Source organism: Pongo pygmaeus, chromosome 9 (assembly GCF_028885625.2).
Source record: "Pongo pygmaeus isolate AG05252 chromosome 9, NHGRI_mPonPyg2-v2.0_pri, whole genome shotgun sequence".
NCBI classification, from domain to species: domain Eukaryota; kingdom Metazoa; phylum Chordata; class Mammalia; order Primates; family Hominidae; genus Pongo; species Pongo pygmaeus.
This window is the reverse complement of record NC_072382.2, coordinates 120,687,501-120,893,400: the sequence shown is the minus strand read 5'-3', so window position 1 is coordinate 120,893,400 and position 205,900 is coordinate 120,687,501. Positions and strand designations below refer to the sequence as shown.

General features: G+C 49.6%; 13 protein-coding genes, 1 long non-coding RNA gene and 1 pseudogene across 49 annotated transcripts; 6 read left to right on the top strand and 9 right to left on the bottom strand.

Moving 5' to 3' along the window:
• Nucleotides 1–467: 467 nt before the first annotated feature.
• On the bottom strand, nucleotides 468–14,663 carry HINFP (histone H4 transcription factor). Of its 11 annotated transcripts, none has more exons than XM_054438476.2 (11): nucleotides 14,352–14,431; nucleotides 12,376–12,492; nucleotides 8,943–9,133; nucleotides 4,567–4,796; nucleotides 3,875–3,986; nucleotides 3,539–3,691; nucleotides 2,948–3,025; nucleotides 2,740–2,860; nucleotides 2,519–2,657; nucleotides 2,302–2,426; nucleotides 468–1,439 (listed from the first exon to the last, which is right to left on the bottom strand). In XM_054438476.2, exons 3-11 carry the CDS (start codon nucleotides 9,121–9,123, stop codon nucleotides 1,025–1,027), a joined length of 1,554 nt encoding a protein of 517 aa, XP_054294451.1. In that variant the 5' UTR covers nucleotides 9,124–9,133; nucleotides 12,376–12,492; nucleotides 14,352–14,431; the 3' UTR covers nucleotides 468–1,024. The 11 variants fall into 11 exon arrangements, with proteins under 11 accessions (XP_054294451.1, XP_063528268.1, XP_063528267.1 ...); XM_063672198.1 differs by having other exon boundaries at nucleotides 468–1,579; nucleotides 14,362–14,422; XM_063672197.1 differs by having other exon boundaries at nucleotides 14,362–14,422.
• A 4,224-nt stretch (nucleotides 14,664–18,887) lies between these two features.
• On the bottom strand, nucleotides 18,888–33,720 carry C2CD2L (C2CD2 like). 5 transcript variants are annotated; one of them, XM_054438462.2, is made up of 17 exons: nucleotides 33,615–33,720; nucleotides 30,690–30,755; nucleotides 28,906–28,961; nucleotides 27,935–28,657; nucleotides 25,838–25,933; nucleotides 25,357–25,476; nucleotides 25,079–25,189; nucleotides 24,868–24,984; nucleotides 24,662–24,773; nucleotides 24,407–24,515; nucleotides 23,626–23,690; nucleotides 23,409–23,536; nucleotides 23,144–23,318; nucleotides 22,304–22,405; nucleotides 22,028–22,161; nucleotides 21,651–21,936; nucleotides 18,888–19,972 (listed from the first exon to the last, which is right to left on the bottom strand). In XM_054438462.2, exons 4-17 carry the CDS (start codon nucleotides 28,286–28,288, stop codon nucleotides 19,761–19,763), a joined length of 2,121 nt encoding a protein of 706 aa, XP_054294437.1. In that variant the 5' UTR covers nucleotides 28,289–28,657; nucleotides 28,906–28,961; nucleotides 30,690–30,755; nucleotides 33,615–33,720; the 3' UTR covers nucleotides 18,888–19,760. The 5 variants fall into 5 exon arrangements, with proteins under 5 accessions (XP_054294437.1, XP_063528262.1, XP_054294436.1 ...); XM_063672192.1 differs by having other exon boundaries at nucleotides 22,028–22,164; nucleotides 27,935–28,961; XM_054438461.2 differs by having other exon boundaries at nucleotides 27,935–28,961.
• Nucleotides 33,721–33,841: 121 nt separating this feature from the next.
• Nucleotides 33,842–39,979, top strand: DPAGT1 (dolichyl-phosphate N-acetylglucosaminephosphotransferase 1). 3 transcript variants are annotated; one of them, XM_054438467.2, is made up of 9 exons: nucleotides 34,026–34,484; nucleotides 34,840–34,960; nucleotides 35,135–35,348; nucleotides 35,570–35,716; nucleotides 38,005–38,089; nucleotides 38,448–38,636; nucleotides 38,940–39,027; nucleotides 39,194–39,349; nucleotides 39,428–39,979. In XM_054438467.2, the coding sequence occupies exons 1-9, from the start codon at nucleotides 34,324–34,326 to the stop codon at nucleotides 39,491–39,493; spliced, it is 1,227 nt and encodes a 408-aa protein (XP_054294442.2). In that variant the 5' UTR covers nucleotides 34,026–34,323; the 3' UTR covers nucleotides 39,494–39,979. The 3 variants fall into 3 exon arrangements, with proteins under 3 accessions (XP_054294439.2, XP_054294442.2, XP_054294445.1); XM_054438464.2 differs by having other exon boundaries at nucleotides 33,842–34,484; nucleotides 39,194–39,979; XM_054438470.2 differs by lacking the exon at nucleotides 34,840–34,960 and having other exon boundaries at nucleotides 34,357–34,484; nucleotides 39,194–39,979.
• A 384-nt stretch (nucleotides 39,980–40,363) lies between these two features.
• Nucleotides 40,364–42,587, top strand: LOC129007487 (histone H2AX). Its single transcript, XM_054438474.2, has one exon. The coding sequence runs from the start codon at nucleotides 41,091–41,093 to the stop codon at nucleotides 41,520–41,522; it is 432 nt and encodes a 143-aa protein (XP_054294449.1). The 5' UTR covers nucleotides 40,364–41,090; the 3' UTR covers nucleotides 41,523–42,587.
• Nucleotides 42,588–42,919: 332 nt separating this feature from the next.
• Nucleotides 42,920–51,415, bottom strand: HMBS (hydroxymethylbilane synthase). 2 transcript variants are annotated; one of them, XM_054438473.2, is made up of 14 exons: nucleotides 51,209–51,415; nucleotides 48,179–48,232; nucleotides 47,780–47,852; nucleotides 47,356–47,405; nucleotides 47,215–47,270; nucleotides 46,711–46,788; nucleotides 46,404–46,481; nucleotides 46,206–46,281; nucleotides 44,950–45,063; nucleotides 44,304–44,342; nucleotides 43,944–44,063; nucleotides 43,656–43,709; nucleotides 43,446–43,532; nucleotides 42,920–43,355 (listed from the first exon to the last, which is right to left on the bottom strand). In XM_054438473.2, the coding sequence occupies exons 1-14, from the start codon at nucleotides 51,239–51,241 to the stop codon at nucleotides 43,182–43,184; spliced, it is 1,086 nt and encodes a 361-aa protein (XP_054294448.1). In that variant the 5' UTR covers nucleotides 51,242–51,415; the 3' UTR covers nucleotides 42,920–43,181. The 2 variants fall into 2 exon arrangements, with proteins under 2 accessions (XP_054294448.1, XP_063528264.1); XM_063672194.1 differs by having other exon boundaries at nucleotides 47,780–47,954; nucleotides 51,209–51,404.
• Nucleotides 51,416–54,300: 2,885 nt separating this feature from the next.
• Nucleotides 54,301–68,819, bottom strand: VPS11 (VPS11 core subunit of CORVET and HOPS complexes). Of its 3 annotated transcripts, none has more exons than XM_054441696.2 (16): nucleotides 68,281–68,819; nucleotides 66,951–67,099; nucleotides 66,719–66,854; nucleotides 65,887–66,050; nucleotides 64,448–64,695; nucleotides 62,883–63,084; nucleotides 62,331–62,482; nucleotides 59,192–59,378; nucleotides 58,628–58,774; nucleotides 58,207–58,395; nucleotides 57,939–58,100; nucleotides 57,570–57,709; nucleotides 57,277–57,479; nucleotides 56,974–57,145; nucleotides 54,952–55,174; nucleotides 54,301–54,807 (listed from the first exon to the last, which is right to left on the bottom strand). In XM_054441696.2, exons 1-16 carry the CDS (start codon nucleotides 68,465–68,467, stop codon nucleotides 54,643–54,645), a joined length of 2,826 nt encoding a protein of 941 aa, XP_054297671.2. In that variant the 5' UTR covers nucleotides 68,468–68,819; the 3' UTR covers nucleotides 54,301–54,642. The 3 variants fall into 3 exon arrangements, with proteins under 3 accessions (XP_054297671.2, XP_054297672.2, XP_063528261.1); XM_054441697.2 differs by having other exon boundaries at nucleotides 66,951–67,122; nucleotides 68,089–68,473; XM_063672191.1 differs by lacking the exon at nucleotides 58,207–58,395 and having other exon boundaries at nucleotides 68,281–68,501.
• Nucleotides 68,820–75,939: 7,120 nt separating this feature from the next.
• LOC134740319 (uncharacterized) lies at nucleotides 75,940–79,230 on the bottom strand. 2 transcript variants are annotated; one of them, XR_010127712.1, is made up of 2 exons: nucleotides 78,936–79,230; nucleotides 75,940–78,556 (listed from the first exon to the last, which is right to left on the bottom strand). It is a non-coding gene; the product is annotated as an uncharacterized LOC134740319 (long non-coding RNA). The 2 variants fall into 2 exon arrangements; XR_010127711.1 differs by having other exon boundaries at nucleotides 75,940–77,735.
• A 97-nt stretch (nucleotides 79,231–79,327) lies between these two features.
• Nucleotides 79,328–92,402, top strand: HYOU1 (hypoxia up-regulated 1). Of its 11 annotated transcripts, none has more exons than XM_054441694.2 (26): nucleotides 79,328–79,415; nucleotides 80,401–80,498; nucleotides 80,725–80,818; nucleotides 80,998–81,076; nucleotides 81,227–81,381; nucleotides 81,506–81,582; nucleotides 81,893–82,074; nucleotides 82,332–82,447; nucleotides 83,739–83,931; nucleotides 84,139–84,273; nucleotides 84,409–84,491; nucleotides 84,630–84,762; nucleotides 84,956–85,143; nucleotides 85,408–85,546; nucleotides 86,742–86,802; nucleotides 86,944–87,023; nucleotides 87,376–87,561; nucleotides 87,693–87,865; nucleotides 88,015–88,102; nucleotides 88,208–88,330; nucleotides 88,498–88,631; nucleotides 88,760–88,844; nucleotides 89,782–90,022; nucleotides 90,117–90,167; nucleotides 90,779–90,829; nucleotides 90,955–92,402. In XM_054441694.2, exons 2-26 carry the CDS (start codon nucleotides 80,408–80,410, stop codon nucleotides 91,014–91,016), a joined length of 3,000 nt encoding a protein of 999 aa, XP_054297669.2. In that variant the 5' UTR covers nucleotides 79,328–79,415; nucleotides 80,401–80,407; the 3' UTR covers nucleotides 91,017–92,402. The 11 variants fall into 11 exon arrangements, with proteins under 11 accessions (XP_054297669.2, XP_054297666.2, XP_054297670.2 ...); XM_054441691.2 differs by having other exon boundaries at nucleotides 79,334–79,415; nucleotides 90,776–90,829; XM_054441695.2 differs by having other exon boundaries at nucleotides 79,363–79,548.
• Nucleotides 92,403–103,212: 10,810 nt separating this feature from the next.
• On the top strand, nucleotides 103,213–110,366 carry SLC37A4 (solute carrier family 37 member 4). 4 transcript variants are annotated; one of them, XM_054441677.2, is made up of 11 exons: nucleotides 103,213–103,555; nucleotides 103,653–103,878; nucleotides 105,153–105,495; nucleotides 106,304–106,536; nucleotides 106,859–107,102; nucleotides 107,638–107,796; nucleotides 108,045–108,130; nucleotides 108,654–108,767; nucleotides 108,977–109,042; nucleotides 109,402–109,540; nucleotides 109,655–110,366. In XM_054441677.2, the coding sequence occupies exons 3-11, from the start codon at nucleotides 105,348–105,350 to the stop codon at nucleotides 109,819–109,821; spliced, it is 1,356 nt and encodes a 451-aa protein (XP_054297652.1). In that variant the 5' UTR covers nucleotides 103,213–103,555; nucleotides 103,653–103,878; nucleotides 105,153–105,347; the 3' UTR covers nucleotides 109,822–110,366. The 4 variants fall into 4 exon arrangements, with proteins under 4 accessions (XP_054297652.1, XP_054297655.1, XP_054297654.1 ...); XM_054441680.2 differs by lacking the exon at nucleotides 103,213–103,555 and having other exon boundaries at nucleotides 103,877–104,497; XM_054441679.2 differs by lacking the exon at nucleotides 103,213–103,555 and having other exon boundaries at nucleotides 103,877–104,675.
• Nucleotides 110,367–111,049: 683 nt separating this feature from the next.
• TRAPPC4 (trafficking protein particle complex subunit 4) lies at nucleotides 111,050–116,298 on the bottom strand. Of its 2 annotated transcripts, XM_054441685.2 has the most exons (5): nucleotides 115,758–116,298; nucleotides 115,411–115,585; nucleotides 114,457–114,560; nucleotides 112,806–112,932; nucleotides 111,050–111,403 (listed from the first exon to the last, which is right to left on the bottom strand). In XM_054441685.2, the coding sequence occupies exons 1-5, from the start codon at nucleotides 115,930–115,932 to the stop codon at nucleotides 111,325–111,327; spliced, it is 660 nt and encodes a 219-aa protein (XP_054297660.1). In that variant the 5' UTR covers nucleotides 115,933–116,298; the 3' UTR covers nucleotides 111,050–111,324. The 2 variants fall into 2 exon arrangements, with proteins under 2 accessions (XP_054297660.1, XP_054297661.1); XM_054441686.2 differs by lacking the exons at nucleotides 114,457–114,560; nucleotides 115,758–116,298 and having other exon boundaries at nucleotides 115,411–115,546.
• Nucleotides 116,299–116,328: 30 nt separating this feature from the next.
• Nucleotides 116,329–119,047, top strand: RPS25 (ribosomal protein S25). Its single transcript, XM_054441687.2, has 5 exons — nucleotides 116,329–116,467; nucleotides 116,696–116,791; nucleotides 117,200–117,383; nucleotides 118,820–118,918; nucleotides 119,001–119,047. Exons 1-4 carry the CDS (start codon nucleotides 116,465–116,467, stop codon nucleotides 118,912–118,914), a joined length of 378 nt encoding a protein of 125 aa, XP_054297662.1. The 5' UTR covers nucleotides 116,329–116,464; the 3' UTR covers nucleotides 118,915–118,918; nucleotides 119,001–119,047.
• Nucleotides 119,014–135,440, bottom strand: CENATAC (centrosomal AT-AC splicing factor). Its single transcript, XM_054441684.2, has 11 exons — nucleotides 135,238–135,440; nucleotides 134,962–135,125; nucleotides 134,446–134,544; nucleotides 123,762–123,828; nucleotides 123,311–123,373; nucleotides 122,590–122,654; nucleotides 122,340–122,445; nucleotides 121,334–121,364; nucleotides 119,679–119,765; nucleotides 119,321–119,453; nucleotides 119,014–119,222 (listed from the first exon to the last, which is right to left on the bottom strand). Exons 1-11 carry the CDS (start codon nucleotides 135,355–135,357, stop codon nucleotides 119,162–119,164), a joined length of 996 nt encoding a protein of 331 aa, XP_054297659.1. The 5' UTR covers nucleotides 135,358–135,440; the 3' UTR covers nucleotides 119,014–119,161.
• LOC129007583 (large ribosomal subunit protein uL23-like) lies at nucleotides 130,112–130,854 on the top strand (annotated as a pseudogene).
• A 13,211-nt stretch (nucleotides 135,441–148,651) lies between the features above and the next one.
• FOXR1 (forkhead box R1) lies at nucleotides 148,652–158,296 on the bottom strand. Of its 2 annotated transcripts, XM_054439823.2 has the most exons (6): nucleotides 157,981–158,296; nucleotides 151,131–151,205; nucleotides 150,780–151,027; nucleotides 150,315–150,541; nucleotides 149,203–149,441; nucleotides 148,652–148,729 (listed from the first exon to the last, which is right to left on the bottom strand). In XM_054439823.2, exons 1-6 carry the CDS (start codon nucleotides 158,039–158,041, stop codon nucleotides 148,701–148,703), a joined length of 879 nt encoding a protein of 292 aa, XP_054295798.1. In that variant the 5' UTR covers nucleotides 158,042–158,296; the 3' UTR covers nucleotides 148,652–148,700. The 2 variants fall into 2 exon arrangements, with proteins under 2 accessions (XP_054295798.1, XP_054295797.1); XM_054439822.2 differs by having other exon boundaries at nucleotides 148,652–149,441; nucleotides 157,981–158,274.
• Nucleotides 158,297–173,345: 15,049 nt separating this feature from the next.
• On the bottom strand, nucleotides 173,346–175,656 carry UPK2 (uroplakin 2). Its single transcript, XM_054438842.2, has 5 exons — nucleotides 175,528–175,656; nucleotides 174,940–175,071; nucleotides 174,608–174,746; nucleotides 174,289–174,359; nucleotides 173,346–173,824 (listed from the first exon to the last, which is right to left on the bottom strand). The coding sequence occupies exons 1-5, from the start codon at nucleotides 175,601–175,603 to the stop codon at nucleotides 173,688–173,690; spliced, it is 555 nt and encodes a 184-aa protein (XP_054294817.1). The 5' UTR covers nucleotides 175,604–175,656; the 3' UTR covers nucleotides 173,346–173,687.
• Nucleotides 175,657–205,900: the final 30,244 nt, after the last annotated feature.

The window sequence follows — 205,900 nt, the reverse complement described above, 5'->3', positions numbered from 1 at the left end:
AAATGCACATTCAGACACACAATTTTCTAGTTTGGTTCCTGGACCACTTGACTGCCTCCCTTCCCTGGGCGGCTTCCCAATCCACTCTCCACCCATCAGCTTCCTTCCCACTCCCAGGTAAAGAACCCCAACCCTAGAGGCACTGGGTTCTAATCAGTATTCAGAGTGAGGCCACGGTCAGCTGCCCTATCCTCCCAGTGAGTCCATTCTTGTTCATTCTATAGCACCACTACTGCCCACTCTCAGCCAAAGACCTGGGACCTCCACGGAAATGGCATATGCTCTGAGAAGAAATAGCGAAGTTCCACCAAGGGGAGGAGGAGAGGACAACAGGACAGTTAAGCAAACAAAAAACAAACCACCTGAGTCAGTAGAAGGGTAACAAGCCTAACTATTCAGCTCCTCTTCTGGGTGGCTGTATCTCCTCATTACCTAGTAAACTGCCACCAAATGTAAGAATAAATAAATAAGAGTCCAAGCATTTCTTTTATTACCAAAAACAATTTGTTAATAAACACGCTCAATGCCTCTAATCCTGTCCCTGAGGATAATCATGAAAGTCCTTGGGGTTGTAGAGGAAACCTTAAGAGGAAAATGGCTACTTGGTTCTCAGTGCCTTGGCTGGTGACAAAGAAAGGACCCTTGTAGGGACCAGTCACACGCCATCCTTGGGCCTAAGGAGCCCAAAAGATGGGAATGGATGTGAGCTAAGGACTTAATCACCGTCAAGCATGTCTTGAGGGTTATGGTTAAGCCTGATAACAGCCTCTTTAACAAGAACACACACATCCAGTATCCCCTCAAAGAATCCAAAGTCCTCAGGCTCCCCACAAAATGCAGTCTGGCAGAAAAAGGAAGTCTTTAGAGTCTGTAGAATGATGCAAACCCGGGCCAGAGTGGACCACACTGCTCTCGGCACCACTCCTAAAGGCATCCATTGGCAACGGCTGCCCACTAGGGGCACTGCCACTTGCCTGGCTCAAACTCCAGGACCTGGGGAAGAAATGGTCTGGCTCTGCGGCCTTCAAACCATCTGGATCTCTGGCTCCTCAGCTATTCCTTGAAGCTTTTCCATGATGCCCCCTGAAGGTGGCTCAGGCGCTGGGGGAGGCTCCCCTGGGGCTTCAGACAGCACATAGTAGACAATCTCTTGCTGGCCTTGGGCATTGGTCTGATTCACCACGTGGATGACAGAACTGGGGTTGTCCTGAGAGGCTGAGAGGGCTGTCCCTTCGCCACCCTTGCCCTCCTCTTCCTCTTCCTTACGTCCTGGCTCCCCTGGCACTGTTTCTAGAATAATGCCCTGCAGGCTGCTCTCGTTCAGCGATGTTCCCAGGCCCGATCCCTCTTGTGGTTGCCGCAGCAGTTGCTGTGTCAGCTCTACACTCTCGTAGCGAACCAGCTGCAGCCGCATATAGCCATCTTCATGTTCCTTGTACCTGGTGAGGCAGGAGCATAAAGGGCAGCAAACCCAGGCAGGGGGATACAGAAATGGCCGAGGCTGGCAAAGTAAGGAACAAACATGAGGGATGGAAGAAGTCCTGGATTCCAGGTGACAGGAGTTGAAGACAAAAAAGGTCTTTATTGGAATATGTAGAAGAAAAGGCAAGAGGGAAAGATCATTACTCAAAATGGAAAGTTTTACGTAGAAACCCAACCAGAAAAAGAGAGACTGACTGACTGTGTTGGAGGGTGAAAGTGTCAAAGGATTTATGAGAAGGCCTTGGAGCTAAGGATCAGAACCCTTAGACTCTAGCTCTAGTTCCGGCTGCAGGACTTTTTGGTACCATTTATTGGGTTTGGCACCATGCCTTACAAGATTCAAAAAACAGAAAAATAAGCTTTGCTCCACCATTATTCTTAGGATTCTTTGAATCTAAATGGAAATGGTAGACATAAAACCACCATCAAATTAAGGTTTTATTTATTTATTTATTTATTTGAGATGGAGTCTCGCTCTGTCACCCAGGCTGGAGTGCAGTGGCGTGATCTCAGCTCACTACAACCACTGCCTTCCGGGTTCAAGTGATTCTCCCACCTCAGCCTCCCAAGTAGCTGGGACTACAGGCATGTGCCACCATGCTCAGCTACTTTTTGTATTTTTAGTAGAGACGGGGTTTCACCATGTTGGCCAGGCTGGTCTCAAACTCCTGACCTCATGATCCGCCCACCCTGGCCTCCCAAAGTGCTGGGATTACAGGCGTGAGCCACCGCGCCCGACCCAAATTAAGGTTTTTAAAACTTGTTGAAAAGGTATAAAAACAAGTGTGTTAATCTGGGAAGGAGGGTTGAGAGACATACCGAAAACGGGGATGCCCTGAGGGCCACTTGAACTGGTGCTTCTTGCGAAGGTGCACGGTGAGGTTGTTGCCCCGTGTGAAGCATTTGTCACACACATGACATTTGTACCTTGGCTCAGAGTCTCCCTGATGGGGAAGGAAGGGAGAAATGAGACCAGCTCTTCACCCCAGGGTCCCCCATACTTCCACTAGTCCTTCCCAACACCAGCCCCACTCACTTCGTGTACTTTGCGGTAATGTGACTTGATAGAGCAGAGGGATCGGGCACTGAAGGTGCAGTTCTCAAAATCACACCTGTAGGCTGGCTCCTCGCTGTGGGTATCCAGGTGCTTCTGGAGGTCAATAAGATTCTTGCAGCTGCCATGAGAAATCAGGAGGGATTGGAGGACATGGGGAACACTGGAACATGAGCTGTTTTCTGGTCCCTGGTCCCCCTTACCTGTAGTCACAACAGTCACATTTAAAGGGCCGGTCCTCACTGTGACGAAAGCGCATGTGGTTGCGGAGGGAGGAAGGCAGCGGGCAGGTCATGTCACACAGAGGGCACTTATAGTGATTCACTGAGAGAAGCAGAGAGGAGGCTGTGATGTGAGAACTTGTGGAACCTTGGAGGGCAGCAGGGAGGCTGGGGGCCGCAGGCCACTCACCATGGTTGCGCATGTGGTCCCGCAACAGCCGCTCTGTGGCAAATCTCTTGGAACAGTGAGAACACTGGAAGTGCTGCTCTGGGGTGGGGCAGGCAGAAGAAAGGAGGGCTGTAGGAGATAGTGGAGAGGCACAGAAAGGAGAGGGGAACCATCCCAGGCAGAAGGGAACCACCCAAGGAGAAAAGGAGAGCTTAGGGAGCTATGAATGGACACAGTATCATGGAAAGAGCATGGGACTTAGAGAACCTGAGTTAGAATTCCAGCTTCACCACTTACTAGCTGTGTGATCTCAGGTAAGTGATTTAACCTCTCTGAGCCTCAGTTTCCTCATCTGCAAAAAGGGGGATAAGAAGCCTACCTCATGGGGCTGTTGTGAGGATTCCCTAAGTAACTGATATGACATACAGTAAGTACTGAATAACAATGTCTACGAATCTGAATCAGCAAAGAGACTATGGGAGGTGCCTGAGCCCAAAAAGAAGAGGGAGCCAAAAGGCAGGTCTCTTCAGCGGCCACCCCCACTAGAAACATGCCCCTAACCCATTCCAAGCAGGACAGCCTGCATCCACCCCACTTCCTCTGACTACTTACGATCCAATGAGGTCTGGCGACGGATGTGATCTAAGAACTTGGTATTGTTGGCAAACATGCCCCCACAGGTGGGGCAGGCTACCACTTTCTCCTGGGTATGGCTGCGGAGGTGCTCCCGAAGTTTACTGCGGTCCTTGAAGGTGCAGGTACAGCCTGGGAAGGAAGCCCTGTCAGTCTCCAGCCACAAAACCCCAGTTTTGCCTAGGATCTGGTACCCCTGAGTCTCTCCAGCCGGCAGTCAACCTTGCCCCTGTAGGACCCCTATCCCTTTCTGTCCCAGCTCTTCAGCAACCCCAAGGTTTCCTCCAGAGGCCAGAAGTTAAGAAGTAGCCCTACCTTTCCAACCACACAGCACCACCGGGTTGTCCTTGCCGACTGCTTCATATTCACAGCACAGACTGTGTGCTTCCACATGCCGATAAAACCACTCAGGATTGTCGAAGGAATTCTGTGCCAGGGGCAACTTGGGGTGAGGACTGAGGGTGGGTAGAGGGACTCACCCCTATGTGCCCAAAGAATTCTTGGCTCTCTCCCAAATTAACTTGATGGGGATGGGAAATTTTGAGGAAAGGCACGACACAGAAATGGAGGAGTGGCCGAGTGCGGTGGCTAAACTCTGTAATCCCAGCACTTTGAGAGGCTGAGGCAGGAGAATCACTTGAGGCCAAGAGTTCGAGACCAGCCTGAGTAACATACCCAGACCTTGTCTCTACAAAAAATTTAGAAGTTAGCAGGGCATGGTGGTACATGCCTGTAGTCCTAGTTACTTGGGAGGTTGAGGTGGGAGGATTGCTTGAGCCCAGGAGTTCAAGGTTACAGTGAGCTATGATTGCACCACTGCACTCTAGCCTGGGCTTCAGATCAAGAGCCTGTGTGTAAAAAATAAACAAATTTTAAAAGAGCAAAAGAAATGGAAGAGAGATACTAGCAGGAATCTTGGAAATATAAGGCATCCCTGAAAGGGACAAGGCATCAGAGTTAAGACCCCCAGCTTCCTTCCACCCCAATTACTGGCACTGCCTGCTGACCTCACAGTGCTCCCACAGACACAGGAAGTGGTCAGGGATATCAGGGATGACGTTCCGGCTCTGGAAGTCCAGGATGCAGGGGCCAAGGTCAGCCTGGCTTTGCAAGGCCTGCAGCCCCCACTGTTTCAGCTTGGTGTGGTAGCAGTGGAAGTAGACATGGCGGATGAGGTCAGCAGAACTGTCCAGAGAACAAAAGCCACATTCCTGCCACAAGCAGGAGAATTCTTCCTCTGTAGAAAGGGGTTTAAAAGGAAGAGTCTGACACTTTCCAAGGCTCAGGTCACCTTCCACCTGCAGCACTAAACAGAGAGTGAGGAGGCTGGACTCTAACCAAATTACCAGGAGTTCATTTAGCAAATACCAGTATTTAATGACCACAAATTGTGTGCCAGTTAGAGGGACTATAACAAGTAAAAAGTGTCCCACTCCTTGCCCTCACATAGCTTTCAGTCAGGGAGAAAGCATATTCATCAAATAATCAGATCTATAAATATAAAATTGCAACCAGTGATGAGTGTTACAAAGCGGGGATATACATGGTGCTATAAAAGTATTAAACAGAGGTAATTTGACATGGTGTTCTGAGAAGCGTCCCCATGTTGAACTCTGAAGGACGATGGATGAGTATCTGTAAATAGGTGAAGAAGTGTGGTCTAGGCAGAGGTGAGAGTGTATGCAAGGCCTATGCCAGAAACAGACAGCAGAAATGGCCGGCATGCAAGTCCTCTGACTTGAGTTTCTGCAGTTCCTGATGAAGATGCTGCCTCTCGATCTGACACCTCCCACTTCTCCTTGTAAAACCACCAGTCCTCCTTCCCGTCATGTTTTGCTCAAGATCTGCCTTCTCCAATAAGGCCCCATCAACTCTTCCAATCCATTTCCTATCTCTCTAGCATCCCTAAGCACTGTATTTTCAGTGCTTTATATAAGTTAACTTGTTTTGAAACACAGATACTTTAGAAAATATAATCATTCCCCAATTTTGCCTTTGTATAAATATGACTTGAATTTTGAAACTATCAGTTATGGTTCATAGTCACCAGACTTAAAACAGAATTTGGGGTGGGAGAAGGAGAGCTGCCTCCATATTTCCTGTAGAATAGAGTTTTTCAGACTGTGTTGTGACCCACTAGTGGGTGATGAAATCAATTCAGTGAACTATAAATTACATTTTGGGCCGGGCATGGTGGCTCACGCTTGTAATCCCAGCACTTTGGGAGGCTGAGGTGGGTGGATCACCTGAGGTCGGGAGTTCGAGATCAGCCTGACCAACATGGAGAAACACTGTCTCTACTAAAAATACAAAATTATGTGGGTGTGGTGGTGCATGCCTGTAATCCCAGTTACTCGGGAGGCTGAGGGAGGAGAATCACTTGAACGCGGGAGGCAGAGATTGCAGTGAGCGGAGACTGCAGTGAGCCGAGATCACACCATTGCACTCCAGCCTGGGCAAAAAGAGGGAAACTCGGTCTCAAAAAAAAAAAAAAAAAAAAAAAAAGCCACATTTTCTTTTTAAATAAAAGAGAATAGGATAGAACATTGCAGAAAGCATTCAGTTAAAAAAAAAAAAAGTATTATTTCAAGTTTTTTTTTCTTTAACTTTGGTGTATACAAGGTTGTGATACAAAATGTATTCCTTTGACCCTTGTTCTCAGAACCTCCTGAGGGCTGAGTCACAGGCAAAATAAAAATATAATTAAAAAAGAAAAGGCCAGGCGCAGTGACTCACGCCTGTAATCCCAGCACTTTGGGAGGCCGAGGCAGACAGATCACGAGGTCAAGAGATCGAGACCATCCTGGCTAACACAGTCAAACCCCGTCTCTACTAAAAAATACAAAAAAAAATTAGCTGGGCGTGGTGGTGGCTGCCTGTAGACCCAGCTATTTGGGAGGCTGAGGCAGAAGAGTGGCATGAACCCAGGAGGCAGACCTTGCAGTGAGCGGAGATCGAGCCACTGCACTCCCACAAAAAAAAAAAAAAAAAAAAAAAAATGTATTCCTGCCAGATGCGGTGGCTTATGCTTATAGTCCCAGCTGCTCAGCATGCTGAGGCAGGAGGATCACTTGAGGCCAAGAGTTTAAGATCAACCTGGGTAACATAGCAAGACTCTGTCTCTAAAAAAAAAAAGTTGCTTTGGTCGGGGGCGGTGGCTCACGCCTGTAATCCCAACACTTTGGGAGGCCAAGGCGGGCAGATCACAAGGTCAGGAGTTTGAGACCAGCCTGGCCAATATGGTGAAACCCCGTCTCTACTAAAAATACAAAAATGACCCGGGCATGGTGGCAGGTGCCTGTAATCTCAGCTACTCGGGAGGCTGAAGCAGGAGAATCATTTGAACTCGGGAGGCAGAGGTTGCAATTAGCCGAGATCACGCCATTGCACTCTAGCCTGGGCAACAGAGTAAGACTCCATCTCCAAAAAAAAAAAGGTTTTTTTTTCTTTTTCTTTTAAATCCTGCCACACTTATTAGTACTGTGACTTTGGGCAAGTTATTTTATTCCTCTGTGCCTCCGTTTCCTTATTTGTAGAATGGGTATAATAATAGTGCCTATCCCATCCTGGCTAACACAGTGAAACCCCGTCTCTACTAAAAATACAAAAAAAAATTAGCTGGGCATAGTGGCACGTGCCTGTAATCCCAGCTACTCGGGAGGCTGAGGCAGGAGAATTGCTTGAACCTGGGAGGTGGAGGCTGCAGTGAGCTGAGATCGCACCCCACACTCCAGCCTGGCGACAGAGCAAGACTCCATCTAAAAATAATAATAATAAATAATAATAATAATAATAATAATAATAATAATAATAATAGTGCCTATCTCATAGGCTCTTTGGGAAATAGTGCTTTAATGTAGGTTTAAAAAAGTACTGGCCGGGCATGGTGGCTCACGTCTATAATCCCAGCACTTTGGGAGGCTGAGGCGGGCAGATCACCTGAGGTCAGGAGTTCAAGACCAGCCTGGCCAACAGGGCATCCTGGCTAACATGGTGAAAGCCTGTCTCTACTAAAAATACAAAAAAAATTAGATGGGCGTAGTGGCATGCACCTGTAATCCCAGCTACTCGGGAGACTGAGGCAGAAGAATCGCTTCAACCCAGGAGGCAGAGGTTGCAGTGAGCCGAGATTGCACCACTGCACTACAGCCTGGGCAACAAGAACGAGACTCCATCTCAAAAAAAAAAACATAAAGTACCCAGCAATACTTAACACACAGTAGGTACTATAGAATACAGTTCACTATTGTTATTGTTTTCAGATTGGATTTTATTAAAAACCCAGTTATTTGCTATTGATAAAAGGCATACCTAAAACATAAGTCAGACAAAGGTTAAAAAGTGTGAGATGGGGCCATGTGCAGTGGCTCACGCCTGTAATCCCAGCACTTGGGGAGGCCGCGGTGGGCGGATCATGAGATCAAGAGATCGAGACCATCCTGGCCAACATGGTGAAACCCCATCTCTACTAAAAGTACAAAAATTAGTTGGGCGTGGTGACGCGCACCTGTAGTCCCAGCTACTCGAGAGGCTGAGGCAGGAGAATCGCTTGAATCTGGGAGGCAAAGGCTGCAGTGAGCCGAGATCGAACTATTGCACTCCAACCTGGCAACAGAGCAAGACTCCGTCTCAAAAAAAAAAAAAAAATTGGGAGGTGGGAGTGGGGTTGGACTTGGTGGCACAAGCCAATAGTCCCAGCTACTCAGGAGGCTGAGGTAGGAGGATTGCTCGAGGCCAGGAGTTTGAGATCAGTGGGCAATATAAGCAAGATCCTGTCTCTAAAAAAAATTTTAAAAAAAATTGGCGTGTGGTAGCGGTACATGCCTGCAGTCCTAACTACTCGGGAGGTTGAGGCAGGAGGATCCCTTGAGTGTTGAAGGCTGCAGTGAGCTGTGATCATGACACTGGACTCCAGCCTGGGTGACAAGGTGAAGCCCTGTCTCTAAAAAGTAAGATGTATTTCTGACTGGTTGCGGTAAAAGAAAAAAAAATTGGGAATACTAGAAGAGTAAAAAAAAAAAAACAAAAAAACACAACAACAAAACACAGGTTGCCAACAACTTGTACAGAATGATAAAAAAAAAAAAAGCACATTCATCTGTATTTAAATATATGTAAACACAGGCAGAGAGATGTCAAAAATAATGTTCACTAAAGTACTGTCAGCAATTACTTCTTGATGGCAGGATGGCAGATTTATTCCTTATATCCTTGTTGACTGAGTTTTCTATAAATGAGTTTACAATGTTTTTATATACAACAAAAACACAATTAGGAAAATAAACCACCATTCTCTTAGGCCGCCTTCTCCCTCTAAGGAAAAGAAAGTCAGATTTTCCACCTTTCCTTGAGCTCCTCCCCTTCCTGTGTCCTGCTCTCTTACCAAGTGGCTCATCCTCCTCTTCGTCTTCCTCCTCCTCCCCAGAGCCATGCAGGTGCTGCTGCAGGTGCTGAGTGACATGCTCAAAGAACTTTTCCATGGCGGAGCACACAAAGGAACAGGACCCCCACTCACACTGTAGCCACAGATTCTCCTTCCGGGGAACTTTCCCAGGAGGCGGCATGGCCTTCACCCTAAAGGAAGAGGAAGAAATCCACAGCTGCAAGAATTCCACCCAGGTGCTGCTGGGGGCAAAAAGCTGGGCAGGCAGCCTGCCTAGAATCAGCACGTGTTGTTCCAGTGACCCATGAGAAACCCTGCTCTTTTACAGTAAGGATGGAGTAATTCCTTAAATCCCTGGAAGATGTCTGGTGTTTGTGGAAAGGGAAAACAAAAACTAACACTACTGAGTGTGTGCCAGGCACTGAGCTAAACGCTTTAACAGACATTTTCTCATGAAGCTTCAGAGCAACCCACCAAGAAGGAATTATTCCTATGTGAGGCAGAACAATGCTCAGGTTCAAACAGATGGCTTTTGAGAAGGATCAGGGTTCAAATCCTGGCTCCACTGTCTACCACCTACTAGCTGTATGACCTTTGTCAAGAACTTAACTCTTAATTTCTGAATACTCTCATCTGCAAAATGATGATAATAAATCTTTTTAATTTCACACTTACTATATGTCAAGCACCACAGTAAGCATTTTATTTGCATTATGTCATTTAATTACCAACACCACCCTTTGCCATAGGTGCTTTTTTTTTTTTTTTTTTTGACATTGAGTTTCGCTCATCTCCCAGGCTGGAGTGCAATGGCTCGATTTCTGCTCACTGCAACCTCCGCCTCCCGGGTTCAAGCGATTCTCCTGCCTCAGCCTCTTGAGTAGCTGGGATTACAGGCGCCTACCACCACGCCTGGCTAATTTTTATATTTTTAGTAGAGACAGGGTTTCTTCCCCATGTTGGTCAGGCTGGTCTCAAACTCCTGACCTCAGGTGATCCACCCACCTTGGCTTCCCAAAGTGCTGGGATTATAGGCATGAGCCACCAAGCCCAGCCGGTAGGTGCTATTTTTAACCTCATTTATAGATAAACACCTGAAGTTCCGGAGGTCAACTGACTTGCTCACGGCCACACACTAGTGGTAATGGTAGGGTCAAGTTGGGCTGACTCTAGTCCATATATGGTTCTACTCCATATAGCCTGCAGATGAGCCCAGAAGCTCCTTATTTCTTATTGAATCATAAGTCCCCTGCCAGACTTTCAAAGTGCCATACAATCTGCCTTTACCTAACCTATCCAATGGTTTACTCCACCACTCTGCTAATACCTTCTGTTAAAATGTAGATTCCATTTGAACATAAAAAGCCGTATCTGTGTAGTTTATACTGCACCTTGGGTGTCTATACACTGCTAGGCATGCTTAGGCATGTAATAAATATTTTTTTTCTTGAGACAGAGTCTCACCCTGTCACCCAGGCTGGAGTACAGTGGCACAATCACAGCTCACTGAAGCTTCGACCTCCCCAGGCTCAGGAGATCCTACTACCTCAGCCTCCCAAGTAACTGGGACCACAAGCATGCGCGACCACATCTGTCTAATTTTTGTTTTGTTTTGTTTTTGTAGTGACAGGGTTTTGTCATGTTGCCCAGGCTGGTCTCGAATTCCTGGACTCAAGCAATCCATCTGCCTCAGACTCCTAAAGTGTTGGAGTTACAGGCATGAGCCACTGCACCCAGTCTGTAATAAATATTTATTGAAGAAAGATAAACACGAAACTGAAAGTTCTCAGCCGGGCGCAGTGGTGCACACCTGTAATCCCAGCACTCCGGGAGGCCAAGACAGGTGGATCATCTGAGGTCAGGAGTTCGAGACCAGCCTGGCCAACATGGTGAAACCCTGTCTCTACTAAAAATACAAACATTAGCCAGGCGTGGTGGCACAAGCCTGTAATCCCAGCTACTCGGGAGGCTGAGGCAGGAGAATCACTTTAACTCGGAAGGCAGAAGCTGCAATGAGCCGAGATCGTGCCACTGTACTCCAGCCTGGGCAACAGAGTAAGACTCTGTCTCAAAAACACACACACACACACACACACACACACACACAAACAAAAAACTAAAGGTTCTCAATTTTATTTTATTTTATTTTTATTTTTTGAGACAGAGTCTCGCTGTTGCCCAGGCTGGAATGCAGTGGCGCAATCTCAGCTCACTGCAACCTCCACCTGCCAGGTTCAAGAGATTCTGCTGCCTCAGCCTCCTGAGTAGCTGGGATTACAGGTGTGTCACCACGCCTGGCTAATTTTTGTATTTTTACTAGAGACAGAGTTTCACCATGATGGCCAGGCTGGTCTCGAACTCTTGACCTCAGGTGATCCACCCGCCTCAGCCTCCCAGAGTGCTGGGATTATAGATGTGAGCCACCGTGCCCAGGTGGTTCTCAATTTTAGATCTGCACACGAATGTAGTTATCCAGCACCTGCCTGAGAAGTTCGGATTCAGGAAGGCAGGGGTTAAGCCTAGAAATCTGCCCTTTTAACTCAGCACCCCAGTTGTGATGCAAGCAGTTCCAGAAGCATACTTTGAGTAACAATTAGAGAAAAAACAAAACACAGAACAGAGGGTAACGTTGCAAGCAAAACTTCTGCTAGAGAGAGGACGCTAGCAGGCCTTGGCTCTGTCTCCTGAGTGTCACCTTCTCCTCAGGAATTCTCACTGATTCTTGCTGACCCCACCATGTTGCTTTCTCTGGCCTACCTGAGACAGGTGGGAACTCTGAAAAAAGGCCTTTACTGAATACTAAAAGGAAAAAAACAGAAAATACGAAAAAACAGAAGATCCTTCATGCCTCCAATACAGGCTTTTCTGAACCCACTATACCTACTGTACCTACATAGCCTTTTCTCCTCCTCAGCGAAGAATCCAGTCATCCTTAACACTCTGGGGTGCAAAAGGGGTTGCTGAGCTGCTCACAGACTAATAGTGAATCCCTCTTACAAATATTGACTGCTGGGCCGAGCACAGTGGCTCACGATCTTAGCACTTTGGGAGGCTGAGGTGAGCAAATGACTTGAGCTCAGGAGTTTGTGACCAGCCTGGGCAACATGGCAAAATTCTGTCTCTACTAAAAATACAAAAATCAGCCGGGCGCAGTGGCTTATGCCTGTAATCCCAGCACTTTGGGAGGCCAAGGCGGGTGGATCACAAGGTCAGGAGATTGAGACCATCCTGGCCAAATACAAAAAATTAGCTGGGTGTGGTGGCACATGCCTGTAGTCCCAGCTACTATGGAGGCTGAGGCAGGGGAATCACTTGAACCCGGGAGACAGAGGTTGCAGTGAGCCGAGATCGCGCCATTGCACTCCAGCCTAGCGACAGAGCAAGATTCCATCTCAAAAAAAAAAAAAAAATCAGCCGATGTGGTAGCATGCACCTGTAGTCCCGCTACTTGGGAGGTTCAGGTGGGAGGATGGCTTGAGCCCAGGAGGCAGAGGTTGCAAAGAGCCAAGATCACACCATTGTACTCCATCCTGGGTGGCAGACCCAGACCCTGTCAAAAAAAAAAAAAAAAAGAGGAAGAAAAATATTGAATATTGACTGCTTTTATAATGTTGGGGTAAGAAAAGTAGAAAAAAGCTTCAAAAGTCATAAAATTCCACACCTCCTCTGACTCTCTATTACAGTATGAAATGCAAGCCTCTTCTCAAAGTGGTCTCAATTTTACTTCTCCAGGTCTAGGTAGGGAAATGAACATCTATTGAAAAGCTAGTGTGTCAGCCCTGTGGTGAGTCCTCTCTACACTCCATCTGATGTAACAGCACCCTCATTCCAATCCAAAGATCATGCTCTTTCTCCCACATGATGCTGTTCTCTGGCTTCCTCACCCATACTTCATTCCCTCTTCTTCTGATTCAATCATCTTTGTCTCTGAATACTCTACATTCTCCTAAAACTCTCTGCCTATGCAAGTTCTTTTTTTGGAGATGGAGTCTTGCTCTGTCGCCCAGGCTGGAGTGCAGTGGTTCAAGCGATTCTCGTGACTTGGCCTCCGAAGTATTATACCTGGGACTATAAGCACGCACCATCACGCCCGGCTAATTTTTGTAGTATTAGTAGAGATGGGGTCTTGCCATGTTGGTCAGGCTGGTCTCAAACTCCTGACCTCAAGTGATCCACCCGCCTCGGCCTCACAAAATGCTGGGATTACAGGTGTGAGCCACCGCGACAGGCCTGCCTATGCAACTTCTATTCGCCCTTCAAACCCAAAAGTCCTCTTTGATGACCCGCTTCCCAATTCATCCAGGTACAGCTGGCATATCCCATCTCTTGCCCACAGCATCCACACACATCTTTGCTATCAATGCAATGAAACTTGTTTCCCCTAGACTAGGAGTTTCTCAGGACAGTGGCCATCATTTACTCACTTCTCATTCTCAGATTCAGCACAAAGCTTTGCACACCCCAGGTACTCAATAAATATCAAGAGATAATCACATTCCGGGAAGCCTTCCTAAACTACCCCATCCCTGAATCTACTCTTGCTCCTTAGTTCTATGGCTGGCACAGCTGACACCAAAAAACCTCAACCCTATTTTTATGTTGCCATGGTCGTTTTATGTGTTCTAGTCTCGTTTACCCAATTGGACTGTAAGAAGCTTCTGAGCAGAAACCATATCACACCTGCCTGTGCCCCTACACTGTGCTGAGCACAAATACTCTAAACATACACCTGCTGTTAGACTGGTGGGTAAGTCCAAGGAGGCAAGCTAGCTGGCGATACAGAATGATCTGAAACCTAGGCAAAACTCCCTGACTCTGACTGTCCTCCTGCCTTCTTTAATTTCTCTTTCTGTGTCGCTTGTTTCTACTCTGAGGAGATAGCGGCATGATCTTCACTCTACTAACACTTGAGAGCATATATTGTAACGCAAGACAATGAATGAACTGTGGTATTCAAGAAAAAGAGGGTCCTAAACGCCTAAGAACTCATAATTTGGTCAAAAAGATAAGACTGATACGTGAAGACAACGACCAAAACAAAGTACCCGATGAAGGAGACCAGGACAGAGAGACACCTCCGCGGTCAGGCGAAAAGGAAGGCTCCCCTAAGCAGTGGGGCCCGCACCACCCCTTGAAGGACAGGTAGAATTTGGACACAAGGAAGGAGACCGTCCCGTTGGGCAAAACCTCTCCACTCGCAGTCCCGCAGGCTTCCCGGAATCCTTCACGCTAAGGCGTGGCGGCGACCGAGTCTCAGCCGCAGCGAAGCCCCTAGGCTAGAAAGCAGGGAGGTTCGAGTCGGGGTGAGGGGACCAGACCAGGGCAGACCAGCGTGGCCAAGCGGCAAGAATACTCGCCGAGGTGCCTCGGGAAGAGCTTGGCCTCCTGCAGCCCCTGCAGAGCACATACCTCAGCTTACCGTCTGTCGGCTCCAGGTCTCTTCAGCTCTTCTCCCACCTCAGACCATCTCCGGAGAGGCGCTTGAGGGACGGTCAAAGAAAGCCAATCGTCGTTCTCGGATCCCACTGACAGCCAATGGTAGCTGTGTCTGGCGGAACCCGTGCGCACCAAAACACGGAAGGGGCGGGAACGGTGGGTGGGGCTAGGCGTCCCGGGCGGACAGAGGGGCGACAGGATACGTGCAAAAGGTAGCACATGACCGCGCCTCGATGCTCGGGGCGCCGCAAAGGCGGGGAGCCTATGGGCCTGAGTTCCCCTAACTGCGCAGACTCGGCCGCCGGGACCCAACGGGCATGCGCAGGGCTCGCGCCTGGTGCCCAGTGGGGTCTCCATCACGTGGTTCTTCGCTTTAGTTGGCTGGTTGCGTGGGCCTCGCGGAGAAAAAGGCGTGGGAGGCTGCCCAGCGCTGTCGGCCCCGCTCGGCTCAGATGGAAGGTTCTACCCTTTCCTTCAGCCTCTTAGTGTTATTATGTTTTAAATGTTTGTATTATACGTTTCTCTTTCCCCCCAAAACTCGGCTTCCCTTCATCCATCCACTCGTTCAGGTCAGAAAGCTGGCAGTCATCACTGATTCCTCTCACTTGTCACATTCAATCCATTGCCAAGTTCTGTGTATTCTACCTCCTTTTAAAACAGGATATTTCAAATTCATCCCCTTTTGTTTATCTTCACCTCCTCCCCCACCTCCCCTGTCCAGTGATGACCTCCAGGCAGGATTTATACATTGGTCTAATGGGTCCCGCTGCGTGCACACTTGCTTCCTTCCAAAGCATTCTCCACTTTGCAAAAAGCAGACCTGATCAAGTTACCACCTGCTTCGGGCAATTCAAAGGCATTCTATTGCTTTCAGGGCAAAGCGCCAAAACCATACTGAGGTTTTCTAGAGCCTTCAGCATCTGGGCTCTCCCTGTCTACTTTTTTTTAGTCCTTCTCGACCATATTTCTTGCTCTCCAGTCGCAAATTTCTTTCACCTTTTCCACCGCACCAAGCCACCTTTTACCTCTCAAGCCTTGAACTTGTTTTCTTTACCTGGAATAATCCCTTTCTCCTCCTCCCACATTTATTTGACTGATTCCTACTAATTTTTATAGTCTCAGTGTAGATGCTTCTTTTTCCAAAAAGTCTTCCTGCTAGTCCTTTCTTGTATTTAACAATACAGCTCAGTCACATTGTATTTGTCTGTTTACTCTCAGTCTGCATTCTTCACTAGACTAGCTCTTCACCTTTATAACTCCATCAGTGGGCCGGGTGTCGTGGCTCACGCCTGTGATCCCAGCACTTTGGGAGGCCGAGGCGAGTGGATCACATGAGGTCAGGAGCTCAAGACCAGTCTGGCCAACATGGGGAAACCCCGTCTGTACTAAAAATACAAAAACTAGCTGGGCATCGTGGCAGGCGCCTATAATCTCAGCTAGTCGGGAGGCTGAGGCAGGAGAATCGCTTGAACCCAGGAGGCAGAGGTTGCAGTGAGCTGAGATGGCACCACTGCACACCAGCCTGGGCGACAGAGCAAGACTGTCTCAAAACAAAACAAAAAACAAAACAAAACAAAAAACCCATCACTCACTTAGCCCAGTGGCTGAAACTCAGTAACGGTTCAAGACATACTTGTTAAATAATATACCATAATAAAGTTAGTTAAGATTGATATTTTATTGCATTGTAGTTTTCTGTATCTTCTAATCTAAAAATAAACCTATATAATTTGTACAATCAGAAAACACATTAAATGTTCAATATATATAAAATAAAATTTAAAATGCCATTAAGATAGTAAAGTCATACTTGTGCATAAATTTTGGTTTTAACAACAGTGAGTTATAACTTGGTCCCTATTTTAAAATAGGGTTTTGCCGGGCGCAGTGGCTCATGCCTGTAATCCCAGCACTTTGGGAGGCCGAGGTGGGCGGATCATGAGGTCAGGAGTTCGAAACCACCTGGCCAATATGGCAAAACCCCATCTTTACTAAAAATACAAAAATTAGCCAGGTGTGGTGGTGGGCGCCTGTAGTGCTAGCTACTCAGGAAGCTGAGGCAGGAAAATCGCTTGAACCCGGGAGGCAGAGGTTGCAGTGAGCCAAGATCACGCCACTGCACTCCAGCCTGGGCAACAGAGGGAGACTCCGTCTCAAAAAAAAAAAAAAGTGTTTTAAAAAATGTAATTCAAAAGTAACAAAATATATCTTACCAACTTTATTCATTCAAAAATGCATATAGTAGTACTTCATGAAATGCCAACCTCATTTTAATTCAGATTTACACCACTGAAAATAGCTTTTAGCTTTATTTAGCAATTTTATGAAGAAAAAGTTCATTCACAGAGCTGTGTAAACTCAAACATAGGTTACAGAGCAAAAATTTCAGGATTGCTCTGGGATCCATATATATGTTTCCAAAATTTAAAGCAGTGTCATTCTGTCTAGCATAGTTTACTTCTATCTCAATCTGCTTCTCTTGAAAACAAGCCACAATTTTGGCTGGGTAATTCAGACATTTCCTGAGATTTGTTCTTTAAAAGCTGCCACAAAAACTGAAAGCATAATTCATACTCATTAAAAGCTGTGGATCTCTTCTGAAAGTGTGAAATGGATTAAGTTGATGAAAATATGTTTCGTATTTTTTTCATTCATTTAAAAATTCCCTATTTTTGAAACGTGATCAGGCTCTTCTTCACTAAAAGATGTGATTCCATGGAACTCTGGGCAGCTCAGCACTGGAAGCTCAATACAGATTCCAGTTACCATCTACTCAATCCCCAGGTCCTGTAGAAATCTGAATACCTGTTCTCCCATCAACAAAAGTTTCTTGTGCAATCACAAGTTCACTGTGTTTGGTTGTCGTGTCATACTAGTAGAAAAACTGTTCCTCTGTGAACCACTAAGAGTTACATTTCTTAGACTGGGGAAACAGCTTGAAAAATCTCTTTGAATTTTCATCACCTAGAATTGAATATTTCACTACATAAAAATCAACCAAATCGATGTGTCCATCAATGGAGGACTGGATAAAGAAAACGTAGTGAATGTAGTGAGTGATAAAGAAAATGCAGTTTATAAACTCCAACTTGACTTTAATAAATTAAATTCCAAGCTGTCACACAGCAATGGACATCATCATCATCTCCCAACACACACACACACACACACAGTGGAATACTATTCAGCCATAAAAAAGAATGAAATCATGTGTTTTCCAGCAATATGGGTGGAACTGGAGGCCATTATCCTCGGTGAAATAACTCAAAAACAGAAAGTCAAATACGGCATATTCTCATTTATAAGTGGGAGCTAAATAATGGGTATACATGGACATATAGCATGGAATAAAAGACATCAGAGACTATGAAAGGTGAGAAGGTGGGAGGAGGGTGAGGGCTGAAAAACTACCTATTGGGTATGATGTTCACTATTTGAGTGATGCGTACACTAAAAAAAGCCCAGACTTCACCTCTATGCATGCAATATATGCATGTAAGGAACCTGCACTTGTCCCCCCAAATATATACAACTAAATTATCTAATTGAAAAAAAAATATCTATACCCTCCATTCTTCCCAGATATCTCATATTTGGTGAGTAGTGTGGACAGGAGCATGGGGAATAGTAACAATTTCCACATGCTATCTACCCAAAGGCATGTGCCCTAAACACCCTGAGATGTAGGTAGTCATAGAATGTCAAGGCTGGAAGTGACCTGAATGATTATCCAGGTCACCCTTATTTTAGATATGAGGAAGTTGAGGTCCCCAAAGGAGAAGTTGCCTGCTCAAGATCACTTGGTTTGTCTGTGGCAGACTCAGTTTTCTTGCTTCCTGGTCTTGCATTCTGCCCAATATCCTGTAGCAGCTTACCTGGTTCAAGTCCTGTGTAAGATCTCAAGCACGGGAACCAGGGACACAGAGTTAGCTAGGATCTATCAATCCCTGAAATTTGCCCACATTTCAGAATGAGAGAGCTTTTATTATGTTGAAACACTTCTAAGACTTTCCCCTCCCAGTTTCTTCTGAGGCAACAGTTAACACTTACTCAGCACTTCATTTACTTCTTATCCACAACCAAATGATAGCCATGATGATTGAAGTTCCCATTTTACAGATGAGAAAACTGAGGCACTTAGAGGTTACATAACTTGCCCATGGTCACACAAGTAATTAGAAGAGCTGGGACTCAAACCCAGGCAGGCAGTCTAGTTACAGGGTCCAAGCTTTGATCTCCATTACATCCTAGAAGAAGCAGCCTGTTCCAGAAAGGGGAATGAAGACTAACCTGTACTAGTCGATTGACTTTTTTGCTACAATTTTACACTCCAGAGCCTCCTGTCTCTTCCATCCTTTCTCTGCACATCCCTTCTTCCCTGCAGGAACTTCTTAGCAGATCCACAATGTGTGTCATCTACCCAACCTCATTATCCGGGCCCCTGTCTCATCCTCCCACACCATCCATGTCACAGCCTGGCTGCCCTACTGCCTTTCAAAGGATAACCAGTTTTCCAGTTTATAAACTCCAATTTGACTTTAATAAATTAAATTCCAAGCCATCACACAGCAATGGACATCATCATCGTCTCCCAACACACAGAGGTGCAGCCTTGCGTGGCTCCATCATCACAGTCTTTAAATAAAGCCCCTAAAGCCATCTCTCTGGGGAAGGCTTCCCACCAGGCTCCCGGCTCCCTCCTTCCCACAGAGCCACTGCTCACAGAGAAGGCATCAAGTACAAAAAATGGTAATAAAGGGGGAGGGAGGGATGAGGAGCAGGAGGGGAGGCAGAGAGGTGGGGAGTACCTGCCCCCCATCCCAGGCCGGCCCTGCTCTCTCTGAGCTGCCAACGTTCTCGGAGGCAGACACTGGTGCTGGTCTGAGTGGGGACCTGAGGGAGGTGTGGGAGCCCCATTCCAAAGGGAATTACCCACCCTCCTGGGACAGAAAAGAAGGGTCACCTGGGAGAGATGCCCTCTATCATCTGTTCACAGAGGGTCCTAAGCCACACATATAAATAGAAAAAAGAATAAATAAGGGAGGAAGGGTCAGCTGAAGAGCTGAGCACCCTGGGACTCCGCTCAGGGACCAGGCTCAGCAGGAAGCAAACGCTTCTGGGGAATGCCCACACATGCCGGACAGGGCCCTCCTCTCCCTCCCAGCCACCAGTCCCTCGTCCATGTCCTCGGCAACGGGTGCCCACCTCTCATGTGCTTCCCGTTCCTAGTATCCTTCCAACCGGCCCCATGGCCCAGGGTGGACAGTGCTTCCCGGAACCCAGAGGGCTTTCCTGGCCCAGGCACTGGAGATCCAGGAAGGGGTATGGAAGGGGAGGTGGGGAATGGGCTGAGAGAACTGGTGCCCTTTCAGAGCTGGGTCCTCAGAGCTGGGGGCTGGGGTTACCATTGGCCTTGGGTTTGGATTTGAAGGAAAAGCGCTTGATAAGGCGGCGAGAAAAGCTGCCGGCCTTCTTTCGGACACTGGGCGTGGCCGTTGCGTTGGAGAGGTCATCGTGTGATTGGCTCAGGCCCGCTTCCTTCTGCCTAGGCCTCCGGCGGAAGATGAGCTTAGTGCCGCTGCGCAGGAAACTCACTGCAGGGGAAGAGGGGAAGCTGAGGCAGAGAGGGGCACGGGGTGGGGTGAGACGGGGGCAGAGACACGATCGAGAATGGAGGGATAGAGAATGTGGACAGGATCAGTCCCGTGGCCCAGAAGCCAGGCTTCCTCAGGAAAGAAAGCAGAAACATACTTCTCCATAAGGCTTCGTGAAAAAAAGAAAAAAGAAAACGAAAGCAGAAACAAACATGTGCTTTATCCTTCCTGAGGCAAAAATCGTGGTACTTGTGGGGATCTGTGTACACTCCTAATTCTGCCCGCAAAAGATATATCAGGGGGCTGGCTGCTTTGTGAGGACAAACTGGGATAGGGCCTCTTTCCTATGGGAAGACAAAAGCTACCAGAAGGTACTCCCAAAAGCCTATAAATCATGAAGGGAAAGGTGGGTTGACACTGACTTGTTAACCGAATTCCAGGCTGTGAGCAGGAAGTGGTGCATCTAGAAACTTCAAAGAGTTAAATTCAGAACCAGTATAATGAGCAAGGTGCTCACCCAGCAGGCTTTGGAGGTAGAAACCTCATTATCTCAAGAAGTGATGCAGGCTTAAAAAATAGATAGATAGATCCATGGTTGATAGTCTCACTGGTAGAGGAATGAAGATGTTTTAGGGTGAGCCTCTCATCTTTTAAAGTTAGAAGAACTACCACCACTGGTCACTGCCTGTCTTGCTGCCAGATGGATAATCCAAGGGTAGGATTTCTTATACTCATGGGGGAGAGGGTGCAGAATGAAAGGGAAGAATTTTTTTTTTTTTTTTTTTTTTGGAGACCAAGTCTCACTCTGTCACCCAGGCTGGAGTGCAGTGTCATAATCTGGGCTCACTGCAACCTCCACCCCCCGGGTTCAAGCGATTCTCCTGCCTCAGCCTCCTGAGTAGCTGGGATTACAGGCGCCTGCCACCACGCCTGGCTAATGTTTGTATTTTTAGTAGAGATGGGGTTTACCCATGTTGGCCAGGCTGGTCTTGAACTCCTGACCTCGTGATCTACCCGCTTTGGCCTCCCAAAGTGCTAGGATTACAGGCATTAGCCACCATGCCTGGCCATGGAAAAAAAATTTTTTTTTTGAGACAGGGTCTCACTCTGTCACCCAAGCTGGAGTGCAGTGGCACAATCACGGCTCACTGCCTCAACCTCCTTGAACCTCAACCTCCCAGGCTCAAGGAATCCTCCCACCTCAGCCCCCTGAGTAGCTGAGATTACAGGTGCATGCCACTATGCCCGGCCAATTTATTGTATTTTTAGTAGAGACAGGGTCTCGCCATGTTGCCCAGGCTAGTCTTGAACTCCTGGACTCAGGTAATCCGCCTGCCTTGGCCTCCCAAAGTGCCGGCGTGAGCCACCACACCCTGCCTGGGAATAAATTTTTATAATTTTTTTTTAAAGGGCAGGAAAACTGGCACTTAGACTCAGGAAGAAAGAACAATAGAGGTAAAGGGAAATAATTTGGCATCCCTTCCTATCACAGCATGTCAAATCTAGGCCAGGAACCAAGGCACCAAGATCCCCCTCTAGGCTAGCTTGGCTGAACTAGGCTGGGAACTCTGGCTATCTCTTAGGGGAGGAAGGAGAAGGCACGCTGGTTTGAGGTCCCCCAGGTCATGATATGTGTATAAAAGAAGAGATGAGGGGCACCCTGCCAACGTCCCCCTACCTTTGTGATCCTTGAGGCTGCGGGTCTCCAGGGCACCAGTGGACCCCGTTTCCGACTCAATGTCATCCACAGATGGCCTCTCAGAAATATCCGAACGGGTTGTCTCGTCTGCTTCCTGGACACTTGTGGGACTAGAGAGGGCATCTAGGGGTCCTGGAGACATGGCTGGTGGGTCTGAGGGAGGTGAAGAGGGACCTCCGCTGGTCCCTGCATCATCCTGCACTGAGGCTTCCAGGGATGCCGCATAGCCCAGGGATAGCGCCAACTCGTCCTGAGCAATGGGCACCTGGCAGGAGGGACGGGTTTTAATGGGCAGGAGTGACCGACCCATTAGGGCTTTCTCCCCATCCCAGCTCCTCTCCCCAGAGCCCTGTTACCTTGGAAACACCAGAGATGATGAGAGTGCTGCGCTTGGTGGGTGTCTTCTTGGCCACCCGCCCACTGGGCTCTGTCAGCTGGCGAATCGCTGTCTCTGCTACAGGGTCCAAGCCGTTGGAAAGGTGGCTGTCCCCTGCTAGGGGTGCAGAGAATGAATAACCTGACTTCTCCCTGGCTCTTTCGTGGATTGGAACTCCTCCTATCCCACCCAGAGTACTTTTTGATGCTGGGGCACCAGGGCCAACCCACACTCATGCACCCCATTCCCCACTCACGGCTGCTGCTATGGGAGGTATTGCTGGGGCCACTGCTGTCACTCAGCACAGTTGTCGTCTTCTCAGTCACCTCCACCTTGGACGGGGAGCGGGAGGGGGAGTCTGGTGGGTGGGGGAGGGTCAGTGAGCTGGGAGGTGCTTCAGAGTGGCCCCCACCCCTACTGTCTTTGTTGAGATGCAGACTTTGGATGACTCAGAGGGCAAGAATGATTAAGGGGTGATTAATCACAAGGGTGATTAAGAAGATGCCGCGGGGACTAAAAGACACCCCAGGAGCTAATGGGAGTGTACGATAGTGCCACGGGGCCTGCTGAGGGTGTGGGGAGATGCTATGAAAATATGGAGGGGGGACAGAGGGGGTACTGGGGCCCCCTGAAGTTGGGCCAATTCAGTGGGGCCCCTATAATGGCAGAAGTGCCATAGGGGCCCACTGAGTGGGGTAGAAATGCCACAGAGGCCTCTGGGTTTGTTGGAGGACCCCAGGGGGTGCTGGAGGGCTGAGGGTAGCAGGATGGACAATTATAGTCAGCTGGGGCTAAGGACGCCTGTGAAAAGCCAGGGGGGAAGCTGGAAGGTGGGAGTGCAACAGTCCTGTGTGAGGAGGGGCAGGAGGATCCAGAAGGGTGGCAGAGTGAGAGGAATTGCTGGGGAAATGGCAGGAGGTAAGGGAAAGTTTGAAAGAGACAAAGATTGGGAGGAAGATGTGGTAGGACTGGAATGGAATGTCTGAAAACAGGGGGAGTTGGAATTAAGGCTTTCTCTCCTCTTTCACTGTCCTGCCTTGGGTCTGCAGTTCCGGACCCCTGGCTAGAGCTGGGCTCCCAGGCTCCTTCTCTTTACCTAATTTGCCGTCTATACGGGGCCGGGACTGGACGGTGGTGACTGTGGTGACAATGGTGCCATCGGGCATGATGGTCCGGTCAAGCTCAATCTTCTTGGTAGGTGTGATGCTGGGGCGTGGAGTGGAGGAGGTGGGAGTACCCAGGTTCCGGGGAGAGCCTTCCTCGTACTGAAGCTGCCCAGGGGTAGGAGAGAGAAGAGACAGAGCCTCAGAGACTGCCCATCCCCTGTGTCCTCCCACATACCCCGGGGGTCAGCTTCTTACCTCCACTGCCATGGTGGCTGCTGGTCCCAGGGCTTTCCCTGGCCCTGGGGTGAGTGGGCACACCTGCCTTCGAGACAGTGGTCTGGAGGGAGAGCCCACAGGCAGTGTGGCCTGGCCTAGGAGTTCAGCTGGGGAAAGGGATGGCACTGTGAGCTGGGCCCATGGCCAGACCCCACTCTGCACCCACCCAGGGGTGCCCCTCCCACCCCTCACTCACTGTCTCCACAGCTGCTGCTCCTCAGCACTCTGAGGGTCAGCTCCCGGCTCTGGGGGCCCAGATCCCTGTGGGACAAGAGGAGATGGGGCAGGAAGGGGAAGATTAGCAAGCTGAACCCACACTTGAGTGGATCACAGGCCAGAGGCAGAGAGCTGTGTACATAAATAAAATGGCACAAATGCTCCAATCAGATTCTCCTGGCCTCCAAATTCTCTCTCGTCCCAAGAGAAAGGGACAGGGCCTGAGTGGAAACCATGCTTCTCAGCTATGCATTCAAATCCTCCCTGGTCCTGCTCCTCCTGTCTTGCCAGTTTCTCAGTTGCAAACCACCCTCTTTCACTTGCTCCAGCTCTTCCCTCTGCCGAGAATGCTTTCACACTCTGATGAAATCCTACTCTTGCTCTAAAGTGTGGTTTAAAAGTCATCTCCTCCATGAAGCCTACTCTGATCCTTATTCCCTCATGGGAATTAATCTCCCCCCCAATCTAGGCACTCTGATGGCATATTATACAAACCTCAACTGGAGCGGTTGTACCATCTTCTTTATGTACACCTGTCTCTGCCTCAAGCTTGTCATTGACCCAGGGGTGGGGGCTGTATCTTGGTCAAGTCTGTATCCCGGTCAAGTCTGTATCCCTAAGACCCATGCCAGGGCCTGACATACAATAGGGGCTCACGCCAAAGGCTACTAAAAACAGAGCTGATTCCTGCAAGGACTGTGCTGGAAGGGTTTGATCCTCTCTGCTCTGGAGCATGGCGTCAGGGCAGGGTTACTCCTTACAGTGCCAGGTCTTCTGTCCACTCCACCTCGGATCCAGCCCTCGCGGGCTTGGTCCACTTCTGTTGCATGGGGTTGTCAAGTTCAGCTACACAGCACAGTTCCTCAGTGCCTGTGAGGAACCAGAAGTTAGAAGATGCTCAGGTCAAAGATGGGAAGTCACTGCAGAATAAAGAGGCTGTACCCTTGGCAGAGGGGCAGAGAGCATCTGCAACCAACAATAGCCTTGGCAGTCCCGCAGCCACTTCTAGCTCTTACCTTCCAGCTCATTTCCCAAGTGAGATGCCCGAAGCTGCCGTAGGAATAACCGGTTAGGTCTGGGGATGGCTGGTTGAGCCTGGGGCATCATGGGTGGCTTCTCACTGGGTACCTAAGAGCAGAAGAAGGTCCAAAGAGCAAGAATCCTGACATAGCACCCTGGGAACAAGGTGCATGCAAATCTTTTGCTTTGGGTGCCAACTCACCAGGCCTCCTGGGGCAGAGCAAGCCCTGAGGTTGACCATCATGGCTGGCTGGGTGCTGACTATGGCATCCTTGATCAGTTCCTCAATTGTGGAGAGCTCTACTTGTTCTTCACCTCTCTGCAGAGAGAAGAAGGGAACAACAAGGAGGTGGATCCCCCACCTCTGCCTCCCTCCCCATTCTGCCTCTTCTCTGCCAGCCCTGCCTCCTTACCTCCCTGGCCTGAAGCTTGGGAAGCACCGTTAGGCTGAGATCTGGGCGATCAGTGAAGGCCCAGGATATGAGCAGCCCCTCACCAGGGATTTCCTCCAGGTTGACTTCCAACTACAGACAGGAACAAAGTGACTGGGCTGACTTGCCCCATTTCCCCAAGGACTCCTAAATCGAGGACGCTCCCTTCCTGAATTCCATCCCAGAGAGGAAACAAATGGAAGAAGCCGAGCCAATGGAACCGCCCCCTGCCCAACTCAGTTTCCCACATCCCCTTCTACCTGTGTTGGTGGCAGTGTCAGAGTGACGTGGTAGGTCTCCATGGAGACGGCAGCGGGGGACTGCTGGGTCACAGAGACTGGGAACCGCACCTCATCAGCAGAGAGCTGGCAACGCAGCACCTGAGACCGGCGAGGTGGGTCAAATGTGGGGGAAGGGTGCTCACCCTGCTTTGAACTGCCCTATAATAGTTCAGCAGACCCCTCCCCACTTCCGTTTTCCTAAGGACTTCATGTTTTCAGGATCATAAATCCCTAAAAGAATCAGATAAATGCCAAAGACTCCTCTCCCCAGAAAAATGCATATAAACACACATCCAACATTTTGCACATAACTTCAATGGGATTCTCAGACTTCCTGAAGCCAATCCTTAGATCCATAAGGCATTCACAGACTCCAGGTTAAGAACCTCTGGACTAAAGGGAGCCCTTGGGGTCAGTCCTTCTTGGACCCTAAAGAGGGCAGTGCCCATCAGACCCTTACCATGGTATGCTCAGATTGGTCTACGCAGGTCACATGACTGATGCTGGCTCTGGGTGGGACTTGGGGCACCTCCTCAAAGGCGATTTGGATGGAGCTCTGAGGGAGTAATGTGGGCATTGGATCAGGTCTCTGGAGCTGCCCCCCCACAGGGCTGGCCTGCTCAGTTGCTGGCTGGACTCTGCCACTGCGGAGGCCTCAGCTGCAGGCTGGCTTCTGGCCCCTCCTTGGCTCAGGGCTTTAAGACAGAAGGTAGTCTCCTCAAGGCCTGCCTCTCCAGCGGCCTGTAGCTGCCAGAAGCCACTGAGCAATGGGGAGTTAGTCCACCTCAGAGACCAGATCACCTTAAGCTGAAGACCCTGGCTTCCTCCTGGAATACCAGGAGCTTCCCTCTTCTTCTCCCTGCAATCCCTTTCATCCCCTACCCTACCCCCTAAAAAACAAACAAAAAACAAACAAATAAAAAGCCCTACATCGAAAAAAGTTAAGGTGCTGGTTGCCACCTATATGTAATAGCTGGGCAGAGGGAAAGGGCTAAGCCACGGGTAAAGGTGGTAGGGCCACCTTGTTCAAGATAAGAGCTGGAGAAATGAAGCTAAGCCTTCTTCCAAATAAATAAGATGTGGAGGCTTCAAGAGTATGATGCTTCATATTCTTGGAGATGAAGACTAGCACGGCCTTAGGGATCTGTACCAGGGGGACTGGGAAGAGATACAAGCTCAGAGGACCCAAGAGTCCAGGGTCCTGGCTAATTCCTCAAGGCAGATAGCAGGATGGTATTAGAGAGCAGAAAGCTGCTTAGATCTCAAAAGAGCTGCTCCCTAATTCGTCCGCAGTAATGGAAGCAACCTACCGCAGCCCCACCTGGAGAGCAGTGCGGACACGGAATTGAGGAAGGGGTACAGAATTGGCTGGCAACTCTTCCTCGGGTCTTGAGATGGGGGAAACAAATCCATAGGGTTCATTTGCCTGGCAAACCAGGGGAAGCCAACTCCTTTGCTCTGGTAGCTGTCTCATTCAAAGGCTAGGCCAAGGAAGATGGGGAGATGGATGCTTGAAACCTCCATCTCCCCACCCTCAGCAAGGGAGGCCAATGTCCAGCTGAGTCAGCTATCCTGGGGAGTTGCTTCTGACCCAGGGACAAGGTACAGGGAGAGTTGGATGAAGAGGTGGGTTCAAGGTGTAAACTGACAGATGCCATCTGGCTTTCAGCCAGCCAGCTGGACAGAGTAAATAGAGCAATTTCTTGTGGCCATTTCTGTTTCCGGCATCTGGGGAACTAGTAAGGTAAAGCCTCCAAACTCATAGTGGCTGGAAATAGAGAACCCTCTGATGGACTGTGAGAGCAAGGAGAGATTGCTGGGTCAGGATGGGAGGGAGCTCCAGAAAAGAGAGACTTCTACCTCCCACCTTATCTCCGTCTCATGACCACACTTCCTGCCCCACTTCGTGGGAGGCCAGATGCCCATGGTGCAATGGGAGGAAGTAGGCTGGACTGGTTTGTGACTGACCCTCAAGGGGCAGCTCCAAGTTCATCTACTGGTAAGGGCACTGTCAATCTGCTCTCCACCTGAACACTCCCCAACCCCCAATGAACCACAGGCCAGCATGGAGGAGAAGGATGTGTTTGACTGTAGCAGTGAAATTACTGTCGGGTAGGGGGGTGATTCAGGCTCCTTGGGGATCTGCCTGACCACACCAGGGATTTGGGGCATGAAATGTTAAATGGGTGTGGTGGCATGAGAAGCAGGCAAATTCCTTCTGCAGGTGCACCTGTCTCCCATGCCCCAACACAACCAGCACCCAGGCAAGGCGGAAGTGCCCTCAGGCACAGGGATTAGCGTTGCTATGAGAACAGCAACTTGTGCATGGGTTTGGAGCCAGAGTACCTTGCCCACAGAAATGGAGGTCTGGGGACCCAGCTGGATTTCTACAACCTCCAGCCTTGGCGGCACCCTTTTCTCTGATCCGGGAGGGGAAGAGAAGCCATAGGGTTCCCCAGTTTATGCCCACCCTTATCTGGCCTCCTAGCACGAGCAGTCAGTCCCTCCCCTGGAAGGAAAGGCTGAAGGGACCACCCAAGCGCTTGGTCCAACTCACCCCGTCCCTGCAGGCCTGCTCGTTCAGCGCTCGCACCCAAGCCCGCTGCCAGTTCTCCCGGAAAGACTTGAAGGCGAAGAGTGACGCCAGGAGGCCCCGGACTCCTGGCTCCTCGGCGGCGCCAGCCCGAATAGCCCGCAGCCGCAGCAGCGAGCGCCATACGCCCAGCTCCCGCAGGGAACCCGCGGGTTCCCCGGCTAAGGCGGGTCCCGGGCCCCGGTCCCCGCGGGCCCGCGCCAGCCACAAGCCCCGGGCATATTGCAGCAGCCAGGCGAACACCGTGAGCAGCGAGGCGGCGAAGAGGATCAGCAAGGCCGCCCAGCCCACGTCCCGCTGCCCCCAGCCCGGATCCATGCTCCGCGCGGGCTCCGGTCCCGGTCCCGGCTGGGGCTCAGCCGCTGCCCCGGGGGAGCATGGCCCGGGCGGGCCGCGGGGCGGAGGCGGGCTCCCCCGGGGCTGGGAGCACGGGGTCGGGGGCTCTCCGCGGCTGAGTGTCCAGGACTAGTGGGTGCCACAGGGCGAGGAGAGGAGGTCCTCGGGGGTCGTGATGCCGGGGTCTCTGTCTCCGTGGTCCGGGTCCCTCCTATCTTGGTCAGCAGTCGGACCCCAGTTAGTCGCCGGCCAGTGCGCGACTCCTCCCACCGCACGGGCCCCGCCGGACCCGGGAGGGGACCGGTCTGCAGAGACGCTGGGGCTCGCGGGCCGGCACCGGCTCCGGGAGGGCTGCGTGCGCAGAGCTGACACTGACAACACCGCCGGCGCCCCGCCCCCACCCGCCCTTAAAGGAGCCGCACCCGCGCCGGGCGGGGCCCGGACAGCCTGGCGCTCCCTCGCTGGAGGAGGGCGGGAGGGCGAGCAGCGAGCGGAGGAGGTTCCGGGGTTGAAAATAGGCGGGATCTTTGATCACCTCGCCCCATCTTGCAATCGCGGTGCTCCCACACTCAGCTCAAGGCAAGAGTAACTTCACTTACCTAAGATGCTGCCTTTGCTTTCCCCTATGCTTGTTAGATTTCCACAGGTCGGACGCCTGTGAGGTTAAGAAGGAGGTGACCCCTGTGGAAATCACCGCCCCCTTCTCCCAACACCCCCAGACTCAGCGACTTCTAGCTTCCCATTTCCTGGGGGAAGCTAGGTCCAGGGTAAGGAGATGCAGAGCGTCCCTCCCAGATAGAAGGGTCTGGCAGAGGTCCAGCTGATGTCAACAGAGAAAAAGCAGAACCTGAAGATGGGAGAGGTTGAGAGTAGAACACCGAATTTGAATTCCCCCCACCATCATCACCCTCCTTCCTCTTGGAGCTTGGACCCAGAAACAGCCCCATTAACCTCCTTGCTCGTGTAGGTTTGTTCTGGAGATTCTCAAGCCCAGGCTGTGTGTCTGTTTTTAAAAATAATGTATTTCCATAGTAACAGCTCCTGCCTATGGAGCACGTGTAGAGGGGGTGGTAATGACAGGGGAGCTGGCAATGTAGCACTGGACTATCAATAGATTCAGCCACAAGACCTTGCCACTCCAAGTATGTGATATCCCAACAAGCTCCCAAGAAATGGTGCCGTCGGTACACTGCCCAACCTCTGGCCTCAGGAGCCATCTTTTCCTAGACTCAAGGAGTTGATTCAACCTCTACAGGACTGGGGCTCATCAATGCTTGCTGAGGACAGGGGAAGGAAATACCTGCAAAAGGATTCAAAGGAATCCTGGGGGAATTCACATTCTCCCAAGAGCCCCTTCTTCATACATGTGGGAAGGTCTCTGGCACACAGTCCCTTTCTTAAAGAGGTAGGATGGAAAGGTGTTAAGTATCTTTCTCCCAAACCCAAGTAGTTGTCTGAGGAATGAGCACATGAGAATAAGAGAATAAACAATGCCTTCTAAAGTGTGGGGTTGCAGGGCTAGACAGAAACTGACAGGTCAGCAACAAGTTTGTCTGAGCCAGAGGAGGTGGTGGGGTAGCCTGGGCCTCCCTGGATTTCCCTGTAAGGAATGATGGGGAGAGGTGGGGGTGAATGAGGTAACCTCCTGTGGCCCTGCCCATGCATTGTCACTGGACTGCCAAATCAGTGGAGATTCCTAGAGTCTGGGTTTCTAATCTCAAAGGGAGGAGAAGGCATGAAATTGAGGGAGGAGAGAACTCAGGGCCAGAACCCAGGGATGCAGGAGGCAGCTGTCAGTGGGAAGAGCAGCTAGGGTTTAGGGGAGCAGGTTATGCAGGAAGTTGTCCAGGTAGAAGGTTTCCCTATGAAGACCCTCTTCCCCCAAGAATCCTTCAGGAACCCTCAGACCCCCCAGTGATCTCCATTCTCTGACTTCTTTGATTTATTCCCTCAACTTCTCCACTGAGTGCTTGGTCCTATGCTGCCAGATACTGCTTCACAATTCAGTCTTACATGAGTCTCCCTAGTTAGTCCTCCCTTTTTTTTTCTCTCTTTTCTTGAGACAGAGAGTCACTGTTGCCCAGGCTGGAGTGCAGTAGCGAGATCTTGGCTCACTGCAACCTCCACCTCCCAGGTTTGAGTGATTCTCCTGCCTCAGCCTACCAAGTAGCTGGGACCATAGGCATGCGCCATCATGCCTGGCTAATTTTTGTTATTTTTAGTAGAGACAGGGTTTCACCATATTGGCCAGGCTGATCTTGAACTCCTGACCTCAGGTGATCCTCCCGCCTCGGCCTCCAAAGTGCTGGGATTACAGGTGAGAGCCACTGTGCCCAGCCTAGTCCTCCTCCTTTCATCCATTACTTAGACCTCTAGCACTTACCTCATTCTGCCTTAGAGTCTAGCTGATTGTTTATATGTCTGCTTTTTCCATGCATCAGGAAGCTGCCTAGGGGTGGGAACCATGTCTTAGTCATCTCTCTTCCCTCAAATTCAACCAAGATGCTCTAAATATGCTGAAGTAGACTCCCTGGGGGCAAGCAACTGCAATTATATTAGTTTGTATCCTCCACAGTACTGAAGAGCTTCCTATGCACATAGTAGGGATTAACAAACTTTGTAATTTTAAGAAGTCTAACAGAAAATACTCAAGTATGCTTTGAGAATTTCTATGCCATTTCTGTCTTTTGAAATATCATTCATGCCATACCAGTGGAATGGGAAATCCTGGTGCTTGCTTTTAATTTAATAACTTTTTTCTAGACTAAGAGGGGAGAGGTGGGAGGAAAAGGAAAAAGAGTGATTCAGCTGCCTGGACAGAGCCACAGATAGAGTCCTGCAAGTATCACAGCCTCAGACTATCCAGAGGGGTCTCATTGTCTTTGTGGCACTATGAAACATTTTTGGGACAGGCTTTGTCTAGCAATCAGATTTAGTGGATTGGCCTTGCTCATTGGGAGCCACTCAGGGCTACTTAGAAGAGATGTGCATCTCAAACACTGTCTGCTCAGTCCAGGGCCACTGACAAGTCAGCTGGTCTGTGAATCCTAGGGCCTGCTTCAGCATTCAGGAAAATGCATTGAACTTTTACCAGGAAAGGCACACAATTTCAAGTGAAGCCAAAAGTCATGTGTTTGTTTCTCCTTTTGATTAGTCTGATCATCAGCTGGGCCTTTACCATCATGGGAACAAAAATACTCAGATTATCTGACAAGTATCTTCGTAACCATTTTCTGATAGTAACATGTATATGTGGATGATGAATCCTTAGTATCTCTTGTCTTTGATTACGTCCTCCCACCCTCCCCAGGAGGGTGGTGGTAGGGAGGGCTAATGATCTCTGGAGAAGAAAGAGACAAAGCTTCCCAATACCAGGCTGGGAAGGAAGATTTATTAGGATTGGCCTCCTAATAAAAAAGGAAATAGATACAGACTGGCTCTCAGACCTCCAGGGAGTCTCAGTATACTCGTCATCAACAAGATAACTGAATGCTGCCTCCTCTGGGATCCCACAAGCTCCTCCTTTCCACCTGCTTCTGGCGTCTCACTGTCGCTGCCTGTGAAAGGTCCTTCTACTCTTATAATCTACTGAAATGATACTTCTCTTCCTCAAGACCACTTACTCTGGTCACAACTAATTGCTCCCTCCATATGCACCTATTGCCCTCAGTCCTCCTTTCAGCCTCAGCCTCATTATGTGTGATGATGCCTTCCTTGTACACAGATGTCTGTGTTCCTAGCCCCATGGGGACACCCTGTGGAAGAGAAAACACTTGCCTCCTGGGAGTTTCTAGTTTAAAAGGGGCACACGTGCATACACACAACACACACACAGAAAAATAATAGCAGTGGGATAAGTACTGAAAATCTGGTGGAATACTAGCAAGTAAATTATGAAAATTTATGTGTTTTATACATATCTGGGTTTTTGTTGTTGTTAATTAGAGCCATTTTCAAGTAGAAAAGCCATTTCACATCTGATTTAGTTTGTTTGTTTGTTTGTTTTGAGACAGAGTTTCCCCTCTGTTGCCCAGGCTGGGGTGCAGTGGCATGATCACGGCTCACTGCAACCTCCACATCCCAGGTTCAAGCGATCCTCCTGCCTCAGCCTCCTGAGTAGCTGAGATTACAGGCATGTGCCACCACACCCGGCTAATTTTTGTATTTTCAGTAGAGACGGGGTTTCACCATGTTGGCCAGGCTGGTCTTGAACTCCTGACCTCAAGTGAGCCACCCACCTTCGCCTCCCAAAGTGCTGAGATTACAGACGTGAGCCACTGCGCCCGGCCTCACATCTGATTTTGAGGGAAAAAAGAAACTATCTTCGGCTTAAAAAGAGTCAACATGACCCTGACTCCTGAAACATGCCATAGAGGGAAGAGTGGACAAAGTGCTAGGCTATTGGAGTCCTTTCCCTAACTCACTGGTGGTGACTTCCTCTCTGACAAATGGAAATCATTTGCCGCCTAAGAGCCTGTCGGGGAATGAAAGGTAATAAAGATGCTGGTGAACTGGCTGGGCGTGGTGGCTCACGCCTGTACTCCCAGCATTTTGGGAGGCCGAGGCGGGCAGATCACCTGAGGTCGGGAGTCCCAAACCAGCCTGACCAACATGGAGAAATCCCGTCTCTACTAAAAATACAAAATTAGCCGGGCGTAGTGGCGCATGCCTGTAATCCCAGCTACTGCCTGTAATCCCAGCTACTCGGGAGGCTGAGGCAGGAGAATCGCTTGAACCTGGGAGGTGGAGGTTGCGGTAAACCGAGATCGCGCCATTGCACTCCAGCCTGGGCAACAAGAGCGAAACTCCGTCTCAAAAAAAAAAAAGCTGGTGAATTGTTGTTTGCTGGGGAACAGGCCAAGCAAAATGCACAGCGACCTGCAGGAGGCCAAGCAAAATGCACAGTGACCTACAGGAAGAAACCTGACTGGGAGTTCCTCAGACTCACAGGAAGTCAGCTGTGGGTCTGATTCCTCTCCCTCAGCTCTTTCCAGAGCCTCAGCCTGGAAATCTCCATCTCCTCCTTGTGGGAGCTAGGTACAATGCAGTGATCCAGGGCCAAGCTGAAGTCTCGAGTTAAATCCAAGACCTGAGGGTACTCCCAATCCCTCAGTGAAGTGCTGCGCTGGGTTGCCGGGCAACTAACTGCTACAGCTGGGGCAGAAGGTGGGTGGGATGCTGAGAAAAAAATACCAGAATCGAGGACAAGAAAAACAGAGTGGGAGGGGCTTTTCAAGGATCTACGCTTTAGAATTTACACCATCCTTCCAAATCGTAGCTGCGTTTCCGGGAACTGAGTTGTGTTTACCTTGGCTTCCGACTATGTTGGCAACAGGTTTCCTGCAAGGAACAGGCGCGTCTCCACATCCTCGTCCCTTCTCCCCACCCCCTGCCTTTCAATAGCCATCTTCCTGCAGCCGGAGGCATCCCAGATTAAGGGCCCTTTAAGTTTGACCTATGGAGGCGGACGGAGCTAAAACTGACGTGGAACCGGAATGTGAGCAGTGTCAGACACGTGGTACAAGGAGGCATTCATCTTGGAACCGGGCAATTGGCATTTCCGCTCTGGGTAGTACATCTTTAACATAATGTTAGGGAAGTATCCGTTCTTGGCTGCCGTTCTTTAATTGCGTTTCCAGTACTCTCTAGGTGATTCTACTCTCGAACATAGGATGAAATTTGGAATCACACTTCTCTTCCACTTCCACCCCCACCCTCTAATGCCCATATTAAAAATGGCGGCCGCTGCCTTCCGCGGTGATAGTTGTTCAGCGAACAAGATCCGGGCGGAAACAGTAGGTAGGCGGGTGCAGCGGGGCAGAACCTAGGTTGCCTTAGAGAGGTTCTCCGGTGTCCCGAGGGCGGCTCAAGTCAGAGTTGTTGGGTTTTGCTCAGATTGGTGTGGGAAGAGCCTGCCTGTGGGGAGCGGCCACTCCGTACTGCTGAGGCCTCAGGACTGCTGCTCAGCTTGCCCGTTACCTGAAGAGGCGGCGGAGCCGGGCCCCTGACCGGTCACCATGTGGGCCTTCTCGGAATTGCCCATGCCGCTGCTGATCAATTTCATCGTCTCGCTGCTGGGATTTGTGGCCACAGTCACCCTTATCCCGGCCTTCCGGGGCCACTTCATTGCTGCGCGCCTCTGTGGTCAGGACCTCAACAAAACCAGTCGACAGCAGATGTGAGCAGCGGCACACGGGTCCGGGCAGGGGGCAAGGGCTAAGGAAGGAGTGGCTAGGGCAGGGGCGGGGACCGGGGTGCTTGACCACACGTGAAGACCCAGAACTAACCCAGGCAGCCTGGAACTCGGAGAGGTGATGAGCAGAACTTACTCGCATTGGGGAAAGGATGGGTAGGGACCCTTGGGTATATCTGGGACTCTGGCAGTGGTGCTTTCCTCCCTCCGCCCCCCTCACCACTTACCAAAATAAAAAACCGGGAATAAGAAGACCACTTTGGGTTATTGTAACACCTGCACTAGTGAGTGACCACGCCCCTTTCCTCTTCCCCCTCGCCCCCTTGCTGCTGGGCCGCAGCCCAGAATCCCAGGGAGTGATCAGCGGTGCTGTTTTCCTTATCATCCTCTTCTGCTTCATCCCTTTCCCCTTCCTGAACTGCTTTGTGAAGGAGCAGTGTAAGGCATTCCCCCACCATGAAGTAAGTGGGTTCGTGGGGGTGATTGCCTGTGGCTGGGACCTGGGAGTTACCTGAGAGAATTGGGGTTATTTGGGCTTGTGGGGAGGGGCTAAGAAATGATCAGAAAAGACAGGAATTCTTAAAATGTGGAATGGGAGGAGGCTTGAGTCATGGACCTGCCCGAGCCTCCCCCAGTTTGTGGCCCTGATAGGTGCCCTCCTTGCCATCTGCTGCATGATCTTCCTGGGCTTTGCGGATGATGTACTGAATCTGCGCTGGCGCCATAAGCTGCTGCTACCCACAGCTGCCTCACTACCTCTCCTCATGGTCTATTTCACCAACTTTGGCAACACGACCATTGTGGTGCCCAAGCCCTTCCGCCCGATACTTGGCCTGCATCTGGACTTGGGTAGGTAGTCCTACCACTGCTGCCCCTGTGGCACCTACTTCAGGGAACCCTTCCTGGTGCTCCACATTCTCCTCCAAGTGTTCCTTTTCTGTCTCTGTGTCTTCCCAGATCCTTTCTGGTAGCCCTTCATCCTATCCTCTGTCCTCACCACTTTTCTAAAAATTCTTAAATCCTCCTGCCCTAGGTGGCACTACTTCTTTTCCTACCTTCTCTCCCCGCAGGAATCCTGTACTATGTCTACATGGGGCTGCTGGCAGTGTTCTGTACCAATGCCATCAATATCCTAGCAGGAATTAACGGCCTAGAGGCTGGCCAGTCACTAGTCATTTCTGCTTCCATCATTGTCTTCAACCTGGTAGAGTTGGAAGGTAGGTGGGATTGGGGATGGGGAGAGAGAAGTCTGAGTGTTAAAGATGTGGCCTGATATATGACTTTGGGAAATTCAGGGAAAAAAAGCCGTATGCATAGTAATTACAGAAGATAAGGAAAGCTACTTACTTTGCAAATAACCATGCAGATTTATTAAAAGTGAGAAAGAAAAATAGCAGCCCTGTCATTTATAGCTGGATTGGCACTAATAGCTAGGCCATGATCTTCTCCCATTGAATATAAACAGTTTCACAGAACCCCAGCGTCACACAGGGTCATTCTGTGACCGTGATGGGGCAAGACCAAAACTAGACCCTCCCTCTATAATCATGTCTGAGCACAGGCAGAACCACGAGAGCACTGAGCAACCCACAGCATGGCCACGATCCCCTCTCTCCGCTACCATGAGCGACTGCTGCTGCTCTCCAATAACAGACCAAAACTAGACCCTCCCTCTATAATCATGTCTGAGCACAGGCAGAACCACGAGAGCACTGAGCAACCCACAGCATGGCCACGATCCCCTCTCTCCGCTACCATGAGCGACTGCTGCTGCTCTCCAATAACAGACCAAAACTAGACCCTCCCTCTATAATCATGTCTGAGCACAGGCAGAACCACGAGAGCACTGAGCAACCCACAGCATGGCCACGATCCCCTCTCTCCGCTACCATGAGCGACTGCTGCTGCTCTCCAATAACAGACCAAAACTAGACCCTCCCTCTATAATCATGTCTGAGCACAGGCAGAACCACGAGAGCACTGAGCAACCCACAGCATGGCCACGATCCCCTCTCTCCGCTACCATGAGCGACTGCTGCTGCTCTCCAATAACAGACCAAAACTAGACCCTCCCTCTATAATCATGTCTGAGCACAGGCAGAACCACAAGAGCACTGAGCAACCCACAGCATGGCCAAGATCCCCTCTCTCCGCTACCACGAGCGACTGCTGCTGCTCTCCAATAACAACTCAGTTCCTACCACTTCTTTTTTTTTTTTTTTTTTTTTTTGAGACAGGGTCTCCCTCTGTCATGCAGGCTGGAGAGCAGTGGCGCGATCTTACCTCACTGCATCCTCTGACTCAAACGATCCTCCTGCCCCAGCCTCCCAAGTAGCTGGGGCTACAGGCATGCGCACCACACTCGGCAAATTTTTGTATTTTTTGTAGAGACAGGGTTTCACCATGTTGCCTAGGCTGGCCTTGAACTCCTGGGCTCAAGTGATCTGCCAGGCCTCCCAAAGTGCTGGGATTACACTCTTGAGCCACTGTGCCCAGCCAGTTCCTACCGTTTCTTAAATAAACATTAAAATGCTTGATCATAGAATTACTCTTTCTTTTTTTTTTTTTTTTTGAGACGGAGTTTCGCTCTTGCCCAGGCTGGAGTACAATGGTGCGATCTCGGCTCACCGCAACCTCCGCCTCCCAGGTTCAAGCGATTCTCCTGCCTCAGCCTCCCTAGTAGCTGGGATTACAGGCATGTGCCACCACACCCAGCTAATTTTGTATTTTCAGTAGAGACAGGGTTTCTCCATGTTGGTCAGGCTGGTCTCGAACTCCTGACCTCAGGTGATCTGCCCGCTTCAGCCTCCCAAAGTGCTGGGATTACAGGCGTGAGTCACCGCACGCGGCCATGAATTACTCCTGCTTTCTAACAGCACCCAGTCCAGAGCAAAACTACTTTCTTTCACCCTCTCCCAAAATACCCAAAACAAACGCTACTACAAGCCCCTCCTAACACCCTCTTACTGAGACATTCCGTGGTTCCCAATGGTGTGTGGTTTCTGAAGTCTCCCTTTTTACAACAAGTAATTAAACCTAGCTTTGAACTATAGATGTGTTTCTGGTGGTCTTTGGCTGATGAACGTCAACAAGTGTTTATTAAAGCTAAGTACTTTTTAAACACTATCTTATTTAAATCTTGTAATGGTTTTATGTGGCAGATGTTATAATCAGCCCTGTTTTACAGATGAGAAAACAGGCTTAGAGAAGTTAAATGTGTCATGATCAAGATCGAGGTCACAAAGCTAAGAAGTAAAGTTGGTATCCAAACTTACATCAGAATGGGCTAAACCAAATTTAAGATAGAAACTAGTTTGGAAGGCTGCATGAAAGAGGTGGAATATTGGGAATTGCCTTGGGTGACATAAAAGGGGTATTGAGTTCTTAAAAGTGACTTGGGTGAGGTGGATGATACAGCTGTAAACAGAACTTAGACAAAAATAGGACCAATGTATGCAGAGGAAGTGGGTATTAACTTTCCCTTCTTTCTTCCTTGCTTCCAAAGGTGATTGTCGGGATGATCATGTCTTTTCCCTCTACTTCATGATACCCTTTTTTTTCACCACTTTGGGATTGCTCTACCACAACTGGTAAGTAGGCCTGTGGATAAGTGGACAACTACCTGAACACATGGCAAAGATGGCCCTTATCATAACCCACCTTGTGGTGGTGAAGCTAAACCTGTGCGTACCTCTATGGAGTTTTCTGCGTCTTCAGTTGGTCGTATTCTGAAATTTCTGTCTACCCAGCAGTAGTTAGAGATGAGTGCGTGGAGGCCCCAGGAACAGATGAGTTCAGGGCCTTGGATCCTGCAGAGTTGCTGCACAACTGGAGTCTCCTCTGAGTCAGAACTAGGGTCAGGGCTAGTCCAGTGCCCATAGGGTGTGATGTGAGAGAACGGATTGGTAATGCCTCTTGCCACTGGCTCGGATCCTCTCCCCCACACAGGTACCCATCACGGGTGTTTGTGGGAGATACCTTCTGTTACTTTGCTGGCATGACCTTTGCCGTGGTGGGCATCTTGGGACACTTCAGCAAGACCATGCTACTATTCTTCATGCCCCAGGTGTTCAACTTCCTCTACTCACTGCCTCAGCTCCTGCATATCATCCCCTGCCCTCGCCACCGCATACCCAGGTAGCTGCTTTGGGGCTTGAAATGGACATCATAGCCTTTTCACTTGGGATATCTAATGCCAGCCTATACATTTGCTGCGCAAAGGGAGTGGGCCCAAAGAAGGGCTATTTCCATGTGAGTAGCCCTTTATAACTTACAAAGCACATTTATTTGCATAATCTGATACAGTGGTTCTGATAACAGTAAGCAGCAGAGCCAGAAATAGATCTCAGGTTGACTCCACATTCAATGCTCTTCCTATTAGCCACAGGGAGGAGGGTTCAAATAGTGGCCCAGTCACATGAAGCTATCTTCCCCCCGCAGACTCAATATCAAGACAGGCAAACTGGAGATGAGCTATTCCAAGTTCAAGACCAAGAGCCTCTCTTTCTTGGGCACCTTTATTTTAAAGGTAACAGGGTAACAAGGAGGTAAGGCCCTAGGCTGCCATCCTGACCTTGAGGAATGGGGAACCTAGGCGTACATCAGATCCAAGGGGAACTTGAAAGCATTAAATAGATCCACATTCCTAAAGCATAGGTATTAGCTGAGGTTCTCTTCACCTCTGGTCCCTCCAGGTGGCAGAGAGCCTCCGGCTGGTGACAGTACACCAGAGTGAGACTGAAGATGGTGAATTCACTGAATGTAACAACATGACCCTCATCAACTTGCTACTTAAAATCTTTGGGCCCATACATGAGAGAAACCTCACATTGCTCCTGCTGCTGCTGCAGGTGAGGATGGGGATCGAGTTTATACCTCCTTGTCTCCCTTTCTGCGTGATTCTTACTCCAGTCCATTTCTCCTTGCAGATCCTGGGCAGTGCCATCACCTTCTCCATTCGGTATCAGCTCGTTCGACTCTTCTATGATGTCTGAGTCCCTTGATCATTGTCCTTTACCTCACAGTCTCTAGGATTCCTGACTCAGGCTGACCTCTCTCTGGTCCCAGACTGCCTCCTTGCCCAGGCCTCTCTCACTCTTCATACTCTTCCAGATTTTGTTCTCAGCATTTTCTTTTCCCTGTGATCATTGGCATCCTAGGCGTTTCTTGCCCTCTGCTGACTACTAATTGGATTTTACCTATGGCTTTCTGCAACTTGCTACTCTCTCCCTTTCCATCCCATCTTTGCAGCCTCATAGGGTGGGATACAGCAGCTTTTTTTGCAGTTATCCACACTCACATTTCAGAGTCCTGACTCTCAAGGAACTACGGGTTTTTGGGATAGAGCTTGGGCCAGGGCTAGGGACACAGCCTTCATGGTGACATGTCATTTGATTGTAAATTAAGTGTTCTGATTAGTAAGAACTAAGCAGGGGGCCACATGCTCTCAATGGAGACAATAAAGTGTTGTCTTTTTCTTATTGTTTCTGTAGGTATATTTCCTATATGGGCATTTTTGGGTAGATTGGGAGGGTTGGTGGGGGTACTTCCTCCAACAGGATGCCTACCTCTCTGCCCCATCAGACCCCGTCTAACAAGAAGTGAATAGAACTGAGACCAAACAGAACATATTGAATAAATATTTAAATCCTGATACTTCAGGTGGCATGGAGGGCCACAAAATTGAAGTTATCCTGTTTCCTGGCATGGGATCAAACTTTCAAAGAGTCACCGGGTACAGTGGCTCATGCCTGTAATCCCAGCACTTTAGGAGGCTGAGGCAGGAGGATTGCCTGAGCCCAGGAATTCAAGACAGCCTGGGCAACAAAACGAGACTCCGTCTCTACAAAAATAAAATAATTAGCCAAGTGTGGAGGAGCACTTGTAGTATCAGCTACGAGGGAGGTTTAGCAGGGAGGATCCCTTGAGCCCAGGAGTTCCAGGCTGCAGTGAGCTGAGATCACATCACTGCACTCCAGCCTGGGTGACAGAGCGAGTGAGACCCGGTCTATTAAAAAAAGAAAGAAAAAAAAGAAAACTTTTAAGGAGTCTAATTTCTTCCCTTTTCCATTCTCCCTTTGTCAGGTAGGAGAAGGGAGTAGGGAGTGACTGGACCTGGAAAGGAGGGCTGCAGTAGCTATAATATTGACCCCTTTCCTTTAAAAATCCTACGCCAGCACAGATTTCCCAGACGCTCTCTAGGTGGCCTCAGACTCCGCCCCTTTAGTCTTCCGGTTCTGGTTTCCGACTGTAGCGTTTAAATCTCGCGCGCTTTACAAGGATTGGCTACATCAGCGAGTAGTTGGCAGTCTGCGTGCTACCCCTCCTCCTCGCCTTTTCTCCCCGGGCAAAAGGTTTTCAAATTCGGCCAATCAGCGGGCGGGCTCCCTCAGCCGAGCCGCGACACCCAAGGGTTAACCGCAACCAACCGGAAGCGGGTATTGGAGAAAAGAGCCAATCAGGAGGGCGCGGAGGTGTGTCCTGGGGGCTTATAAAGGCGGCCTCGCGGCGCGCGCGCGACAGCAGTTACACTGCGGCGGGCGTTTGTTCGAGTGTTTGATCGCTTGTACTTCACCAGCCTACCTCGCTAGCATGTCGGGCCGCGGCAAGACTGGCGGCAAGGCCCGCGCCAAGGCCAAGTCGCGCTCGTCGCGCGCGGGCCTCCAGTTCCCAGTGGGCCGTGTGCACCGGCTGCTGCGGAAGGGCCACTACGCCGAGCGCGTTGGCGCCGGCGCGCCAGTGTACCTGGCGGCAGTGCTGGAGTACCTCACCGCTGAGATCCTGGAGCTGGCGGGCAATGCGGCCCGCGACAACAAGAAGACGCGAATCATCCCCCGCCACCTGCAGCTGGCCATCCGCAACGACGAGGAGCTCAACAAGCTGCTGGGCGGCGTGACGATCGCCCAGGGAGGCGTCCTGCCCAACATCCAGGCCGTGCTGCTGCCCAAGAAGACCAGCGCCACCGTGGGGCCGAAGGCGCCCTCGGGCGGCAAGAAGGCCACCCAGGCCTCCCAGGAGTACTAAGAGGGCCCGCGCCGCGGCCGGCCGCCAGGCCTCCCCATGCCACCACAAAGGCCCTTTTAAGGGCCACCACCGCCCTCATGGAAAGAGCTGAGCCACTTCAGACTGCGGGGCAAGCGGGCCGCGGCTCCCGGCTCCCTTCCCCTCCCCTCGCCCGCGTTCGCCGCCCGGCCTCGAGTCCCCGCCCGCCCCCGCTCCTGTCCCGCACCGCCTGCCGCGTCGGCCTCGGGCCCTGCCTCGTCCGCCGTCCGCCCTCCGGTAGGGCTCGGGCCTTCCGGATGCGGCTTGGGCACTCTTCGGGGACCGCCGTGGCGCGGAAGACCCGAGCCTGCCGCGGGGAGGCCGGCGGCGCCGCACCTGCCCGCCTCGGCGTTCGTGACTCAGCCGCCCCATCCCGAGTCGCTAAGGGGCTGCGGGGAGGCAGCAGCACCTTCTGGAAGACTTGGCCTTCCGCTCTGACGCAGGGCCGAGGTGGGCAGTCCAGGCCGAGAGGCCGGCGGCCCTGAAGGTGAGTGAGGCCCTCGGCAGCTGCAGCCGGGGTGTCTGGTACTCCCCCGGCGTGGTGCTTAGCCCAGGACTTTCAGACGTGGCCGCTGGCCTGGAGGCTTTGGTGGGAGAGACACGATCGCTGATTTCGGTCTGGCGGCCCCTCTGCGGCCGGGACCCAGGCCTTTCACATCAGCTCTCCCTCCATCTTCATTCATACGTCTGCGCTGGGGCCGGGACGAAGCACTTGGTAACAGGCACATCTTCCTCTCGAGTGACTGCCTCCTAGGAGGACATTTAGCGGGGGGCAGAGGCCTGCAGTTTGGCTTCACGGCTGGCTATGTGGACAGCAACAGCCAGGCCTGTCAGGCCCCCCCACGCCGCCCCATTTCCCTTCCAGCAAACTCAACTCGGCAATCCAAGCACCTAGATACCAGCACAAGTCGGTTAATCCCTGTCTGGACTGAGCCTCCGTTGGCTTCCGAACTGGAATTTTGCAGCTAACCCTTCCACGACTAGAACCTTAGGCATTGGGGAGTTTTAGATGGACTAATTTTATTAAAGGATTGTTGTTTTTTTAAATGGAGCATTTGTTTTCATTTTGTAAGAGTTGTAGGATTAGTGACTTTCTATACTTTCCTGATAGTAGGGGTGGGAGGGGCCATGCAATATAAATAGGCTCTACTGTTAACTGAAGAAGGGGCAAACCATAGGAATTTAAGATTATGGCTCTGTTTCTTGGTGTTCCTGGGAGACAATTTATTCTGTGTGAAATGAAAACTATTGAGGCAGAAGCAGAAAGGATGTACCAGGAGAACTTTGGGCAAAAGTCCCAGCCTCTGAGGTAAGGATGAAAGGGCTTTGTGTTTGTTCATATCTTCCCGCCAACCACACACACACACACACACACAAAACACCTTCAGAACTGGTTTATTCGTAGAGTTGGTTACATTCAAAGGCTGTTGCTTGGACTTCTCTAAAGAGATGAAGCCCCCACATACTGAGGAGGCAAGGCAGTCAAGGCCCCAAGGTGAGGCAAATCCCTGGAAGGCTTGAACCCTGCAGTTCAGTCTCCTGGGGTAATCACTCCCCAGATAGCAGTGAGAATGGGGCACTGAGGCCCGGGATGTAGGCACTGGACAGCAGCAACCCAGGCATCTGTGCCCCACAAACCAGTTAATGGGCATCGTTAAGCTGCCGTGCAACATCCAGGATGTTTTTGGCTCCTTTGCTCAGCAGCAAGTTGGCCAGGCTGATGCCCAAGTTCTGGGCAGCCAACTGGGGCCCTCGTGGAATGTTACGAGCAGTGATGCCTACCAACTGTGGGTCATCCTCAGGGCCATCTTCATGCTGTACGAGGGAAGGAGGTAGGATTTGGTGAGAACAAAAGAGATTATATGCACTCTTGTTTATTACCCCCTCGCCCTCCAGCTTTGGTACCTGGGCAGGGACATGGATGGTAGCCTGCATGGTCTCTTGTATGCTATCTGAGCCGTCTAGACTCCAGACTCCTCCAGTCAGGTACAGCTGGGGAAGAAAACAGTTGCCTCAGCACAGTCTGAGAGGGGACTACTTAGAAACCTGGGATGCACAGGAAGAAATGCCACAGTCCTCCATTCCCCGGCTTCCCACCCATTTCCCCCCACTTACTTGCCCATCCTTCATAGCTGTATGCACGGCTACTGGCACACTGCAGCCTCCTTCCTGTAACGAGAAGTTCTTGTGAGCTGCAAGGGCTCTTACCACCACCCTGTGACCACAGACCTGAGGACATCACTGAAAAGGCAACTGTGGGCCCAGACCTGGTCCTCTCCATACACAACATTCAACAAGAATGAGTGAGCACTATATACAGAGCATTCATGTGAGAAATCTTCCCTACCACCTTTCCCAGCTCTCCAAGTCCCCAGCCCTCCACAGGTGGAGCACAGGCCCTACCAGGTGCCTCAGGAAGGCCCTTTCAGCGATGCAGCGAAGCAGAGTCTCGGGATCGTGCAGCACACCCACCAGATCCAAGATGTCCTGGTCCTTGGCTCGGACTTCCACGCCCAAGGCCCCCTGATGGAAAAACAGCCTAGGACATCAGGCCTGATCTTTCCCCAACCAATGGCGCAAAGCATAGGACCACCTCTGTCTACTTGCTCCCCGGGGCCTTTTGGACCGGTAGCATCCCAAGGCCTGCCCCTCCCTGAGAATGCTATTCTGGGGAAGCAAATGCAGAAGGTTGTGAGACCAGCTTCTTGGTTGAGAACAAAGGGAAGGGATATGTCACCATGTGGCTTCCCTGGTCAAGTATACCTGGCCCACAGCATACATGCATTCCTCAGGGTGCAGGATCTGTGGAGGCGGAACAGGTAGTCAAAAGGGTGGACACGGGGATGTCTAAAAACAGCTGGCAGTGAGATGGGGGTTCCCTATCATCTAGAAAGCCTGGGTAGGCCTAAGTGTGAGTCTGGCCTCTTTTTTTTTTTTTTTTTTGTAAATTTTCTCCAGGAAAGCCTAGAGTCTGGCCTCTGATTCACAATCTTCCCAGCCTACGGTGTTAGAGGTGGGGTGGTCAACAAGTGAAGACAGATGGTCCTTGACTTAACAATGGGGTTACATCCTGATAAACCCATTGTTAAGTTGAAAACATAAGCTGAAAATGCATTTAATACACTTAGCCTACCTTACATTTGCTCAGAACACTTAAGATTAGCCTATTATACTTGGACAAAATCATCTAACACCAAGCCTGTTTTACAATAAAGTATTGAATAGCTCATGTAATGAATACTATACTGAAAGTCAAAAACAGAATGGCTGTATGGGTACTAAGTACAGTTTCTACTGAACGTATATCGCTTTCACACAATCATAAAGTCTAAAAATCCTAAATTGGGGATGACTGTAAGGCAGAAAGGAGATGCAGATGAGCTGGGGAGAGGCTAGGGGCAGGCCCTACCTGCCCCACCCGGTTGTGCCAGCCCATGCGCTGCAGGCCAGCTGTTGCCAGGATGATGGCACTGAACTCCTGCTGCTCGTCCAGCTTCCGAAGCCGGGTGTTGAGGTTTCCCCGCTGTGGAGAGTTGCTAAGGACCACAGTGTCGGGCAATCTGGGGCCTCATGCAGTTCCCTCTGCCTGAGTCTGTCTTTCCCTCTCTAGCTGGCTGACTTTCAGTCATCTTCCAGCTCTCAGCTTAATGGTAACAGCTAACTGTTACATCATACTTACTACATGCCAGACACTGCTCTAAAAGTACTTTCCATATGTCAGCTCATTTCATCTTCACAACAACCCCATGAGGAAGGTAGTATTATCATCTCCACTTTACAGATAAGGAAAATGACATAGGGAGGCTAAATAACTTGCCAAGGTTACAAGACCTCTGAGACACCTTCCCTGACACCCCAGACTTCTGTGTTTAGATGTTCCAACTGGAAGTTTCCAGAAAATTCCCAACTTCACTTATTGGAGCACTTAGCACATACTATTTTTAAATTTAGTTTTATGAAATGTACTACATATTCATTGTAAAAGTCAAAACAATATAGTAGCATATAAAAATGGAAGTACTGACCGGGTGCGGGGCTCAAGCCTATAATCCCAGCCCTTTGGGAGGCTGAGGCTGGTGGATCACCTGAGGTCAGGAGTTTGAGACCAGCCTGACCAACATGGTGAAACCCAGTCTGTACGAAAAATACAAAAATTAGCCAGGTGTGGTGGCACCTGTAATCCCAACTACTTGGGAGGCTGAGGCAGGAAGATTGCTTGAACTCAGGAGGCAGAGGTTGCAGTGAGCCCAGATTGCACCACTGCACTCCAACCTGGGCAACAGAGCAAGACTCTGTCTCAAAAAAAAAAAAAAAAAAAAAGGAAGTACTCCCTATCCCTCCAGAAGTAGTGACTGTTCAGTTCAGTATAACTGCATTATCCCTAAGTAAGAAGTAAACTCTACATATGCAGGGGAATGTTTATCTTGCTCACCATTATCCCCAATGCCTTGCACTCCAAACACTTGTCTGGGGCTAAGAAAACATTAGACTATAAATGAGTGGACGGATGAGTGCATGGAAAGACAGGCCACTGACCCCACGGGCTGCTTGTTGGAAGCCCCTTCCACTCTCCGGACTCCCAGAGCCCTCTAGACCTTGTCTTTTTCCTTGGCTGCTGTCTCCGTCACTCTTCTAAAAGGATCCGTCACTCTTCTAAAAGGATACAATACTCCTGAACTCCAGATGCGGGAACTTTCTCTGCAGCTGGGCTGCTCTCCGCAGGGAGCTGGTTCCCACCACACTGCCCAGAGAGAAGTTACAATGAGATTTTAACACTAGGCGGTCACTGTTCCTTTCCTCCTCCTCCCATCCCTGCATCTTCTGGGCACATCCCACCAAGCTGCCTATCCAGGCCCTACTTACCTCTTCTCTGGCAGGGTTTCTAGGGTCTTCCCAGCAAATTTTGGGTGAAAGACAACAGCATCATGAGGGTTTTCCCGCCTGGGGGAGGAGGGAAGGGTATAGAATGAGGGAAGAGATTTAAGTTCAGATCACCTCTATTCTCTCTCGATTGCCAACTCACTGGTATTTCTTGAGTTTTCTGCCACCAGTCAACACTCCTCAGGGCAGAGGACATAACCCTGAAGCAGAGGGTCAGGTCCCAAAGGGAAAGGCAAAGGTTCACATGATGCCTACCCCTGCCCAAGCCCCTTACTTGCAAGACTCTTACTTGCAAATGGCTCCGATGGTGAAGCCAGGAGGAAGCACAGTGGGCAGGTCCTTCAAGGAATGAACAACCAGGTCCACTCTATAGAGATGGGAGAGGGGGGCAAAGAGAAAGGGTATGAGCAGCCAGTTTTCACCCCTTCTCCACCCACTCCTGCCTCTACTTCAGTGGTGGAGCCTAGGGCAGTTCAGGAAGCACGCCTTCCCAAGATCTCAGGAGCATGAAAACTGCTCTCCTCTCACTCTCCCTCCTACCCTCCCTCCCCCGGCCATTCTTGCAGTCCAGGCAGCCAGATGGCTCAGAACCAGACACTCTCCTTTTCTAAAGCCTGAAAAAACTCACTTATGAGCCGCCTTCAGCCTCTCTGAGGGTTTAAGCCCAGCAGCCTATCTGACACCCGGGGTCCCAGCAAGAGACCTAGCATACTAGGGTCCCAGCAAGAGACCTAGCATACTAGGGTCCCAGCAAGAGACTGGGAGGGCACCACACTCTCCTATCTTTACTTACTCATTCTTCTCCAGGGCATGTTCAAGCTCCTTGGTAAACAGGCTCTTCTCTCCAATCTGCCGGGCAGAAAGAGCCTGAGTGAATCCCTTCAGGGAAGGAAAGAAGAGTGGGGACAAGAACTGGGGAGGAAGATGTTGTTACCTTAGAGAGTGCGGTATCAAGAATCTTGTCCCCTGTGGTGGACATAGCAACTGAGGAGAGAGTCGATCAATCAGGTGCTCATTATTGATCAGCATTTACTGAGCCTAGCACTGTGCTACGATTCATGATGGGGACAGAGGCACATAATCCCTGATTCCTGCCCTCTGAGTATATACAATCGAGCAGGAAGACCAGAAACACTCATAAACAGACCCAAAGCTCAAGATGTTAAATGCCAGGCTAATCCAGGTAGTCAGAGCTGGAGGTATTCAGAGGAAAGCACCTTCGGAACTGGGAGCAGCCCAGAGGGAATCTCGGGGCAGCAGGACGGGCTTCAGCTATAGGCAAAGCCAGAAATGTTGTGTTCTCCCCTCTTGGGGTACTGGGCTTCCCATTAGCTTCCACTCCTTTCCAGAAAACTCACTGATTTCAAACTGCAGGCCAGGGTACAAGGCTTTCAATGTTGCCACCACACTGTCCGTCTGTATGCGAGCAAGCTGCGAGTAGAGATTTGGATTAGTCCTGCCCTTCCCAGCCACTGCTCAGACTCTTCAGACTCTCATAGGTTAGGCAGATCCTGAAGGGACTGGAATTTCCATCTGAGAATGAGAAGGGGCTTGGGAGCCCTCTGTACTCCAACAATTTTCCCAGCCTAGGGACGATCTTGCCATAGAATGTAATCTGCCATTCCCCGGGGAACTTAACGCCCAGCCACCCCATCTCCTTCATACTAGGAACTAACCCTCTGAGTCCCCCAATTTGTGATGCTATGAGCATCATAACTGTTCTGACAAACCTCCTCCACCCCGGCTCCTGTACCCACCTGGCTCTTGCGGGTACCCACACGAATCACTCTCATCTTTGGGCTGTTTTCTTCCTGCAGAAAAAGTCCCCAGGTCACAGTCCCCTCTGTTTCTAGTGTTCCTCAGCACCTTGTCCAAGAACCAGAATCACTGGCTTGGAAGAAAGGAACTTCAGAACCTGGCCTGTGGCCAGCTGAGTCTCAGAGTGGGGACATACTCCAAGGCTGGTCCCTTTAACCTTCCTCAGTACCTTCTGCCCTCCTCAGGGATCCAGAGAAGCAGAGACTAGAGGGAGGCGATAGTAGGACCTGCTGTTGCTGCCGCTGCAGTAACCAGGACACTGAGCCCTGAAGCCCACCTTGACCAAGGCAGTTGTCAGTGGGAGTGCTGTGCACAGCCAGGTGGGTAAAGAGATAAGGCCCATCAGCCTGGCCACAGGAAGGGTGGGGCCTGCAGCTGGCAGGGGCAGGGCAGCCAGGACCACACTGGGGAACCTGTGCTGAGTCACTGGAGGATAGATTCATTATCTACAATGGACGAGGCACTTGAGAAAATTTCAGTGCCATCCAGATGCCACATGGAGTAGACTAGAGTCTAAGAGCAGCAAGCTGCCACCTTCTCCAGCAAGAGGCCCAGATGTCTGGCTACAAAAGAACTCAAGAGGATGAAGATCTCACAGTGGGGAAAGCTGACAGAATTAAGGGTCCCTTAATCTGGCTGGACTGCATGCATTAAGGACTGAGGTAAACAGATCTGATGTACAGTCCTGCTCAGCCTTTTGGCTGGGTGACCTTGGGTACACTGTCCCATCAGGATCTGTTTGTTCATCTATAAAATAAAGAGGTTGGACTCAGGTTTCTTCTGCCTCAGATGTTCCATAAGACTAGGAGGCTGCGCTGCCTAAAGTTCGTTCACCTAGAGTGCTGCCTCTGGTTTCACCAACACGGAAATATTGACAGGCCAGAGCCCAAGTCAAGAACTCAAGAGGACACGCCTCTTCCTCCTGCCAGAGTACCTTGGACAAAAGTATTCACTGCTAAGCAGGTAGAACTGAATTCTTCAGTTTAAGACGGAGGTCCCATTTCTCTTTTTTTTTGTTGAGACAGAGTCTCACTGTGTTGCTCAGGCTGGAGTGCAGTGGTGTGATCTAGGCTCACTGCAACCTCCACCCCTGGGTTCAAGCTGGAACTACAGGCATGTGCCACCATGCCCAGCTAATTTTCGCATTTTTAGTAGAGACGGGGTTTCACTGTGTTGGCCAGGCTGGTCTCGAACTCGTGATCCTCCTGCCCCAGCCTCCCAAAGTGCTGGGATTACAGGCATGAGCCACCACGCCTAGCCTGATCCCATTTCTTTCTACATCAGACAGCAGCCACTGTAGATACTGATACTGTCGACAGTCAACATTCCCTGATCTGGGATGTTCATCCTATGGACTTCCTTTTTTTTTTTTTTTTTTTTGAGACAGAGTGTCCCTCTGTTGCCCAGGCTGGAGTGCAGTGGCATGTTCTCAGCTAACTACAACCACCACCTTCCAGGTTCAAGCGATTCTCCTGACTCAGCCTCCCAAGTAGCTGGGACTACAGGCGCACACCACCACGTCGGCTAATTTTTTGTATTTTTAGTAGAAACGGGGTTTCACCGTGTTCCCTAGGCTGGTCTCGAACTCCTGAGCTCAGGCAATCCACCTGCCTCAGCCTCCCAAAGTGATAGGATTACAGGCATGAGCCACTGTGCCCGGCCTAATTTTTACATTTTTAGTAGAGATGGGGTTACACCATGTTGGCCGGGTGCTATGGAGTTCTTTTGCACCCAGACATCTGGGGCCTCTATTGCCGGAGCAGGTGACAGCTTGCTGCCCTCAGACTCTGGTCTACTCCATGTGATCACTCCAATAAATTAACCCTGGGAGACCCTTTGCAAATTAGGCTAGGCTTGATATTAAACACGGCCACCAAAATTCTGGGCCACAGGGAGTCCACAGAAAGGACTCTAAGGTCCCAGAACTACTAGGTTCAAACAGTTCCTTAAGTTCATTGAATGTGCACAGCATATTCAAGTCAAACCGTTTCATTAAAAAATAAAACACTGAGCACTTCTATGTTGAAGCTATTGCTTTTGCATATTGGTTTCCTCTCAAAAATCCTATCAGGTAGACAAGACAGGCACCTTTGGGACCATGTTACAGAAGCAACGGGTGGCACCAAGGGATGAGGTGACTTGCCTAGGGTCACAGAGCTAATAACCGAGAGAGAGTTGGGGCTACAATTCAGATCTTCCTACTCCTAATCCAGGACTCTGGAATGACTGCAAGAGCAAAGATCCCAGCCCTCACCAACTGGCTGCACAGGGGGAGATTAGCAGCTCCCCATCTCTTTCTTATCTCAGCCTGGCAGTGGCTCTACCAGCTCTGCAGTTTGTCTGTGCACAAGCCGAGGGCTCGGCAAGCAGGCTCGTAATGGAAAGGCCCACGGCGGCCTCCCACCCACGGTAGTAATTCAGTAGGTGTGTCTCAGCTGGGGACTTCGAGCGTTGGCTGTGGCTGGGAGACCACTATAACATAAAAAGAAGGCGCACTTCTAAGACGTTTGTGTGCAGTTCGAAGGCTTGGCTTATGCTCTCTCCTATGAGTCAAAAGTGGAACGTGTCTTCCCAAAGGGGCCGTATCTGCATCCGCCTCGGCCCAGCCTCGAATGAAAGGGCCCCGTCTGTGTAGACGAACGTTCTTGGTCTGGGTCACTAAATCTAGAGCGGTGCATCCCAGGCCTGATGGGAATCCCACCCAGATGCCCGCAGGGACCGGAGTTCCGTTCCAGACAATCCTTCCACTCTTAACCCAGCATCACCGCTCTCTCATTTCCCCATTCCTTCCGGAGGGCAACCAAGCTACTGGCCCTTTAAAAGCTACTCGGACCAAAAAAAAAAAAAAAAAAAAAAAAAAATAGATAGCCGTTCTGACCAATAGACGACTGAGGATGGCAACCTGGGGCCAATCGCTGCACGGCTCGTCCAGAAGCCCAAAGTGTGCTAGTCACCGGCTCAGCACTCACCGCCGTTGCAGCCGCATTGCCGTTACCAGACATGGCTCCGCTTGGAAAGTAGGCTGTGTGTGGGTGCCGCTAAGGTCCCCCGGCCCCGGGAAGCCGGGGGCTCCGGCCGGCGAGTACCAGGAACACGTGGTGCCCGAGATCGTCCTACAGTCTAACTCCTGGTCTCCGCAGAGCCTCGCGTCACTTCCGGCGCCCTCCCTCGAAGGGGAGGCCCCACCCTCTGGGCGGGAATTGGAACCTTGCGACAGAGTGGACCTCCCCATTCGACCTCCCCATTCCCCAGCTGTGACATGAGCAAGTGGTGCAGCTTCTATGGCGCTTCCTTTGCTCTGTTCAAACTTAGCTTTGCTACAACCTTGAAATAGGCAGCATTTTTCTTTTTGATATGGGGTCTCACTGTGTCCCCAGACTAGAGTGCATTGGCATGACCACGGGTCACTGCAGCCTTGACCTCCCGGCTCCAGCGATCCCCCCACCTCAGCCTCCCAAGCAGCTGGGACTACAGGCGCACATCACCATGTGGGACTAATTTTTAGGTTTTTCGTAGAGACAGCGGGGAGGTGGTCTCACTATGTTGCCCAGGCTGGTCTCGAATTCCTGGACTCAAGCAGTCATCTCGCCTTGGCCTCCCAAAGTGCTGGGATTACAGGCGTGAGCCACTGGCCCAGTCAGCATTTCAATTCTTAAAATGAGGAAACTGGTTCAGAGAGATTAAAGGTCATGCCTACAGACAAGTAACTGAAGTGGGAGCACAAACGCTACATACTTGTAGTGAGAAAAGGGCTTATTAGGAAAAGTGCTTTCCCATGAACATAATTTTTTTTTGAGACGGAGTTTCGCTCTTGTTGCCCAGGCTGGAGTGCAATGGCACGATCTCTGCTCACTGCAACCTCCGCCTCCCGGGTTCAAGCGATTATCCTGTCTCAGCCCCCCGAATAGCTGGGATTACAGGCACGCACCACCACACCCGGCTAATTTTGTATTTTTAGTAGAGATGAGGTTTCTCCATGTTAGTCAGGCAGGTCTTGAACTCCTGACCTCAGGTGATTCGCTCACCTCGGCCTCCCAAAGTGCTGGGATTACAGGCGTGAGCCACCGCGCCTGGCTCCCATGAACGTAATTAACAATCATGATTATTAATAATCACCCAGCTGGGTGCAGTGGCTCACACCTATATCCTCAGCACTTTAGGAAGCCAAGGCAGGAGGATTGCTTGAGCCCAGGAGTTTGAGACCACCCTGGGCAACATGGTGAAAACCTCATCTCTACAAAAAATACAAAAATAGCCCAGGTGTGGCAGCACACACCTGTAGTCCCAGCTATTCAGGAGGCTGAGGTGTGAGGATCGCTTGAGCCCAGAAGGTCGAGGTAGCTGTGAGCTGTGGTGGTGCCACTGTACTCTAGCCTGGATGACACAGTGAGACACCCATTTTTTTTTTTTTTTTTTTGAGATGGAGTTTCACTCTTGTTGCCCAGGCTGGAGTGCAATGGCACAATCTCAGCTCACTGCAACCTCCGCCTCCCGGGTTCAAGCAATTCTCCTGCCTCACCCTCCTGAGTAGCTAGGATTACAGGCACCTGCCACCACACCCAGCTAGTTTTTGTATTTTTAGTAGAGACGGAGTTTCACCATGTTGGTCAAGCTGGTCTTGAACTCCTGACCTCAGGTGATCTGCCCACCTCAGTCTCCCAGAGTGCTGGGAATACAGGCGTGAGCCACCGTGCCCGGTGAGACCCTGTCTTAAGAAGAAAAAAAAAAAAAATCACCCATGTTCTCAGCACTGTACAAAGAACTGAACACCTATTTGATCCTTAGGCTTTCATAATAGCCACACAGGGTAGGTGTTACAATCCCTAACGTACAGATGAAGAAACAGGTCGAGGGGGAAAGGGTGGGAGTAGGGTGAGGGATAAGAGACTACACATTGGGTACAGTGTACACTGCTTGGGTGATGGGCACCAAATCTCAGAAATCACTACTAAAGAACTTATTCACATAACCAAATACCAACTGTTCCCCAAAAACCCACTGAAAAAAAATACATTTCAAAAAAAAAACAGGTTGAGAAGGTAAGATGTGCCTTAAGTCAAACAGCACAACTAGGATTCAAACCCAGCTCAGTGGATGCAAAGTCTACTCATAGCATAGCAGCTACAATACTGCCACTGTTTTTTTTTTTTCACTTTTTGAGACAGGGTGTCTGTCACCCAGGCTGGAGTGCAGTGGTGTGATCAAGGCTCACTGCAGCCTCAACTTCCTGGGCTCAAGCAATCCTCCCACCTCAGCCTCCTGAGTAGCTGAGACCACAGGCAAGCGCCACCAGGCTGGGCTAGTTTATTTCTTGCACAGACGGGGTCTCACTAAGTTGCCTGGGTGGCTGGTCTTGAACTCCTGGACTCAAGCAGATCCTCTTACCTCAGACCCGCAAAGTGTTGGGATGACAGGCATGAACCACCGCACCCAGCCCATGGCAATCCTAAATACTACCTAAACCACAATGTCAAACTTACTTCCTCCAATGAAACAACATAGAAGATGAAATTAGGTGAGGCTGTGGGGAAAACAACAACATAGGAGCAATTTTCAGACAGGAAGCACCACCCAAATTACACAGGGACACCTAGCAACATAAACTTCAGCTGACAATTTCAGAGAGGGAAAGGTGTTTCCAGAAAGGACCTTTTATCCTGTTTATCATCTGGTATTAAGTATAGCAAGACACCAGCCTACCCATTATTTAAGGTAGGTTAAGCCCAAAGCTCCCTACCAGAATCTGCCTCCTGCTTGAATATTTTGCCCAAACTATAGCCATAGAGACCAGGAAGACGAAAGAGCAAGAGCTGTTTCGGGGGTCTTGGTCCAGGCTGCTCCTGGAGCTCAGTCATTAGGTCTTTTGAAGAGGTTCTTCAGTAAACTGAACTGTATGCGATGCCACAGACCCCACCCATTAGCAGAACGAGACTGCGTCAACATGGTCTCCAAGAAAACCGTAGGAGGGAAGTGGAACACCAGGAGAGCAGAGGGAAGGAAGTCCATCAGGCAGTTAAGAATCACCAGGAAGTCCCCAGAAAAAAATCCTTAAGCTCCCAAATCATTATATTCTTTTATTTATAGACTCTGAGAGCAAGGACCCAAGCACAGCCTGGTGCTCTTGGATAGAGAAGAAAGCAGCTATTGTCCACACTCAGAGGTTGCTGAGGTGCCCTCCCCCACTGATCTGGAATGATCTACATGGCTAGTGAAGAGGAGGGATGGCAGGCTGGCTAAATAAGAAGGCAGGGAAAGAAAGTCTGCTTTAGTTCTGAGGGCTGTGACATTAGATGAGAGTGGAGCCCTGGGCATGTCAGCCAGCCTTCTGTGTAACGCTCGCCCAGGTCCCATTGTGTCTGTTCTCTCGGTCCTCCACTGTTGCCCACATCTTCCTCCAGGCTGCTTAAGTACCCCTCCTGGAGTGCATGAGCAGGTCACGTTGCAGCCCAGCCTCCAGGCTGGAGGTCAGTCTGGTTGTGGGAGGGTCGGTCAGCAGAGTCAATTTGTTGAAAACACCTCTGCCAAAGTAGTCAGCAATCACAGAAAAGCTGTCATTGGAGCACTTGAGCTGCAGGAGAAGAGGAGGGAAGGAGTACAAATCAGAATCAAAGTGCTTGTTTCTTAAATGAGGAGGAGATAAGGAAACAAGCCCTCCAGTGACTCTATGACACTAGTGGGAATCCCCTGGCCCATCTAGCCCACTCATCCCCACCTGATGCTGGAATTGATCATGGAGATCTCGTTTCTGTTCCTGGGCCCGGATCATATCCATGACCTTCCGGTTTTCAGGCAGGCAGGTGGGGCAGTCAGCATCACTTTCCGAGTAACTCTCAAAGCAGTGTTGATGGAAGGAGTGGCCACACAGGAAGTGGACTGAGGGCAACTCCAAGGCACTGTTACAGATGCTGCACTTGGTCTTTTGGAAAATCTTAGGACTACAGGGAAGAAAGACCAGAAGTGAGTGGCAAAAGTGAGGGCAAGGCCAGGAGTCAAGGATGAGAAAGAAGGCAGCTGAAGTGCACAGGGCAAGGTCCCTGGTAAGGCCCCTGAACACCCTGCCCTGCTCTTCTTATCGCCTTAAGGGAGTCAAATGATTACAACAGCCCTGGACCTGCAGTGAGTCTCAGCATGCTCCCAACAAGGCCAGCTCAGCCTGGGGATTGTTTCCTCTGTCTCCATTTTCACAACTGCCACTAAATTAACTTTCAGGTCTGTACTCAGACGTGACCCTTTCAGTGAGGCCTTTCCTGGCCACCTTCTCTAAACTTGTTAACACACTTCTTCTCCCACTCCCCTTGCTCAATTCATTTGCCACTCAGAACTTATCACCACCTAACTTACTACAAAAGTTTGTCTATTTGGCTGGGCACAGTGGCTCACACCTGTAATCCCAGCACTTTGGGAGGCCGAGGCAGGTGGATCACCTGAGGTCAGGAGTTCTAGACCAGCCTGGCCAATATGGCGAAACCCAGTCTCTACTAAAAATATAAAGATTAGCTGGGCATGGTGGCAGGCACCTGTAATCCCAGGTACTCAGGGGGCCGAGGCAGGAGAATCGCTTGAACCCAGGAGGCAGAGGTTGCAGTGAGCTGAGATCGCACCATCACACTCCAGCCTGGGGGACAAGAGCGAGACTTCGTCTCAAAAAATAAAAAAAATTTGCCTATTTGGCCGGGTGCAGTGGCTCACGCATGTAATCCCAGCACTTTGGGAGGCCAAGGCAGGCAGATCCCCTGAAGTCAGGAGTTCAAGACCAGCCTGGCCAACATAGTGAAACCCCATCTCTATAAAAATACAAAAATTAGCCAGGCATGGTGGCAGGCGCCTGTTATCCCATCTACTCAGGAGGCTGAGGCAGGAGAATCGCTTGAACCCAGGAGGTAGAGGTTGCTGTGAGCTGAGATCAAGCCATTGCACTCTAGCCTGGGTGACAGAGTGAGACTCTATCTCAAAAGAAAAAAAAAAAAAAGTTTGCCTATTTAACACGTTTGCTGTCTGTCTCTTCTAAAACCTATAGCTCCACGAAGGCAAGGCTTTTCATCTGTGCTGTTCAGAATAGTGTCTGGGACATCACAGAGGCTCAGTATTTGTAGGATGAAGAAACTGTTGTTCTCTAATAAATATTTGACAGAATGTTAAGGGCAGGTAAGATTTCAGAGTTCGGATTATGGCCGGGCACCGTGGCTCATCCCAGCACTTTGGGAGGTCAAGGTGGGAGGATCACTTGAGGCCAGGAGTTCGAGACCAGCCTGGCCAACATTATAAACCCCATCTCTACTAAAAATCCAAAAATTAGCTGGGCTTGGTGGCACACGCCTGTAATCCCAGCTACTCGGGAGGCTGAGGTGGGAGGATCACTCGAGCCCAGGAGGTCAAGGCTGCAGTGAGCCGTGATCACGCTCCTGCACTCCAGCCTCAGTGACAAGATCCTGTCTCAAAAAAGAAAAACACCAGAACAGCTTCCAACCACAATATCGATGTGTTTAGAAAAGGTAGAATACAGGCATATAAAGAACAAAAAGTACCTGCTACAAAATAATATCATCCAAAGCCCAATAAATAATGATCTATGTAATAAACCATTTTTTGGAATTCCTCAATTAAAACACATCTTGAAGAATCAAAATGCTCAAAAGCACTCCATAGAATCCTCTATGGAAAGTACTTAGTAATAAATACCCTGTGAAGGGCAAGTTATCCCCTGGACTCCTCCACATATCCATGCCCCGGGTACCTGGCCTTGAGCTCTTGGATCTCCTGGCGGATACGGGTGGTCTCCTCTCGGTACCGCCGCACCCGCAGCTCATCCTGTGCAATCTGCTGGCTCTGTTTCTGCAGTTTTTGGACCAGGTAGTCCCTGATGACGGAGAGTGTGGCTGTGGAGTTGTGGGCCAGGGTCTGCACCACTGAGATTGGGGTCCAAGAGGAAACAAGACAATCAACCACATGTGGCACTCTCTGGATAGAGCTGAAGGGCCCCTGCCACAGAGCCCAGCTGTCAGCAGCTTGTCACCCACCCGTCTGTCTTCCCAAGTACCTAGAAGAGGCGGCATGAGGTTCTTGTTCTCGATATGCTTGAGGACAGCTGCCACGTACTCCTTGCAGTCCTCCTCCTTGCGAGCGAAGTAGCTGAGGGCCTGCTCCCACAAGGAGGGGTCCTGCTCCCCATGGCGCTCACACACGGTGATGACCTGCCGGTACTGCTCATGCTGCATGTGGTAGTGCATGATCTGCTGGAACCTGCGGCCGGGGCAAGGGCACACCTCAGTGGCTGTCTCTGGAGAATGACTTGGATTCTTCCCCTTTCCCTGAAATTCCCCAAACTCTTACAGCTTCCCCTGCTCATAAAGGTAAAGAACACCATCCTGGAAGTCGTGCATCTGGCACAGGACCAGGGCCTTGTCAAAGACGTCGCAGAAGCGACCACTCTTCAGCAGGGAAATGGCCTCTGCGTGAAGCTTCTCTTTGACCTGGAGAGGAAGGAGGGCAGAGCTGCTGGACAAAAGGGGAAAATCACAAGGTCTCTTGGGACAAAGCCAGTCAACTCTTTCCCTCAGTCCATCCCCTCTTCACAGAGGACCACTGAGCCCTGAGGTAAGGTGTTACTGGTCTAAGGAATGCAGTGAAAGGCAGCACCAAGACAGAAGAATGGAGACGACATGAACTGTCTTTTCTCCTGAAGCCCTAGCCAGGCCTCACCTGTGGATCCTTCTCGTGGGCCCAGTTCTGCAGTCGCAGCTCAAGGAGTGTGTCGTAGATCCCCTGGGGTGAGTCTGGCTGCACTTCACTCATGTGCTCTAGGAAGGCTTTCAGCTCTCGCGGGTTATTGGCAAAGATGGGGATGAACTCCTCAGAGTTGGCCTAGGATGGCAAGGGAGGAAAAAGGAGGCTGAATGAGTGGGCATGATATACAGGAAGCCCTTAAGGTGATCCCCACAGTCTGAAGCTCTTTTCCCTGCAGCCTCACCCTGCAGCCTGGGGCCTCCCTATCACTGCGGCCTTCAAGGCTGGGCCGATAATCAGTACAAAGTCCCTTCAGCAACTGAGTTGTCTGCTCTGGTATGTGGTGCATGAGGATCTTGCCGTAGCGCTTCATGTTGCTCTCTGCCTGCTCAAAAGGCAGCTTGCCGATGTATCGAAGGGCTTCCTGATAATTCTGTGGAAAAGTAAAGGGCAGAGTAGTGTATACTCCTGCCTCAGCCACCAGGAAGCACTTTCATCATTCTGGGGATGTCTTCAAACACAACAGGGCTCTGCCCAAGTTCAGAGTCTCACCTCTACTCAGGAGGATGGGGTGGGAGGATCACCTGAGCCCAGGAATTCAAGTCCAGCCTGGGCAACATAGCGAGACCCTGTCTCTTGGGGAAAAAAGACAGAGTCTAACCTACCTTAATGTCTTCTAGCTGGATCTTCAGGTACCACTCATGATGTGCATGGTTCTCCGCCAGATACAGGGCATGGGAGTAGTAGCCGGCCTGCCGGAGGACCTTGATGGCTGTCTCCACATCAAAATGGACTTCACTCTCACTCTTTGTCTGCCAGGGAGACATGAGACAAAATCATTTACACAGAGGGAGATAGAGAAGGGAGAGGAAACAGGCACCTGACTTTCAGATTCCTGAGGTGATATCGTAAAGTTCACGCTTTGAAAATATTATGCTACTCAGCCTGTGGGAGTTTCTGACTAAAGTTTTCCTCTGCCCCTACCATTAGAGGGACACCGCTAGGGACAGGGCTTGCCCAGTGCCACCACCCTGGGCTTAGATACCATGGGAATTTCTAGAATCATAAAACAAGAGGGGAGATGGCACAGAACTAACAGGAACAGCCACTCCTCTAAATAAGGTCAGCCCTTTCCTCTCCCTATGTCTTGCTGAAACGAACAAGTCCCGGTGGAGCCACCTCATGCTCAGTGGGGCCTCCAGGACTTCCCCACCAACAACATCCTGCACCTTGATGAACTCCTCCAGCTTCGAGCTGTCCTTGAGCTTGGTATAGCAGTTGAGGAGCAGGGTGGTATGGTCGGCATTGGCCAGGGATTGTCGGTGCAGGGTCTGCAGGTAGGCAGTCAGGTTGTGAATGCGCTGGGCATCCAGAAACTTGCGGATCACATAGGATGGCTCCAACTTTCCAATGGTTCTAGGAGACATGTGCACCAGATAGCATCTGAATCAGTGTACTTCTCCAGCTCATGGACACAGGAATCACTCGCAGATCTTCTCAAAATGCAAATTCTATTTCAGTGGATCTGGAGTGGGGCCTGAGATTCTACATTTCTAACAAAGTCCCAGGTAATATCAGTGCTACTAGACTGTGGACCACACTGGGTAACAAGGCTCCAGAGCACTGCTTCTTAAATTTGGCTAAAAATAGGAATTCTAAAGAGAACGGGGAAGAGGCTAAACAGGTTTCTTTTTCTATTATTATTATTTTGTTGTTGTTTTATTGTTGTATTTTTGTTCTTTTTCTTTTACATTATTTTTTAATTTAATTTTCTTTTTTTTTGAGATGGAGGTTCGCTCTTGTTGCCCAGGCTGGAGTGCAGTGGCACGATCTCAGCCCACCGCAACCTCCGCCTCCCAGGTTCAAGCGATTCTTCTGCCTCAGCCTCCTGAGTAGCTGGGATTACAGGCATGTGCCACCATGCCCAGCTAGTTTTGTATTTTTAGTAGAGGCAGGGTTTCTCCATGTTGGTCAGGCTAGTTTCAAACTCCCGATCTCAAGTGATCCACTCACCTCAGCCTCCCAAAGTGCTGGGATTACAGGCGTGAGCCACCACGCCCGGCCTTTTTTTATTATTATTATTATTTTTTTAAGTCTCGCTCTTTCAACAGGCTGGAGTGCAGGGCACAATCTTGGCTCACTGCAACCTCCGCCTCCTGGGTTCAAGCTATTCTCCTGCCTCGGCCTCCTGAATAGCTGGGACTACAGGTGCGTGCCACCACGCCCAGCTAATTTTTGTATTTTTAGTACAAACGGGGTTTCACCATGTTGGCCAGGATGGTCTCAATCTCTTGACCTCGTGATCCGCCCACCTCAGCCTCCCAAAGTGTTTGGATTACAGGCGTGAGTCACTGCACCTGGCAATTTATTTATTTATTATTATTATTATCATCTACTATTATTTTTTTGAGATGGAGTCTTGCTCTGTTGCCCAGGCTGGAGTGCAGTGGCACAATCTTGGCTCACTATAGCCTCTGCTTCCCAGGTTCAAGTGAATCTCCTGCTTCAGCTTTTCGAGTAGCTGGGATTACAGGCATATGCCACCATACCCAGCTAATTTTTTTTTTTAAGATGGGATTACAGGTGCCCGCCACCATGCCCAGCTAATTTTTGTATTTTTAGTAGAGATGGGATTTCACCATGTTGGCCAGGCTGGTCTTGAACTCTTGACCTCAGGTGATCCACCTGCCTCGGCTTCCCAAAGTGCTGAGATTACAGGCGTGAGCCACCACGCCTGGCCTTGCTTTTTTTTTTTTTTTTTTTTTTTTTTAGTGGAGACAGGGTTTCACCATGTTGGCCAGGCTGGTCTCAAACTCCTAACCTCAAGTGATCCACCCGCCCTGGCCTCCCAAAGTGCTGGGATTACAGGCATGAACCACGGCGCCCAGCCATATTTTTAAATTTTATTTATTTATTTACTGTTAGAAATGGGGTCTTGCTATGTTGCTCAGACTGGGCTCATGCAATCCTCTCACCTTGGTCTCCCAAAGGGATAGGATCACAGGCACATGCCACTGCACCCCAGCCTTAGACAGGTTTTTTTTTTTTTGAGACAGTCTCGCTCTGACACCCAGGCTGGAGTGCAGTGGTGCAATCTCGGCTCACTGCAAGCTCCGCCTCTGGGGTTCAGGCCATTCTCCTGCCTCAGCCTCCCAAGTAGCTGGGACTACAGGCGCCCGCCACCACGCCCGGCTGATTTTTTGTATTTTTTAGTAGAGACAGGGTTTCACCATGTTAGCCAGGATGGTCTCGATCTCCTGACCTTGTGATCCACCCGCCTCAGCCTCCCAAAGTGCGGGGATTACAGGCATGAGCCACCGCGCCCGGCCACCTTAGACAGGTTTCTAAAACCCCTTCTCAAGGCAGAAAATTCCAAGAATTATTACTGATGGAAGGAATTATGGAAGCAAGAGATGAATGCCTTTTCCCCCTTAAAGAACCAGGTCAAAGTGAATATTTACAAAGGCCAAGCTAAAGGTTAAAATGAGAGGTAATCATCAGCTCACCTACATACTGGTCACACAATATTTGACCCTAAAATTCTGTTTTCAACAAGGAATCTTGTCTTCTCATTTAAGGCATCATAGTTCTTGTAAAGAAAATTAAAAAGGCCGGGCACTGTGGCTCACACCTGTAATCCTAACACTTTGGGAGGCCGAGGCAGGTGGATTGCCTGAGCTCAGGAGTTCGAGACCAGCCTAGTGAACGTGGTGAAACCCCGTCTCTACTAAAAATACAAAAAATTAGCCAGGCATGGCGGCATGCACCTGTAATCCTAGCTACTTGGGAGGCTGAGACAGGAGAATTGCTTGAACCTGAGGCAGAGGTTGCAGTGAGCCGAGATCACACCACTGCACTCCAGCCTGGGTGAAAGAGCTAGAATCCATCTCAAAAACAAACAAACAAACAAACAAAAAAAAGCAAAGAAAAAAACGCTGGGCGCAGTGGCTCATGCCTGTAATCCCAGCACTTTGGGAGGCTGAAGCGGGCAGATCACCTGAGGTCAGGAGTTCACGACCAGCCTGGCTAACATGGTGAAACCCCGTTTCTACTAAAAATACAAAAAATTAGCCAGGTGTGGTGGCACGCGCCTGTAATCCCAGCTACTCAGGAGACTGAGGCAGGAGAATCACGTGAACCCGGGAGGGGAGGTTGCAGTGAGTCAAGATTGCGCCATTGCACTCCAGCTTGGGCAACAAGAGCGAAACTCCCATCTCAAAAAAAAACTAACAAAAACAAACAAAAAACCAAAAACAAAAACAGTTCCTGGTAGAATTCTAGCCCCTACCTGGAGCATGGATGGGCTTTAGCTATCTAGCTGCCTGTCCCTGCATTCACAGCTATATCCCAAAGTGCCTCCAGACTGACCGGATATACTGCTGGACAGCCCCATCGTGGTTGCCCTTGCTGTAGAGATGGTCTCCATACTGCATGAAAATCTGGGCCAGCCCATCACTGTCCAGATGCTGGCTCTTGGCAAGGTTAATCGCCATCTCAAATAGGTTCTTCTTAAACAGCATCTAGAAGGGAAGAGAGATTAGAAAATTGGTAGAAGCGGTCCTGGGAAGACACTTTCCCAAAATGTGCGCACAACACACAAAACAGAAAGTCCTGGATTTCTGATCTGCCTAGATCCTAGACAAACCAAGAGCTACCAGATATCCCCAAGATCAGTATCACCTTATTTCATAAGGTTATCTGGAAACAAAGTGGACCCTTAGAGTGGGCTCAGGCTCCCAGCCACTACTTCCCTCTAAAGCCCCATCCCAGGCCATTTACCTTATAATCCTACCCTAAGGAAGCTGAGTAAGGCTGTGACCCACAAGGAGGGAAACACCCTGACCAATATGACTTGGGGAACCTGCTCCTGCAGCTGCTTCTAGATGCCTGTGGCCAGCTCTGTGAGCCTGGTGGCCTTGCCTCCAGTTTGGTCTGTGTGTCCTTCTCCTGCAGTGCGTGGACCCGCCCATCCCGCGTCAGCACGTACAGGGAGCCCCACTCAGCAAGCACATCCACTACATCCTCAAAGACGGTGCTATAGGCTATGAACTTGTTGCACAGGTCGTAGATGTTTAGAATCTGCTTGTCGGAGCTCTGTGAATCCCTGCTGGTAAACTCTGACCTGCACAGGAAAGAAAAAGCACCAGATGTTTGGACATCTCTGTCTTATCTCCCCTATTTCTTTTCCCATGATAACTTCGGTGCACATTTCACCCATCACAAATCACCTTTCTGGTCCCTCTCATCCCATAACATGCAGCACTGTGCCGGTAGTTGTAGAAAGAGAACACATAAACCTGATCTTACCCTTTAGGATCCTACAATTAACCCAAGCAACAGATTAGAAAATTAAGTACACTCAGTATCCATTAATTTAGAAAATAATAATCCAATACATGGTATATGTAAAACATTGTGCCTGGAACTGAATGAAAGCAAAACAAACCAGCATCTAACAGGGAGTACTTTCATCATGCAGATGACCCCACTTACCCCTTAAAAAAACAAAAACAAAACAGAACAAAAAACTTGCATCCTACATTTCCCAGCACTTTCTAATTTCTCCACTGCTAAATCCCTTGTTCCTCTACCCAACTTATTTTGACAAAACAGTTAAAAAACAAAACAAAACAAGGCCAGGCGCGGTGGCTCACGCCTGTAATCCCAGAACTTTGGGAGGACGAGGCGGGTGGATCACGAGGTCAGGAGATCGAGACCATCCTGGCTAACACGGTGAAATCCCGTCTCTACTAAAAACACAAAAAATTAGCCGGGCATGGGGGCGGGCACCTGTAGTCCCAGTTGCTCGGGAGGCTGAGGCAGGAGAATGGCGTGAACCCGGGAGGCAGAGCTTGCAGTGAGCCGAGATGGCGCCACTGCACTCCATCCTGGGCAACAGAGCGAGACTCCATCTCAAACAAAACAAAACAAAAAAAGCAGGTCCAAATTCCCTGGAGCATTCTAGTACGCTAGGGCTATGTAGCAAACACCTGCAGTAAAAACACCCATTTTTCAGTAAAAAAAAAAAAAGGTATAACTAACTCTAGCTATAAGTGTCACCGGCCGGGTGCAGTGGCTCACGCCTGTAATCCCAGCACTTTGGAAGGCCGAGGCAGGCAGATCACTTGAGGTCAGGAGTCTGACACCAGCCTGGCCAACGTGGTGAAACCCCATCTCTACTGCAAATACAAAAAGTAGCCGGGCATGGTGGCACATGCCTGTAATCCCAGCTATTCAGGAGGCTGAGGCAGGAGAATCACTGGAACCCAGGAGGCGGAGGCTGCAGTGAGCCGAGATCACGCCACTGCACTCCTGGGTGGCAGAGCGAGACTCCACCTCAAAAAAAAAACAAAAGAAATGTTACCTACATAACACCGGAGTAGGAGTAGGAGAGTGGCAGGATCCAGGCATTAGGATTTTAAAATCAGGTGGATTCTGGGGAACAAGTCCAGCCCTCTCCCTGTCCCTTCTCACTGAGTCCTTACTTGGGAGAAACCTTCCGGTCCCGGGAGACAATGATAAGGTAGCCTCTAAACCAGTGGGCAATGAGCTTATGGCCCTCAAAGGCGAAGCAGGGCCCACGTTCATCAGGCTGGTACAAGTAGACACACTCATCTCCGGCCACAATGAACTGCAGGTCCTGAGAAGGGTCACTTAGGGCTGAGCAGCGCAGGCCACAACCATGGGTGTCCAACTCCACGCGAGGGTAGTCTTTTCCAGAAACTATATAGGACTGCCAGAAGTAACAAAGGGGTTAACAGGCTCCTTTGAGGAGGTAACACTAAGCCTTACAAAGGTATTCCCATCTCCATACTGGCTCTTTTTTCCCTCTTAGCATTCTTTCTCTTGGCTGCTGGCCTTCCTCATTAACCATTACCCATCTATTAAATATATAACCAGAGATCACAATTTCTTTCTCTGTATATATTATCACTATCTAGTACAGAAATTCTACAAGTAAGAGAAATGTAATAATCTACTGTTTTATCAAGAGTATTCCTGAGAGAGTAGACTGTTGTAAATCTGGGGCACCAGGAACAAGAAAGGTAAAGATACTTGTCCAATGTCATTTAAAAAGTTAGTTAGAAAATAGGCCAGTGCAGTGGCTCATGCCTGTAATTCCAGCACTTTGGGAGGTTGAGGCAGGTGGACTGCTTGGGCCCAGGAGTTCGAGACCAGCCTGGGCAACATGGTGAAACCCCGTATCTAGAAAAAATACAAAAATTAGCCAGGCATGGTGACACGTGCCTGTAATCCCACGTACTCAGGAGGCTGAGGTGGGAGGATCGCTTGAGCCCAGGAGGCAGAGGTTGCAGTGAGCTGAGACAGCGCCATTGCACTCCAGCCTGGGCGACACAGCAAGATCCTGTCTCAAAGGAAAAAAAAAGCTAGTTAGAAATAAAATTCAAGGCCAGGTGCGGTGGCTCACGCCTGTAATCCCAGCACTTTGGAAGGCCAAGGTGGGTGGATCACCTGAGGTCAGGAGTTCGAGACCAGCCTGGCCAACATGGTGAAACCCCGTCTCTACTAAAAATACAAAAATTAGCTGGACATGCTGGTGTGTGCCTATAATCCCAGCTACTCAGGAGGCTGAGGCAGGAGAATTGCTTGAACCTGGGAGACAGAGGTTACAGTGAGTCAAGATCTCGCCACTGCACTCCAGCCTGAGCCACACAGTGAGACTCCTGCTCAAAAAAAAAAAAAAAAAAAAGAAAGAAAATTCACATCTTTTTATTACAAGCCCAGAGTCTAACTCTTTCTAGCTTCCTAGGCAAAAAAATAAAATACAAAGCTAGGCAAATGATTCGAATTATATGATTAAAACTTTAACACTCCCACCTTTGCTGTCACTTCATTACCCTATCCCCCTGAACAATGGAGAAGCCCTCCCTGCCTGCTCCTAAGAGTGGAGGCCTGGTCATACCTGGACATTCTCTGTTGTCACAACAAACAAGTGAGTGGTCTTTCCTGCTTGGCGAAAGGCCAATCCAGTTACAGGATAGTTGCCCTTGTGCAAAATCTGGGTCTTGCTATGCCGGTCCCGGGTGATGTCTCCTTTGTTCAATGTAACACTGCCATCTGTGAAACCTGTAGGAAAACAAGAAAATTACTTCAGTGAGGCTGAAAAGATCAGGAAGTGGAGAAGGGAAAAAAGACCACTTGAGGCACTCAGAAGTGACAAGCTTTCTCCATATACCCAACCTCTCTAATGGTTAACCTGAATATTGGTACTCACTGACACATTTTCAAAGAACAAAATTAAATGCCTTCCCATTCCAAACTTTATTTTATTTATTTATTTATTTATTTATTTATTTACTTATTTATTTATTTTGAGACAGAGTTTCGCTCTTGTTGCCCAGGCTACAGTGCAATGGAGTGATCTTGGCTCACTGCAAACTCCGCCTCCCAGGTTCAAGTGATTCTCCTGCCTCAGCCTCCCTAGTAGCTGGGATTACCGGCATGTGCCACTACGCCCAACTAATCTTGTATTTTTAGTAGAGATGGGGTTTCTCCATGTTGGTCAGGCTGGCCTCAAACTCCTGATCTCAGGTGATCCGCCCGCCTCTGCCTCCCCAAGTGCTGGGATTACAGGCATGAGCCACCACGCCTGGCCGCCATTCCAAACTTTAATATCTCAAAGGCCTCAGTTCAATACAAAGTGGTCTCGTGAAAACAGTAAAGATGAGAGGCAGAAGCAACTCTGAAGAAAATCTATGACAAATCTAGGAGTGTTAGTTTTGCCTTCTGTTTACCAATGGCCATAAAGTTGAGATTTTCATGGACAGTCAAACAAGATACAACAGTTGGCTCTGTTCCTGGAATAGCAGGGAAGATCCGAGTGCAGAGTGGATTGCCACCATCTCTCTTCTCCAGGTTCCAGATCTTAACCTGCGGACAGACCTCAGAAGTGTAAATGCTAGTCATCTCCAACAAAAAATCATTCCTAGGCTTCTGGATCTTTCCCATTTCCCTGCTGGGACTCACCAAGGGGTTGATGCCCTCTTCATCTTCTCCAACAGATGCCAGAATATTGTGCTGCTTCAGTTGGTACAGGTGTGTCACCCGTAGTTTGTAGGCTTGGAAGCCTGTAAGCTGTAGGGAACGTGGCAAGAACCAGATCTGGCCTTCCATATGTGCAGGGTAGTCAAGGAGCCTCCTTTCCAAGTAGAGATACTTACATTCAGACCAGAACTCAGGTAACAATTACATGTATATAACTCTAAAATTTTCATGGATTTTCCCACATACTCCTTATCTTAAAAAGAGTGAGGCCAGGCGCGGTGACTCACGCCTGTAATCCCAGCACTTTGGGAGGCCGAGGAGGGTGGATCACCTGAGGTCAGGGGTTCGAGACCAACCTGGCCAACATGGTGAAACCCTGTCTCTACTAAAAATACAAAAATTAGCCAGGTATAATGGTGCGTGCCTGTAATCTCAGCTACTCAGGAGGTTGAGGCAGGAGAACTGCTTGAACCCGGGAGGCGGAGGTTGCAGTGTGCCCAGATCACGCCATTGCACTCCAGCCTGGGCGACAAGAGTGAAACTCCGTCTCAACAAAAAGAAAAAAAATTAGTGGGCCGGGCGCGGTGGCTCACGCCTGTAATCCCAGCACTTTGGGAGGCCGAGGCGGGTGGATCACGAGGTCAGGAGTTCGAGACCAGCCTGGCCAATATGGTGAAACCCCGTCTCTACTGAAAATGTAAAAAATTAGCCGGGTGTGGTGGCAAGCGCCTGTAGTCCCAGCTACTCGGGAGGCTGTGGCAGGAGAATCGCTTGAACTCAGGAGACGGAGGTTACAGTGAGCCCAGATCGCACCACTGCACTCCAGCCTGGGCAACAGAGTAAGACTCCGTCTCAAAAAAAAAAAAAAAAAAAAAAAAGTGAAAAAGGCCAGAGTTTAGTAGCAGCAACATGAAGATGAAAGCAACAAACTGCTAGGCTCATTTACCTCCTCGCCAATGATAATATTAGGGCAGGGGAGATCATGTCACTTTACATATTCATCTTTTAAAGCCAACTTGCATTCTTTTTCTTATTGATCTCAAATTAACCTCGTCAAATTGGCATGTACACTTCTCTTACAGATAAGGAAATTAAAACCCAGAGAGGTTAAATGACTTGCCCAGGATTGCTCAGTTGATAACAAGTTAGGAAATGGACTTCCTTCTTTCTTCCCGTAGACCACAGAACAACTCTGGATGACCAGCTAAAGGAAAGAGGCGCGCGACACGGACCCTTCCGACAAACAGATTTCATCCTAACTCGATCTCTTCGGGATCCCGGGAGGGAAAAGACAGCTCCAAACGAAGGATATCTCCGAAGACCAGGCTCCCTCGGCCTGAGTCGCAGACAGTGATGCCAGGAGGGAGGCAAAGGAACTTGGAAGCAGCGGATCCAGAAGCAGGTGTGGCCCCGGGAGCGGCCCCATCATTGCCCAGCGGCTCCTTCACCAGCTCCTTGTCGAAGAAAACGAAGCGCCGCCACTGCAGGTAGGCCGCCATTTTGGCCGAGGGCCCCCACCTCCGGGAGCTTTGTCACGTGAGCTGAGCCAGCGAATCACGTGGTCGGCAGCTTCCGGGAGCCCGCGGGCCCGGGAGCTCTTGAGTCGGGGTGACAGCTTCCCGCTGCTGGGAAAGTGGGTGGGGCCGCGCGCGGTAGTCCTAGTTCTGCAGTGTGCGACTTTGCCGGATGTGACTGTAACTTCGCTAGCTAAAATGCTTGAGAGCGGACCCTTCATCCATTTGAGCATGTTTCTTCCTAAAATGCGCGGGTACTGGGAGATCAAGATGAGGGATGTCATGTGCCTTGTGAACTGTCACCCGCCGTGCGTAAGTGAATGACGTTTTGACTTCACAGGACTGTTTTGGGGCATAAATGAAACAGTGTATATTAAACCAGTTTTTCGGCTGTATGAGAGGAGAAATAAAATTAGAAGTTTGTGTCTGCCACCACGCAGATTGTGAACCATAGTCAATGTTTTATATTCGTTTTTGTTTCCCCCATCAGAGCGTATGACACCTAACAGACGCTCAAAACATTTCTTAAGGAAACGGGCTGGGCGCGATGGCTCATGCCTGTCTGTAATCCCAGCACTTTGGGAGGCGGAGGTGGGGGAATCACTTGAGCCCAGGTGTTCGAGACCAGCCTGGGCAACATGGTGAAACCCCATCTCTACAAAAAATACAAAAATGAGCCTGGCGTGGTGGTTGACACCTGTGGTCCCAGCTACTTGGGAGGCTGAAGTGGGAGGATCGATTGAGCCCCGGAGGTGGAAGCTGCAGTGAGCTGTGATCGAGCCGCTGCACTCCAGCATGGGCGACAGAGCAAAACCTTGTCTCAAAAAAAAAAGGAAACTGGGAAATACTGGTGGGGCAGGAATTCCCAAGGCCCTGGGCTTTCTCCCCCTTTCCATAGTGGCAGGGTATGGGACATAGAACTGAGCAAAAACCTGGAAGTGGCAACTTTGAGAGCTGAGTGTTTTAACGAGAAGTGGCAGGTGTCCAAGATATTACATGGCCATTCTCCACTCCCAACTCTGGCTAAACCATCTTTGAATCCAAGCAAGATCTATCCTCGTGGACAACTACTGTAGGTTTACTGTTTGTGTGCCATGAGAAGCTATAGACAGAAGTGACATAGCATCATTTTGAGATGGTAGGGACATATGGAAAAGTGACCCTGTGGTATTTGTGAAGTTTATTTTTTGCACTCCCTTTTTTTCTTTTGTTCTTTTTTTTTTTTTTTTTCTTGAGACAGAGTCTCTCTCTGTCCCCCAGGCTGGAGCGCAGTGGCACAATCTCAGCTGACTGCAACCTCCGCCTCCCAAGTTCAAGCGATTCTCATGCCTCAGCCTCCTGAGTAGCTGGGATTACAGGCGCCTGCCACCACGCCCAGCTAATTTTTGTATTTTTAGTAGAGATGGGGTTTTGCCATTTTGGCCAGGCTGGTCTCGAACTCCTGACCTCAGGTGATCCACCTGCCTCGGCCTCCCAAAGTGCTGGAATTACAGGCGTGAGCCACCGCACCCGGCCCTCCCCCAACTTATTTCAGAATATTTGATGCTGTATTTCCACCAGCCAGAGTTCCCTGAGAGCAGGGGCTACGTCTTGTACCGTGACCATGAACGAGGCCTAGCAGAGCCTGGTAGAAGTTCCATGTTTGGTTGAAGGAATGAATGTGGATGCCTCTCCTCTTATCCACTCCTCTCCTCAATCTGGTTGATGGGCAGGTGGCGTCCATATCCACTCCTCTCCTCAATCTGGTTGATGGGCAGGTGGCGTCCATTTGTCTGAAGAGGTAAATGATAGGAAGAAACTCTAGCCACCACCATGCACACAGATTTCCTGACTTCCAACTCAAGTTTCTTTCCTCTTCATCACACAGGATATCTCCAATTCATTGCAACTGTTTCAGGATACCAACTCTTGGGCAGAAGCACAGATGGGAGCAGGTTGAACCCACTTTCACCTACTGAGCATATTCCATACTAGTCATCAGAATGTTTAGATAGTATGTTAATATGTCAGTTGTTAAGCCTATGAAGAATATATGTTAAAAGAAGCAATGTGGCCAGGCAAGCTGGCTCACGCTTGTAATCCCAGTGCTTTAAGAGGCTGAGGCAGGAGGATCCCTTGAGGCCAGGAGTTCAAGACCAGCGTGGGCAACAGGCTTCAAAAAAGAAGCAATGTAAAAGCAGAGATGTGAACAAGAGATAAGAGTGCATCTTTGTTGATTGGGTGCTCCCCCTGTTGTCCAATGGCAGAAGCTCCACGTCTTCCTCTGAGGGCTGAATCTGGTTCTACTTGTGCCCATTGGATCCTCTTATTGATGAGGGATACAAAGGCCGAGATTGGCCTGCCAGAGAAACCCACAGCACCTCTTCAGACTTACTACCTTCTTTCCTTTCCTTCTTTTGACAAATATGTATTGAGCACTCCTAGTCCAGGAATTGTACCAAATGCCCAGAATATAAATGAACAAGACATGGTCCTCAACCACCACCCTAGAGACAGGCATAAAAAGAACTGACAATAACAAGCCCCTAATTTCATGTAGTAAATTATATCTAATAAAGTGCCTTCGCTTTTCATGGAATCTTCATAGCAACCATCTGCAGAAGAGTTATCATTATCCCTGATGAGAAACGGAGTCTCAAAGAGTTTAACTTAAAGTGGCTCTCTCTGGGCAAAAACTTCAAAGTTCTTTGGAAACAAAATGAGTAATTCAGTCCCCACCCTCTAATTAGATAGTTTGATGGGTGTAAAGCTAGATTATGCCTGTCAGAACATACACCAGGGTTTGTCTCTTAGTTACACTGGTCTGAACCCAGGAATTTCAGGATAGTGAGGAATATAACCAAGCAAATTACACAGAAAATGACTGTTCACTTACAGTTAGTTCTGCATACTGAGAACTCGAGTTCTGAAGGGACTAAAGATAAAGAAGAAATGCAAGTCTTTAGTTTCAAATTAGAGAGGTCATAACTCAGAATCAAGAATGCAAGAATTGTCTTGCAATATTCTCTCTTTTCCCTTTAGCAAACTGCTGCCCATGATATAAAACAGTTATATCCACTGGAACAAAACAGGAACACTTCTTGTCCCAGATCCAAACTTTAATTTATTTTATTTTATTTTATTTTATTTTTGAGACGGAGTCTTGCCCTGTCGCCAGTCGTCAGGCTTGAGTGCGGTGGCGCGATCTCGGCTCATTGCAACCTCCGCCTCCCGGGTTCAAGTGATTCTCCTGCCTCAGCCTCCTGTGTAGTTGCCTCAGCAAACTTTAATTTTCTGTTTTTCTCATCTGGCTCTCCAGGTAGAAACTATCTTCTTTTCTTTTTGAGATAGAGTCTCCCTCCATTGCCCAGGCTGGAGTGCAGTGGCACGATCTCGACTCACTGCAACCTCCGTCTCGTCTCCCAGGTTCAAGCGATTCTTGTGCCTCAGCCACCCAAGTAGCTGAGACTACAGGCGCACACCATCATGCCCGGCTAGTTTTTGTATTTTTTGTAGAGACGTGGTTTTGACATGTTTCCCCGGTTGGTCTCAAACTCCTGGCCTCAAGTGATCCGCTTGCCTCTGCCTCCCAAAGTGCTGGGATTACAGACATGAGCCACCACACCTGGCCTGTTGTTGTTTTAATGTTCTTCCAGTTTTCGTCAATAACCACATATTTTTTTCATTCTTTTTTGTTTTGTTTTTTGAGACATGGCTAGAGTGCAGTGGCACAGTCACGGCTCACCACAGTCTCCACCTCCTAGGCTCACATGATTCTCCCACCTCAGCCTCCCCAGTAGCTGGGACTACAGGCTCATGCCACCACGCCCAGTTAATTTTGTTGTTGTTGTATTTTTAGTAGAGACAGTGTTTCGCCATGTTGCCCAGGCTAGTCACAAACTGCTAGGCTCAAGCAATCCACACGCCTCAGCCTTCCAAAGTGTTAGGATTACAAGTGTGAGCCACCATATTTCTTTGTTTTTTTTGGACGCAGGGGCCAGGGGGACAGGGTCTCACTCTGTTGCACAGGCTGGAGTGCAGTGGCTCGATCTCAGCTCACCCCAACCTCCACCTCCCAGGTTCAAGTGATTCTCCTGCCTCAGCCTCCCAAGTATCTGGGATTACAGGCACATGCCACTACCACCCAGTTAATTTTTGTATTTTTACTACAGATGGGGTTTCACCATGTTGTCCAGGCTGGTCTCAAACTCCTGACCACAAATGATCCACCCGCCTGGGCCTCCCAAAGTACTGGGATTACAGGTGTGAGCCACCGTGCCCGGCCCTAGCCACATATTTCTTTTGTAATTTTAAAAATGTTGTTATAGAAGTAGGAAAAAATTTATCTTGGTTCATCTCCTGCTGAAAATGGGCTCTCTCCTGCCTGGGGTTATAGCAAAGTCAAACCTAGAATCTCTTGAGGCCAGGCAAAGTGGCTTATGCCTATAATCCAGCACTTTGGGGGGCCAAGGTGGGAGGATTACTTGAGGCCTGGAGTTCAAGACCAGCCTGGGCAACATAGGCAGACCTCATCTCTACTAAAAATAAATAAATAAATAAGTAGCCAGGTGTGGTGATGTGCACCTGTAGTTCCAGCTACTAGAGAGGCTGAGGAGGGAGAATTGCTTAAGCCCAGGAGACGGAGGCTGCAGTGAGCTGTGATCACACCACTGCACTCCAGCCTGGGCAAGAGAGTGAGCACCCTGTCTCAAAACAACAACAACAACAAACCCTAGAGTTGTTTGTATGACAGACAAAATAATTTTTAAATGTTTTATTGAAGTAACAACATACAAAAAAGTTGTAGAGTAGTACAACCCACTGAAATTCCACAAACTAACTGGACACTCCCATCGTAATCAGCAATAAGAACATGGCTAGCAGCCAGGCACAGTGACTCAGGTATGTAATCCCAGTATTTTGGGAGGCCGAAGCGGGCAGATCACCTGAGGTCAGGAGTTCGAGACCAGCGTGGGCAACATGGGGAAACCCTGTCTCTACTAAAAATACAAAAATTAGCTGGGCATGGTGTTGCACGCCTAGTCCCAGCTACTTGGGAGGCTGAGGCTGGAGAATGGCTTGAACCCCAGAGGCAGAGGTTGCAGTGAGCTGAGATTGTGCCACTGCACACAAGCCTGGGTGACAGAGTGAGACTCTGTCTCAAAAAAAAGGGGGGGGAACATATCTAGCACCCCCAGAAGCTTGCCTTATGTCCTCTTCTAAACCCTCCAGCTCGGGCAACAGAGCGAGACCCTGTATCTAAAGGATAGCAGCATCCTGACTTCTATCCCTGTAGCTTAGTTTTGCCAGCTTTTAAACTTGATATAAGTTAAATCATACAGTATATACTTGGGCTTCTTTCATTCAGTATGATGTTTGTAGAATTCATCTAAGTTGTCCTATGTAATAATAGTCCACTTATTCTTATTGCTGTATAGAATTCCACTGTATGAATCTCTGATTCATTTATCTATCCAATTGTTGATGAGCATTTGGATAGTTTTCAGCCCGGGGCTGTTATAAATAAAGCTATTACCAACAGCCTCTGGGTGAACGTTTGTTTACTTTTTTTTCTTTTTTGTGACAGAGTCTCACTGTGTCACCCAGGCTGGAGTGCAGTGGCACGATCTTGGCACACTACAACCTCCACCTCTTGGGTTCAAGCAATTCTCCTGCCTCAGACTCCTCAGTACCTAGGATTACAGGTGCGTGCCACCACGCCGAGCTAATTTTTTTTTTTTTTTTTTTTTGAGATGGAGTCTGGCTCAGTCACCCAGGCTGGAGTGCAGTGGCGCGATCTCGGCTCACTGCAACCTCCACCTCCTGGGTTCAAGCGATTCTCCTGGCTCAGCCTCCTGAGTAGCTGGGACTACAGGCATGTGCCACCACCATTTTTTGTATTTTTAGCAGAGATGGGGTTTCATCGTGCTAGGATGGTCTTGATTTCCTGACCTCGTGATCTGCCCGCCTCAGCCTCCCAAAGTGCAGGGATTACAGGCGGGAGCCACCCCCAGCCGACAACTAATTTTTAAAAATTCTTCTGGTGTAGGATGTTCTCTCTGATCAACACTGCCCTCAGCCCATCATATAATTTGCATGGTTTATGTACATATATACCCTCACCAATGTGTCTATTTTACACCTCTGTCAGTTTGGCACATGTTCTGCAAGACGGCAACTTTCTTCCCTTGGGTTTCTGCAGTGTTGGGGAAGGGATACAGTCCTCAAATGTTAACAAGTTATTGTGGAGAAGAACCAATAAGTTCACCTGCCTAGGTCAATCTAAATCAGGTGTTTTACATTAAAAATTTCCCATTGTTCTTCAGCTTGTTCTTGTGAAATACTATTCTACCCTCTGGTCCCAGAACAAAACAGCTGACTCCTCAGAGCACTTGCACCTGCTTCACTACCCAGGAGGACAGATACCCAGGTTAAGAACTGTAGCTGTGGCAGAACCATGCTCCCACCAGGGGTATTCATGGTTGGAGCTCTCTTAGGAGCTTCGAGAGCTTTCTTCTTCTTTTTTTTTTTTTTTTTTTGAGACAGGGTCTCACTCTGTCGCCCAGCCTGGAGTATAGTGGTACAATCTCGGCTCACTGCAGCCTCTGCCTCCTGGGTTCAAGCAATTCTCCTGCCTCAGCCTCCCGAGTAGCTGGGACTACAGGCATGCACCACCACATTGGGCTAATTTTTTTGTATTTTAGTAGAGACGGGGTTTCACCATGTTGCCCAGACTGGTCCTGAACTCCTAAGCTCAGGCAATCTGCCTGCCTTGGCCTCCCAAAGTGCTAGGATTACAAGCGTGAGCCACTGTGCCCGGCCCTCCCAAATAGATTTTTAATAAGCGCATGAAACAATGAACATATTTGTTTCCCAACACATTATGACTTCTTTGAGGGTAAGGACAAGCTCACACCCATCTCTGGATTAGCAGCACCTAGCCCAGTGCTTGCATATCAGAGTGGCCCAATAAATGTTAAAACGCATGCTCTCTGTTTGAAATGGATGGAAAGGCTGGGTGTGGTGGCTCACGCCTGTAATCCCAGCACTTTGAGAGGCCGAGGCAGGCGGATCACCTGAGGTCAGGAGTTCGAGACCAGCCTGGCCAACATGGTGAAACCCTGACTCTACTAAAAATACAAAAATTAGCCAGGCATGGTGGTGTGTGCCTGTAGTCCCAGCTACTTGGGAGGCTGAGTCAGGAGAATCGCTTGAACCCAGGAGGTGGAGGTTGCAATGAGCCAAGACTGCACCACTGCACTCCAGCCTGGATGACACAGACTCTGTCGCAAAAAAAAAAAAAAAAAAAAATGGATGGAAAGAATCTACTGGATAGTTGGCCAAAAGTGGAGTCAATTACTGAGAAAAAAAATATTTCCCTGTGGAATTGAACTGACAGCTTATATGTCTATCATTATGACAGAACGAACCCATGCTATGGAATGTTCTACAGCAGTAAACGAGGAAGTGAATCACAGTTACATGCAAAATGCTCCATTTTATTAGTTTATTAGTTTAAAAAATGCTCCAATTTATTAGTTTAAAAAAAATTGCAAACAATGTAATTGTGTAACATTTTATGGTTTTAAAAAAGATAAAAGGCAAACAAGGTGTTGGTTACAAAAAATAAAAAAATGTATATTATGAAAAGATAAAAGCTACATGTTTCTAGGATATATATATGTGTAAAAGGGGGAAATACCTGGAAGCTTATACACCACACTGACAATAGCAGATACCTCCACGAGAGAGTGGGGGTTTGGGTTGGCGTCAAGGAAATTTACCTTTTTTTTTAATTAAGTATTTATTGATCATTCTTGGGTGTTTCTCGGAGAGGGGGATATGGCAGGGTCATAGGATAATAGTGGAGAGAAGGTCGGGAGATAAACACATGAACAAAGGTCTCTGGTTTTCCTAGGCAGAGGACCCTGCGGCCTTCTGCAGTGTTTGTGTCCCTGGGTACTTGAGATTAGGGAGTGGTGATGACTCTTAAAGAGCATGCTGCCTTCAAGCATCTGTTTAACAAAGCACATCTTGCACCGCCCTTAATCCATTTAACCCTGAGTTGACACAGCACATGTTTCAGAGAGCACGGGGCTGGGGGAAAGGCCATAGATCAACAGCATCCCAAGACAGAAGAATTTCTCCTAGTCAGAACAAAATGGAGTCTCCTATGCCCACCTCTTTCTACACAGACACAGCAACAATCTGATCTCTCCTTCCTTTCCCCACACTTCCCCCCTTTCTTTTCAACATAACCACCATCGTCCTCATGGCCCGCTCCCGATGGTCGCTGTCTCTTCGGAGCTGTTGGGTACACCTCCCAGACAGGGCAGAGGCGCTCCTCACATCCCAGACGGGGGGCGGCCAGGCAGAGGCGCTCCTCACTTCCCAGACGGGGCGGCCGGGCAGAGGTGCTCCTCACTTCCTCCCAGACGGGGAGGCGGCCGGGCAGAGGCGCTCCTCACCTCCCAGACAGGGCGGCCGGGCAGAGGTGCTCCTCACCTCCCAGACGTTGGGTGGCCGGGCAGAGGCGCTCCTCATCTCCCAGACGGGGCGGCCGGGCAGAGGCGCTCCTCACCTCCCAGACGGGGCGGCCGGGCAGAGGCGCTCCTCACCTCCCAGACGGGGCGGCCGGGCAGAGGCGCTCCTCACCTCCCAGACGGGGCGGCCGGGCAGAGGCGCTCCTCACTTTCCAGATGGGGCGGCCAGGTAGAGGCGCTCCTCACTTCCTCCCACACGGGGTGGCGGCCGGGCAGAGGTGCTCCTCACCTCCTAGACGGGACAACTGGACAGAGGCGCTCCTCACATCCCAGACGATGGGCGGCGGGGCAGAGACGCTCCTCACTTCCTATACAGGATGGCAGCCAGGCAGAGGCTCTCCTCACTTCCTAGACGTGGTGGCGGCGGGGCAGAGGCTGTAATCTTAGCACTTTAGGAGGCCAAGGCAGGCGGCTGGGAGGTGGAGGCTGTAGCGAGCCGAGATCACGCCACTGCACTCCAGCCTGAGCAACATTGAGCATTGAGTGAGCGAGACTCCGTCTGCAATCCCAGCACCTCGGGAGGCCGAGGCGGGCAGATCCCTCGAGGCCAGGAGCTGGATACCAGCCCGGTCAACACGGCGAAACCCCGTCTCCACCAAAAATACAAAGACCAGTCAGGCGTGGCGGCGCACGCCTGCAATCCCAGGCACTCAGCAGGCCGAGGCAGGAGAATCACAGGAGCCCGAGGCAGGGAGGTTGCAGCGAGCCGAGATCACGGCAGTACAGTCCAGCTTTGGCAACAGAGGGAGACCGAAAAAAGAAGGAGAGGGAGACCGAAGAAGGGGAGAGGGGAGAGGGGAGAAGGCGGAAATTTACCTTTATGTAGAATGAATTTTTTAAAGATTACATTTGTGTATTATTTGTGTAATTAAATTCTGTTAAAATTTTAAGTGAATTTCTATTTCTACCAATTTGTCTACTGCCTGAATACATAACTATTCTTAAAAGGAAGAATAGACTCTCTCTGGGACTGCCAATAATTTTTCCTTCTAAGCATAGACACCGGACCACTCTCCACCTAAGCATCACGAAAAATGTAGAGAAAGGAAGAGCTAAGAGCTCCTTAAACAAGTTCAGGCTTGACACAGCCCTGGCCCTGACAGCCAGGGCCTTCAAGCGGGCCTTTCTGTGAAGGGTGGCCAGGCATCAACTTAGTAGGAGAGAAAACAGATGACTTATTTCCATCCACACTTAAGGAAAATGCACTCTCCAAGGACTGCGCACATTTCTTTTTCTTTTTGTTTTTTGATTAGGAGTCTTGTGGTTGTCGCCCAGGCTGGAGTGCAGTGGCGCAGTCTGGGCTCACTGCAACCTCCGCCTCCCGGATTCAAGCAATTCTCCTGCCTCAGCCTCCTGAGTAGCTGGGATTAAAGGCGCCCAACACCACGCCCGGCTAATTTTTGTAGTTTTGGTAGAGACGGGGTTTCACCATGTTGGCCAGGCTGGTCTCGAACTCCTGACCTCAAGTGATTCGCCCGCCTCGGCCTCCCAAAATGCTGGGATTACAGGCGTGAGCCACCGCGCCCGGGCGACTGCGCACATTTCTATGGAGCTGTAAGTTAGAAAGCAGTGAGGTGCTTCTGTCATTCTATGACAGAAACAGCTAAAGAGTAATGTTCACAAGATTTAATAGAACAGAAATATGAGAAGGTGCACACAAGCTCAACCAACTATAGCCTCACAAATAAAAGTGTCTTTTGTGTGTAGCACTTAAGTTTGGAATATTCTTTCTTATACAAATGAGTGGGGCTTAACCTAAGAAATCCAGGCCAGATTCTGCGACGAATGCATCGGTTATCTCTGACCCATCAGCAAACATCTTTTTCTGTGGCTTGTTTCCTCAGTAAAACAGAGGGGGTTGCGGCGGACTCAGTCCGAGGCACAGCCATTCTCCAATGTCTATCCAAAGCCTAGGGCACCTCAATACCAACCGGCAGGCCAGCGCCTCCTCCGCGGGGCTGCGGACAGGATGTCTGTCATTCCATTCCTCGGCCGGGCTCTCCAGGTGACCGGAAGAAGAGCCCTGAGTGCGGGACTGCAGTGCGGCCGACCTGCTCCAAGCGCAGGTTACTCCCGAACCCCGGCAGCAAAGCATCCAGCGCCGGAAAATGTCCCGCGGTCGCTCCGGGGCCGGCGCTGGGGAGGAAAGAGTGCAGCGCGCTGGCCCCGTGACGTGGTCCAATCCCAGGCCGACGCCGGCGGCTTCTGCCCAACCGGTGGCTGGTCCCCTCCACCGCCCCCAGTACAAGGCTGGCAAAGGAAGGGGGCGGGGCCTGGGACGTGGTCCAATGGGTACGCGCGCCGGGGCGGCGGGGGCGGGGCCGGGCGCACAGCGCAGGGCCGGGCGGCCGAGGCTCCAATGAGCGCGCGCCGCGTCCGGGGCCGGCTGGTGCGCCAGACGCCGCCGAGAGGTTGGTGGCTAATGTAACAGTTTGCAAACCGAGGGGAGTTGTGAAGGGCGCGGGTGGGGGGCGCTGCCGGCCTCGTGGGTACGTTCGTGCCGCGTCTGTCCCAGAGCTGGGGCCGCAGGAGCGGAGGCAAGAGGTAGCGGGGGTGGATGGAGGTGCGGGCCGGCCACCCCTCCTAGGGGAGACAGCGTGCGAGCTCCGGGGGCGGGTCGGGAGCGCAAGGGAGGGCCGCGCGGACGCCGGGCGCTCGGCCTCGCACTGGGGGGCACGCAGCTCGGCCCCCGGTCTGTCCCCACGCGCTGGGGCGGGCTGGGATCCGTTTCCGGGAGTGGGAGCCGCCGCCTTCGTCAGGTGTGGTTTAGGTGAACACCGGGTACCGGATGCCCGCCGGGCGGGGAACCTTACCGCCCGTGGCACTGCGTCTCTGGGCACAGCGGGGCCGGGGAGTGAGCTGGGAAAGGGGAGGGGGCGGGACAACCCGCAGGGATGCCGAGGAGGAGATAGGCCTTTCCTCCATCCTAGCCACCCCCAACGTCATTACCTTTCTCTTCCCGTCCAGGCCCAGCCTGGCTTTCACCGTCAGCGGGGGAGCTCCAGGTGTGGGGAGGTAGTTGAGCCCTGGGCGGGGATCCCTGGCCGCACCCCAGGTGTCTGACAACAGGCACAGTGCTGCGGTGCGCCACTCACTGCCTGTGTGGTGGACGAAAGGCTCGGGTCTCCTTCCTCTTGTCCTGTTAGCTTCTCTGTTTAGGGATGTGGCAAAGCCGAGGACCCATGCTCTTTCACTTGGGCCTTTGTGTGGGCGCTGCTGGGATGGTTAGAGAGTGGTTTGTACCCATCAGGAGGGAGAAGGGGAGAAGTAGGCTGCTCTGCCCTGGGTAAGAATGGAGTAGATATGATCTTACAGCTTCTCCGTTCTGGGATGTGGTTCCGTCTCCTTCACTCCGGGCATCCAGTTTCAAGTGTTTTCTTTCTTCGCCTCCCCCAGGGGCACTATGGCAGTCAAAGTTAGGAGGCAGAGGCCGAGGAGGCGAGTCTGTTGGGCCTTGGTGGCTGTGCTCTTGGCAGACCTGTTGGCACTGAGTGGTATGTACCCCAGTAGAGGGAGCAAATGGATAAATGATGACTGAAGGATGCATGATGGGAAGTGGGCTTGGGGCTGTTGGTCAGAAGTCTCTTGAGTTGTTAGGTCCAGGCCTTTTTGTCTTTTGCCATCTTCGTTTACCCACGGAAAGTGGTATGCTTTGATTAGAGGGAGTCTCAGGAAGGTGGGCGAAGGGAGAGCTAACTGACAAACCTCTTTTCCCTTCAGATACACTGGCAGTGATGTCTGTGGACCTGGGCAGTGAGTCCATGAAGGTGGCCATCGTCAAACCTGGAGTGCCCATGGAAATTGTCTTGAATAAGTGAGGGTGGCCCCCGTGTTAAGGGTGGGGAACGAGGGAGTCTGGGCTCCCAAGTGTGAATGTGTTAGTCACACTGCCCACAGCAGACTTCGGCATCTGAGTGGTTAAATGTGTGTGAGTGTCGAGGCTTCTGAGTCCTTCTGCTGCAGGCACCTGGGCCCAAAGTCTCTTTTCCTCAGGGAATCTCGGAGGAAAACCCCGGTGATTGTGACCCTGAAAGAAAATGAAAGATTCTTTGGAGACAGTGCAGCAAGCATGGTGAGCTAGTAGTCCCCCTTCCCAGAGTGGTGGACAGAGGAGAGGAGATGGCAGCCCCCAGAGTCTGTTTCCTTATCAGGCTCTGTGATGTAAGTAGGTAATGGTGGACTTGGGAGCCTAACACTGGTCTGCTTCTTCTTCACCCCTCAGGCGATTAAGAATCCAAAGGCTACGCTACGTTACTTCCAGCACCTCCTGGGGAAGCAGGCAGATAACCCCCATGTAGCTCTTTACCAGGCCCGCTTCCCGGAGCACGAGCTGACTTTCGACCCACAGAGGCAGACTGTGCACTTTCAGATCAGCTCGTGAGTGTTCTGTTGGGGAAGGTGGTCTCGGCAACGCTGCTGGGCTCCTTATTGGTGTGTGTTCCTGATTGTCCTGCCTTAATGCCTGGCTTTCCTTGGCTCTAACTACCTTCCCTCCCCTCAGGCAGTTGCAGTTCTCACCTGAGGAAGTGTTGGGCATGGTTCTCAATTATTCTCGTTCTCTAGCTGAAGATTTTGCAGGTAAGTGGTCAAGGTGGGGCCCTTGGTGGCCAGGCTCCCCAGGATCTAGGGCAGTGATTCTCCAACAGGGGCAACTTTGCCTCCCAGGGAACATTTAGCAACATCTGAAGATATATTTTGGTTGTCACATCTAAGGGGTGCAACTGGTATCTAGTGGGTAGAGGCCAGGGATGCTGCTAAACATCCTACAGTGCACAGGGCAGCAGCCACAACAAAGAATTACCTAGTCCAAAATGTCATTAGTGACGAGATTAGAAGCCCTCATCTAAGGTATGGAGCCGGCGGGACCTTTTTCTGTTGTCGTCTGTAGAGCAGCCCATCAAGGATGCAGTGATCACCGTGCCAGTCTTCTTCAACCAGGCCGAACGCCGAGCTGTGCTGCAGGCTGCTCGTATGGCTGGCCTCAAAGTGCTGCAGCTCATCAATGACAACACTGCCACTGCCCTCAGCTATGGTGTCTTCCGCCGGAAAGATATCAACACCACTGCCCAGGTGAGCCAGGGGAGCCTCGACCAGACGTGCAGGGTGACTGAATCTAAGGATGGAGGCCACTTGGTCCCTTTTGCATCTTGTTTGCATGGCTAGGCTGGCCCTTGGCAAAATGCACCAGTAGCCTCCTCCCAGCCCCTGTTGGAGCTGTTTAGTTTTGTGTTAAGAGTCAGACAGCCCTTTGGAAGCAGGTGGGTGAGCAAACAGTCCCCCTGGAGTTTGAAAAGGTTCCTGTGACAGTTGCCTCGATATCTCTACAGAATATCATGTTCTATGACATGGGCTCAGGCAGCACCGTATGCACCATTGTGACCTACCAGATGGTGAAGACTAAGGAAGCTGGGATGCAGCCACAGCTGCAGATCCGGGGAGTAGGGTGAGTGGGTACTTGGCAGGGAGGGCTGCTTGTGAAGACCCTCAAGTCAGGGGTTTCTTCTTGGAGGAGACACACTGCTTTGCTTTCCTGCATGCTGCAGGAATGGTCTCCTGATTGAGGCATCAGTCATCGTAGGGGACCACTCACAAAGAGTAAGGGGAAGCCGGGGCGCAGGGGAGGACAGTTTGGGAAAATTGGAAGACATGGAACTTTCAAAATGTATTCTAAGGAAATCCATGGAGCTGTAGGCAATATGTAGGGTGTCAGATTCAATTATGTTTTTGTTCTCTTGTCATTTCTAGTTAAATAATTTAACATTCTTGTTGTCTTATTTCTTTTTAATTTTTTTTTCATGGCCTGTGACATAGCCCTCAGGAGATCCTGAGAACATGTGCCCTGTTGTCTTATTTCTTGAAATCATCTTTTTGTGTTTTCACCATTACCACCCAGCCCAAGTTACCATCACCTCTTATTTGCAGAATTAAAAACATCTCCCTGTTCCTAGTGACGTCTCCTTTCAGTTCTTTCTTCATATTGCAGCCAGAGGGTTCTTCCTAAAATCCAACCTGATCATTACCTGTTTCTTTAAAAACGTGTCACTGGCTCCAAAACTTTCCCTGCGTCTGTCTCAACCCTGTCTTCCACAGCCTGTCTGAGCCCTGAGCCCTCTCTCTCTTTGAGCCCCAGTGATGCTTGCCCTCCTCTGGAACTTGCCATGCACTCTCCCACTTCAAGGTCTTTATGAACATTGTTGCTTCTGTCTAGAATGTTCTTTCCCCTCCAGCTAGTGAACTCTGAACTCTTCAGTTCAAGTGATGCTTGCACTGAACTTATCCTTCAGGTTTCAGTTCAGGCATCACTTTTTAGGGGACATGTTCTTGGGTCTCCCTCAGTAGCCTGAATCTCCCCCCATGCATGTTCTGCAGGCATTGTCCCCTCACCTTTACAACATGTGATGTAGTGATAATTTCACATTTGTGTGATTATTCAACCTTTCCATAGCAGGGACCCTGTCTCTTTCCCCGCCGCCACATTTGTATTCCCAGAGGGAAGTACATAAGTAATGCTCAGTAAACACTGTCGAATGAACGAGTGGAAGAAGGGTCACTGCGAGGTGTCAGCTGTGCTGTAGAGAGTTGAGGGCAGAGTGTGTGTCCACACATGGGGCACTGGAGATGAACAAGGTCCCCTGAGATGAAGGAAAGGTGCCATGTGGGGATGAGAGGCTCCTATGCAGATGCGGGGACTCCATGTGTTCTTCATGTTTTTCCCTGCTCCCTTTTCTCAACAGATTTGACCGTACCCTGGGGGGCCTGGAGATGGAGCTCCGGCTTCGAGAACACCTGGCTGGGCTTTTCAATGAGCAGCGCAAGGGTCAGAGAGCAAAGGATGTGCGGGAGAACCCGCGTGCCATGGCCAAGCTGCTGCGTGAGGCTAATCGGCTCAAAACTGTCCTCAGTGCCAACGCTGACCACATGGCACAGGTGCCCACAAGTGGCTGGTTGAGGCTATATTTTGTCCCACATAGAGGGTGGGGGACCCTGCCACTGAACTGGGCTGCTCGTGCCTGGCATGGCCCATGCTCCTCCCTCTACCATCCTCCCAAAGACCTATTCTTTTTGTTTCTGTCCTACTCACCAAGAGAGCGGGATCTGGGCAAGAACCCCCTGACAGTCCCCATCCTCTCCCAGATTGAAGGCCTGATGGATGATGTGGACTTCAAGGCAAAAGTGACTCGTGTGGAATTTGAGGAGTTGTGTGCAGACTTATTTGAGCGGGTGCCTGGGCCTGTACAGCAGGCCCTCCAGAGTGCTGAAATGAGTCTGGTGAGCGAGTAGGGGAAGGCGGGAATGCCCCTTAGGAAAGGGCATAGTAAACCCATGGGACGTCAAGGGGCGAGTCAGTGCCAAGGAAGGGTGCTAACTGCATGCTGTTCCACCTCTCATTCTTACCCACTGCAGGATGAGGTTGAGCAGGTGATCCTGGTGGGCGGGGCCACTCGGGTTCCCAAAGTTCAGGAGGTGCTGCTGAAGGCCGTGGGCAAGTGAGTGTGGGGGCTAGAGCGCTGGGCTGAGTTCTGCCTGGGGCAGGGCTTCGGGGTGAGCAGCTGGAGGGCTGAGGGGAGGGAAGTCCCGGTTGCATGCTCCAGGGTAGACCGTGCTGAGGCTTGGGGCTTTCCCAGGGAGGAGCTGGGGAAGAACATCAATGCAGATGAAGCAGCCGCCATGGGGGCAGTGTACCAGGCAGCTGCGCTCAGCAAAGCCTTTAAAGTGAAGCCATTTGTCGTCCGAGATGCAGTGGTCTACCCCATTCTGGTGAGTGAGCCTGACTGAGCAAGTGACAAGCTCCCTTTACCTCTCCCAAGTGGGGTTTCCCCTTCTGTCTGCTCTGGCTCATCCCTTTGTCTTTCTGCTAAGAGGTATCCCCCACCCCACCCCCATCCTTACCCCAGAACCTACTCGGGTTCTCTAGTGTGCAACAGTTTGCCTCTGTCTGCCTGCTGTGTAGGTGGAGTTCACGAGGGAGGTGGAGGAGGAGCCTGGGATTCACAGCCTGAAGCACAATAAACGGGTACTCTTCTCTCGGATGGGGCCCTACCCTCAACGCAAAGTCATCACCTTTAACCGCTACAGCCATGATTTCAGCTTCCACATCAACTACGGTGACCTGGGCTTCCTGGGGCCTGAAGATCTTCGGTGAGGGGCGGGGGTGCAGGATGGGAGCTCCAGGGAGGGGGAGGCGTGGCTGCTGGATAATCTGAGGACTCGGGGGTGAGGGAGGATGTGGGTCTGCAGGGCTGAAACAGGGCAGCTATGAGCAGCTTCACTGGAGAATGCATCCGTCCTCTTGAGTGTGCCCTTGGGGAGTGCCCCGACACCTCGTGCCAGGAGGCCATGTGGTCTAGAGGGGGAGATGGGCTGGGGTGGGTCCCCCTGAACTCCTCTTTCCTCCCCAACCAGGGTATTTGGCTCCCAGAATCTGACCACAGTGAAGCTAAAAGGGGTGGGTGACAGCTTCAAGAAGTATCCTGACTACGAGTCCAAGGGCATCAAGGCTCACTTCAACCTGGATGAGAGTGGCGTGCTCAGTCTAGACAGGGTGAGAGCTAAAGGAGACCCTGTGTGCAGAGCAGGGGCTCAGACCCTGCCAGCCATTTCCAAAGTGGGTTCCACATGGCATTAGGATATGATAACCAAAAAAGGTTTAGGAATCAGAAAAATGTTGGCTCTGAACAGAGCTAACTGATGATCTGGTGCAGACCTCCTTATAGCCTATAAATGCTTATAGGCATTGTAAATTCCTTGGAACTATTGAATGGTTTGATATAGGCATTGTAAATTTCTTGGAACTATTGAATGGTTTGAAGAATCCACTGTTTTTTGTTTTTTTTTTTTTTTTTTTTTTTTTTTTTGAGAGGGTCTTGGCTCTGTCACTTAAGCTGGAACATAATGGCATGGTCATAGCTCATTCCAGCCTTGAACACTTGGGCTTAAATGATCCTCCCATCTCAGCCTCCTGAGTAGCTGGGACGATACGCATGTGCCACCACATCCTGCTAAATTTTTTTGTACTTTATTTATAGAGACAGGGTCTCACTATGTTGTCCAGACTGGTCTCTAACTCCTGGGATCAAGCGATCATCCTGCCTCAACCTCCCAAAGTACAGGGATTACAGGTGGGAGCCACTCTGCCTGGCCTCAGGAATCCACTTATTATTATTACTACTTTTTCCAGACAGAGTCTTGCTCTGTTGTCCAGGCTGGAGTACAGTGGCGTGATCTTGCAACCTCCGCCTCCTGGGTTCGAGTGATTCTCCTGTCTCAGCCTCCTGAGTAGCTGGGATTACATGCCACCACGCCTGGCTAATTTTTGTTATTTAGAGTAGAGATGGGGTTTCACCTTGTTGGCCAGTCTGGTCTCAAACCCCTGACCTCAAGTGATCCACCTGCCTTGGCCTCCCAAAGTGTTGAGATTACAGGCATAAGCCACTGCACTCAGCCAGGAATCCGTTTTTGAAGAACAAATCTGGGGGTAATATGGATGTAATGGCCCATACAGTTATTGAGTGGAGAAGTAGGGGGCTCTTTGGAGAAAAAGGAGCTGGGACCCTATTCATGGGGGGCTCTTAATCAAAGGAGATGGGTGACCACCTCCAAGTCCTTAGAAAAGGCAGGTGAAAGACTAGGCCTGTGACGGCATGGAGTGTGCATAAGCAAACACCCACTTTGGCAGGATGTTTGTGGAGAAAAGGTGGATTAGCCTGTGTGTTTCTTCATTTTGAACCTGTTTTCAGGTGGAGTCTGTATTTGAGACACTGGTGGAGGACAGCCCAGAAGAGGAATCTACTCTCACCAGTAAGATGAGCTTGCGTGTGTGTATGGGAGAGAATGTACTTGTGTGAGGGTTGGGGAGGTGGACAGGGCATGGCCCTTGGGTTAGAAGGTGGAGTCACTGCTGTGGTCTTCTTTTGAGTCTTTGGGTTTTGCTCCCCCTAGAACTTGGCAACACCATTTCCAGCCTGTTTGGAGGTGGTACCACACCAGATGCCAAGGAGAACGGTACTGATACTGTCCAGGTGAGTTCAGGATGGAGCCAGGGAAGCATGGAGGATGGTGGGGGGTGCAGGTAGTAGCAGCAGAGGAAGGGGGTGAGGGTAGGCCACCCCTGCCCCTGTTGTGTTAACCATTCACTCCCCAGGATCCTCTGGGCTCTGAGCTGTTCCTTGACCGGCGCTCCCAAGGCCCATTCCCCTCATTGCAGATGCTCTTCCTTTGTCCAGCTAGATTGCCACAGTCCAAGCAGGCCATTGACCGTTTCCATACAGCAGTCACCTGTATGGAACCCCCATGGGGTCGGCAGTGCTGAGCCAGGCCTGCCTGGAGGCTCTGCTCCTGATCGTTCCCTGGGGCGCCTGTGGTGTTTCCCAGGAGGAAGAGGAGAGCCCTGCAGAGGGGAGCAAGGATGAGCCTGGGGAGCAGGTGGAGCTCAAGGAGGAAGCTGAGGCCCCAGTGGAGGATGGCTCTCAGCCCCCACCCCCTGAACCTAAGGGAGATGCAACCCCTGAGGGAGAAAAGGCCACAGAAAAAGAAAATGGGGACAAGTCTGAGGCCCAGGTGAGCTGTGGCAGAGGAAGGCCAGTGTGGATCCAGAGGCTAAGGGAGCGGGCGCCTGCCTTGTTTCTGGCCTTGTGGAGAATGTAGGAGGGCAGAGGCTTTTCCTGACACCCCTGACTCTTCCCACCCAGAAACCAAGTGAGAAGGCAGAGGCAGGGCCTGAGGGCGTCGCTTCAGCCCCAGAGGGAGAGAAGAAGCAGAAGCCCGCCAGGAAGCGGCGAATGGTAGAGGAGATCGGGGTGGAGCTGGTTGTTCTGGACCTGCCTGACTTGCCAGAGGATAAGCTGGCTCAGTCGGTGCAGAAGTAAGTGAGGACAGCTGGTGTGTATGTGTACATGTGTGTGCAAGGTGGCAGGATGTGGGATGGTGCCCTGGGAGGGAGGGCTGTCTGACCCAGAGTCTCAAGTTCTCACTTCCCCTCTGCCTCATCCCTTCCCCTCTTTTGTCCCATAGACTTCAGGACTTGACACTCCGAGACCTGGAGAAGCAGGAACGGGAAAAAGCTGCCAACAGCTTGGAAGCGTTCATCTTTGAGACCCAGGTCAGTGGGCAGGAGGCAGCAGCCCCCCCACTGGGCTTACGCCTGGCTCTGTGGGCCTTGCCTCTGGGCTTGCGGGTGCATGTGTTTACATGTCCCCCTCCCCAGGACAAGCTGTACCAGCCCGAGTACCAGGAAGTGTCCACAGAGGAGCAGCGTGAGGAGATCTCCGGGAAGCTCAGCGCCGCGTCGACCTGGCTGGAGGATGAGGGTGTTGGAGCCACCACAGTGGTGAGGGGCCTCTCAGGACATGGCAGGTGGAAGGGGAGCTCTCCTTCCTCTCCCAGGGTGAGAGAGAGAGAAGAGCTGGGGCTTGAGCCCATACAGAAGGACATGGGGCTGACTCCAGGCTCTGCTGTCGTCCCTTCCACCCCTCTGCCCAATCCCACATCCATCAGATGTTGAAGGAGAAGCTGGCTGAGCTGAGGAAGCTGTGCCAAGGGCTGTTTTTTCGGGTAGAGGAGCGCAAGAAGTGGCCCGAACGGCTGTCTGCCCTCGATAATCTCCTCAACCATTCCAGCATGTTCCTCAAGTGAGCAGCCCCTGAACCCTTTTTGCAGTCCTGCCAAGGCCACTGGTTTTCATTCCTACCAGCTTCCCACTCCCCACACTCCAGGCCCCTCTCCCTCTGGGGCTAATGGTCTCCTTTCTGGCTTCCAGGGGGGCCCGGCTCATCCCAGAGATGGACCAGATCTTCACTGAGGTGGAGATGACAACGTTAGAGAAAGTCATCAATGAGACCTGGGTAATCACTTCGTAAATACTTAACCAGATACTTAGCTGCCATCCTAAGAACTGTGGGAGAGGCGGAGAGATGAAGCCACGGCAGCCCCTGCCTCCTGGCTTAGCATCTAATCTGAAGACAAAAGATGTTTGTATTTGAGCCCACATCTGATTAGTCCCAAGCAAGGGCCATGGCAGTAAGAGTCATCAGCCTGGAGGAGCAAAAAAGCCCATCCCATGAGGACAGAGAAAGCTGCTTTGAGGGGCTGGGATTTGAGCTAGGTTCAGAACATGGTCCAGGGTTTGGCTAGGTGAAACTGATGTGTCATGTGAAGCAGAAACTGTTTTGGATGTGTGGGGACTCTTGAGCCAGAGCTCAGTAAAGTGGAGAGTCAAGAAATGAGTATTCAGCCGGGCGCGGTGGCTCACGCCTGTAATCCCAGCACTTAAGGAGGCTGAGGTGGGCGAATCACGAGGTCGAGAGATTGAGACCATCCTGGTCAACATGGTGAAACCCCGTCTCTACTAAATACACAGAAATTAGCTGGGTGTGGTCGCCTGTAGTCCTAGCTACTTGGGAGGCTGAGGCAGGAGAATCCTTTGAACCCAGGAGGTGGAGGTTGCGGTGAGCCGAGATCGCGCCACTGCACTCCAACCTGGCAACAGAGCGAGACTCCGTCTCAAAAAAAAAAAAAAAAAAAAAGTATTCAAGGGGTTTGTTCAGTTGTAGTCACTCCAGAGTAGTAGGATGTAAACCAGAAACATGCAGGTTGGGACTTCATTGTGGAGAACCTTTAATACCCTTCTGAGGAGTCTGTTAGCCTCATGGGGCTGAGGCCAGGGGTGGCAGTTATTTGCAGTCTGAGGGAAGAGGCTGGTTGGGGGTGTGATTCCATCTGGGACAGAGATGTCTGCTCTCTCCATGGCTAGCTTGGAGCCTCTCCTGGTCTCACCCACAGGCCTGGAAGAATGCAACTCTGGCCGAGCAGGCCAAGCTGCCCGCTACAGAGAAGCCTGTGTTGCTCTCAAAAGACATTGAGGCTAAGATGATGGCCCTGGACCGAGAGGTGCAGTATCTGCTCAATAAGGCCAAGTTTACCAAGCCCCGGCCCCGGCCTAAGGACAAGAATGGGACCCGGGCAGAGCCACCTCTCAATGCCAGTGGCAGTGACCAGGGGGAGAAGGTCATCCCTCCAGCAGGTGAGGACAGGGTACCTGGCTGCATGTTCTACTGGACAGGGAGACAGCCTCCTTTCCTTCCTGAGGCTATATCTTACCCCTGGTTTCCTTCCAGGCCAGACTGAAGATGCAGAGCCCATTTCAGAACCTGAGAAAGTAGAGACTGGTGAGTTGGAGCAACCATGGTTGAGCACGTGGATGTTACATTAGCCCAGGGGTAGGCAAACTGGTAGGCACAGCCTGTTTCTGTTTCTAGACAGCCCATGAGCTTGAATGGCCTTTGTGTTTTTAAAGGGTTGTTTAAAAAAAAAAAAAAAAAAAAAAAAAAAATGCCGGGCGCAGTGGCTTAACACCTGTAATCCCAGCACTTTGAGAGGCTGAGGCGGGTAGATCACCTGAGGTCAGGAGTTCGAGACCAGCCTGGCCAACATGGTGAAACCCCATCTTTACCAAAAAAATACAAAAAAAAAAGAGTCAGGCGTAGTGGCACACAACTTTAATCCCAGCTACTCAGGAGGCTGAAGCAGGAGAATCACTTGAACATGGGAGGCGGAAGTTGCAGTGAGTCGAGATGGCGCCACTGCACTCTGCACTCCAGCCTGGGCAACAGAGACTCTGTCTCAATAAAAAAAAAAAAAAAGAGTAGGCAAAGAGACCAAATGTGGTTCATGCATCCTAAAATATTTACTAGCTGGCTCTTCGTGGAAAAACTGGCCCAGCATTCCCCTGGCCTCTTCCTCCCTTCTGAAGAGACTAACCTGTTCCTTCCCAAAGCAGGATCCGAGCCAGGAGACACTGAGCCTTTGGAGTTAGGAGGTCCTGGAGCAGGTGAGGGTGGAGCTGGGGCTACGGTGGGAAGCCTGGTGGGGTCTCAGGAAATCCTCTGCAAATAACTGGGGTTGGTTCCTCTGTTTCACCTGCCATGATTCTTTTGCTCCCCCAACTCCCAACAGAACCTGAACAGAAAGAACAATCGACAGGACAGAAGCGGCCTTTGAAGAACGACGAACTATAACCCCCACCTCTGTTTTCCCCATTCATCTCCACCCCCTTCCCCCACCACTTCTATTTATTAAACATCCAGGGTTGGGGGAGGGGTTGGTCCTGCCCTCGGCTGGAGTTTCTTTCTCACCCCTGTGATTTGGAGGTGTGGAGAAGGGGAAGGGAGGGACAGCTCACTGGTTCCTTTGGCAGTACCTCTGTGGTTAAAAATGGAAACTGTTCTCCTCCCCAGCCCCACTCCCTCTTCACTACCCATATAGGCCCTAAATTTGGGAAAAATCACTATTAATGTCTTAATCCTTTGCCTGTGGGTAGGAAGAGAATGGCTGCCAGTGGCTGATGGGTCCTGGTGATGGGAAGGGTATCAGGTTGCTGGGGAGTTTCCACTCTTCTCTGGTGATCGTTCCTTCCCTCCCCTCCTCTCCCACCATGCGATCAGCATCCTTTCAGGCCAGTGTCTGCAGAGCCTTGGTTACCGGGTTTGGTTTCTGAGTGCCTATCTGTGCTCTTTCCTTCCTCTGCGGGCTTCTCTTGCCCTGAGCCCCCCTTCCCCATTCCCATCCAGCTCCTTTCCCCCGGGTTTCCTTGGCTTCCTGCTGCAAATTGGGCAGCTCTCTGCCCCTTCCTAAAAGCCTGTACCTCTGGATTGGCGGAAGTAAATCTGGAAGGATTTCCCACCCCTGGTGGCAAGAGGAGGGAGGGACACAGTGAAGAAGGGAGCCCACCACCTCTCCGAAGAAGAAAGCCACGTAGAGTGGTTGGCATGGGGTGCCAGCATCCTGCAAGCTCTGTCATAATCTGCATCTTCCCAGCAGCCTGGTACCCCAGGTTCCTGTAACTCCCTGCCTCCTCCTCTCTTCTGCTGTTCTGCTCCTCCCAGACAGAGCCTTTCCTTCACCCCCTGACCCCCTGGGCTGACCAAAATGTGCTTTCTACTGTGAGCCCCTATCCCAAGATCCTGGGGAAAGGAGAGACCATGGTGTGAATGTAGAGATGCCACCTCCCTCTCGCTGAGGCAGGCCTGTGGATGAAGGAGGAGGGTCAGGGCTGGCCTTCCTCTGTGCATCGCTCTGCTAGGATGGGGGCCCCCGACCCACCATGCCTACACCTAGGGAGCCCGTCCTCCAGTATTCTGTCTGTAGCAGGAGCTAGGGCTGCCGCCCCAGCTCCAAGACAAGAATGAACCTGGCTGTGTCAGTCATTTTGTCTTTTCCTTTTTTTTTTTTTTTTTTTTTTTGCCACATTGGCAGAGATGCGACCTAAGGGTCCCACCCCCACCTCTTCTGTATGTTTGAATTCTTTCAGTAGCAGTTGATGCTGGTTGGACAGGTTTGAGTCAAATTGTACTTTGCTCCATTGTTAATTGAGAAACTGTTTCAATAAAATATTCTTTTCTACAGTTTTTGTGCTGTGAGTTTTTAAAAATAGAAAAATTTTTAAATAGAAACTTCGGGCCAGGCATGGTGGCTCATACCTGTCATCTTAACATTTTGGGAGCCCAAAATGGGAGGACAGCTTGAGGCCAGACCAGCCTGGGCAACAGCAAGACTCTGTCTCAAAAAAAAAAAAAAAAAAGAAATTATCTGAGTGTGGGGATGTGTGCCTGTAGACCCAGCTACTTGGGAGACTGAGGCTGGAGTGGGGGTCCCTTGGGCCCAGGACTTCGAGGCTTCAGTGAGCTATGATCGTGCCACTGCACTCCAGCATGTGTGACAGTGAAAACCTCAAAAAGTTTGAATAATTACATCATCAAAACGTTATTAACACTTTGGACTTAGTTGAGATTTGTATATGTATTTTTTTCAAGGAAACAAAATACTGGTTTTATCTTACTGCTAACATTATTTGGACTCCTATATCCCAGGCATTTTTAGGTAACATACTTTTTTTTTTTTTTTTTGAGACTGTCCTGCTCTGTTGCCCAGGCTGGAGTGTAGTAATGCAATCCAGGCTCACTGCAACCTCCGCCTCCCGGGTTCAAGTGATTCTACTGCCTCAGCCTCCTCAGTAGCTGGGATTACAGGCACCTGCCACCATGCCCAGCTAAATTTTTTTTTGTATTTTAGTAGAGACGGGGTTTCACCATGTTGGCCAAGCTGGTCTCGAACTGACCTCAAGCGATCCACCTGCCTTGGGCTCCCAAAGTGCTGGGTTTACAGGCCTGAGCCACTGGGCCCAACTGGTAACATTAATTTTTAAAATAGCAACTTCATTGTACAAATAAGATACCAGTTCATAAAGATTTAGCAAGTAATTGGTCCAAGGAATGAATCAATGTTGAGTGCTTCAGCTAGATTTGAGCTTAATTCCAACCCATTCGCCCTTGTTCTTCCTACTTAGCCGTGGGAATGTGTTGGTAGAGATTCACCATTTGTAGCAGTTTCGGTTCATCAGTTTAGGATGGAGCATGCCTAGCCCAAATTTTCTATTACCAAGGGAGGATCCCTCTTGTCACTAATCATGTACATATCTAAGCAGTTGTATACAGTATACTTGGTGTTGCTCTGTCACTCAGGCTGGAGTGCAATGGTGCCATCTTGGCCCACTGCAGCCGTGACCTCCCAGGCTGAAGCAATCCTCCCACGTCAGCCCTGTAGCAGGGACTACTTGGCTAATTTTTGTATCTTCTGGTGGAGACGGGGTTTCACTATGTTGCCCAGGCTGGTCTTGAACTCCTGGACTCAAGTGATCTGCTTGCCTTGGCCTCCCAAAGTGCTGGGATTACAGGCATGAGCCACTGAGCTTGGCCCCGTTGTATTTACATTTAATAACCATGAAGGTCCAGCCGGGTGTAGTAGATCACGAGGTCAGGAGATCGAAACCATCCTGGCTAACAGTGAAACTCTGTCTCTACTAAAAATACAAAAAATCAGCCGGGCGTGGTGGCACCCGCCTGTAGTCCCAGCTACTCAGGAGGCTGAGACAGGAAAATCAATTGAACCCAGGAGGATGAGGTTGCAGTGAGCTGAGATCGTGCCACTGCACTCCAGCCTGGGCGACAGCAAGACTCCATCACAAAAAAAAATAACAATAACCACGAAGGGTTGTCTTTTTTCTCTAAAAGTTGAACAAGTCAGATAAGTTTTGAATGTGGAAGTTTTGGGAGTTTTTTTTTTTTGATGACTTTTAGACAGTTTCAGATTCACAGCAGAATTGAGCAGGAAGTACAGAGTTGCCATATACCTCCTGTCCCCACATACTCGATCTCCCCCAGAGTGGTATATTTGTTACAATCACCCAAAGTTCTGTATGACACCATAATGGTGGGTACATATACATTTGTCAAAACTTAGAGAATGTGCAACACCAAGGCAACTGAAAAGTGTAGACTTTGGGCAAATATGATGTGTCAATGTAGGTTCCTCAGATGTAACACCTGTAGACCTCTGGTGTGAAATGTTTATTATGGGGGAAGCTGTGAGTGTATGGAGGAAGGGAATATATGGGAACTCTGTATTTTCCCCTCAATTTTGCTGTGAACCTAAAAGTGCTCTAAAAAAAAAGGCGGGGCTAAGTGCAGTGACTCATGGCTGTAATACCAGCGTTTGGGGAGGCAGGAGTGGGAGGATCGCTTGAGGCCAGGAGTTTGAGACAACATAGCTAGACCTCATCTCTATAAAAAATAGTAGTCCTAGCTACTCAGGAGGCAGAGGCAAGAGGATCACTTGAGACTAGGAGTTCAAAGCTGCAGTAAACTATGATCGCACCACTGCACTGCAGCCTGGGAGGGAGAGACCCTGACTCTAAAAAATAAAAATAAAAAAAAGGCCCAGCGCACCTTGGCTTACGCCTGTAATCCCAACACTTTGGGAGGCCGAGGCAGGCGGATCACCTGAAGTCAACAGTTTGAGACCACCCTGGGCGACAAGAGCGAAACTCTGTCTCAAAAAAAAAAAAACGGGGGTGGGGGGCAGGCACGGTGGCTCGTGCTTGTAATCCCAGCACCTTGGGAGGCTGAGGCAGGAAGATCACAAGGTCAGAAGTTCGAGACCAGCCTGGCTAACACAGTAAAACCCTGTCTCTACTAAAAATACAAAAATTAGCTTGCCGTAGTGGCAGGTGCCTGTAATCCCAGCTACTCAGGAGGCCGAGGCAGGAGAATCACTTCAACCCAGGAGACAGAGGTTGCAGTGCGCCAAGACTGGGCCACTGCACTCCAACCTGGCAACAGAGCAAGACTCCATCTCAAAAAAAAAAAAAAAAAAAAAAAAATCTGGACCAGATGGCTTCACTGGTGAATTCTACCAAATATTTTTAAAATATTTATTTTGGCCAGGGATGGTGGCTCACATCTGTAATCCTAGCACTTTGGGAAGCTGAGGTGAGTGGATTGCCTGAGCTCAGGAGTTTGAGACTACCCTGGGCAACATGGCAAAACACCATGTCTACTAAAATACAAAAAATTAGCCGGGTGTGGTGGTGTATGCCCGTAGTCCCAGCTACTCAGGAAGCTGAGGCTTGAGAATTACTTGAACCCGGGAGGCAGAAGTTGCAGTGAGCTGAGGTCATGCCACTGCACTCCAGCCTGGGCAACAGAGCGAGACTCTGCCTCAAAAATAAAAACAAAAAATAGCCAGGCCCGGCTGGGCGCAGTGGCTCACACCTGTAATCCCAGCACTTTGGGAGGCCGAGGCGGGCGGATCACCTGAAGTCAGGGGTTCGAGACCAGCCTGGCCAACATGGTGAAACCCAGTCTCTACTAAAAATACAAAAATTAGCCGGGCTTGGTGGCAGGCGATTTAATCCCAGCTATTTGGGAAGCAGAGGCAGAAGAATCATTTGAACCTGGGAGGCAGAGGTTGCAGTGAGTGGAGATCGAGCCATTGCACTCAAACCTGGGGGATAAGAGCAAGACTTCTCTCAAAAAAAAACAAATAGCCAGGCCCAGTTGCTCACGCCTGTAATCCCAGTCAGGAGACCTCAGGTTGAGACCAGCCTGGCCAACATGGCAAAACCCCATTTCCACTAAAAATACAAAAAATAGCTGGGCGTAGTGGGGCTGGGCGCAGTGGCTCATGCCTGAAATCCTAGCACTTTGGGAGGCCGAGGCGGGCGGATCACCAGGTCAGGAGATTGAGACCATCCTGTCTAACATGGTGAAACCCCATCTCTACTAAAAATACAAAAAAATTAGCCGGGCATGGTGGTGGGCGCCTGTAGTCCCAGCTACTTGGGAGGCTGAGGCAGGAGAATGGCGTGAACTCGGGAGGCGGAGCTTGCAGCGAGCGGGGATCACGTCACTGCACTCCAGCCTCGGTGACAGAGCAAGACTCCATCTCAAAAAAAAAAAAAAAAAAAATCCTCCTGCCTCTGCCTCCCAGTGTTGGGATTACAAGCATGAGCCATCCTGTTCAGCCAGGGGCTAATTTTGAAACAAGCCAGGAATAAAGACCCAGCTACCTGTGGGGAAAAGAGAGATCAGATTGTTAATGTGTCTGTATAGAAAGTAGACATAAGAGACTCCATTTTAATCTGTAACCCCACCCCCAACCCTGTGCTCCCTGAGACATGTGCTGTGTCAACTCAGGGTTAAATGGATTAAGGGCTGTGCAAGATGTGCTTTGCTAAACAAATGCTTGAAGGAATCTCAAGTACCCAGGGACACAAAACACTGCGGAAGGCCACAGGGACCCTTGCCTAGGAAAGCCAGGTACTGTCCAAGGTTTCTTCCCATGTGATAGCCTGAGATATGGCCTCGTGGGAAGGGAAAGTCCTGACTGTCCCCCAGCCTGACACCCATAAAGGGTCTGTGCTGAGGAGGATTAGTAAAAGAGGAAGGAACGCCTCATTGCAGTTGAGACAAGAGGAAGGCATCTGTCTCCTGCTCGTCCCTGAGCAATGGAATGTCTCGGTGTAAAACCCGATTGTAAATTCCATCTACTGAGACAGGGGAAAACCGCCTTAGGGCTGGAGGTGGGACATGCGGGCAGCAATCCTACTCTTTAAGGCATTGAGATGTTTATGTGTATACATATCTAAAGCACAGCACTTAATTCTTTACCTTGTCTATGATGCAGAGACCTTTGTTCACGTGTTTATCTGCTGACCTTCTCTCCACTATTATCCTATGATCCTGCCACATCCCCCTCTCCGAGAACACCCAATAATGATCCATAAATACTAAGGGAACTCAGAGGCTGGCATGATCCTCCGTATGCTGAGCGCCGGTCCCCTGGTCCCCCAATTTCTTTCTCTATACTTTGTCTGTGTCTCTTTCTTTTCCAAGTCTCTCGTTCCACCTAACGAGGAACACCCACAGGTGTGGAGGAGCAACCCACCCCTTTAGCTACCGAATCCTCCTGTTTAGGGGGAGTCATGAACAATTAATCCAAAACCACCAGGTAGAAGTCAAGATGATGCCGACTGGGCTTCCAGACAAGAAATTACTCAAAAGAGCTATCGGAACAAGACACACAGATACCCTCCTGTACCACTCCCATATGTTTCCCATACCAAGTTTTTCTTATAAAATCTCTTCACTGAGGCCAAAAAGCTGGAACAGTCTTTTAAAGGCATGAGTCTGGCCATATCTCAGCTGTTAGCATTTGATTAATAAAACTGCTCTCTGTAGGCTGGGGGCAGTGGTTCACATCTGTAATCCTAACACTTTGGGAGGCCAAAGTGGGTGGATCACTTGAGGCTAGGAGTTTGAGACCAGCCTGGCCAACATGGCGAAACCCCGTCTCTACTAAAAATACACAAATTGGCTGGGCGCAGTGGCTCACACCTGTAATCCCAACACTTTGGGAGGCCGAGGCGGGCGGATTACCTGAGGTCAGGAGTTCAAGACCAGCCTGACCAATATGGTGAAACTGCATCTCTACTAAAAATACAAAAATTAGCCGGGTGTGGTGGCACACGCCTGTAATCCCAGCTACATGGGAGGCTGAGGCAGAAGAATCAGTTGAACCCGGGAGGAGGAGGTTGCAGTGAGCTAAGATCTCGCCACTGCACTCCAGCCTGGCAACAGAGCGAGACTCTGTCTCAAAATAAATAAATAAATAAATAAATAAATAAATAAATAAATAAAAAGAAAAAAAAAGAAAACTAGTGTTGATGAGGCTGTAGAGGAATTAAAACTCTCACATGGCTGGGTGTGGTGGCTCATGCCTGTAATCCCAGCACTATGGGAGGCTGAGGCGAGAGGATTACTTGAGCCCAAGAGCTCGAGACCTGTCTGGGCAACAATAGTGAGACCCCCATCTCTACAAAAAATAAAAATAAAAAATTAGCCAAGCATGCAGCTGGGATTATTCTGGTGGTTACTCTTGAATTATTAAGACCTATCCTTATGTTTATTTTTCTGTCAATTCCTTAAGCTTTCAAAATTGATATTATACCCCTTTACCAAGTAAATTCCTCAGTATTAATTTATCAAGTTACCTCTCCCATGTTGATACCATCTCTAATTTTCTTTTTTTTTTTTTTTGAGACGGAGTTTCGCTCTTGTTGCCCAGGCTGGAGTGCAATGGCGCGATCTTGGCTCACCGCAACCTCCGCCTCCCAGGTTCAAGCAATTCTCCTACCTCAGCCTCCCGAGTAGCTGGGATTACAGGCATGCACCAGCACACCTGGCTAATTTTGTATTTTTAGTAGAGACGGGGTTTCACTCTGTTAGCCAGGATGGTCTCGATCTTCTGACCTCATGATCCGCCCACTTCGGCCTCCCAAAGTGCTGGGATTACAGGTGTGAGCCTCCGCGCCCGGCCTAATTTTCTTTCTTTTTTTTTTTTTGAGACGGAGTCTCACTCTGTCACCCAGGCTTCAGTGCAGTGGCGCGATCTTGGCTCACTGTAAGCCCCACCTCCCAGGTTCACGCCATTCTTCTGCCTCAGCCTCCTGAGTAGCTGGGACTACAGGTGCCTGCCACCAAGCCTGGCTAATTTTTTATTTTTAGTATTTTTAGTAGAGACGGGGTTTCACCATGTTAGCCAGGTTGGTCTCGATCTCCTGACCTCGTGATCCACCTGCCTCAGCCTCCCAAAGTGCTGGGATTACAGGCGTGAGTCACCACGCCCAGCAGTTTTATTTTCTTAAATGACATTTTCTTTTTTCTTTTCTTTTCTTTCTTTCTTTTTTTTTTTTTTTTTTGAGATGAAGTCTCCCTCTTGTCCCCCAGGCTGGAGTGCAATGCTGTGATCTCGGCTTACTGCAACATCCGCCTCCCGGGTCCAAGCGATTCTCCTGCCTCAGCCCCCAAGTAGCTGGGATTACAGGCACCTGCCACCACGCCTGGCTAATTTTTGTATTTTTAGTAGAAATGAAGTTTCACAGTGTTGGCTGGGCTGGTCTCAAACTCCTGACGTCAGGTGATCTGCCCACCTCGGCCTCCCAAAGTGCTGGGATTACAGGCGTGAGACACTGCGCCCGGCCTCTTTTTTTATTTATTAATTTTTCTGAGACGGAGTCTCTGTCGCCCAGGCTGGAGTGCAGTGGTGCAATCTCGGCTCACTGCAACCTCCGCCTCCTGAGTTTGAGCGATTCCCCTGCCTCAGCCTCCTGAGTAGCTAAGACTACAGGCATGTGCCATCACGCTCAACTAATTTTTGTAATTTTAGTAGAGACAGAGTTTTACCATGTTGGTCAGGCTGTTCTTGAACTCCTGACCTCAGGTGATCTGCCCTCCTCGGCCTCCCAAAGTGCTGGAATTACAGGTGTGAACCACTGTGCCAGGCCTTAAATGGCATTTTTAAATCTATCTGGGATTTATTTTGTGTGGAGTGTGCAATAGAGATCTAAGTTGATTTTTTCTAAATACCTAGAACAATTTATTTATTTATTTATTATTTATTTATTTTGAGGCAGGGTCTCACTGTCACCCAGGAGGGAGTGCAGTGGCGTGATCACAGCTCATTACAGCCTCAACCTTTTGGGCTCAAGCAATTCTCCTGCCTTGGCCTTCCAAAGTGTTTCAATTACAGGCATGAGCCACTGTGCCTGGCCTTATTTATTAGTTAATCCACTCCACTCTATTGATTTGGGATGTCTTCCTTTTTTTTTTACTTTTTTGGAGACAAGGTCTCACTCAGTTGCCCAGGCAGGAGTGCAGTAGCACAATCACTGCTCAGTGGAACCTTGACCACCCAGGCTTAAACAATCCTCCCACCTCAGCCTCCTGAGTAGCAGGGACTATCAGCATGAGCCACCACGCCTGGTTAATCAAAAAAAAATTTATTTATTTATTTATTTTAAATTTTGAGATGGAGTCTTGCTCTGTCACCCAGGCTCAAGTGCAGTGGCATGATCTCAGCTCACTGCAACCTCTGCCTCCCTGGTTCAAGTGATTCTCCTGTCTCAGCCTCCTGATTAGCTGGGATTACAGGTGCACGCCACCACACCCAGCTAATTTTTGTATTTTTAGTAGAGACAGGGTTTCACCGTGTTGGTCAGGCTGGTCTCGAACTCCTGACCTCATGATCCGCGCCTCAGCCTCCCAAAGTGGTGGGATTACGGGAGTAAGCCACCATGCCCCGCCTATCTTCTCATTTCTTAACATTCTTTGGAAATACAGTGAGCAAACTAGCATTTGGGTCCCTACTATCCTGATCATAAAGTGCTTTAAAATGTTTTTTCATTTAATTCCCACTGGCTGGGTGCAATGGATCACGCTTGTAATCACCGCACTTTGGCAGCCTGAGGCAGGTGGATCACCTAAACTCAGGGGTTTGAGACTAGCCTGGCCAACATGGCGAAACCCCGTCTGTACGCCGGGTGCAGTGGCTCACGCCTGTAATACAGCACTTTAGGAGGCCGAGGCAGGTGGATCACAAGGTCAGGAGATCGAGACCATCCTGGCTAACACAGTGAAACCCCGTCTCTACTAAAAATACAAAAAATTAGCTGACCGTGGTGGCAGGCGTCTGTAGTCCCAGCTACTCGGGAGGCTGAGGCAGGAGAATGACATGAACCTGGGAGGCGGAGCTTGCAGTGAGCTGAGATCCTGCCACTGCACTCCAGCCTGGGCGACAGAGCGCGACTCCGTCTCAAAAAAAAAAAAAAAAAGAAAGAAAGAAACCTGGTCTGTACTAAAAATACAAAAATTAGCCAGGCGTGTTTGTGGGCACCTATAATCCCAACTACTCAGGAAGCTGAGGCAGAAGAATTGCTTGAACCCAGGTGGCCTGGTCCTGTAGTCTTAGCTATTTGGGAGGATCGCTCAATGCTCAGGAGTTTGAGGTTAGAGTGAGCTAAGATACCATTGAACTCCAGCCTGGGCAACAGAGCAAGCCTGTCTCAAAAAAACAAACAAACAAAAAAAAACAGACCGGGCACGGTGGCTCACGCCTGTAATCCTAGCACTTTGAGAGGCTGAGGTGGGTGGATTACCTGAGGTCAGGAGTTCGAGACCAGCCTGGCCAATAGGGTGAAACCCTGTCTCTACTAAAAATACAAAAATTAGCTGGGCGTGGTGGCACATGCTTGTAATCCCAGTTACTCAGGAGGCTCAGGCAGGAGAATGGCTTGAGCCCGGGAGGCAGAGGTTGCAGTGAGCCGAGATCGTGCCACTGCACTTCAGCCTGGCTGACAGAGCAAGACTCTGTCTCAAAAACAAACAAACAAACAAATAAACAAACACCATCGACTGGGCACAGTGGCTCATGCCTATAATTCCAGGACATTGGGAGACCAAGGCGGGCGGATCCCTTGAGCTCAGGATTTCGAGGCCAGCCGGGCCAATATGGTGAAACTCTTGTCTCTACGAGAAATAGAAAAATTAACCGGGTTGGCTGGGTGCAGTTGTTCATGCCTGTAATCCCAGCACTTTGGGAGGCCAAGGCGGGGCAGATGACCTGAAGTCAGGAGTTCGAGACCAGCCTGACCAACATGGAGAAACCCTATCCCTACTAAAATTACAAAATTAGCCGGGCATGGTGGGGCATGCCTGTAATCCCATACTCGGGAGGCTGAGGCAGGAGAATCACTTGAACCCCGGAGAAGGAGGTTGCAGTGAGTTGAGATCACTCCATTTCCAAAACAAAACGATAGGGCTGTTAATTTAGGTGGTGGTTACAGGGGTATTAACATGTGTAAAAAATCATTGAGTTGTACATGTAAGATTCATGCACTTTTTATATTTTATTATGTGTATGTTAAATCTTAAAAATAAAAGGGGAGAAAAACCTGATGGCTCCCTACTCCTCTATTGGGTAAAGTAAGAATCTGCTCTGGTTTGGTTTCGGAGGAACTGTTTCCTGGTCCTCTGATCTACCTGGCTGAAAGCCCAGTGCCTGGTACAAACTAGGCTCCTCCCCAGTTTTGAATTAACGAAGTTCAGTGATATTGTCATCCTATTTTTTTTTTTCTTTTTGAGACAGGGTCTCGCTCTGCCACCCAGGCTGGAGTGCAGCGGCACGATCTCGGCTCACTGCAACCGATTACAGGCATGCGCCACCAAGCCTGGCTAATTTTGGTATTTTTAGTAGAGACAGGGTTTCACCATGTTGGCCAGGCTGGTCTCGAACTCCTGACTTCAAGTGATTTGCCCGCCTTGGCTTCCCAAAGTGCTGGAATTACAAGCATGAGCCATCACGTCCGGCCTGTCATCCTATTTTATCTCATCTCCTCCTCCTCCCTTCCCTGACCACCTTCTCTAGAGTAAAAGATCTTTGCTCTCAATTTTGGAACACTTACAATTCCTTCAGCCACTCTTGTTAGGAAGATATAAGGGAAGAGCGAGAGCCAGGAGGCAACTCAACGGCCAAACAGGTTTATTCACAGGAATAAGCCTGCAAGGAGTTCCAGTCAGGAGTCTGGCTGAGACCCTGATCGCTTACAAACTGACGCTTTTATAATAACGTTTCTATTGGGGAGGGGTCGGGAAGTGCTGGCTGATTGGGACTGTTGGGGACTTTGTTAGGCTATGTTACCTTCTGTTGAAGCTATGGGCAGGGTTAACATTTGCTCTGTTTCTGAGAACACAGTCATCATTGTTGTAAAATAGCATCACTACTGTTACTCCTCACAACTCTTACCTGGGATCAGTGAAAACCATTGTTGTTGAGAACTCATGGAATTTCTGAGCTCTTATCTAAATCATCTGTTGAGTCTTCACAATGACCTACCAGGCTGGTAGGAAACGGGAGCTCACAGAGATTAACCAAGGCCATACAGTTAGAACGCCGTGGGTCTCGGACCAGAATTTGATATTTACCCCGGGCCCCGTCTCTGTCCCCAACAATCGAACCACAAGTTAAAATTCCAAATTGTGGGCTGGGCGCGGTGGCTCACGCCTGTAATCCCAGCACTTTGGGAGGCCGAGGCGAGCGGATCACGAGGTCAGGAGATCGAGACCATCCTGGCAAACACGGTGAAACCCCGTCTCTACTAAAAATATAAAAAATTATCCGGGCGTGGTGGCGGGCGCCTGCAGTCCCGGCTACTCGGGAGGCTGAGGCAGGAGAATGGTGTGAACTCGGGAGGCGGAGCTTGCAGTGAGCCGAGATCCCGCCACTGCACTCCAGCCTGGGCGACAGAGCGAGACTATCTCAAAAAAAAAAAAAAGAAAAAGAAAAAAGAAAATACTATGTTCTCTTACAACACCTTTCCCAGACTGTGAGCAACTTGGGAACAATGATTATCACCTTAGTGTTCGGTGTGCTTTGTAGAGGAGGGCACTCACTAAAAACTGGTTTATTTAATGCAACCACAGAAGAATTGGACATGCCGTGCCCAGCCCCTAAGGGGCGCTATGTTCGTTCGTCCAAGGAGCAGCGTGACCTGCGGGAAGGAGTAAGTCGACGTCCCCAGCATGCGGGGCGGGGAACTCCACTGGCCGGCAAGCGAAGCAGCAGGCGAAGACCACGCCCCCGCCCGCCGCGCATGCGCAGCCTTCGCTGGCCCCGCCCCGTCCTATTCGGGCTCCCGCCTCTGTTCAGGTACGGGCGGTATGCGGGGGAGGGGCGTCACCTGAGGGCGGGGCTCTCAGGTCCTGGGGGTCCATTGTTGGCGAACCCCAACTTCCGATACGACCCGGAGCTGTTCCTGCAGTTCCGGAGACAATTCATGGGTCTTGGGGCCACCGAGGCGCTGTCCCTGACCACTAGCACAAGACCCCTTTCTATCGTGCCAGTCCTGTGGTCTCTGCACCTCTCCAGCTCCTGCACCCCCGGCCCCCGGGGTTCCCAGGCGTACAATCGCGTGTCCTGGGTAGCGTGAGGACCCACGGGGCTGGGCAGGTGCCACGAGTCCACCGCCTCTTCTCCCCCGCCCGCCGCCTCTCCTCCTCCCCCGCCCGCCGCCTGGCCCTCCCCTACCAGGCTGAGCCTCTGGGTGCCAGAAGCGCGGGGCCTCTGGGAGAATACGTGCGGTCGCCCGCTCCGCGTGCGCCTACGCCTTCTGCTCCAGTTGCTTTCCCAATTGAGCGGAAAAGCCGGGGCATGTTGCCGGGGCCCTGGGCGGGACGGTTGTGCCCTGCAGCCCGAAGCCCGCCGGGGCACCTTCCCGCCCACGAGCTGCCCAATCCCTCTGCTTGCGGCCCCTGCCAACGTCCCACAGGTTGGAAACCAGACCCTGCAGCCCCCAGCTAGCCCGAAGGAAGCCCAGACTGACATCGCAGGGTAATGGGGACCCAGAGGTAGCTCTGTGGGGCCCCATCAGGACCTCAGCCCTTAGCGGGGCTTTCTGTGTGACACCGTGGGACCGTCCCCCTTGCATAGAATTACAAGGGGCAACTGTAAGAAACAATTACATCTATTATGTGCTAAGGATTGAGAGTTCCACGGATTGAGGCCCTCTCTAGAAGGCTTAGAAGTGGGGTAGCCGGGGTATATGTCTGACTTTGTGTTTTGGTGGGGTGGTGATGAGTGGGTGTAGAAACTAATAGTGCCAAGTGCAGTGCCTGTCAACTAGTAAGTTAATAAACCTTCCGTGAATGAATGAGAAGGTTCTGTGACTGACGGAGCAGGGCTAGAGAGGGCATCTCTGCTCATCCCACCCCTACCTCCCCTGGACTCATGCAGACAAAAGTAATTAGGTTGAACCTTTAATCAAAGCTGGTTTCACAGGCAAGCAGACATGATAGAGGAGGTAAAGGCAGCAATCCTGGGGACACAGGGTGCTGGCCTGGCTCACAGGCATGCCTCCTTCTGGGACCTCCTCCACCCCCTACAGTTTGGCGCTCAGTAATCTCTTGTTTTCTTGTCTCCCTCAGGACACTGGGTCCCCTAGGAGCCTCCCCAGGCTTAATGATTGTCCAGAAGGTGGCTATAAAGGGAGCTTGGGAGGCAGGGTGGAGGAGGGAGCAGAAAAAACCCAACTCAGCAGATCTGGAAACCGTGAGAGCGGCAAGCAGGAGCTGTGGTCAGAGGCTGTGCGTCTTGGCTGGTAGGGCCTGCTCTTTTCTACCATGGCAGCCCAGGGCTATGGCTATTATCGCACTGTGATCTTCTCAGCCATGTTTGGGGGCTACAGCCTGTATTACTTCAATCGCAAGACCTTCTCCTTTGTCATGCCATCATTGGTGGAAGAGATCCCTTTGGACAAGGATGATTTGGGTGAGCCCTGAAACAGCAGGGTAGTGGACCTGGGGACACAGAACCAGCAGGACACATTGGGTGTTTGTGTACGGGCATGTCGTGTGGGTGGAGTGTCTGCACAGTAGAGGCCAGGGGCCAGTCTGCATATGCCAGATGAAGAAGCTCTGAGATCCACGGACATGGGTGTATGTGGGGCTAAGGAGGGCTGCTTATTTGATGGGTGTGTGCATGCCCCTGGAGGCACTGTTTATTCCAAGAGTGTTTGAGGGGCTTCTGAGCATGGTTTTCACACCTGTGTGGGTGCATGTGGAGGCTTCAGCGTGAGTGCTGGCTACTGACACTGTGAGCACTGGGAACTAAAAAGTTGGCACAACGACTTCATGTGGCCTGGCATGCTACCCTTCAGGAGGGACAAGGTCCCTGACTCCAATCCTGAGCCCTTCGCCCCATGTTGGGTGGTGGAGCAACAGAACTGCTAGAGGCCCGGGACTGGCATCCAGGGGGAGGTGGGAAATCCCATATGCAAATCCCAGGGAGGGGGAACTGCCATGTCCTGCTCCCTTTTTGTTCCCTGACAACTGTAGCTGAGAATCATGGGTCAGTCTGGGGCTAGTGCTGATGGTGAGGCAGGAGAAGTGGCTGAAGTAGTAGGGCCCCATGAGTGTCAGATTGCAGCGCAGGCTCCTCCTGTTCCTCTGGGAAGTAACCTGTCTCACCCCACTGGGCACCCCTACACACCTGACCCCATGCCTTCTTCCATTGCTCCTGTGTTTCTCCCCTGGTCCCTAACCCCTAAGTGTAAGTTCCCTGCTCCCCTCCCCTGCAGGGCTCATCACCAGCAGCCAGTCGGCAGCTTATGCTATCAGCAAGTTTGTCAGTGGGGTGCTGTCTGACCAGATGAGTGCTCGCTGGCTCTTCTCTTCTGGGCTGCTCCTGGTTGGCCTGGTCAACATATTCTTTTCCTGGAGCTCCACAGTACCTGTCTTTGCTGCCCTCTGGTTCCTTAATGGCCTGGCCCAGGGGCTGGGCTGGCCCCCATGTGGGAAGGTCCTGCGGAAGGTGAGTGCTTCCAAAGAGCCTGTTTGGATTGTCATAGAGGATGCCTAAAGAGCATGTGGGAGCGCCCCTTCTTACCCACCACCTCCACACCGAACCCAGAGCAGGTTCCTGAGCGGTTCCTGGCCAGCTCCTATTGCTTGTCAAGATATTTTAGGAGGCTGAGAGTGGTGGGGTCAGGTGGCAGAGGAGGAAACTGCCCTGCCAAACAGAAGCGCCCTCTCCCTCTTCCCTGTAATGTGAGCTTCTGGGGCTGCCCCACCTGACCCCACCCTCAACATGGGCAGTAGGCTGGACACCTATGTTGTCGCCCTCTGCCCCACAGTGGTTTGAGCCATCTCAGTTTGGCACTTGGTGGGCCATCCTATCAACCAGCATGAACCTGGCTGGAGGGCTGGGCCCTATCCTGGCAACCATCCTCGCCCAGAGCTACAGCTGGCGCAGCACGCTGGCCCTGTCTGGGGCACTGTGTGTGGTTGTCTCCTTCCTCTGTCTCCTGCTCATCCACAATGAACCTGCTGATGTTGGACTCCGCAACCTGGACCCCATGCCCTCTAAGGGCAAGAAGGGTGAGCCCCCATCCAAACCGACCACTGGGGCACTCATTCAGCAGGCAGATTTTTGTTGAAGACTAGGCATTTGCCTGGTCCTGTGCTAGTCAGTGGATGTAGGGGAAGAGGTGGTAATGTAGGCTGCATGGGGAGTAAACAAAACTCCATCCCAAGAGGCAGTTAAGTACTGGACAAGTGGCAGAGCCAACAAGTGCTGTGACTCATGTTATTTTCTGGCCCTTCCTCACAACAGCACAGACTTCCCTGTCCTGGATAGATAGAATCATGAGCTTTAGTGGCTTGGTCCTGTTTGTCTTTCATTCATTGAGCTTGGTCCTTAAGTGGCTTGGTCCTCCCTGGTCCTGTTTCTCTTTCATTCATTGACCTTGCAGCGGAGAGGGGGAGAGAGGAGTGGGGTGAGGGAATACCTTTCATGCTGATCCTGGCTGTGCGGATGGACTCTGCCCCTGTGGCTGGTTAATGAATGTTGGGGGCTCAGGTTGGGGAGAGCAGTCAGGGCAGAGCCTGACGCCCAGCCTCTTCCCACCTCCAGGCTCCTTGAAGGAGGAGAGCACCCTACAGGAGCTGCTGCTGTCCCCTTACCTGTGGGTGCTCTCCACTGGTTACCTTGTGGTGTTTGGAGTAAAGACCTGCTGTACTGACTGGGGCCAGTTCTTCCTTATCCAGGAGAAAGGACAGTCAGCCCTTGTAGGTAAGATGAGCATGGGGACAAGGGTGGGCATAAGGAGCAGGAACCAATGCAGGGGATGGAAATTCAGGCCTTGCTTCCTTTTATCCTCTTTATTCGTTCCTTGAGGCCGGGCACTACTCAGGCAGCTATGGCCAGTCACCCATGGGAACCCTGTACCTCTCCAGGTTTAAGCCATTGTGGGACAACCCCAATGTGTAACACCCTCCCACCCTTCCCTTCCCTCTTCCCACCACAACTCCCCACTGCAGGTAGCTCCTACATGAGTGCCCTGGAAGTTGGGGGCCTTGTAGGCAGCATCGCAGCTGGCTACCTGTCAGACCGGGCCATGGCAAAGGTGAGCGGGCAGAAGGGACAGGAAGGAGAAGGGTCCCTTTCAGTCTTCACAGCGTGGCTGGGACAGGCACTGGAGAGATGGGAGTCCCAGGGCACAGGCAGGTTGGCATCTGCTGGTTTAGACCGGGTGAAGAGGGAATGATTCCGGGCTGGTCTTAGCTTTCCTACGGTTGTGGAGGTAAGGCTCTTGGGGAGAGTTTTAACTGATGTGAAGGACAGCCAGAATATTTCTTAGCTTAGCTGTAGGTTTCTCCACAGCCCCAGGAAAACGGGCTGGGAACAGACTAGGTGCCCTCCCCAGCACGTGTCCTAGTCCTGCCTGATGGGGGAGGAAGGGATGTTGTGGAGTTTGGCCTCAGAATGTAATGAGCAGGTCCCAGGGCCTCCCAGAGCTGCCCAGGGCCAAGAACTGTGGTGGGATTGCCAAAGACCTGTCAGCAGAGGCCCTGCTGTGTCAGAGTCCAGGGGTGGGGGGTTCTCTGCCCTGTTCTGAGGGCATGACATTGCCGGGACTGTATCCATAGGCGGGACTGTCCAACTATGGGAACCCTCGCCATGGCCTGTTGCTGTTCATGATGGCTGGCATGACAGTGTCCATGTACCTCTTCCGGGTAACAGTGACCAGTGACTCCCCCAAGGTAATTAAGAAAGGCCTGGCTCACTGCAGGGCACAGGGAGAGAAGGCAAGGGCCACTGACTCTGTCTCCCTCTCCTGGCTCCAGCCTGGGCCAATCTTTCCTTTGCCTCTTGGATTCCCTTTTCAGTTCTGATTGGACCACTCCTCTGTGTCTGGGTTCTCCTCCTCCACTCTGGGCCTGGTTTTCTTTTCTTTCCTGTGCTCCTCTAGGATGTTGCTTTCTGGACTCTGGCTCTTCACCCTCTCGCGGAGCTCACAGGCTTTACAGAGCATGAGGTGCCTTAAAGATATCTCTGGTTTTTCTCCTGGTCTGTCTCACCTTTGTCCTCCCCTTCCGCCTTACCCCCAGCCAATCCAGTTTGTGTAAATCCTGAGGACAGCCTCTAGCTCAGAGGGATGACTTCTGTACCTCCTTTCCTTGCCCACCTAGGTCCCTGGGTTTGCTCAATGTGGCACTACTACTCTAGCTCTGTATTGTCAGTTGTGTTGGGGAGTGGGAGGAAAAGAATCACTTACTTACTGTCCCTTTATGACTAGTTTGTTCCTGGGGACCAAGCCGCCTTCTTGCTTTGGCAGGGGTGGGTAGGCAGGTCGGCTTTCCGACTCTGAATGCCACTCCACTCTGCCCTTGGCAGCTCTGGATCCTGGTATTAGGAGCTGTATTTGGTTTCTCCTCGTATGGCCCCATTGCCCTGTTTGGAGTCATAGCCAATGAGAGCGCCCCTCCCAAATTGTGTGGCACCTCCCACGCCATTGTGGGACTCATGGCCAATGGTAAGTGTTACTTTCTAGAGTCTCTCCCTCACCCCCACCCGTGCTTTGCATATAGACCAGTGAGAAGCTGGAGCTAGCACCACTGGCTTAGGTTCTTCCCCTTCCCCCTGACAGTGGGCGGCTTTCTGGCTGGGCTGCCCTTCAGCACCATTGCCAAGCACTACAGTTGGAGCACAGCATTCTGGGTGGCTGAAGTGATTTGTGCAGCCAGCACAGCTGCCTTCTTCCTCCTACGAAACATCCGCACCAAGATGGGCCGAGTGTCCAAGAAGGCTGAGTGAAGAGAGTCCAGGCTCCGGAGCACCATCCCACGGTGGCCTTCCCCCTGCACGCTGTGGGGGAGAAAAGGAGGGGCCTGCCTGGCTAGCCCTGAACCTTTCACTTTCCATTTCTGCGCCTTTTCCCTCACCTGGGTGGCACTGGAAGTTATCAGTGGCTAGTGAGGTCCCAGCTCCCCGATCCTATGCTCTATTTAAAAGATAACCTTTGGCCTTAGACTCCATTAGCTCCTATTTCCTGCCTTCAGACAAACAGGAAACTTCTGCAGTCAGGAAGCCTCCTGTACCCTTCTTCTATTCCTAGGCCCTGTCCTGCCCCCATCCCCACCAGAAGTGAGGCTATCCCTGCAGCTGCAGGGCACTAATGACCCTTGACTTCTGCTGGGCCCTAAGTCCTCTCAGCAGTGGTCAACTGCTGTTGCCAATACCTCAGACTCCAGGGAAAGAGAGGAGGCCATCATTCTCACTGCACCACTAGGCGCAGTTGGATATAGCTGGGAAGACAAGATGACTTGTTATAGAAGATTAAAACTAGATTTGATACTGAACACTGTCAGTGATTCATTTTTTCAAAGTGAGGCAGCTTCCTTGGGAAATATTGTCAATACCTGCTCTTTCCACCCTAAAATGGAAAGACTTCATTTCCCTGGAATGGGGAGGCTGAAGTGTAGATGGACTCCTTTAAAGCTCATGCCTCCTCTGCCTTCACCTGAACATTGAATAGTTCAATGATTATTTTAGAGATAAAGCTATTGGGTTGTGGACAGATTAAATAACTTGATGGACGGAAGAAGTGTAACAGTGGTTTATTGAGTGTGTAGTCAGAAAGCCTAGGTTCAAACCCAGACTGTCAGTAACTAGCTTGGGAACTCTGAGGCAGGAAGTCGGCTAGATCTCTTGTCTGTAACAGAATGTACCCCTGGAGTGAGGGTGAAGGTCAAGGGAGCTAAAGCAGGAATGCCTGGCTGTAAGTGCTTGAAATATGTTCCATCATGATCATCATCATCATCGTAACAGCCACCACCACCGCTGCACCACCCCAGGACCCCAGGAAATCAGCCGCAATTCTGCGACTAGATCCAATGCTCATGCTTCAAAATCTTATTTCATTTATTTAATGAACACCTATTTGTTATGTTTTTTACTAGAACATAATCATCTTCCCAGAATTCTCTAACCATTTTTGACTCACTTCCTGTATCTTTCCCCCAAAACCATCGATTAAGACAGATTGCAAACACCAAGATCAAAGGAATATTTATTACAACATTTATGGACCTAGCTCCTCCATAAATAAATCTGTACAGGGTTGGAAAGTAAGAGCATGGTATATACAGAAGGAAAGAGCACAGTGTTAAGGCTCAGGAATCGGTACAAGTCATCAGGGTCAGCATTCTCCCATTTTCGAGTGCACTAACAAGGCTGCTGGGATTTCCACGGGAGTGTAAACAGCAGTATTTCTGTTGCAGGAACTCTCAGAATTTGGGGGTCCATCACAGGTTCAGCCTATGACCCAGGTCCAAAAGTTCCAGCCTTCTCTGCCACCTCCAGAGCTAGCTTCAGGTTCTGGTCAAAGAGCTCACACCTAAGCCAGGCCCAGGGTGGGGAAAAAAAGTGTGAGGCCTGAGGCTTTCTCCCCACTTAAGCCAGGGGAAACTGCTTGAAGAAAACATATATCATGGAAGGCCAAGGTGGGCAGATCAGCTGAGGGTCAGGAGTTCGAGACCAGCCTGGCAAACATGGTGAAACCCTGTCTCTACTAAAAATACAAAAATTAGCCAGGCATGGTGGCAGGCGGCTGTAATCCTAGCTACTCCGGAGGCTGAGACAGAAGAATCGCCTGAACCCGGAAGGCAGAGATTGCAGTGAGCCGTGATCGCACCATTGTACTCCAGCCTGGGTGGTAAGAGTGTAACTCTGTCTCAAAAACAAAACAAAAACAAAGCAAACAAACAAAAACGACATAAACCCCAAGGAAAGTCTGTTTTCTCTGAATAGTCACCCAGGCTGGAATGCAGTGGTGCAATCTCAACTCACTGCAACCTCTGCCTCCCAGGTTGAAGCGCTTCTCTTGCCTCAGCCTCCTGAGTAGCTGGGATTACAGGTGCACATGACCACATCTGGCTAATTTTTGTATTTTCAGTATTTTTAGTAGAGATGGGGTTTCACCATGTTGACCAGGCTGGTCTTAAACTGCTGACCTCAAGTGATCCGCCCACCTCGGCCTCCCACAGTGCTGGGATAACAGGCATGAGCGACTGCACCCAGCGACTTGTTGTCTTATTTATTTAGAGACACGGTCTTGTTCTGTTGCCCAGGCTGGAATGCAGTGGCACGAGCATGGCTCACTGCTGCCTTGACCTTCCAGGTTTAAGCAATCTTCCCACCTGAGCTTCCTTAATAGCTGGCACTACAGGTGTCCACCACCGCACCAGGCTAATTTTTTTTTTCGTAAAGATGGGGTCTATGTTGTCCAGGCTGATCTCAAACTCCTGGGTGAAGTGATCCTACCCCCTCCGTCTTCCTAAGTGCTGAGATTACACACGTAAGCCACCGGCCTGTCCTTTTGTCTTACTTAAAAGTAATACTCGGCTGGGCGCAGTGGCTCATGCCTGTAATCCCAGCACTGTGGGAGGCCAAGGCAGGTGGATCACCTGAGGCCGGGAGTTTGAGACCTGCCTGACAAACGTGGTGAAACCTTGTCTTTACTAAAAATATGAAATTAGCCAGGTGTGGTGGCACATGCATGTAATCCCAGCTACTCAGGAGGCTGAGCCAGGAGAATCGCTTAAACCCGGAAGGCGGAGGTTATGGCGAGCCAAGATTGCACCATTGCACTCCAGCCTGGGCAACAAGAGCAAAACTCTGTCTCAAAAACAAACAAACAAAAAAAGTAATACTCTACTGTGCTTCAACTAACTTTGGACAGAGCACACAGGCCGGGGCAAGGAGGCTTTAAACAGTATCTGGGAAGTGGGGCCACTTACCTGATGGGCATCTCTAAGGAGTAGAATGGATTCTTGAGGGCAAAGTCTGAGTAAATCTCATAAATCTTTCGGAGAAGAGAATCTATTCCAGCTTGCCTAGGATCTGCTAGAACCACAAATTTGATCCCTGGAGAGAGACCAAGAATGGTTACCAAAGGGTAGACACTGGAGCAAATAGTGTCATCCTGTATTTGTACAGCACTTTCAATTTTGCAAAAACACTTTTATAAGCCTATTTTAATTTTATTCTTTTTACCACATAATGCAGGAAAGGCAAGACTTTGAATCTACCGATGAGACCAGAGAAGTGAAGTAACTTTATTATGTCACCCACCTGGTTAAGACCAGGCTTTGAGTTCTAGCTCTGCCACTTACTAACAGTTTTGGAGTCCCTCAGCAGAAACACTGCCAGGCAGGGGACAAACTCAGGCAGTTTTCAATAAATTAAGGGGGTGAAGCAATGACACTCGCAATCCAAAGGTCATATCCATTTGGCTTTCAAATTTCATTTTGGAAAAACAAACTTAACACCTTCCAAAGTACATGCAACAGGAAATAGCATTAAGGTGAGTTTTATCTGAACACAAGATAACCTGTGCTGAACATGCTGGGTGGCATGGACAAAATCAATTTCAGATTAAATATTGGTTTTGTATTCACAAAACAAACAAACAGATGTGTCTGTAAAATTGTGCCAGGAAGGCCGGGCGCGGTGGCTCATGCCTGTAATCCCAGCACTTTGGGAGGCAGAGGCAGGTGGATCACCTGAGGTCAGGAGTTTGAGACCAGCCTGGCCAACATGGTGAAACCCCATCTTTCCTAAAAAATACAAAAATTAGCTGGGTGTGGTGGCGGATGCCTGTAATCCCAGCTACTCAGGAGGCTGAGGCAGGAGAATTGCTTGAACCCGGGTGGCGGAGGCTGCAGTGAGCCAACATCGCGCCACTGCACTCCAGCCTGGGCAACAGAGCAAGACTCTGTCTCAAAACAAGACAAAACAAAACAAAAAACCTCATAAAAAATTAGCTGGGTGTGGTGGCAGTCATCTGTAGTTTCAGCTACTTGGGAGGCTGAGGCAGAAGAATTGCTTGAACCCAGGAGGTGGTGGCTGCAGTGAGCCAAGATCATGCCACTGCACTCCAGCCTGAGTGGCAGAGTGAAACTCCATTTCAAAAAAAAAAAAAAAACTGTAGGCCGGGTGCGGTGGCTCACGCCTGTAATCCCAACACTTTGGGAGGCCGAGGCGGGCAATCACCTGAGGTTGGGAGTTTGAGACCAGCATGACCAATATGGACCATCTCTACTAAAAACAGAAAAATTAGCCGGGTGTGGTGACACATGCTGTAATCCCAGCTATCTGGGAGCCTGAGGCAGGAGAATCACTTGAACCCAGGAGGCGGATCACGCCACTGCATTCCAGCCTGGGCAACAAGAGTGAAACATCTCAAAAAAAAAAAAACAAAAAAAAAAACAGAGAATTGTGCCAGGAAAAACACACCCCCTCTTCTTGCTTACCAAAGGTATCTTTGGTTAACGCCCTCCTCCCACCTTCTCCACCACACTCCTCTGGCCCACCTGGAGATGCAAACTTGTCAGTGTCTCTTCCCCACCTTCTCCATCACACTCCTCTGGCCTCCGTGGAGATGCATACCTGTCAGTGTCTGGTAGCAGTGCAATTTGAATGTGTCTGTCTCCAGCATCTCAATGCCTGAGCTTCCCTGTTCAGGAGACAGCTGGGAGCCGATGGCAAAGAGCCTATATGCAAAGGAGGCAAAGTTGCTCTAAGGAAGGAGTGCTTCTCAAACTTCCACTGAAGTGTCCCTATTTCTGAGGAGTTCACATTACGGCCTAGGACAGTCAGAAGAAGTAGTGTGAACTGTCTGGCAGTAGTGTCAAAATTTCTAAGTTCATCTGAATTCTGTGAATATTTTACATTCATACTTTGTTACAAGACATTTTACATCTAAAACTTTGGGTAAAATGAATACTCTAAGAATATGTGCCACGCTTACTAAGCTTGTGTTTAAGCAAAGGCCGGCACATCTGATACCACAATTGAGAGCAGAAAAATATTTTTTAAGATCATTTAGTTAAATTGGCTTTCTTTAAATATGAAGAAACTAAGGCTCAGAGAAGAGAAGTTGACTTTAAGTAAGATGACCTCTCGGCCGGGCGCGGTGGCTCACTCCTGTAATCCCAGCACTTTGGGAAGCCGAGGCAGGTGGATCACCTGAGGTCAGGAGTTTGAGACCAGCCTGGCCAACATGGCAAACCCCCTCTCTACTAAAAATAACAAAAATTAGCTGGTCGTGGTGGCACGCGCCTGTAATCCCTCCCTACTCGGGAGGCTGAGGCAGGAGAATCGCTTGAACCTGGGAGGCAGAGGTTGCAGTGAGCCGAGATCACACCACTGCACTCCAGCCTGGGTAACACAGCGAAACTCCGCGGCCCCTCCCCACCCACCCAGCAAAAAAAGATGACACCACTGCCATTATTACCTAAAATCTAGATCTGGATCGGTTGCGTTTTTCATAACACCAGAACGACGATTTAAGAAAAGATAGACAAATTACAAGCGCTGCCTTTCAGGAGACGGGGGACTTACGAGTGGAACATGGAGGCCAGCATGAGCTTCTCATTAGAAGTGAGGCGGGGCCGGCCAAATCGAATGGACACCGGGTAATTAGCAGGGTTACCCAGATACTCCAGCACCTCTTTCCCGTCGGCCGTGTACCTGCCATTCACGTCCATGCCATTGATGGCCAGCACTGCATGACCCACTGCAGAGGTGAAGCTCACGGTCAGCGAAGCTGCAGCCCCGGGATTCCGCCGAGGGGACAAGGGACCCAACACCACCCCTTTTCCCCCAACCCCGCACCTACAACCAGCCCACTTCTACAGCACTGGGGCCCTCCCACTCCCCCACCCGCCGCGGGCCCGAGCCTAGCCCACCTCGGATGCCGTCCCGTTGGCCGAAAGCAACCAACACACGCTCATCGTGTAGCTTAAGCAGCAGATCCAGCGGGTAACTGAAAGTTTTCTCAGCCTCAGCCCGTGGCGCGTAGCTGTCCAACTGGTAAATCAAGCCGCCAGCTTTGTTCACCACATACACACTAAAAATCGCCATCGCTGCCGCTGCCGCTGCCGCTCGGAAACTGGTATTCGGCCTCTACCCGACGGCCCCTCCCCGGAACCGCATCACAGCACTTGCCCCGGGCCCTACCCCAGCCACCGCCTCCTCCTCCTCCTCCTCCTCCTCCTCCTCCCGCGCCCTGCGTGCAGCCACCTGCGGCACCTGCGCACTGGGAGCGACACGCTCGGGCATAAAGTAGTGCCGGAAAGTTAGTTGCCGAGACCTGGTGGATTGCTTTTCGTTTATCAGTGCAGGAAAACGGTGTTATAGTACTGCGTCACAACTAGCGCAGACTCTTGCAGTATTTAGGCGGTGCGGCTTGGGAACTGGAATCCACTTCCTGTCTTCCGCCTCAGGCTAGAGGGCGAGCGCTTCGCCGTGGGACTTTCTCCACCTGGCTCCGCCTCTTGCCCCGGAAGTACTGACAGCCGACGGTGGTTTCTGGGCCCGTTTCTGAACAGCGCTTCCTTTTTGTCCGACATCTTGGCGAGGCTGCGGTGTCTGCTGCTATTCTCCGAGCTTCGCAATGGTAAGCTTAAGGGGTTGGAAGTCGCTGGGGTTCTTGGGTTTGAGGACTCAGTGGGGAGAGCCTTCGGTGGGAGCCGTCCTTGGCCTGCCGGCCTCGGTTGCAGGGCGGGCGCGGTTATTGCTTCGCCCATGTGCTCTGGTGGTGGAGTTTGCGGGGGCTGGGGGCGCAGTATTAGGGGACTTTGGCGCTATTTGAGGACCTGGTTGCATTCCCGCTGCCCTCCTACAGCCGCCCAAGGACGACAAGAAGAAGAAGGACGCTGGAAAGTCGGCCAAGAAAGACAAAGACCCAGTGAACAAATCCGGGGGCAAGGCCAAAAAGAAGGTAGAAATAAGACCTCTCTGAGAGAGACTAGGGGTCATCTTCTCGTAATCCTCTAGTAATAGGTAACTTGTATAGTAAGTGGTTTTTCAGGTGTAGATTTCTAGAGTCAAAATGTTAGAGTTTATCTTCCCGTTACCATTCGTTCTTTTTCCCATTAGGGTCATGAAAATGAGTCCGTCGTGCAAAGTGTCTGTCCTTGTGCCTGCTGTGTTATTTTTAACTGATCTAGTGGGGCTCGGCCCCTGTTTTGAAGGCCAAAAACGTGTCGGTGTTTGTTTTTTTTTTTTAGTAATGTGTAATTTATCTTTGATAACGGTGGAACAGATTTCTCTGACGCAGATTACTCGAGAGGAAAAGGGTGCTTCTGCCAGAAATACTAACTTGTTTCTGTTTTGTTTTGGTGAGCAGAAGTGGTCCAAAGGCAAAGTTCGGGACAAGCTCAATAACTTAGTCTTGTTTGACAAAGCTACCTATGACAAACTCTGTAAGGAAGTTCCCAACTATAAACTTATAACCCCAGCTGTGGTCTCTGAGAGACTGAAGATTCGAGGCTCCCTGGCCAGGGCAGCCCTTCAGGAGCTCCTTAGTAAAGGTGAGGGGTGTATTCTACATGTGTGCTCTTCTAGGTTAAATTGTCTTGACCATGTTAACCATCTTCAGTGGTTTTGCTGGAAAAGCAGAATTAAAAAAAAAAAAAAAAAGGCATGGCTTGATCATTGGTTGTTAGTAATGTAATTCTGACGTCTTACTCATGAGATGAATTCTCAGGGTTCTTAGCCACTTTTGTGCCGTGGACCCTGTGGCAGTTTAGTGAAGCCCAAGGATATTTTATGTTTCAAGTAAATGGATACATAGAATTACAGGGACAACAATTTTTGAAATAATTAGATTACTATTTTGAAACAACTTTGAAAATGTTTAAAACCTTTATGGTAAATATTTTGTTGATGTATTAAATTTTAAAACCAGAAATTTAGTACGGTCTACTCAGTAGTATGGTCTGATTACCGTAGTTCCACAATAATAAGGCTCAGCTAACTATAGTGACTGAACGTCTGTAATTCTAGCACTTTGGGAGGCCAAGGCGGGTGAATCACCGGAGGTCAGGAGTTAAAAGACCAGCCTGGCCAATATGGTGAAAACCTGTCTCTATGGAAAGTTAGCTGGAGGTGGGGGCACACGTCTGTAATCCCAGCTACTCAGGATGCTAAGGCATGAGGATCGCTTGAACCCAGGAGATGGAGGTGGCAGTGAACCGAGATGACACCACTGCACTCCAGCCTTAGTGACAGAGCAAAAGACTGTCTTAGAAAAGGGGCGGGGTGGAAGATAATGGGCCCCTAATTTAAAGGAAAAGTAAGGATAGATGATCGTTAAAAACTGTAGGATTCTCTAGCTGTTACCGAACATCAGATTAAGCAATTCGGGAGCCAGGTGCAGTGGTACCTTTGTATTTCTAGCTACTTGGGAGGCCAAAGCAGGAGGATTATTTGAACCAAGGAGTTTTGAGACCATTCTGGGCACCTTTGAGAGAACCCTGTCTCTCTTTGTTTTCCTTTTCTTTAAATAGAGATGCGGTTTTGCCATGTTGCCCAGGCTGGTCTCCTGGGCTCAAGAGATCCACCTGTCCAAAGTGCTGGAATTACAGGCATGAGCCACTGCACCCAGCCAAAACAAACCTTCCTAGAGTCTCACTCTGTTGCCCAGGCTGGAGTGCGGAGGGGCAATCTTGGCTCACTGCAACCACCAATTCCTGGGTTCAGGTGGTCCTCACACCTCAGCCTCCCAAGTAGCTGAGATTACAAGCATGTGCCACCATGCCCAGCTAATTTTTGTATTTTTGGTAGAGATGGGGTTTCACCATGTTGGCCAGGCTGGTGTGCAACTCCTTACCTCAAGCTGTCTGCCCGCCTCCACCTCCCAAGGCAGTGGGATTACAAGCATGAGCCACCGCGCCCAGCCAAAAACCTTACTAGTTTCTATTGTAGCATCTATTAAGCATCTCATTGTACTATCCTCTCTCCCTAGGACTTATCAAACTGGTTTCAAAGCACAGAGCTCAAGTAATTTACACCAGAAATACCAAGGGTGGAGATGCTCCAGCTGCTGGTGAAGATGCATGAATAGGTGAGTAGGAATGTGTGGGCTCATGGTGTAGGAGGTAGATACAAAGCTTTATGGTTCTGATTATTTTAATTTTTTTTTACAGGTCCAACCAGCTGTACATTTGGAAAAATAAAACTTTATTAAATCAAATGAATGAGTATGTCTGTTTTCTAAGAAAGACGACGATAAAGAATTTGGTGGAAGGTACAATAGTAGGGGTTTGTTGACTTTGCTTTTAGCCTCATGGTAGTTGGTAGAGCATGATTAGCTTTTTTCTGTATGTGACTGCTTCTTCATTGCTGCAGCTTCAGTTTTGAATTGATGTCTGAAAGGAAATAAAGAGTTAACACGATGATGAAGGGTGACATCTCCAAAGAGGAGGTTGGATGGGTAGGTTGGAGACCCGGCAATGAACACACATACCTGGACTGCCAGCGGCGTCCATTATTCCAGACGCGGCCAAAAGAGGGCAGCCAGCCTGCACTGGTCCTGGAGCTGTGATCAAAGTTGGCCCCAACTCGGTCTGGGGGGAGTTTTTTCAACTTCTGTTTTTCCTCTGTGCAATCATAGGGAAACTTTTTTATTTTTCTTTATTAAAGAATATAGAGATGTGGTCTCACTATGTTGTCCAGGCTGTTTTCAAACTTCTGGGCTCAAGTGACCCTCCCACCTCAGCCTCCCAAAGTGCTAGGATTATAGCCATGAGCCACCACACACAGGCAAGGAAACCATTTTTGAGTGTGAAGATTTAGAAGACCCTCTCCTGAATTAGTTTACTTACTTTCTTTAAGAAATTCTTCATAGGATGGTCCTATTTCTTGGTTCCCAGCAGTGTATTCATCTTGGATCATCCAGGGAGGTGTGGCACCTGAAAAAAGAAATTAAGGCTTCTTTTTTTTTTTTTTTTTTAAGTCTTCAGGCTGTTGTGAAACATGTCCTAGCTGTTAGCTTACCTCTCCTAATTAAGAGGTAGAAATGTCTAAAAGCAAAGCCCAGGAATTCTGGAGCTTAAGAAGGCCCTAGGCTAATTTAAAGCAACATACCCCATATGTGATAGTCATTTTAAAATGGCTTTGAGGCATAACTGACAAACGATACACACTTAAATTTGGTGACTTTGAGCAAAGCCATTACAATCTAGACCCCAAACATCCCCCTCTTAAGTATCACTGCCCCCATTAAAATATTTTCCTGTCCAGGCAGTCAGTGGTCTTTCAGTTGCTTTATTGGTTTGTATTTTTTAGGATTTTCTGTGTGTGGACATTGAGGTGGGTTCTGGCCTTTTTTGTTTTTTTGAGAGGAGTCTCGCTCTAGCCCAGGCTGGACACAATCTCAGCTCACTGCAACCTCCGCCTCCCAGAATTGTTCAAACAATTCTGCCTCAGCCTCCCAAGTAGCTGGGATTACAGGCGCGTGCCACGATGCCCAGCTAATTTTTGAATTTTTAGTAGAGATGGGGTTTCACCATGTTGGCCAGACTGGTCTTGAACTCCTGACCTCATGATCCGCCCGCCTTGGCCTCCCAAAGTGCTGGGATGACAGGCATGAGCCACCACGCCGGCCAGGTCTGGACTTCTGAGATTCATCTGTGTCGTATGTATCAATAATTCTGTCTTCATCCTGGAATCCTATTCCATTGTTAATCCATTTGCCTGTTGATAGACATCTGAATTGTTTCCAATATGGAGCTGCTACAAATTAAGCTGTTCTGAAGATTCGTGTACAAGTCTATGTAGACAAGCTTTCTTTTCTCTAGTTAGGAGTGGAATGGTTGGATAATATGGTAGGTGAGGTGTATCCCGAACTGTTTTCCAAAGCGACTGTACCAGTTTACATTCTAAGCAGCAGTGTATGAGGGTTTGGTTTTTCTACATTGCCAAACACTTGGCATGATCAGTCTTTAATTTCTGCCATTCCAATACATATATAGTGGTATTTCACTGGGGTTTTAATTTGCATTTCTCTAATGACTAATGTTGAACATTATTCATATGCTTTTATTGGGTTGTTTCCTTATCAAGTTGACAGTTCTTCATATATTCTGGATATAAGGCTTTTACCAGATACATATGCTTTATCTTGGCCAACTTTATTTAAAAAAAAAAAAAGGCCGGGCTTGGTGGCTCACGCCCGTAATCCCAGCACTTTGGGAGGCCGAGACGGGCGGATCATGAGGTCAGGAGATCAAGGCCAACATGGTGAAACCCCATCTCTACTAAAAATATAAAAATTAGCTGGGTGTGGTGGTACACACCTGTAACTCCAGCTACTTGGGAGGCTGAGGCAGAAGAATCACTTGAACCCGGGAGGCAGAGGTTGCAGCGAGCCGAGATTGCACCACTGCACTCCAGCCTGGCGACAGAACAAGACTCCTTCTCAAAAAAAAAAAAAAAAAAAAATCTCCCAGGGTTTTAAAAACACTGCCCTGGACCTTACCTGAGTGGATGTTACCAACTCCTGGTATATCCTGTAGTTGGAAACGGGAAAAAAATGCTAGTTAAAGTCTAGGCATGATTAAAAAAAAAAAAATCCTAGAAACGATAGACAAGCACACTTTAAAAGAGGTGGGTGTGACTGCTGCCACAATGCTAATTCTGCACCCCAGCTGATGTTAAACTTTGAAAGCATAGTAAGTCACTCTAAGACAGCCCTGTCCTCAGGAAGCTCACAGTCATAACAGTGGAGATGTCTGTAAGTAGAGTGGCTATTACATGCCAGGTGAGCAAAACCTTGCCCTCACAGCATACATATAATTGGGGAAGAGCATTAAGCACAAGTTACGTAAATTACATTTGCAACTTTACATGGTGCTACATCCACTTGAAATAGAGATAACCTGTTCAGATAAGCCTTTTATGAAAAAGTGACATTTGAGCTAACAGTTAAAGGAAGGTAAACTTTGGGGGAAGGAAAGCATGTTTTAGGCAATGGCAACTGGAAAAGCCCGAAGCAATACAGTTGAAGTGTAGAGTAAGATCATAAGTGGTATGATGATTTTCTGTTTGTGAGGCAGGATTGGAGGGGGAGTAGAAATTGTCCAAAGGCTGAAGGGAGGCAGACAGGTTAAAACTGACTGCTTGTTGACGGGATATGGGAGATGGAAAAGAAGGAAAGGATCTGCATCTAGTGATTGGAAATACAGGAGTGGTGGGGGTTAGTTTCAGATGCCTGTGGGATATTTAAATATAATGTCCTGTGTTGAGTTGGAACTGAGTTCTACAGAGGGCAAGATTTAGGAGTTGACACTCCTAAGCGTTAATACATGTGAATAGGATCCCTTTGGAGGGTGAGAAGAGGTCTGAGAACACTACTAGGGAACAGTGAAAGAAGGAAAAGCCTGCAGTGGAGACAGCAGTGGCTAGAATAGGTAGAAAATCAGGAGAAAGGGGTCCTGAGACCTGAGGGACCATTGGCCCTCTTCTGGCTTGCTTATCCTTTGTACCTGATGGCCAATGAATGTCAGAGATGGTCCTGTCTCCATCCAGTCAAGCTCTGGAGCTGGTGGCAGGTCCAAGTTTGCAGGCTGCTGTGAGCTGGAAGCTACTTGGCTGAAAAACATGAGCCAGGCTGCCAGATGAGGTCCTTGAGTCACGAGAGTGTAAAGATGAGATCTGTTTCCATTTCCCGGCCAAAAGGTTGCAGAATGTTCTCAGATGCCAAATTCCCAACAAGAGATTCCCTAACAGTCTTACCTGTTTATCCCTTTCCAGCTTCCATGTGCTGAAGAGCCCTCTTCTGGGTCTGGCACTGTCTGAGGCTGAGTTTGATTCAGGAAAAATAAATGTGTCTGGGATGCTTAAGAGCCTGCCTAGGCCATGCCTCCACCCTCCAGACCCCAGTATCACAGGAAGGAAACAAATTAGCATATGGAAGGTACTGCCCATCTTTTACAGACTCTTCCCTCCCTCCCTCCCAGTCCTGTCCACATATTCACTGACTAGGCCGGCCCCCTGGCGCACAGGTAAGGGAATTCAAGCCAAGCAGATGAGAATGCAGTCAGAGTTCTCTTAGAAGCACTGGTTCATGGCCGGGCGCAGTGGCTCATGCCTGTAATTCCAGCCTGCTGAGGCGGGTGGATCACCTGAGGTCAGGAGTTCAAGACCAGCCTGGCCAACATGGTGAAACACCATCTCTATTAAAAATACAAAAATTAGCCAGGTGTGGTGGCGGCACCTGTAATCCCAGCTACTCGGTAGGCTGAGGCAGGAGAATTGCTTGAACCTGAACCTGGGAGGTGGAGGTTGCAGTGAGCCGAGATCGTGCCACTGCAGCCCTGCCTGGTTGACACAGCGAGACTCCGTCTCCAAAAAAAAAAAAAAGAAGAAGAAGCACTAGTTCATGAAACGCTGGACCTGGGAATGCCAGGGATCAGTGGATTTGGATACTGGTCTGGATCCTCCGAGGGAAACCAACCTCTAAGACAGACCGAACCACCTCCTGTCGGCTCTGCTCCACTTCACGGATCTGAGCTGCCATCTGTGGGAGAGAGGCTGCTTAGACAGGTACAGGATCATGGGGGCCAGTTTCTTCAGAGGCCTTTCCTTTCACTCAGGGGCCCTCCACCCCCAGGCATGGACCAGTACTGGTCTGTGGCCTGTCAGGAAGCAGGCTGCAACAGCACTGCCACCTGAGCTCCTGTCAGTTCAGTGGTGCTATTGCATTCTCACAGGAGCGCAAACACTATTGAGAACTGGGCATGCAAGGCATCTAGGTTGCTCCTTATGAGACTCTAATGTCTGATGATCTGAGGTGGAGCAGTCTCATTCTGAAACCATCCCCTGCCTGGGTCCATCTGTGGAAAAATCGTCTTCCAGGAAACCAGCCCCTGGTGTGAAAAGGGTGAGGGACTGCTGCTTTAACTTACCTCCTTGATCACTTCATCCTCCTTTTCTTCATAGGAATCCAAACCTTTCACCATGGATTTCTTGAATCTAAAAAGAAAAGGGGCAAAACCGCCCAGAACCCATTCCCCACCAGTTAAAATGAAAAGCTCTTCAGTAGATACTTTTTTAATTTTGAGAAATTTCAAATTCAGAAACAGAACAGTATAGTAAGCACCTATGTACCTCTCACCCAGAGTCCTTGTAAACATTTTGCCATACTGGCTTCATTTCTTTTGTACAGACACATGTCCTTTTTGCCAAAACAAAAATAGGTTTAGACATCAAACCCTATTTTCAGCACACATCTCCCAAGAAGAGGAACATTCTATACAACCATGATACCATTACCACATTAAGAAAAGTATTCTTTTTAGTGTTCAAATATTTGGCTGGTTAGTATAGGCATGGTTTATATGTCTTCAGACTTGAGTGTAGGCATACAGGCTATATTCACATTTCCCTCGTCTCAAAAATGTGCATTATGCCTTCTCTACTCTCACCCTCAATCCCAAAGTCCAACAAAAGATCACATGGAATCCAGCTATTAGGTCTCTAGTCTTCCCCTAGTCTGGAACAGTCTTACTGCTTCCATTACTTCACATCCTCAGAAGAATCCAGGCCAAATCTTGCATACCATCCCAAATTTCTTTTTCTTTTTTTTTGAGACGGGCTCGCTCTGTTGCCTAGGCTGGAGTGCAGTGGCACAATCTCAGCTCGCTGCAACATCTGCCTCCCAGCCTCAAGAGATCCTCCTGCCTTAGCTTCCTGAGTAGGTGGGACTACAGGCCTGCACCACTATGCCTGGCTAATTTTTGTGTTTTTTGTAGAAACAGGGTTTTGCCATGTCACCCATGCTAGTCTCGAACTCCTGGGCTCAAGCAATTCTCCTGCCTTGGCCTCCCAAAGAACTGGGATTACAGGCATCAGCCACTATGCCTGGCCTTAAATCAGTAATTTGTACTGTCACCTCCCTATTCAAATGCCTCCATTCCTTACTTGTATCTTCCTTTTGCCATAGTGAAAACCCTGGTTCTCAACACAAACTTTCAGTATACCAATACCAGTGTTCCCTGAGAGCCTTGAACATATCCAAGGAGACAATGGCTTGAGCCACACCTTACCGAAGTGTGGCCGAAAGGCTTCTTTAATCTTCCTGGAACACAAGAGGATGGGAGGTCTGCCAGAAGCTGCTATAAGGCCATCTCCCACTTCCCTCCCCATCTCTCCTAGGAGGTTGTCATCAAATGGTTTCTCATCAACTCCCAGGTTCTGATGAGGCACGGGGCTTTCTGTTCCACCCCTCTCAGATTAAAATTGCGGAATATTAAGCCACTTAGCTGTAAAAAATCATTTAAGCCGGGTGCGGTGGCCCACACCTGTAATCCCAGCACTTTGGGAGGCCGAGATGGGTGGATCAAGAGGCCAGGAGTTCAAGACCAGCCTGGCCAACATAGTGAAACCCTGTCTCTACAAAAATACAAAAAATACAAAACATTAGCCAGATGTGGTGGCAGATGCCTGTAATCCCAGCTACTCGGGAGGCTGAGACAGGAGAATTGCTTGAACCTCGGAGGTGGAGGTTGCAGTGAGCCGAGATCGGGCCACTGCATTCCAGGCCAGTGACAGAGCAAGACTCTGTCTCAAAAATAATAATAAGTAAAATTTAAAAACAACAAAAAAGCCACTTAGCTACTACAGTCTAGATTTGATTCCCTAGCAACAGAATATCCCACAGCTCACACTGGGGTCATCCAGTCCTTTTTGTTTCAGTGTTGTCCTTTTTGGTGTATGAAACAAGGACCTGAGAAGCTGGCTCTTTGGTCTTCCTCTTCTTTTCACTGTCTATGTAAGAAACCATCTAAATCTAAAAGTGCCTCTTCGTATCTTTACCAGTCAAATCAGCCAAGCCTTGGAATTGCCTTGTGTGTGTATGTTTTACAATTTACAAGGTTCAAAAGTAAAAATTAGGCTGGGCACAGTGGCTCATGCCTGTAATCTCAACACTTTGGGATGCCAGAGTGGAAGGATTGTTTGAGCCCAGGAGTTTGAGACCAGCTCAGGCAACATAGTGACCCTGTCTCTACAAAAAATACAGAAATAGCCAGGTGTGATGGTGCACACTTATAGCCCTAGCTACTTGGAAGGCTGGGGTGGGAGGATTGCTTGAGCCTGGGAGGTTGAGGCTGTAGTGAGCTGTCATTGTTTCATGGCACTCCAGCTTGGACAACATAGCAAGACTCCATCTCAAAATAAATAAATAAATAAATAAAAAGGCCAGATTAGGTGGTTCACAACTGTAATCCCAGCAGTTTGGGAGGCCAAGGTGGGCAGATCATGAGGTCAGGAGTTTGAGACCAGCCTGACCAACATGCTGAAACCCCATCTCTATTGAAAGTACAAAAATTAGCCGGGCGTGGTGGCGCGTGCCTGTAATCCCAGCTACTTAGCAGGCTGAGGCAGGAGAATCACTTGAACCTGGGAGGCGAAGGTTGCAGTGAGCCAAGATCATGTCATTGCACTCCAGCCTGGGTAACAGAGCGAGACTCTGTCTCCAAAAAAAAGAAACGAAAAGAAAACTATATTTAGGTTGCTGGTATCTCCTGGCCACTGGCTGCCACTATAGTTCATTTATCTGGAACCTGGGCTCCTGAAGATGCAGCGCTGGAGCAGAGAGATGATGTTGACAGGGTGTATTAGTCCATTTTCACACTGCTGATAAAGACATACCCAAGACTGGGTAATTTACAAAGAAAAAGAAGTTTAATAGACTCACAGTTCTATGTGGCCGGGGAGGACTCACAACCACAGCAGAAGGTGAAAGGCATGTCTCACATGGTGGCAGGCGAGAGAGAATGAAAACCAAGTGAAAGGGGAAACCCCCCTTATAAAATCATCAGATCATGTGAGACTTATTACCATGAGAACAGCATGGGGGAAAACGCCCCCATGATTCAGTTATCTCCCACTGGGTCCCTCCCACAACATGTGGGAATTATGGGAGCTACAGTCAAAAAATTTTGGGTGGGGACACAGCTAAACCATATCACAGAGGTTGATGACTGACCCAGTCACATTAGAAATAGGTGGACTAAGCCAGGTGCAGTGGCTCAGGCCTGTAATCCCAGCACTTTGGGAGGCCGAGGCGGGCGGATCACCAGGTCAAGAGATCGAGACCATCCTGGCCAACATGGAGAAACCCCGTCTCTACTAAAAATACAAAAGTTAGGCCGGGCACGGTGGTTCACGCCTGTAATCCCAGACTTTGGGAGGCCGAGGCAGGCAGATCACGAGGTCAGGAGATCAAGACCATCCTGGCTAACAAGGTGAAACCCCGTCTCTACTAAAAATACAAAAAATTAGCCAGACATGGTGGCGGGTGCCTGAAGTCCCAACTACTCAGGAGGCTGAGGCAGCAGAATGGCATGAACCCGGGAGGCGGAGCTTGCAGTGAGCCGAGATCGCACCACTGCACTCCAGCTTGGGTAACAGAACAAGACTCCGTCTCAAAAAAAAAAAAAAAAAGTTGGGCGTGGTGGCCTGTGCCTGTAGTCCCAGCTACTCGAGAGAATCGCTTGAACCTGGGAGGCAGAGGTTGCAGTGAACTGAGATCACGCCACTGCACTCCAGCCTGGCGACAGAGCAAGACTCCATCTCAAAAACAAAAACAAAAACAAAAACAAAAATCCTGCCTACTCTGAAGGCCGAGGCAGGAGGATTGCTTGAGCCCAGAAGTTTGAGGCTGCAGTGAGCCATGATTGTACCGCTGCACTCCAGTCTGGGTGACAGAGCAAGACCCCGTCTCAAAAAAAAAAAAAAAGCATCTCAAATTATTTAACCAAATGGACTAAGCACATAATAATAATGGACTGTACAGACTGCCAGGTTTCTTTCCTATACTTTGTGTGATTATCACCAGGAAGTTTCTCTCTGGGTCTCATAATCCACAACACCTGAGTGTATCACATGAGTGAGCAGGACAATGAAGACACAGTGGAACACAACTAGACTTTCTGTAGACTAACCTGGAAGGCAGGTATCTAATTTCCAAACCAGAAGTTCCTGGAAACTGAGTTCAAGGAAACAGAAGAAACTGATTAAAAAAAAAAAAAAATTACAGTGTGGTTGAAGTCCAGAAATTTCTAGGCAGCTGGCTAGGCGCAGTGGCTCATCTGTAGTCCCAGCACTTTGGGAGGCTGAGGTGGGAGGATTGCCTGAGACCAGAAGTTTGAGACCAGGAGTTTGAGACCAGAGGAAAAGAAAATGACAATGTGGAATTGTAAAAAAAAAAAAATTTTTTTTTTTTTTTTGAGACGGGGTCTCACTCTGTCGCCAGGCTGGAGTGCAGTGGCACGATCTCGGCTCACTGCAAGCTCCATCTACTGGGTTCATGCCATTCTCCTGCCTCAGCCTCCTGAGTAGCTGGGACTACACACACCCGCCACCTCGCCTGGCTAATTTTTTGTATATTTAGTAGAGACGGGGTTTCACCGTGTTAGCCAGGATGGTCTCGATCTCCTGACCTCGTGATCTGCCTGCCTTGGCCTCCCAAAGTGCTGAGATTACAGGCATGAGCCATCGTGCCCAGCCAAAAATTTTTATTTATTTGAGGACCAGAGAGAAGTTTTGTGCTTTAGCAGACTGCTCCATGTTTTCTTCTTTTCACCCTGTTCAAAGTCTCCAGGTGCGTTTTTTTTTTTTTTTTTTTTTTCTGTTTTTGAGACAGGGTCTTTTGCTCTGTTGCCCAGGCTAGAGTGCAGTGGCGTGATCACAGCTCACTGCTGCCTCAACCTTGTGAGCTTAAGCAATCCTCCTGCCCCAGCCTCCCCAGTAGCTAGCACTACAGGCAAATGTCACCATGCTTGCCTAATATAATTTTTTTTTTAGAGAGATAGGGTTTCACTATGTTGTCCAGGCTGGTCTTAAACTCCTGGGCTCAAATGATCCTCTGTCTCAGCCTCCAAAAGTGCTGGAATTATAGTCATGAGCCACTCCAACTGAATTGCGTTTGTTTTTTTTTTTTAAGAGACATTCTTGCTATGCTGCCCAGCTGGAGTGTAGTGGTGGGATCACAGCTCACTGCAGGTTCAACCTCCTGGGCTCAAGGGATTCCCCAGGCTCAGGTGATCCTCCTGCCTTAGCCTCCAGAGTAAGCAGGACTATAGGCTAGCCTCCAGAGTAGGTAGGACTATATGCCCAGCTAATCCAGATACCCTTTTTATTAAAAATCTGAAAATCAGGCCGGGCCCAGTGGCTCACACCTGTAATTGCAGCACTTTGGGAGGACAAGGTGGGTGGATCATGAGGTCACAAGTTCAAGACCAGCGTGGCCAATATGGTGAAACCCCGTCTCTACTAAAAATACAAAAATTAGCTGGGCATGGTGGCGCATGCCTGTAGTCCCAGCTACTCGGGAGGCTGAGGCAGAAGAATCACTTGAACCCAGGAGGCGGAGGTTGCAGTAAGCTGAGATCGCGCCACTGCACTCCAGCCTGGGCAACAAAGCGAGACTCTCTCAAAAAAAAAAAAGTCAAAATCATTATGGTATGTAATCTACCCTTATTATAGTGCTAAAATGATTTCTGATAAAATAGTTCCAAACTCAACTAGAAAACTATAAAGAATGAAAGAATGAGCAGAGTACTCATGATGCCTTTGAGTAAAATCGAAACATCATATAGCGTGATCTAATTTCCAAACCAATAGGCAGTATTGTAACATTAAAGGAAAACTATTCCAATCACTTAGAAATACTTGCTAAGTACTGCTTTTTACAGTTATGACAACTGTTTCTATGCATATGAACCAAGCAACCAAATATCTATAACCATGGAAATATCTGATTAGAAATATTTCTAATTTGGGCCGGGCTCGGTGGCTCACGCCTATAATCCCAGCACTTTGGGAGGCCGAGGCAGGCGGATCACCTGAGGTCGGGAGTTCGAGACCAGCCTGACCAATATGGTAAAACCCCGTCTCTACTAAAATTACAAAAATTAGCCAGGTGTGGTGGCGTGCGCCTTTAGTTCCAGCTACTCGGAAGGCTGAGGCAGAAGAATCGCTTGAACTCAGGAGGTGGAGGTTGCAGTGAGCCAAGATCATGCCACTCCAGCCTGGGAAATAGAACAAGACTCTGTCTCTCAAAAAAAAAAAAAAAAAAAAAGAGAAATATTTCTAATTATTGGCCGGGTGCAGTGGCTCACACCTGTAATCCCAGCACTTTGGGAAGCCAAGGTGGGTGGATCATTTGAGGTCAGGAGTTCGAGACCAGTTTGGCCAACATGGTGAGACCCTGTCTCTACGAAAAATACAAAAATTAGCCCCTTTTCACAAGATGGCACCAAAAGTTAAGAAGGAAGCTCCTGCCCCTCCTAAAGCCAAAGCAAAGGCTCTGAAGGCCAAGAAGGCAGTGCTGAAAGGTGTCCACAGCCACAAAAAAAAGAAGATCCGCATATCACCAACCTTCTGGCGGCCCAAGACACTGTGACTCCAGAGGCAGTGCAAATATCCTCGGAAAAGCACCCCAGGAGAAACAAGCTTGACCACTATGCTACCATCAAGTTTCCTCTGACCACTGAGTCTCCCATGAAGAAGACAGAAGACAACAACACACTTGTGTTCACTGTGAATGTTAAAGCCAACAAGCACCAGAAGAAGCTCTATGACACTGATGTGGCCAAGGTCAACACCCTGATTCGGCCTGATGGAGAGGAGGAGGAACATGTTTGACTGGCTCCTGATTACAATGCTTTGGATGTTGCCAAGAAAATAGGGATCATCTCAACTGAGTCCAGTTGGCTAATTCTAAATATATGTATATCTTTTCACCGTTAAAAAAAAAAATTATCAAGGCATGGTGGCGCATGCCTATAATACCAGCTACTCAGGAGGCTGAGGCAGAACTGCTTGAACCCGTGAGGCGGAGGTTGCGGTGAGCCACGATCGCGCAGCTGCCCTCCAGCCTGGACAACAGAGCGACACTCCATCTCAAAAAAAACCCGAAATATTTCTATTGGATTCTGAATACAAAATTTCCCTATGGAAGAAATCTTACTTCTTATGCCTGTTACAGTATAATTCCCAAATGTACCATCAGAAAAAAAAAAACACAACAACTTATTTTTAAAAGTATACATAGAAATCTTTTTTCTAGGCCAGGTGTGGTGGCTCATGCCTGTAATCCTAGCACTTTGGGAAGCCGAGTCAGGTGGATCACTTGAGGTCAGGAGTTCAAGACCAGCCTGGCCAACATGGTGAAACCCCATCTCTACTAAAATACAAAAATTAGCCAGGCGTAGTGGCGCAAGCCTGTAATCCCACCTACTCTGGAAGCTGAGATGGGAGAACTGCTTGAACCTGGGAGGTGGAGGTTGCAGTGAGCTGAGATTGTGCCACTGCACTCCAGCCTGGGCGACAGAGTGAGACTCTGTCCAAAAAAAAAAAAAAAAATATTTTTTCTATTCCTATCAACTCTAAACATTTTTACTGACCCACAGACTGGGTCATACCAACTGGTTACACTAACTGATATGTTGTGATCAGTTTCTTTTCTTTTTTTTTTTTGAGACAGAGTTTTGCTCTTGTTGCCCAGGCTGCAGTGCAATGGCATGATCTCGGCTCAGTGCAATCTCTGCCTCCTGGGCTCAAGCGATTTTCCTGCCTCAGCCTCCCGAGTAGCTGGGATTACAGGCACAAACCACCATGCCCAGCTATTTTTTGTATTTTTAGTAGGGATGGGGTTTCATCATGTTGACCAGGCTGGTCTCGAACTCCTGACCTCAAATGATCCTCCCACCTCGGCCTCCCAAAGTGCTGGGATTACAGGTGTGAGCCACTGCGCCTGGCCATGTGATCAATTTCATTAACTTCTCTAAAAAAAAATTCGTATTTCTTTTTAGAGATGGGGTCTTGATACGCTGGCCTCAAACTCCTGGGCTCAAGCTATCCTCTTACCTCAGCCTCCTGAGTAGCTAGGACTACAGGTGTGCACCACCACATCTGGCAGTTTCATTAGTTTCTTGATTATCCTTTAGGCATTCCTTTTTGAGAAAATAAGCAAATACAGTTGACTCTTGCACAGCACAGGTTTGAACTGCATGAGTTCACTTGAAAATTTTTTTGGAGATTTGCAACAATTTGAAAAAACTTGCAGATGAACCACATAGCCTAGAACTATGGAAAAAATTAAAAAGGTATGTCATGAATGCATAAAATATATGTAGATACTAGTCTTTTATGATTTACTACCATAAAATACACAAATCCAGGCTGAAATGAGAGAATTGCTTGAACCCGGGAGGCAGAGGTTGCAGTGAGCCGAGATCGCACCACTGTACTCCACCCTGGGTGACAAAGCAAAACTCCCTCTCCAAAAAAAAAAAGTTAAAATTTATCAAAGCTTACACACAGAAACACAGACTGTACATGGTGACATTCGCAGTCAAGAGAAATGAAAATAAATGTAAAGATGCAATATTACATAACTGCATAAAATTATAATCCAAACTACAACTGTCACAATTTTGTAGCCACCTATTGCAGTGAACTCAAGTGTTGTATCTGCTTAAAACACAGTAATGCTGATCATCTTGTAAGCAGTTGTCTCACCAGTAAATTGCATATTACAGTAAAAGTGATCACTCACGGTTCCTGCATATTTTTCAGTAATGTCATACCATTAACTTCAAATAGTAACGCGGGACCTATAGGAGGTGCCACTAGTGATGCTTGAAGTGCTCCAAAGAAGCAGAGAAAAGTCATGACATTACAAGAAAAAGCTGAATTGTTTGATATGTACTGTAGATTAGGATCTACAGCTGCAGTTGCCCAGCATTTCAAGATAAATGAATCCATGCACATTGTCAAAACCCATGTGGAAAAAAAAGGGTGAGGGGTGAGCAGGGTGGCTCACTTTGGAAGGCTGAGGCAGGCGGATTGCTTGAGCCCAGAAGTTTGAGACCAGCCTGGGCAACATAGCAAAACCCCATCTCAATTTAAAAAAAAAGAATTTTTTTTTTTTCCTTTTGAGACAGGGTTTCGATCTTTTGCCCACGCTGGAGTGAAGTGGTGTGATCTCAGCTCACTACAACCTCTGCCTCGCCAGGTTCAAGCGATTCTCCTCTCTCAACCTCCTGAGTAGCTGGGATTATAGGCACCCACCACCACACCCAGCTAATTTTTGTATTTTTAGTAGAGACAGGGTTTTGCCATGTTGCCCAGGCTGGTCTCAAACTCCTGACTTTACATGAGCCACCATGCCTGGACAAAAAAAATTTTTTTTTAAAGGCAAAGAAAAAAATAACTAAATCCAGCCTAAGGAACACTAAAAAAAAGAGGAAATTCATGACGCTATCACTGCACCTATGCCAGGAGGCATGAAAACCCTGCATGCTTTGCACAATACCTTTTTATCTTCATATTGAAAACACAGCTTTTATGTGGGTACAGGGTTGTTATTAGAAAAGCCTACCTACAGCTTCTAATAGGATTCAAGAAAAAGCAAAATCATTACATGACAACTTAAAGCAAAAGGAAGGTGAAGGATCTAAAGCTGGATAATTTAATGCCAGCAAAGGATGGTTTGATAATTTTAGAAAGAAGTTTGGCTTAAAATACGTCAAAATAGCAGAAGGGGCAGCTTCTGCCAACCAAGAGGCAGCAGATGAATTCCCAGATACCATTAAGAAAATCACTGAGACCAGGCATGGTGGCTCACGTCTGTAATCCCAGCACTTTGGGAGGCCAAGGTGGGCGAATCACCTCAAGTCAGGAGTTAGTGACCAACCTGGCCAACAAGGTGAAACCCCATCTCTACTAAAAATACAAAAATTGGCCAGGCGTTGGTGGCTCACGCCTGTAATCCCAGCACTTTGGGAGGCCGAGGCGGGCGGATCAGGAGGTCAGGAGATCGAGACCATCCTGGCTAACACGGTGAAACCCCGTCTCTACTAAAAATACAAAAAATTAGCCGGGCGTGGTGGCAGGCGCCTGTAGTCCCAGCTACTCAGGAGTCTGAGGCAGGAGAATGGCGTGAACCCGGGAGGCAGAGCTTGCAGTGAGCAGAGGTCGCGCCACTGCACTCCAGCCTGGGCAACAGAGCGAGACTCCGTCTCAAAAAAAAAAAAAAAAAAAGAAAAAAACATAAAAATACAAAAATTAGCCAGGTGTGGTGGTGTGCGCCTGTAATCCCAGCTACTTGGGAGGCTGAGGCAGGAGAATCATTTGAATCCAGGAGGCCAAAGTTGCAGTGGGCTGAGATTGTGCCATTGCACTCCAGCCTGGGCGAAAAGAGCAAAACTCTGTCTCAAAAGAAAAGATAAAATAAAATAGAGTCCAAAACTATTAAAAGTAGGTACTGGCTGAGCAGCAGTTTCTTACAAACTATAAACAGCCTCTTCCAACGTTAGTATTCTCTGTGCCTCATATTTAAGTAGTTGCTAACAGTCAACTTTTAGTATTCTCTATTTGCTAAATTCCATCCCCCAACTAAACCTCAAGAACTGTCACATTTTTGTGTCCAATATAGTACATAGACTAAGAAGTGCTATGAAGACAGCAGATACTTCGGAAGTCCCTCCTGAACTTTCCAGTTAATAGAGTAAGCTCCCATACCCGACAAAGATCCAGAGAATTCACTCTGCTACTTCACGTTCAATACCAGTGACTCACCGTGCATAATCCTGGGGAGTGACCAGAAACTTCTCTTTCATCTGGACCTCAGCTTTGTTCTCCCACCAGAATTTGTTGGTTGCTTTCTTGTGCTCTGGGCTGAAAATGGAGAGGATAAGTAATCTCAGCTATAGATTATAAAATATTACTCAGATATTAAGCATTAGGTTTGTAATGCTAACTGACATCTGGGTTTCTGCCTGGGGCACGGCTGAGACAGGAACACTGTTACCATCTCTTCAAGTTCTCGTGTCTCTTCTTCCCATAAAATTGTGAGAATCTGAGAGGAGGTTAGAGGCGGTAACCAAGCTGGCTTTCGCAGCCAGACCACCAGCACCACTTGGGGCCGTGGCAGCATACGACCTCTACCCTAACAAGGCTGGCAAAACCTGTCAAGTGACTCAATCCATCCATCTTGATCAAATCACAAAAGCGTCCTTTTTCTCACCCACCCCAAACCCTCCTCCCGTATATGTATGCGTCTGAGCTGGAGCAGGCTCCCAGCTCGGCTCTCACCTGGCCAGATGCTCCAGCAGCCCCCCGTACAGCACCGTCAGGTTTCCATGGCTCAGGTGTTCCCGCACCTCACAGCCGCAGCACAGGCACCAGCAGCATCGCTCGTGTTCGGGCACATAGCGCTCCACCTGAGCGGCGCGGATGGCCTTGCGGGCCGCCTCCACCTGCGGCAGAGAGTACAAGCAGAACCCCGAGGGGGACCCCCAAATCACACCCGCTCTGGCCTTCACTGACCTGCCCGGCACTCCCATCCTGTCTCTAGCCTTGCCTCCGCACCTGGGGCAGGAGCCTCTCCAAAGCCTCCTTCAGCTGCCGCTGGTGCTTGCGGCTGTAAACGTGCCCGCGACCACAGAAGAAGGTCTGGCGGCACAGAGGGCAGCGCTGCGCTGGCGCCATAGGCCGGGGATCCGGTATCACCACCACCAGCAGCAGATCCTACCCCATCCGACGGCCTCTGACCCCTGACCCCTTGGGGCGGGGCTAACCCAGCAGCTTCCGCGGCCGTCAGCGCCCGGCAGGCGCCACTGCAAGCCTTTCTGCGGCTGCGCAGACTCCTCCCAGGCCTTTAGTCCCGCCGAGGCACCAACATTCCAGCGCTGGGCCGGTTAAGGAAGAGGTCGGCGCCCTCCTGCAGATGTGCGGGGATGCGCGCCCGCCGCAACGTGAGGCTCATAGGCCACACGCAACTCTGAGCATTGGCCAGGACCTGTAGTAGCCAACAGGACACTTAATAACTGATGTATAGGTGCGCACTGTGTGTCCAGAGCTTTACGTTAACCACCTCACTGTGTCATCTCGCTGAGGTTGTGTGGTTTACTATTACTGTTATTAGCGCATTTTTAAGCGGGAAACCTGAGGCATGAGGAGGTAAGGAGCTTTGAGGAGGGTTGCACAGGTGTTAAGTAGCGCGGTCAGCACCTGAGCCCCGGCACTCATCAGTACGGCGGATGGAGGGGAATGCCTGCTGGAGGGGACCACGAACTAAACTCAATCGTAGTCGCCCCCACAGGGTGTGCTCGCCGTGGCTCCTATAAAGCTGTAAGGGAAGCTACACAGCGTGCAGCGTCGTTGCTGAGGGATCGCACGCTTCCCTTAGATTTTGTTGCTAGTTCTGGTGCACTAACCTGGATGGGCTGCTGTCTGTAGGGCCTGCACAGGGTCAGCGCTACAGAATTCAGGCCCGGCGTAGCTACTTCCCCCTTCAGATCTTCACTTCCTGTTGGAACTGTCTCTCTAGACTCTAGCCTCTGCCAGAAATAATTCATTTTGAATACCCTTTTAACACCCAATTCCTTGATCTATCATTCCCCTGGCAGGGTCAGTCTTCGACCTTGTCCCCCCAAATTGCTCCGTCTCTGAATCCAGACTCTGAAGTTCGGCTCTGCCTGCCACCTTAAGTTATCCCATGTGGCCTTACCGTCAGCCTAGTCTTTGACTGCAGGGAGACCTCTCTTCCTGAAGAAGACGCCTCTTTTCATCCATTCACTCTGGAAATGATTCAACGTCTGCCTGCTGCTGATGCTTTGCTCTCCACCAGGGGTTTTCGAAGTGTGCTTCCCCGTTCCCCCCGAGCCTATAGCATCAGCATCAGGGAACTTGTCACTAACGCACATTATTGGGCCCCAACCCAGAACTACTGAATCAGCAACTTGGGGTGAGGGCCGGTCGCAGTGGCTCACGCCTGTAATCCCAACACTTTGGGAAGCAGAGGAGGGTGGATCACCTGAGGTAAGGAGTCGAGGACCAGCCTGGCTAACATGGTGAAACCCTGTCTCTACTAAAAATAGAAAAATTAGCCAGATGTGGTGGCGTGTGCCCATAATCCTAGCTACTCGGGAGACTGAGGCAGGAGACTCGCTTGAACCCAAGAGGCGGAGGTTGCAGTGAGCCAAGATTGCACCACTGCACTCTGGCCTGGGCGGCAGAGTGAGACTCCGTCTCAAAAAAAAAAAAAAAAAAAAAAGGAACTCAGGGTGAGGCCCAGCCGGCTGTGGTTTTATGAGCTCTTCAGGGGATACTGATGCGGGATCAAATTTGAGAAGCACTGGTCTAGGTCTTAGATCCTCTTGGTTCAGTTTCCTCATTGGATCTCAGGAATGTTCAGCTACACTCTCAGGGCAACTTCTTCACTTGACCTTCCAAGACCTCTCGTTCTGTCAAACCCCAATTTTGGATCAACCCAGGCATGCTTCCCTCATGTGTTCCCAAGCTGGTCAGAGTAGTCTACACTACTATCTGCTTCAACTTCTAGTAACGTCTAAGCCTTCAGCAGTTTTGCTTATGAAACTGCTTCACTGAAGTTCTCCACCACCAAGTAGTCAGCTGGCATCGGAATTCGGCTTGTGTCAAATGGAACTCAACATCTTCCTCTTCAGGACATCCCCTATTTTCATCCTCCCAGTGAATGACACCACCAAGTTAAAGCCTGGAGGCTGGGTGTAGTGGTTCATGCCTGTAATCCCAGCAGTTTAGGAAACCGAGGTAGGCAGATGGCTTGCACCCAGGCATTTGAGAGCAGCCTGGCCAACATGGTGAAACCCTGTCTCTACAAAAAAGTACTGCCGGGCGCAATGGCTTATGCCTGTAATCCCAGCACTTTAGGAGGCTAAGCGGGCAGATCACCTCAGGTCAGGAGTTCGAGACCAGGCTGGCCAACATGGCAAAACCGCATCTCTACTAAAAATACAAAAATTAGCGTGGTGTGGTGGCACGTGTCTGTAGTCCCAGCTACTCCAGAGGCTGAGGCAGGGAACTGCTTGAACCCAGGAGGCGGGGCTTGCAGTGAGCCTGTTGCACCACTGCACTCCAGCCTGGGTGGCAGAACAAGACTCTTATCTCAAACAAAAACAAACAAACGCAAAACAAAAATTAGCTGGGCCTGGTGGCATGTGCCTATAGTCCCAGCTACTTGGGGGGCTGAGGCAGGAGGATTGCTTGAGCCTGGGAGGTTGAGGCTGCAGCAATGAGCTGTGTTTGTGCCGCTGCACTCTAGCCTGGACAACAAAATGAGACCTTGTCTCAAAAAAAAAAAAAAAAAAAAAAAAGCCGGGTGCGGTGGCTGATGCCTGTAATCCCAGCACGTTGGGAGGCCGAGGCGGGCGGATCAGAAGGTCAGGAGATCGAGACCATCCTGGCTAACACGGTGAAACCCTGTCTTTACTAAAAATACAAAAATTTAGTCGGGTGTGGTGGCATGCATCTGTAGTCCCAGCTACTCAGGAGGCTGAGGCTGGAGAATCGCTTGAACCCAGGAGGTGGAGGTTGCAGTGAGCCGAGATTGTGCCACTGCACTCCAGCCTGCCAGCCTGGGCAACAGATCGAGATTCTATCTCAAAAAACAAAACAGAATAACTCACCCCAAACTTCCAGGCTTTTTTTTTTCCTTTGAGACGGAGTCTCACTCTGTCTCCCAGGCTGGAGTGCAGTGGTTAGATCACTGCTCACTGCAACCTCCACTTCCTGGGTTCAAGTGATTCTTCTGTCTCAGCCTCCCGAGTAGCTGGGATTACAGGTGTGTGCCACCATGCCTGGCTAAATTTTGTATTTTTAGTAGAGACAGGGTTTCTCCATGTTGGTGAGGCTGGTCTCAAACTCCTGACCTCAGGTGATCCATGGCCTCCCAAAGTGCCGGGATCACAGGCGTAAAATTCCCATGCTGGGCTGGTCAAAGTGCTGGGATTACAGGCATAAGACAATGCACTTGGAACTTGGCTTGTGTCAAATGGAGCTCAACATCTTCCCTTTTACTCAACCCCGTCCAACATCCACCGTGCACAAGTTGTCTTATTCACTGGACTTCCAATATGTTTAAGGGGTCTGTCCCCATTTATTTTTTGAAACAGGGTCTTTCTGTGTTGCCCAGGCTGGAGTGCAGTGGTTGTTCACAGGTGCCAACCTACTATTGATCAGCATGGGAGCTTTGGGGTTTTAAAAAAAATTTTTAAGCCAGTCATATTTAGCAGTGGGGGGTTGTATACCAACTTTAGTGACACCAATGTTATTAAATTCTAATAACCCACTACCATCGGACCAGCCCAGCTTGGGAGTTTTGACCTGCTCCATTTCTGACCTGGGCTGTTTCACCCCTCCATAAACAACCTGGATAGTCCCCTGTCCTGGGAGGTCACCATATTGATGCTGAACTTAGTGTGGACACCCAAACTGCATAATGCATTACAGTCTAGAACTCCTGGGCTCAAGGGATCCTCCCACCTCAGCCTCCTGAGTAGCTAGGACCGCAGGGTGCACCACTGCGCCCAGCTGTCTTCCTTTTTTTTTTTGAGATGGAGCCTCACTCAGCTGTCCAAGCTAGAGTGCAGTGGTGTGATCTGCGTTCACTGCAACCACTGTCTCCCGGGTTCAAGCAATTCTCCTGTCTCAGCCTCCTGAGTAGCTGGGATTACAGGCACCCACCATCATGCGTGGCTAATTTTTGTATTTTAGTAGAGACGGGGTTTTACTATGTTGGCCAAGCTAGTCTTGAACTCCCGACCTCAGATGATCTGCCCACCTTGGCCTCCCAAAGTGCTAGGATTATAGGCATGAGCCACCACGCCCAGCCCCCTACCCTTAAAAAAATTATATATATATAATATATATACATTTACATATATATTATATATATAAATATATATATAATTATATATATAAATATATATAAAAACATGTGTACATATATATATATATATAAAAATAGAGATAGGGTTGCGCTATGTTGCCCAGGCTGGTCTTGAACTCCTGGGCTCAAGGGATCCTCTTGCCTCAGCCTCCAAAAGTGCTGGGATTACAGGCATGGGCCACCGCACCCAGCCTATCTTACATTGTTTTTAAACTCAGAGCATACCTCATTTCAATTATCCTCCTCTCTTGCTTGGGTTCACGTAAAATCTTTCTAACTGGTTTCCAAGTGTCTGCTCTATTACGCTCCTTATATCCTCCATACTCTAGTCTGCTCCTACGAACTTCAGCATCTTCAGCCCCTCTGCCTGGAATTTACATCTTTCCAATCCTGCCTCACAAATTTTCTATTATATAAGGCTCTGAAATATGAACTAGAAGTAATTTCCATGAAGCTGATGACTTTATCTGGCGTATGGTAAGCTCTGAATCAATGTTTATTGAAAGAATGAAATGTCACCCCTTTGTGAAGCCTTTCAGAGTTGTCCCTGAAGAATTAATTTCTCAACTCCAAGGTCCTTTGCTCATCCTGTCATCATTTTTGTCTAGTAGTCAGTTGAAAACCAATAATTGAAAAGCTCCTTGGCCGGGCGCGGTGGCTCACGCCTGTAATCCCAGCACTCTGGGAGGCCGAGGCAGGTGGATCACAAGGTCAGGAGATCGAGACCATCCTGGCTAACACGGTGAAACCCCATCTCTACTAAAAATGCAAAAAATTAGCCAGGCATGGTGGTGGGCACCTGTAGTCCCAGCTACTCGGGAGGTGAGGCAGGAGAATGGGGTGAACCCGGGAGGCGGAGTTTGCAGTGAGCCGATATCGCGCCACTGCACTCCAGCCTGGGTGACAGAGCGAGACTGTCTCAAAAAAGAAAGGCTCCTCAAGTGCAGGGATTGTGTTCTATTCATGCCTGACTCTTAATTAACAGATGGTGGCCCTCTATGTACGCTTGTCAAATTAAGTAAAAAACATCAAAACCCAGGCACCCTGAGGTTAAGATGCCCTTTAGTGGTGGGAGTTAGTGCATGGAAGGAGCCCAGGAAGCATGCAGCTAACAGCTGCTAATTAGTAGTATCAAGCTACCAAATGGGCTTATGGGTAGCTTTCCTTAAAAATTGTAAAAAAATGGGCTGGGCATGGTGGCTCATGCCTGTAATCCCAGCACTTTGGGAGGCCAAGGTGGGTGGATCACGAGGTCCAGAGTTTGAGACCAGCCTGACCAACATGGTGAAACCGTGTCTCTACTAAAAATACAAAAATTAGCCAGGCATGCTGGCGCGCACCTGTAATCCCAGCTACTTAGGAAGCTGACGCAAGAGAATCGCTTGAACCCAGAGGCAGAGGTTGCAGTGAGCTGAGACTGCACCATTGCACTCCAGCCTGAGTGACAGAGTGAGACTTCGTCTCAAAAAAAAAAAATCGTAAAAAATTTCCTTTATTAAAAATTGTAGCCCAGGTGTGGTGGTTCATGCCTGTAATCCCAGCACTTTGGGAGGCCAAGATAGGTGGATCACTTGAGATCAGGAGTTCAAAACCAGCCTGGCCAACATGTGGCCAACATAGCAAAACCTGGTCTCTACTAAAAATACAAAAAGCCAGGTGTGTTGGTGCTCACCTGTAGTCCCAGCTACTCAGGAGGTTGAGGCACGAGAATCACTTGAAACCAGGAGGCTGAGGTTGCAGTGAGCTGAGATCATGCCACCGCACTCAAGCCTGGGTGACAGAGCTAGACTGTCTCAAAAAACAAATAGACAAACAAAAACTATAGGCTGGACACGGTGGCTCACGCCTGTAATCCCAGCAGGCAGATTGCTTGAGCTCAGGAGTTTGAGACCAGCCTGGGCAACATGGCAAAACCTCTTCTCTACTAAAAATATAAAAAATTAGCCAGGCAGGATTGTGTGTGTCTGTGGTCCCAGCTACCAGGGAGGCTGAGATAGGATGATTACTTGAGCCCGGGAGGCAGAGGCTGCAGTGAGCTGAAATCTTACCACTGCATTCCAGCCTAGGTAACAGAGCAAGACTCAGTCTCAAAAAAAAAAAAAAAAAAAAGAAAAGAAAAAAAAGAAAAATTGTAAAAAGCAATTTCTTGTAAAAAACAAAAACTGTACAGAGGCTACAAACAATTGCCCCATTTATGTTGCCTACCCAGTCCTCAAAGATGGCCATTGCTGTTTGACACCTATATTGATCAAGATGTTTTCTCTGTTTAGACTTCATATATATATGAACATAATTTCTGCCATATTTGGAGTAATTTTGAACACACTGTTCTGCTACTCTTTTTTAATTCCTCAAAATGTACTGTGGTTATCTTTCTTTTTTTTTTTCTTTTGAGATGGAGTTTCACTCTTGTTGCCCAGGCTGGAGTGCAATGGTGCCATCTCAGCTCACAACAACCTCTGCCTCCCGGGTTTGAGCAATTCTCCTGCCTCAGCCTCATGAGTAGCTGGGATTACAGGCATGCACCACCATGCCCGGCTAATTTTGTATTTTTAGTAGAGACGGGGTTTCCCCATGTTGGTCAGGCTGGTCTCGAACTCCCCACCTCAGGTGATCCACCCACCTCGGCCTCCCAAAGTGCTGGGATTACAGGCGTGAGCCACTGTGCCTGGCCCCACCCCCCCTTTTATTTTTTGAGACGGAGTCTTGCTCTGTCACCCAGGCTGGAGTGCAGCGGTGCGATCTCAGCTTAGGGCAACTTCTGCCTCCTGGGTTCAAGCAATTCTCTTGTCTCAGTCTCCCGTGTAGCTGGGATTACAGGCGCATGCCACCACGTCCGGTTAATTTTTTTTTTTGAGACAGTGTCTAGCTCCGGTACCCAGGCTGGAGTGCAGTGGTGCGATCTCGGCTCACTACAACCTCTGCCTCCCGGGTTCAAGCGATTCTCCTGCCTCAGCCTCCCAAGTATCTGGGATTACAGGTGCCCGCCACCATGCCCAGCTAATTTTTGTATTTGTAGTAGAGACAAGGTTTCACCCTGTTGGCCAGTCTGGTCTCGAACTCCTGACCTCATGATCTGCCCGCCTCAGCCTCCCAAAGTGCTGGGATTACAAGCATGAGCCACCGTACCTGGCTAATTTTTGCATTTTTAGTACAGATGGGGTTTCACCATGTTGGCCAGGCTGGTCTCAAACTCCTGAACTCAAGTGATCCTCCCACCTCAGCCTCCCAAAGTGCTGGGATTATAGGTGTGAGCCACCGCGCCTGGCCTCACAGATTCCTTTTTTTTTTTTTTTAAATTGGAGACAGGATCTCGCTCTGTCACTACTCAGGCTGGAGTGCAGTGGCACAATTATGACTCACTGCAGCCTTGGTTCCCCCGGGCTCAAGCAATCCTCCCACCTCAACCTCCCAAGTAGCTGGGACCACAGGCACACGCCACGACGCCCAGCTTATTTATTTTTTGTAGAGAGGAGGTCTCACCAGGTCGCCCAGGCTGGTTTCCAACTCCTGGGCTCAAGTGATCCACCCACCTCTGCCTCCCCAAGTACTGAGATTACAGGTGTGAGCCATCGTGTCCGGCCTTGTCTCACAGATACTAAACACAGAACGCTCAAACCTGCTACTCCTGCAGGCTTCCTCCCCTCACCATTCAGCTACTTGCTCAAACCAAAAACCTCAGAGTCATTCTTGCCTTTTCCTTTTTTTCTTTTTTTTTGAGACAGAGTGCCGCTCTGTCACCCAGGCTGGAGTGCAGTGGCGCGATCTCGGCTCACTGCAGGCTCCACCTCCCGGGTTCATGCCATTCTCCTGCCTCAGCCTCCTGAGTAGCTGGGAATACAGGCGTCTGCCACCACACCGGCTAATTTTTTGTATTTTTAGTAGAGATGGGGTTTCACCGTGTTAGCCAGGATGGTCTTGATCTCCTGACCTCGTGATCCGCCCGCCTCGGCCTCCCAAAGTGCTGGGATTACAGGCGTGAGCCACCGCACCCGGCCATTCTTGCCTTTTCCTCTCCTGCAGTCAATACTATTGACTTGTTCTTTCGAACTCCACGATGCATCATCAAATTGTTCTTCTGCCTGTCTCCATCTCTACTGCCACTACTACTCCAACCGGCCTAATTTACCGCAGTCACCTCCTAATGGGTGTTCCTGCTTCCATGTCGGCTTCCCCCCACAACAAACCACTTTCAATGAATGGCTAATTGTGATTAACAACAATGACAACAAAAAACAGTTATGTAAGTTACTTCAATTACTTTCCACCATACTGGAAAAAAATCCAAATGCCCTGTCATAACCTAGCCCCTCTCCCAGTTTTACCTTGGATCTTTCTGCCCTTGTTTAGTGTATTCTGTCTTCCATGGTCTTATCCCCATTTGCTCAAAAGGCCAAGGTATGTCTCTACCTCCAGGGCTTTGTCCATTCTAACGCCTCTATTAGAATGCTTTTCCTCCGGCCTGGGGTGGTGGCTCACGCTTGTGATCCCAACACTTTGGGGAGCCAAGGCGGGAAGATCACGAGGTCAGGAGTTTGAGACCAGCCTGGCCAACATGGTAAAACCCTGTCTCTACTAAAGGTACAAAAAGTTAGCCGGGTGTGGTGGTGTGCCCCTGTAATCCCAGCTACTCGGAAGGCTGAGGCAGGAGAAGCTTGAACCCAGGAGGCAGAGGTTGCAGTGGGCCAAGATCATGCCATTGCACTCCAGCCTGGGTGACAGCAATGCTTTTCCTTTCTGTTCTTTAGCCTGGCTAACTTCTCATCATGCTACAGGTCTCAGTTAAAATGTCACTTTCTTAGAAAGGTCCTCTCTGATCTCCCCTCCAATCTAAATTAGATGCCAATATTGCTTTCTCTCAAAATAACTCCCTTTTTTTTTTTGAGAAGGAGTCTCACTCTGTTGCCCAGGCTGGAGTGCAATGGCACGATCTCTTCTCACTGCACCCTCCGCCTCTCAGGTTCAAGTGATTCTCCCACCTCAGCCTCCCAAGTAGCTGGGATTAGAGGCACCCACCATCATGTCCAGCTAAGTTTTGTATTTTTGTAGAGACAGGGTTTCACCATGTTGTCCAGGCTGGTCTTGAACTCCTGACCTCAGGTGATCTTGCTTTGGCCTCCCAAAGTGCTGGGATTACAGGCATGAGCCACCGTGCTCGGCCAATAACCCAATCTACTTACTATTACCATTGTGCATTATTGCACATAATTAGTGTATTGGTTTAGTATCTTTACATCTAGACTGAAAACTGTGAGGAACCATTTGGGTTTCTTTGCTGCATCCCTAACACCTGGCAAGGGCCTGGTATAGTGAAAATGCTTAACAAATAATTGTTGAAGTCTAGGCACGGTGGCTCACACCTGTAATCCCAACACTTTGAGAGGCTGACGTGGGTGGATCGCTTGACCTCAGGGAGCATCCAAGACCAGCCTGGGCAACATGGTGAAACCCCATCTCTACTAAAAATACAAAAATTAGCAGGATGTGATGGCATGTGCCTGTGGTCCCAGCTACTCAGGAGACTGAGGCAAGAGAATTGCTTGAACCTGGGAGGTGGAGGTTGCAGTGAGCCAGGATTGTGATTCTGCCTAAAAAAAGAATAACAACAAAATAATTGATAAGTGAAAACTAGGTGCAAGTATAGGAGTTGAGAGCAAAGTGGGCAAAGGCAGATTTTTTCTCAGTAAACGCTGTATTGTTTTGTACTTTCTGATATGCTGCATTTTGGGATCCACTTGCAACTTAAACCTGATGTTGGCCAGGTATGGTGGCTCACGCCTGTAATCTAGTACTGTGGGAGGCCGAGGCAAGTGGATTGCCAGAGCTCAGGAGTTTGAGACCAGCCTGGGCCACATGATGAAACCTCGTCTCTAGTAAAATACAAAAATTAGCCACATATGGTGGTGCACGCCTGCAGTCCCAGCTGCTTGGGAGGCTGAGGCAGGAGAATCGCTTGAACCTGGGAGGCGGAAGTTGCAGAGCCGAGATTGCTCCATTGCACTCCAGCCTGGGCAACAGAGTGAGACTCCATCTCAAAAAACAAAAACAAAGCAAAAAAACCTCTGATGTTAACAAGAAGGTGCACAGAGATAAGGCTGTATACAAAGTGCAGATGAGGTGGACAAATTGAGGCCAAATCAGATGAAAGCAGAGCTCAGGACTCAGGACCCTCTCCCTCCTGGGAGCTGAATAGACTAGGGTGGTAGGAAAGAGGCTCTGGCTGCAGGAGAGCTCTGGGTGGGCCCAGAGCAAATGACCTGACCTGGTCCCCCTCACCCTCTCCTTCAGTGGCTATCACTTAGAAATCAGCATCCAGGCCGGTTGCGGTGGCCACGCCTGCAATCCCAGCACTTTAGGAGGCCGAGGCAGGTGGATCACCTGAAGTCAGGAGTTTGAGACCAGCCTGAACAATATGGTGAAACCCCATCTCTACTAAAAATACAAAAAATTAGCCAGATGTGGTGGCAGGCGCCTGTAATCCCAGCTACTCGGGAGGCTGAGGCAGAACTTCTTGAACCCGGGAGGTGGAGGATTGCTTGAGCCCAGAAGTTCAAGGCTGCACATGAACTATGATTGTGCCACTGCACGGCCCTATCTCAAAGACAAAACAAAAAATAAATAAAAATTTAAATGAGGAGGTGGGAGCTACATTAGATTGGAGTTACCAGCAAGGAAAGCAGGGAGGAAAAATGAAAAAGTGAGACTACCTCAACCCTGGTCAGTTGCAGAGACCTGGGAGCCCTCTGGACAAGGGAGCCACTCTCTCAAGAGTGAAGCACCACCCACTGCCACTTCAAGACAGGAGTGATGCCCACCCCAGGTGGGCAGTGGTGGTCTTGAAGGCAGAGCTTTGTTTCTGTGCAGGCCTGTTGGGCAGGAGGGAAGAGTGGAGAGGGAGTGAGATCTGGCATTGTCTCCAAGCACTGAGTGTCTGTGGGATCCCTAAACAGCCCTGAACCTCACTCATTCCTTCCTTGTCCTCAGGCTTCTCCTTGTTCCCCACAGATCTAAGGCTGCCAGCTGTCCCTGCCCTGAGGCTGTCCCCTGCAACCAGGGAGGCCACAGCCCCCAGCTGGGACCTGCAGCCTCGAGGGCTCTTATTCCACAAGTGGCTTTTCCTGAGGGTGTGCTGGAGACAAACAGCATGGGGAAGGGTAATGAAACTCAGGCCCTATTTTTTTTTTTTTTGAGATGAAGTCTCCCTCTGTCACTCAGGCTGGAGTGCAGTGGCATGATCTCGGCTCACTGCAACCTCCATCTCCTGGGTTCAAGTGATCTTCCTGCCTCAGTACCCGACTAGCTGGGATTACAGGCTTGTGCCACCACACCCGGCTGTTTGTATTTTTAGTAGAGACTGGGTTTCACCATGTTGGCCAGGCTAGTGTCCAACTCCCGACCTCAGGTGATCCGCCTGCCTTGGCTTCCCGAAGTGCCGGGATGACAAGCATGAGCCACTGTGCCCAGCCTGAGAGGAAGATTTTTCTACAGAAGTATTTCAGCTAATAAGCTAATAGAAAATTAGGGCCAGGCACAGTGGCTTACACCTGTCATCCCAGCACTTTGGGAGCCCAGGAGTTTAAGACCAGCCTTGGCAACATAGGGAGACCTCATCTCTAAAAGAAATAAAAATTTAAAAGGTTAGAAAATTAGGAATATTATTCCTAATACATTCTTAAAAATTTTTAGATGTGATGATTGTATCATGTTCAGAGTCTTTTTGGAGAAAAAAAAATGTCTAGAAATTGCTTCAAAATAATCCAGGGAGGCCAAGGCAGCCGATCACTTGAGGTCAGGAGTTCCAGACCAGCTTGGGCAACATGGTGAAACCCTATCTCTATTAAAAATACAAAAATTAGCTGGGCGTGGTGGTGCTCACCTGTAATCCCAACTACACGGTAGGCTGAGGCAGAATTGCTTGAACCCAGGAGGTGGAGGTTGCAGTGAGCCGAGATCGTGCCACTGCATTCCAGTCTGGGCGACAGAGCAAGACTCCACCTCAAACACACACACAAATAATCCAGGAAAGGGGAATGAATATGTTAATAACATTGCCTGTGGTGAGATGAAGCTGGATGACAGCTATGTGGGGTTCACTAGACCGACTTTGTATGTGTTTGAAATCTTCAATCAACAAAATATCAGTTGGCCAGGCGCTGTGGCTTATGCCTGTAATCCCAGCACTTCGGGAGGCCGAGGCAGGCGGATCACAAGGTCAGAGGATCGAGACCAACCTGGCTAACATGGTGAAACCCCGTCTCTACTAAAAATACAAAAATTAGTGGGCCCTGGTGGCAGATGCCTGTAATCCGAGCTACTCGGGAGGCTGAGGCAGGAGAATCGCTTGAACCCAGGAGGTGGAGGTTGTGGTGGGCCGAGATTGCATCATTGCATTCCAGCCTGGGCAACAAGAGTGAAACTGTCTCACACACACACAAGTCATCTGTAAGCTTTAAAAAAAAAAAAAAAAAAAAAAGTGTGGCACCTCCCTAAAGCACCTTTCTATGCTCCCTTAGCACATGCTGTCACCACTATTACAGCTAACACAGTGCAGCGCAGTTCTCCCTGGCACCTGTATTCTATCCTGAGCTTGGTATACAGTAGCCACTTAAGGAGTATCAATTGAATGAATGTGTAGTGCTTACAGAATTGGCTGCTACAAACTGGCATCTCCCAGGATAATTTTTAGAGATGGAGTCTTGCTGTTGCCCAGGCTGGAGTGCAGTGGTGTGATCATGGCCAACTGCAGCCTTGACCTCCTGTGCTCAAGGGATCCTCCTGCCTCAGCCTCCCAAAGTGCTGGATTACAGGTATGAGCCACTGCATCCAGCCAAGATTATCTTCATAATCCAGAAAAGTGGAAATTGCTCCAAGATGCTTTAGAAGGCTGTGCATTTTCCTCCTTTGAGGAAAGATACTTACGGACTCCCTTTGCTGCACAGCAGGCACCTGCCCCATTGCCTCAGGAGCATCTGTAAGCTGAAGGCGTCCCATCTCCAACCTTGGAGTTGATCTCCACCTCCACCCTTAACCCCATCCTTAGAGACCCCACCTCCACAGACACACACAGAAGGCTACTGAGGGTAATTTTAATAAAGCATTAGCTGGCTGTTGCTTCTTGGGGTTAAAGATCAAAGAGGAAGGGCATCACATCTGTAAGAAAAGAAGAGAGTTCAGGAGTTTATCCTTCACAATTGCTGTTTCCTAGGCCTGGGATGCTCTCTCATAGCAGGTGATCTGCTTCTTTCACTCAAGGCTCAAATGCTGCCTCTTCTCTGAAGCCTCCCTGCACTGCTCCAGGGAAAGTACAAGTCCTCTTTGTACATAACCTCTATTACTGTGCTTCTCATGTTGTGTGCTCACTATTGCCTAGGCTGCTGGGCTTGGTAAGGCAAGTTGCCTCTTAGTTGTTTGCCCATGGATTCCTGGCACATCACATCCCACACTGGTGGGGGAGGTCTCCCCTCAGGTAGGCATCACCTGAGGGTCTCAGATCACTGTTAATCTCCCTGTTTCCTATAGAAGATGCATCCCCCCACTGCCACGGTGTGACCCAGGCTTCCACACTCGGCCTTGGGTCAGGATCCTCAGCTCTCTTCCCCTTGGGCCCACGCACGTCTTCACACCTGGCTGGCTCATGCACTGTTGGATACTTTCTAGCCGAGTGGAAGCCAAGGCGCGGGCCTCCTCCGCAAAGCGGCGGTGTCCCTCCTCGGTCAACTTCCAGAGGCAAGATCGAGGCCGTGTGCTGGCCCCGCCCTGCATGCTGACAGGCACTTTCTCAAAGCTGTCTCGAAAACAGAGATTGTGACGGACAGTATTCTTCCAGCCTTCCGGGGCCGTCCGGAAAAAGGGGAAGTGCTTTCTGTGGACAGGGAGGAGAGGTAAGGAAAGGCATGTTATGCCTGGGGAGTGCCCTTCTCTGGAGCATGTTCTACCCAGGGGCCAGGGGCTTCAGCCCTTCTCTCCAGGGGGATAGTAGCAAGTTGGCCTGGAGTTGCTCTTTGCTGACTGAGCACGTGGCAAAGCATCCACGTGGTGTGTGGCTCACCTGAACCCTCCCTCCCTCTGAGGGCCCAGGGCTTGGACCACAGCATGAACAAAGCAGAATCAGGCCAAGCAGCTCCTGTAAGAGGAATCTTGGTTGAGGACGGATACCACTTGAAAATTCCTATCCTGAGACATTAGGCACTTCTCTCCTAACACTGGGAAAGGGCCCGAGAAACTCCCTTCCTCACACTCCTGTGAGCAGGACTATCTGAGCTAAATGGAAAATCCTTCTCAACTGGGTTCCCTGCACCCCCAGGGGTGCAGGGAGCTGTGCCAGGCAGTCCAGTCCTAGCAGAGGCAGGTGGGAACTGTTGGGGAAACCTGACTTTAGACTGGCTGATCTTCAGAGGATGGTGGGGAAACTGTTACCTGACCCAAGTGAATGTATGTTTTAAAGGAGAACTATACCCAAAGAACACTGAAAACTAGTTAAAAAGAAAAAAAAAAGAACTAAAGCCATAAAAATTTTGGAGGGTTCTTTAGATGTGAAAGGGGGTGGGAATGGCTATGTTCCTGTACATATGTGGGCACAAATGCACCTGGGAAAAGGGAACTGGGAACATACTCATCCCCTCAGACCCAGATAGGGAAACCAGGTCAGCAACCCAGGGCCTGGGATGGATTGGAAGGCATCAGCCTGGGGCCCTGGCCCCCACGTCCCCCTCCTCGCAGGGCCCCCGGCACATACCGAGTGAAACTGTAGATCTGTTGCACGTTGAGGCCACAGGGGGAACTGTTTCTTAATGCCAGGGCAATTAGGTGGAAGTAATTGAGAGGGGGCCGGGACCAGAGCCTCCCCGCCTGGCTGCTGGCTTGCCGAAGCCTCCGACTCTGGAGGGGGGCCCTTTTGTGAGGGGATGGGAGAGCCACAGAGGAGCTGTCTTCCTGGTCCTCAGCCTCCTCCTCTTCTGTGAGCTAGAGGAGCACAGAGTAGGAACTGGTCCTCACTCCTCAGCCTCTACTCCAGGGTGTAGTGGCAGGAAGGGGGGGTGGTCTAAGGCCACCATTTGGGCTTCTCCCCCAACCCAAGCATGTAGGTAATTTCTGAACCCATTCACCTTTTGCTATGGCTAAGAGAGCAGAACTGTAATGGCTCTTCCCCATGCCCCTCGCCTACTGCCCAAGTCCCGCTCCCATCCCCAAAAATCCATACCTCCCAGGTGCTGGGGGAAAAGGCAAACCGCTTCCGAGGGGGAGACTGCTTGCTGGAGGACTGGGACAGTGATTCCACCCCTGTGGCCTCTGAGCAGCTGGCATCTTCCTCCTTCTGGGGTGGCTGAGAGGAGGGGAGTGTGCTTATCAGATCCTCCCTCTTCCTAGGTCCTGGGACCTCCAGCTTTCCAGGGGGATACACGATGTTGGGGTTTACCCACATCCAGAGGTTGGGCTCATAATCTGGACCTGTGCAGAACAAAAGGAGATTGTGTGCCACAGCCCACTGGCTTTGGGTGCCCCTGGTCTCCAGCCCAGACCACAGAAACAGGTCAGAGAACTCAATACTTACCATCCTTATCAGGGTTAGGTTTTTTCTCTAGGGGTAATTTTGGTGGCTTAACAATTCGGAGTTTATACCTGGCAACTGGCAAAAAGAAAGACAGAGAGAGTCAAAACATCCTAGGATATCCCTTTGTGACCCTAGGATCCTAGGCCTTAAGGCTTCTCTGGGAGGTTGTGGGCCCTGCCTGGGGAGTTAACATCACATTCTACTTCTACTGGTTTTCCCTTTACCTCTCTGACCTTCTCATTCCCCTCTGCATTCTTTTCTTCTCACTCTACATATACTATCCCTGAATAATCTCATGCATGCCTGTGGCTTCAGTTAACATCTATAAAAAAATGTAGAGCTCTCAAATCTTCACCTCTAGCCTAGCATTCTGTGCTAGCCCTTAAGGAGAACTACCTACTGGATGTCTTTACTTGGGTAGCCCACAGGCACTTCAAACGTGCTTCTAAAACTGAATTCCATCTTCTTGCTCTTCCTCCTGTATTCTTGTTTTTTTTCTTTAAGACAGGGTCTTGCTCTGTTGCACAGGCTGGAGTGCAGTGGTGTGCTCAAGAGATTCTCCCACCTCAGCCTCCCAGGTAGCTGGAACTACAGGTGCACGCCACTATGCCCCACTAATTTTTGTATTTTTTTTTTTTTCAGATGGAGTCTCGCTCTGTTGCCCAGGCTGGAGTGTAGTGGCGCGATCTCGGCTCACTGCAACCTCTGCCTCCCAGGTTCAAGTGATTCTCCTGCCTCAGCCTCCCAAGAAGCTGGGACTACAGGCGCACGCCACCACACCCGGCTAATTTTTGTATTTTTTAGTAGAGACGCGGTTTCACCATATTGGCCAGGCTGGTGTCGAACTCCTGACCTCGTGATCCGTCTGCCTCAGCCTCCCAAAGTGCTGGGATTACAGGCGTGAGCCACCGCGCCCAGCCCAATTTTTATATTTTTTGTATAGATGAGGGTCTGTGTTGCCTGGGCTGGTCTCAAACCCCTGGGTTCAAGCAATCCTCCTGCTTTGGGCTCCCAAAATGTTGGGATTACAGGCGTGAGCTACCATGCCTGGCCTTCCTGTATTCTTTGTCTCAGCAAGTGGCACCACCATTAACTGGTTGTTCAGGACAAAAACTATTTTTGCCCCCTCACTGTCCCTATGAGTGTCATTATATTACAGATGAATCTAGGCTTTTGTTTGGGAAATGATATACTTATTGGAGAGCTCAGTAATTACAGAGGATGCCTATTATGTTGCTAATATTCAACATAGTATTCAAAAAAGGAAAAAGTAGCAAAAGATATAAAAATTGGGGTTTTTTTGAGACAGGGTCTTGCTTGGTTGCCCACGCTGGAGTGCAGTGGTGTGACACTGGCTCACTGCAATCTCCACCTCCCAACTCAAGCAATCTTCCCATCTCAGCTCTTAAATGAAGAACTTAAAAGACTTGAACAAAGACTTATAATACATACTATTAAGATGCCAGTTACCCTTAAAATGAATCTATAAGTTTTATGCACATATTATAGCGCAAAAATTAAAGTTTGGCCAGGTGCGGTGGCCCATACTTGTAATCCCAGCACTTTGGGAGGCCAAGGCAGGTGGATCACTTGAGGTCAGGAGTTTGAGACCAGCCCGGCCAACATGGCAAAACCCCATCTCTACTAAAAGTACAAAAAATTAGCCAGGCATGGTGGTGCGTACCTGTAGTCCCAGCTACTTGGGAGGCTGAGGCAGGAGAATCACTTGAACCTGGGAGGCAGAGGTTGCAGTGAGCTGAGATCGTGCCACTGCACTCCAGCCTAGGTGACACAGCAAGACTCTGTCTCAAAAAAAGTTCTAACACAGTAAAAATCACCATAAGCAAAAAACAAATAGACAAACAAACAAAATAGACAGCAAAACTTCAATCCAAATTTCTCAGTTCTCTGATACATAGAGAGCTCCTACAAATCAATATGTAAAAGGTCAACACAAACTTACAAATGGACAAATGATATGAATCAACATTCACAAGTAGGGGATAACTGAATGGCTAACAAGATGATCAGCATTATTAATAATAAGAAAAACACTGTAAGATAATGAGGTAATCAAATTGACTGGAATTATAAAGATAATACCAAGTGTTGAGAAACATGCAAAGAAATAGAATCTCTTATTATACTGCAGTTCTGTGTATCAACTGGAGCAGCCCTTGTTAAGAGCAATCAGGCAGGACTACAATTTACTCTACCTTACTGTCTGCTCCTGGATGTATATATTCAAGTCAATACAGAAACTTATATACTAATCAATCTCCATTGTTACTATCATCTACTGACCTCCTGGTTTAGCTGTCACTCTCCAACACTACTCCTGCCTTAAATCTTGGCTGCTGGCCAGGTGCAGCGGCTCACGCCTGTAATCCCAGCACTTTAAGATGCTTAGGCAGGCGGATTGCTTGGGCCCAGGAGTTTGAAATCAGCCTGGGCAACATGGTGAAACCCCATCTCTATAAAAAATACAAAGATAATAATCTAGCTGAGTGTGGTGGTGTGAGCCTGTAGTCCCAGCTACTCAGGAGGCTGAAGTGGGAGGATGGCTTGAGCGGGAAAAGGGAGGTTGTAGTGAGCCAAGCTTATGCTACTGCACTCCAGCTTGGGCAACAAAGCCAGACCTTGTTTCAAAAACAAAAACATGATCTTTGCTATTTATTGAACTCTTCTCCAGCGAGTTTGACTTCTACTCTACTGTGGACACTCCCTCAGGCATATAACCTAAACCAACAACTGCAACCTCTCCGTAACCTCATTTATGCACCACATAAAAATGCACCACCTCATGTCTTTCTGGCTAACTCCCTCAACCCCAACTACGATCCCACTGAGGTCACCAGTCCACTGAATTGTGGTTTTGGTGCACTCGTTTGGCAGAGGTAGATTTAGTCAGGGTTGTGGTTTGGCCAACAAAGTGCTCCAAAGCCACAGATGATCCAGGGAACCTGCGTAATATCTGGGAATGGGATTCAAGTTAGTTGAATAAGGGTGGACATATCAAGTGATTGAAACAGTGAAAAGGTGATAGGATCAATGGACTGGTGATCTCATTGCGACCCAAGGATAGCACCTCTGTATGTCTGTGTCTCGCTTTGGCACAGATCCCGCATGCTTTTTCAAGGACATTGTTCCACAAATCTTCCCCTGTCTTTCCTGTGTCTAATTTTTTGTCTTTGTTGGGTCATTCTCATCAGCATGCAAACATGCTGTTAATTCTCCCATTTCGGGGACCAGGTGCAGTGGCTCATGCTTGTGATCCCAGCCTGCTTTGGAAAGCTGAGGTAGGAGGATCACTTGAGCCCAGGAGTTCAAGGCTGCTCAAGGCTGCAGTGAGCTGTGCTGGTGCCACTGCACTCCAGCCTGGGCACCAGATAGAGACCCTGTCTCTAAATAAAAAAAAAGAAAGAAAAAGATTATCCCGTCTTATTTCCTGTTGAGGCATAACACATTGCCTCTACTTCCCCTCCTTCCATTCTTAAACCCCCTTCAGTCAGGTTTTTCGTTCTACCACTTAGTAAAACCACTAACCAGGGACCTCTGCTTAGTTAAGTCCAATCATCACTTACATTCCACTCATCCAACCCCTCCCTCCTTGAAAGGCTTTTTCCACTTGGTTTCCAGGAAACCACAGACCCCCCTAGTTTTGATTCTCAATGGTCTTTTTTGCTAGTTATCTCTCTTCTCTCCAATCTCTTTACAATGGAATGCCCCCAGGGCTCATTCTTGTTCCTCCTCTATTCTTACTCCTTAAGTTCCACCCATATACCAAAAGACCCAAAATTTACATCTGCAGTCCCCACTTCTCTCCAGAACTCCAGGCTCATGTATCCAACTGCAGACTCAATGCTTCTACTTGGATGTCTAAGGATCTCCAGCTCAGCATATCCAGAACAGAATTCCTGATCTTCCTTCCTAAACCTGTCTCCCACTCAGTACAAGGCAACTCTATCCTTCCACTAGGTCAAAACACTTTGAAGGCTCATACTCAATTGTCTGTCTTATACTCCATATCCAATCCATCAGCATAGCCAGCTGGTTCTCCCTGCTACTAGCCTGGCCCAATCTACCACCATCTCTTGTCTGGATTACTACTGCAACCTCCTAGTCTCTGTACATCCACAGACTACCCTCGACACATCAGCCAGAGTGTTCTTTTCAAATATAGATCACACAGGACTAGCCACATAATTTGTAGGGTTCAGTAAAGAAAACATGAGGCTCCTCGTTGAAAAATTATTAAAAATTTCAAGACAGTGACAGCAGTGTATTAAACCAAACACAGGCACCTAGGCAACTGCACGGGTCACACACTCATGAAGCAGACCCTGAGAGCATGTCACTCCTCTGCTCAATTTGGGAGGTAGGAGGATTGCTTGAGTCCAGGAGTTCAAGACCAGCCTGGGCAACATAGGGAGATCCCCATCTCTACAAATAGTAAAAAAGTTAGCCAGTGTGGTGGCCTGTGCCTGTGGTTGCAGCTACTTTGGGGACTGAGGTGGGAGCATTGCTTGAGCCTGGAGGTAATTGTGCCACCGCACTCCAGCCTGAGCAAGAGCAAGAGCCCATCTCAAACAAAACCTTACAACCAATTCTCATCTGACTCAAAGTCAACCCTAAAGTCCTTAGAGGACAGGCATTCCTGCTCTCAACCACACCCTGTGGAGCTATTTACTGTCATCCAGCCTCACTGACCTCCTTACCACTTTCCCTTCAAGTATCCTCTAGGCTCACTCCTCCCCTCCTATCAACCCTTTGCTCAAATATTATGTTCCTAATTGAGTTCAACCCCACAATCTTATTTAAAACTGTAGCTGTGGCCGGGCGTGGTGGCTCACACCTGTAATCCCAGCACTTTAGGAGGCTGAGGGAAGCGGATCATTTGAGGCCAGGAGTTTGAGACCAGCCTGGCCAACATAGTGAAACCCTGTCTCTACTAAAAATACAAAAATTAGCTGGGTGTGGTGATGCAGGCCTGTAATCCCAGCTACTGGTGAGGCTGAAGCACTAGAATCGCTTGAACCTGGGTGGCAGAGGGTGCAGTGAGCTGAGATTGCGCTACTGTACTCCAGCCTGGGCGACAGAGTGAGACTCTATGTCAAAAAAAAAAAAAAAAAAAAAAAAAAATGAAGGCCGGGCGCGGTGGCTCACACCTGTAATCCCAGCACTTTGGGAGGCTGAGACGGCGGATCATGGTCAGGAGTTCGAGACTAGCCTGACCAACATAGTGAGACCCCGTCTCTACTAAAAATACAAAAATTAGCCGGGCATGGTGGCGCGTGCCTGTAGTCCCAGCTACTCGGGAGGCGGAGGCAGGAGAATCACTTGAACCCGGGGGGCAGAGGAGATCGCACCACTGAACTCCAGCGTGGGCAACAGAGCCAGACTCCATCTCAAAAAACAAAAAACAAAAACAAACTATAGCTGCCACCACACCCTTCCCCATTCCTGAGTCTCCTTCTCCTGTTCTTTCCCCATTGCAGATTTTCACTTTATAGCATACTCTATGATCTACCCATTTATTATACTTCTGTGGATTATCTGTCTGCCCCCAGTAGAATGTAAGGTTCCTTGTCTGTTCTGTTCACTGTGTATCATGAGTGTCTAGAACAGTGCCAGGCCAGTTGGAGGTGCTGAATACATATTTCTTGAATGAAGAAACAAGAAAGAATGTTCATTAGCATTAATTATGGTGGCAAAGAGTTGGAAGCAATCTAGGTGTAAAGAAAATTAAAATGTAAAAGGTGGGACACCCAGCCGATAGAATACTAACAACAATCAGAAATAATGAACCATGTCTGAATTTAGCAACCTAAAACAACAGCTCTCAAAAACAATGAGTGGAGAAAACAGACGTTAAATGGATTAGGGTTGGTAATGGGAGTAGCGGAGGTAATGGAAGGAGGGGTGGAGACTTAAGGGGCAAAAGGAAGAGTTAAGGCCGGGGGCGGTGGCTCAGGCCTGTAATCCAGCACTTTTGGAAGGCCGACATGGGCAACATGGTGAAACTCCGCCTCTACTAAAAATAAAAAAAATTAACAGGGCGTGGTGGCGCACCCCTGCAATCCAGGCTACTCAGGAGGGCTGAGGCGGGAGAATCGTTTGAACCCGGGAGGCGGAGGTTGCAGTGAGCCGAGATCGTGCCACTGCACTCCAGCCTGGGCGACGCAGCAAGACTCCGTCTCAAAAAAAAAATTTGGAAAAAAAAAAAAAAAGTTAATCCAAAGGCCTTGCAGGCAAAAAGGTACCATGAATGTGGGGAGTAATTATCTCAACCCTCCACACTTGAGGTCCAAAGAAGACAAAGAAAACCTAAAAGATCGCTATGGTCAACCAAGCATTTGGCAAGTACGGAGCACTTCTAGGTGTCAGGCAATATGTTAAGAGGTGAGAATACAGCCATGGATAAAACGATGAGGCCTGTTTTTTTAAGAGACGGAAAAGTAACTGAAATATACAGTATAGCAAATGGCGACCAGCGCCAAGTAGAAGACCCAGAAGAGGCCTTGGAATGTTCTGGGAGCCTGGCGGGTGACGTAGAGTGGAAAGCCTCCGTTTTTGGGTGAGACCAGCTGTCCTCCAGGAGCTTCCAATTGAGTCAAGCGCGAACCCCCCCACCCCCCAAACCACTCCCGAGTAGAGTTCGCGAGTGGGGGTGGAGCGGGGGCGGCGGAGCTAAGCCAGAGGGCGGGGTGGGGGGCGGCTCGGCCCCCCGCAAGCCTCCCCGGGAGGCCGGGGCGAAGGCTGGGAAGCCGCCCTGCCCCGGGGTCCCGCGAGCCCCTAGGCCACCCCTTCGCCACGCCCAGCCCCCCACTTCACCCCACCCGCTACTCACGTTTCTGCTCCGCTAAGGGGAGGTGAGTTGTGGTGAAGGCCAGAAAGAGCTCGTTCCCCATGTCCCAGTCCAGCAGTCCCGGGACCTGGCCATGGAGGCTGGCCCAGAAGTCGAGGTGTTGGAGCTTCACGTCCACCTTCGGGGCGGGCAGAGGCGCGGCGGCGCGGAGTGGGGACGCGGAGTGGGAGCGCGGCGGCTGAGTAGCGACCCTCACAGGCGCCTTCTTAAATGCGCCGGCTCCGATTGAGTTATCTTGGCGGCAGCTCAGGTGTGGAGCGGTCCATTTGACGCCTTTAATCTCTTCAGGACCGCGCCGAGGAACGCTTAAGAAGACCCTCCTTGACTCTACCCTTACATGCCGGGGGTCGAGGACCTGGGGATCCGGAAGGGACCCCAGCCCATCTTCCGCATCCTCGTTTGCCCAAGCCCCTTGCCCCTTATTTCATTGAAAAGGCGCCATGGTCACGTGATCGTATTTATTTATTTTTATAGTTTTGCTTTAACATTGATCCTTTCTACCATAATAGTATTAGTAGTTACTTTCTAGAAGTTATGAAAAGTTTATGGTTTATCCACGATCACATCTGTAGTAGATGGTGGAGATGGAATTACACTGGATGGTGATTTGATTAAAAAAATTTTTTTTGTCTTTTAGCCGGACGCGGTGGTTCACGCCTGTAATCCCAGCACTCTGGGAGGCCGAGGTGGACGGATCACCTGAGGTCAGAAGTTTGAGACCAGCCTGACCAATGGTGAGACCCCGTTTCTACTAAAAATACAAAAAAATTAGCCGTGCGTGGTGGCTCACGCCCGTAATCCCAGCTACTAGGGAGGCTGAGGCAGGAGAGTCGCTTAAACCCGGGAGGTGGAGGTTGCAGTGAGCCGAGATGGTGCCACTGCACTCCAGCCTGGGGGACAATAAAATTAAAATAAAAATTTTGTTTTTAATAATTTCAGATTTGCAGAAAAATCCCAAGAATGCTACAAAAAATTCCTGTATACTGTTTCACCCAGATTCACCAATACACCAATTATTAACATTTTATCACATTTATATTTTTATTTCCATATATACTACATATATATTATGTTTTGCTTAACAATTTGAGAGTAATTTGCAGACCTCGTGTCCCTTTACCCAAAAATATTTCTGTATTTCCTAAAAACAAGGATATTGTTTTATGTATCCAGAAAATCAGAAATCAGAAAATTTAAGATTGATTCAATGTTATATTTAATATACAGTTCTTATTCAAATTTTACCAATTGTCCCAACAATGTCATTTATATAAATTTTTTTTTCTGGCCATTATCCCTTTTAGCACTATGCGATGCATTTAGTATCCATGTCTGTTTACTCTCCATTAATCTGGAACAATTTCTTTCTCTTTTTTTTTTAAAGCCAAATTTAGCAATAGGGGGTTGTATACCAACTTTAGTGACACTAATGTTATTAATAATAAGTTCCGATAACCCACTACCATCAGACAAGCCATCTTTACTTTTTTTTTTTTTTTGAGGCAGGGTTTCACTTTGTCACCCAGGCTGGAGTGCAGTGGTGCCATCGGCTCACTGCAGCCTCAACTTCCCAGGCTCCAGCAATCCTCCCACCTCAGCCTCCCAGGTAGCTAGGACCACAGTTGTGTGACACCATGCCCAGCTAATTTTTGGTAGAGTCAGGGTTTGCCATGTTGCCCAGGCTGGGTCTCAAACTCCTGACCTCAAGTGATCCAACTGCCTCAGCCTCTCAAAGTGCTGTGATTACAGGCATGAGCCACCGTACCTGGGCTCTCTGTCTTTATAATCTTTCATAACATGGACATTTTTGAAGAGCACTGGCCATTTATTTTGTAGAGTGGCCCTCAGTTTGGATTTGGCTAATGTTTCCTCTTAATTAGAGTATGCATTTTTGGCAAGAATACTACAGAAGTGATGTTTCTTTTTTTTTTTTTTTAACTTTTAGGTTCAAGTGTACATGTGCAGGTTTGCTACATATGACTCATGTCACGGGGGTTTGTTGTACAGATTATTTCATCACCTAGGTACTAAACCTAGTACCCAAAAGTTATTTTTTTCTGCTCCTCTCCCTCCTCCCATCCTCCACCCTCAAGTAGGCCCCAGTGTCTGTGTGGTTCCCCTCTTTGAGTTCATGAGTTCTTATCCTTTAGCTTCCACTTACAAGTGAGAATGTGTGGCATTTGGTTTTCTGTTCTTGAATTACTTTGCTAAGGATAATGGCCTCCAGTTTCATCCAGGTTCCCACAGAAGACATGATCTGATTCTTTTTTATGGCTGCATAGTATTCCATGATGTATATGTACCATGCTGTATATGTACCATTTCTTTCTTTCTTTTTCTTTCTTTCCTTCCTTCCTTCCTTCCCTCCCTCCCCCCTTCCTTCCCTCCTCCCTTCCCTCCTCCCTTCTCTCCTCCCTTCTCTTCCCTCCCCTCCCCTCCCCTCCCCTTCCCTTCCCTTCCTTTGCTCTTGTTGCCCAGGCTGGAGTACAGTGGTGCAACCTCGGCTCCTGGGTTCAAGCAATTCTCTTGCCTCCACCTCCCCAGTAGCTGGGATTGCAGGCAGCCCCAACCATGCCCAGCTAATTTTTGTATTTTTAGTAGAGACGAAGTTTCACCATGTTGGCCAGGCTGGTATCGAACTCCTGACCTCAACTGGTCCTCCTGCCTTGGCCTTCCAAAGTGCTGGGATTACAGGCATGAGCTATCGCACCTGGCCATGCATATGTCTTTATGGTAGAATGATTTCTATTCCTTTGGGTATACACCCCAAAATGGGATTACTGGGTTGAATGGTAATCACCAAACTGCATTCCACAATGGCTGAACTAATTTACATTCCCACCAGTGGTGTATAAGGCTTTCCTTTTGTCCACAACTTTGCCAGCATGTGTTATTTTCTGACTTTGAATAATAGCCATTCTGGCTGGGCGCAGTGGCTCACGCCTGTAATCCCAACACTTTGGGAGGCCGAGGCGGGTGGATCACCTGAGGTCGGGAGTTTGAGACCAGCATGGCCAACATGGTGAAACCCCGTCTTTACTAAAAGTACAAAAATTAGCTGGGCATGGTGATGCATGTCTGTAATCCCAGCTAATCAGGAGGCTGAGGCAGGAGAATCTCTTGAACCCCGGAGGTGGAGGTTGCAGTGAGCCGAGATGGTGCCACTGCACTCTAGCCTGGGCAACAGAGAGAGATTCCGTCTCAAAAAAAAAATAGCCATTCTGACTGGTGTGAGATGGTGTCTCATTGTGGTTTTGATCTGCATTTCTCTAATGATTGGTGGCAATGAGCATTTTTTCATGTACATGTATTTCTCTAATGATTGGTGGTGATGAGCATTTTTTCATGTACATGCATATCTTCTTTTGAAAAGCATCTGTTGGCTGGTCACAGTGGCTCGTGCCTGTAATCCCAGCACTTTAGGAGGCTGAGGCGGGTGGATCACTTGAGCTCAGGAGTTCAAGTCCAACCTGAGCAACATGGCAAAACCCCATCTCTGCAAAAGCTACAAAAATTAGCTGGGCATGGTGGCGTGTACCTGTTGTCCCAGCTACTCGGGAGGCTGAGGTGGGAGGATTACTTGAGCCTGGGAGGTGGAGGCTGCAGTAAGCTGAGATTACACCACTGTGCTCCAGCTTGGGTGACAGAGAGAGTAAGACCCTCATCTAAGAAAAAAAAAGAAAGAAAGAAAGAAAAGAAAAGTGTTTCATCCTTTGTCCACTTTTTAATGGGCTTGTTTTTTTCATTGTGAATTTGTTTAAGGTCCTTGTAGATTCTGGATATCAGACCTGTGTCAGGTGTGTATTTTCTCCCATTCTTTAGGTTGACTGTTTACTCTGTTGATAGTTTACTTTGCTGTGCAGAAGCTCTTAAATTGAATTAGATCCCATTTGTCAAATTTTGCCTTTGTTGCAATTGCTTTTGGTGTCTTTGTCATGAGATGTTTGCCCAAGGTGGTATTGCTTAGGCTGTCTTCCAGGGTTTTTATAGTTTTGGGTTTTACATTTAAGTTTTTTTTTGAGACGGAGTCTCTCTCTGTCACCCAGGCTGGAGTGCAGAGGCACGATCTTGGCTCACGGCAACTTCTGCCTCCCAGGTTCAAGCAATTCTCTGCCTCAGCCTCCCGAGTAGCTGGGATTACGGGCGCCTGGCTAATCTTTTGTATTTTTAGTAGAGTCAGGGTTTCACCATCTTGGCCAGGCTGGTCTTGAGCTCCTGACCTCGTCATCCACCCACCTCAGCCACCCAAAGTGTTGGGATTACAGGCATGAGCCACTGCGCCTGGCCTGTTTAAGTCTTTAATCCATCTTGAGTTGATTTTTGTATATGGTGTGAGGAAGGGGTCCAGTTTCAATCTTCTGCATATGGTCAGCTGGTTATCTCAGCACCATTTATTGAATAGGGAGTCCTTTCCCCATTGCTTTTGTCTGCTTTGTTGAACATCAGATGGTTGTAGGTTATGAGGCCTTATTTCTGGGCCCTCTATTCTGTTCCATTGGTCTATGTGTCTGTGTTTGTACTAGTACTGTGCTGGGGTTTTTTTGGGTTTTTTTGTTTTGTTTTGTTTTGTTTTTTGAGATGGAGTCTCACTCTGTCGCCCAGGCTGGAGTGCAGTGGCATGATCTCGGCTCACTGCAACCTCCACCATGAGATTCTGATGCCTCAGCCTCCTGAGTAGCTGGGATTACAGGTGCCTGCCACCATGCCTGGCTAATTTTTGTAGTTTTAGTAGAGATGAGATTTTGTCATCTTGTCCAGGCTGGTCTTATAATTCCTGGCCTCAAGTGATCCATCCACCTTGGTCTCCCAAAGTCCTGGGATTACAGGCATGAGCCACTGCCCCCAGCCAGTACCATGTTGTTTTGGTTACTGTAGCCCTGTTGTATAGTTTGAAGTCCAGTAATGTGCTGCCTCTAGCTTTGTGGGGTTTTTTTTGTTTGTTTGTTTTTTGTTTTTGAGATGGAGTCTCACTCTGTCACCCAGGCTGGAGTGCAGTGGCGCAATCTTGGCTCATTGCAACCTCCACCTCCCGGGTTCAAGCTATTCTCCTGCCTCAGCCTCCTGCGTAGCTTGGATTACAGGTGTGCACCACCACACCTGGCTGATTTTTGTATTTTTTTTAATTAGAGATGGGGTTTCACCATGTTGGCCAGGGTGGTCTTGAACTCCTGAGCTCAGGTGATCCGCCTGCCTCGGCCTCCCAAAGTGCAGGGTTTACAGGTGTGAGCCGCTGCACCGGCCACTTTGTTTTTTTTGCTTAGGATTGCCTTGGCTATTTGGGAGCTTTTTTGGTTCCATATTAATTTATAAATAGTTTTTTTCTTGTTCTGTGAAGAAAGTCATTGGAAGTTTGATAGAAATAGCATAGAATCTGTAAATTGCTTTGGGCAGTATGGCCATTTTAATTATATTGATTCTTACTATCCATGATCATGGGACTTTTCCATTTGTTTGTGTCATCTCTAATTTAAATTTTTTTTTTTTTTTTTTTTTTTTTTTTTTTTTATAGAGAAACAGGGTCTCACTATGTTACCCAGGATGGTCTTGAATTACTGGGCTCAAGTGATCCTCCCACCTTGGCCTCCCAAAGTGCTGGGATTACAGGCGTGAGGCACTGTGCCCGGCCTCTCTGATTTCTTTGAGCAGTGTTTTGTAATTTTCATTGTAAAGATCTTTCACCTCCCTGGTTAGCCTGTATTCCTAGGTATTTTATTCTTTTTGTGGCAAGTATGAATGGGATTGCATTCCTGATTTGGCTCTCGGCTTGGCTCTTGTTGGTGTATAGGAATGCTAGTGATTTTTTTTTTTTTTTTTTTTGAGATGGAGTCTCGCTCTGTCACCCAGGCTGGAGTGCAGTGGTGCGATCTCGGCTCACTGCAACCTCCGCCTCCCGGGTTCACGCCATTCTCCTGCCTCAGCCTTCCGAGGAGCTGGGACTACAGGTGCCCGCCACCACACCCGGCTAATTTTTTTGTATTTTTAGTAAAGATGGGGTTTTACCATGTTAGCCAGGATGGTCTCGATCTTCTGACCTCGTGATCTACCTGCCTCGGCCTCCCAAAGTGCTGGGATTACAGGCGTGAGCCACCGCGCCCAGCCTAGTGATTTTTGTAAATTGATTTTGTATCCTGAAACTTTGCTGAAGTTGTTTACCAGCTGAGGGAGCTTTTGGGCCAAAGAAGTGATGTTTCTTTCGTAGTGCATGGCATCAAGAAGCAGATGGTGTCAGTTTGTCTCGTTATTAGTGATGTTTAACTTCAATCACTTGATTTAGTGGTATCTATCAGATTTCTCTACTGTAAAGTTATCTTTTTTCCCTTTTGTAATTAGTAAGTAATTTGTGGGGAGATATTCTGAAATTATCTAAAATCCTGTTCCTTATTAAACTTGGACTCACTAACATTCATTTATGATTCTTGACTGAATCAATCATTAGTATGATGGTTATAAAATGATAATTTTTCTAAATCTATCATTCCTTCTCCATTTATTTAGTTAGCATTCTATTGTAAAGAAGAGCTTTTTCTCCTCCCGTATTTGTTAGAATGTACTCTACAGGCCCGGTGGGTCACTCCTGTAATCTCAGCATTTTGGGAGGCTGAGTTGGGAGGATTGCTTAAGCACATGAGTTTTGGACCAGCCTGGGCAACATGACAAGACACCATCTTGACAAAAAATTTAGAAATTAGCTGATCATCAAGGCTGCAGTGGGCTGTGATCATGCTACTGCACTCCATCCTGGGCAACAGAGCGAGACTCTGTGTCAAAAAGTAAAAAATAAGAATAGACTCAATGGATTTTTTTTTTTTTTTTTTGAGGTGGAGTCTCGCTCTTTCACCAGGCTGGAGGGCAGGGGGCGATCTCGGCTCACTGCAAGCTCCGTCTCCCGGGTTCAATGCCATTCTCCTGCCTCAGCCTCCCGAGTAGCTGGGACTACAGGTGCCTGCCATCGTGCCCAGCTAATTTTTTGTATATTTAGTAGAGACAGGGTTTCACCGTGTTAACCAGGATGGTCTTGATCTCCTGACCTCGTGATCCGCCCACCTCAGCCTCCCAAAGTTCTGGGATTACAGGTGTGAGCCACCGCACCAGGCCTTTTTTTTGAGAAGGAGTTTTCGCCCTTGTTGCCCAGATTGGAGTGCAATGGAGCAATCTTGGCTTACTGCAACTTCCGCCTCCCAGGTTTAAGCGATTCTCCTGCTTCAGCCTCCCAAGTAGCTGGGATTACAGGCATACGCCACCACGCCCAGCTAATTTTTTTTTTTCTTATAGAGATGGAGTTTCACCATGTTGGGCAGGCTGGTCTCGAACTCCTGACCTCAAGTGATCCACCTGGCTCAGCCTCCCAAAGTGCTGGAATTACAGGCATGAGCCATCACGCCTGGCCCGACTCAATGGATTCTTATTTTGTTGAGCAGATTATAATTCATTACTGTTATTCTTTTAGTCCTAAAACTGTCCCAGACTTGCCCAGAGGGTGAGGCATCCTCCTCTGGTTCCTTGGTGTGGCATCCTGGGTTCCCCTAGCAGAGACCATCCACCCTGTACTGTGTTGCTTGTTGCCTGTGTCCTAGACCAGAAACTTTGCATAGTATTTTAGGATTTGGTACATAGGAGACCCTCAATAGATGTTGATTCAACTAAAGTGAAATCAGCAGTTTCCTCTCCCACTCCCCAAATGCTTGTGATTGGAAACAGCTTCTTTTTTATTTTTTAAAATTTGCTTTATTTTGAGACAGTCGTCTCCTTTCTTGCCTAGGCTGGTTTCAAACTCAAACTTGAGCCCAGGTGTTGGAGACCAGCCTGAGCAACATAGCAAGACCTCATCTCTAATAATCATAATAAAAAAAAAGTTTGGCTAGGCACGGTGGCTCACACCTGTAATCCCAGCACTTTGGGAAGTGGGGGTGGGCAGATCACTTGAGGCCAGGAGTTCAAGACCAGCCTGGCCAACATGGTGAAATCCCGTCTCTACTAAAAACATAAAAATTAATTGGCCGGGAGCTGTGGCTCACGCCTGTAATCCCAACACTTTGGGAGGCTGAGGTGGGTGGATCACGAGGTCAGGAGTTCAAGACCAGCCTGGCCAAGGTGGTGAAACCCTGTCTCTACTAAAAATACAAAAATTAGCCAGGCGCGGTGACACGTGCCTGTAATCCCAGCTACTTGGGAGGCTTAGGCAGCAGAATTGCTTGAACCTGGGAGGTGGAGGTTGCACTGAGCTGATATTGCACGACTGCACTCTAGCCTGGGCGACAGAGCAAGACTCCATCTCAAAAAAGAAAAAAAAAAATTAGCTAGGTGTGGTGGCACGCATCTGTAGTCTGAACTACTCAGATGGCTGATGCAGGAGAATCCCTTGAATTCAGGAGGTGTAGGTTGCAGTGAGCTGAGATCGCATCATTGCACTCCAGCCTGCACAACAGAGTGAGACTCTGTCTCAACAACAAAAAAAGTTTGCTGGGAGTCTACCTTTAACTGCAATAACAATAATTTTTTTTTATTTTGAGGTAGAGTTCCACTCTGTTGCCCAGGTTGGAATGCAGTGATATGATCTTGGCTCACCGCAATCTCTACCTCCTGTATTCAAGCGATTCTCCTGCCTCAGCCTCCTGAGTAGCCGGGATCACAGGCACCCGCCACCACGCCTGGCTAATTTTTTTTGTGTGTGTATATATATATATATATATATATATATATATATTTTGAGATGGAGTCTCGCTCTGCGCCCAGGCTGGAGTGCAGTGGCACGATCTCGGCTCATTGCAACCTCCGCCTCCTGGGTTTAAGCAATTCTTCTGCCTCAGACTCCCAAGTAGCTTGGATTATGGGTGCCCGCCACTGCCATGCCCAGCTAATTTTTGTATTTTTATTTTTTATTTATTTTATTTTATTTATTTTCTATTGTTTTAGATGGAGTTTCGCTCTTGTTTGCCCAGGCTGGAGTGTGGTGGCACAATCTCAGCTCACTGCAACCTCTGCCTTGTGGGTTCAAGCGATTCTCCTGCCTCAGTCTCCCAAGTAGCTGGGATTGCAGGCGTGTGCTACCACACCCAGCTAATTTTTGTATTTTGGGTAGAGATGGGGTTTCACCACATTGGCCAGGCTGGTCTTGAACTCCTGACCTCAGGTGATCTGCCCGCCTCGGCCTCCCAAAGTGCTGGGATTACAGGCTTGAGCCACCGTGCCCGGCCTATTTTTTATTTATTTATTTATTTATTTTTTGAGTTGGAGTCTCGCTCTGTTGCCCAGGTTGGAGTGCAATGCCGTGCTCTTTGGCTTACTGCAACCTCTGCCTCCCGAGTTCAAGCGATTCTCCTGCCTCAGCCTCCCGAGTAGCTGGGATTACAGGGGCCTGCCACCACGCCTGGCTAATTTTTGTATTTTTAGTAGAGACAGGGTTTCATCATGTTGGCCAGGCCAGTCTTGAACTCCTGACCTCAAATTATCTGCCTGCCTCGGACTCCCAAAGTGCTAGGATTACAGATGTGAGCCACTGCGCCCGGCTTGTACTATACGTTTTTTTTTCCCTTCTGCCATCGAAGTTGTTGTATTTTTAGTAGAGACGGAGTTTTACCATGTTGGCCAGGCTGGTCTTGAACTCCTGACCTCAGGTGATCCACCTGCTTCAGCCTCCCAAAGTGCTGGGATTACAGGTTTGAGCTACCACACCTGGTCAACAATAATAAGTTTAATGATAATTTTTCTACCCTAATTATACAAATATATGTTTGGTATGGGTACCATGGCTCAAGCCTGTAATCCCAGCACTTTGGGAGGCTAAGGTAGGAGGATCTCCAGAGCAAGACCTTCTCTCTATTGTTTTATTTTATTTTTTTTGAGACAGTCTTACTCTGTCACCCAGGCTAGAGTGCAGTGGCGCAATCATGGCTCACTGCAGCCTCAACCTCCAGGGCTTAAGCAATCCTCCCACCTCAGCCTCCTGAGTAGCCGGGACTACCTGAGCACCACTATGCCTGGCTAAATTTTGATTTATTTATTTTTTTTATCTTTATTTTTTGAGACGGAGTGTCACTCTTGTTGCTCAGGCTGGAGCGCAATGGTGCGATCTCGGCTCACCGCAACTTCTGCCTCCCAGGTTCAGGCAATTCTCCTGCCTCAGCCTCCCAAGTAGCTGGGATTACAGGCATGCACCACCATGCCTGGCTAATTTTGTATTTTTAGTAGAGACGGGGTTTCTCCATGTTGAGGCTGGTCTTGAACTCCTGACCCCAGGTGATCCGCCCGCCTTGGCCTCCCAAAGTGCTGGGATGACAGGCGTGAGCCACTGCGCCCGGCCAATTTTGATTTCTTTTTGTAGAGATGAGCTCTTACTATGTTGCCTAGGCTGGTCTCAAACTCCTGGACTCCTGCAATCCTCCTGCCTCTGCCTCCCAAAGTGCTGGGATTACATGCATGAGCCACTGCGCATGAACCCTGTCTCTAAACAAAAAAAATAATGTGCACAGAACTTGAATTGACATTTATCCAAAGAAAATATACAAATAATCAATAAGCACATGAAGAGATGTATACATTATTAGAGAAATGCAAATCAAAACCACAGTGAGATACCACTTCATACTTCATAGGATGGCTTCATAGGATGGCTGTTAGAAAAAACAAACAGGCTGGGTAAGGCGGCTCATGCCTGTAATCCCAGCACTTTGGGAGGCCAAGGCGGGTGGATCCCTTGAGGTTAGGAGTTCCAGACCAACCTGGCCAACATAGCAAAACCCTGTCTCTGCTAAAAGTACAAAAATTAGCAGGGAATTGTGGTGGACACCTGTGATCCCAGCTGAGGCAGGAGAATCACTTGAACCCGAGAGGCAGAGGTTGCAGTGAGCCGAGATCACGCCACTGCACTCCAGCCTGGGTGACAAGAGTGAAAGAACTGAAAGCAGAGACTTGAACCAATATTTGCATACCCATGTTCACAGCAACATTATTCACAATAGCCAATAGCCAAAGAGTAGAAATAACGCAAGTGTTCATCAGCAGATGAACAGATAAACCAAATGTGGGATATCCATACAATGGAATATTATTCAGCCATAAAAAGGAATAATGCTGCTAAGTGCAGTGGCTCACACCTGTAATCCCAGCACTTTGGGAGGCCGAGGTGGACGGATCACTTGAGGCCAGGAATTTAGACCAGCTTAGCCAACATAACGAAACCCCGTCTCTACTAAAAATACAAAAATTAACCGGGCATGGTGGTGCACGCCTGTAATCTCAGCTATTCTGGAATCTGAGCCTTTTTTTGAGGCTCTGTCTCAAAAAAAAAAAAAAAGAATGAAATTCTGATACATGCTAGGACATGGATGAACCTTGAAGACATTATCCTTAGTGAAATAAGCCAGACACAACAGGATAAATTTTGTATAATTCCTCTTATATGAGGTACCTACAGTGACCGAAATTCATAGTAAAATGGTAGTTTCCAGGAGCTGAAGGGGTTAGTAGTAGAGGGTTATTGTTTAATGGGTATAGAGTTTCTATTTGGGATGATGAAAAATTTGGGAATGGACACTAGTGATAGTTGTACAATGTCAATATACTTAATGCCACTGAAATGTCCATTTAAAACCGGTTAAATTAGTAGTACTTTTTTTTTTTTTTTTTGAGACAGAGTCTTGCTCTGTCGCCCAGGCTGGAGTGCAGTGGCATGATCTCGGCTCAGCTCACTGCAACCTCCGCCTCCCAGGCTTAAGCAATTATCATGCCTCAGTCTCGCAAGTAGCTGGGACTACAGGCGCGCACCACCATGCTCAGCTAATTTTTTGTATTTTAGTAGAGATGGAGTTTCACCATGTTGCCCAGGGTGGTCTCGAACTCCTGAGGTGAGCCGATCTGCCTGCCTCACAAAGTGCTAGTATTACAGCTGTAAGCCATTGCATCTGGCCAAAGTAGTACATTTTATGTTATGTATATTTTGTCACAATTTTAAATAATGTGTAGGTGGGCGTGGTGGCTCACATCTGTAATCCCAGTGATGGCAGTGGCTGCTGGCATCATGCCAGCTGCAGCAGGGAACTGCGGCTGGGGCTGCATACTCCATGGAGCCAGTAGGAGCCCTGCACCTTCTGAGTTGGGAGGGGAGCTCCCCGAACCGCTGCAGCCACCCAAACGCAGCTGCAGACCCAGGCCTCCTGCTCTATGGAGCAGGCAGGAGCCCTGCCCAGGAGGCTACAGCCGCCCAAACCGCAGCTGTGGATCCTTGCCTTCCTGTGCTTTTGGGGGAGCCCGGAACAGGCAGGATCTGCCTTCCTGGGTGCGGCCGCAGACCTGGGCCTCCTGCTCCAGGAAGCAGGCAGGAGCCAGGGAAAAGAAGGGGCCCTGCCCCTTCTGAGTTGGCAGGGTGGGAGGTCCTGGATGCAGCTGCAGCCCCCCTCCCAGGCACAGGACCCTGGCATCTCTGCACCCTCAGGGGCCCCAGGAAGAACCCCCCACCCTGACCCCCCATCCCTGCAGGCTTATGGGTATCTGCTCCCACTGCCTGGCCTCTCTCTGCTCCCAGCACCTGCTCCGATCTCAGAAAGCGGGGTTGGGGCCAAGCCCAGGGGTCATGAATAGCAGTGGGAGGCAGACAGAGTCCTGGGTGGGAAGGGGTGGGGCCCCCAGTAAGGCCCCACCTTCAGGCCAGGGAGGGCCTGAAGGCTGGGGGCTGGGCTGCCAGTCCCACTGACCGGAGTGGGGACTGGTGATGCCTCTTATGGGCTTGCCCATGGCTGCCTATGGACTTTTCTCCCCTCTGATGTCCATAAAAGCCCTGGGCTCAGCCAGAGCAGGGCAGAGGATGGCCAGAGGATGAAGAGGGCAGAGAGACAATGGGACTTGACGACCAGCTGCAGAAAGGAGTACCCTTTCTGCTGATAGCAGGTGACAATGGGACAACCAGCTGCGGAGGGTGTACCCTCTCTGCTGAGAGCTGTAGAGACGACCTGCTGGCAGAGAGGAGCTACCCTCTCTTCTGAGAGCTTCAGAGACCTGCAGAGACATTGAAATGACTTGTCTGCAGAGAGGAGCCACCTTCTCCAGGGCCTCCTCTCTGCTAGGAGCTGAGCACTCCTCCAAGCTGTTCTAACTTTAAATAAAACTCTCTGGCCTGGTGTGGTGGCTCACAACTGAATCCCAGCACTTTGGGAGGCCAAGGTGGGTAGAGCACGTGAGATTGGGAGTTTGAGACCAGCCTGACCAACATGGAGAAACCCTGTTTCTACTAAAAATACAAAATTAGCCGGGCATGATGGCACATGCCTGTAATCCCACCTACTCAGAAGGCTGAGGCAGGAGAATTGCTTGAACCTGGGAGGCAGAGGTTGCGGTGAGCCGAGATGGCACCATTGCATTCCAGCCTGGGCAAGAGGAGCAAAACTCTGTCTCAAAACAAACAAACAAAAAAACCCTTTTCTTCACCCTTCACTTGTCTGCATACTTCATTCTTCCTGGATGCATGACAAGAACTCAGGCAAAGACGTCATGGCCACAGAGGTTTCCAGCCAGAAAAGTTGACACCCCAGAGATCCCGTAACACCAGCACTTTGAGAGGCTAAGGCAAGAGTGTCGTTTGAGACCAGCCTAGGCAACACAGTGAGATGCCATCTCTACAAAAACATTTAAACGTTAGCTGGGTATGGTGGTACACAGCTGTATTTCTAGCTATGCAGAGACCTGAGGTGGAAGGATTGCTTGAGCCCAGGATTTTGAGACTGCAGTGAGCTAAAATTGAGACACTGCACTCCAGCCTGGGTGTCAGAGCGACAGAGCGATGGGGTTTTGCCTTGTTGTCCAGGCTGGTCTCCTGGGCTCAAGCAACCCTCTCGCCTCGGCCTCCCGAAGTACTAGGATTTCAGGCATGAGCCACTGTGCCCGGCTTGCTTGCTTGCTTGCTTTCTCTCTCTCTCTTTTTCTTTCTTTCTCTCTCTCTCTCTTTCTTCCTTTCTTCCTTCCTTTCCTTCCTCTTTCTTTTGGGCACTTTCCCAGCTCTGTCCTCTTTAGAGGCTGGTTCATTCATTTGTGCATTTGTTTGTTCACTTATTCAGCAAGCATTTATTGAGTATCTGCTGTGCCCCAGGCACTGTGGAGCAAAGATACCATATCCCCTTGGGAGCAAAGCAACTGCTTACAGTCTGATGGGAGAGACAACGAAATAATAACACAAACACATGGTTATAAACCATGGTAATACTATGAAAGACAGGAGAGTGGAACCCAACCAAATAGGAGAAAATGGAGGTCAGAGAAGGCTTCCCTGGAGAAGGGACAGTAAGCTAACTATGCAAACCAGAATGGAGGTGTTGGGGGGTGGTGCCAAGATCAGTGTGGGCATATGGAATAGTTGTGCAAAGGTCCTGAGGCAAGAGGGAGCCTGGGAAATTGGAGGGAACCTGGTAAGAGCTGAGGAACAGTTAGGGGATCAGGCCTGGCCTTGAAGGTCTTTACCCTAAGTACAATGCAAAGATCACTGATCCTTAAAAAGAATATATTATATACTGCAGAGGACAAAAGTGAAGGAAGGTGGCCACTCCTGCCTTTTTCCCTCAGTACTAGGCTGTTCCACTCTTGGCCCACTCCAACCAGGGTTCTTCTGCTTTCGTTCTCACCTCCTAGAATACTTTTAGCCTCTTCTTCTCTCCTCCCGACCCCAATGCCCCGTTCTTGGGTCTCAGCATGATGGCCTCGTCTTTGTCTTTTTTTTTTTTTTGAGACAGGGTCTCACTCCGTCATCCAGGCTGGAGTGCAGTGGTGTGATCTTGGCTCACTGCAACCTCCACTTCCTGGGTTCAAGCGATTCTTGTGCCTCAGCCACTGGGATGAGAGCTGGGATGTAGCTGGGATTATAGGCACCTGCCCGAATGCCTGGCTATTTTTTTTTTTTTTTGTATATTTAGTAGAGACGGGGTTTCATCATGTTGGCCAGGCTGGTCTCAAACTCCTGACCTCAAGCCAGCTGACCACCTTGGCCTCCCAAAGTGGTGGGATTACAGGCATGAGCCACTGCACCTGGCCTGTCTTTTCCCAGACAGATCCTCTCCTCTTTTCCCCAGCACTTCCCTTGCTCTGCCTGCCCCCCACCCCCACCCCCAGGCCTCCAGGCCTCCACATGGGGCACCAGCCCCAGCTTCTGCCCTGACCTGCACTCCTGGTTGGGTGGCCCACTGTGTGCTGTGGATGCTGCCAAACCCACAGCCCTGGCATGTCTGAGAACTCTGACTCCTGGGCTCTTATCTGGCCCCTGCCTGCCTCATGGGAAAAGCAACTCTGGGCTGTGGGGCAGGGAGGGGACCGGGAGCACCTGCAGCTTGGACATAGATTCCACAGCTTTGAGCCAAAGTAGAGCCCACTAAAGGGAAACACACGTGGCAGATGCAGCCTCAGCCTTTATTATAGGGACTTAGTTCACTGAAGGATGGGGGAATTGTTATGGGGGTGTTTAAAGTGGTAAAATGGGAGGAAAGTCAACTCTGACAGGAGTGGGGTGAGAGGAATAACGGAGTGTTGGAAGGTGAGGCACTGGGGGCAAGGAGAGGGACAGAGCGAGGAGAAGGCTCTAGGGGAGAGGAGGGCAGGAGGAGGAGGCGAGGGCACCAAGGGAGCCACAGGCCTGGGGCCTGGGAGCAGGTGGGCTGGAGAGCCGGACGGTGCCCTGGGCTTCCTGGAGAAGCCGCTGCTCCAGGCAGACCTCCTCACTTGCGGGAGCCCAGTGCCAGGGCAATGATGAAGCCCAGCACCAGCAGGAACATGGCAACGGAGAGCAGCACCGTGATGACCACCATGCCCCCTGTGCGGGCCATGCCCAGCCCAATGGATTCCATGGTCCTCCCTGTCAAAAGAGGGAGAGGGGAGGCCACTATGGGCGGGAGAGGCCCCAAGCCTGCCTGAGGCTCACGGCCTCACACTCATCTAGCCAACAGACCAGCCAGCCAGCCAGCCAACCAGCCAGCCAGCCAGCCAGCCAGCCAGCCAGCCAACCAACCAACCAACCAACCAACCAACCAACCAGCCAACCAGCTGATGGATCCAAACACCCATCACATAGACATTTATGAAGCATCTCCTATGTCAGCCGCTGAGGAAAAGTTAAGAGAACACAGTATCTGCCCACGAGGAACCTTTAGCTGAGTGTACAGTAGCCATGCCGTAGGCTCCGTGCTAGGATAGAGGTAAGCAGGGGCCCTGAGGGCGCATGGGGAGGCACAGGCCACCCAGACTGGGGATGAGGCAGGAATGGTCAGGGAAGCGTTTGTGGCCGCTGAGATGGGAAAGGGAGGCGGGAGTGTTACTTACGAGGGAGTGTGGACATTGGGATCTCTCTGCTGGATTCAGTGGCTGTCCCCTTCTTCACTAGGTAGGAAATGCTTTTGTGGTTTGGGAGAGAGTAGAGAACCCTCAGTGAGTATCTGGGACTTACAGGAAGAGGGGCTCCAGCCTGGGCCACCTACTCTCACAGCTGTGTCTCCCCTATGTGCACTCCTCTAAGAGGCCCAGCTTTCACCCCCTTTTGCTGTGCCCTAACCCTCTCCCCATGCCCACCAGATCTCCCCCACACTAGCTTCTCTTCCTGCACCCCCTTCCCTAGATGCCCCAGGCTGGGCCCAGTACCTACTAGTATTTGGTTCCTGGCACGAGGTTTGTCACCTGGTATGCACTGAGCCGAGTGACTGTGAAGCCAGCACCACTGTCCACCACACTCACCAGTTCCCTGCGCCCACGGCACGGAGGCACCACAAAGCTGGATGTCACCACTGGACAGAAGTGGGGGGAGGGGAAGACTGGGTCAAGTTTCTGGAGGCCCCAAAGAGAAGGGGCAGCTTTTAGAGTGTGGGTGCCCCAGGAGAGGGGTGGACAGGAAGAAATGAATGGGGAAAGGGGTGCAGGGGGTGTCGCAGGAAGGGGTCTTTGGGGACTAGAGGGATGCCTTGGGAGAAGGTAGCAGACCTTTGCTGTCATTGGCTCTCCGGACTATCAGTGTGGCATTGCCTCCTGTGAGGTGACAGGGGGGCAAGGCAACCAGCAGTCTCTCCGTTAGCGCCGGGGACAGCAGACCAGAGAGGCTTGAGATGTTGAAGTCTGATGGGAGGCAGGAGGGAGCTCCGATGGGGACTGACCCCTCCTGGCCAACAGATCTGGCCCGGTCCCATTGGAGCCATCTCCCTTTCCACTCTGTGAACCCTGGGCAGAACAGCCAGGCCTGTGCCAGTATGACCACCAGGTGGCAGGCTTGGGCTGCAGAAGCTGCACCCTCCACCAAGCGGTCCCCAGAGCCAGATCCTGGATGCCAGGAGTTGGGCAGCGCCCAACCTCACCCCTCCCCGCAGCCTCAGATCCTTGCCCACACCTCTCTGCCTCCTAGGTCTGGAGGAGGATCAGGAGTGTGCCCTGAGCCCAGTGTCTGATACCCAGTCACTGCCATCACCAGCCCTGACTCCCAACTGTCCAGACCTCTCTTTGACAGCCCTGGAAGGTACAGTGCTCCCTCTCCAGGCCCCCAGCCCCCTTCCCACCCCTACCAGAGATGGAAGAGACCTGCAGTCCCTGGGGACAACACAGCCAGCAGAATCAGGATCAAGGGCAAGGTCCGGATGGGCAGCAGGGGTGCCATGCTGGGCTGGGAGGTGGAATAGGTGCTGGCAGGCTGGGGTTCCTGAGGCAAGTGAGGCCCTGCCCCTGGGGTGGCTGATTTTGTCCTGGGGGTGGGAGGGGCTGGAGGGGAATCCAGTCCAACCTGCCCCTTGGGCCCTATAGCCTCAAAGGGGTGGGGAGAGCAGACAGGTTTTTCAGGATGGGGAGCTGGCCCTCAGGCCAGGAGGGGGGATGCCCTGGCTGGGTCCTGATGGCGTAGCCAGCTGCTGAGAGCTGGGTAACTAAGGTGGGGAAAGAAATCACCCCTTCTTCTGGGATTCCCATGCGTAAGGCAGTGTTCCCGTGTGCATGGGCATCTGGAGCCTGTCCTGTCCTTGGGGGACTGCTCCCCCAATGTGGTGGGGGTCTTTCCCCCACCCCTCAGAAGGGTGATGAGTTTGGAAGTTGCCCCAGTATGTAGGAAGAGAATACTCCAAGGGGCTACTGAAAGGGCCTTGAGTGGGTAAGAATGGGAGAGAAACATTCTGGTGGGGAGGGGCAGCAGACCAAGGGTTTCAATTCTTGGAGTGCACTGAGGCTTAGGTACTGCTGCTCTGGGAGAGGCAGGGGCTGTGGGGGCCAGGGAGCACATGCGATTTCAGATTCCTCTGGAGGGTGGGGACGAAGGTGGCCATGGAAGACTTCTGGAAAGACCAGAGACACAGACATTGACCCTGGCCAGCAGGGGTTGGGGGTGGGCACAGTCAGCCTTGGGCAGCAACCATTTGTTGAACGGAGAATGAAGAAAAGAGACCTCGTAAGATAACATGAAAAAGAGACGGAACTTCCCAGACTGCCTCCTCCAGCCCTGGGCTACATCAGAAAGAAGCAGAGGAGTTCTGAGCAGAGGGAGAGGAGAGGAGTCAGGACTTCTTCTGGGCCCTGGGCAGGGGTTCTGTGTGCTCCATTGTAGCCCTACAGCCATCCCGGGTGGTAGATGGTACTGGCTTCCTTTTGTAGTTGAACTGAGGCCAGGCACAGTGGCTCATGCCTGTAATCTCAACTCTTTGGGAGGCCAAGGTGGGAGGATCACTCGAGGCCAGGAGTTCAAGACCAGCCTAGGCAACAGAGAGACTGATCTCTATTAAAATAAAAAAGAGATCAACTGGGCGTGGTGGCTCATGCCTATAATCCCAGCACTTTGGGAGGCCGAGGTGGGCGGATCACCTGAGGTCAGGAGTTCGAGATGAGCCTGGCCAATATGGCAAAACCCCATCTCTACTAAAAATACAAAAACTAACGTGGTGGTGCGTACCTGTAATCCCAGCTACTCGGGAGGCTGAGGCAAGAGAAACACTTGAACCCAGGAGGTGGAGGTGGCAGTGAGCCGATATTGTGCCACTGCACTCCACCCTGGGCAACTGAGTGAAACTCTGTCTCAGAAAATTGAAAGAGAGAGAGAGAGAGAGAGAAAAGTGGAAACTGAGACTCAGACACATAGAGTTACTTCTGGAAAGTGGAATACTTTGTCAGGAGAGGCTGTAGAACTTCCAGAAGCCTGAGAGCTATACAGAGACTGTTGCTGTATATCTGTTTGCTCCATGAACTATTCTATCTTCCTCAGTCCCAGGGAAGCTTAGGGTCCTGGTAGGAATGTGACGGAGGTTGTATCCTTACCGCCAAGGTGGGAAGGGTAGGCTCAAAGTTTGGGGTGAGTGGAGAATGACAGTAAAGGAAGAACTCATGGGCCTAAGCAGAGAGTAGGAGGGTCTTAAGCCAGTGCATCTCCAAATTTAATATGCATATGAATTACCAGGGATCTTGTTAAGATGCAGCTTCTCATGCAGTCATGCAGTGAGTCTGGGGTGAAGCCTGAAATTCTGCATTTCTTTTTTTTTTTTTTTTGAGATGGAGTCTCACTGTGTCATCCAAGCTGGAGTGCAGTGGCGTGATCTCGGCTCACTGCAACCTCTGCCTCCCAGGTTCAAACGATTCTCCTGCTTCAGCCTCCCGAGTAACTGGGATTATAGGCATGTGCCACCACTCCCAGCTAATTTTTGTATTTTTAGTAGAGATGAGGTTTCACCATGTTGGCCAGGCTGGTCTCAAACTCCTGACCACAAGTGATCCACCCACCTTGGCCTCCCAGAGTGTTGGGATTACAGGTGTGAGCCACCGTGCCCAGTCAATTCTGCATTTCTAGTGACTTCCCAGTAACACTGATGATGCTGGTCTGAAAGGCCCACACTTGGAGTTGCCAGCTGCTCTGTAATGGTAAACAGCATCCCCACCCCCAACTGGATCCTCTTCCACAGACATCAGGGATCAGGACAGGTGTTCCTTCCCAATCTGCCCGAACAGGCTGCTTTTGGGTAAAGAATTTGGTTCTGTTTCTCCTGCACCTTGGCTTTTGATTCCACCACCACTGCACAAACTGAAAGAGGATCTCTTGCACATTAAGGACAACTTGGAAGAGAGGGGACAGATTAAATGGTGGAATGCCAGGGTGAGGAGATCTTCCTGGTACTCCTCAAAACCTGTCACCCACCAGTAAGTTGTTTACACTTGAACTTGGGAGGTCTTTCTCCTCATTCACAACCAAGAAGCAGAAAGAAGAGGTTGGGTTTATTGCAGGGTGGGTTGCATTGGGTCCACTCTTAAGCCCCCATCCCCATCTAAAATTATGAGTGGGACAGAGTGGGGTAGGGGAGGGCAGATCTCTGATCAGATTTTAAAGGGATAAGAGGGCCCTGTGCCTTTAAGCTCTCCCTTCTCCCTCCAATCCCCCACCCCCCACCTTCCCCACCCCAGCCCTCCCCAGGTTTCTGGAGGAGCGGGGAGTTGCGTCTTCTCCCTGCCCTGCCGAGCTGCTCACTGGCTGCTCTGGAGGCTGTGCTTTGCGGTCTCCATAGAAACCATTAGTTGCTAAGCAACTGGAGCATCATCTGTGCTGAGCTCTCGCATCTAATTATCCCATCACAGCGGCCGAGAAGGGTTTGGGGAGCTGAGAGGAGGGGGAGGCCAAGCACAGGAGCAAGAGGATAACTCTTTTAGCAGAGCAGATTCATTGACAATGCTGAAGTCATTTAAAGCCACAGCACCATGTTCCTCGGGAGGATTTCCCAATGGCTTGGAGTAAGGGAACCAGGGCCACATGCCTGAAGTCTCTGTCTTGGACCCACTCTTTCTAGGGTGTCTCCTCCTTGGATTCTTGATTCTAAACTCTCTTGAGTTCCCTCCCCTGCCTCCTTTCTTCCAAATCTCCTATTCAAGCACTCCTATTGCGTACCAACTATGTCCTTGGAACTGCACTAGCCACCAGGGATATAAAGGTAAGATAAGTTTCTGCCCTCAGGGAGCTCTTAATAGCTCTAGTCTGCTCAGCCTAGAAGACTATCTCCTAAAACAAACTTCTTTTTGGACTGTGGTACCTTTTTTTTTTTCACTTGAACTATGGCAGCTCTTCAACCAGGAGAGCTGGGATCAGAACCCAGGTCTGTCTGACATGCCCAGGGTTCTCCTTCCAGAGTGCCACTCTCTGCCTCCCAGTCAATTAGAAAAACATGTCTACTTGGCTGCATGGCCATGTCAGCCTCTGATGGCAGCTACTGTCCTCTTGTTGATGAGATACCATGTAACTTTAGGTGGACTTCAATGTTCTTACATTTAAAATGGAAGACTTTGCCAGGCGCGGTGGCTCACGCCTGTAATCCCAGCAGTTTGAGAGGCCGAGGCGGGTGGATCACCTGAGGTCAGGAGTTTGAGACCAGCCTGGCCAACATGGTGAAACCCTGTCTCTACTAAAAATACAAAATTAGCCAGGCATGGTGGCACATGCCTGTAATCCCAGCTACTTGGAAGGCTGAAGCAGGAGAATCGCTTGAACCCAGGAGGCGGAGGTTGCAGTGAGCTGAGATTGCGCCATTGCACTCCAATCTGGGCAACAAGAGTGAAACTCTGTCTCAAAAAGAAAAAAAAAAAAAAGTAGCCTATGATATAACCACTTACCCCAAATCTTCTTCCATCTTTGTGACTTTTGCCAAGTTACATACCTCACTAACTGCTGTGAGCTTCAGCTTCCTCTGCTGTAAAAAGGGTATAAAACCAGGCCAGGCATGGTGGCTCATGCCTGTAACCCCAGCACTTTGGGAGGCCGAGGTGGGCAGATCACGAGGTCAGAAATTCGAGATCAGCCTGGCCAACATGGTGAAATGCCATCTCTACTAAAAATACAAAAAAATTAGCTGGGCATGGTGGCAGGTGCCTGTAATCCCAGCTACTCGGGAGGCTGAGGCAGGAGAATTGCTTGAACCTGGGAGGCAGTGGTTGCAGTGAGCTGAGACCACGCCACTGCACTCCAGCCTGGGCAACAGAGCCAGACTCCGTCTCAAAAAAAAAAAAAAAAAATTAAAGGGTATAAAACCTGTCTCACAACCATCTGATCTTTGACGAACCTGGCAAAAACAAGAAATGGGGAAAGGATTCCCTATTTGATAAATGATGCTGGGAAAACTGGCTAGCCATATGTAGAAAGCTGAAACTGGATCCCTTCCTTACACCTTATACAAAAATTAATTCAAGATGGATTAAAGACTTAAATGTTAGATCTAAAACTATAAAGACCCTAGAAGAAAACCTAGACAATACCATTCAGGTCATAGGCATGGGCAAGGACTTCATGACTAAAACACCAAAAGCAATGGCAACAAAAGCCAAAATAGACAAATGGGATCTAATTAAACTAAAGAGCTTCTACACAGCAAAGAAGCTACCATCAGAGTGAACAGGCAACCTACAGAATGGGAGAAAATTTTTGCAATCTACCCATCTGACAAAGGGCTAATATCCAGAATCTACAAAGAACTTAAACAAATTTACAAGAAAAAAACCCCATCAAAAAGTGGGCAAAGGATATGAACAGACACTTCTCAAAAGAAGACATTTATGTAGCCAACAGACACATGAAAAAATGCTCATCATCACTGGTCAGAAAAATGCAAATCAAAACCACAATGAGATACCATCTCACACCAGTTAGAATGGCGATCATTAAAAAGTCAGGAAACAACAGATGCTGGAGGGGTTGTGGAGAAATAGGAATGCTTTTACATTGTTGGTGGGAGTGTAAATTAGTTCAACCATTGTGGAAGACAGTGTGGTGATTCCTCAAGGATCTAGAACTAGAAATACCATTTGACCCAGCGATCCCATTACTGGGTATATACCAAAAGGATTATAAATCATGCTACTATAAAGACACATGCACACATATGTTTATTGCGGCACTATTCATAATAGCAAAAACTTGGAACCAACCCAAATGTCCATCAATTATAGACTGGATTAAGAAAATGTGGCACATATACACTATGGAATACTATGCAGCCATGAAAAAGGATGAGTTCACATCCTTTGCAGGGACATGGATGAAGCTGGAAACCATCATTCTGAGCAAACTATTACAAGGACAGAAAACCAAACACCGCATGTTCTCACTCATAGGTGGGAATTGAACAATGAGAACACTTAGACACAGGGCGGGGAACATCACATATGGGGGCCTGTCATGGGCTGGGGGGTAGGGGGAGGGATAGCATTAGGAGAAATACCTAATGTAAATGAACCTAATGAGTTAATGGGTGCAGCAAACCAACATGGCACATGTATACCTATGTAATAAACCTGCACGTTGTGCACAACTACCCTAGAACTTAAAGTATAATAATAAAATTAAATAAATAAAAAAACCTGTCTCATTTGGATTTTGTGACTCTCCCTAAGGCAATTTTTTTTTTTTTTTTTTTTTTTTTGAGACAGAGTTTTGCTCTGATGCCCAGGCTGGAATGCACTGGCATGACTCGGCTCACTGCAGCCTCTGCCTCCCGGGTTCAAGCAATTCTCCCGCCTCAGCCTCTTGAGTAGCTGAGATTACAGGCACATGCCACCATGCCCAGCTAGTTTTTTGTATTTTTAGTAGAGACGGGGTTTCGCCACGTTGGCCAGGCTGGTTTCGAACTCCTGGCCTCAAGTGATCTGCCTGCCTCAGCCTCCCAAAGTACTGGGATTACAGGCATGAGCCAATGTGCCCGGCCCCTCAAGCGAATTTATTTATGAGTGCCTAGCACAGTATCTGGCTCAATAAATATTAATGTAAGTAATTCATTTTATCTTTTTATTAACCTTCATTGCAGAAGAAGACTAGAGACAATAAGTGACTTTCCCAAGATCACAGGGAATGAAGTTGGATATGATTCACAATTTGTTTTTCCAGCTGTGTTACTGATGCAGAGGGAGCTATTTGGACAGGGAAAGGTAGTCCAAGGGGGAAAGTGACTGAGCTGTGGACCTGCTGTTCCTGTGTGCCAAGCATGCCACAGGGGTACCAGGCACACAAGAACTGCCCAGTCATTTGTTCACTCATCATACATTTGTTGAGCAATTCCTCTATGGTGGGTACTGTATTAGGGGCTGAGATACAGAGAGGACAAGACAGAGTTTCTGCTCTCAAAACTTGCTGGGCTTTGAAGAATGAATCAGAGTTAGCCTGGTTGAGATAAGTGGAAGGGCATATTCCAAAAAGAGGGAGCAGCCTATGAAAAGGCTCAGGGATGTGAATTATGCTGACACCTTCTGGGAACTGCAGATGATACATCTTGGCTGGAGAGAAGTATTCAAAGATGGGTATGGTGGGAGCCACAGCCACTGGCTTTGTATCCCACGCTAAGGAGCGTGTTTCTTAGCAAGCCTTAGAGGAGTTTAAAACGTGGAAAGATCATTCTGGCAACAGTGTGCAGAATGGATTGGCAGCAGGTAAGACATAAAGCAGGGAAACTAAGTGAGAAACAAAATGATCCAGGTAAAAAAGTTCATGGCCAAGCAATGAACATGGGAGTGGAGAGAAGCAGACAGACTGCAGTGATTTTCGGGAAAGATTGACTGGAATCAGTGACTGACTGCAGAGTAATTTTAGGAAGGAAGAATCAAGAACAATTTCCAGATGTATGGCTTGGAGCAGATTTGAAGGGAGGACTGGGGAGAAGAAAGTTCACTTGTGGGCTGGGCACAGTGGCTCACACCTGTAATCCCAGCACTTTGGGAGGCAGAGGCGGGTGGATCACTTGAGGTCAGGAGTTCCAGACCGGCCTGACCAACATGGTGAAACCTCGTCTCTATTAAAAATACAAAAATTAGCCAGGCATGCTGGCACGTGCCTGTAATCCCAGCTACTTGAGAGGCTGAGGCAGGAGAATTGCTTGAACCCGGGAGGCGGAGGTTGCAGTGAGCAGAGATCATGCCATTGCACTCCAGCCTGGGCAAAGAAGCGAGACTCCATCTCAAAATAATAATAATAATAATAATAATAATAATAAATAAAAAGAAAAAGAAAAAAATAAAGTTCACTTGTGGATCTGATGAGTCTGAGGTATTGTGGCTGCCAGCCTCCCATGTAGTTCTGAATGATCCCTGCTTCCTTGTATTCGTGTCCTCATATGGTCCCCTCCCACATCACATCAGGATTGGTTTGTGTGGCCAATAAATACAACAGAAGTGATGACACATCACTTCTGAGGCTAGGTAGGGTGCCTTCCTCCTCATCCTCTCTTGGGGTGCTCACTCTGGAGGATGTTGGAGCTCCTCTGTGGGGAGGTCTGTGTGGCAAGGGACAGAGACCTCCTGCCAATGACCTATGAGATTGTGAGACTTCCAGGCAGTAGGTATGGGAATGAGCAAGATTGGAGACAGATCCTCCAGCCCAGTCAAGCCTTCAGATGACTGTGGCCAGGTCGATATCTTCACTGCAGCTTCCCAAGACACTCTGAGCCCAAACCACCCAGGTAGGTCTCTCCCAAACTCCTGACTCTCAGGATAAATTTTTTTTTTTTTTTTGAGACAGAATCTCGCTCTGTTGCCCAGGCTGGAGTGCAGTGGTATAGTCTTGGCTCACTGCAACCTCCACCTCCTGGGTTCAAGTGATTCTCCTGCCTCAGCCTCCCAAGTAGCTGGGATTACAGGCACCCACCAATACACCTGGCTAATTTTTGTGTTTTTCATAGAGACAGGGTTTCACCATGTTGGTCAGGCTGGTCTCAAACTCCTGACCTCAAGTGATCTGCCTGCCTCAGCCTCCCAAAGTGCTGGGATTACAGGCATGAGCCACCAGCACCTGGCCAAATGTTTATTTTTATAAGCCACTAGATTTGGGGGATAATTTGCTATACAGTAAAAAATAATGAATACAAATATCTTGGGCAACTCAACATTGAGCATAGGATTCTGGAACATGGAGGAGAGGTGTGGGATGCAGACAGGGGAGGTGGCACTGGTTAAAATCATGCCTGTGGAAGAGAGTCCTTGAGGGGAGCAGTGGAAGGAGAGTGGGAGAAGGCAGCCAAGGACAGAATTCTGGGAAATAAAGCATTTAAAGGACAGATACAGCAAGAGGAGCTGATGAAGGAGGAATGAAAATTATGAGGTAGCCAGATGTAGTGGCACAGGTCTGTACTCCCAGCTTCTCAGGAGACTGAGGCAGGAGGAGCACTTGAGCCCAGGAGTTCAAGGCTGCGGTGAGCTCTGATCACGCCATCACACTCCAGCCTGGATGACAGAAAGAAACCCTGTCTCCAAAAAAGAAAAAGAAAAATATAAGAGGAAAATCAGGAGGGAGTGGATGGAGAGTTTCAAAAAAGAGGTGTCAAATAGTATGAAGATCAGGATTGAAGGTAACAACTATTAAAATGTCCACTGGGCCTAGTATCTTGGGGGTTATGCATATAGAGCAGCTGCCTATGGGTGAGGAGGCAGAAGCTGCCTGTAAGAGTGCAGAGGTAACTGGGAGTTGAGGCACTAGAGTTAGTGTAGACAGCTCTTTGAAGAAGCTTGGCTAGGAAAGGAAAGAGACAGATAACTTGAGGGGAAATTGGAATACAGGAAAGGCTTATCTTTTTAAAAATATATATATTTTATAACTCTTTTCCAGATTTTATTTTCATTGATTTTCTCTATTGATTTCCTGGGTTTTGTTCTGTTTTTTAGAGATGGGAGTCTCACTATGTTGCCCAGGCTGGACTCAAACTCCTAGGCTCAAGTGATCCTCCTGTCCTAGCCGTCCAAATGTCTGGGACTACTGGCACACCACTGCGTGTTTGATTTTTAAAGTTAAAGATGAAAGAGAGAGATGAGTAAAATTGATTGAGAGACTTCTGAAAGAGGAAGAAATTGGGGTTCAGGTTAGCCTTTGGCCAAAATGGTGACATTTCCAAGCAGAGAGAAGAATGGGGGCAATGATGCAGAAAAATGCTATGCTTTTTGGGGGGTTGGGGTGGAAAAGTCAGGAAGATGGGAGAAATAAAGGAACTCCCTTCTGGAGGCCTCTGCTTTTTCTGTGAAATAGGAAACTCAGTGGGGAGAAGGGTTTGGAGGCCAGAGAGGAACAAGAGCTTGAAATAGTTGTTGTTAGGAGGGGGTGCAGCTACAAAGAGCCTCGAGGAAGGCTGTATTTGGTGGTGATGGCCCAGCTGAGCTTGGGGACTACTGGGGCACCAACTGTATTAGGGTTCTCCAGAGAAACAGAGCCAACAGGATGTGTGTGTGTGTTTGTGTGTGTGTGTATACATATATATGGAGAGAGAGAGAGAAAGAGAGAGAGGGAGATTTTAAGGAATTAGCTTACATGATTGTGGAGGCTTGGCAAGTCCAAAACTGTGATGGGGAGGGCAGCAGGCTAGAGACTCAGGAAAGAGTTGCAGTTCAAGTCCAAAGGCAGTCTGCTGGCAAAATTCCTTGTTTCAGACAGATGCAGTGGCTTATGCATGCAATCCCAGCACTTTGGGTGGCCGAGGCAGGCAGATCACCTGAGATCAGGAGTTCGAGACCAGCCATGGCCAACATGGCGAAAACCTGTCTGTACTAAAAATACAAAAATTAGCGGGGTGTAGCGGCATGCGCCTGTAATCCCAGCTACTTGGGAGGCTGAGACACAAGAATCACTTGAACCTGGGAGGTGGAGGTTGCAGTGAGCTGAGATCAGGCCACTGTACTCCAGCCTAGGTGACAGAGCAAAGACTCTCTCTCAGAAAAAAAAAAAAAAAAAAAAGAATTCCTGGTCGGGCGCAGTGGCTCACGCCTGTAATCCCAGCACTTTGGGAGGTCGAGGCAGGCAGATCACGAGGTCAAAAGATTGAGACCATACTGGCCAACATGGTGAAACTCCGTCTCTGTTAAAAATACAAAAAAATTAGCTGGGCATGGTGGCGTGCACCTGTAGTCCCAGTTACTCAGGAGGCTGAGGCAGGAGGATAATCTCTTGAACCTGGGAGGCAGAGGTTGCAGTGAGCCGAGATCGCGCCACTGCACTCCAGCCTGGTGACAGAGCAAGACTCCCTCTAAAAAAAAAAAAAACAAACAAAAAAAAACAAAACAGTAGCAGTAGAAACCCCATCTCTACTAAAATACTAAAAATACAAAAATTAGCCAGCCGTGGTGGTGGGGCACCTGTAATCCCAGATACTCAGGGGGCTGAGGCAGGAGAATTGCTTGAACCCAGGAGGCAGAGGTTGCAGTGAGTGGAGATCATACCACTGCACTCCAGCCTGGGTGACACAGCGAGACTCGGTCTCAAAAAAAAAAAAAAAAAGGAAAAAAATTAGTTGGGTGTGATGGCATGCGTCTGTAGTCCCAGCTACTTGGAAGGCTGAGGCGGGAGGATTCCTGGAGCCCAGGAAGTCAAGGCTGCAGTAAGCCGTGATCGCACTACTGCACTCCAGCCTGGGTGACAGAGCAAGACCCCCCACAACAAATATATATATATATATTTTCACCATGTTGGCCAGGCTGGTCTTGAATTCTTGACCTCATTATCTGCCCTCCTTGGCCTCCCAAAGTGTTGGGATTACAGGCATGAGCCACTGTGCCCGGCACTAAATAAATATTACAAATTAAAATTACGGATCACTTGATGCCAGGAGTTTGAGATCAGCCTGGCCAACATGGCGAAACCCTGTCTCTACTGAAAATACAAAAAAATTTGCTGGACGTGGTGGCGCGTGCCTGTAATCCCAGCTACTGGGGAGGCTAAGGCACAAGAATTGCTTGAACCCTGGAAGTGGAGGTTGCAGTGAGCCAAGATTATGCCACTGCACTCCAACATGGGCGACAGAGCACAACTCTCTAAATTTATTTATTAAATACGTTTAATAAAATTTATTTACTTATTCATTTTTATTTTTTGAGACGGTCTTACTCCATCACCCAGGCTGGAGTGCAGTGGCGTGATCTCGGCTCATTACAACCTCTGCCTTCCTGGTTCAAGTGATTCTCCTGCCTCAGCCTCCCCAGTAGCTGGGATTACAGGCATGTGCCTCCATGCCCCACTAATTTTTGTATTTTTTGGTAGAGACAGGGTGTCACCGTGTTGGCTAGGCTGGTCTCAAACTCCAAACCTAAAGTGATGCTCCGGCCTCAGCCTTCCAAAGTGCTGGGATTACAGGCGTGAGCCACCGCACCTGGCCACATTTAATAAAAGTTTTAAAATCCATCAATTTAAATGTTGATCTTATCCAAAAATATGCCATCACAGAAAGATCTGAAATAACAATTGACTCAATCCCTGGCACCATGGCCCACCTAAATTGACATGTAAAATTAACCATCGTATCTACCTTGACATATTCAGAGTTTTTCAAATTACCTAACAGCTAAGTGAAGAAATGACAAAGCCATCAGGTCGTATTGGCTTAGAATTGGGGTTTTCAAGGCAGGGAAATGTGGAGGTATTGGCAAGAGTGAAGAAATAAAGAAGAAGGTCCAGGCTAGTGATGGACAGGAGCGATAGAGGGGAAAGCACTGAGGGATGGGGGTTTTCGGTGAGCTCAGGGCAGAAGGAAGGCATGAGAGAGGTGGAAAAGCAGGAGAGTGTAGATGGGGACAGGACATAGAATGGCAGCCAGTTAGGTGGCTGCAGGGGAGAGGGAGCCAAGGTCCTCACTGCAGTTGGGTGCATCAAAATACTGTGAGGCCAGGACAGGGGCCCCAGACCCAGCTGCCTCCAGGGGCCAGGCAGATAAAAATAGTACAAGGAGCGGCCAACTGAAGAGAGTGTAGCAGCATGAGCTCTGTCTAAAGGGGTCGCCTTACACAGCTCTGTGAGAGTTGCCTTGCAGAAAGAGGGACTGTATTAGTTCATTTTCACACTGCTATAAAGGACTGCCTGAGACTGGGTAATTTATAAAGGAAGGAGGTTTAATTGACTCACAGTTCCATGTGGCTTGGGAAGGCCATCATGGTGGAAGGCACCTCTTCACAGGGCAGCAGGAGACAGAATGAGTGCTGAGCGAAGGAGGAAGCCCCTTATAAAACCATCAGGTCCCGGCCAGGTGCGGTGGCTCACGCCTGAAATCCCAGCACTTTGGGAGGCCGAGGCAGGCGGATCACAAGGTCAAGAGATCAAGACCAGCCTGGCCAACATGGTGAAACCCTGTCCCTACTAAAAACTACAAAAATTAGCTGGGCGTGGTGGTGGGGGCCTGTAGTCCCAGCTGCTTGGGAGGCTAAGGCAGGAGAATCACTTGAAACCGGGAGGCGGAGGTTGCAATAAGCCAAGATCGTGCCACTGCACTCCAGCCTGGTGACAGAGTGATACTCCGTTTCAAAAAAGGAAAAAAAAAAAAAGAAAAAGAGGAGCCAAAAATCTGGATTTTTAGGCAAAACTCCCTTATTTTTAAATTTGCAATGAATAAATACACATTATGAAAATGCATTTTGTGAGCCAAATCATATACATCTTCAAGGCTAGCCTTATCATCAGGGCCTCCAACATTGTGCCATTTGGGACAGGGTATTGGGAGGAGAGTAGGTTTTTTGTTAGGCGAACAAGGAGGAATATTTGGAGTTGGTAGGAAATTGGCTGGAGGATTCTAGAAGCAGCAATGTGCTCAGGGCAGCCAGCAAGCAGAGCCCTGGGAAGGAGGAATGCAATGGAATGGGGTGGTGGCGGAGGAGGTGGCAGAGCAATTGCCCTGGAAAAGACCTGGTCCACATGTATTCTGCAGACATGAGGAGTCTCTCACAGGGTTTAAGCAGGGATGGGATATAATTAAGTTTGGTTATAGAAAGATTTCTCTAAGAGTAGGTGGAGGTTTCACTGTGGGGTAATCAATCCTCTCCTCAGGCCCGAAGGAGAGCTAATTCACACAAGACATAATGATGAACCAAATTAACATGAATTAGTTTATTCAATAAATGTCTTATTAAATGCTTTTGTGTCGGCAGGGCGTGGTGGCTCACGCCTGTAATCCCAGCACTTTGGGAGGCCGAGGCAGTTGGATCACCTGAGGTCAGGAGTTCGAGACCAGCCTGGCCAACATGGTGAAACCCTGTCTCTACTAAAAATACAAAAATTAGCTGGGTGTGGTGGCAGACACCTGTAATTCCAGCTACTCGAGAGTCTGAGGAAAGAGAATTGCTTGAACTCAGGAGGTGAAAGTTGCAGTGAGCTGAGATCACACCATTACGCTCCAACCTGGGCGACAAGAGCGAAACTCCATCTCAAATAAGTAAATGCTTTAGTGTCAGTCACTATGCTGAGCTATGGACATTCGGGGGTGAAGAGGACACTGCTCTTACTGAAATAAGGTCTAGTGAGAGGTACTGAGAAGAGTTCACTACTACACCGCATCAGGATTTTAGTGGAAGATATAATAATAACAGCTATTGCTTACTAAGTGTTTCCCATGGCTGGGTGTGGTGGCTCATGCCTGTAATCTCAGCACTTTGGGAGCCTGAGGCGGGAGGATTTCTTGAGCCCAAGAGTTTGAGACCAGCCTCGACAACATCATGAGACTCTACAGAAAATACAAAAATTAGTTGGGCGTGGTGGTGCACACCTGTAATCCCAGCTACTCAGGAGGCTGAGGTGGGAGAATTGCTTGAGTCCGGAAGGCAGAGGTTGCAGTGAGCTGAGATCGTGTCACTGCACTCCAGCCTGGGCAACACAGCAAGACCCTGTCTCAAAATAATAATAATAATAATAATAATAATGTGTTAATAAATATTAACTCCTTTACATATATTTCTATTTTTTTTTTTTCTGACATGGAGTTTCACTCAGTCACCCAGGCTGGAGTGCAGTGGTGTGATCTCGGCTCACTGCAACCTCCGCCTCCTGGGTTCAAGCAATTATCCTGCCTCAGCCTTCCGAGTAGCTGGGATTACCGGCGCCCACCACCATGCCAGGCTAATTTTTTGTATTTTTAGTAGAGACAGGGTTTCACCATGTTGGCTAGGCTGGTCTCGAACTCCTGACCTCAGGTGATCCAGGCATCTTGGCCTCCCAAAGTGCTGGGATTATAGGCATGAGCCACCGCACCGTCCTTTTTTTTTTTTTGAGATGGAGTTTCGCTCTTGTTGCCCAGGCTGGAGTGCAATGGCACAATCTCGGCTCACAGCAACCTCCGCCTCCTGGGTTCAAGCCATTCTCCTGCCTCAGCCTCCAGAGTAGCTGGGATTACAGGCATGTGCCACCATGCCCGGCTAATTTTGTATTTTTAGTAGAGATGGGGTTTCTCCATGTTGATCAGGCTGGTCTCGAACTTCGGACCTCAGGTGATCCGCCCGCCTGGGCCTCCCAAAGTGCTGGTATTACAGGCGTGAGCCACCATGCCCAGCCTTTTTTTTTTTAAGGCGGAGTCTTGCTCTGTCGCCCAGGCTGGACCATGCTGGAGTACAGTGGCATGATCTCAACTCACTGCAACCTCCACCTCTCTGGTTCAAGAGATTCTTCTGCCTCAGCCTCCCAGTAGCTGGGACTACAGGTGTGCACCACCACACCCAGCTATTTTTTTTTTTTATTTTTAGTAGAGACGGGGTTTCACCATATTGGGCAGGCTGGTCTTGAATTCCTGACCTCGTGATCCGCCCGCCTCGGCCTCTCAAGGTGCTGGGATTACAGGCGTGAGCCACTGCGCCTGGCCCCTTTACATATATTTTCTTTCTTAATCCTTATAACAACCTCTGTGAGGCAGGCAATGTTATTATCCTCATTTTATTAATGAGGAAGTTAAGGCACAAAGAAGTTAAATAACTTGCTAAAGAGGCTTCTCACCAGGCCGGGCGCGGTGGCTTATGCCTGTAATCCCAGCACTTTGGGAGGCCGAGGCGGCGGATCACGAGGTCAGGAGGTCAAGACCATCCTGGCTAACATGGTGAAACCCCGTCTCTACCAAATGGTGAAACCCCGTCTCTACCAAAAATACAAAAAATTAGCCGGGTGTGGTGGTGGGCGCCTGTAGTCCCAGCTACTCGGGAGGCTGAGGCAGGAGAATTGCTTGAACCTGGGGGGTGGAGCTTGCAGTGAGCCGAGATTGCACCACTGCACTCCAGCCTGGGTGACAGAGCGAGACTCCATCTCAAAAAAAAAAAAAGAGGCTTCTCACCAAAGGGCAACTTACACGAGCTTGAGTAGTGTGGAAGAGCTACCTGGAGGAAGTGGTAACTAAGTGTAGACCTAAAATTTAAGTCCGAGTTAGGAAGGTGAAGGTGGAGAGAGGGGAGGAAGAGGGAAGATTGTTCTAGGCTGAGAGACCTGCAAAGGCACAAGGTCAGAGAATGGGTCTGCTGGAGGGTCAGAGTAGAATTTGGGGAAGTCACTGGAGAAGTAGCTGGGAAAAGATGGAAGGCTTTTACAGTCCCTTTAAGGAATTTTAATTTTGATCCTAAGGATAAAAGGAAGCCCTTGAAGGGTTTTAAACTGGAGAATGTGCTGATCACATTGTATTGAATACAGATGGCTCTTGCTGCAATGTAGATATTGTGTTGGATGGATAGTTGGGAGACATTTTAGAGGCTATTAAAATCATATTCTAAGGCCAGGCACGGTGGCTCACGCCTGTAATCCCAGCACTTTGGGAGGCTGAGGTGGGTGGATCACGAGGTCAGGAGTTCAAGACCAGCCTGACCAACATAGTGAAACCCCATCTCTACTAAAAAATTTTAAAAATTAGCTGGGCGTGGTGGTGCATGCCTGTAATTCCAGCTACTCGGGAGGCTGAGGCAGGAGAATTGCTTGAACCTGGGAGACAGAGGTTGCCAACATAGTGAAACCCCATCTCTACTAAAAAATTTTAAAAATTAGCTGGGCGTGGTGGTGCGTGCCTGTAATTCCAGCTACTCGGGAGGCTGAGGCAGGAGAATTGCTTGAACCTGGGAGACAGAGGTTGCCAACATAGTGAAACCCCATCTCTACTAAAAAATTTTAAAAATTAGCTGGGCGTGGTGGTGCGTGCCTGTAATTCCAGCTACTCGGGAGGCTGAGGCAGGAGAATTGCTTGAACCTGGGAGACAGAGGTTGCCAACATAGTGAAACCCCATCTCTACTAAAAAATTTTAAAAATTAGCTGGGCGTGGTGGTGCGTGCCTGTAATTCCAGCTACTCGGGAGGCTGAGGCAGGAGAATTGCTTGAACCTGGGAGACAGAGGTTGCCAACATAGTGAAACCCCATCTCTACTAAAAAATTTTAAAAATTAGCTGGGCGTGGTGGTGCGTGCCTGTAATTCCAGCTACTCGGGAGGCTGAGGCAGGAGAATTGCTTGAACCTGGGAGACAGAGGTTGCAGTGAGTGGAGACTGCACCATTGCACTCCAGCCTGGGCGACAGAGCGAGACTCCATCTCAAAAAAAAAAAAAAAATCCAATTCTAGGCTGGCGCGGTGACTTGTGCCTGTAATCCCAGCACTTTGGGCGGATCCCTTGAGGTCAAGAGTTTGAGACCAGCCTGGCCAATATGGCAAAACCCTGTCTCTACTAAAAATAACAAACGTTAGCCAGGCATGGTGGTACATGCCTGTAATCCCAGCTACTCGGGAGGCTGAGGCAGGAGAATTGCTTGAACCTGGGAGGCGGAGGCTGCAGTAAGCTGAGATCATGTCCCTGCAGCCAGGATGACAGAGTGAGACTTCGTCTCCAAAAAAAAAAAAAAAACCAAAACAAACAAACAAACAAAAAGAAATCAGATCCTAGGCAAAAGACAATAGAAGAGGAGATTTGGGGAGAGGGCTTTTTTTTTTTTTTTGAGACAGGGTCTTCTACTGTTGCCCACAATGGAGTTTAGTGACATGATCATAGCTCACTGCAGCTCAAGCTTGGGCTCAAGTGACCCTCCTGTGTCAGCCTCCCAAGTTAGCTGGGACTATAGGTGTGCACCATCATGCCTGGCTAATTTTTTAAACTTTTTTTTTTTTTGAGACAGAGTCTTGCTTTGTCGCCCAGGCTAGAGTGCAGTGGCATGATTTCGGCCCACTGCAACCTCCACCTCCCAGGTTCAAGCAATTCTCCTGCCTCAGCCTCCCGAGTAGCTGGGACTACAGGCACACACTACCACGCCCAGCTATTTTTTTTTTTTTTTTTAATTAGAGACGGGGTTTCACTATGTTGGCCAGGCTGGTCTTGAACTCCTGACCTCGTGATCCACCCGCATTCACCTCCCAAAGTGCTGGGATTACAGGCATGAGCCACCGCACCTGGCTATTTTTTAAACGTTTTATTTGTAGAGACGGGGTGCCAATATGTTTCCCAGGCTGGTCTTGAACTCCTGAGCTCAAGAGATCCTTCTGCCTCAGCCTTCCAAAGTGCTGAGATTATAGGCATAGGCTACTGCTCTAGGCAGAGGGCAAAGTTGACAGGGTCTAGTAACGGTTTGACAGGGACAGTTTTGTGTGGTTTGGGGAGCAGAGTTAAGGAGGATGCTCCCAGGTCCTGGTTTGGGCAGCAGGGTGGATGACAGAACCGTCAGGGGCCAGAGAACACAGTGGGGGGTGGGAGGGGCAGGCTGTGGCGAGGGGCTGGGTGGAGATATTTGGCTCTTGAACTTGCCAATTTACGTGCCTGAAGGATACCCAGATGGAGGTATGTTGAAGGTGGTTGGATGTGTGGTCTGGAGCACAGGAAAGGTTGTCAGCACAGGCGCAACAGCTGAAGCCTTGGAGAGGAGCAAGTGGATGCTGAGTGAGAAGACAAGGTCAAGGACAGAGCCTGGGGAGCCCCAACATTTATGGGCAAAGGAAAAGAGGAGACTGCAAAGGAAACCGAGAAACTTCCCTAAAGGAAAAAAGAATAGCTGAGAGGGAGCAGTATCACTGGTGCCCAGGGAAGATGCTTGTGGGAGGCACAGCGAGCAGCATCAGGACCACAGGGAACTCAAGAGATGTGCTGAAATGTGCTCCTTGGATTTGGCGAGTCGGAGGAGTCACTGGAAATCTCTTCAAACTGGAGGGCATGCGAATGAGAGGGACTAAGCTGGGCAAGAGGATGCTGAAGGACTAAATGGCTGTGTGGAGGGTCTAGGACTCAGTGAAAGGCTAAGAGACCAGAGGGCCTCAGGAGGGCGGGAGAAGGAAAGGGAAGGATCCCCCCCGCCCCACCCCACCACCCCATGCACTTCCTTAGATCTTTTTGGCTCCTGCTGGGCCTCCTTCTTAGTTGTCTGAAAGAACCTCTGATGCGCACAGGGAAATAGGGTTAGGAGGGCCTCCCTGGGATGCTGGTGGAGGGTGGAGGGTGGAGAAGGTATGAATGAAGCACCAAAGCAAGCCGATCCTGGGACACTCTTCCCTCCAGGCCTTCGGGGGAAGGAGCCCTATCCTCCTTTGGAAAGGTGGGGCAGAGACCTGGACTCTCCAGCCCAGTGGCCAAGGGACCCAACAGAATTGTGACCTTTAACCCCTCTTGGAGTCCAGGCATTTCTGACCCCCCACCCACCCCAACAGGGACTTCCAAGTTGGGCTGTGCCTCAGGCTGGTCCCCTGAGAGAACAGTGGGGGATGTTTCATGGTCACCAGAAGGAACAGCCAGGTATGATGGGAAGGGGTGGGAATGCTTTGGAATCCTATCCCATCCTCCTGGGGTTGGGGGGTGGTCTTGGCACAGCTGCCCAGGCCACAGCCCTGAACTTGGCCTTCTCCCGCCTCCCCAGGCCCTGTTTGATATGCACATCAGATACTGGTGCCCTTTGCAAATCTGTTATTTGTACAGAAACCTGAGGGAAGATGAAGGAGGGAAACTGCTCCCCTCTCTTTCCTGCCTCCAGCCCCTTCCACTTGCAGGGACCTGCAGGAAAATGCCCACCCCCAGCGCTCTCCTTCACCATTCCCAGACTTGCAGCTTCCCCAGCTCCCCACGTGGCCCACGCTGGGAGTTTCTGCTCTGCCGGAAATGGCTGGGCCTTGGAGCTTCCCCCAACCCCCCCAGGCCTCTCAACCTCAGCCCTTCCTCCCCATTTCCCCAGCCCTGAGCTCAGCGCTGCCCTGCACCTCCTCCCCAGCCTGGAGTCTCGCTGGCTGTGGCGTATTTGCCTCAAGCCTCCCCAGTTCCCTTCATCTCCAAGAATGGAGTTAGAGCCTCACCCTAGTCTATCCCCTGAGCAGCTCCCAAGATGCCCACCGTGCCCTAAGGGTGCAGGAGATGGCAGCAGGGGATGGGAAGCAGGCCATGTGAGGGAGGCCAGGGCTAGGAGAAAAAGAATGGGCTTTGGAGCGGATGGGCCAGGACTACACGCCCTCTGCCTGCGGCCTTCCAGCTTGTGTCCTGGACCCACTTCCTGTCTATGAATGGAGGTGGTAATACCACCCCACAGAGCCCTGGTGGGGACCAAATGAACAAGGAATGAAGTGCCTAACACACTGCTTGCCACATAGTAAGTAGGTGCTTAAAACAACATCCTCCTCTCCTCCTCGGGCGCTGATGAAGAGGGTCCGTGCAGAGGACTCTCCAAGAGGCTAGGGGCACCTGGTGTGGGGGTGCAGGGCTCTTCTGTATCACTGAGGGGCCTTTGGGGGAGGAGGGGAGGGAATGCTGAACCCTGGGCCACTCCAGTGCCTCTGCTCACTGCGTTCCTTGGCCTGGCCTGGGGAGGACCTCTGGGAAAGGCTCCTCGCTGTGGAAGGTCTCGTGGGGAGGGCCTGGTGTGGGGAGACAGCATCTGGGTTTTGAACACCCCCGGCACATACAGACTCCCCCAACTCATAATCCGATTTATATTCCTACTCCCTCCTCTGGATCCATCACCATGGCAACAGTTTTCTCAGTTGCACTTCATCAGCTTCCCAGCGAATCTTTTCTCCTGCCCCCTCCTTAAGTCTCTTTTTCTCCTCCTCTGTCAGTCAGCCTTTCGAGGTACTCACAGCGCTCCCCTCCCCTTTGTCCCTCAGCTTCTATTTCTCTCCTGCTCTTCAAGAAGGTGTCCCTGCCTGCCTCTGTCCACATCTCTCTCTATGGCATCCCTCCTGCCTCTCCCTTTTCAAGTGCACGATTGCAGCAACAAGCTGGGGTCTGTTGATTAGACAAGAACTTGTGTTCTTTCTGATATCAGGACAGAAAATCAGAGTCCTGGAGGGTTTCGATTCCAGTGGGCTCTGCACAGATTTCTGTCTGCAGTGATGCAGTGGGTGGGTGGGTGTCAGCTTGGGTTGATCTTTTCAACTCTGACCAGGAGGCAGAGAATGCTGGGGAGGGAAAGCAGTGTGGGGCAGTTTCTTCTCCAGCCCTAAGTCATGACTCTGGATGTGTCCTACAGGGTCCTGTCCTTGCTTCGCTTCCCAGCTCACCCTCAGAGACCTCACCCAATGCCTGCAGCTACCACTGGCATGTGGTGCTTCCCAGGAACCTAACTTTGGCTCTGACTTCTCTTTCTCTGAAGTTCTAATCAAATCTCTTCACCTCCTCACTGGTCATGTCCACTTGGTATCCTACTGCTATGCCTAATGCAGTGACTAAACATGAACCACCTTCCCCAAGCCATCACCCCCTTCGTACTTCCCTGTCACTACCCAGAGTAAAAACCTTGGTGCTACCTGTGACTCCTCTCTCTCTGTCATCCTCCACACCTCACTCGAGTCCAAGGTGGATCAATTCTCCTTTGGAAATGTCATTCAGATCTACTTCCTTCCCTTTGCCATTCCGTACATATTATCCTAGACCAAGCTCCAGCCCCAGTGAGTCATCTTAGGCCCTCACAGTAGCCTCAGAGGGGGACTTCCCACTTGGGTTTACTATAAACGTAATCCCTCTTCAGAAACCAGACCTGGCCAGGCGCCATGGCTCATGCCTGTAATCCTAGCACTTTGGGAGGCCGAGGCGGGTGGGTCACCTGAGGTCAGGAGTTCAAGACCAGCCTGGCCAACATGGTGAAACCCCACTAAAAATACAAAGTTACCTGGACATGGTGGCACATGCCTGTAATCCCTGCTATTCAGGAGGCTGAGGCAGGAGAATCACTTGAACCTGGGAGGTGGAGGTTCCAGTGAGCTGAGGTCATACCATTGCACTGTAGCCTGGGCAATAGAGTGAGACACTACTAGACCTGGGCCTGTCCTGAGCATGACTTTCTTCTCCTCCTCCTCACCCTCTCATTTTTCTTCTTCATTTATTGAGCACTGTTATGTACTAGGCTTGTCATATATGCTATCTCTTTTAATCTTCACAATAAATCCTAAGGTAGTTGTTATCACATTTTACAGGAGAAGAAACAGATGCTCAGAGCAGTTAATTTGCCCAAAGTTCTACAGCTAATAAGCAATAGAGCTGGAATTGTAGATCAGATCCAGATCTGTTGAGTTCCAGGGTTAGTGTTTTGTTTTTTTTTTTGCTATACCAGATTGTTCCTCGTATCACTCTTCACTCAAAAACCTTCTGAGCCTTTCTATTTTCTTCTTTTGAGGCTCATTTTGATCTGACTCCATCCCACCTACAAAACCATTTATTCTTGCTACTTCTCAGTGTGACATGGATTGGTACCAACCGGAAGAACATTTGCATACTTTAGGGTTTTGTCTCCATCTCTTTCCTGTTAAATATTTTTATTAACAGCTTATACAAAAATATAGTATCACATTTCACAGATATAACCCTTGAGGGATAGTAAACATTGAAAGATAAGGATCCAAGAATCATCTCCATGTATAGAATGGTTAGGTAAACCTAACAGAATAAAGTGATCAGAGATCTATGTAAGACCCCAGCAATACACAGTGGGCCAGACATGGCTTAGAAGAAGTTCAGGTGAAAAAGAATCAGGGGTTTTAGTAAGTTCAGTCTGAGACATCAGCATTGGCGGGGGAGAGGGGATAGGGAGAAAGAAAAAGGGACATCAAGCTGGGTGCGGTGGCTCATGCCTGTAATCTCAACACTTTGGGAAGCTGAGGCGGGCAGATAACTTGAGGTCAGGAGTTCCAGACCAGCCTGGTCAACATAGTGAAACCCCGTCTCTACTAAAAATATAAAAATTAGCTGAGCGTGGTGGCAGACGCCTGTAATCCCAGCTACTTGGGAGGCTGAGGCAGGAGAATCGCTTGAACCCGGGAGGCTGAGGTTGTGGTGAGCTGAGACCGACCGCGCCATTGCACTCCAGCCTGGGCAACAAGAGTGAAACTCCGTCTCAAAAAAAGAAAAGAAAAAGGGATATCAGGCCGAGCGCGGTGTCTCACGCCTGTAATCCCAGCACTTTGGGAGGCTGAGGCGGGCGGATCACCTGAGATCAGGAGTACAAGACCAGCCTGGCTAACATGGTGAAACCCCGTTTCTACTAAAAATACAAAAAATCAGCCGGGCGTGGTGGTGTGCACCTGCAATCCCAGCTACTCGGGAGGCTGAGGCAGGAGAATCGCTTGAACCTGGGAGGCGGAGGCTGCAGTGGAGCTGAGGTCGAGCCATTGCACTCCAGCTTGGGGAACAAGAGCAAAACTCTGTCTCAAAAAAAAAGAAAAGAAAAAGGGACATCAGCATAACATGGCTGCCAGGAGCAAATCCAACGTTAAGTCATGTTACTGGAGATACAGTATTTGGAATAAAAGGAGAAGACAGATAATCTTGCTTTATTGTAAGTTGGCCAGGTGTTATAATGGGAGCCATTGTTTTGTGACCTGGGAATGTTTAGGCAAAAGAAAAGAGTGGATCACGAGGTCAGGAGTTCGAGACCAACCTGGCCAACATGCCAAAACCCTGTCTCTACTATAAATATAAAAATTAGCTGGGTGTGGTGGCAGGCGCTTGTAATCCCAGCTACTTGGGAGGGTGAGGCAGGAGAATCCCTTGAACCCGGGAAGTGGAGATTGCAGTGAGCTGAGATTGTGCCACAGCACTCCAGTCTGGGCAACAAGAGCAAAGCTCTGTCTCAGAAAAAAAAAAAAAAAGAAAGAAAGAGTAGGGACTACTAAAGCTCAAATACCTGAAGGGCTATCATGGGGAGGAAGAATTAGATTTATAGTGTGCACCCCCAAAGGTAGCGCACGGCCCACCAGAAGATAAGAGATCAGCTCAAAATGAAGTTCAGTTCCGTGGAGACCACTGGGAGATAAAGTTCAGCTTTGAGGAAGGAAAAACAGATGTCCATAAACGGAGTGAGCTGTCTTGGGAGTAACAGTAAGATCCCTGTTACTGAAGGTGTTCAAGAAGATGCTGATGGCCAGGGGTCGTGGCTCACGCCTGTAATCTCAGCACTTTAGAGGCCCAGGCGGGTGGATCACAAGGTCAAGAGATCAAGACAATCCTGGCCAACATGGTGAAACCTTGTCTCTACTAAAAATAGAAAAATTAGCTGGGCATGGTGGCGCACACCTGTAGTCCCAGCTACTAGGGAGGCTGAGGCAAGAGAATCGCTTGAACCCGGGAGGTCGAGGTTGCAGTGAGCTGAGACCACCCCACTGCACTCCAGCCTGGTGACAGAGCAAAACTCCATCTCAAGAAAAAAAAAAAAGAAGAAGAAGATGCCAATACACTGCTGGCCAGAGATGTTTGCAGGGAGGTAACCATCAGAAAGAGTTTGAAGGCTGGGTACAGTGGCTCACACCTATAAGCCCAGCACTTTGGGAGGCTGAGGAGGGAGGGTTGCTTGAGCCCAGGAGTTAGAGACAAACCTGGGCAACATGCAAAACCCCAGCTCTACAAAAAATACAAAAATTAGCGGGTGTTGTGGTACATGCCTATAGTCCCAGCTACGCAGGAGGCTGAGGTGAGAGGACCACCCAAGCCCAGGAAGGCTGAGGCTGCAGTGAGCCGTGGTCACGCAACTGCACTCCAGCCTGGGCAACGAAGTAAGACCCCGTTTCAGAAAAAAAAAAAAAAAAAAAGATAACTTGAACTAGGTAGTTGGTCTTTGAGATTCACTCCCTTCCCATTGACATTAATCCTGATTTTGCTCTTTCCCTGCCCCTCACCAAGCCCTCTGTGTGCCTCCGTCCCTGGCCTGTCTTTCCAGCTCCAGGTCAGTTTTCTCTTTCTCCACCAGGTCTACCTGAGGATGCAATTTGCACTGACTGCATAAACTTCATATCATTTAATTACTCAGCATCTTTTTTTTTTTTTTTTTTTTTTCTGAGATGGAGTTTTGCTCTGTTTCCCAGGCTGGAGTGCAGTGGCGTGATTTCGGCTCACTGCAATCTTCGCCTCCCTGGTTCAAGCGATTCTCCTGCCTCAGCCTCGCAAGTAGCTGGGATTACAGACGTGCATCACCACGCCAGGCTAATTTTTTTGTATTTTAAGTAGAGATGGGGTTTCACCATGTTGGCCAGGCTGGCCTCGAACTCCTGACCTCAGGTGGTTTGCCTGCCTAGGGCTCCCAGAGTGCTGGGATTACAGGTGTGAGCCACTGCGCCCGGCCTATTCAGCATCTTTTATTGTTCTCTCACTGTCCCCATCTTATAAGCCCCTTGAAGGCAGGTACCTGTATTATTTGTACAATGACTAGTAAGGATAAGAACTTGGGGCTGGGCAATATAGTGAGACAACCACCTCTGGGAAAAAAAAAAAAAAGCAGCACCCTAGTCCCTGCAGATAAAGCAGATGTATTCCTGAGGTTGTGAGACCCTGCAGGAAGACAGAAGCATTGGGCTTATTCCCTTACCTCAGAGCTATGTCTTTTTTTTTTTTTTTTTTTTTTTTTTTTGAGACAGAGTCTAGCTCTGTAACTCAGGCTGGAGTACAATGGTGCGATCTTGGCTCACTGCAACCTCTGCCTCCCAGGTTCAAGCGATTCTCCTGCTTCAGACTCCCAGGAGCATGCCACCATGCCTGGCTAATTTTTGTATTTTTAGTAGAGACAGGGTTTCACCATAATGGCCAGGCTGGTCTCAAACTCCTGACCTCGTGATCCACCTGCCTAGGTCTCCCAAAGTGCTGGGATTACAGGCGTGAGCCACCGCGCTCGGCAGAGCTACGTCTTTTAAAAACACTTCCTGATTTGGGATTTCAGAGCTGAGATTACAAATGCTTTAGGAGTTAGAATAGGTTGGCCTATTTTTGAGATGGAGTCTCATTCTGTAGCCCAGGTTGGAGGGCAGTGGCATGATCTTGGTTCACTGCAACCTCTGCCTCCTGGGTTCAAGTGATTCTCCTGCCTCAGCCTCCCGAGGAGCTGGGACTACAGGCGTGCACCACCACACCCAGCTAATTTTTTTTGGTATTTTTAGTAGAGACAGGGTTTCGCCATGTCGGCCAGAATGGTCTCAATCTCCTGACCTCGTGATCTGCCTGCCTCGGCCTCCCAAAGTGCTGGGATTACAGGCATGAGCCACTGCACCTGGCCTAATTTTTGTATTTTTAGTAGAGACGGGGTTTCACCATGTTGGCCAGGCTGGTCTCAAACTCCTGACTTCAAGTGATCCACCCACCTCGGCCTCCCAAAGTGTTGGGATTACAGGCGTGAGCCACTGTGCCCCGCCAGGTTATAGGTCTTGACAGATGGAAAACACAAGGCCCAGGGAAGTGAATCAGTTTGTTTTAAGTCACAGAGCAGGTTTTAGGTCTGGCTGAGATTGGGACTATGCCTGGCCCAGGGCTTTGTCCACAATCCAGGGAAGCCTTTTTAGAATGAGTAAGACAGCTACATAAACATAAACAACGTCATGATGAGAGAGAAAAGGGGGGGCCTGGGAGATGGCAGGTTCTGAGCACCCCTCCAGGCTCTGGGGGATGTCCAGATAAGGAGGCCGAGCCTGCCTTCCCAGATCGTATGGCCTCACAGGGAAATGAGCCAGACACAGGAAGAAGTCCAATGGAAAGTTGGATCAAGTGCTGCCGTGGTGTCGTGGAAAGTGTCTGGACACAGAATCAGGAGGCCTGGGTACCTCTTCCAGCTATCAGCACCAGCCCTATGCTTTTAGGTGAGTCCTTTCACCACTCTGGACCTTCACCAAGCAGTTTCCTCACCTGAGAACATTCCCTCTCTCAAAAATAACAGTCTTATAGTGCTACACATTAGAGCAGATTAACGTAGTAACTAAATATATTGTGGGCATGCTCTCCCCTCCAGCACAATCTCGGAAAGCCTCTTGCCTTCCATTAGCAGCAAGAATGAAATGTTCCCAGGACGCAGAACTGCCAGACCAAGGGGGCAGTGGGCGAGACACAGGTGACTGACCGACTGGCTTTCTCTGAGGTCCTGCCTCTGACAGCTTCTCCTGGGTTTATGAGCTCTGGTAGCCCCATGCAGATGAGAGCTAAGTGAGTGTTTTTCTCTCAACAAACCAACTATTTAATCGCTATCTATAGGATAAAGAAGAGCAGAAGATAAAGGCACCTGAGCCTCTTGTTTTACATTTGAAGAAGCTGCAACCCAGAGACAGGAAGTGACTAGGCCAAGGTCTTGTACTTTGGACTCTCAGAACAAAGTTCTTTTGGGACTTGGAGAATTAGAAATGGGTTGTTTGGGGCCGGGTGCGGTGGCTCACGCCTGTAATCCCAGCACTTTGGGAGGCCGAGGCAGGCGGATCACAAGGTCAGGAGTTAGAGACCATCCTGCCTAAAACGGTGAAACCCCATCTCTACTAAAAATACAAAAAATATTAGTTAGCCGGGCGTGATGGTGGGTGCTTGTAATCCCAGCTACTCGGGAGGCTGAGGCAGGCGAATGGCGTGAACCCAGGAGGCAGAGCTTGTAGTGAGCCGAGACCGCGCCACTGCACTCCAACCTGGGTGACAGAGCGAGACTCCGTCTCAAAAAAAAAAAAAAAAAAAAACAGAAATGGGTTGTTTGGGTCAGGCGTGTTGGCTCATGCCTGTAATCCCAGCACTTTGGGAGGCTGAGGTGGGTGGATCACAAGATCAAGAGTTTGAGACTAGCCTGGCCAACATGGTGAAACCCCATCACTACTAGTAATACAAAAATTAGCCAGGCGTAGTGGCGCATGCCTGTAATCCCAGCCACCAGCAACCAGCTACTTGGGAGGCTGAGGCAGGAGAATTGCTTGAATCTGGGAGGCGGGGGTTGCAGTGAGCAGAGATCATGCCACTGCACTCCAGCCTGGACAATAGAGCAAGACTCTGTCTTGGAAAAAAACAACAAAAAAAGCGTTGTTTGGGAATGCCGCCTTAGAGGCCTCTCATAACAACTGGTGGAGAGCCTTTGGTGGGATGCTATTTTTTTTTTTTTTTTTTTGAGACAGGGTCTAACTCTGATTGCCCAGGCTGGAGTGCAGTGGCGTGATCTCGGCTCACTGTAGCCTTGACCACCCCGGACTCAAGTGATTCTCCCACCTCAGCCTCCCGAGTAGCTGGGACTACAGGAATGCACCACCATGCCTGGCTAATTTTTTTTTTTTTTGTACTTTCAGTAGAGACAGAGTTTTGCCATGTTGCCCAGGCTGATCTTGAACTCCCGGACTCAAGCAATCCACCCACCTCAGCCTCTCAAAGTGCTGGGATTATAGGCATGAGCCTCCACACCCAGCCTCCTATTCTATCTTTAGAGCTCTAGTGAGATGTACTGTTTGCCTGGACAGAACCATACCTGATGCTGGAAGTTCCAGCTCAGACAGTTGGTCCCTGCAGGAAGCTTCCCCAAACTCTCAAGTCTGGGATTGGTGTCCACTTCCCCTAAGTGTGCCCACACTGAATTGAAATCACCTGCTCACTTGTTGTCTGATCCCCACTAGGCTGCAGGCTGTGTGAGGACAAGGACAAACATCTATGTCACCAATGTGTACCAACCTAGTGTCTAGTCAAGTGGCAGGCACATAGCAGGTCCTCAATAAATATCTGTTGGATGAATAAGTAGGTGGGGTTGGTCAGAGAAGGATTCCTGAAGGAAAAGACTTTTTTTTTTTTTTTTTTTTTTTTTTAAGAGACAAGGTCTCATCTGGTTTGAGTTGGTGTTTGAAAAAAAATAAAACTAAAGAGACAAGGTGTCCTGGTGTTGTCAGGCTTGTGTGGCCAATCCCACCATGATCAGCACCAGAGTTTCAATCTGTTCCATTCTGACCTGGGCTAGTTCACCCTTCCTTAGTCAACCTGGCGGTCTCCCACTCCTAGGAGATCACCATATCGATGCTGAACTTGGTGTGGACACCCATCAGCATAATGCTTTACAGCCCAGAACTCCTGGGGTCAAGTGATCCTCCTGCCTGCTAGCTGGTACTACAGGGCTTGCCACCGAGCTAGGAGAAAAGGCAAATATTGAGGTATCACAGGGTACAAGGAAGACAGAATTGTCTCCAATTGGGTGAACTGCCCATGCAAAAAGAACTCTTGAAAGGAAAGTAGTGGGAAATAAGGAGAGGGAGAAAAGTAAGGCAGTTGAAAGGGGTAGGGGAAGGAGCCCTTCAAGATGATTGGCTTTGCTAACCAGGGAGGGCTTTGGGTAGATGGGAGGAAGGGTCTCAGCCATGCTGGGGATAAGAACACCTGGAATCCCTCAAGTGGAGTCTTTTTACAGGGAAGGACCTAGAAAGCAGCTTGGCTAGAGGGGAGGGAAGCTGAAGGGGGTTGGGATAGCTGGTAGGAGCTTCGAAGCCTGGCTGGTTTGTATTTGATGCTGGGGTCTGGAGGGAATGGGTGCTCTGGGAAGGCCTGAGGCACAGAAGGAAAAGGTAGGAGCAACTTCCTCCTACAGACCCTCTCTATTAGATGGAGACCCTGGGAGGACAGGGCCTATATCTTCTGTTTTTTTCCTACCCTCCTCCAGGTGTTTGGGACCTACAAGTAGAGCCCCTAGGGCAAGGATCTGGAAGTGGCTGAGGCAGCCTACTGAGCGGGATGGTGTGGCAGGGACTGTGGGAGCTCCCTCCTTCCATCAGCCTTCCCAGAACGATCTCCTTCCCTAGGAAGGTGCTGTTCCCGCAAAAGGAACACTCTACTGTCGTCGCCAATGTTCTTCCGCGAATCCGCATGTGAGCATATTTTTTCCAGCGGCTGCTAAGCCAGATTTAGCCACCAGGGGGCAAAAAAAAGCAGCCCTTAAGGTCAGTGTCCCTCCTCTTTCCCCACCCACACACCTGAAGGCCAAGATGGGTGGTGCCTCACCTGGCGCTCCAGTCGAGCGCAGTAGCTGCGTTAACCCCTTCCTGCCTAGTCTGCGGTATTCCCTCGGCAGTCATCCACAGCAGAGTTGAGGGGCACAGAGGACGGGGGAGGGGCTGTTCGCTAGGGGAGGGGCTAGGGTAGAGGTGAAGTCAGGTTTCCAGCTACTCAAGTCCTTAGTCCTCGCTGGAGCTAGGGGAGGCTAGCGTTCCCTGCCTCCGTTGGGTAGTTAGCCCCCCAGATGGGTGAAGCAGCCCCTCTGGGGGCAAGAGAGGCATGGGCTGCGGTCACCTGCGCTGGGCCTCAGAGGTGGGATGTAGAGGAGAACGCTGAGGCAGCTACAGAACCCAGACTTCCGGGCTCCCCTGCTTCAATCTGGCAGGGACCTCGGCTGTCGGCTGCAACTTGGAGATGGGGGTGGGGTGGGGGAAGGGTAGCCAAAAAGTGGAGGGAGAGTCCCAGAGGGCGGCGGTGGGGAGGGGAGGCACGGAAGATTAGGCAAGAGAGCGGGCGATTCCGCAACTCTCAGGTGCCTTGTTTTGCGTGTAGCGACTCCAGAACCAAGCAGCCTTTCAGGGCACTGGAACCCGACCAGTTCCGGGATTGCGTTCCGGGGCACAAGGTGTTAAACTGTGGGTGGGAGTGGGGTCCGGAGTCCCTCCTCCTTCCCTCCCTCACAGCGTCACCACCACCGAGTCCACCAGGCTGGCACTCAAGGAGTTAAGTCTGCCCGCAATCTGCAAGACTGGAGCCGCGGAGGGGGAGGAGGGGGAAGCGGAGGGGGTAAAGGAGAAGGGGGAAGCAGACTGCAGGGAGACAGCGCCAGGAACCCCCTCCCCAGGGTCCTGGCCCCTGGGCCCCCAGCCCCAAAAGAGGCCCTGTCCTCCCCGGGGTCGTGCTCTCTCCCCCCGCCCTGCCCCCGCCCTCCAGCTTTGTGTCCCCAGGAGGGTGGGCTGCAGGATTTCCAGCCAAGCCTTGGCTGCCTGCTCAGTTTTTCCAAACCCTCCAGTCGGGGAAGGCGGGAGCCCTGTCAGGATAAGAGTCCCTCCCCCCTGCCCCAGCC

Bases quoted from the DNA above. Each gene is read 5' to 3' on its own strand.
- HINFP (XM_063672195.1), bottom strand. From the start codon at position 9,123: ATGCCGCCTCCTGGGAAAGTTCCCCGGAAGGAGAATCTGTGGCTACAG. The intron at 3,692-3,874 runs GTAGGGCTACTT...CTTCCTTCCCAG, and splicing joins GGTGCTGTGTGGTTGGAAAG to GCTGTACCTGCACCTTCAAG. The intron at 2,427-2,518 runs GTGAGTGGGGCT...CTTCCCCATCAG, and splicing joins ATTACCGCAAAGTACACGAA to GGAGACTCTGAGCCAAGGTA.
- C2CD2L (XM_063672192.1), bottom strand. From the start codon at position 28,288: ATGGATCCGGGCTGGGGGCAGCGGGACGTGGGCTGGGCGGCCTTGCTG. The intron at 24,774-24,867 runs GTGAGTTGGCAC...TTCTGCTCTTAG, and splicing joins GCTCTGCCCCAGGAGGCCTG to GTACCCAGTGAGAAGCCACC. The intron at 22,165-22,303 runs GTGAGTGGGGAA...CTGCACCCCTAG, and splicing joins TACCTCCCATAGCAGCAGCC to CAGGGGACAGCCACCTTTCC.
- DPAGT1 (XM_054438464.2), top strand. From the start codon at position 34,324: ATGTGGGCCTTCTCGGAATTGCCCATGCCGCTGCTGATCAATTTCATC. The intron at 34,485-34,839 runs GTGAGCAGCGGC...GCTGGGCCGCAG, and splicing joins AAAACCAGTCGACAGCAGAT to CCCAGAATCCCAGGGAGTGA. The intron at 35,717-38,004 runs GTAGGTGGGATT...TTGCTTCCAAAG, and splicing joins CAACCTGGTAGAGTTGGAAG to GTGATTGTCGGGATGATCAT.
- LOC129007487 (XM_054438474.2), top strand. From the start codon at position 41,091: ATGTCGGGCCGCGGCAAGACTGGCGGCAAGGCCCGCGCCAAGGCCAAG.
- HMBS (XM_054438473.2), bottom strand. From the start codon at position 51,241: ATGTCTGGTAACGGCAATGCGGCTGCAACGGCG. The intron at 47,406-47,779 runs GTGAGTTTTCTG...CTCTCTCCTCAG, and splicing joins TGGCCTGCAGTTTGAAATCA to TTGCTATGTCCACCACAGGG. The intron at 43,356-43,445 runs GTACCAAAGCTG...TCCCTCGTACAG, and splicing joins CCATCCATGTCCCTGCCCAG to CATGAAGATGGCCCTGAGGA.
- VPS11 (XM_054441696.2), bottom strand. From the start codon at position 68,467: ATGGCGGCCTACCTGCAGTGGCGGCGCTTCGTTTTCTTCGACAAGGAG. The intron at 66,051-66,718 runs GTAAACAGAAGG...GTTTTCCTACAG, and splicing joins TCTCAACTTTATGGCCATTG to GTTTCACAGATGGCAGTGTT. The intron at 59,379-62,330 runs GTCAGTCTGGAG...CATGTCTCCTAG, and splicing joins GCTGTCCAGCAGTATATCCG to AACCATTGGAAAGTTGGAGC.
- HYOU1 (XM_054441691.2), top strand. From the start codon at position 80,408: ATGGCAGTCAAAGTTAGGAGGCAGAGGCCGAGGAGGCGAGTCTGTTGG. The intron at 82,075-82,331 runs GTGAGCCAGGGG...ATATCTCTACAG, and splicing joins ATATCAACACCACTGCCCAG to AATATCATGTTCTATGACAT. The intron at 88,103-88,207 runs GTCAGTGGGCAG...CCCCCTCCCCAG, and splicing joins CGTTCATCTTTGAGACCCAG to GACAAGCTGTACCAGCCCGA.
- SLC37A4 (XM_054441677.2), top strand. From the start codon at position 105,348: ATGGCAGCCCAGGGCTATGGCTATTATCGCACTGTGATCTTCTCAGCC. The intron at 107,103-107,637 runs GTGAGCCCCCAT...TCCCACCTCCAG, and splicing joins GCCCTCTAAGGGCAAGAAGG to GCTCCTTGAAGGAGGAGAGC. The intron at 109,541-109,654 runs GTAAGTGTTACT...TCCCCCTGACAG, and splicing joins TGTGGGACTCATGGCCAATG to TGGGCGGCTTTCTGGCTGGG.
- TRAPPC4 (XM_054441685.2), bottom strand. From the start codon at position 115,932: ATGGCGATTTTTAGTGTGTATGTGGTGAACAAAGCTGGCGGCTTGATT. The intron at 114,561-115,410 runs GTAAGTCCCCCG...CTTTGCATATAG, and splicing joins CTGGCCTCCATGTTCCACTC to GCTCTTTGCCATCGGCTCCC. The intron at 112,933-114,456 runs GTATGCATCTCC...GTCTCTCTCCAG, and splicing joins CTGCTACCAGACACTGACAG to GGATCAAATTTGTGGTTCTA.
- RPS25 (XM_054441687.2), top strand. The intron at 116,792-117,199 runs GTAGAAATAAGA...TTTGGTGAGCAG, and splicing joins GGGGCAAGGCCAAAAAGAAG to AAGTGGTCCAAAGGCAAAGT. The intron at 117,384-118,819 runs GTGAGGGGTGTA...CTCTCTCCCTAG, and splicing joins TCAGGAGCTCCTTAGTAAAG to GACTTATCAAACTGGTTTCA.
- CENATAC (XM_054441684.2), bottom strand. From the start codon at position 135,357: ATGGCGCCAGCGCAGCGCTGCCCTCTGTGCCGCCAGACCTTCTTCTGT. The intron at 122,446-122,589 runs GTAAGACTGTTA...CATGTTTTTCAG, and splicing joins AGCTGGAAAGGGATAAACAG to CCAAGTAGCTTCCAGCTCAC. The intron at 119,454-119,678 runs GTAAGTAAACTA...ATGATTGCACAG, and splicing joins TGAAGAATTTCTTAAAGAAA to AGGAAAAACAGAAGTTGAAA.
- FOXR1 (XM_054439822.2), bottom strand. From the start codon at position 158,041: ATGGGGAACGAGCTCTTTCTGGCCTTCACCACAACTCACCTCCCCTTA. The intron at 151,206-157,980 runs GTGAGTAGCGGG...TCTTTTTGCCAG, and splicing joins CCCCTTAGCGGAGCAGAAAC to TTGCCAGGTATAAACTCCGA. The intron at 151,028-151,130 runs GTAAGTATTGAG...TGTTCTGCACAG, and splicing joins ACCTAACCCTGATAAGGATG to GTCCAGATTATGAGCCCAAC.
- UPK2 (XM_054438842.2), bottom strand. From the start codon at position 175,603: ATGGCACCCCTGCTGCCCATCCGGACCTTGCCCTTGATCCTGATTCTG. The intron at 175,072-175,527 runs GTCTCTTCCATC...GCCTCCCATCAG, and splicing joins GTTGTCCCCAGGGACTGCAG to ACTTCAACATCTCAAGCCTC. The intron at 174,747-174,939 runs GTCTGCTACCTT...ACTTCTGTCCAG, and splicing joins GAGAGCCAATGACAGCAAAG to TGGTGACATCCAGCTTTGTG.